General features: G+C 46.4%; 14 protein-coding genes and 3 gene segments (V, D, J or C); 8 read left to right on the top strand and 9 right to left on the bottom strand.

The window, feature by feature from the left end:
• The first annotated feature begins 594 nt into the window (after positions 1 to 594).
• On the top strand, positions 595 to 24,307 carry LOC139346070 (ectonucleotide pyrophosphatase/phosphodiesterase family member 3). The gene is made up of 23 exons (XM_070984972.1): positions 595 to 598; positions 2,152 to 2,283; positions 2,449 to 2,580; positions 3,468 to 3,525; positions 3,732 to 3,832; positions 4,209 to 4,288; positions 5,676 to 5,795; positions 6,779 to 6,888; positions 8,224 to 8,289; positions 8,406 to 8,478; positions 11,240 to 11,348; positions 11,740 to 11,862; positions 13,818 to 13,849; positions 13,931 to 14,058; positions 14,152 to 14,221; positions 14,358 to 14,445; positions 14,654 to 14,830; positions 18,663 to 18,817; positions 19,567 to 19,702; positions 21,719 to 21,796; positions 21,887 to 22,019; positions 22,383 to 22,539; positions 24,128 to 24,307. Exons 1-23 carry the CDS (start codon positions 595 to 597, stop codon positions 24,305 to 24,307), a joined length of 2,442 nt encoding a protein of 813 aa, XP_070841073.1.
• An 8,002-nt stretch (positions 24,308 to 32,309) lies between these two features.
• On the top strand, positions 32,310 to 36,798 carry tnfrsf11b (tumor necrosis factor receptor superfamily, member 11b). 2 transcript variants are annotated; one of them, XR_011603228.1, is made up of 5 exons: positions 32,511 to 32,640; positions 33,097 to 33,451; positions 34,895 to 35,077; positions 35,500 to 35,983; positions 36,018 to 36,684. XR_011603228.1 is itself a non-coding variant. In XM_070984843.1 (4 exons), the coding sequence occupies exons 1-4, from the start codon at positions 32,638 to 32,640 to the stop codon at positions 35,838 to 35,840; spliced, it is 882 nt and encodes a 293-aa protein (XP_070840944.1). In that variant the 5' UTR covers positions 32,310 to 32,637; the 3' UTR covers positions 35,841 to 36,798. The 2 variants fall into 2 exon arrangements, 1 of the variants encoding a protein (XP_070840944.1); XM_070984843.1 differs by having other exon boundaries at positions 32,310 to 32,640; positions 35,500 to 36,798.
• Positions 36,799 to 51,339: 14,541 nt separating this feature from the next.
• On the top strand, positions 51,340 to 76,337 carry LOC139346277 (F-actin-uncapping protein LRRC16A). The gene is made up of 38 exons (XM_070985270.1): positions 51,340 to 51,695; positions 55,774 to 55,871; positions 59,316 to 59,366; positions 64,183 to 64,242; positions 64,576 to 64,697; positions 65,065 to 65,162; positions 65,251 to 65,321; positions 65,789 to 65,862; positions 65,999 to 66,074; positions 66,186 to 66,274; positions 66,456 to 66,550; positions 66,863 to 66,949; positions 67,039 to 67,142; positions 67,282 to 67,359; positions 67,475 to 67,551; positions 67,729 to 67,833; positions 68,014 to 68,083; positions 68,222 to 68,303; positions 68,394 to 68,493; positions 68,670 to 68,724; positions 68,886 to 69,058; positions 69,294 to 69,362; positions 69,464 to 69,557; positions 69,680 to 69,778; positions 69,861 to 69,989; positions 70,068 to 70,190; positions 70,275 to 70,450; positions 70,825 to 70,912; positions 71,029 to 71,196; positions 71,334 to 71,400; positions 71,623 to 71,879; positions 72,205 to 72,320; positions 72,499 to 72,979; positions 73,143 to 73,185; positions 73,280 to 73,480; positions 73,582 to 73,719; positions 74,774 to 74,929; positions 75,160 to 76,337. Exons 1-38 carry the CDS (start codon positions 51,656 to 51,658, stop codon positions 75,282 to 75,284), a joined length of 4,335 nt encoding a protein of 1,444 aa, XP_070841371.1. The 5' UTR covers positions 51,340 to 51,655; the 3' UTR covers positions 75,285 to 76,337.
• Positions 76,338 to 76,463: 126 nt separating this feature from the next.
• LOC139345533 (secretagogin-like) lies at positions 76,464 to 80,746 on the top strand. Its single transcript, XM_070984174.1, has 11 exons — positions 76,464 to 76,575; positions 77,635 to 77,705; positions 77,946 to 78,041; positions 78,540 to 78,629; positions 78,715 to 78,771; positions 78,980 to 79,057; positions 79,144 to 79,199; positions 79,336 to 79,381; positions 79,508 to 79,567; positions 79,839 to 79,907; positions 80,219 to 80,746. The coding sequence occupies exons 1-11, from the start codon at positions 76,506 to 76,508 to the stop codon at positions 80,342 to 80,344; spliced, it is 819 nt and encodes a 272-aa protein (XP_070840275.1). The 5' UTR covers positions 76,464 to 76,505; the 3' UTR covers positions 80,345 to 80,746.
• An 803-nt stretch (positions 80,747 to 81,549) lies between these two features.
• Positions 81,550 to 92,307, top strand: LOC139346073 (adhesive plaque matrix protein-like). The gene is made up of 8 exons (XM_070984976.1): positions 81,550 to 81,572; positions 81,787 to 82,168; positions 82,229 to 82,569; positions 82,789 to 83,237; positions 86,607 to 87,403; positions 87,485 to 87,919; positions 88,385 to 88,579; positions 92,257 to 92,307. Exons 1-8 carry the CDS (start codon positions 81,550 to 81,552, stop codon positions 92,305 to 92,307), a joined length of 2,673 nt encoding a protein of 890 aa, XP_070841077.1.
• On the top strand, positions 92,146 to 140,496 carry LOC139345532 (protein MTSS 1-like). Of its 2 annotated transcripts, none has more exons than XM_070984172.1 (14): positions 92,146 to 92,568; positions 100,020 to 100,081; positions 102,540 to 102,613; positions 124,094 to 124,178; positions 125,859 to 125,950; positions 126,256 to 126,330; positions 126,660 to 126,671; positions 130,172 to 130,329; positions 130,422 to 130,529; positions 130,805 to 130,902; positions 131,735 to 131,957; positions 134,468 to 134,635; positions 134,826 to 134,985; positions 135,131 to 140,496. In XM_070984172.1, exons 1-14 carry the CDS (start codon positions 92,497 to 92,499, stop codon positions 135,784 to 135,786), a joined length of 2,043 nt encoding a protein of 680 aa, XP_070840273.1. In that variant the 5' UTR covers positions 92,146 to 92,496; the 3' UTR covers positions 135,787 to 140,496. The 2 variants fall into 2 exon arrangements, with proteins under 2 accessions (XP_070840273.1, XP_070840274.1); XM_070984173.1 differs by having other exon boundaries at positions 134,829 to 134,985.
• A 470-nt stretch (positions 140,497 to 140,966) lies between these two features.
• Positions 140,967 to 162,099, bottom strand: tmem65 (transmembrane protein 65). The gene is made up of 7 exons (XM_070984822.1): positions 161,492 to 162,099; positions 147,937 to 147,981; positions 146,852 to 146,919; positions 146,698 to 146,752; positions 144,220 to 144,262; positions 143,760 to 143,865; positions 140,967 to 143,455 (listed from the first exon to the last, which is right to left on the bottom strand). Exons 1-7 carry the CDS (start codon positions 161,745 to 161,747, stop codon positions 143,330 to 143,332), a joined length of 699 nt encoding a protein of 232 aa, XP_070840923.1. The 5' UTR covers positions 161,748 to 162,099; the 3' UTR covers positions 140,967 to 143,329.
• A 2,891-nt stretch (positions 162,100 to 164,990) lies between these two features.
• rnf139 (ring finger protein 139) lies at positions 164,991 to 170,893 on the bottom strand. The gene is made up of 7 exons (XM_070985448.1): positions 170,379 to 170,893; positions 168,051 to 168,706; positions 167,135 to 167,282; positions 166,935 to 167,041; positions 166,598 to 166,849; positions 165,081 to 166,280; positions 164,991 to 165,008 (listed from the first exon to the last, which is right to left on the bottom strand). The coding sequence occupies exons 1-6, from the start codon at positions 170,539 to 170,541 to the stop codon at positions 165,498 to 165,500; spliced, it is 2,109 nt and encodes a 702-aa protein (XP_070841549.1). The 5' UTR covers positions 170,542 to 170,893; the 3' UTR covers positions 164,991 to 165,008; positions 165,081 to 165,497.
• A 343-nt stretch (positions 170,894 to 171,236) lies between these two features.
• On the bottom strand, positions 171,237 to 175,861 carry tatdn1 (TatD DNase domain containing 1). The gene is made up of 12 exons (XM_070984856.1): positions 175,749 to 175,861; positions 174,837 to 174,902; positions 174,709 to 174,758; positions 174,205 to 174,268; positions 173,921 to 174,064; positions 173,490 to 173,532; positions 173,139 to 173,224; positions 173,015 to 173,055; positions 172,808 to 172,884; positions 171,978 to 172,048; positions 171,714 to 171,840; positions 171,237 to 171,599 (listed from the first exon to the last, which is right to left on the bottom strand). Exons 1-12 carry the CDS (start codon positions 175,825 to 175,827, stop codon positions 171,497 to 171,499), a joined length of 951 nt encoding a protein of 316 aa, XP_070840957.1. The 5' UTR covers positions 175,828 to 175,861; the 3' UTR covers positions 171,237 to 171,496.
• Positions 175,862 to 176,075: 214 nt separating this feature from the next.
• ndufb9 (NADH:ubiquinone oxidoreductase subunit B9) lies at positions 176,076 to 178,692 on the top strand. Its single transcript, XM_070984842.1, has 4 exons — positions 176,076 to 176,201; positions 177,223 to 177,415; positions 177,656 to 177,769; positions 178,322 to 178,692. The coding sequence occupies exons 1-4, from the start codon at positions 176,113 to 176,115 to the stop codon at positions 178,451 to 178,453; spliced, it is 528 nt and encodes a 175-aa protein (XP_070840943.1). The 5' UTR covers positions 176,076 to 176,112; the 3' UTR covers positions 178,454 to 178,692.
• A 272-nt stretch (positions 178,693 to 178,964) lies between these two features.
• On the bottom strand, positions 178,965 to 182,438 carry LOC139345911 (angiopoietin-2-like). Its single transcript, XM_070984795.1, has 6 exons — positions 181,618 to 182,438; positions 180,867 to 181,101; positions 180,556 to 180,690; positions 179,979 to 180,195; positions 179,376 to 179,571; positions 178,965 to 179,278 (listed from the first exon to the last, which is right to left on the bottom strand). Exons 1-6 carry the CDS (start codon positions 182,257 to 182,259, stop codon positions 179,132 to 179,134), a joined length of 1,572 nt encoding a protein of 523 aa, XP_070840896.1. The 5' UTR covers positions 182,260 to 182,438; the 3' UTR covers positions 178,965 to 179,131.
• Positions 182,439 to 185,646: 3,208 nt separating this feature from the next.
• On the top strand, positions 185,647 to 189,055 carry pomca (proopiomelanocortin a). The gene is made up of 3 exons (XM_070984599.1): positions 185,647 to 185,721; positions 186,699 to 186,819; positions 187,782 to 189,055. The coding sequence occupies exons 2-3, from the start codon at positions 186,703 to 186,705 to the stop codon at positions 188,304 to 188,306; spliced, it is 642 nt and encodes a 213-aa protein (XP_070840700.1). The 5' UTR covers positions 185,647 to 185,721; positions 186,699 to 186,702; the 3' UTR covers positions 188,307 to 189,055.
• A 661-nt stretch (positions 189,056 to 189,716) lies between these two features.
• On the bottom strand, positions 189,717 to 190,190 carry LOC139346074 (Ig kappa-b4 chain C region-like). The segment is given in 2 exon segments: positions 189,717 to 190,045; positions 190,157 to 190,190. Coding segments are annotated over 2 exon segments (363 nt in total).
• Positions 190,191 to 194,240: 4,050 nt separating this feature from the next.
• Positions 194,241 to 195,729, bottom strand: LOC139346076 (Ig kappa-b4 chain C region-like). The segment is given in 3 exon segments: positions 194,241 to 194,572; positions 195,178 to 195,241; positions 195,718 to 195,729. Coding segments are annotated over 3 exon segments (408 nt in total).
• Positions 195,730 to 197,236: 1,507 nt separating this feature from the next.
• LOC139346077 (Ig kappa-b4 chain C region-like) lies at positions 197,237 to 199,098 on the bottom strand. The segment is given in 3 exon segments: positions 197,237 to 197,577; positions 198,257 to 198,334; positions 199,023 to 199,098. Coding segments are annotated over 3 exon segments (495 nt in total).
• A 2,314-nt stretch (positions 199,099 to 201,412) lies between these two features.
• LOC139346078 (major histocompatibility complex class I-related gene protein-like) lies at positions 201,413 to 203,653 on the bottom strand. Its single transcript, XM_070984978.1, has 6 exons — positions 203,560 to 203,653; positions 203,125 to 203,391; positions 202,602 to 202,862; positions 202,099 to 202,428; positions 201,837 to 201,938; positions 201,413 to 201,552 (listed from the first exon to the last, which is right to left on the bottom strand). Exons 1-6 carry the CDS (start codon positions 203,606 to 203,608, stop codon positions 201,413 to 201,415), a joined length of 1,149 nt encoding a protein of 382 aa, XP_070841079.1. The 5' UTR covers positions 203,609 to 203,653.
• A 1,561-nt stretch (positions 203,654 to 205,214) lies between these two features.
• LOC139345871 (major histocompatibility complex class I-related gene protein-like) lies at positions 205,215 to 209,826 on the bottom strand. The gene is made up of 7 exons (XM_070984741.1): positions 209,609 to 209,826; positions 208,682 to 208,948; positions 207,769 to 208,047; positions 207,318 to 207,620; positions 206,350 to 206,454; positions 205,972 to 205,989; positions 205,215 to 205,795 (listed from the first exon to the last, which is right to left on the bottom strand). The coding sequence occupies exons 1-7, from the start codon at positions 209,655 to 209,657 to the stop codon at positions 205,746 to 205,748; spliced, it is 1,071 nt and encodes a 356-aa protein (XP_070840842.1). The 5' UTR covers positions 209,658 to 209,826; the 3' UTR covers positions 205,215 to 205,745.
• Between the last annotated feature and the right edge of the window lie 3,052 nt (positions 209,827 to 212,878).

Consider the following 212,878-nt stretch of genomic DNA (forward strand, 5'->3'; position numbering starts at 1 on the left):
CCTTTACAGCTCTTTTATCGCCACGTTGTGCTTAAAACTTGTTGAGTCTGTGGAAACTTTTTGCAAGAGGAACATCATGAAGGACCCGTGGAGTAACATTTGGGAAATATTTGCACACCAGAAGGCTGCCAAGAGCCGAGGATTTGGTTTCTTAATCTATATCACAGGAGATACTGACAGTCCACTCGTCATGTTTTCTGTGAGTAATGAATTTATTATGATGAGTTTGGATTGAATAAATGTCCTCCATGAAAAAAGTGGGAAAATATTTCACTCTCTGCTGTTGATTTTTTTTTTTCTTTTAATGAGGTCAACATGCGGCTTGTACTGGTGCGATGGCTGAAGCCTCTCAGAGCCTTGTGATACAAAGCCGAGGCTATCTGCATAGCTTGATACCACTGAGGCTGAGGAAGAGGAGCAGATTGTCTTACTGGTGTTGTTTGGCCTGTTAAGTCTTTAATCAGTTCATAGCTGTCTTACATGCATGGTGGCGCTCATGGTAATGCTGTGCTTGTGTCTGAAGCTCTGTGTGGGTTTTATTGTCTTCTCAGCTGTCCTTTAAACGAAACACGCGTTGTCTTGGCATAGTAAGTCATGGGTTAGAGGACCTGCTTTGTCATCCGGAGCAGAGGTCTTCACTGTCACACAAAGCTTCTTCGGCCTCGTCCTGAGCTGACTGGACAGAACTTTCCAGTTTAAGTCTTCAGTTGATTCGCACCTTGATGTCGCATAGGAATCTCATGAGACATCACATGAGAGCTGAAATGTGACACGTGGGTGAATCAGATGTGACAGCCGGCTGTGAGTCTCCATCAGAGGTGGAACCAAAGAGAAACTGTCAAGAAAAAGCCCAAAAAGACATGAAGACTGAGTGTCGGTGTCAAACATCAAGCACAAGCCAACACTAAAGGAAAAATCACTATGAGAATGAACTGAAGTCATAAAACTACAGAAATATAATATGCACATATCAGAAAGTCATAATATTCTGTTAATATTTAATATTTCAGTATAATGTAAATGTCATTACATTACTATTTTTCCACCATTTTAAATTTCTAGTTTCTTTTCAGAGATTCTCACATTTAGATGAAATAATGGATATTTTGAGGGGTTTTACATGTGTCAGTCATTAAATCATTAAAATGAAGCTGCAGCATTGCAAAGAACATTAGAACAGAGGTAAAATATTTCAGGGAAACATTGTAGCATTTTGAAAATGTTCAGTTTGAAGTCACAATACTCCAATAAATGTAGGATAGAAGAAGAAGAAGAATCAGAGGGACAACCTCCTTTATTTGTCACACAACAAACAAACACACGCCATGCAATTGGTGAAAATTTGTCCTCCATATTTGACCCATCCTGGTCGCCTTCCTCCACGGCAGACCAGGAGCGGTGGGCTGCCGGCTGACCGGTGCCCGGGCACCCAGGTCCTCTTTGTCACCATTGGTCAGGTGATGATCTTCTTGCATGTTTTTAATACACCAGGTGAGCACAGGGAGAACATGCAAACTCCACACAGAAAGGCCCCTTTCCTTGAGCAGCAGGCACCGAAGGCATGGTGGAGGACATGCCCCCAGCACCCACAGTGCACCAGGTGGGAATCGAACCTGGGACCTTCTGGCTGTGAGGTGACAGTGTTACCCCTGTGCCACCAAATGAGACTATGAGAGCATCAAAAAGGCAATAACAGATTCTTACGACTCTGTTATGAGTTTCAGCTGTTGGCTGTTTTATGTGTGGAGTTATTTGTTTTCTGGTCTTTCTGCTTCACTTATCCTTCACTTATGGTGGCGGCACGGTGCATGGTGGCACAGGGTTTGATTCCCGCCGGGAATCCGCTCCTGGCCTGCCGCGGAGGAAGGACTGACCAAGGATGGTCAAATACAGAGAAGAATTTCACCTAAGCATGGCGTGTGCAGTTCCCCCCCTAACTCTGCATGTTGTGTTGTTTGTGACTAACACTGTCTTTGTTGTTCAAGCAATCCATGACTCAACCTTTTCAGTGATTGGCACTAACCAGAGTAAGAGCAGCGTATAGGCCTCACATTCAGGCCTTGACTGTGGAGGTGTTTTCACATCGAGACGATGACTCGCATGCTGCCGAAAACACAGAAAAAACATCAAACATGTCGTGTTGTCTTGCAGCTGTCCGTCAGTCGTGCAGGAATCGATGCTACGAGCCGTACGACAGAGACACCGCCGACTGCAGCTGTGACGACAACTGCAATGCCACCAACAGCTGCTGCTTTGACTACTTTGACATCTGCAGCCTCCCAGGTGAGACACCGTTGACCTGACGCCTGTCCTCCTGTAGAGACACGAGGCGTAGTGTTGCACCACCCTCAGCTGGCTGTTCAAACACTGCAGCTTTAGCTCAACTTTAATAGCGTTGAAAAGAGTGCAGTGCTGCGGCCCGACTAACTCCATCACTGTTCACCTCAGCCGAGCAGTGGGAGTGCACGAGGCTGCGCTGTGGAGAGAAGAGGATAGAAAAGAGCAAGTGTCAATGCTCCGATGACTGCCTGTCTACAGGAGACTGCTGCACAAACTACAAACATGTCTGCACAGGTGAGAGTGAAGCATCAGACGCACAGAGATTTATCAATCAGACAGCTTAAAAGAGGATGAGTAGCTTAGAGTAAATGATGAAGCTGAAGATTGGGAAAGCTGTTTAAGCATAAATCCAACTCCTGAATGAACTGTGCAAGCTCGTTACTTTTTATTTTGCTCGGAATAATCTGGATTCGTCTTTTTCAGACTGAGGGATTAAGCTGATTCATGTCTGATATTTCTTTTCTGTAATTCGCTGCACTCTGGCCACAGGTGCTCTGTTTGAGATGGAGAATGTGATGCTTTTTCCAAACAGCTTTATTTTTGGTGTCATTCCTCAGCTTCAGCTGTTTGATCTGTAGTGTTTTGTTTATGATGGAGACTCAGGTGCTCTTCTGGCTGCTGGACATGAGACAGAGTTCACACGTGTTTGACTGTCAGTGCTTAACCAACAGATGTTAAATTAATGGGCTGCACGGTGGCGCAGCAGGTAGTGCGCGTGCCTCACAGCAAGAAGGTTGCCGGTTCGATCCCCGGTCAGGCGGGGCCTTTCTGTGTGAAGAAAGGCCCTCCCTGAAATGTTCTTCCCGTGCATGCGTGGGTTCTCTCCGGCTTCCTCCCACAGACCAAAAACATGCTCATTAGGTTAATTGATGACTCTAAATTGTCCGTAGGTGTGAATGTGAGTGTGAATGTTTGTTTGTCCTTTCATGTGGCCCTGCAATCGGCTGGCGACCGGTTCAGGGTGAACCCCGCCTCTCACCCATTGTAGCTGGGATAGGCTCCAGCCCCCCGCAACCCCGAAAGGGATAGGCGGTATAGATAATGGATGGATGGATGTTAAATTAATGGTTCGATCTTGAAGCATCCCGTCAGTATTTTCATGTGTTTTTTCCATCCTGCAGTTGGAGAGACAGCCTGGGTGGAGGGTGAGTGTGAGGAGCTGACAACCGACTCATGTCCAGCAAGGTAAGAATGTCTGCTTCATGGGAAAGATTGATCACCTGGAAATGCAGGGAGATTATTGATTTTATAGAAATCTCCAGACTTCTGTCGAAGACAATGAAATGAGGAAAATGCAATCTGTTTTTGTCATGTGGAGAAAAGGTCTGGATGTAGTCTGAATTTTAGAGTTTTTGCTGCATGTTATCAACCTTTTTTTGTTCCCCTTGTAGATTTAAGGGACGGCAGCCTGTGCTCCTCGTCTCGTTGGATGGACTTCGGGCTGAGTACCTGCAGACGTGGGGATCTGTTGCCCCTGTTCTGAACAAACTCAGTTAGTGTCGACCACATTATGTTCTATGTTCTACTCCACCTTCAGTGTTCATGTGTTGAGTCTGAACATTTTCCAAATGGTATTTAGCTTCTTTGATTTCCTTCCTTTACGTCACTGGTTCATGCTGCGATGCAGACGCAGCAAAAAATGTTTTGAGATGTTCAATGACTGTTGGGATTCTCAGTGATTGAGGATACTGAGAAGCAGCCAGTGTTGCTGTTTGGCCTTGAAGATGTTGAACTTCTAATGAAGCTTCTGAAACATTCCTGAACCAGTGGATTAGATGAGAGTCAGCTGCATACTCATGGCCTTGTTATAAGGCAGTCTTCAGTGGACTCGACGTCATGTGTTTTCTCTTCTGTTCTTTCCGTCACAGAGAGGTGTGGAACCTCAGCACCGTACATGCAGGCTGCATTTCCCACCAAGACTTTCCCCAATCACTACACCATCGTGACGGTAAAGCACTCACACTTCTTCACGCATGCATGCCATCACATGCAGAAACAGATCCCATGCATCTTTCACACAGCTCTTGTGAAAAACTCCACGATTTTTAGGTCATTTGCTCCTGCAGAGAGCCATGATAGCGGTGTGGCTATCAGCAACAACTGGATGAATTGCCTTGAAATTTCATTTATGATCCCCAGAGGATGATCCCTTCAGACCTTTGTGATCCCCTGACTTTTCCTCTAGTGCCACCATGAAGTTGACATTTGAGGTTTTGGATGAAAGGTCCACCATGTCCACCATGAACGTTGCTTCAGACGTGCGTCTCCCTCAGGATGAATTGAAGCAGCTGCAGATGATTCTGCAACTTTTCATTTTGCACCATCATCAGGAACACCCATTAACCATAGCTGTCCCTCTGTGTTTAGTACTAATTAGCAAATGTTAGCATGCTAACATCCTAAATTAAGGTGAACATTGAAAACATTGCTATTGTCATTACATTGTCATTCTGCGATGTTGCTGCGCGTGTTGCAATGAAACAAGCCAGTCGCAGCCTGCTCTGAAGCACAAGCGCCTGTAGTTTTAGAAATTCAAGAGAAATTCAGTGGCTGAACAGTTTGTTTAAACATGTTTCAGCCTCAGTGCTTCCAGGTGCTTTAGGCTACTCCGAACCTCACCTATTGATTGATAAATGAAAAAAGAGACACATCCTTTATTTGTCACTACACAGAGCATGCACACACACGCCGTGCACGGTGAAATTCTTCTTCTGCTTTGATCCCATCCTGGCAGTCCTTCCTCCACGGCAGACCAGGAGCGGTGGGCTGCCAGCCGACCGGCGCCCGGGGACCCACTTTCTTTTTTCGTCACCACTGGTCAGGTGGTGATCATGTTTTTTAGAGGGGGGACCCGGGACCTTCTAGCTGTGAGGTGACAGTGTTGCCACTGTGCCACCAATGCATCCACTACAACAAGAGGTTGAGTAAAATCTGATGTATGTGAAACCTGATGAGTGTGTTTCAAAACCTACAAACGGACAGTGAACATAAAAACATGCAGATAGATACGGACATACTTCTGCCATAATAGGCCAAACTAACGCTGTGTGCCTGAAAACCCCTGCAGGAGCTTTCCAAGAACTCCCCTCAGAAAAAAGAACATGTTTTATTAAAGGAATATCTGAGGGAATACCAGCTAAATACTGTTTACTCCCACTGAAGAACAGCTTGGCTCTCCTGGCTTGACACCCGCACCATTGACTCACTCACTGAAATAAGGATCAGTGTGATTCACCCATCACAAATCAGCAATGACTGATCTCATACTTCCACTTTTACGGTTCGTAGAGACACTGGGTCATATCTAAAACAACCCTCTTCTCTTCTCCTCTCAGGGTCTCTATCCAGAGGCCAACGGTTTGATTGACAACTCCATGTACGACCCAGTGTTTAACGCCAGCTTCAGCCTGTCCAGCGCTGAGAAAGACAACCCGAGGTGGTACCTGGGACAGCCTGTGAGTCCTGTTAGGTCTGATTCAGTGAAATTAAATTCAGGCCGCTTGGTTTTAGGAATGGAGGAGGAGCAGCATGAGTGAAAATCTAAAGATGAAATCATGTGACTATTTCAGTCAGGAGAGACAATCAGGACAGACAATCAGGACAGACAGCTGTTTATTATGACAGATGATCATCAAGTCTCACCAGAAGATCTTTGGCGCTTGGACGCATCGTCCTGAGCAGCAGCAAGTCAGGCGCTGCTGGCTGATGACTGATAGGATGATAAGGGAGATGAATCTGAAGATCTGCGATGACTGGGTGGTGATGAGGAGGTGGAGCACGACAGGACGAAGGCAGAGAGTTCATGCATCATTATCTATACAAAGGTTTATGATGGAAACTGATGGTGCTATAATGGCAGTATTGTAAAATCAGAAAAATAAAGCACAGTGTTTTCCACTGTTGCACAGTAGATAAGAAATATGAAACACAGTATTTAAAATACTCTCATTTATTAATGTCATCACTGTGAGCCCACAGTCATAACTGAAGGTGCATGTCAGCATTTTTATCATCTCAGATCTTCTCTCATCTGGACACTAAGAGGACAATGTCCAGAGAGACTCCAGTAAGAAAATCAACCTGAAACAATAAAGTGAAGATTCACAGTAATTCTGCAGGACACAGCTGAGCTTTGGTCACACTGACTTTAAGATAAACATTTAATCTAAAGACGCCACAAAGACATTTGATAAAATGTATTAAAATGATGCACGGTGTTGTCTTGTCTTGTCTCATGCAGAATTTCTGAGGAAAAGGGACATCAGGAAGAATTTCTTTTGATTTAAATACCAAGAAAAATGTCATCTTGTAGTTGAAGCTGTAACTCACGATCTGTGCGTCTTTAGTTTCATAAGAAGTGATTGTCAGATTATTGAGAAGTCAGACACGTGATGGTCCACACGTCCGCGAAGACCACCTGCTGTGTTTGTCTCTGTAGATCTGGAACACGGTGCAGTACCAGGGGCTGAAGGCCGGGACTTTCTTCTGGCCGGGGTCAGATGTCAAAGTCAACGGAAGCTCTCCCAGCCACTTCAGGCCTTACGATGGGTAAGACTTGCAGTTTCTCAGAAGCATGCTGGGAAACCAGGCTTTCAGAGTTCGCCACGGAGCAGGACTGCTTCCAGATCTGCTGTCAGGACATCAGGCTTCACTGTGCTTTCTCATTTTGGGTTGAGACATCATTCAGATTACAAAGACGACTGTGAGCTGTTTGCTTTGTTCCTGTAGCTCCATCATCAATCCAAGCAGTTCAAACAGCACAGATTGACCCCCCCAGTGCCCCTCTGGCCAAAGCCTGAGCTGATATTACGCTCGCTTGTTTATTTTATGAGTAACGTTTTCTATGTTGGTTTCGTGTTTGTTCCAAGTGACATCTCTGAAGCAATATCAGTAACAGGCTACAGGCCTGAACATGGCTGATATTACTACTGTGACGCATATAACGAATGATATAATAAAGCAATAATGAGCAGTAAAACAGCTAGAACAGGATCTTAGCTGATACTGCACTTTGCTGACTTTGCAACACAACGCTGATGGTAACACTGGTACGATGGAGTCCAGAAGGACGTTACGGTTGGTACTCCTTCCTGGGAAATGAGAGTGCTGAGACATGGACTCGTATCCTGTCTGTGGCTCTCAGCTCCAAGCCCATTGGTTCCAACTGAAGGAGTAAATCTTTAAAAACACCTCATAAGTTGTTGGGGACTATTCTGAGCGGCGGATGAATCCACATTTGCTTCTCTAGTGAGCATTTGTTGCAGCAGGACGGTGAATGAGGGACTAATTCAAAACAAACTACAGTTTCATTCATACCTCGCTGCCTCTTTTATGGCATTTGTGTACAGTTTTGCAGCAGTAAACTTGCGTAATGCTCAAATAAACACTTTGTTTTTTTATCTCTGCATCACTTCTCTGTTGGAGGTTTAACTGTCGCCCCCATCCCACCTGCCACACTTCAGAGGCCATTACAAAATGCTCTCATCCCACATGTACATATATTTTTGGAGCTACTTCTTCCTCACAGGCCTCAGTGAGTCAGCTGCAGCTCCACGTTCTTCCTCAGAAATGTCTCCGGTAATGATCCGAAAGATGCCAAGAAGTCGAGATCTTAAACCCACACGTTAGTACTTAAAAGACCTTCACGAGCAGACGCTTACAAACAAATGCTGCTTGTGCAAATATTGTCCAAATTATCATTTTAAATCATTTTTACTTCTAGTGGAGACACCAAAGTTTACAAAGGAAAATACTAATTAATTAATCCTGAAGTCTGAGAAGCCTTTTTCCACTCATGTTCAGCTGAAACGAAAACAAACATGATGTCTGTAAAAAGCCTTTGAACAGAAGCGTGTTCACTGCTGCGTCTCTCTCTGTTTTCAGTAAAGTGCCGTTTGAAGAAAGAGTTTTCACTGTGCTGAAGTGGCTCCAGGAGCCGGACGAGGAACGGTAAGCTCACTGAAGTCAATAAAAGCACTCAGTATTTTGTAATCAGGATAATGTCATGCAGCAGTTACCAGAAATGTTCTTATTCCTGATTGCATTAATGCCAAATTTTCCTCCAGACCGGACTTCTACACGTTGTATCTGGAGGAACCGGATAAATCCGGACACAATTACGGTCCTGTCAGTGGAGGGGTGAGTTCATCTATCACAAGTGATGGCAGATAAGGATTGCACAATGAAAGAACACCATTAAAAAGAGTCTAAAGTCCTTTAATGGACCACTGATAAACGATCTCCATAAATCGTTAATAAAACAAATTTAATGACATCAGCAAAGTCCAGCCACATATTCAGACTATTGGTGTTTTGATAAAGAAGTCAGCCAATAATTGTCCTTTGTCCATCATACTGATATGATTTCATGCTGCACGCAGCATGAGTCTGCGGCAGAGGTCCAAAAAATTCTGCTCCAACCCAAAAAGAACCCGGATCCACCTGTTGTTTGAAAGCTGGGACCCGGAGCTGTTAGGGATTGTGGTCGTCGAGCAAGGGAAAACTAAGATTTGAACCCAAAAGGTGCAGACTTGACAAAAGAAGTTGAGTCCAAGTGATTTATTAACGAAAAAGGGTCAGACCAACAAAACCCAGTCAGGAACAAAATCACCAAAAAACACAAAAGGTAATATCAGAAAAAACCAAAATCCAAATACCCCAAAAAGAAAACCAGGACTAAGCCACAAGACTCACTGTAACAACAGGCCACAAGAAAACCACACGTCGGGATGATCCCACGAAGACAAAACACAGGACGGGAACTGAACAGACACAGGTGGACACAATCACAGTCACACAGGTGGGAAACATACAGGAAGTAAATTAAACAGGACACACAAGGAACAAGACTACCAAAATAAAACAGGAACAAGACTACCAAAATAAAACAAAATCATAACAGGAGCTACGCAGAACTGAGGGCTGTTGAACCTGAACCTGACACCAATTTCACAGCTGATTGTTAACAAGTTTTCTAAATTTACAAGCTGTCAAAACAAACGTCTTTGTGCAGCGTTGGTAACGTCGCTGTGACTCATGATCCATCTGGCCAAGACATACATCCAGGTTTTCTGTTATTCAGAACAGAAAGTGATCAGTGAGATCAGACCAGTGTCTCCCTTCAAGAAGAAGTCAAGCACCCTTAAAAAGAGGCTACAGCTGCTGTCGGTGAAGGAGGAAGCTCGTTTCTCACTCCACACGTTTATAGTAACGCATTCCTTTAATCATTGGGTAAAGCAGTGTGGCCTTTTTTAAGCCTGATCTACGTGAACCCAAAGACCTCGTGAGGAAGAAACACTCAGGGACAAGTCTCCGCCTCAGCAGCAGTTACAAATCTGAAATCAGATTGCTGATTGGTGCTTTAAGTCAACCATTTACCTGATTTTATCAGCTGATAAGCACTGACGACCTTTGACACTGCACACCTGCGCATCTGTTTTCCACTCTGGGATGAACTCAGTGACTTCTGTGGTTCATGTGTGGAGGAGTGTTTCATAAACAAGGACCGCTGCCATTTAGTGTGGAGGAGTTACTTTAGTTTACTGCCGTTTCGTAATGTCTGGCATGGTAGGAAGAAGAATCAAACGTAGAAACTCAAAGGAAATATCAAGTTTAGGTTCTTGATGAGGAGTTATGTTGGGCGTGATCGCTCTTAAACTAAACATTGAGGGCTTCAGTGTATTTGTTGGGACTATTTTCAGCGGCGGATGAATCCACATTTGGTGCTCTAGCGAGTGTTGTGGCAGCCGGGTGAAAAGGCATTTAAACATGAAAGATTCTGGGAGCCATTTTTACTGTGTTAACCAATCACAAACATCGCTCTCTCTTGTTTGCTGTCACTGTCAGATTCACTCCGTCTGCATCCTGGTAGCAGCACCTGTTAGTGTGGCACGAGCGTAAAGAGAGCGAAACCACACCTGAACTATGGACGGCAATGTCGGTCTGACGGTCGGTCCGCCGCCCTCAGCAGCTGTTGGATGGACTGAAATGTGCTGTAGATATTAGCCGTTAGCGCACATTAGCCGCGATGTCCAGAGAATGATTCCTGACATTTCCTCTATCAGCACCAGCAGATCCAGTAAAACGCCTGCACATAATGTGATACAGACCATCAGAAATGTTCCCCTTGCAAAGCATTTCAGCAACGTTGGTGACACCTGAAGTTTTCGTCAAAACCTTCATTGTGTTGTTCAGTGTGTGTGTGTGTGTGTGTGTGTGTGTGTGTGTATAAACACACCAATGGAAGTGAGTTATTGTGTAAGGCAGCAGCGTGACCAGAAGGAGAAACGTGGGATTTGCTGTGCTGCCCAAGAGCACGTACGCACGTTCAGACTGACCGAGGATTGAACCGACGACCTGCTGAGCCATAGCTGCCCCTCCTAGATTTCCAGGGAATCGCTGAATATCGCCAACCGAATCACAGCTATTCAAGCCGGGCATGAAGCCGGTGTGGCAAAAGCCCAATCTCTGGTAGGACGCAGTGTCCTCCTTCATCCTCATCACGTCACAGTGTCTCTCAGAGGTGAACTGACATCGGACAAGCGCGTCTCCAGCCTTCCAACACCTCTTGTCCGCCAGTTTTCCTGGTGTGACACTGCATGCCAAACAGCGGAGCTCATCCTGAAAAAACATCTCTGCATCTCTTGGCAGATGCTTCCAGCTGTTGAAATACCTGCATGCAGTTTTCCTCTCTCATGCCCCTGAACAGCTGACAAAGGCTGAGTTTATTGTGGTCCAGCCAAATGAGAGCGTGCAGTGGATGAAATGTTGTGGCGTCTGTGGATAAAGAAGAAAAAGCCTTTGTGTCAAAAAATGCTTTGAAAAAGTTGAGAAGTCGTGTGTGTGTGTGTGTGTGTGTATGAACGTGTGTGTTTTTGTTTCTTTCCCCTGTTTCCTGCAGGTGATTGAAGCGCTCCAGCGCATAGATAAGATCATTGGTCAGCTAATGAACGGCCTCAAGCAGCTCGACCTTCACCGCTGCGTCAACATCATCATCTTGGCGGATCATGGTAACACACAATGTGACAGTGCTTTGGAAATGATTTGATTTTGATAACGTTGGCATCAGTCGTGAATCTAATCAATTTAATGGTGTTTAGTGTGGGTCAGAGGAGGGACACACGAGTGCAACATGCCAGATCAATGTCAGGACAGATGCTAATCTCTGAGGCAGCTCTCAGATGTGATCCAGTTTCTTCATCATATAAAATAGTTTGTTTTGTCTATCAGCCTCGTTTATCTGTCGCTGCTGGCTCCTGGGTCAGTTTTTAGTGTTCTGCACAAACACCTCACCCTCAAACATGTATGTCCATCGTCAGGATGAACGCTCAGTGATCTGCAAAACTTCTTTTTAGTCCATCAGAGATCAGCAGCAGATTGTCAACACTGTTGTTGTTGCAGGTATGCAGGAGGTGAGCTGCAACAGGAAGGTGGCACTGCAGGACCTGGTGGGAGACGTCAACAACTACTGGGTCACTCAGGGAACATTTGGACGCATCAGGGCCTCTGACAGTACAACAGTCTGTGAGTAAACTCTAATCCTGCTTTATGAACCACACTGACCGGGTACGATCCAGATGATTGCTCTGAGCCAGGAAACACGGCCCTCAGAAAAAGGCCAGCGGGGGGTTACGTGACCTCAAAGCGTTTATCAACGCATCGAGAATCATGTGCTTTCTTGCAGCGAGCAAACGGAGGAAAACTCCACCTTTCGTCCTGACTTTCATTCATTCAGTGGCACAAAGTGGAAGACTTTCTGTCACAACAGAACGAAATCTCTGAATGAATGTTCTTGATGCTCAGCCACCTTATCGACACAGCGACCGGGCGGCACGTACAGATCAGCACCCCGGTCGAGTCTGAAGATCTGAGATAACACTGATTCACAGAGAGGTGGATATAAAGGGTGGGCCGATGTTGTCGACGGAACACCCACATAGAGTTTTATCATGGAAATGCAGCTGAAAAATGGATTCATTTAAAATCAGCCTGCATGGTAGATTAAGATGCTGTAATGGTTTGCAGCCATATGCTGGTGCCAAATAACCTCAAACTCTGCAGCAACTAGAAAGAAATGATCAGTCTGCGACAGACACTGCACATCTGACCATAACGGCATCAAGCCCAAGTAACTATGTTACATGCTGGCCACGTTCAGATCAGCATTTCAAGCAACCTTCACATCAGCAGCAGTTTCCTGTTTGATGAACCACTGCAGGTGCAGAAAGTAAGGTGTGTCGTGTATAAAAATGTCTTTCATATGTCTGTCATTTCATGTCATTGTGACCACCAGTTAACTTAACTGTAGATGTTTGTTACTAGACTGTTTCAAAAATACCTTAAAACCCACTAAACTAAACTAGGAGGTAAGACACAGACAGGAAACACATGCAGGACAAAGGATCAGCCTCAGGTGACCTGACTGCAAGAGGGAAAACACACTAAATACACAAGGAACTAATGAAACACAGGTGACACACAAGAGAGGCGGGAAAAGACAGAGACAGGAAGTAAAGCAACACATGATACACGAGGAGAGTAACATTCAAAATAAAACAGGAAACAGACAAACGACAAAAAAATTATCTTACAACATCTTCAAATGTAATAAAATGATTTCTTGTTAGATCACATTTTCCCTTTTCTTGGTTAGATAAAGGTCACATTTTCACCTTTTTCACTTATTGCACAGATTGTTTCACATAACCTGTTAAACAATCTGTGCAATAATCTGTGCAATACTACCGGTACATAACAGTCTGTAAATACTACTTACAATTTTTTTAGGATGACGTTTTTCTTTCTATTCCGCCCTTTTGTATATACTTGTTGTGTTTAACTTGCACTTGTTGTCTTTTACCACTCTATCCACTTTATTGGTGCTGCTAATATTGAATTGAATTGAATTGAATTGAATTGAATTGAATTGAATTGAATTGAATTGAATTGAATTGAATTGAATTGAATTGAATTGGGGATGCACGGTGGCGCAGCAGGTAGTGTGCATGCCTCATAGCAAGAAGGTTGCCAGTTCGATTCCTAGGTCGGGCCTTTCTGTGTGAAGTTTGCATGTTCTGTGCATGCATGGGTTCTCCCCGGGTACTCCGGCTTCCTCCCACAGATCCAAAACATGCTCATTGGGTTGATTGGTGACTCTAAATTGCCCCTGGGTGTGAGTGTGAGTGTGAATGGTTGTGTGTTTGTGCCCTGCGATTGGCTGGCGACTGGTCCAGGGTGTATCCTGCCTCCTGCCCGTTGACAGCCCCCCCGCGACCCCGAAAGGGATACGTGGCATAGAAAATGGATGCCTGATTAAACAGTCAAGTTCAAGTGAAGTGTGTTTGCTGTCCGTGTATGTGCATGGTTGATGGTTAAACTATGATTGACACTGTTTTTTTTTTGGTGCCACCACCAGAAGTTTGGATGCAGTTGCTCTACTGACACAAATGCTGACTTTATTCTTTTCCCCCGTTTCACAGTTGATCCAGCTGGACTTGTTGCTAACATGACTGTAAGTACTCACGTGAGAAATTAGCTCGACAAACTATGACAAGAAAAGTGTCTATTTAAGGTAAAATGATTGTGATTTCAGTGTAAGATGCCAAACCAAAAGATCAAGCCGTACCTGAAGGCCAACCTCCCAAAGCGCCTCCACTATGCCAACAGCCGTCGCATTGAAGACGTGAACGTCCTGGTCGACACGGAGTGGCAGTTTGAGAGGTATCCATCATCCATCTGCAGACTTTATTCCTTCACTGCCTTCAACCTCTGGCTGATGCTAAAACTGGACGTCTGTTCTGTGTCTGCTCACAGGTACCCAGGCGCTTTAACGTTCTGCTCCGGTGGCAATCACGGCTATGACAACGATGCTGAGAGCATGCACGTGAGCACTGAGGGTTCATCATTCTGTTCTGTTGGTCAGCTGTGATGGAAGCTTCTGCAGCCTTTGTCATTGACGTTAACTGTAAAGTGAACTGTAGGGAGCTACTTCTTGACGACCTTCCTCTCTTCTCTTGCAGGCCATGTTTCTGAGTTACGGACCCAAGTTTCATAATGAAACAGAAATCGAACCCTTTTCCTCCATCGAGCTGTACAATGTGATGTGTGGTGAGTTTCTGGGTGTTCGTGCAAATAAACTTCAGACTGTATTCTGTTGTGGTTCTGCTCGGGTGGGTAAAAATCAGCAACCCCAGAACAAAGTAGGCTGAAGTCTCAGATGTTATGGAAGCGTTTCTCTGTTTGTTAATCTGCAGTTAACAAACATGCAAAGACACCGGAGGGGTCCACGAAACTAAACAGTCGTTGTTGCATGCAGATCTGCTGGAGATCACTCCCACTGACAACAACGGGACCCACGGCAGCATGAACCACATGCTGAGGAAGCCGCTCTACGAGCCAAAGTACCCTACAGAGCAGAGCCAACCCGGTGACTGTCCAGTGACCAGCCTGGAGCCTGCAGACAGCCTGGGCTGCTCCTGCTCTGCGCTGGTGGGTATTGAAAAGAGAGCGGTCCTCAAGAGTTTTCTTACTTTTTGCTTGCTGAAAGATGTCTGAATACTCTCTTATCTTGATGCATCATTCTTAAATTAGATGCTACTTTATAATTAGTTACTATTATACAAAACCAGCATAAAACTTGCGAACATGTCATGAGTGAGGCCCAGTAATACCTTCACGAAGCCAAGACGACAAACTTTATGGATCCCGGTTGGAAATCTTCGTACTGTTGCTTTAAGTCGCCTCGTCAGCTTTAAAATATGCTCATGAACTCAGGAAGGCGTGCTCTCTCTGAAATGATGCTCAAACCATGTGCTGAGGCTCTGAACATGAAAACTGTCCCATTACTGCACCGTGCACAGCTGCCACGAGGCTTCATATGGACGGAGTTACCAAAGAAGAAGTTTGTGTCAGCCTAAATGAGCTATTCTCAGTAATGAGCTGCAGAGTTCCTGGAAACCACGAACAGATCAAAGCATCATGAGCAGACGTGAGGATTCGAGCCGGGCATGATGCCACATGCACAAACACACAAACACTTAACTTTGTTCTTCGGTGAAAATCCAGTTTCCATGCAACTGTAATAAACAGCTCATTTACAGACATTACATAATTAGTCAAATACCATGTATCAGGACGACAGACGAGGAGGAGGAGGAGGAGGAGGAGGAGGAGGAGGAGGAGGAGAGACGACGCAGCAGCACTGAACTCTGACGCTCTGAAGCTCAGAGGTTTTTTACTTTAACCAAAACACCACTCGTGCTCAAGATCTGACGGGTTTGAACTTGCTAAAAGCAGCGTTTCCACTCCAGCTATCTGTGATGCAGGCTGGCACCAACGGCACCATTACAGCAACTGTCTTACTTAAAGTCTTGAAGCTCCTGCCAGCAGACATGTTGACTTTCAGTCGTCAGTATGAGCCAAATGTCCGATCCTTCAGTTCACATAGTACAGCTGCACAGCACCAGGTCCTCCCTTTCTCCTCATTCACACTCTTCAGCTGCAGAGGGAGGAGGCCAACATGTCCTCAGATGACGCGAGGATTATCAAACAACTGCCTTCATTGGCTCTTGTTGTTACTGTCGTTTTACCAGGTCATTATTCCCCGAAAAACGTCCTTGAGGTTTGCAACTGACAACGCTGGATTGAAATTAGTCCTGTTCAGCAAGCCGAAGTCTAATCTTGGTGAAACCAGCCTCTGAGACCTTTGGCAGACTTTTATCATTAGCAAGACAGATACTATGGTGGGGTTTTCCTTGTTTATCCACCAAAATAAAAAGCTCTTAAAAACTGCAGCTGTTTCAGGATGTCAGGATCCCAGTGCAGATGAACACAGCTTTACCTGCGTAGACGCTCGTTCATTGTAAACAGCTCATCCACAGGACGCATCGCTGACGCGTTGGTTCAGAACGACATCACTACTGTTGACCTCTGAGATCACCTGCACTGATGTCACTGTGATGCCCACAGGAAGACCTCAAGGTTTTTTGTTGTTTTTGTTGTTGTTTGTGAGTCTGCTTCCCGCTTAGTTACCAGATGTTCAGCATTTTTCTGACCCTGCTGCCAAACACCATTGGACCCTATTGCAAAAGTCCAGATCACCTTCAGCCTTCATTTGATTCTGGCTTTCTGTACGTCACAGCTACAGTGTGCTCAAGGTTTGACAAAGAATGGAAATTAACAGTAACTGACACACTGGGCAGCACACTCTGCCCCCTGCATGGCCACTTGATGTAAATCATGAGGTGCAGAATTGTCCGATATGGAGGCGACGCTTTGGTCAACAGGCGAAGTGCACGCTCCGTGTTCAATTCCAGTCTGGCGACTTGTGGAAATAAACGGTCCCATCTGTGGAGCAGGATCGAACCATCAATAAATCCGTGACTGGTGAAAAAGGAGGCTGACAGCAATAATCGAAGCTGGATAAAGTCTGACAGAGTGACCAGAGAAGCAGGAGGAGCAGAAACTGAAGAGAGAGATGCTTGGTTTGGAAAACAGAAACGACACAAGTCAGAGAAACGCAGTGGTTTTCAGACAGTTTACAGTTTGTTGAATTCTCGTCTGCAGGACACAACGCCTGAGTGCTTATCTAAAGACGAGTCAGACTGGTGTGAAGCGACTTCTAGCTGACTTCTTTTTAAGAGAGGGACCCTCTGCAGAGAGCGCAGAGCAGGAGATTTGATGTGAGATACAATGAGATCAGACAGGTATGAAAGGGCGCAGTCATTTACGGTTTTATAAGTCATGAGAAGTCTGATCTGACATGAACATGGAGCCGATGAAGCGTCATATGGTCGTTAGTGAAGAGTCGAGCTGCAGCATTATGAGCCATTTGACTGGAAGAGACGGTGAAACTTAACAGTAATCAAGTCTGGAACAAACATCTGGATCGGTCACGCCAGAAAAGACCTCACGGCGTAAACAGTCCTGCAGATTTCTTTAATGTGCTTTAATGTGCTGATCAAATGAGAGAGTAGCATCAGCGCTAATGATTCTGCGGCTGAACTGGATCAAACCCCAGCAGACAGAAACCAGAGGAGTGGAAGCTGTTAGAGCAGCAGAACAATGTCCGTGTGTCGAGTGGATGTGAGGTTCAGCTGCTCCCCTGAGCTGAAAAACCAGACTCACGTCTTACATGAAGGACTGATTCAAACTCAACCCCTTAGGAAATGCATGAAGCCTCAGATAACAATACACACATGAACACAGTCATCACTGTCCACCACCTGGAGTCCCCCCTCCTCCCTTTGTTGCTTCCTGCTCTCCTGTCAAGAGAACAGACACCCCCTCCCCGGCGGTCCGTTGCGGAGCTCTTCCACTTTGAAAAGAAATAATTGCTCTTTGTCTGTTTGGCCCTTCATCCAAACTGACCTGACAGCTTCTGGAAACTGTCCACGCTGTGGTGAGGAGGAGGAAAACCGCGGTGAACTTCCTCTCTTCTCTGTCCAGCTTCTGTCAGCGCAGTCTTCCTGATGTTTGTCCTGAGTGACGGAAGCTGGACAGGAACAAACATGTCAGAGTAGGCAGCTAATGTGCAGGTAGCACGAGTGCTTCAGTTAAAAGAAACACCTCGTTTCCTCAGAAAAGGGATTTAACAATGCGTCTTCAACCAAAATGACTCAATAGGTCGACTGACGCCAGCTTCCAAAATACGACTGTTGGAAAGCATCAACGACGGTTTCGCCGTCATGTGGTTAACGCTGCGAAACGATCGGGAAATCGATCGGTTTAGGAGAAAAAAGAAAATTCTGTCCTCTGTATGTGGACTTTCTTGCTCTTTATACGACATCACCTGACCTCCTTTGCTCCCGTCATAATTACTGCAGCCACTAGAGGTCGCTAATAATGACTGTGAACATGAACTGCAATAAGCTGCTTGCACAGACGACCAATACGCCAGTTTTCTGCTGATGGCGGGCTGGATTTTAAATCCACACGTTTGTTTTTTTACCTTTACTGGCAGCATATTTTACTATGATGTCTTAATTATGTGAAACATTAACTTTCACTCATTTGCATTAACAGCATGTGTTTTGTTTTGTTTTCTCTCTCTTTAGACTGGAAATGAAATAAACAGCCGTCTGAATATAGCTCAACAGGAATGTAAGGATGAAAATGTCCTTTTTTCCATTACACCACATTCCACATTCACACCTGAATGTGTCTCATTTCTGTGCTCTTTCATAAATCTTTGACATCTCAAAATTCCACTGATTGGACAATGTAAAGGGAGCAAAAATCTGAATCTGATGTCCAACACGTCCAATGTCACCACTGCACATGCTCATGGCGGCGCACTGACTGAGTGAACACTGTTTGTCCTCCAGTGGCACCCATAGTGGAGAAGCACTGCGTCTTTGGTCGTCCCCGGCTGCTGCAGCCCGGCCACAGCAACTGCCTCCTCTACCAGGAGGGATTCATGACGACCTACAGCCACAAATTCCTGATGCCTCTGTGGACCATCTTCACAATCGACAAGCCAGTAAGAAAGATTATTGAGTGTATGATGTTCATACAGAAATGTTCAAATGTTTTAAATCTGAAACCTACAAAAAAAAACACATGGTGATAAACGTCGATTTTTGAGGAATGACGTAGTAAATAATAAATGCTGTCACTTCTGAATTACAGAACGAAAATTTACATTTCAGCCGTTGATAAAACAACCATCAAAATCTGCAGTTATACAAAAAGACTTCTGGCAGCTGATGCGAAATGAGTCACGCCTGCAGATGCACATGCAGGAAAACAGCCAGAAATTTATGTAAACAAATGTTTGGATGTCAGTGAGATCCACCTGAAACAGGAGCAGCCTGCGCTGACTCGTATCAAAGTAAGGAATCCAGGAAATGGTTTCTGGAGGATGTGATATTAACAGGCGTCTCCATTCAGACGTCCATTTGCCTGGTTGGTTGTGCAGCTTTACATATCACAAATGCATGTTCAGTTCTCCCAGATTACTGTGCATGAAAACCACCCCAAAAAACAACAACAGACGTTACTCCACAGCTTTGGTTTGCAGAGTCGAGTTCTTACACAACCCAGAGACCACAGCTGCCCCGCAGCTGTGTCTCCCCGAGCAACGGGCTGCAGAGCCTCGGTGCATGTGCACAAAACGTCACCGGAGAAAGCTGCTTTTTATGAATGATGGTCTGAAATTACATCTGGAGCTGATCTGCGATTTTTCTGATGCCAGTTCTAACTAAAACATGAATGTTACCGTTCCTGTAGACCAACATGGACCCGCTGCAGCCGGTGACTCCAGACTGTTTGAGGGCTGATGTCAGACTCCAGCCGAAACAGAGCGCCACATGTGTCGAGTACGACGCTGCTGAGAACCTGACGAAAGGCTTCCTGTACCCACCCAGTATGCAAAACAGACACCCAGACACCACCCAGCCTGGTCTCACACACACACACACACACACACACACACACACACACACACACACACACACACACACACACACACACACACATTCTTGGACACTGCTGTTGAAAGGATGTGAGCATCTCATCACTTCCTCTGTCACTGTCGGTGCCTCATGCTGTCACACCTTTAACTTCCACAGAATTTCGGCCCAGCCTCCCCCACCGCCCATCAGCATGTTGACACTTTGTTTTTGCTCATTATGAAACGCCCACATCGCCCCACAAACCGGTGATATCAGCGCACAGCTAATTTGCAACAGTCAGTGTGTTTTTGGAGGAAACTTGATTCATGACTATGAACATGATGAGGAAGGTATCTGGCAAGTTATGAAGAAGTTGATATTATTAGTGAAATGTTCACTGGCAAAGCATTTAATTTGTTTTTTGCAACATGATATCAGCTTGTAACAACTTCTGGATTATTAAACTTGCTGTGGCTGTGGCTGAATAAAGATCCAGATCTTTAGTCTTTTAACGCAAACTATGAAGCTTCTCCCACTTTAACGAACCCAAAAGATGCCTGTGAAAATATCAGCCACCACGATGCAATCAGGAAAACAATGCAGCGATACAGAGCGAGCGAAACATCTGCAGGTGTTTCTTTCATTGGCAGTAAAATTGTCTTTGAACTGTTTTCAGCTGAGCAGGTGTCAGAAAGGATGAGCACATTCTGCTTCGTCTCTGTTTTTTGTGCAGTTATAAAACCTTTTGTCACAATGAGAGCAGGGCGGGCTCAGATTCAGGCTCAGTCGAACCGAACTGATGAGGGATGTGGTGCAGGCGGAGAGATGGACGAGGAGCAGGGAAGGAGCTGATTGGCTGATGAACAGGGCGGGGCTAACGAGGCTGATGTTTGGTGTTTGGAGAAAGAGAAGAGGGAAGCAGCACAAAGAGACAATAAAAAGCCACCAAACAACCAAAGCAGACAGGACTGTGACACGGCCATGACGCCTCCAACGCAGAACATTTGGGAAAATGCATTTCAAACCGCCGGCGTGGTCACTCGAGCTTTCAGCCAAAACTTAAATTTTGACTCACAGGAAGGGAAAGTGTGTCATGATCTGCCAGTCCACCTCCTCCACTTTCACGCCCTCCCTCTCCCTATGATCTCATCTCCTGCCCTGCCTGGAAAATACACTCTCACTTCATTATGTGGACTTTATTTGCATTTTAGGGTAATTTCACAAGAATTCCTGAGGGCGAGGCATCTGCTTTGTCAGGAGAAGACGTGGCTGGCTTTTGGTTGGGTTGACGGTTGATTCATTTTGTGTCAAAAGTTCAATTTCAGAAATCAGTCAGTTCTTCCCACACGAGCTGGTGCGGGTCTAAATTCATGCCACGTCATACAGAACTGCATCACAGTCTTCCAGTTCCACTCTTGTCTTCAAACTCCACGCCTCCCAGTGTAAAGGGATAATTCATCCGTCTGCTTCACAGACACTTTCAGGCTTCTTCTTCCATGGATGGACTTGGATTCCTCTTCTCCATATCTCACAGTTTGACAGCAAGAAGCTCAAAAAGCACTGTGTGGGTGTTGTCGACTTGGGAAAGAATAACCACAGGAACTCGGCTCTACTCCCATTTTATCTCGTACCACTCTCTGAGTAGCTGCTGATCTGTTTGTCTTTGTCTTTCTTCATCCTTAATGCGAAAGTGAGAGCTCAATGCAGCAGGTCAGGATGAGTGAAACAGACCTAAATTAGGCCTTTTTATACCTGCGATCAATATATTTTCAGAAAGAAGGTAATATATTGACAGAAATGGATATAAAGAGGGATTCTGCCATTTAAAGCTGAAGGAGGACGTGCATTGTGAGTTATACTGGTCCTTGAACTGAGGCTGACGTTGAACAAAACATTTTCAGAAGGCTCAAGTTTGAAACAGAACGTCTCCTTTAGAGAGAAAACTGCTCGTATCAAAGTTTTCCAAACTTTCTGTTGTGTTCCTGCAGACCTGAACGCGGGCACGGAGGCAGAGTTCGACGCTCTGGTGATGAGTAACGTGGTGCCAATGTACCCCGCGTTCACCAGTAAGTTCTTGGCTGATAAATAACAAACGTAGCACAAACTCCACTGCATGTGTTGCCCTGACCTCCATCTTTTCTCCTCTTCTCTTGCAGAGATCTGGAACTACTTTCAAAGCACCCTGTTAAAGAAATATGCCCACATTTACAACGGCATCAACGTGGTGACGGGTCCCGTTTTTGACTACAACTATGACAGCCGGTACGACACTGAAGATCAGATCCAGCAGTAAGTTCAACCACTTTTTGAGTTCTGGTCCCAGACGACCTCACAGGTGCAGCTCTTCTTTTGACGATAGGACGTCTTAGAGTCAGTGTTAGAAATTTGCATGTCCTACCCATAACCAGTCAACAACGTGTGCTACATTACCAGAGCAACTAAACATATCGAGGGTTAAACTGACACTCTAAAAGGTGCAGGATTGCCCTCAGCAGGGGTCAGTGCTGTAAGAAAACATGATGAAAATGCCCCAGTAAAGAACCCGATGGACTCGTCTGCCATGATTTTGGACCCCTTTGCTGGAATGTCCACGTTTCATTGCGGTTGCCTTTGCCGATGAATAAGATTGAATGTTCTTTTGTGTGACTCCAGGTTTATGTCCAATACGAAGATCCCCATCCCAACACATTACTTTGTGTTGCTGACCAGCTGCAGGAACTCAACACTACCTGTGACCAGCTGCGAAGGCGAGCTGCAGAGCGTGTCCTTTCTGCTGCCTCACAGACCCGACAACTCGGAGAGCTGCAATGTAAGAAGTCATTATGTCTGCGTTTATTCCATTAGTCCTCCTCTGCTAACCACCTGTCACTGGGCCAGACAAATACACTGAAAGTCTTTGTGTGGTTTCACATGAAACTGACTCCCTCCTGGCCGCCTTTCATCATGACTGGACTTGAACATAGCAGCAGCATTTGATGAGACACAAGAGGAGCCTCATCAAAGTAAAAGCAATGAAGACAAACAGTCATAAATAAGGTTTGACGGTGCAGTCTGTTCCTCTGCTCTGGGGTCAAGCTGGGGTCAAGCTTTGGCGCCTTTTTAACTTTTCTTTTCATTTGTTTGTTCTTGAAAATTTGAAGTCAATAGTGGCTCACTGTCAACATGAGAACATGTCTGCCAGTCAAGGCACTCAAAAACCGCCTTTGTCTCCAGGTTCAGGCGATGGTTTCGTAAATGACACGATTGAAGTGTTTCCAGAGACGATCGGCACACACTTTGACGCTAACCTTGGTCCATATTAACCGTAATGAGCCAGGAAAGCATCGCACTCCCATTCAGTGGAGCAGCGGCACGACATGAGCTTGACTAACTAGCATGCTACAGCTAATATGCATCAGCTGGTGCACGGTCAAAGTGCTCCAAGAAGACCCTTTACTCTAAAACTCCTGTTCCAAGCATGCAAGTATGTGGACATATGGAGACTATTTTAACAGTAATTGTATGGGTCTCATGGCGTACCGAACCAAGGAAGTTGCATAACAAACTGAATGAATACACACACCATTACACGCCTTTCCATAAAACAGCCTTTCCATAAAACAGCCTTTAAATCACAGTCAGGACATATTTCCATGAACAAGACTAAAATAATGATGCTCTGCTTGTGCTTCACTGGCTTTCGCTGCAGAATTTAGATTTCTAGAAGCTGTGTTGTTAAAAAATGTCAGGCTTGTCTTGACGGTGATGGTACAGGTAAGGCCATGGAGTCATTAAATTCAGTTCGTCCACTTGGAAGCATGAATGTGCTTTGTAAATTTAACGTACAGTAGCTAACAGACAATGTGTGTGTAAAGGTCAGTGTGTTCTTTAAACCACATTACTGGAACATAAAGGAACAAGAAAACGCCTGAAAATATGACTGAATTAGTCTTCAATGAATGTTTCCAAATTTGTTCCAGTGAAGATGCTCAGTAGCTTCTATTGTAATGGTCCATTAGATCTTGATGTTTCTAGAGACAGAGTGTCAGGGATCACTGATAATGGTAAGATAAATCATCTGGAGACCACGAACACCCTCAGCAAGTTTCCTGGAAATGAGACGTGACTGATCTTGGACCAAAGTGTGGTAGAGTGAAGGTCAGAGGGTGACCAGAATCACATGGACTCATGCTCTGGGGACCATGAGAGTCTGGAGCAGGTTTTCTGCTAATCTGGCCGGTAGTTTTTGAAGAAAGCCAGAACTTGAGATGATTTATTGGACTAAGTGAAGGATCAGCCCCGGTAGGTTCTGTATTACAGCCTCCGCTATTGTTGAAGAAGACACAGAAAGCAGAAAAAATACTTCATTATCAGAAACTAAACATGATTTTTTGTCCCTCTCTGTTCGGCGTCCACAGAGTGCACTAGCAGAATCTCAGTGGGTCGAAGATCACATGTGGTTCCACAAATCACGGGTCAGAGACGTCGAATGGATTACAGGATTGGACTTTTACCAGATTGAGGGACAACCAGAGAGGATCGCAGAGCTGCTGAAGCTGAAGACCCGTCCCACATCCGCCATTGAAAGACAGCAATAACATTTCTGCAAAATATCACCAAGATTAACGTTCAGTGTCTGCAAAAGTATTGCTGAGCAAGTTGTTTTTGATCGTGTCATCAACTGTGAATTAGATTTTTGTCTTATTTAATCTTCTTGTCTTCTTGGATGTTTTTTCTCTGTGATCTGCATTTCAGGTGTTATTTCATGCAACAGTAAGTGACGATCAAATGCTTCTTTTCTGTCTGACATTTTTAGGCCTTTTTGTCAGAATTATAACAAACACTGTTCACTAAATTCAAGAAATATCCCTGTTGAGTTGTTTCAAATGTATTTTTCATGTCTCTGGTGAGCACAGTTAAATTCAGCTTCACTTCACTGGTGGAAGTTTCAGAGGAGGACGTCTTGTTTAGGACACCAAACCTGAGGGAAGTGAGAGAATATGTTTTTCTCATTTGGATGAAGTGACTCGTGTTGTGCCATTCACTGTGAATAAAAGCCCAGAACAACCAGTCGTGACAGATTTCGCACTTGCAATCATGACACAACTGCATAAAGAACATTTGTTGGATTAAACGGGAAAAAAGAACTGCAGTTACCAGAAAAAACTCCAGGATTATTTGATCTGCAGTGATCTGCAGAGGGCTGCTGAGGAGGAGGAGGAGGTGGAGGAGGGCTAAATGAACAAATCCACCAGCTAAAATCCAAACATACACATCGCTCTGCTAGCTGCCCGCCGGCTAACAGTGAAGTATGGTGTTATATGATGAGTTTTAGCAAACAAACAAATGAGAAACCGTCGCCCTCCACGCTGCTTTCTAACCTTTCCTGTTTTCTGGTTCTGGTTCGTGATGTCGAAGGTGACACACCAGAGGAGAGAAACAGGAGGGCAAACTCGTCTACTGGCAGTGGGAAGGAGTTTAATGACCCACATTTAAAAACCCTCCAGATACATGCTAAGCTTAGACTGACTTAGCTGTGATGGCCTGCAGAGAAACTGTTCCTTTCTTGACTCTGGACGTGTCTAAATCCTGAATGGAGTCCAGGTTGGCACCAGTGATTTTCTCTGCAGTCCTGACTCAGCTTAATAATTTTCCCCCGGTCTTCCACGCCCTGCCTGCGGTGGCTTTATGCCCATCCAGAGGGCCACCCCCAGCTTTAGAACCACTGGTTTAAAGGGTGGTTTTTGGAAAATGGCAGTGTAAATATGTGGGATGAGGTGAACGTCTCCCTGCAGGTGGAGGAGTTACTTCCTGTCTCTTCTGGCTGATTAACTTCCTCGTATGTAACCACAACTGTAGGTGGTCTGCTGACAGCAAACACACTGGCGCTGATGCTAAGTTTAAACACACGTGGACACTTCTGGGAACATAAAAGCCTTCTCTTGGAAAGGATCCAAGATGATGTATTCAGGAGTAAAAGGGAAATTTCTGCTTCATGGGCAGGGAAAAGATTTATTTGATCATTCAGACTCAAATAAGATGAATCATCTGAACACTTAGATTAGTGCAGTTCATCTAATCTTTTCAGAGAATTTATTGTGGGACTTTCTGTTGGTGTCAAATTGTACATGCCAAATGGGTTAGGGTAGGGTTTGTGAGAGGTTTATTTCCAAGGCAGTCTGTGTGAGATATTACTGCATTTACAGACTTTCTCTTTGCAACTGATAACGGACGCACAGGACAAATAATTACAATGATACTTTCAGTGTGTCACTTTGGGGAAATTAGACATATTCACTGTTATGTCGGGATGCTGATCGTCATCGCTGGCTGGAGCGAGCGGAGAGCAGGACTCTCACACATCCTGAGTCCAGTGAAGGCTGTTTACAGACGCACTTTGGTCAAAGGTCAGGGGAAAATCCCATTTTGGTTAAATGTTAAACACGTCATGTGTTAAACCATGATGCTGCTGGAACCACTTTGTCCAGAGTCCATCAGTCTTGCTGGGAAATGAGAGGGCGTAAAGTTTTATATGATTTCATCTTATCTTTGATCGACTGCAGTCACCATCAGCATGGATCCCTTTTAAAAAGCAGTATTTGTAATGAAGGTTTTACTGGATTGTCAGTGAACGTTACATTCAGTAACAATGTTTTTTGACTTCAGATCAGATCTGTTCATTAGTACCATTTCCTCAGTGGATGTACTGTTGGATTAAAGTTGTAGGAACGTTCTTGATACGCGTCAGCCTGCCAGTCAGCTGCTGTCCTTTCAGGACCTCAGCAGCTGGCTGTGCAGCTGACTGAACAGCTGACTGAACAGCTGGCTGAACAGCTGACTGAACAGCTGACTGAACAGCTGGCTGAACGGCTGACTGAACAGCTGGCTGAACAGCTGACTGAACGGCTGGCTGAACAGCTGGCTGAACAGCTGACTGAATGGCTGGCTGAACAGCTGGCTGAACAGCTGACTGAATGGCTGACTGAACAGCTGACTGAACAGCTGGCTGAACAGCTGACTGAACAGCTGACTGAACAGCTGGCTGAACGGCTGGCTGAACAGCTGGCTGAACAGCTGGCTGTGCAGCTGGAGACTCTGTAGATCGAACACTTATACACTGCTGATGTCTATAATCCAGCGTCGGTCCTCTTTCCTCACAAGTTTCTGGGTAAAAAGGTTCAGCAGGTTACTGAAATTATGCGTTGTGGTTATAAATCACCAGCCTTTAGCTTGGGCTTCTCTCCTCTCTACTGTTTTCATTTCATTTCACTTTTAAGGTTTGACTTAAGGTGAGACATCAGGATACATCAGGTTTACACATTCTGGTTATGCAGGATGTTTACATGCAGGGATTGTAGTGTGTTCTGTTTGGTCATCAATGAGGAGAGAAGATTGTCATCTCCAGAGGAGAAAGAGTAATAATAACGGTTTATTTTAGCCCTGCCTCGTTTGACTCAGCGGCTGCAGCTGTGATGTGTGAGATCAATCTCATATGCTGGCTGCGGCCACAGCAGGTGCTCTCATGACACTGCGTTCCCAGCAGCGTGGCTCATGTCGCTCTCATCACGACAGTCATATTTGTTCTGCTTTGAAAGATTAGCTTTGACTGGACGTGTGTGTCAGACTGTGGCTGTGAAAGGAAAACCAAAAGCAGAGGTCTGATCTGTGGACTCAGTCAGTGACTCTCACTGTGAGTCGCTCGTTATTCCCCCAGTTCAAGGACAAGCAGGGACATGACATAGCTTTGTAAAACAGCTGGCTGTCAGACCATATGAGTCAGATTTGAGAGGGGATTAAAGCCCCCGCCCCCCGTGGCCTCACTGAGCTGTGCATTGATAAAGGCACGGTGCTGTCCGTGGTGCTGAAGCAGCTGATGGATTCGTATTAGTGCCCGTTCTCTCACTCCCTCCTGTCAGCTTCATGTTAATCTATATTTCTCTAAACTACACACTTTAAACACTCACTTCTCTGCTCTGTTATAACCTACATAACCTCTACAGAGCGGCGTCACCTTCATGGTCACATGCAGCAACATGAAGGCACGGAGGAGTGAGAGGATCATAGACACACTGCTTCCTGTTAGCCTTCACACATCAAAATGACTGAATGTGAGCTGAATGTGAGCGTCAGCGTTAGCTTCTCATGAGTTTTCAGATACTTTGCTAATAACACCATGAAGAAATAAAACATTACAGGCTCAAGACTTTTGTAAAAGAAAGTTTTATCAGTTAAATGTACTTTAAAAAGTCCTCATTATGAACAATTCCCACTTCCAGAGTGCTTTAACGTTCCATATTGCACACTGTATATTACTGTATACACTTAACACTGACGGATTATTATTACTGATGCACGAGTGATTGAACTTCACAGCTTCATATTCAACAGTGCATGATTTTTGTCAGCTGATGGTGTGTTTCATATGAAAAACAGTGACTATGACTGTGACAGTGGAGCCCAGAAGAGACGCATGTATTTGCATGTATGTAATGTTGAGCAAGAAGCCATCACTACTACACGGTCTGCTATCTGACGTCAAGCATGGCCTCAGACTCTGTAAACTGACTTTTGAATTCGCCGTAATGAGTTTCCTCTCTTGGCCTTGAAGAGGATCACCCATCGGCCCTCCCACACTCGCTCTCTCACAGATCTGTTTGTTGACTTGAAAAGGATGTTTTCCTCCTCAGACGTCTCGTTACCTGACAGTCACTGATACAGTTTGGCCTTTACTGACTGCAGTGCGTCTGGCCAACGCACACAAACTGCTCACGCAACACCCATAAAAGCTGAAAGCGATGTCGACCACACGGCGTCAGTGATTACTCAGTGAGGTCAAGCGCAGAGGGACGGATGACACGAGTAGTAAATACTCAGATAAATGGTTATTTCTTAGAAAGCCTCGGGGTCGGGATCTATTTTACGGCTCCACTCATTTGGTGTTTATTTGGAAATGATGTCAGACAGTTTATTGCGTCTTGGCTATAAATATCTCTTTTTCCATCGCATTCAAACCTTTCAGACGGTGTTTCCCAGGATGTTTACTCTGACTTGCTTGCCATTATCCACCCTAAACTGGTTTTTACAGTAGATAGTACAGATGTGTAACGGCTCAGAATGAAGAACATAACTGGTCAAATCTGGTGCAGCTGGTCTGAGGCGTGTGACCTGATTGCAGCACAGTGAAACTGTTCCTCATTAAATCAGTCCCTTATGAGCTGGATGGATGCTTTCTGGCTGCTGTTGAGCTTTGTAATTAAATCCAGGGATTTAGCTCTAAATGCACAATATTTGCTAAAAAGGCTTTTATTTTCAGCCGCAGTGTCCTCGTGTCTCTGGGACTCTGGGTTCAGCTTGACTTGATTTGACTTTGGATCCTAATAGTCGGCACTGTGACGAGCTGCCGTGTTTGGTTTTGAGTGAAATACTTCGAACACTGTGAAATTTGGTTCAAATACTTGACGCTTACTGACTTTGGCCGTCTCCTGTCATTTCCTCGAGTACCACCAGGGGGTTGACACTGAAATACCTCGAGGAATACATGATGTGTTCCCGTGAAATTTGAGTTTTGGTTCGAGGGGGAAAATGTGTTTACTCATTTGTGTTCAACTTGAAACCCAGCTGTGAGTACTTGCACATATCTGGCTCAGTTTTACTCACAAAGCGCCAAGTGTTTCCTCCAGACTGCCTGCTCACTTATGTAATTGATTGCTTCTGTAAGACGTCCAGTGATTCAGCTGGAGAAGAGCAGCGGAAAGTGAAAGCGGCTGTGGGCTGGAGGGAAGTGTGAAGAGGATCAGGGAGAGAAAACAAGAGCTCACACTCCCCTTTTTTCTCAGGAACAAACAACTGTCACAACACATGGAAATAAAGCAAAGCGATTTTTGTTTATGATAGCAAAAACCGTGTTACCACAGTTACAGACTGCCACAGAAAGTGAACCAGATAAGTGCTCGAATAAATCTCGTCTCCAGAGCGTCTTCAGAGTGAAAACATGCTGTCAGATTTCTCAGCGTTGCAAAAGGATCCTTCAGGTTTCTTCATCATTCTTTATTTGTATCCTCCCGAGCTGTTACCATTGCAACACCTCCTCTGGGGTCATAGGCAGAGGCCCCCGAAGGGCCCCAGGACACAGATGCATCCTCCAAAATGCTGTAGGACGCTATGAAAGATGCTACAGACCATGAAAGAAAACTTGTGCAGCCAGTTGAAATTCTCTTAAAACAGATCTGTTTTCCTCTTCAACGTATTTTAAATCGCTTTCTGAATTGAGATTTTCAAAGTTTGCATGCTGCAGGAGTCAAACAGAGCCTCACATGCAGCCTGAGGGCTGAACAGAGGACTCCAACTGTGCTTTTATTGTTTCTGCCATGCAGCCCTGCAAATAACGAGCACTTCTCATGGAGGTATTAAAGGATCAGTAAAGATCCTTTAATACCTTTAATAGTCACAACAGTGGTAATAAAGTTTTAAGCCGTGACTCACTGGAATAGGACTGGCCATCGATGTGGACCTCAGAGCCGACTGGACACTTCTTGGAGCCCTGCAGCCGACGATGCTTCGTTTCACACCTGCAGCGCTGACAGAGTCTGAAGCCTTTCTCATTCTTATGCACATGATATCTCTTATTTTCCAGGAGGGAATTTCAAATTAAAGGCTCAAATGATATTTCCTAAACATCTACTGTTCGTTAAGACTGCATGAAAGAAAATGCAGTTTCTTTATTTTCAGTGGAAGCTACTTTACTTCAGCACGATGCAACATTTTACCAGGTTAAATTTTCCCCAAAAAACTACTGATCGTCTGTAAACTCGCCAGAGACATTTTCTGATCATTCAAGAGGACATAGAGTGTAAATATGTCACCTGTGGCACCTTTAGTTCATACAAACCCAGCTCAGTTATTTTCAGGTCCTCTCTTGCACCTGTGGAGAAGAGCACTGATGTCTTTTGTCCACTAGATGTCAGCAGTCCTGCAGTCACAGTGATGAGTGACACCGACGAAGGTGGACGCGGACGCGATGCAGGACAGGTAAAGACAGCATCTTTGTGGAAGTGGACCAAGAGGACACGGTGCAGAGGGAGCTGCAGCTCCTGTTACTCCTGCCTGCTCCTCCTTTCATCTGCTCCCTGTTTGTTTCCAGCCTCTGTCCACAGCTTGGACCTAAAAATCCTCTTTTTGACTCCTTCTGTTCTGCGGAAGTCCTGCTTTTAGTCCGAGTCCAGAAGCTTTACGAGTGTCACTTCTCAGAATACTTCTGACTTTGTGATATTAAAATGAAAAGAGAGGCGAGCAGAAGGGTCATTTTATTTTATATATGCTAATTATTTTATCTTAGAGGGTTAAATAAGACACACCGGCGCGTTTTAAAGAGAAATGATAACATCAACCGTCATCATCTTTATTTCTAAAGCGCTTTTCAAAACCAAAGCCACAAATTAAAGTCAATCAATTACAATGTTATTAGATTTTATGCTAAAAACACATCAAACCAAAGCCGGTGTTTAAAAAAAAGAAAGAAACAGAAATAAAAAAGATTCAATTCAATATACCTTTATTAGTCCCGCAATGGGAAATTCCAATTTACAGCAGCATCAGATAGATAGATAGATAGATAGATAGATAGATAGATAGATAGATAGATAGATAGATAGATAGATAGATAGATAGATAGATAGATAGATAGATAGATAGATAGATAGATAGAGTATATACAAAATAGAGTAATAAAAATAAACATTATCTTAAATTATAAATTGTATTTGCAGACTGATTTGTACAGGATTTGATTTGATTCACATCAAATGAAATTTAACATTTAAAAAATGAAAAAACACGAAACACATTTTTCATTTTGTTTGCCTTCACATCCTGCAGCAACTTAAAAAAACAAACAAAACAAAACAAAAAAAAAAATTTCGGTCTGTTTTGCTTTCTTTTCACAAATATGCAGAGATGACACAAACTGGTTTCTGAAGGATCGTTATTAGCCGTCATGTGCCTTCTGACTGCTCATTCAGGTGAAACCAGGTGTGATTATGGAGCACAGCCCAGCTTGCTGTGTGCTACTACTGGTTTTACTGGAATTTCAGGATTTAAACCACAGAATAACAGATTAATTGTGTGTGTGTGTGTGTGTGTGTGTGTGTGTGTGTGTGTGTGTGTATGTATGTGTGTATGTATGTGTGTGTCAAGGTGGCTCAACATCACGTTTGCATTGCATGTTAAGCTGGCAGAACCTCTTTTCCTTTCACTTAGTGTTTGGGACACAGAGCTCATCAGCTGACAGATGAGACGTGAATGGAAAGCACCTTCGGGACAGCGCCCTCCAGTGGCAGCAGCGCCATTTACAGCAAAACGGCTCCAGGTGAAAATGTACATGAAGACACAAATAGAGACAAAGACATGAGCCAATATAAGGCAGATGTTCCACACAGGCAGAGCAGTATTTATCCCACATACAGGCCGATATTACCGAACACCTTTGGGAAATGTTACGTTTAATCTGCTTTTTATTGTCATTATTTCTTAATACAGATCTTTAAAACGAATCTTGAAACTCCTGCTATCTCACACATTGACTGAAATCACCATCTCCTCCTCAGTGGATGGGTTAGGTGTCAGTTGTGGGCTCTTCTTTCTTTTTGTGCTCGAGGAATCCTGCGCGCCTGGCGCGTAAAGACGCACGCGTAACCAACGGTGACCCTGCACCCAGAGCTTCTGTTAACTCCACAGGCTGTTGACAATGAAGAGGATGACTCTTCCTAAATACCGCTTTCATCATGAGGCATTCCTTAGAAATGCAAAGCTTTTCTTCTGATTGATTGATACGACCGAGGGGCGTCGGAGCTGCTAATAAATAGAGCTGAGGAGGTTTGAGAGGACCATCCTCCTGACAGACGGCTGCAGCCCTCATCAGACACCGTTTACGATGGTAGGTGAGGAGGCGGCGGCTGGACATGCTGAGACATCTCACTGCACACATGTCTGTCGGCAGCTCAGGGACACGTTAGTCCTCACTCACTGTGACCTGACTGCATGTCTCAGCTGGCTCTCTCTGACTTACTTCATGTTTTCTGGTGATATTCTGTATGGATTTTCAGAGCAACATTCACCTGATTCACAGGAATTATTAGGAAAATGAAGGGTTGTTTGTTTGTTTGTTTGTTTGTTTGTTTTTTAAGTAACTGGTTTAAGTTGAGAGAAATTACAAGGATTTGCTGAATTTTCGTTCATTTTCACTGTTTTCTGACTCACCTGCTCCAGGTGTGACACCGCTCATGCTCCACTTTTTCTCCTTCACTTCCTTGTATGTCTTAATGTTACTCGTGGCTCTTCATATAACACCGTATTTCATCTAATTTCCCTCTTTTTTCCTCCCTCTCTCCAGATGTTGCTATCGCTCCTCCCGGTGCTGCTGCTGTCAACGCGCGCCGCTTTGGCTGAAGGCGTCGCGCTGGAGTGCGACCGCTGCCCACCTGGAACCTACCTGCGCGCACGCTGCACGCCGACGCAGAAGAGCGACTGCGTGCCGTGTCCTGCGGGCTCGTTCACGGAGCTGTGGAATTACATCGGGAAGTGTCTGCGCTGCTCAGTGTGCGGACAGAACCAGAGGGTGAAGACGGCGTGCAACGCCAGCAGCGACTGCCAGTGCGAGTGCCAGCAGGGGTATTACTACACGAAGAAGAACGACATGTGCCTGCCCCACAGCAAGTGCCCCCCCGGACAAGAAGTGCTGACCCTAGGTAGGCTGCTGATCCCCGGGTTAAGGGTCCATTCATGTGCTGAATGTAGTGATGGGCTGTTCTTCAAACGCTTTCTTGACTTGACCAGCAGTCAGGTTAGAGATAAATGTGTGAATGTGTCGTTCAGACGTGTGGAAGCCGCACACGATCAGTCTTTTAAAGCTCAAAGGGATCAGGACATTTCTAGACCTCCTTTTAGAAAATATCCACCAAATCCTGTTTCTTTTTCACTTTAATGAAGCTCAACTTAGACATTTAATTCACAACCTCCTGAGAACCAAAAGTATCTTTCAATTGGATTTCTTTTGTGATTTGCCTCTTTGGAGCTAAAACAACAACTCACAATTTAGAATTTTGTAAAAAATATTTTTAGTTTAGATTTTACAGCTTGTCCACTGAAGACTAACAATGATTTTACTAACACAACAAAACCATAAAAGGCGGAAAGAAAACAAGAATGTCAGTCCATTTTTTAAGGGAAACTGAACATTGGCCTGTATCTTTTGTTGAACTACTGAACAAAATTGATGAAATTTTTCAAAATTGAATGTTAAACATTCATAACATTACTATTATTTTTCCTAACAAACAGTTTAACTGAACTCTGACTCCAATTTCATGATTCCTGACAAGAAAATATATGATTACAAAGTTAAAAAAATAATAATAATAACTTAACAATATTTGACTATTTGACTTTGTCTCAGCATGAAAACAAAGTTCCTCTCATCCCACCCAAACACATGAGATGTCACTGGAAAGGCCAGGATGTCCTCTACTGAGCACACCAGGACTTAGTACAGCAGCTCTAATGAGTCAAAAGATATAGACCAAAACCAAATGTTAACTACAGAGGACACAAATGAACAGGCTGGGTCTCAGGAGGATATCAGTTTATAAGCTCCAGCAGTGGTACTGTTATGTTTGTTATTAATGTATGGACGTTTTAAAGGCACTTCCACTTGTTTCTGGAGATTCAGAGTTGAGCTGAGCAGCATTAGAACCAATGGATGTAACCACACTCCATCACAGCAGGTTGAGAGTGGGGGTGAGTGCCCCACAGAGGCCGACAGCAGCAGCTGCATCTGCATTTACCCTGTTTACAAATTTGGGTCCCGCAGAGACAAAAATCTGTGGCATGATGCCCACTTATGCACCAACAACATGTTTACTGCGGTGAAAAGTTAACTGTGGGCTGCCTCTCTTGCAGGATATTGATATGCACTACATTACTGTGGCTCTGCTGCTGGTTTTGGTCAGTTGGGTTTTGTTTGGAAATGCACATAAATAAATTTACAGTCCATTTCGGCTGTTGGATGGAAGGAAAAGCTCTGTGGAGCGACAATCAAAGCACATGTTTTCATCGCACTAAGAGGTCGTCTTTGCCACCAATGAGGACAACAGGTGTCCTTCATCTAAAACAAATGCACGTGTGTCCTCCAGGTACAGCTGATGAGGACACGGTGTGCCAGGTTTGTCCCAACGGCAGCTTCTCGGACATCTTCTCCCCTCAGAAGAACTGCACGGAGCACAAATGCTGCGAGGCTGCAGGGCTGCAGCTGCTGCTGAAGGGCTCCACCTGGCACGACGGCGTGTGCGCGAGCTGCCGAGACCACAGCGTGAAAGGTGAGATCATCCGACGACAGGGGACGGGAGGAGACTTCCATTCGTGGTTTGGTTGTAGATGTTTCCAAAGCAACACATTCGATCTGAGAATAGATATCCCAACTGAGAGGAGGCTGCTGATTAGTCACCTAATTTCCTAAGAAAAGGTGTGTTGTTGTGAATTCTGAGGTGTAGTTTTCAATCGACCAGCTGTCAGTGCCTGTTGAAGATCCGTGTGGTCATGCAGACCTTCTGACAGCCAAGATTTGAAATTTTACTATTAAATGTGTTAAACCCGCAGACATGTGTTCATTGAAACAGTTCTGCTCCGTGCAACGCTGACAGTCTTATCAGCTGTCACTGCCTTGCTCTCAGACCAGTGCTTTTACACGTTTCCTCATCAGCTGCTCATTATCTTTCTTCTTTCTTATCGTTTCTTGCAGACGGAGCTGACTACCTCAAAGAAATCATCCCGGCTTTCTTCACCCACCAGAAAATTAATATCAGGCGCCTGCGCCGGATCGTGCACAAGCTCCCGTCTGAGAACGGCAAAAGACAGGGAAAAACATCGGGACTTACGCGCTCCGATTTTCACAAACAGATCAACGCTTGGGTCTCTTCTGCCACAGCGACGCAGATTCGGCAGCTTCCAGCGATACTGACCAAAACAGGAGCAGACGGCGCTGGTGAGAGACTACAGAACAAGCTGCAGAGGATCGACTCTCGTCTGAGCGATCTGTGTGCTTTTGGGAATGAGGTGGATGCGGTTGTAAGGTCAGGGTAGGCTGAAGCAGAAAATATCCTGTTACGGGTAGGTTTGGTCCAGTGTTCACTTAGAAATGCTGCCCTGTTCGAGATGCACTACAAATACAGGCTTTAGTACTTTTTGCATTAGTAAAGGAGAATACCAGCCAATTAAAGCAGCAGGTCATTTACCTCTATCTGCGTTTAGTCGACTCAGTCCCTCATTTTTCAGTCCATTCCAGCTTTTTGTTGATTTTTCCTCTTAGAATTGACCAAACAATCCAAACTCCATTGTGTCACTTAGCTTGAAATGACCTGCAACAACCTGCAATTGAAAAGGAAAAGTAATAACTTTTGTTATAATAAACTTTGCAAGGCAACACCTTTGGAAAGATACTTCATTTCAGGTCAGGAGTAATGTGATACAATGCGGAGACAACAGACAGAAATGCATGTTCACGCTCAAATAATCTGTAGTTTCTATTCTCAGAAATACATTCCTCACAGATGTGCTAATTAAAGTACGTTTATGAGATCATATGTGCACCTTTTGGTATGTAATTCATACAAATTTCTACCTTAAAGAGTACAAAGATACTTCTGTATGTTGCACCTGGGTTTGCGAAACATACAGTTTATATCTGGGAGTGAAAGTAGAACCTGAAAACCTGCACAAAGGACACTTAAACTGAGAGGAAAATGCAGGTATTACCCTTTAAAGTATGACAAGTGTTGGCCTACAGTATATCTACCTCTTCCTATGTCTGCAGTTAAACACCTTCATGGCACCTGTCCTGCTAATTCCTGAGGTTTGTGTAACGCTCCAACTGTGAGCTTAATTTATTTAGCTATTTATGGGAAGGAGGTAAGAGGTGTTCTGCGAGGGCGGGCCGGTTTGCCATTCATTATTTTTATACGAAAAGAATGAACAGATTTGTGTTGTTGGAGCATGTGTGACTGCTTTGAATGACACTCAAATAAAAATGACCACAAATGCAATCAATGGTGATTGTTTTTTATGAGTTTGAATTTTATCCTAAAAAAGCTGAAACAAGCAGGACGTGAATCAGATCACGTTTGATGGAAGTTATTCATTAGCCCTGCTAAAGAAATCAAAACAATAAGGTCCTGTATTTTTTTAGATTTAACATTATTGGAAATATTGAGGATCTATCTCAGACAGGAGGGCTGAAGAGTGAGTTTTTGCTCACTTTAGAGTCATTTCAACCACGAAAAACACAGCAGACATGAAACATTTCTTTTAATATGAGAAAAAAACTCCAAATACTTCACTGGTGCACTGGCTGAGGACAGACTTCAGCAGACTCCTCCTCATCGGCTTCAGCTCAGCATTCAATACCTTCCAGCGTCACCAGCGTCAACGTCAGCCTCCACCCACACTCCCATCAGCACCAGTGCTGAAGTTGTTGAAGTGGTGGAGCCACAGATATCTCGGACTCACCAAGACATCTATGAACGCTGCCGACGAAGAATCTCCTTCATCCGTGAACTCAAAGCACTTTCTGTTTCCCTTCACCCTCTGCTGCTACTATAAAAGCATAGTTCAAGCCGTCCTCGTCCACTGCTCCCCCTGCGTCTTTAATATGCATCAGCCCCTGTGTTGTTGGATTCATGACGGCTTCCGTCCAGTTCGATGTGTTTGTGTATTCTTGAGGCAGTACGGAAGGTGGAAACAATTTTCCTTCAAAAGGACAAATAAATCTGAATCTATAGGACTCCTAAATGAATGGACTAATGTCCCTCATGGACAGATGGAAGAGCTGATCAGCCAAACTCTCCCGCCACGTATCTTCAGTCAGTCTCAGAGACTCTACGCTCAGTTTGGAAAAGGCCAAAAACGAACGTAGTCCTTGTTCACGCTGCCAGCCCAAATGCATTTTTCATATCCAGATTGATTTTAGAAAGCAAAAGAAAAACACATGAAATGCCTTCAGCGGTTTGAAATGTGATTCCAAGCAGATTTTGTCTCAGTCCAGACGATCTGGGTCGGATGTCAAATCGATTTCACAAGGTGGACGTCCAATCCGGAGTGAGGGACGATGGATCTGGACACACAAATCTGATCGTTATGGACGGCCTGATTAAAGATCTCGCCTGCAGCCTGTTTGGTATCAACCCCATCAGCACCTGATGCACCTCTCCAATGACAGCAGCAGGGACATCATTACCTTTCATTCATAAACTCAAGGTATTGGATTGACCATTACAGCCCAAAAGAAGCACTTTAAAATGCATTATGTTCAGCACTTTGAGTGGCCTTCAATAAATATCCTGGAAAGTTTTGGGACAGAGATTCAAACATTAGGAAAATTGTGTCTTCCATTATATTTCTAAATAATTGTTCACTTGATTAAACAACAGGGTAACAGGTGGTCACTGTGCATTTTCACATTTGAATGGAGCTGAAAAGTGAGCTGAATAAAAACCAGCAAGTGTTTCTCTGCGACTGTGGAAATGTCTCTGCGTCGCCTGGAGGTGCATTGTGTGACCTGAGACTGTTTGTGCCACACACTGTAATTATGCTGTGGAAAAGCCCTTTATGTCTCTGAAAACCACAACGAAGCTGAAGATGTGGGAGGTGAGCGCCTGTCTGAGGCTCAGTGTTGACGTCTCACTGAACTCCAGACAACTTTGCCACAAAAATGTGTGAAAATGAATCAATATGATATTTGACTGTGTGTCAGATGTCTGCGATCTGGCTGAGGTCCTCCCTGAACGCAGCTACAGACGAACAAGCTCGTGATCCACTGACAATATTTCCTCTGGAGTTCGAAAGCTGCAGTTGGTTAAGTTCCTCAGAGATCCACGATCATGGAATGAGGTGGTTTTAAGATAATTTTCCAGAAACTAGAATCTCAAATATGCAAAACGAGGAAGATATTTGAAAGCGGGCCTCTGATGTAGAATTTGATCGATCGTTCTGTGTCGCATTTCCGTCACCACTGTCACACCAGGTGAAAAGCTGGTTTTCGGGTCAGTGGTTCAGGTTCGGGTTAGGGTTAAGGTTAGGATAAGACTCCAGGAAATGAGTCTATATATTAGGCAATGTCCTCAAAAGTGAGTGCTTCAGTGCTATGAAGCTGAGATAGTGTTTCCATTATCTTATAATGTTTAACTTGAAGGGGATTTTGTGCAGCGCAGACTAAACAATGTGGGGGAAGAGGACGCGTCACCTTCAGACCGACAGACTCTGATTCTTCATTCAAGGCTGAATGTCCACTGTTATTTCACAGACTGAGACAAAGCAAGGTCCTGGCACAATGAGAGAGTCACCACAGGCTGTAGGATGTAGGCTGCTGGCTTATCTTTCATGCCCCGTTAATCACAAACTGGAAAGTACGTTCTGTCATGTTTTGAACACTGTGGGTGTGAAGTGTGGAGACAGTGTGGAGACCTTTAGTCTCCCAACTCAAACCCTAACCTTTGGATCTCTGCACTGTGACCACTGACACTTATCTCACTCACTAAGTTTCCCACAGTGCCCGTTGAAAGAGTCGTGGATAAAATACAGACATGCAGGCAGCACAAAAAGAAACACCACAATTCACGTGTAACATAGACGAGAAACTACACAACATCGATAAAGTAAACAGGAAAATGATGACCTTTCTACGTATTTTGACCCTCTGTCTTGTCCGACGTGGACATAAATCCAAATGCACTCCACTTTAGTGTCTCGCTGTACGAGTATCAATCATGAATTGCTCATATATATGTATGTGAAGCCTACACTGTGCCTGCTCAGGTCTTTACATACTGATTATAGGAGCATGTATTTTCATGCAAGCTTAGTTCACCTTTGGCGACAGCTGGATATTTCAGCCTGACGCCTGATTTGAAAGCTCTGGATACATGCAGTTTGCAAACGGTACCAGGCTCACAGATGACTGCTGCTGCAGTTTCAGGTCCCGGAGGTCTCTCGCATGCCTATACATGGGTCACAAGTGTTTAAGGTAAATAAAGGTTAACAAAGGACCACGAGTGAAGTGAAACAAGACGAGCTCAACACCCTGAAACCTCTGACAAGCACGTTCTTGAAGATGCAGATCAGCCTCGACTGAAAAACACAGATTTGTGTAAGATAGAAACTTTGACTAATACAGCTGTGATGATAAAAACAGCGATGATGAACACCAAAACATGTGGAGGAAGCAGACAGGTGTGGATCAACTCCCCTGGTGGAGGAGTTGCTTTGTGAAAACCAAACAAAACAGCCTGCTGTGTTCCACCAGCGGCCTGAGAAAGGAGGCCTGTTGTTTGGAGCAGGAAATGCGAGGCTGAGGGGGAATCCACCTGCAGCTTCACGCGCCACAGCTGCTGTGGACGCAGCAGCTCTCCTTGAACCACAAGCAAGTAGTAAAGTGATTTTTATTACACCATGCTCACTTCCTGTTTCTCAAGGCCATTGATGACTACTGAAGCTGAAGGAAGCACTTCACAATGACAGCATGTGTTTTACCATTCAGGTGAGTCACGCTGGGAGAATAACACATTGTCATCCTTACAGCTCGTCCTCCAGGAAGGCTTAGACTTCAGGAAATGTCTCAAGACATCCCAGTCATGATGAGTGGAAGAGGCGCTGACTGCTGTTACAGGCCTGCTTAGACTAAATACACAGCAAAATCTAATGTTAGTACCATGGGTGATAAAACGTGCCCAAGCTGACGCGACACAATAACACAGATGAGAACTTTAAAATGGAGTAAAGCTGACATCCATAAAATCTCTGCACCATAAGCATCCGCTGCACTGACCTCCATCACACGGGACTGGTTGGACGTGGGGACAAAGGACAGAAAGAGACAGCATGAAAGGAATCAAATAGCCAATGAAATAATTCCTGCTGTCACAGTTTAAAGCTACAGTACACTCAGTCTGTTTTTGTGTACGAAACAACCTCCTGTTGATCTTGTGAGATAGAAATCTGATGTGTCACTCGAAAAGGTGGAGACTCCCTGGAGACAGATCTTTTGCAATGTGAAGCTGAACAACAGTGTCAGTGGGAAACTTAACACCAGGGATCACTTAATTAGAGGTTTTCTTCTGCCTCAAGGCTCTCAGACAGGGGAGGGTGTTCACATCTAACGTGAGGCAGCAGGATGAATCAACCTGGATGAAAAACTATAATAGCCTCAGTCCTTACAACAGGTAATAACCCCCTCTACTCAGCACAGAGTTTCTCAATTCCTGCCCTGCATGTTTTAGGCACAACACACCTGATTCAAATGATTGGCTCGTTATCAGGCCACTGCAGAGCTTGATGACGAGCCGATCATTTGAATCAGTTGTGGTGGAGGAGGGAAACATCTAAAGCATGCGGGGCAGGGGAACTGAGAAACACTGACTCAGCATAAAATCATGCCTGACGTTATTTTTAAACAAAACCAGGCGCTCAGACTGATAGAAAATAAGGAAGCAAATGTAAAAATAAAGAGACTGAAAATGCCACAAACCGGTTTCTAAAAGCTCCAAATAAAAATCCAAATGACCAAACGAGCTCAGAACTAAACAAGGTTTATCTGTTGAATTAAAGCTGTGTTAACACAACGTGTGTGTGACGTGTTTCTTGTTTCTGTCCGCTGAAATATTTTGAGATGAGTCGCTGACGAATTGACGTTCAGGATTGTTTTCATAGTAACCGTTGGATGTTTTTAAGTGATTCTGATAGAGAAGTCATATTGAGTCAGATATTTTCTTCCCCGAGGGCCCGATGACACACGCTGTGCTGCGTTTAAGCTGATCCGCCTTTGAAAGGTACAGATTGAGGACAGAAACTCATTTGAGCTACGTGGGCACTAGCCGCTCTGCTGAAGTCAGTATCTTTACCCTGCCTGATTTTTTGAGGTGTTGACCTGCTGACCACGACTTTCCGTTTCTCGTTTTTACCTTGATTTTTGCCATTTGTTGACTTTCAGATTGCAAATGAGTTCCTTGTTCGCGTAATGCTACAGGAAGCTGTTCTTGTCCGCCCAGCAGCCAGTTTCAGGAACTGGGCCTTTTCAGTGGAACCTCCTGAAGGAGTCACTGTCCGTTAGTTCATCACAGTTACTGGAAGAACTTGAGTTTCAAGAAGATGAGAGAGCTGCTGAACCTGCTGAACCTGCTCCACCTGCACACATCCATTACCAGCCACAAAGCCGTCCATCCAGGCTGAGTATATAATCATGGTGCTCCACCAAATTATAGCCTCCATCAGATCCGAGTGGTTTCTGTGCAGTCGTGTACCTCTCGGTACCTCTCGGTTTGTCTGCTCCATCCTCCTCCACTGATCCGCAGTGTGCGAAATAACTGCAGCTGTTGGTTGAAGTGAAACTACCACGTTTTATAAGTTGGGCTTTATTTTAGTGGCTCAGGCCTTTTCTTATGTTGGTTTTGATAAAATCTGTTTTTGTCAGCTCTGCTTCTACAGTTTTTAGTTGGTTGCACACATCAATCATTTCTTGTGTGCAGAGGATAAAAAATCTTGGGGATCTCTATGGATTGAAGTTCATCTGAAGTTCATCGTGTGTCGGCTGTGTCAATAATCCATCCATCCATGCATGCACACATAGGTCAAGAGGCAGTGTTTCTCCTGCACAGGTCATGAGCTGCTCACAAGGCCTTCAGCGAGATAAATACTTTCACACTCACACTGCACCTACAGGCAAGATCCTCAGTCCCCTGATCAGTCTGTGGTAAATGTGACGAACTGTCACATGGACGTTCGGCTGTTCAGCAACTGACCTGGAAATCCCAGATTTTGTCTATAAACACAACACCAAAAAAAACAACACATTCATGTCATCTTGTTTGCTTTGCTGACCTTGAAAACAAGTCAACATGATGTGTAATTACTGAGAAGTCGATATTTAAGTCAGAGACCCTCACATCAGAACGGTTATAGGATTAGAAAGAGTAATGAGGATTCTCTTCAGAGACAAAAACTTACGTCTTAAGCTTGAGGCGAACCTGAACACTAGCTGAGAGCTGCAAAGACAAACAAACAACACGCTGAACCCCTGGTCGGGCGGTGAATGACCCCTCAAATACCAAAAGAACAGCGACTGTGGTCACATGCTCTTGTACCAAAACAAACATGGACATCAACCAGCAGCCGTAGGTAGGACCGTGTAGCCCACAGACGCAACTGGAGGCGAATAAACATTGTAAAATGAAGCTAAAACATCAGGTCACAATGTTGATTTAATGTTACGGTGAGATTAAGTAACTTAACGCTGGCCAGGATCCAACATGGCAACATTTGAAGCAGGTCTTTCCTGCTTCTCGCTTGTAGATAATCAAGTTTTCTGACCTGATCTACGTTCCTCAAAGGGCCAACGTTCCAACAAGCTCTCAGCGACACAGTCAGTGAGTTTAGACTAAGCTCTGTAAGTTCCAGAAAGACTGTCCTCTTGGTTAATGATCACCTACACGGTTAAAAGAAGCCAGCTATCATGGATGGATTACTGAGGCCTGAGGGGGCGGGGGGCCCTGGCCTTCATCTACAAAATGCTGCTGTCAAACTCAGAAAACAACCAGAAAGACACAGAATGACCACAAAGAGACACAGAGTGTCTATGAAAAGACACAGAATGACCACAAAGAGACGTCAAGTGACTGCAGTCTGAGTTCCTTGCTGTTATGTAGGAGGCGGACTACAGCAGATTACATTTACGTTACATCTGTGTTTCAAACATTTCACTGACTGCGATGTGTCAACCAACACCAGGACCTCTGTGAAATACAAGAAAGACCCAATCAATGACAAAAGTCATGTTTCGCAACACTCTGCAGTGAGCGACATGTGACCCGGATGACTGGCATTGTGAGTCTGTCGCTGCCTGGGACTCCCCACCATCAGCAGGACTGAAGTTCACCCCCTGTGGTCTCCTGCGGTTTGGTGAAGGCAGCAGTCGGTGATGATATCGAGTAAAGTGAATCAGAGTTAAATAAAGGCAATAATAATAACACCAGGTGGGTATTTTTCTTCAGTTTTCACTCGAACTTAAACCTCCTGCAGCTGTCAGATGAAAACAAAACAGATATGGGAACATGCTCCCACTTCCAGACCTTTTTCCCATCCCAACCTGGTCATGCTGCTGCCGCGCTGTTTGCTTTTTTGGTTTGGTGCAGTTCACTATCATGCTGTCACAGCTGCATGAAGAGCATGCAAACATGAACTCAGGGAGTGCATTTACATGTGCATTAATAATCTGATGTGCTCTGCTGAAGAGCCTGTGTGTGATAACACTGCATCCTGTCTGCAGCAGCTGCAGAGGCCTTATCTTCACGATTAGAAAGCCAAACATCTCCCTAGTTTATAATGGATGGTGTTCTTTCCACAGAAGCTGAATGGTCAGTTTCCTGTACCAGAAATAGACAGTGAAAAAACCTGGAAACATCTGATGTGATATATCTTCATTGCTCGTCCCTCATCAAGTTGTCCACGGCTGTTGTTCTGATGTTATCACTAAACGAGCGTTCATCATGTTTAAACGTTTATTTAGACGAGGAGTTCCGGTCCAGCGGCTGAACATGGACGCCTTTGCTTAAACGTCTTTGATAGTTAGCAGAGCTGCTTTGGTCGCGTGCTCTGCGCTCTATCAAACATTACCTCTGGAGTCGCCGACGTGTAGAAGTCAATGTCTGCTTCCTGTTTGAATGCGTCTCAGTCATCGTCAGTCACAAGCTGCTTCTCATTTGCCTGTTTCCTCATGTGGAAATGCAGGAATGTATATGAGAAGATTATCAGAGCATTTTTGTGTATTCAGTCACTTCTCCGGTCCGATATGAGCGCAGCATTATTTCCACAGCGAGTCAGCCTCATTGAGCTGGACGTTAGATGACTCCACAAAACTGCACATTAGGAACGGATCAGGATTCTTTGGATTACCCCACATGCAGCTACGCAATATGAAGTTTTATAACTCGGTTCAGGAACAAAGACTTCGAGCACATCCCATTAAGAAGTGTGGAAGCTCACCTGATTCAATCATTTCCCTTTTGACCTGCATCCCTCCCCCAAACCCCACCGGAACCACTGAGCCTTTAACCAAAAACCCACCAACATTCAAAGAGACCCCGAGTCTCTACTCCCCCCATTTCCCTCCAGTCTCCACACTGACAGCTGGCAAAGGTCCATCATCACGCTCCATCCATCCACGACCTGGATTTTCTCTTCATCTCTCATGTATCTTGTCGCCATCGTCTTCGTCAGTAGACGTTTGGTTAAAGGAACACACAGTGAAGTTGAGGTTTTGATCTCATTAATGAGCTTTAATTATGTTTTATTTTGGTCTAAACTGAACGAAGCAGTGAAATGAAATCAGTCACATAACGTCACAGAATGACGACAGTCTTCACGACATTTTCTGTTGACAGCCAAAATCCTGACGTCATGTCCAGCTCACCTCTGTTCCACAAGCTGTTGTACCTCAGTGCGGTCTCTCATTGACTTGACTTGACTCACGTGTGTCCCTGAGGTTTTTCTGTCCACATGACAACGCTGTTGTCTTTTAAAGTCAATCTTTCTTTCTTTAATCTCTGCTGTCTCAGAGTGTCTACAACTCAGTCCTCTCGTCTTGTTGAAGGAAATTTCATATGCAAACCTGTTTAGTAAATGACACGCTGCCAAAGCTTTCCACGTGGAGCTCACGCTTTCAAATTTAGAATAATCTCAGTCTGGAGGGTGCAGAGAGACTGAAGTTTGAAAGTAGGACACCACTAAAGCCACATATGCAGTCAGGAGGGTTGGCCTGCAGCATTAGCAAAGAACTGAATTCATGACTGGAAGAACAATTAAGTTATCTGAGACACTGGAAATGTTTGAGACTAACAAAGACCAGACCTGACCATCTCTTTGACCGGAGCAAGTGAGTGAACGCAGAACAAAGAATACAGATGGGTTCAGTTTCATCCAGACATGCATGAAGGTTCGGAGCAAAGTTTGTTCATTCAGATCACAGCTAGAAAGAACATTGTGGGTCGATGCTGCTGATGCTGTTTACAGCTGCAGGCTGTCGTTGAGCTGGAGTGAATACAGTCAATAAAGGACTCTCGTTATATGATGTTTCATATGGCCTGAAGACAGAGCGTTCAGATAAAAGCGGCTGATTGAATGCCAAGACTGATGCCACTCTCATGTCCCAGCCAGGAGGCGATTAGCTTAGCGTAGCTGACCTGAATCCTGAATGATGTCAAATGATGTCACATTTCCCACCATATCTGTTTCCAGCTCTGCAGCATCTGACAAACATCTGGGAATTTCCAACTGGTTTCACTGACCTCTTCCCCTGACCGTGTTCACACTGCATCATACTCGTCATCATTAGAGACAAAGCTTGATTATTGATCCGTCGACTGAAAACAAAGTGCCGCTAACATTGATTCTTTACCTGTGGTGAAGCTGAAACACCCACTCAGCTACTTTATCAGGGCTTTGAAAACCTTCCACCATATTCAGAGTTTTCCCAGCTATGAGGCGCCAGTTTAGTGTATTTTCACTTCAGCACATTCATGCTGGAGTCATTCAAGACAGGTCAGGTCACAGAATGAATCACTCATGGCATCACCACATTGGCAGCACAGCGACTGTCCAGCTTCATGACTTTCTGTGGAATCACGCTGATGACACCTCCGATAACATGAGCCTCTCTGGACTTTCAGAGCCCGGTGCTGCAGCTGCTCTCCGCTCACTGCACAGCACGGCTCTCCTCTTAGTCACAGCCTTATTGCCTTGCATGGGAATTTACACTGATTATTTGACTGCGTGGGTTTCGTTGTGCTTAATTGGATTACATGATCAGAAGGAATGAATGATTTCAGTTCGAAAGAACTTAATCAGCCCAGTGAAATCCAAACATTAGACACGTGTAAAGTTTACAGCACAAAAGAACCAGATTACGTTCTTTTAAGGAAAAACCTGTAAGGAGCAAACTGGTGAACCCCAGCGCAGACGCACAGGGACAGGTATGATATTTGAGGTTTTTCAATACTGCAGGTCCAGAGCACAATGCAGTACAAGGACAGAGGACAGAGGACAGGATGGTGCAGAGGACAGAGGACAGGGTGGTGCAGAGGACAGAGGACAGAGGACAGAGGACAGAGGACAGAGGACAGGATGGTGCAGAGGACAGAGGACAGGATGGTGCAGAGGACAGAGGACAGAGGACAGGATGGTGCAGAGGACAGAGGACAGAGGACAGGATGGTGCAGAGGACAGAGGACAGAGGACAGGATGGTGCAGAGGACAGAGGACAGGATGGTGCAGAGGACAGAGGACAGAGGACAGGATGGTGCAGAGGACAGAGGACAGATGACAGGATGGTGCAGAGGACAGAGGACAGGATGGTGCAGAGGACAGAGGACAGGATGGTGCAGAGGACAGAGGACAGGGTGGTGCAGAGGCTGAAAGGTGCCAGAGCTGCCACTTGGTCGGAGGCTTGATTACAGGATGGGATGCAGCTGCTGGCCTCAGCACAGCTGCTTCCCTTCAGGCCAACAGTCAGCAGGAGCTCAGGGAAGAGGAAAGCATGAGCACCTGAGGGAAAGAGCTGCAACACACCTGCAGCCCTGACAAAGCCACTCATTTTACAGAACACATATTATGATGATCACTGTGATTACTGGTTCAGCCTGTGCACACATGATTCCACAACCATCCATTATCTCAAGCAGCAGTTCGTGTTTCACTGAAATATCTGACGATGACTTCATGGATCACTGCGGGAAGATGAAGACGTCCCAGCCGCCCGCAGGCAAAGCGCAATTCTTCCGGAATGAGCACAACTTCAGAGGAAGAGGAGGGACTAAGACCCCGTTTACACTTAGGGAAAACGCATGTGTTTTCATGCGGTTTACACGAAAACTGAGGGGGTTTTTTTCTTCACGGAAAACGATCATTTTTAAAAACTCCGGTCAAAGTGTAAACTGGGTTAAACGGTGTTTTAGGTTCCGAAACGTCACAACATGCGACTGAAAATACTTAACGTCATGTGAGCGACCGTGTTTACACTCGCGCCCATTGGTTTGGCATCGTTATGATGCGCGCGACGGCGGATTTATCCAGGTTCATGTAAACGACAGCATTTTTGAAAAAGATGTGTGCACGATGTTATTTTTGAAAGGGGGGGGGGCAACATATCCGTTTTCCAAAACACCCTGCTATTTAATGGGGCAGCTGTTGATCAGGAGGCAGAGCGGTCGTCTGCCAATCTGGAGGTCGGTGGTTCGATCCCTGGCCTCGGCAGGCCACACGCCGATGTGTCCTTGGGCAAGATACTGGGCAAGATGTACAGTACGTCACTTTGGATAAAAAGGTCTGCCTCAGAACTGATTGTAATTTCCACTTAATGCCTTTGATTCAATTAGAGGCTGAGCTGGAACTCACATCTGTGCTGTGGGAACACACATCACTGTTCACATGCATGTGAAGATGAAGACTTTCTGAGAAACAATGCGATCATTTCCAGCATGTAGCACTTTTCAAAGCAAGGTGATGAAACAACACGTGTACCATACACACACGTACATTCTGTATATGCTCTTTATAAGTACTCTTTTTATTATCTATTTTTTGCTTTGTTTTGCTTATAGTTTCCCGGTACACACACACACACACACACACACACACACACACACACACACACACACACACACACACACATCTTTCTTCTTCTCTTCTTCTCCTAAACAATATGTTTGTACATGTTTTTTAAAGTGGATACAGGTGTTGATGATCTAATCTCTACAGGAAGTGCATGACAGAAAAAGTCTGACGCCTTTAGGTCTCAAAATTTGAGGGAACAGCATGAAGTGCCTGATCAGCTGATCTAAGGCTACATTCAAGCTCGTAGGTTACGGTTGATCTATTATATGAGTGTTTCTTATACAGACACAAAGCGGAGCAGCGCAGACATGATGGTGCAGAGGCTGCAATCTGGCGAGGTGGCCGTGGCAGAGCTGAGGCTTCGCAGGAATCTCGATTACAGGATGGGATGCAGCTACTGGTCTGTGGTCCAGTCTGCTCTGGCTTCAGCACGTCTCCTTTCAGACAATCACACAACCAGAGAGGGAAGAAAGGGCAGAACAGCCCTGGAAGTCAGGCTGGAAGCCAGAGACAAGGGCGGGACATGGCTGGAGATCCAGACTGCAGTCAGGCAGCTGGAGGACTGGTCCAGAGACCAGGGCCAGGATATCTGAGCTGGAGGCCAGCAGCAGGCAGCAGGGCAGCAGGCAGCAGGGCTGGAGGCCAGCGGCAGGCAGCAGGGCAGCAGGCAGCAGGGCTTGAGGCCAGCGGCAGGCAGCAGGCCTGGAGGCCAGCGGCAGGGCAGCAGCGGCAGGCAGCAGGGCTGGAGGCTGGCAGCTGAGAGGCTGTCAGGGGAGCCGGGGGGGCTGGAGGACTGCTGCAGCTCAGGAGGTGAAGAGGAGAAGGAGATGTTCAGACTGTGGAGGTGACTTTATTCAATGTTTGTCAGTGGAAGGACAAAGTGTGTTTGTTTAACCTCCTTCGAAACACTGATATTCATGTTATCTCAGCACTTTACGTCACAGGCAGCTTTGTGCGTTACAAGCCAGAGTCAGATATGCAGATTACCGTGAGACTGCCTGCACAGCACTTCATTCATCCATTCATCATGCACATGAATGATTACGAAGGGAAAACATCCGCTGAGTGATGCCATTAAAAAATCTGTTTGAGGTGAAACATCCTGGGCCCACAATGAGAAACGGCTGTGGACGGACCATCTGCAGCCAAAACCACCAATCTTCCCAAATGTTGGAATCCAGAAAATTTAATCAGAGTTCAGACTTTCTGGTTCCCATTGATCTGCAAAAGATGAGATGAGACGCCAAGTCACACACATTCAAAAACACCTGTTCTCATTTCCATTTCTCGCAATCAGAGATTCTACATTTGCTAAATTTCTCTGATAATGTATATTTTCATCTTTCAATCAATTTCTTCCTCCTTCATAACCTGCACTTATTGTGCATATACATAGAAATTCAATGCTCTTTCTATGAAACAGTTTCTCTCAAGTGCAATACAACATTTGACAGTAGTTTTTTTTTCATAAGAATATTGGTAATATTATTTTATTCCTGTATATTTTTTATCTGTGCCATTGCTTTTGCTGTTTTTGTTTTCATTCTTGCATAAAGTCTTATCTTAGAGAGCAAACTGGATGCTGCAGTGACTCGCTGTTGCCTCTTGAGGTATAAAATGGTATTACAAGACAGGACAGCTGGGCAACACCAGGGCTAGCTGGTTAGCATGCTAACTTCAGTAGAAATCTCCAGAACAGAATAAACAGACGCCTTTGACATAATGTTGATAATTTCAGTTTTCACCCAAATTGTTACATATAGTTCATTTAATGTAACACTTTTATCAACAGCATCAAAAGGCTTGGACAGCTCTACAAATGAATTTTATCAGATGAGTTAAGGACATACAGATGCAGCAGTTATTGTGTTCTGGCAGAGTCTGCTGCAGCTGAAGGACATCATTTTCACACACACTGTGCATATAACACGTACAATGTTGCTGTGTGAAAATATCCATTCAGACCATGTGTTTGATTCAGGACTCAATCCACATCCAGCAAAGCAGCAGCTGGTCCACTCACTGGTTAGACTGGCAGACGTCCACAGTGACACTGGTGGCTATGTGGCTCCACCTAGTGATTCAACCAGAGTCACACACTGAATCCAGGGTCCTACCTGAGGATACTTCAAGTATCAAACGTGAAAATACTCATTGTGCAGAATGGCTGCTTTCACAGTGCTGTTGGCACAGAGTATTATATTATTCTGTTTTTATCATTAATGAATACATATAAGAGCATTTTAATGTTGTAGTTTGTGAATGTGTAGCCAATTCTAAATACTTTGTACACTACAGGATAGTACTGCATCATCATAGAATCATACTGTGTTTTTTCTTTAGCACGTTGTAACTAAAGCTGTCAAATAAAAGAGTGAAACTGAATAGAAATATTCAAGCAAAGTCATCATTTCTGACCTGCTGACTGTCAGATCACCAGGTGAACATTTTCTGGTGAACTCAGATGGCTGAAGGATTATTTATTTATTTATTTTATTTTTTTGGGGGGGGGGGTATTCTGCTTCATCTGCCTTAAACACAAATGACAATCTGTGAACAACCATGTCCAGTGTTGTGTTGATACACCTCTTTAACATCTACCTGGTGACACGTCACACTCCCTTTTGTTTCAATACCTGGAAGTGAGGTGAGGTAAAGGAAAGGGGGGGGGGAGAACAAGGATCTTTACTACAGCTTGAGTAAATGTACTCAGTTACATCCCGCTGGTGGAGCGCGACTGTAAGTTGTAGTACTTATAAAAGACCACCAGGTGTCAGGATTCTCCCACTTTTAGCAGCAAAAACAAACTTTTTTTTTTCACTCTTGTGGACATGTGAGGGAAAGGAGGGACCGCTGAAGTGTGTGTGAGTGAAGAAGTGCGCGTGTATGATTTGTTGTCACACACACACACACACACACACACACACACACACACACACACACACTCACACTGGCCGTCTTCTCTTTGACTGTGTGTGTCACACTGAAGCCACCTGCGGTCAGTTCGCCGCCCCGCTGTCACCTCCAGCGTCACGGACGAGTAACGTGTGCGCAGGCATGTCGGAGTGGACACGGACGGTAACGGTGAGGCACGCGCGGTGTCGACAGGTAACCAGCGTTCACTGAAGAAAACGGGACTACACCTTCACCGCTGCCTCCGCCTCGACAGCCGCTCCTCTTCTCGGACTTACCCGCTTCTCCCGTCCTCGCCGCCGGACTCCACGTCGGTGTTCACCTCGGCAGAAGAAATGTCGGAGGAAAAAACGGACATTCCCAACGAGCTGCTCGGTAAGAAGACGTTAGCCGGCTAACGGTTCGTAACCGTCGGGGAGGCAGTTAGCTTAACTTAGCATAACTTTGTGCTAACTGGCGCTGTTGTTTGTCTCAGTGTAAAGCAAGTCAGCGCCAGTGATTCTGAAGTTATCCAGCTGGTTCACTTTCAGTCTGTACTGAAGGTGAAACTGACGACAAAATCACTGAAAACTTGAGATAAACACAATAAATCACATCAGAGATGTCAAAGATTGAACGTGTATTAACACTTTAAAGCATGATTAAGTTCTTTTAAATCACTAAGAAAGCTGATAAGGTTGATTAAAATGAATTAACAGATATTTAGCCACGACTTTTAGAAGATAATTGTAGAAATGTGGAGGTTAAAACGCCTCAAAGACCTAATTATTCCTAATTAAACGACATTTCTAATGGGAACTGTGGACATGTGAAAGTGACACCACAGAAGAAGAACCCTACAGTTGAATGACAGACGCTGTTATGGGAGCGCACTTTGATTTTTCCTGTATTAACCGGTGATTTGTCGCTCACAGTTGGAGTTTTTCTGTGCTGCTGCTGTGTTTCACTCTCTTTTCGTGGCCTCAGGGCGAGGCTGGCTACCTGAGAGCTTCTCCTCCGCACTTCCTTATCTGCAGTGGGGGAGAGGGAAAGCTTGGGAGGGTTTGGGGGAGTGTCCTGTGAAATTCCTTTGGATTGTGAGATATTATCAGCGCAGACCGCCTGGATGACTGAGTGTCAGGGAGACAGAGGGCCAAAGAGCTTTGAGTGGCTGTGATTATGCTGGAGAAAGTAGCCCAAACTGTTGACTTTAGGGTAAACATGGCGCTGATTGCTGAAAAGCTCTGCAGTCTGCGTAAATTGACTTTTGGAGGGTGATATTTTTGGGCCGAAGCAGCACCTGGTAGTTTGGTCCACTATCTTGATATAAGTAACAGTGGTAGGTAATGGCAGGGGTAATAATACTAACAGACTTTATTTGTGTGGCACCTTTCATGCAGCAAGAAATCACATGCAGCAAGTGAATGCTTGAAAAGACAGAATGGACGTTAAAACAGCTAAAAAATGAATGCAATATAAGATGGAGAATAAATCCACTTGATAATGAAGACAATGCAGAATAAAATAATGAAATACAGGTCAAAAGAGATTACAAAGAATGCATAAACTCAAGTGAAACAGAACATTTTTAAAGGAGTGCAGCAGGGCATCAGCGCGAGGCAAAGCACAAAGGTTCAGGCCTGAATCAGGAAGTCACAGCTAGTTAAAGGCTAACGTGAGGAGATCAGTTTTCAGCTTTATTTTGAAAGTATTCAGCGAGCTGCTCCCCTGATGTCTGTAGGTATTGTGCTCCAGAGCTTTGGGGTGAATCTCCAGTTTTCTTTAGACTGTTGTTGGAAACCTCCAGTAAAGCAGCAGCAGACGATCGCAGTGTTCTTGAACAACAAACGAGGGAGTCAGCGATGATGGAAGAGCCTTAAAACCTTGCTCCCTACCGGTTTGTTAATCTGGACTGTTGTCTTCACGCAGACTGCTCCTTTTACAGGACTGACATTAGAAATCAAAAGCAAAGCCAGCGCCGGGCTGCTGAGGCTGACTCACAACCCCGTGCTCCCTGTTAACGGCGTCTGCGGCCCGATCTCACGCTGTACGCCACCGGACCGGCTGATGAATGGGGCTTTTTGTTGCTGTCGGCTTTAATAGGACAGACTGACCTAACGCTGCTCATCAGCACTGTTTGGAAACTAAAGGAAAAGGTTATTAGGGCTCAGAAGCTGAGCGAGGATGGTCCAGGAAGGTTGAGCCTTTGAATCTGACGTGGAAAAAGGGCTGACGGCCCTCACTGATGCCATCGTTACAGCAAAGCAAAGCCAGCTAAGGAACAGACGTGATAACTTTGGTATAATTCAGCAAATATGTAAACAAACACGTAAAAGCTAATCACAAATATCACAGAAAACGTCTTCAGATTACTCGTTTTGTCCCACCGATTGAGCTCACAAAGACGGAAGACAGAGAAAAGCAGTTTGAAGTCAGAAAATATTTGACCTTTTTGCTCAGTTATCGAAGAGTTGCAGATTAAATTTCTGTCCACTGATGAATGAAATAATTGACCTCTCGTTCAGGTGAACTGTGACACCTGAGCTGTTTTTAAGTCTTTAGTTATTCACATCATGTTCAGTCACGTCTGCAGACCTTCCTCCTCCTCCTCCTCCTCCTCTCTGACGTCACCTGGTGTTTCCTGCATCTCCGCTGGAGTCCACCAAATAACTTACAACATCATCTGGAATTAAATTACAGATTTAGCTTTTTTTTAACGTTGTTGGCAACTCATCAAATATATGTCTGTTCATTTTTAGACGTTTTGATGCACAAATGTGCATTCAAAGATGAATAAAACGTGATCATCATCATCATCACAAACACCTGCTGTGAGAGAGAGCTGTCATTTCAGTCCACAGTAGTTTGAATTCTGCTTCATGTCCCATGTGGTGCAGTGATAGTTGAAACACTCTGGATGTTGGAAAGAGTCGGAGCAGTGGGACAGAGAGAGGAGCAGACTTCACGTCAGGGCTGGGATCTCCTCGGTTTTACACCAGCGGCTTGGACGGAGGGAGAAGTCCATGTGTTTCCCATCAGGCTGCACGCCGCTTCGTGTTGTAATGTTTTCATCCTCCTCATGACCTCATCATGTGTCCGAGCGCAGGGAGGAGGAGGAGGAGGAGGAGGAGGAGGAGGAGGGCAGCATGATGTCATGAAGGCGGCTCTGCGCTCTCATACTCATCAGTACTCTCTGCCATGCACACACACTCTCACACTCTGCTTCTATATTTCACCTTCGCTTTGCCTCCTTCTTCATCTGGACTCCCTGCTGTTCTCTGCCTCTTCCTCTCATGCTCTCCTTCTCTCTGTCTGTTACTTAATCCTCATAACTCCTGCTTCTTCGCCCTCCTCCTCCTCTATTTTCCCACCGCTGCTATAAAAGTGGAAAAGCAGCTGAGGTGCACCATACCTCCACAGACCTTCTGCTCGGGTTGAAGACAGCCACATGAACGCAGGTAGACTCCAATCTGTCAAATCAGGCAGGAACACACCATCTTTAGTGTCTCAGCTCGAGACGGAAGGATGTCCTCTATAACACGAGACGCTCTGTAGACTAGACTTTACATTTACAGAGGCTTCACACTGAGGAGCCACAGCTCGCTCCGTGGTGGAGGTCTGATGGAGATCATGCTGTGAGCTGTGAACATCAGTACACTCACAGGAAGTAACGGGAGCACAGAAACAGTTTTATTCTCAATTAAAGCGACAGTACTCGCCTACCAAACAGCTCATGACGACGGCTGTCTTGGTATCTGATGTGATGTCGCCTTCTCAGTGAGGTATATCTAAAATGTTCCGCTCTGTAAAGCACAAAAAACTAGAGGTGAGACCTTCTGTCATAGATCAGGTGAGAGGAAGCTCCAGGTTACTGATGGTTAAGTTCCCATTATGGAAAAGAGCTTCAAGGCCATCTTTGCTTACATGTTGTTTTATTAAAAATGGAAGAAATCAGGTTCACGTGAGCTTCTGCACGAACACAACTGGAAGGATTTCCAGGGCATAAAGACGTGTTTGAGAGGATTTCTGTGAAGTTTGTCAGCTTCCTGTTGGAGTCAGAGTTTCATGATGGATGACAGAGATGATAAATACCGCAGATTATAAATCACAGCAGATGTTGACGGATTTTATTTTGAGGAAAGAGCTCAGAAGGAGCCTTCAGACATTTTAAGGAACATTATCTTGTCTGATTTCTGTTTGCCACACTGAAGGTCGCTGTGCAGTTTCACTGTGCAGTCGTTTGCATGGACTCACATGGATGAACACAGTAAACATTTTAAGGCGCAGAGAAACACCACATCACATCACTTCCACTTTAATTAAACCCTTGGTTAGAATCGGAGGTGTGGCGCCCGGCTCTGTTTGTGGCGCCCCGCCAGCCGAGCGCTGCAGAAGGAGTCCGACCCCTCCAGCTGTGGTGGGCTTAATTGTCAGGTGTCGCGTAACCTTGTTGTCGACCTCCTGTCTGTTGTAGAGAGCGTGCGGGAGGCGGTGGGTCGGAGGGTGAAGCTGACCCTGAGGCGCAGAGTCCAGCTGGAGGTCAAAGGTGACAAGGTGGAGAAGAAAGTGCTGGTAAGTGACAGCTGTTCACTTCTAAACTGTGTGAATGTGAATACATGTGGCCTCAAGTTTCTCTGACAGGTTTTGGCCTGTGGACGCTCTGTTCCTCTGAAAAGGTGAGTGTTCCCACCTGAGACGCACCGCAGGTATCTTGAGGCAGATTTTAATACCCCGAGAATCATCACTGCAGCCGTGGCGTGTCTGTCAGGATCAAAGCTAGCATGGAGAACAGCAGGACGAACACAGGGCTGCTCTGCACACACCTGAAGGTGTTCTACCTGCTGCATGTGCTTGCATGTCTGTGATTGGCCAGCACACTGAAATGCATCAGCCCCTTCACGACACCTCTGCTCATTGACGTAAATGAGGATCATTAGCGTTCTTCCCTCACTGGAGCAGCTGACTTCCTGCACACACGAATGCCATGAAGATAAATCTCTGCAGGACTTTGAGACCTCCTGACTTTTACTGGGCCAGCTTCTAGTTTCTGATATGACATTTTAGGGTGTTTGTGACTCTCAGATGAATATGTTGGCTTGTAGTCGCTCCACAGCTCAGCTCTGTTCCTGGAGGCTTGTTTGACAGCAGAGACACGCAGTAACAGCTCAGAGACGCTCAGCTGTGGAGAGCTTTCTGCAGAGGGACACCAGCAGGCTGGGCTCTGTCTCGTCCTGACTGGAGCTGCATGTGGTTGTTAAATACTTTCAGTGACTGCGGCTACAGTAGCTCAGTCTGAGAGGAGCTGCTGCTGCTGTGAGTCATGATCTGATGGCCAGCGTCTGTCTGTGGATCACACCACTGCTTCCTTGTTTTCCTCGGCAGCTGCACGCACACACACTGGCAAACTGCATCGGCACGTTCACCGACTTCCTCACAGGAGTTTGGAACCTGGCCACAGGTGTTGTCTGCCATGCCAGTCCTCATGCGAGGGTCAGCGTAGCATTTGTTTTCAAAAGACTGACATCAACATGAGAGGAAACATGGCACAGATTTGGTGAAATAGGCTCCTGGCTCACAGTCGGCTCTCCAGTCCACCCCAGAGGTGTTGGACAGGGTTGAGGTCAGGCCAGTCAAGTTGTCCCACACCAAAGCGTCTCTTTATGTAGCTGTGTTCTTCATGGGGCATTGTTTTGTTGAAACAGGAAAGACCACCCCCACGCTGCTGTCATCTCAAATATCACAAAGATTTCTGGTCTTGGGTTGAATCAAGGAGTCCAGCCCAAACCGTGGATCTCTGCCCCAGATCTGCAGTGCAAAGTATCTGGTTTACAGAGGTTTTCACCGTGAATCTGGAGGCTTCCCATGACTTCCTGTCAGCCAAACCTCTGACTAATGCTGCAGCTTCATCTGTCCTCAAGCTCCTTCATGTGTGCATCATGAACGACACGACAAAGCTACAGAGCAAGACTTGCTATACTGAAACAGGAAGTGATGTTTAAATGTGGGCTGATCACCTGTTTTTTATTTTTGACTGCCAAGAGTCTGTTAGATCAACAGTTTTAGTAGAATTTCAGGACCTCTGCTTAAACCAGGAACCAGGAAGTGCAAACACATTTTACATTTCTTTTTTCCCACATTTCGTTTCCTTTGACCACATACCACAGCTCTGCAGAATGTGACTGCAGCTCCTGTCAGGACTTGACTGAGCTCACACACACACACACACACACACACACACACACACACACACACACACACACACACACACACACACACACACACACACACACACACACACACTGGGGCGTATACACACCACATTCCACAGCTGTAGACCAGCAGATTAAAACCATGCTATAATTTCTTGAAATGAGGCAAAACACAGCGCGCTAAAGGCTCCACGATAATGTGTCGGGCGGGTTTGTTTTCATTTGTTTAAAGAAAATTAAGTACAGATTGTTTCCTGAATCACATCATAAGAAAAACAAACTCCGTCAGAGGAGAGAAAAGAAAGCGTCTCTGAGCCAAAAGCGAGAGCAAACTCAGCTGACACCTCAAAGGTTGAAGACGCTGCAGTGTGAGGATCAGGATTTGATGTGAAGTGGCTCTTTGACCATCATTTATTCACCTCAGTCTGATCTGAAACCACCACACCGAGAGCCTCCGATGAAGCACCTGAAGATGCAGACTTCTGGTTTCACCGCTAACGCAGATCTTCATGGATGCAGCCAAGCAGTAAACCTGGACTCCAGGCTCTTTAAGGCGCCTTCAGGAACCTTTCTGGGACCACAGCAGCCCTGCTGGTCTGCCATGTTCATGTCACATCACCTGAATCAAGACCCCTGAGCATCAGACAAAGCTTGCAGTGCATCATGGTCCAGATTTCTCCTCGTTGCTTGCCTGTTTCCTGTTCTCCAGTCTGCCTGTGTGGACTCACCTGCTCACTCACATCTGTGAAGCACCTGAACCAGGAAGCTTCCAGGCTGTATCTTACTGGCTGATGTGTGACCTTCAGCAGAGGTGACCTGGAGTGACCTCTGTGCATGCCACAGCTGGCTCTGCCTCCTCTACCTCCGTCCCTCTCTCTGTCTTAAGCCTCGCTGCAGTGAAGATGTGCTGACAGGGAGCGTTCACCTCACCCCACCTCAGACCAGAACTCAGCGAGCGCCGTCTGCACTCGTGATGAAGATAAGGTCAGTTAGAAGCAGACTGGCGCTGGTTGAGCGAGCAGCCAAAATGAGCACTCGCTCTGTGCCAGGACAGAAGTTCAACACGTGGTGAAATATAATATATATTATTATCCCCGTCAGTGAAAACACTCTGCCAGCTGTGCTACAACTCAGGCTATTTTCTCATGTTTTCTTTTGCCGTGTAAGACCTTCTGACCTCACCGCCTTTCAGGCTGTGCACTGTGTCTCAGGGACACGTACGTCTGGAAGATTGTGTTATTAGAATTGTATGAATCAGCATCCTCAGCTTGAGTGTGAATGTATTTGGACTCAAAGGTGAGCTGATCAGATTTAGGGTTTCAGAGCCATCAGATCCTGAGTTGTGACTCTAATCTTGGGCGTCCACCTTGAGGTTGTGCTGATTGTTCAGATCTTCTGAACTGTGGTTGAACGTGTGTGCGAAGCGTCCCAGCAGCGTCCATATTTGAAGCTTTGCGGTCGACCACGAGCTGATTAGTTGAGCTGATATTGATCTTCAGGTGATTGTTGTTGAAGCTCTCCATCAGTCCTCTGAACTCCTCTGGAAAGACCATCTGTGAGTGAAGACAGCATGTCTCTCACTGGACATTATTGACTGGAGTCAGACCTGTCAGGATGGAGAGAACTTCCTTTCACAACAAATACACCGAATACCTTTAATTTAACTCCTTTGAGGCTTCCCTGCAGATTTTACATGAGGTTACCAGGTCGAGTCTCTCACACGAGTCCAAGTCACCAGTTGTGTCCTTCAGTGAGAAGCTTCCTCTGTCTGTCTCTGTGTCTAATCTGTCTCTGTGTCTGTCCTCAGGCCTTGGCATCACATCGAGCCTATCTGCTGACAGCACGGGTCCCTTCCAAGGTTAGTAAGTGTGTGTGTGTGTGTGTGTGTGTGTGTGTGTGTGTGTGTGTGTGTATCCTCTCTCTACATCTTCATCTTCATTCTTTCCCTCCTCATCCACACAGAAATGCTTTTGTCTCCCTGATCTGTATGCTTCTCTTCTCCTTCCTTATCTTCGTCCTCCTCCTCCTCCTCCTCCTCCTCCTCCTCCTCCTCCTCCTCCTCTTTCTTTGGAGTGTTTCTTGTTTGGTCATTACAGACATGCTGCTGCTCGTTCCTTCAGAGGCCATTTTTTATGCTGTTTTTTTGTTTTTTGTCTTAAATTCTGCATCGACGAGTCCTGACACTTCGACTCTCTGAAGGCGCACACAGGTAGAATCAGGTGACAGACGTGTTGCAGCACGACTCCGGGGATGATCAGTCAGTCCACCACAAATATTTTGACAATCATGGGATGTCAAACATATCTATGTGAGGGTTTGAGTGAAATGTCTTGCTAACTGTTGGACAGATTGCCGTAAAGTTTGATGAAGACGTCCACGTCCCCCTCAGGTTGAACTGCACTCACTTTGGTGACCCTCTGTCTTTGTGTCTAGCGCCATCATCAGGTCACAGTTTCAGCTTGTCCAGTGCTGTTAGCAGCAAAATGTTAGCATGCTAACACGCTAAACCAACGTGGTGAACATGGTACCAGCTGAACATCAGCATGTCTGTACTTTTCTCGTGGCGAACAAAACCCCTGAAAGACCAACGACAGTCAGTCAGCCTGGAGGTACCTGGACTTCTTAGCTGAAGACTGAAAGCAAGGCCCTCAGCTTCAAGCCCATTGGCTCCTGCTGAGGACGTAAAGGAGCATGAAGGAACATGTCCAACAGTCCAACAGTGTGGAGCTCAGAGGCCCAAAGGAAGAAGCCAGAGCAGACTGAACATTCGTTGTTGTTTTGCTCTTTTCAAGGGATTTGTTGACAATAAAAAATAAGTTCATGGACTTATGAAACCTTTTACGTTGCACGCATTTGAACTTTTTCCTCATATCACACTTCATGAACCCACATTAGATCTGCGTCTGTCAGTCCTCCACTTCTTCTTCTCTGTTCTCTTTTTATTTGACTTGATATTTTAGCGTCTCTCTCTCTCCCTCCTGCTTCTGTTTCTCTACCCAGATGTGAACGTGTCCCACCATATGGAGACATCTGATAGTTTTACCCACAATGCAGCTGTGAGAACACAGCCTGTGGGAAAGAAAAACAGAGGGAGGAAGAAAAGTTCAACCTGGAGGGCGACAGACAGAGAGAAAAACACGCTCGAAAGACTACGAAAGTGAAGACCAAATGTCTTCTTAATGCTAGAAACAGTGAGTGACTGTTTAACAGTCAGTTAGTAACTTTTAGCCCATTTTTCAAGACCCTAACCCACTTCAAGAAGGGTCTCTAAATTTCCCGTTCAAAGCTAATTACAAACATTAGTCACCAAATCCTCCTCGCATCTAAACTGAAACCTGAACCTGTGAACTTCCTAGTTTTAAGCTTCATAAAGTGCTGTGGAAATTATGGGTCATCAGAGGCCTGTATTATTAAAAGAGAAGTGAAGCCACGGTTAGACCCGGCTCTAAAAATACTGACGCTCTTTCCTTTTCTCAGACCGGCTCTCTGGTAACCCTCCAGGATTTTTTTGGCGTCTCACTAATGAGTGTGTGAATCAGACCAGACAACATATAAATAAGCAGGAGAGCGAGACGCAGAGGAGCTGTAGTTTGTTCATACTGAAATTAACTCTGGATGTCGGACCCCCCCCGCCTCCTCCTGCTGAAGTGTCAGATGATGATAGTAAATATAATTTTCTCTAAAGGTCTCTGCTCTCCCTCGTGGCCTCCTTGAGTGAGATGTCATTCTGATTGGTTCTTAGAAGCAGGAAGCTCCCACAGCTGAGGAAGACGAGTTTGCATTGTTAGCTGAAGCACAAATTATACTTTCTGCATCTGCGTGGTCACGAGGGTTCATGTGACAAAGATTCTGCCAGCCAAAACCTAAGACTGCATGCAGCAGGGCTGTCAAAACCAGCCAAAGCACGTCGGTTTGAACCACTGGAATATCGATTTTTGTGCATTAAGACGGAAAACTGATAGCAGAGACGTACCACTTGTATATTATTTCAACCTAAACGTCTTTTGAAAGATCTGCATGCCCAAACTTTACAAAATAAACAAATAAAATGCAGACTTTTCTGAAATTGTTCCAGTATTGAAGAGCGCTGCAGCCACAGAGCAGGCTGCAGTTTAATCCCTGCAGGTGTTTGTGCACCGTCAGTGTACGTCCACTCAAAGTGTTTGTTTTCGCCACTGGCAGCTCAGATTGTTAGAATAAGTGTCTGAAAACATTGTTGGAAAGGATCCCTGCAGAGATACCTTTCAGGTCGAGAGTGAGATGGGCTGTGCGTAACCAGAAACAGCTGTTCAAGTGCCGTCACTGAAGCCACCGGACTCCATTCACAAAAACAGTGATTTTATCGTCGTAAAATGCACTTCAGTCAAAAGAAACTAAAACAAAATAAATGATTAACTTAAGCTCCTCTTCTTCAACCGTCTCACACTGAGTTTAACACTGTCGGACGATGTGTTGCACATAAAGAAAGAAGTTCAAAAACAGCAAAATACGTGAAACTGAAACAGCCTCCCTCTGCCAGCTGACCCCTGATCTGTTGTTCCACACTGGGCCAGTGGTTTGTCTAAGTGTGTGTGTGTGTGTGTGTGTGTGTGTGTGTGTGTGTGTGTGTGTGTGTGTGTGTGTGTGTGTGTGTGTGTGTGTGTGTGTGTGTGTGTGAGAGACTCAGACAGAGGGTGGTTTGTTCCTCAGTGTGTACTGTCCCGGCAGAGGGAGAAAAAAGACAATGGAGGAATTTAACAGCTGGCAGGGAAAGGAGGGAGGGGGCACTCTTTCTTCATGCCCCTCGCCCTTCCTCTCTCTTCTTCTCTCATTCTGTTTCATTCTCTCACTCCCTTTTATTCTCTTGCTCTGTCACTGTAATTTTCTCACTCTATTTCTTATTATTTTCCTCTCTTTCATCACTTCCTGTGTCGTTCTCTCTCTTTCTGGCAGACGCAGCAGATGAAGGTCCAGATTTATGTCTCCTCCGCCGTCCTCTCGCCTCTTTCTCCCACTTTTTAGTCCCTTTTAATTTTATCACATAATCTTTTATTCATTCTCTCTCCTCCATCTTTCTCTTTCTCTTTAATACCTCCCCCCTCTCCTTCCTGTCTCCGTCTTTGTTTTTCTCCCTTCTTTCCTCCCTTTCACTCGCTCTTTTGGCTCTAAGTTAAGAATCCACTTTTATTTTTACTGTCTGTCTCTCTGGATTCAAAGGGAAATGTGTGTGAGCTCAGCTCCAGACATTTGTTCTGCAGACTATTTGTAGCTCGTGTTTTTACATTCCTGTTGTGGCAGCCATTTTTTTCCTATCCCCAAGGTTTGCTCTTAAAGTTGTTAAAGTAAGAACGCCCAGCTTCATATCAATATGTCTGTTTCTGATCATTAAATAAAAAGTGCGTGTGCATCACGGCTCTGCTCAGACCTTTGTCCGCCATGGAGGAGCACGGGACAGATTTCTCTTTGGGATTATTGATAAAATATTATGTCACTGTGACACAATCAGCCGTCTCGTCTTAAGCTGCAAAACCCCAAAACAAGTCGGAGCTTGACGAGCGTCGGCTAGCAGGCAGCAGCCGCGCTTAGCAAAGATGTTGATGCTAAAGCAGACATGAGACGCCGTCCTCTGCCCTGTAGCCGCAGCCTCACTTTGTCTGGTATGAGCATGGCGGCTGCTGTTAGCGTGTTTCTGGAGTCTTCAGTTTGCTGACTTCGGTGGACAACACGTTAGCATTTAGCTTCATCCCATAATTGTCAGTTCCAGCCACGGCGGCTGCTGCTCAGCAGAAGGTACACACTGCAGGTCTGCTTGATGCACAGCATGGCCAAAAGTGTGCGGACACCTGAGCGTTCCAGCCGTGTGATCGTTGTACACCTCATTCCAAAACCACGAGTGTCACCGTGCTGCTCCAGCAGCCTCCACTCCTCCGGTTTCAGTCTCTCCACCAGATGTTGAACCTGGCTACAGGGATTTGGACAGGAGAGTCAGCGAAGTCCAGCACTGATGACGGGCGATCAGGTCTGGCTCATGGTCAGCGTTCCAGTTCAGCCCAAAGGTGCTGGAAGGGTTTGAGGTCAGGGCTCTGTGCAGACCAGTCAAGTTCTTCCACACCAAACTGGGAAAACAGGGAGGAGACAAACAGGAAAGGAAGAACATGCCGCAGCAATAAGATTTCCCACAGCCTCAGACGGATATACATGCTAAACTTTGTGACCAATCACAGAGCAGGCACGGCTGGCTCAGACCTTCAGGCCCCATCTGTTAAATTCAGTTGTTGCTCTGAAATACAGCTGTTGGCTCAAACACTATCTTTCTATATCACATTTCACCTCAGAGGTGAAGCTCGACATGTGGAGTGTTTACAGAGCACAAGCTGCGCACATTAGGAGAAGACAGCACACCTGAGAGCGTCTACGTCACCTGAAGTCACAGGTTTCACATCCAGTCTGTGTCTGCGGAACATTTCCTGGGAAAGTCCTCCGCTTCTCAGGAAGAGGAAAGTGAACCAGTTTTAGTGGAACAGAAGTTCTCCTCTGGGACACATAACTGTCCAATAGTGATTAGTCAAAGCAGCAACACGAGAAGCCAGCGGGCTGTTTGTGTGTTTTCCCAAACCCCGACATTTCGAAATGTAAGATTAGCTTCATGTGTTTACTGCTGCGTTTCATAACGCGTCTCCTCCTTCTTGTTTTAGGTCGAACACTCCTTCAGCTACTTGGACATACAGGGAATCAGCAGCAACAAGCCCACTCAGGTACACACCAACAAAAAGCATTTACACACACAAACACACCTGACACACCTGGCCTGCAGCTTAAGAGTTACACACAAACACACAGATAAGAAGAGCGGTCGCCCACGCTTCAGACTGACTGATTGATGGGTTAAATTTGTATGTTTGGGAGTTGAGACATTTCTACTTCAAAATGTGCTCAGCTGTTTGTGGTCGTTCTAAACAGGTCAGATCAGTAAAGTATCACTCACCTGCTCAGTAAAAACAAACCTTAATGGCAGCATGGCCGCCTTCGTCGCCTCAGACCTCTCAGTCTTTCGTCTCTCGCTCCTCTGTGTGCGTCGCCCCCTGCAGTTGGTGCTGGAGTATGAGCGCGGCCCCTGGAGCCTCCGGCTGGGCTCGCTGGAGGAAGTGGACGAGGTGATCGCTCACATCGGCAGCTGCCTGCACCGGATCTGCCCCGCCGGCTCACCTGTGTAGGTACCACCGAGAGCAGGGAGGCAGGGAGTACTTCAGGGGCTCTCAGAGCGTGGGACAAAGGAACGCTCAAGCTGTACTTTACATGTGTATTAAGAGGCGAGGTAGACTTTAAACGCTGCACATCACCTGTAACCTGAAAGGGAAATTAATAAGTAAAAGAGTCTGCTGGTTTGTCCTTCAGTATAAAGCATCAGGCTGTCGTTTACTAGCTGCTGTAAAGTAGTGAATGCTCACTGCTTCTGTCCTCTCTGTCGCTGTTGGGTGCAGCGTGTTTTTCAGACATTCGTGGATTTTAGATGTTGACGTTTCTCTTCTTCTTCCTCGTCTTCTTCGCCCCTCTGTCTCTCCCTCTCTGTAAGGAAGGAAGGTGATGAGGAAGCTGAGTTTGAAGCCTCCGGAGAGGACGGCGGCGCTGCAGGCCGTCTGGGACGAACAGGGCTCGGCGGATCTGGGACCGTGCGGTAAGTCAGCCTCAAAGTGTGACGAATAAATCCCGTCGAGTGTTTGAAGTGCCTCTGTGTAAATGCTGAATGTCTTGACTCGTTGCAGGCGGGTTCTCCCATCAGTACTGGTGTGTGTGTGATTACCTGGGTCTGCCGTACAGAGAGGAGGTCCAGTGGGTCGGTGCCGGAGACAGAATCGTCTTTTTGACTTCCGCTTTTTTCTGTTTCCTGTTGTCTTTATATACTTCGCTCTGTTTCCTGTTTTCTGTTTCTGACTCACCTTTAGGTGTTTATTCTTCTGCCTTTTCTCTCCCACTTCTTCTTTGCTCACTTTATGCTTCTTTTTCCTCGGTTTAATATTAGTTTTGTTGTTTTGGGCTTCTGTTGCTTCCTCACGTGATCTCTTCATCTCGTCCTCCTCTGCTTCTTGTTTTTTCTTCTGCTTCTTTTTCTTCGACTTCTTCAACCACCTGTTCTAATCTTTTATTGATCTTCTCAGCTTTTTTTGTTGCTTCTGTCAGATTTTGTAGCTGTAAAGTTGCATCTTCTCTTCAAGCTGCACTCGTTCGTGTTTCTGTCGTCTTTGTTTTTTTGTGTTGTACCTGAACTCATCATCTCACCTGTGTGATGTTCACCTCCTCCAGGATGTGGACACCATCTATCTCACCCAGGACACCAGAGAGCTCAACCTGCAGGACTTCATCCACCTGGAGAACAGGTATGGTTCATCATGTGGAGTTCATGAGAAGAAGAAGAAGAAGAAGAAGAAGAAGTTTCTTCTCATCTCTCTGTAGAATATACTGTCTGACAGCTGCATGTGTAATGCTCTTGTTGTGTTTTTCTCTCCTCTGCAGGGATCTGGTGGCGATCATAGCAGCTCTAGAGCACAACCAGTGGTTCACTAAACTCTCGGCCAAAGACTACAAACTGGTAACATGAACACAAACAGCTGAGCGCCGGCGAGCCGAGCAAAACACTGACTGCACAAAATAAAGATATGTGAGATGGAAATGACATTAAAGGCTCGTGTGTTTCTGCCAGTCGACAGATGTGTGCGACCAGATCCTCCGAGTGGTGGCTCGGTCTAGCCGGCTGGAAGAGCTGGTGCTGGACAACGCTGGGCTGAAAAGGTCAGAGGTCAAGTCTTAGAGCTGATGACGTGGTCCTGATTCTCCCAGTCAGCTGATCACAGTGACACATTTATTTTTTTTTCTCTCTTTAGGACTCTTCATACACATAGTAAATAAACTTCTCCTTCTTCTTCTTCTTCTTCTTCTTCTTCTTCTTCTTCTTCTTCTTCTTCTTCTACAGTGATTTTGCTCAGAAACTGGCCGGCGCTCTTTCGCACAACCCGGCCTCCACGCTACACACACTCAACTTGAGCAACAACTCACTGGAGGACAAAGGTTATAACATGTGTGCCCGCCCACACACACACACACACACACACACACACACACATACACACACACACACGCACACACACTTCTTGATATAACACATTAGATATGTTTGTGTGGACATTGTCAAGTTGTCCTTGTTGACGTATTTGCATTTGAATGATCTCTAATGATTTCAAATGTGGATCTATACACTCACACACACACACACACACACACTCACAGTTCACCCTCTCAGGGGGAGTCCTGCGCCCTCTGGTGGCCATGTTGGAGCCCCTCAGCTGTGTGAAGTGACTGGACGTGTGTCTCTTTGTGCAGGTGTTTCTGCTCTGAGCGCTCAGCTGGCCAAGCTGCCGATGGGTCTGAAGCACCTGAACCTCTGCAGGACCTCCATGTCTCCTAAAGGTGGACACACAGAACAGCAGCGATGTGGTAACACTTGATTATTGTCCTGCATTCTTTTTTCTAGACGCTGCGTTTGTCATTTTCTGCAGGTGTGAACAGCCTCTGTCAGGCTCTGTGTGCCAACCCGGCCGTCTCCTCTGCCCTCACACACCTCGACCTATCAGGAAACTCGCTCAGAGGCGACGACCTGCAGGTACGCAGCCGCCTCTGCTCCTCCTGTCACGTCCAAGATTAACTCTACGAGTCCACTGATTTTAAGTTCCTCCTCTGAGGCTTTCAGGTTACAGCAGCCATGTGTTTGTGTCCATGTCTAAAGTGTGTGTTTCCTGCAGCACCTGCACAGCTTCCTGAGTCACTCGAACTGTCTGGAGACTCTGGATCTGTCCAACAGCGACTGCTCGCTGGAGCAGGTAAGAGCAGCTCATCCTCCGTCACACAGGTGGCGCTCACACTCTGGAGGAGGTGAAGTCTGATTGTAGTGTTGTGCAGTTTCAGCCTCTGTCGCTAAAGTTGTGTGTTTTATAGGTGTGTGCGTCTCTGCTCAGAGGATCTCTGAAGCATCTGTCTGTCCTCAACATGTCAAAAACAGTCTTCTCTCACAGGTCAGATATTACACATGTCCTCCCAACAGCAGACGCTGCAGACAACGACAGAGCAGCATTCAACAAATGTCCCCATAAAATATGGTTTAAATGTACATTGAACTAACAGTCTGAGACGATGTAGTCGTCTTTGTTCAGAGGTATCACTGTAACACGTTTCTCCTCTTATTCACACAGGAAGTGTAAAGAGATCTCTTCGTCCTTTAAGCAGTTCTTCAGCTGCGCTCAGGCTCTGAGCTCAGTGAGCCTGTCAGGAACCAGACTGCCGCTGGAGGCTCTGAAGTAAGAAAATATCCCCTGAAAGCTGATTTTACCGAGAGGCTCGCTGTTAAAGCAGAGCTGTCGTATTTCAGTTCACTCAAGTCTGAACTGTGTGAAAGTTTCAGTCTGGCTTGTTGCTATGAGGTGAGCTGCTCTCTGTCAGCCGTTAAACTGAGTCTGATCGCTGGCCTTCCTCTGCAGAGCGCTGCTGCTGGGACTCGGCTGCAACCCAAACCTCAGTGACGTGTCTCTGGATCTCAGCTGCTGTGAGGTAAAACTTCAACACGCTGTGACGACGTTCATAGAAAGAAAGAGAACGAAGGAAGCGTGAATGTGCTGACACATCCAGACACACAGACAGATCCCTGATCAGTGTTTGTGTCACCATCTGACCCTCTTCTGCTCTCAGCTGCGTTCAGGAGGCTCCCAGATCCTGGAGGGCTGCGTCGCTGAGATTCCCAACATCTCCAGTCTGGACATTTCTGACAACGGTGAGGACGTTTTAGGTTTGGAGCGTTTCCGACGCCGCTGTGTGAACTTTGAGTCGTGGCCGCTTCATGTTTCTGTGCTGCTTTGCTCAGGTCTGGACATGGATCTGACTACCCTGCTGGTCTGGCTGGCCAAGAACCGCTCCATCAGACACCTTTCACTGGGCAAGAACTTCAACAACATCAAGTCCAAGTGGGTGACGAACTGACGGCAAGCACTGTCAGCACAAAATGAAATCACAATGATGAAGGAAGAGTCGTAATAATGCAGTTATTTGGTTCCATTTACGTTTTTAACTGAGTTTGTTGGTTTGTCTCTTAATCACATTTTAGTTGTCTTTGATGATGATATTATCATTTTTTCTCCAGGAATGTGGCTGCAGTCCTGGACAACCTGGTTCACATGATCCAAGAGGAGGAATCAGTGCGTGAGACTTACAGCGTTACATCAAAGTCTTCTTCTTTAGAAGTGCTTCAGATGTTTTCTGTCCTGTCGTTCACATCAGTCTCTCTCCTTGTCTCTGCCGGGTCTGTTTCATCAGTTGGGATTTTAAACTGATCCAATAAACAACCTTTTCCCTGCAGCCGCTGACCTCGCTGTCCCTCGCCGACTCCAAGCTGAAGGCCGACCTCTCCATCGTCCTCAACGCTCTCGGCAGCAACTCCTCTCTCACCAAACTGGACATCAGCGGAAATGCCATGGGGGACATGGGGGCCAAGATGCTGGCCAAAGCCCTGCAGATCAACACCAAACTCAGGTGAGCCATTAGAGGACAGTGGAGACGAGAAGGACAGAGGAGTCCAGCTGTCTCTGGATAAAGTGATCAACGACTGACGCTCAGGTGGAAAGTTAGTGAAGTGAAAGTGACTGAAATCACTCAGCGTGGCTCTAACAGCTGATCCCTCTGCAGGTCAGTGATGATCTGAACAGTGATCATTTTTGCCTTTTTAAAAAGTTTTTTTCGTCTCTTTGTTTTGTGTGTGTGTCTGCAGGACAGTGGTGTGGGACAGAAACAGCGTCAGTCCTCAGGGTCTGCAGGACGTCGCTGCTGCTTTAGAGAAGTGAGTATGAAGCAACACGTCGAGGTAGCGCTTTAACAAAAGCCGAGCCAGCGAAAGCTTTCTCCTGATGAAGCCCTGATGTGTCTTTGTGCCTCCATCAGGAACTACACCATCCGCTTCATGCCTGTTCCCATCATGGATGCTGCTCAGGCGCTGAAGGCGAGCCCAGAGAAGACAGAGGACGCCTTACTGAAGGTTGATGTCCTGTTTGTTTAAATCCTTAGAGATCAGTGTAGATGTTTGCAGCTCTGCACAGTTCTCAGTACTCTGTGAGCCCGCAGTGGATTTTATGAAGAGTCCTGTGTTTCCTGATGCAGATGGAGCAGTACCTGCTGAGGAACCATGAGACTCGGAAATACCTCCAGGAGCAGGCGTACCGGCTGCAGCAGGGAATCGTCACCACCACCACGCAGCAGGCAGGCACATCAGCACGCATGCACGCACACCCACACACACACGTATGCACGCACTGACTGACCTCTGACCTCTGTGATCCAGATGGTCGACATGATGTGCGTGAAGGTGCAGGACCACCTGAACTCTCTGAGGTTCACAGAGACCAGCCTGGTCCAGGAGGACATGAAGGTGGCAGAGAACCTCATGAAAGATGCCAGGAACTCCAAGACAGTAAGAGGACACACGAGTTTGAAAACAGTCCCGGGTCAGAAACACTCTCTGATCTCTGTGCTTCACTCCTCCCTCCAGCTGCTCCCCAACCTGTACCACCTGAGGAGCGGGGGGTCCAGAGGAGCGTGCGTGGGAGCCATCCAGGACAAACTGGAGTCGATGGCTGGAGAGGTGGCCAGAGTGATGGACGAACAGCTGCAGGTACGAGCTGCTGTTTGTGTTTACCTTTATCTCGCCTGTGGGATGTAACACACAAGTGAAACGGTTTTAACTTGGCCCTCCCAGACAATGCTGGTGTCCATGGTGGACGCTGCTGAGGGTCTGTGTCCTCACGTGATGAAGAGGAGCAGCCTTCGCCAGGAGCTGCTGAAGGCCGGGGCAGGGAGGATGACCGTGCCTCGCAGCTTCATCACCGCCACGCTGCTGGAGCAGTCCGGGGTCGACATCATCAACAAGATCAGGTCTGGTCTGCTGTGTGTGTGCGTGTGTGTGTGCGTGTGTGTGTGTGTGTGTGTGCGCGTGTGTGTGTGTGTGTGTGTGTGTGTTTACTGGGTTAGTTTCATTTGTGTTACTGCAGCTAATGTGTGATTTCAGGCTGATGAATAGATGTTTTCTCCAGATGTCCGTCATGTGCTTCCACGACAAAGCGGTCTTCTGTGACGTCTGTCTGTCCTGAGTGTGTGTTGATTAGGAGACGTCTTTAACCCGAAACCTCCCCTAGAAACCACTCCTGGGTGTCTCAACCCAAGTGGAAAAATCAGCTTTGATGGATTTTATTTGGTCAAGTTCTGTTCTGTGTTTTATTTCTGTGTTTTGTTTCTTCTGTGTGAAACAGTGAAGTGAAGCTCAGCATGGCGTCGTTTCTGTCTGATCACATCGTGGACGAAATCCTGGAGTCTCTGTCCAGATCACAGCATACTCTGGTGAGTGTCCTCTCTGCCGGTCTGTCTGTCTGTCTGTCTGTCTGTCTGTCTGTCTGTCTGTCTGTCTGTCTTTTTCTGTCTGTTCATCCCTCCGTCCTTCCTCCCTCTGTGTCCAGGCCGACCATCTGGTCGGGAAGACTCAGCCTCTGCTGCGTCAGGAGCCTCAGATGGAGACTGAGGTTCTGGATGAGGTGGTCCTGCAGCCAGAGAACCACAACCAGGAGCAGAAACAAAGCCATAAGCGGGACCAGAAGCACGGGCTGGAGGACATGGACACCTGCATGGTCGGAGAACACAAAACAAACACTGTACCAGCAGTCAGGGTGGCAGTCAAAAATGTTCTGTCATCATTGAGAGTCAATGTGGAAACTCAGAGAAGCATCATTAAAAAGTGAGATAAGAAGCTGTTTTTCCTCTTTAGATGACTCCTAAATCCAAGAGGAAGAGTATCCTGGTCCGGATGCTGCGTCCCGTCTCTGTGGCGTTCGGTGAGTCAGCGTGTAATTCCACTCATTTATCATCTTCTGCTCAGAAATGTACAGTCGGTAAGCAGCATGCAGCCGTGACAGGATGTCTACGCCTCACAGACACTCGTCTGTAGAAACCTTGTTTTCGGGTTCTTTCCTGGACCAGCAGGAGGTTTTCTTTCTCCTGGTGTGTCCTGATTTCATCCACAGCTTGTGCTGATGTCATCCTCTGTTTGCCAGCAGAGATGGAGTTTGACCTGGACAAGGCTCTGGAGGAGGTCCCCATCCACGTCGAGGACCCTCCTCTGCTTCCTCCTCCTCCTCCTCAGCCGTCGGACAGAGCGTCGGCCTACTATGGAGACCTCCCCCCTCCCCCTACTCCTCTGGATACCAAGCCCGTCTGTTTGGGCGAGCTGCCGCCGGTGGAGCACGTGCCGCTGGAGCATCGCACCAAATTCCGCCCGAAACCCAAGAAGAGGACCAAACCCAGCCGGATGCCTGTAGGTCTCCATCAGAGAGACGAGACGTCCCGAATCATCAGTGATGCCGATCTTTGTTTGTTTGTTCTCATGTCTAAATCTGTTAGCAGCAAAATGATGTGACTTTTCTGACAAAGCCAGTGATGACTGTTAAGTTGCAGCAGTTCCAGCTTTTCTCTTAATGCTCGATTTTATTACAAAACTCATTAATTATCAGTAGAAGATGTTCTTCTGTCGTCTCTTCTGTGGCAGCGCTGGTCGTGTTGACCTTGCTGAACATATTCAGCTGTTGAGGTCGTTGTTTCTGCCTCTGATCTCTGTTTCATTGCTGCCATCGGTCTTTCAGCGGGACACCACCCGCAGCTTGGCGCCACAAGAGGCGGAGCAGAACAGCATCATGGGAAAGCTGGACGAGGGTCTGGAGGACTTCTTCTCCAAAAAAGTCATCAAACTCAGCTTCAAGTGAGATTCATACTGAAACTGAAATACGTGTTTTTAGCAGTTTTTTTTTTTTTTTTTTTTAAAGATGGTTGCACGCACACAGTTCCTTCACAGTCTCGCTGTTCCTCCACCCATTAGAGGTGGAGCACAGGCTGTGTTCTGCTCCGTCTTCTGATTCTGGGTCTCTTCTCTTCTCCAGACTTCCCTCTGTGAGAGGTTTGTCCTCCAGCACGCAGGAAGCAGCAGATAAGAAACGTGATTCCAGGAAGAGCGGTTTCTTTAACCTGATCAAATCCCGGACGTCCCGCTCGGAGAAGAGCCATGGAGCTGCCTCCATCACTCCACCCAGCCCTGCCTCCTCCTCCGCCGCTCCACCCTCCTCCTCTGTCAGCCCGGTGACTGAGGAGACGACACAGATAAGCCCCACTCTGCCCATGAAGAGCCCTGGCACGGTGGCAGAGCCCCAGCAGGAGCTCCACAAGGCTCCATCCTTGGACCACACAGATCCTGAGGTGGAGGCTCCTCCGCCCGCCGCTGAACCTGCAGAGGATGAGAAGGAGGAGGAGAATGTGGAGAAGAAGGAGAACCCCCTCATTCCTCGTCACATTGGTGTTCCTGTGATGGGCATGGACCTGCTGGCTGAGATGAAGGCCAGACAGGAGAGAATGGCTGTAAGGAAGGTGGGTGGAGCGCATACGTCAGCATCTCTGAACACATTCTCCACCATCATCATACCACTAAACCGGCACCAGCAGGAAGACGATTAGCGCTTAGCTGTTTGGACGTAGCCACGGGTTTTTATGACTGCCAACATATTTAACATGAACTCTCCATCTGTTTCAGTCTGAGTCACCACCCGTGCTGGAGAAGGTGGAGGGCGACAAAGGTGAGTGTCTGTACTGCTGTTAGCTGTGGGTCTGTTGGAGGTCAGATGTTGTAGTTTCATCATATTTATCTCCAAACCGGTCGTCACCGCGCAGCCAAACCAGACGTCCATCCCGCCGTCCCAGCGGACGCTGATGAGTCCAGACCAGAGCCGGCTCCCCGCTCAAAACCACCCGGCGTCAACCCCAAACCGCCCCCGCCCCAGGCCACCAAGCCCCCGCTGGGGCCCCGCACCTCTGGTCCTCTCAGTCCTGCCAGTCCAACCAGTCCCCGGCCGAGCAGCACCTACGTCACAGGTAGATGAATAGCAGACGTCCCTGTCAGACGGACAGGAGAGGCTTTCCTCTGTTTGTGTTTGAGCTGAAAATCAATTGGTCCTTTCATCGATCTGTCTCAGACGACTCTGCTGAGGCTCCTGCAGGAAACTCGTCTGCCAAAGGACCACTTCCCGCTCCACGCCTGAAGAGGGCGCCGTCAGAGCAGGAGAGAGAGATCACCAGCAGCAGCCCCGCAGGACCCCAGACTCCACAGGACGGTTCGTATCTCAGCGAGCCGTTAGCGTCCCTGAGAGCCCGATGAGGGTCGATTTCAATAAAGAGTACTCAGAAAGAGCCGAGTGATGACTGGTCAGAGGTCAGTTTGGGCTAAAATCAGCGCCTGAGGGATTTGTTAGAGGTAACAGTATCTGCACTGGTCTGAGATCAGTAGTATTTTATTAGAATGTGTTAAATTTGAGGCACATGACTCAGAGCTGTGCGAGCGTCGCCCAAAATGTCAGTCAAACAGGTGACAACTTGTTTAATGAGTGCTTATTTGACGCCTCCACACACCACACACACGCCATCTGAAGCAACGCTGCGTGTGTGTGTGCGTGTTTTTTAACACTCGGCTGGTGTAATTAAAGCTTACTGGAACTATTTTCTTCCATGTAATCAAAAAGACGAGTTGTCTTCAAGATTGTTGTGCAAAACGAGTGTTTTTGAAATCAAAGAGACGCGAGGAAAAGGTCACAGTCGTTTTAGGACGCGTCCGTTAACGAACAGCCTTCAGTGGACAGCTTGTCCTCTGCTGAGGAGCTGCAGTGACGCGTTGATACTGAAATACTCCTAATAGAATAATAATGATAATGTACAGGAATAGATATGGTGGTAATAATCATCCTGTACTCCATAATGTTGACGTTAATGAGACAAAACGAAGGATAGACGATGAGATCAGAGCACAAAGAAACAGAGTTTATTTCCAAACCTTTGTGTGTCATTTTGGCCAAAATAAGATGAATTTTATCATTTTGTGACTGTAAAAGTCAGAAGACACTGTCCTCAAAGCTGTCGTCTTTAGTCTCATCTTCTGCATTGTGAAGGAGGAGGAGGAGGAGTCTTCCTTCTTTCATCATGTGAATCTTTGAGTTAACGTAAACGTCTCTGCTGTCGAACCTCGACGTCACGTTTTCTTGAGTTTATTTGTTGTTTTTGAGTTTCATTTTCTGCGTTTGGTCTCATTTCATCTCTTTGATCAGTGAGTCAGAGGAGACAAACAATGTCTGAAAGAAGAAGACGCATCGTTTTTTTTCTCTTCTTCTCTGGCAGTTGAGTTTCCAGCGGACGGCGATGCGTTCGAGCCGCCCGGCGCCGCGGTTGAACCCGGCGATGGCGGCCGGCAGTGGTCGTCTCTGAAGAGCTCGAGCAGTCCTGCTGCGGCGAGGGAGGACGACCGAGAGCGAGCCAAGTCGCTGCCCGCCTACGGTTCGATATCCGCCTTTCATACAGTACAGACCTCAGCGTTGTCGTCAGTGCAGATCCACTGAACTGTGGACTGGATCAGTTCCACCTCTGAACGCGCTCATGTTTGAAACGTGTCTGCTGTGTGTTCGTTTCCTGGATTCAGGATCAGCCTTGATGGTCGAACACATGTCTTCTGGTTCCAGTCCACCTGTTTGTCTTGCTTCATCTGCGTTTTGTCTCTGTCTCCTCAGTGAGTCCTCCATCTCTGGCAGATACAGATCTCAGTCCAGCTGAGGAGGACGATCCGTCTCCGGGCGCTGATGTCAAGTCTGACAGCAGATCAGAGGACGAGTCTGGAGACGCTCCTTCAGTCTGATTCCAACGAGATGTTTGCAGCCGGCTGTCCCGAAGGACCGTCCTCTGCACCGGAGACGCTGGAGGGACGTCAATCACACACAGTGAAAGCAGAGACAGCGGACAATGATTTATCTTTCTTCTTTGCGTCCTGACCTCGGATGGATCAGTCCTAGCCGTCAAACGGACGCTCCGTCACCGTCTCTGTCCGCAGCTCTGATTGGACCATAAAGAGCAGAGACAATCAGCAGATGTTTGTCCAAAGCACTGAGGACGACTCTGATGCTAATGATGCTAAACTGAAGAGCTGCTGGAGGTTTTATTTCAAGGAAAATCTCAGTTAATCCTGCAAAGATCATGGGAGTTGAATTTGTCTCCTTTTCAAGGGTTTTAATAAAATCAGATTTAAGGACTCAATAATGGAAATACGAGTCAGTAAAATGAGGTTTGAGCTGCAGGTCCTGTTGGCGTTCACGAGCTTTGTCGATTCGTGTCGATGTCTAAATCCACAGAACGACAGGAAAGGTCCACATTTTCTGAAAGGTCTCATATTTCAACGCTACACGCCAGGGAATGTCCATTTGTCCATCTGTCTGTCTGTCTCTCTGTGTGTCCTCAGCTGCCTTCAGGCGTTCAGTCACTTGAACAAACCTCAGTGGGTGGAGACAAAAGGGGCGTCCCCTCTTTGGGCTCCACCCACTGATCTTTATCTTAACCAATGAAATTACTCCTGCCCAAATCCAAAGCAGGACACGTGGCCTCGTCGTACTGCTGCACTTACTGATCGTGGATCAGTGTAAATATGTTCATATGTACTAACCACAGTTTCTAAAATAAATGGGTTTATATCAGTTAAATACTGAGAAATGAGCAGAAAATCAATGAAATGTTCTGTTGAATCTGCCTGAGCTGAGAAACATGGTGATGGTTTTCATTTCACGGGGACTTTTTTTTGTCATTTCTTTTAAAAAATCAGCTTTTTAATCGTAAGTTAAAGAATGTTTTATCTACAGGAGGCTGTCAGATGTTTCTGTCTTTGTATGTTCATACCAATAAATCCTGTTTGACTCCTCGGACTCTCTCCTTCACTCTCCTCCTCTTCCTCCTCCTCCTCCTCCTCCTTCACGCGCTGAATCCGCCTTCAGCCTCATTTGTTCATCTGAGGGGGTCGGCTGTGTCTGAGACCCTCCTGCTCACATCTGAAGAAGCCACCAGCTCGACCTGCGGACTGGTCTTCAGCACCATGGACGGCGCCCTGCACAGCCTGGACGCGGCGGCTTTCCTGCACATCTGGCAGCATTTCGACGCCGACGGTGAGATTTAATCCGAAAACTAACAGTAAGAAATCTGTAGGACTGTAGAGGGTCCGGGATTTACACCGCACCACATAGTTCAGTTCTTTAAAGACGTTTAACGTAAAGCGGGAAACATAACACGTGAGTCACAGGTGAGACTGCAGCTCAGGTGGTCCTCGAGCGAGACCCTGAACCCCGAAACTGCCCCTGATGGGTTTGTGCTGGGCTGCAGGTGAGGAGGGGGGTCAAGGTGCTTTCAGACCTCCTGTGAGGGTTTAAGGACCTGAGGATGTCAGTCATGCTGTCAGTCTCTGAGTACTGTAGTAGTAGGAGTAAACATGGAGGAACTTGTATGTATTTTACTGAAGTACTTCCATTCTCTGCTACTTTATTCCTCTCCTTCACTCCGTCTGATGGGGAAATGCACTTTTTACTCCGCATTATTTAGCTGCTAACTTCAGCGATGCAGATTTACACTAATGATAGAAAAATGATCGATCAGTGAGGATGTTGTTATCGATTAAGATGATTCAAATCAGCTCCGCCTTCAGCAGCTGCAGCATCATCAGACTGAGTCCTGCAATGAGTCGCTCTTCATCATTATTGTTTCTTTTCAACGTCACTTTCTCCTGATCTGTCTTATCCTGCTGGTTTAATTCTACTTTATGTTGTTTTATTTTATTTTTATTCTCCTTGTTTTTATTGTTTCATCGCGTGTTATTTGTTTGTATGTGAAGCACTTTCTGCATGAATTGTCATGTATAAATGAAGTTTCTTATTATTATCTTTATTTTTGTTACATAAGGAACATTTTGAAAGCAGCACTAGTGATGGGGTTTTTCTACCGTGATACTCTTACTGAAGTAAAAAAGAGTATTTCTCCATCACTGACCGTAGCAGAGGTCCATCATTCAAACTGGTGTAAGATGATGAAATTTGACTTTTTCAACATTATTAGTTTATGTTCTTTTATTAAAAAGAAAGAAAAAAAAAACACTCGATTGATCAGGCTGAAGGTTTTTGGGTTAATTTCACCAAAGTAAAGACTTCACCTTCATCATGTTCTCATGTTTTTAGATAACGGGTACATCGACGGAAAGGAGCTGGACGCCTTCTTTCAGCACATGCTGGGGACGTTTGGGATGAAGGTAAAGACGTGAAACTGATGAAGAGTTGGTCGTCTTCTCACCCACCTGTTGATAAAATGAAGAAACTGCTTCTCCAGCGCAGAGACCACAGTGTTGTATCTCATACGGCCAGCAGGGGGCGCAGAGAGCGTCTGAATGCACACAGTGGCTTTATGTTGATCTGTTTATCGTTCAGCTTCTCATTGGTTAAACCTGCCTCAGCTTGTACTGAAGTGAGAGATGAGTCCATGTTGTTTTCAGAGGGAGGAGACAACCGAGGACCACATCAGGAGACTGAGACAGAGACTCATGTCTGCTCGGGACTCCACAGCTGATGGACGTCTGCAGATCCAAGAGGTACGAAAACCTTTTCCCCTGAGCTGCTGCTGGCTCGAGAAAGGCCTTCATGGACGTTTTCATGTCAGAGTCGGTACGGTGACCTTTGACCTCTGTGTGCATGACGCTGAGGCGACGGTTCGTCTTCACTCCTGCAGATTCACAGCATGAAGCAGGAAAATCTTTTCTCATTTCATATTTCCAATAAGAAAACACTGACTTTTCCAGGTGTGTCCTTCACACAGCTTCACTGAGTCAAACAGACTGCAGGTAAATTAAAGAGCTTTGTCATGTGACGACTCACTGTAAACTTCCTTGTATAGGTTGTTTATTTTTTTGTCCTCACTGAGCTTTATGTCCTTTATTCCTGTGCAAAGACATTGACTGCGATGTCCAAAACCAGTCAGGTCCTCTGAATGTTCACACACGCTCGGCTGATGAAGGTGATCCTGATCCTGATCCTGATCCTGATCCTGATCCTGATCCTGATCCTGATCCTGATCCTGATTTGTTTTCCAGCTGGCCACCATGATGCTGCCAGAGGAGGAGAACTTCCTGCTCCTGTTTCGCAGAGAGACGCCGCTGGACAACAGCGTGGAGTTCATGAGGGTGAGGGTCAAAGGTCATGTGAACGAGCAGCACGTCTGTCTTGCCTGTTGTATTTCCAGCCGTTTCTTTCTGTCTTTTTCTGTAGATCTGGAGGAAATACGACTCTGACAGCAGCGGCTTCATCTCAGCCACCGAGCTCAAGGTAACTGCTGAGTTTGGACGTAACAGAGCGACACAGAAAACAGCTTTTAGAGTCAACAAATCAATGCAGCGTCAGATTCGAATGAATGATGTGCCTGGTTTGAACTTCTAGCTGCAGAATTGAACTAAAACTTTGAAAGAAAAGAAGACAGTCGCTCTGTAAGATTAGAAAGCAAGCCAAAAGTGGTGTGTCTGTTTTGTCCCTGCAGGGCTTCCTTCAGGACCTCTTCCTCCAGCACAGGAAGTCCATCACCCCCAGCAAGCTGCAGGAGTACACGGACAGCATGGTAAGAGGCGGCGGGGGGGTGGAGCCGTTCACGTCTTCTTGTCGTCTGTCGACTGTTAATCTCACTCTGACTCGTTTCCCTCGTAGATGAAGATGTTTGACAAAAATAAGGACGGCAGACTGGACCTGAACGACCTGGCCAGGTACTGCTGATCTGTGTCATGTGACCACGAGGAGAATCATCAGCTGAGATGATCAGAAAAAACACACCAGATATGATTTTAATCTTTGGCCTTTAAAAAGACCGAACGTGAGGCTGATTCTGTCGTTTCCGTTCAGAATTCTGGCCCTGAAAGAGAACTTCCTGCTGAAGTTTAAGATGGACGTAAGTTTTCAGTTCACATTTGAAATTATAAATCAGACGCGCCCCCCACCCTCCCACCCCCACCTCAGTCTCATGTATTCCTGCTCTTGGCTGTTGATGTTATTGACCTGCTGTATTTGGGTTCAGGCTTGCAGTCAAGAGGACAGGAAGAGAGACTTCGACAAGATCTTCGCTCACTATGATGTTGTGAGTTTGAAGTTTTTCCTCATTGTTGGGGGGGGGGGGGGGGGTTTGCTCCTCAGACGCCTGGGTGTGTGTTCAGGCTGCATGCTGAGTGATGAACAGCGACGTTACCTGACAAACACCATCAGATGACGAAGCTGTGTGACTGTTAGCTCCTGCGCTCAGCGGTGGGTTTTGTCTCTTGTGCCTTCTGTGTGTGTGTGTGTGTGTGTGTGTGTGTGTGTGTGTGTGTGTGTGTGTGTGTGTGTGTGTGTGTGTGTGTGTGTGCACGCAGAGTAAGACCGGTGCGTTGGAGGGCCCTGAAGTGGATGGATTTGTGAAGGACATGATGGAGCTGGTGAAGGTAAAGATCTTGAACACTGCTGTCACAAACTGAGCCAGTATTCAGCTGATCAGGGATCAGTCAGTGTCATTCAGACCTGATCATGATTGATCATCTTTTCCTGAGCATGGTAGCATTAAAAAAGCTTATTGGCTTTCATTGATCTCATGTCTGTACAGTAAATATGAAGCCACAGCCAGATTAGCGTAGCTTAGCATGCAAGCATTCAAGCCATAGCATGGGCAGAGGCAGTCCCTTCACTGCCCGCCCTTCAGCCACTGACCTCTGGCCTCTCTGTTAACGCCTCCAAACCCCCCACCGCTCTCCTCCAGCCCAGCATCAGTGGCACAGACCTGGACAAATTCAGGAAAGCCCTGCTGGGTCACTGCGACATCAACGGAGACGGAAAGATCCAGAAGAACGAGCTGGCTCTCTGCCTCGGCCTCAAGCTCAGCTAACGGACCCTCATCAGCCTCCATCACTCCTCTTCCTCTTTTCTTCCTCTTTTCAAACTTCAGTATTAGTATTTTACTCTTTCCTCCCACTCATTCCTTCTCCCATCCTAATTTCTAGCGTCCGCTTTGGTGTTGACAGACTGATGTATCCACATATTCTATGGTCATTAATATCAGCACAGTGCATTTGCATAATTGTACATATTTTTCTGTTTTCAAGTTCGTAGTACAGGTCAAAATAAAGTGTATAAAAAATATAACGTTGAGTTTTGAGATTGAAATAAATGTGTTTGGTGATTTCATGACTGCATGTTGCTCCTTCGTAATGTTTTAATCCGTGAAACTGTGTTTGCACGACGTTACTGTGAAACATGAGCGATGGCTAATAAAACATATTCAATCTTTGTCAGCTGTGTCTTTCCTCTTTAACACGTGAGCGAAATTCATTGCAAACAACATGACCAGAATGAAACATTGTGCAAGTTGTGTCTGCTTTTATAGTTCAGGTTGTTCTGTGGCAAAAACAGCTTTATTAAGTGACTGCAAGCAGCTTTTGATGAAATCAGTAGCGGCCTGAAGGGAAAGAAATCAATCCAATGAGTGATTGTATGATTTTTTTATGTAATAATTCCCTAGCAGTAATGTAAAATATACATATTCTAATGGGCTTAAACATGAAGAACACAGCACTGTCCTTTAAAGTTCAGCTTGGAGAACATGCACAACATGATGGACAAGAAAACATGAAGAGCAGCAGCTTTGTGACTCACAGTTTAATGGTCTTCTCAACAAACTGAACCAAAACTGCCCTAAAATTCACCTTTGTTGTTCTGAAGGAGACATTTAATTAAATGCACAACACATAATACAAATATGTCAAAGCAAATCCTTTTGCTTATTTTATTATTTATTTATTCAGTATTTTGGGTGAGCTGATCCATGAGGCAGATCTATAACCCGCCGTGAGAAGCTGATGAGTTTTAGCTGACGCAAGTGAAACACAGCTTGAGTGCCTCAGTGCAAACACCTGCCCAGGTTGCCAGAGCTGACAGCACCAACCTGAATCCAATTCCTTCATCAGTGTGAGACACTAGAAAAGGGCCAGTGTGAGAGCAGCAGTCAGGAAGCTGAAACAATAGTTTCTGGTTTTGTTTGGCTGTCAGTAGCACACACTGAGAAGGCTGTTTGGCTTCAGCTCCACCAGAAAAATGGCTTCTGGATTTTGTGTGAGGTAAGATGACTTTTCTCTGTTTTGGCAGAAATTTCACTCACTGACTGGTTTTCTTTGGTTCACGTGTTGTTCTTTTTCAGGGTGCTCTTACTCTCACTGGTAGTGTTTGGACAATATGCAAAAGGTAAGAATTCAACTTACACAATCTGCACTTTCATTTGTTGACTTATTACAGTGACATCAAGTGTTTCCTTTTCTTAGCACTCACGTATAGAAGTGGAGGCTCCAGTAGCATCACACCCATCTTTAAAGGGGCTGAAAACGAGCGCAGCTACAAACCTGCTTCAGCTCCTTCCACTGAGAGCTATGCACAGCCTGGAGGTCCTCTGAGTGGCCATGGACCCAGTTACACTGAAAGTGCTTCATTTGGGTATCTAAAGCCTGCTGCTGCACCTAGTGCTGGACATCTTGGCGCTTCTTATGGGAGGCAAGTAGGCAGCTACAGTCCAGATGGAAGTGCGGCCGAGCTGAGCTACCCGGCCAAGCCCCAGCAGCCCAGCTACCTGGCCAAGCCCCAGCAGCCCCAGCAGCCGCAGCGGCCCAGCTACCCGGCCAAGCCCCAACAGCCCCAGCAGCCCCAGCGGCCCAGCTACCCGGCCAAGCCCCAGCAGCCCAGCTACCCGGCCAAGCCCCAGCAGCCCAGCTACCCGGCCAAGCCCCAGCAGCCCAGCTACCCGGCCAAGCCCCAGCAGCCCAGCTACCCGGCCAAGCCCCAGCAGCCGCAGCGGCCCAGCTACCCGGCCAAGCCCCAGCCCCAGCAGCCGCAGCGGCCCAGCTACCCGGCCAAGCCCCAGCCCCAGCGGCCCAGCTACCCGGCCAAGCCCCAGCCCCAGCAGCCGCAGCGGCCCAGCTACCCGGCCAAGCCCCAGCCCCAGCAGCCGCAGCGGCCCAGCTACCCGGCCAAGCCCCAGCCCCAGCAGCCGCAGCGGCCCAGCTACCCGGCCAAGCCCCAGCCCCAGCAGCCCCAGCAGCCCCAGCGGCCCAGCTACCCGGCCAAGCCCCAGCCCCAGCAGCCCCAGCGGCCCAGCTACCCGGCCAAGCCCCAGCCCCAGCAGCCCCAGCAGCCCCAGCGGCCCAGCTACCCGGCCAAGCCCCAGCAGCCCAGCTACCCGGCCAAGCCCCAGCCCCAGCAGCCCCAGCGGCCCAGCTACCCGGCCAAGCCCCAGCCCCAGCAGCCCCAGCGGCCCAGCTACCCGGCCAAGCCCCAGCAGCCCAGCTACCCGGCCAAGCCCCAGCCCCAGCAGCCCCAGCGGCCCAGCTACCCGGCCAAGCCCCAGCAGCCCAGCTACCTGGCCAAGCCCCAGCCCCAGCAGCCCCAGCGGCCCAGCTACCCGGCCAAGCCCCAGCAGCCCCAGCAGCCCAGCTACCCGGCCAAGCCCCAGCCCCAGCAGCCGCAGCGGCCCAGCTACCCGGCCAAGCCCCAGCCCCAGCAGCCCCAGCGGCCCAGCTACCCGGCCAAGCCCCAGCAGCCCAGCTACCCGGCCAAGCCCCAACAGCCCCAGCAGCCAGCTAAGCCCCAGCAGCCCAGCTACGACAATGTGAGCCAAACTAAAGTTGGCATGTGGGACATTGCTTTTCCCCAGGGAGCTGCTTCCCCAAGAAGTTCTAGACCAATGGCACCTGTGTATGCCTACAAGTGGCAGCAAATGGTTCCTGTCTACAATGGTCTTCGACATTAGGTATTGTAAAGTTGCTCTTAATTTGTTTTCAAAGGGCTTAAAATGGAGATCATGTTCTATTATGCTGAATTGAGTAAAGGATTGTGATTTACTTTGTTTAAAAACATGCAGGTGTCTTATTTCATAAGGAATGTTCCTTGAGGATAAGATGCATGTGTTTCTGTTCTCAGGGTCCTAACCACCTCCTGGAAGCAGTTTGGCCTAGCATCAACTCTTAAAATTCAATAAAGTATTTGGAACCACACTCCCTGTCCATTGAAGTCATTTAATGTTGGAACCATTCAGTAATGTTGCTGCACAGTATAATAAAGTGCACCAAACCCTGTTGAACTCTGGGGTTCTTCCTGGTTAGTGAATGTTAAATCTCAGGACAGGAATGATGAAATGGTAACTAAGTAATATCCAAAAAGGATATGAATGAGGTTTTGGCTTAAGGTGTCCTCTTGTCTAACACACCTGCCTCAGTTGATCACACAAAGTGTGACTGTGGCAGATTTTAAATTCTGTCACTGACTTGGCAGTATTTTATCTGCAGTTCCTTTCAGAAATGTAAAGCGTGGTTTTTAAATGTAGATCTCAGACCCTGTTTACACTTAAAAAAAAAAAAAAAAAAAAAAAAAGGCATGTTTTCATGCGGTTTGGCCTCATGTTTGCATGCAAAGGGAGTTTGTTTTTCGTTTTTTCACGGAAACAATCATTTTTAAAAACTCCAGCCGAAGTGGAGATTTCTGAAAACGCTGGTAATTTGTCAGTGTGTAAACTGGGTTAAACTGCATTTAAGATTCTGAAACATCACAACATGCAACTGAAAATACTTAATGTCATGTGAGCGACCTTGTTTACACTTGCGCCCATAGGTTTGGCATAGATGCACTTGACGGCGTGTTTATCTGGGTTCATGTAAACGACAATATTTTTGAAAACGGAGGGGCCAAAATATCCGTTTTCCAAAATACCTGCTACGTGTAAACACAGGGTCAGTGTCATTTCTACCTTTAGTTAGGTAACATGGCCTGCATTGGTTGGCACCCCCTTTGGCTCACTGTATAAAGTAAACTGTCAAACAGGAGCCCACACAGCTGAGTGGAGTGAAACTAAGCAGCGCCCTGCAACAGAATAACTGAATTTTGGCAAATATGAACCAAAAGAATGCACAATTTCTGAAAATTCTCACCAATCTCACCAACTGCTTTCAGATTTGCTGTATGGCTGAAGGTGTATTAATGATTGGAATCAGCTGCCGTTCGATTGGAGTTGTGCAGACACCATAGCAGATGAAAGCAAAGATTCAGTTTCTCTGTAAGAGATACAGGCAGCAGAATAGCTTGACGCCACAGGTGTCATGAATGAGCCGTTGTGTACAAAGAGCCTGGCCTCCAACACATATCAGACTGAAGTATGTTTTTAACCCAGGAAGCGATGACATGAGCTGGCTATGAGATGCAGCTGAAGAAAGACTCCATTTAAAACTGGGAGTATTGTAGTAGAGTGGCATCTAAAATACTGTGATACAACACTTTTAGCAGAGCCTGATCTGTATCATATCCGAGGCCAGCAGTGTTATTTTCAGATTAAATATGATTAAAACGTGGATCAGATTTGAGCCAGCAGGCAGATTATGTTGCATCTAAATAGGTGATCGACTTAAACTGTGTAAAGACACTTTTAGCCATGCTAGCAGCGTAGCTCAAGGGAGGACATTGTCGGTCTGTCTGTCCACCACTTTGGTCCAGACTGAAACAACTGTTAGTGGTGGCATTAATGGTCCCCAGAGGATGAATCCTTATGATGTTGGTGGTCCTCTGACGTTTCCTCTAGCATCATCAGGCGGAGGAGTTCAGAAAGCAAACCAAAAGTTGTCTGTCTTTTTTGTCCCTGCAGGGCTTCATTCAGGACCTCTTCCTCCAGCACAGGAAGTCCATAGTCCCCCGATAAGCTGGAGGAGTACACAGACAGCATGGTAACAGGCGGCGGAGGGTTCTTCTTGTCGTCGACTGTTGATCTCATTCTGACTCGTTTCCCTCGTAGATGAAGATGTTTGACAAAAATAAGGACAAACAATAACAACATGCTCAGTAAAAACCCCTTCACCACACAGACTGCTGCTTCAAAGGAATACATGTTTGTTAAAACATCACGTGCCAACCTCCTGTGTACATATACACAGTGTTTCCCCCGCCATTATATATAATTATCTATATTATTAGCCCCCCCTCCCTTGAAGGTCAAGTTAATTTAATTTGAATTTATTTTCTATATAGTGCCAGATCACAACAGAAGTCATTTAAGGATACCTTTCCTACAGAGCGAGTCTTGTCCTTTGACTAAACAAACGAAACAGCCATATGTCATTTATCTGATTTACACAACAGCATGTCATTTCTGTCTCTACATGGTCGCGTGTTTACAATTCTGCTCTGCTCTCTGTTTTGCACAGAGCGGAGTTCTGCTCCGATGTGCCCTTCCTCTGAATTCAGGTGCCTCTTTTCTTTCTCTTTTTAAACTTCAGTATTAGTATTTTACCTTTTCCTCCCTCTCATTTCTTCCTCCATCCTAATACGTTCAGCTTGGAGAACATGCACAACATGATGGACAACAAAACATGAAGAGCAGCATGGTCTTCTCAACAAACGTCACCTCAACAAACTGAACCAAAACTGCCCTAAAATTCACCTTTGTTGTTCTGAGGGAGACATTAATTAAATGCACAACACATAATACAAATATGTCAAAGCAAATCCTTTTGTACCCCCACACAGTCACATTAGATAATGTACATGAGCGACAGCATAAACTCAGACACCACAAGCGGTCAGTGATTTTTATTCATTTATTTATTCAGTATTTTGGATGAGCTGATCCATGAGGCAGATCTATAACCCGCCGTGAGAAGCTGATGAGTTTTAGCTGACGCAAGTGAAACGCAGCTTGAGTGCCTCAGTGCAAACACCTGCCCAGGTTGCCAGAGCTGACAGCACCAACCTGAATCCAATTCCTTCATCAGTGTGAGACACTAGAAAAGGGCCAGTGTGAGAGCAGCAGTCAGGAAGCTGAAACAATAGTTTCTGGTTTTGTTTGGCTGTCAGTAGCACACACTGAGAAGGCTGTTTGGCTTCAGCTCCACCAGAAAAATGGCTTCTGGATTTTGTGTGAGGTAAGATGACTTTTCTCTGTTTTGGCAGAAATTTCACTCACTGACTGGTTTTCTTTGGTTCACGTGTTGTTCTTTTTCAGGGTGCTCTTACTCTCACTGGTAGTGTTTGGACAATATGCAAAAGGTAAGAATTCAACTTACACAATCTGCACTTTCATTTGTTGACTTATTACGGTGACATCAAGTGTTTCCTTTTCCTAGCACTTACCTATGGAAGTGGAGGCTCCAGTGGCATCACACCCCTCAAAGTGACTGAAGACAAGCGCAGCTACAAACCTGATTCAGCTCCTTCCACTGAGAGCTATGCACAGCCTGGAGGTCCTCTGAGTGGCCATGGACCCAGTTACACAGAAAGTGCTTCATTTGGGTATCTAAAGCCTGCTGCTGCACCTAGTGCTGGACATCTTGGCGCTTCTTATGGGAGGCAAGTAGGCAGCTACAGTCCAGATGGAAGTGCGGCCGAGCTGAGCTACCCGGCCAAGCCCCAGCAGCCCAGCTACCTGGCCAAGCCCCAGCAGCCCCAGCAGCCGCAGCGGCCCAGCTACCCGGCCAAGCCCCAACAGCCCCAGCAGCCCCAGCGGCCCAGCTACCCGGCCAAGCCCCAGCAGCCCAGCTACCCGGCCAAGCCCCAGCAGCCGCAGCAGCCCAGCTACCCGGCCAAGCCCCAGCAGCCCCAGCAGCCGCAGCGGCCCAGCTACCCGGCCAAGCCCCAGCAGCCGCAGCGGCCCAGCTACCCGGCCAAGCCCCAGCAGCCGCAGCAGCCCAGCTACCCGGCCAAGCCCCAGCAGCCGAGCTACCCGGCCAAGCCCCAGCAGCCGCAGCGGCCCAGCTACCCGGCCAAGCCCCAGCCCCAGCAGCCCAGTTACCCGGCCAAGCCCCAGCGGCCCAGCTACCCGGCCAAGCCCCAGCCCCAGCAGCCGCAGCGGCCCAGCTACCCGTCCAAGCCCCAGCAGCCCAGCTACCCGGCCAAGCCCCAGCCCCAGCGGCCCAGCTACCCGGCCAAGCCCCAGCAGCCCAGCTACCCGGCCAAGCCCCAGCCCCAGCAGCCACAGCGGCCCAGCTACCCGGCCAAGCCCCAGCAGCCCAGCTACCCGGCCAAGCCCCAGCAGCCCAGCTACCCGGCCAAGCCCCAGCAGCCGCAGCGGCCCAGCTACCCGGCCAAGCCCCAACAGCCCCAGCAGCCCAGCTACCCGGCCAAGCCCCAGCAGCCGCAGCAGCCCAGCTACCCGGCCAAGCCCCAGCAGCCGAGCTACCCAGCCAAGCCCCAGCAGCCGCAGCGGCCCAGCTATCCGGCCAAGCCCCAGCAGCCGCAGCGGCCCAGCTATCCGGCCAAGCCCAAGCCCCAGCCCCAGCAGCCCCAGCGGCCCAGCTATCCGGCCAAGCCCCAGCAGCCGCAGCGGCCCAGCTATCCGGCCAAGCCCAAGCCCCAGCCCCAGCAGCCCCAGCGGCCCAGCTACCCGGCCAAGCCCCAGCAGCCCAGCTACCCGGCCAAGCCCCAGCAGCCCAGCTACCCGGCCAAGCCCCAGCAGCCCAGCTACCCGGCCAAGCCCCAGCAGCCCAGCTACCCGGCCAAGCCCCAGCAGCCCAGCTACCCGGCCAAGCCCCAGCAGCCCAGCTACCCGGCCAAGCCCCAGCAGCCCAGCTACCCGGCCAAGCCCCAGCAGCCCAGCTACCCGGCCAAGCCCCAGCAGCCCAGCTACCCGGCCAAGCCCCAGCAGCCCAGCTACCCGGCCAAGCCCCAGCAGCCCAGCTACCCGGCCAAGCCCCAGCAGCCCAGCTACCCGGCCAAGCCCCAGCAGCCCAGCTACCCGGCCAAGCCCCAGCAGCCCAGCTACCCGGCCAAGCCCCAGCAGCCCAGCTACCCGGCCAAGCCCCAGCAGCCCAGCTACCCGGCCAAGCCCCAGCAGCCCAGCTACCCGGCCAAGCCCCAGCAGCCCAGCTACCCGGCCAAGCCCCAGCAGCCCAGCTACCCGGCCAAGCCCCAGCAGCCCAGCTACCCGGCCAAGCCCCAGCAGCCCAGCTACCCGGCCAAGCCCCAGCAGCCCAGCTACGACAATGTGAGCCAAACTAAAGCTGGCATGTGGGACTTTGCTTTTCCCCAGGGAGCTGCTTCCCCAAGAAGTTCTAGACCAGTAGCACCTGTGTATGCCTACAAGTGGCAGCGAATGGTGCCAGTATACAATGGTCTTCAACATTAGGTATTGTGAAGTTGCAGTTACTATGTTTTCCAAGAGCTTCAAATCTCCAATATAGATCATGTTCTATTATGCTGAATTGAGTAAAGGATTGTGGTTTACTTTGTTTAATGCAGGTGTCTTATTTCATAAGGAATGTTCCTTGAGGATAAAATGCATGTTTTTCTGTTCTCAGGTTCCTAACCACCTCCTGGAAGCAGTTTGGCCTAGCATCAACTCTTGTGAAATTCAATAAAGTATTTGGAACAACACTCCCTGTCTGCATGTCATTTAATGTTTGAACTGTTTAGTGATGTTGCTGCACAATGTAATGAATTGTACTAAACCCTGTTGAACTCTGGGGTTCTTCCTGGTTATTGAATGTTATGTCTTGGGGTAGGCATGATATGGTACCTCACAGTAGTATCCAGAAAGGACTTTAATGAGGTTTCTGCACAAGTTGTCCTTTTGTCTTACATGTCTTTGGCTCAGCATGACTCCAGCACATTTTTAACTAGTCATTCAATGACTTGGCAGTACTTTTGGTGCAGATTAAAAAAAAATAGCACAGCTTTAAACATGAATCTCAAACAGTGTCCTTTCTACCCTGTAAAACTGAGCAAGGCCCTGCAACATATGAACCAAAGGAATCCTTCCAATCCAATTTCTGAAGCAGTTTCTCACCATCAACTGCCTCCAGATTTGCTGTATGGCTGAAGGTGTATTAATGATTGAAATCAGCTGCCATTTGATTGGAGTTGTGCAGACACCATAGCAGATAAAGATCTTTTTAGATGAAGGCAAAGATTCAGTTTCTCTGTAAGAGATACAGACAGCAGAATAGCTTGACACCACGTGTCTCATGAATGAGCTGCTGTGTACAAAGAGCCTGGCCTCCAACACATATCAGACTGAAGTATGTTTTTAACCCAGTAAGCGATGACATGAGCTGGCTATGCTTGCATGCTGATGTTAGCATTTAGCTCAAAGCTCTGCTGTTCCTGACAGCCTCACAGAGCTGTTAGCATGGCTATCCTAGCCAAGAATGAGCCACAGATAAATCACTTGTTCTGTAGAGTCATTTATCTCTTTTCAGTAGTTCAAACATCACTTTGGACCTGGTGTCACTGGATAAAAGCCCACACCTCATATTTTAAAGGATGTGCTTTTAATTTAGCATGTTTCAGCCCATGTGCTATAAAATGTGCATGCATGTGTTACATTTTTGTTCTCATCCTGACTTTTTAATTCAGATTTTCTGAGGCATGACTTTGATCACACCTCCATCAGTAATACCACTGCAGATACTTTGCCTTTGGCAGCATCGTGCTCTCTGATCAGGAGCTTATTATCACTCTGAAGACTCTTATGTTCTTCCTTCAGACTGCTGCAGCAGCCAGAGCTCGATGCTGATGAGATGTTCTTGAAACTGAGGCGCCGATGCCTCTTCTTCATGCTGTTTGAAGAGTGCACGTCGGTTTCTCTGTCTGAGCTCTGATGTGAATGTTATTGCTGAAAAAGAATGACTGGAAATGCAGAGTCATAATCTCATGATGAGACTCATAAAAACCTTGTGAACTCGATTTAACACGCTGTGAATCATGAATCTCCAGCTCCTCGTCTTTTTGCTTCCCTCCCACTTCTTCTCCTTTTCTTTCCCCCTCTCTCTGATAGCTGTTATTAGTTTAGTCTTCTCCTGTTTGGGGCAGATAATAACACAGAGCACTGCTTTTTGCGCACTGCCTTTCAGAGTGTGTGTGTTGTGTGTGTGTTGTTGCTCCCTGTCATTAAGCAGTGAGTCTATGTGGTTAAAATGACACCGCTTTGACTGTTTGAAGCTCTGCCAGATTCGCCATCTGATCCCAGATCTTCTTCCAACAAACCGGTCAGCCGTGCTGGCTTCAGTCCAGCCTCCAAAGCTTCACTTTAGGCCAAAGTCTGCAGGTTTTTCCTCACAGCTTCTGTGGTGGAAACATGCAGCTGTTCACTGCTACTGTGGAGGGACACCAAAGTCTGTGAAACAGCATTTTTAAGAGCAATGCAAGGCATGAACAATCCTCTAAATGTGTTGTCTATAGATTTCTACTCTACACCTGGATTCAAATCTGCATCCAGATACACAAGAGACACATTTACTATTATTTTGCCCAGATGTTCGCTTGATTTGTTATAGATCAGAGTAATTTTTCAACGCGGTTACAGGAAGACTTTTGAGTTTATGCTGTAGAATCAAGCATATATCACAGAAAAACTAACACAGCATTTCCTGTTGAAACAAGGCGTCCAGGGCTGGAGGACGGACATTTTTGGGTTTGATGGCACCAGCGAGTCTATCACATGGTTCCAGTGAGATGATTGATCTCTGTTTGTGGCACCTGGTGGCTCTTTTGGATAAAGTGCAGGTCCAGATACCAGCAGAGTCCTCGGTTTTAAAAGACAAAGAGGTACAGTGCAGTACTGAGGAAATACAGCGAACATCACGGGAGGAATGTGTGACCACTGCCTGTGTTAAATTTCAGGTGTGTGATCTCAGAGCCAGGCTAGAGGCTCACTGTCAAACTCCTCAGAATGAAGGGGCTGGAAGTGCACTGACTGAGTTTTACCACTAGGTGTCCTCACACTTACATGAAGGTCCGCACTGAGAATTCATGAAGTTCACACGAATTCAGAAGATGATGAGTGAATAAACACAGTTTTCTATGTGCTGCACTTGGATGCAAACCACATGATGGAGAGATCAGACAATCACTCAAGTACTACACTTAAGTATAATTTTAAGGTTCTTGTACTTGAGTACTTCCATTATTTGACACTTGATGCTTCTACCTCAACAGAGGAAACTACATTACTTTTTACTCCGCAACAGTTTTCTGACTAATGTTGATACTTTTCTATAATCGAACATAAACACACATCAAACTCTAAAATATGAGGCATTGTTAAAGATGAAACATTTTAGCTTTTGACTTCTTGGGTCTCCTGTCAAATTTCAGATTTGTGAGCCATTATTACTGTGTCATAATGCATCTGTGAGATGGGCTGATTTTCTGTTTCACCTCTCCTTCACTTTGCTCCTCATCCTCGACTTTTTTTCATCTTTTCCAGACAGTTCAGAGAAATACTCACTAGGTGGCGACAGAGTCTAAATATTAAAGATTGCAGTAGATCGGGTTCATCTGACATACAGTGAAGTAAAGACATTTAATGTTCAACATAATAATACAACAACAATAATAATACACACTATTTTTCCTCACTGTTTCATATCTTTCATGACATTCTCAGATATTGATGCTGTTTTTTCATTCATTTTTCTTTATTTGTATGACTTTTATAGGTTTATTTTATCTCACGTTATTTAATGACCTTTTATCTGAAGACCTTTCTTGTTGGATGAATCTTAGGTGTTTTTTTTTTTAACTCCTTTTATTTCTCGGACTTGTCTCGTAGATTTCAGTGTCCAGGAGCTGGTTTTTATTTCACCTTGCTGGCCCTTCCTCCTCCTCCTCCTCACTTCGGTCTCATTAACAAAAAGCTTCCTCACATGAAGGCGGGGCCAATCGGGCGCGCGTCCTCGTCCCTCCAGGCGCGCGCCCGGCCGCACAGAGCCAGAGGAGCAGCTCTCAGTAAAGACTTGTGTCTCTCGGTCTCCTGTCCTCCGCGTCTCTGCGCTCCAGCATGCGTCTCCTCCTGCAGACATGGATCTATCGGCTCTGAGCGGAAACTGACCGCGGCCTCTGCTGCTGCTTCTGTCCGTCTTCTGGGCTCCTTCAGGCGGTGAAACCCTGCAGCGCGAGTCTGAGCGTTTCCACCACCGATCTGCTTTCCCCCTTAAATTCATTTGTTTCCCGGCGCTTCATTTATGGACCTCAGAAGCTGCGAGTGATTGTCGGTAATTTCCGTTCACAACACCGAAGATGGAGACAGTGATGGAGAGGGAGTGCAGCGCGCTGGGGGGGCTCTTCCAGACTGTCATAGGAGACATGAAGGTAACATGAAGGAGCATTATCATTTCATCTGATCTGTGATTTAAATCAGTGTTGCACACATGAAATCTTCAGGGCAGGGCGCCTGGAAAAGATCCCTGCGTGGATCCTGTTGCGTCAAACCAGGAAAAGCGCACATTTGATTCCGTCTGATTATTGGAGATTTCCAGGCGTCATCACTAATTTTCTAATTATCCAGCAGAGGGGGAGGAGGGGGGAGCAGGGTGGGTGTGTTCGGGCTCTCAGGATGTGACCGCCTGCAGCTTTTCTGCACTAAGACGCGTAAAGCAGCTTCGTCCCGCTGACCACAGCGGCAGATGAGTGATGCTGAAGGACATCACAGAGCTCACCAGAGCTCAGACCGCACAGTTCACAGGGTTTTAGGTAGGACAGGGACAACCTGAGGGTGGACTGACTGGGACCGTCTCACAGAGATGGACGTGTGAAATGTGCTTTGAAAGACTTGCTCCTCTCTAAAAGAGAAGAACTTACATGTGATCGTCAGGAACATGAATTGGCGCAGTTCCAGCCTCTGAAACGAGAAGACTGGCTGCTTTTCTTTGTCTAATGCGACAGGAAGCTGAGTACTTTAGGGTCGTGGACTGATCAAATGTTAAAAGACCCTTTCTCTGACACTCTCTGTGATTGGCTACTGAAGATATTGATTAGTTGTGATGCTGAATGAGGTGAGGGTTGACACAAACACACACCTGTCTGTGGCTCTGCAGCGTTTGTGTGTATTTAAACACACATTTTTGGTCAGTTTTAATGTTAATGTTGTTCAAGGGTGTGTGTGTGTGTGTGTGTGTGTGTGTGTGTGTGTGTGTGTGTGTGTGTGTGTGTGTGTGGAGGGTGGAGTGTGTGCAGGTTATGGTGAATACTGAAGGTTAGCCTGCAGTGTCCTCACAAGTGTGTGTTGTCGGGGGAGGGGCACCATGTACACACACACACACACACACACACACACACACACACACACACACACACACACACACACCTGTTTCCGTGGTGACGTAAAAACAGACAGGTGGTTTCTAACAGGTGTGGTGTGGTTGGTTCACAAAGGGAGGTCTGGGAAACCTGCCACACCCTCTTCCTCCTTTCTATTCCTGTCTTTGTCACCCTCCTCTTCCTCCTGTCATCTTGTTTTCCTACAGCATGCCCTCCTCTTCCTCCTGCTCCTCTTGTCTTGTTCTCCCTCATTTTCTTTCTTTTCAGCATTTCCAGCCTCCTTCTGATACACATCTGTTGGTTTTTGTCCTCCTTCAGTTTTCTCTCTCTTCATCTTCATCTTCCTCTCTCTCCCCTCTCTTCCATCCTTTCTCCTTTCACTTCAGCCTTCATCTCTCGTCTGTCTTTTTCTGTGGCATTTGTTTTGCCTCTTCGTCGTCTTGTGAGAGGTTCGTGCTCTTGATGATGCTCGATGGCTCAAAATGAGTCAGCTGCTTCCACACTTGGTCTAAACGTGTTGAATTCACAAACATGGCTGCTGCAGATCGGAGCCGGGAGCGATGCTGCATCATGAACGTGAACAGAGACGACTGTTTGATGTTTGTTCATAATGAAGATTGAATGATGACCATTTTCAGAAAGCAGTTCCTTGCTGGTCGTGGATGAGCTCATTTTAACTGCACCGCTGGGCAGTTTCATCTGTAGCGCTGCATCATGTTTCATGAGCTCATCACAGGTTGTCTGTGTTAAATCTGACTCTTCAGGTAACAATACGCTGTTTTTTTATGTATATAGTGAAAGGAAAATTAAAAGGAAAACAGGAGGAAACAGTGCATTTGTCTGGGACTATTTTCAGCAGCGGATTAATCCACACGTGGAGTGTTTGTGTCAGAATAAACTACAGTGTGTGTGTTGATGGTGATGAAGGAACATGTCAGCCAGTGCAGCAGTGAGGCTCAATGATGTGTTTTAATAGTTTCTGGACAAAAACTGAGCTCTACAGCAAAGAGGAAGACGATCTGTCAGGCTTTGATTCACACTCTCACAGCGCTTGCTCAGAACAACAACATGAATATAATCCTCACCATGATCTTTAATTGCTGACTAAATTGAATGAAAAGCTCCTCACTGTAAGACGACCTGATGTTTTATTCATACACGTGACTCACAGACAACCAGATGCAGGTTTTCCCTCGTTGACATTAGCATGTGTGGGTGGAGAGAGGTTTTACTTTGTCACTGTGGAGGAGACTCCGCTTTGCTGCTCCTAATTGTGTTTCACATGCGCAGGTTTTGTCTGTATGTTCAGCTGAGCGAGTCCTTATTTTACCCTCAGTCACAGGCAAACAGTGGGAACATTTTACAGCCGCTGGTTAATGAAGCCAAGTCAGAATGCCTGCGTACGTGCTAATAATAACTAATAATAAGTTGATTTTTTTAGCTCATAACGTTTAGAGGTGAGATCTGACACAGTAAGAATGTCAGAAGTTCCCGCATTTACAGCATTTTTACGTGCTATTTGTAAGTAATCTGTATTGATTTCCTTTCATGTTCATACAAACACAAGATCCCAGTTTGTACGTTAATAGAGAATCCAGGACCCTGCTGGTGGCTGACTCAAGCAAACTGCCGTCCAGTTTGCTCCACGTTGGCCATGATCTTGTTTTATCTTCATTTTCCCCTTGCACTGTTTAGCTGTGTGTTTTTAAGTATTGGTTGTTGCAGACGGAATTCAAACCACTGTTAAATTGTTCTAGTGGTCTTTGTTGTGACCGCACATCTGCTCGACCAATCACGACCGACAGCACTGCCAGAAAAGTCCCGAGCACTTCAGATCGCCTCCTGACCAGAGCCCAGGAGCGCCGCGGAGACACAAACAGGACCTGTGACAATGGCCTCATGCTGTGCGAGGTTCCTGCAGCAGAAAGAGGACGTTTGAGGCCGTCGTTTAAAGCAAACCACGGCTGACTGTCCACACCAGAAATGTCTCAAAATCATTTTGTTTACTGTGATCGACGAGAAAGTTATCAAAATTCACTGTTTATGACTCACCGGAGAGGAAGCTTCTCGTGCACAGCTGCACACATCCACATCTGGAAGCTGCCCAGTACAACCAGTGTCCTCGGCCGGCCGCTGAGTAGCCCCACTGGAGCAGCTGGAGTTAAGGGTTTTGCTCATGGGCACCTCAGTGGTGGTAATGAGGAACTTTCCCTGTCCAGATGTGTCCTGCTGGATTGAACCTCTGCTCACCAGTTCACCTCTGACCTTTAGGTCTCCACTGCCAGATCTGCTGATCTCCTCAGTCCTCTGTGAGAGTACATTGAATATTTTTGGATTTTGGACTGTTGGTTGGATGAAACTAGTTGTTGAGTCATTGGATTGAGCTCTTAGAAATTACGACTTTGGAATGTTTCACTACTTTCTGTTACTGAAGACAAAACAATAATCTGCATTCATCGATAATGAAAATAATTATTTAATGCAACTATTTTATTTTCAAAGATTCCTCTCCTTCCAAATACACACTTCCTGTCAGCAGGTTGAGCATGTTGTATATCCACTGTGTAAATGTGTGTGCGTGTGGCTACGTGCCGTTCACATCCACATCCACACATCATTGTGCTGCTTAAATTAAAGCAGACACATTACTGTTGATCCGTTTAAGTGGAACCGATCTGCATGTTTTTCCCTGGAGGAGAAACTGGCTCGTCCTCATCTACTGCGAGCTGCTGCACACCGAGCTGCACATCTGCCTTTGAGCCGTCTTTACAGTGTCTTTCTGTGGTTAAACACACACCGAGCTGCAGGCTTACTGTGGATGTGGAACAAGCCCATATTAACATCTGTACAATGTTTGATTGATTAATGGCCACGAATGAGCAGAAACACCTACATTTGGCATAACATCATAACATTAAGTTAATCTGTGAACGTCATTGGACAAGAGGAACAATAGCCTGTTTTGATCCTAAGAAATTCAATGAGATTTCGTAAAGTAAAAGTCTTTCAGCAAACTATCCAGCAGACACAGAACGCCGTTATTATCCTGTTTGAGTCAGATATTCACTTTCCTTTTAGCTGCTAAATGCTCTTGTGTGCAGCGGGTTTATCGATGCTTGTTTACAGGTGGAAACAGGTGCCTGTTATCTAAGTGCATTGGGGGGCTGGTGAGACTCAACTATACTGTACAGTCCATGTGCAACTGGAGAGCCCAAACCATGAGCTGAGGTTTTCATACTTTCTATCTGCCTAGTTGTTTATTTAATTTTGCTTTCCAAGTTTCCCAGCTGACCATGAGCTCCTCAATGAAAAAACATGGACGTGAGGCATCATGGGACAACTGTTCCTGTGAGTCAGACAATTGACAGGAAGTGTGTTGGAGCGTATTGCAGCACTGTAAACGTTGAACTCATAAAAAGTCGACTTTGTTTCTCTGTTAAACACTTTCTAAACTGTGGAGAACATCTGTGGAAACAGCTGTGACGCTAACTGAAGGTGAAACTCTGTAGAGGCTGCTGCAGCTTTTTAACCTGGTTACTGCTACAAAGCAACCAGGGTTCAAGGTTTTGCTGTGTGTGCGTGTGTGTGCGTGCGTGTGTGTGTGTGCGTGTCTGGTTTAAAGTAATGCCATTGAGCGCATTAGCTGAATTCTAATCACCATTTATCTTGGACTGAGCGTCGTCTTAATCACCTCGGAGCTAAAATAATCCTCGTCTCTTTTTCGGGGGGCTGCTGTGTGTCCGTGTTGACATCGTCATGGAAACCTCACGGACAGAGCTGCTATTGGCTTCGGTGCCTCGGCCAAATGGGTCACTTTGGTTTTTAGGCCTGTTGTTGATATAAAACTGGCTGACGTGAGTCTTTTTCTGCTCTCTGATGTGTTTACTCTGAAATCTGGCTGTAAGAGGTGAAATCCTCCGCTGGGTACATGATTGGATTTTGTTGATATGTTTTACTAATGTCCATGTAGCTGTATGATGTTGACCGTTACGGTGGTCTGGTTGTTTAGGATGCTGCTCATGCTAGTGTGACATCCCCAGGCTGAATCCATCTGGGAGCTTTGTAGAGAAGGTAGATGCTTTTCCTCATGCTGAAGCAAATATTCAGTAGTATCCTCAGGCAGTGGTGTTGCTCGGGTCCCTGGGGCCCCCGCCCCACCCGTGCACACCACAAAAATGTGGTTTTTGCACACGTAAATGCACAATTTCTGGGACATTTGATGTGAATACTGAAAAAAATAGATTAGCAGTTCTGAAAGTGAGGTTCAGGGGCCGAGAGGTCCCTGAAAGCCCAGGTCTATCAATAATCTTTGTTGTAAATAAGTGGCCGGGGGCTCCAAGCAACTGCCTGGCTTGCCTGTCCACTAGCCCCGCCCCGTCCTCAGGCTTAACACCGCAATAAAAAAAAAACAGTCACGCTGGAGTCTGAGGAATCAGATCTGTGTAATTATCGCTCACAATCACCGATGAAGAAGAAGCATAGTGGGATTTCTCGGTATGCAGCCTGTGCAGATGCTCACAGGGACGGAGCAGAGGCCAAACAAACAGCCGAGGACTCCTGAAGGACCCGCGGGCTGCCGCCGCCTCCGGCTGTTGCCACGGTGACAATTTATGTCCTCAGTGACTGATTGATGCAGCGACCCTGAGGGAGAGAAACGGAGAGAGAGGGGATGTAATGAGATGTGGCTATATATCTATATCTATCTATAGGTATATATATATATATATATATATATATATATATATATATACAGTGTAATATAGAGTAAATGATTAATGAGTGATGAAGAGCAGGAAGATTAAATGACTGGAGAGAAACAGAAAGATTGAGTGTGTGCACACATGAAAAAGAGGAAAAGAAGAACAAAAAAATGTGTGTGTTGAATATGAAAGAGAGAGCGAGAGAAACAAAGAAGGCAAATGTGTGACAGGAAAAAATGCGTGTGTGTTTGGGTGAGGATGCGTGCACGTGTGACTCCCCCCTCCCCACACATCCCTCTCTGAGACCCCTCTGCTTCTGCAGCTGCAGTGTCGCCATAGCAACGGTAGCCAGGCGATGATGCTGGGCATCACTCTCACATCCCAAGGCTGAACACGCCCACCTCGGCCTGGCTGGGCCTGGCCTGGCCTGGCCTGGCTCGGCCCGGCTCAGCTGGCTCAGCCCGGCCGATGACGCTGACAAAAGGCGATGCCCACGCAGTGCCATGCAGGAGCTGAGGGTGGTCAGTCTGGGGTCGGTCTTGACGAGTCACTGGTCTCTCTCCTTTCCAAACCGGTTGTCAAAGAAACACTACACTGTAAGAAATGAGGGACAAAATCGACTGTCCTTGTTCTGTAATCTCTTGGTTTCTTAGAGTGTAGTCGTGGCACAGGGGAGTGTTTTCACAGCCAGTCCGGACGGGAGGAACGATTCCAGCAGCTCTCAGGACGTACATGTGTCGTGTGAGAATTGTACTAAAATAGACTTCAGAGCGTGTCCTTTAAACATCTGTCCAACATAATGTCTCACATGTCAATGTGACGCCTGAAAGACTTGGACTCGGTTTAAAAGACTAAAACAGCTGTGTTAGAAGGCGTTCTGTCAGTCAGATGTTTGACTGGAGTGCAGCTGAGACGCCTCTGGTGTGGACAAGCCATTGCATGTGCGGCCATGTTGGTTTTGCATTGGGAAGGCGTCTTCGCCTAAACCTTGGAGACGGCCCTGGAACCAACGTGCACGAAACCTCAGGGATGTCCACATACCTTTAGCGTTCCAGGGTCGTATTCCTGCAGCGCTCATAATGTAAGGAAGGAATCTGTATTTATTTGTTTGGCTTTTTAAAACCGCAGTTACAGCACGATCTGAGTGCTCAGCCCAGAATCCAGTGAGTGAAGCCGCCTCAGATGTTTCGCTGCAGTAGAAAAGCCCCACCCGCCCCTAAAACATCAGGGGACTCCTGCTGATATTAGAAGCGCACCCCAGTTTCTTGTCTTTGTGTTTGGCTGCAGTGTTTCCCTCCATGCAGCCTACTTTAACACACATCCAGCAGCACTGCACTGCAGCGTTTTGGCTTCTCTCTTTGTTTCTGTCTCATATTAAAGCCAGTCGGTGGACCCAAACTGGATTTGCATGCCTGGGGGTGCTTGTTTGGCTTCCTCTGGACTGGCTGGGTGGGTGTGGCGTATGGATCGCTGCTATTGATCTGTCTCCTTGCTGTCTGTTGGCTCACTGCTGCCTCTGACGCTCAGGATTAATGTGTTTTGGCTGAGCCTGGCGATCGGTACACGGCACAACTTTTATGTTCTCTTTTGTAGTTGAGTGTGCATGTAATCAATACACATTAATATGAAAAGAAACTGCGTGCCCGACCTACTGAAGGATATTTACGAGATGATCAATCAGCACTGAACACTGTTTGTACAATTTAGATATTAAAGCAACACGATTTTATAAACCTTCCATAAAAATGAGGGTATTACTCCGTGTTTGTGCGCACCTTTCTGATTTCCTCTGTCTCTCTTCAGGGCAGCTATCCTGTGTGGGACGACTTCATCAGCAAGGCCAGCAAGCTGCAATCACAGCTCAGGTAACACACACACACACACACACACACACACACACACACACACACACACACACACACACACACACACACACAGGTGTGTCTTTGGCTCTGTTAAATACACAGTGAGAGAGTTGAGAGAGGTCAACACACAAAACATGCATCACTTTAAGAAAAGAAGGTGAAACGAGAAAAAAAGACAAAAAAAGACACGAATTTTGAAGAAATGTACCACAAATACAGAAAACACAAGTTGTACAGTGAAGACATTAGATTAGATTCAACTTTATTGTCATTGTCAGAGTGAAACACAGAGACAACGAAATGCAGTTTAGCATCTAACCAGAAATGCAAATAATTAAATATCCAGAAAAAATATAAATACATGTAAAAAGTGCATGTGGCATGAGGTATAAACAGCATGAGCAGTACAGACAGTACAGACAGTATGAGGTCGGTGCAGGTAGTGCAAGTGGTTTCTATTAAACCATGAAAACATGAATTATGTCGATTCATGTTGAAATGAAACACCCACAATCACAGAATTCATTTCAAAATTCAACATTTTTAGCTCATTTTTGACAGATTTGAGCGTTCCCGTATCTGCTCATGGAAGCTGCTTTGAGACCTTAAAATGGATTAGATGTAACTCTACACCTTCATTTAGCATGTGTGGATCTCTGAATGTCTCCACCCGCCCCTCCACCGCTCACCTGCAGCTCGATTTTAGCTGCTCACCTTCGACACTGTTTTGATATTTGCTGTATGCTACACAGCAGCCAGAGGTGAGAAATAATTTGGCCACACGTGTTCAGAAAGTGACTTCAAAGGAGAAGAAGAGCAAATTGGGCAGGCGCTGTCATTGGTCCTCTAAAGCAGAAAGACAGCCGTGACATCAGCTGTGTTTCTATTATCAAGCCACCTTTGAGCCATGTTTGCATAAACTGGTTTGCAGTGAATAAACGAGGCTATGCGAAGCGTAGTTTCATCAGAATTTGGTGGTATAAGATACGTTACACATGACTAGAATAAAGACAGTAGAAGAAGAAGAAGGTTGAAAACTGGAAACACGAGTCGTCTGGAGAGAAGCTCGCAGGACTTTGTTCGTTTGGGAAAGTTGGAATTGTTCTTTCACGTCAGCTGTTATTGGCCATGTTTCATGCTGTGATGAAGATTATGAGGATGAAGAGCATTATGGGAATATACAGGACGACCACGACAGTGGAAACAGCTTCTTCTTCTTTTGGTTTTGTAGCAGAAACAGCTGATCAGTCATGAGAGTTTTGTCTGCGATGTCAGAGCTCATTCGGCAAAGATGTTGCTCCCTCTGTGTTTTTCTGCAGAGCACGTCAAAACATTCATGTTTCTGTGTGCACAGGTAGCACACGCAAACACACACACACACACACACACACACACACACACACACACACACACACACACACACACACACACACACACACACACACACACACACACACACACACACACACATGCTGAGAGTTTGTGTAACCTGAGCTCATGAAAATCCAATCAGTCTGTATCATTAAGTGTTTAAATGTCAGGCTCACCTCTCTTGTTCTGTCGCCTCGTCCCCAGCGCTCTGGTTCAGTGGCTCTGCACACACACACACACACACACACACACACACGCACACACACACACACACACACACACACACACACACACACACACACACACACACACACACACACACTGCTGAAGGTCATCCACACACACAAACATGTAACTTTGAGAAACGTGCACTTACAAACTGCAAACAGACACTTAAACATTCATTCATCATGGACTCTACCTCCACACAAACACACACAGGTATACACTCACTCCTTCCAGCCATTAACCACCCACCAACATCCACCTTCACGCACACACTCGCACACGTGCACAACTCAATTAACCTTCTGCGGCTGGCAGAGATTAATGATGCCACCATAAAGTCATTATCAGTGAGATGGATCAGCGGCAGCCTCCAGAGACTCTGCACTGGAGCAGAGGTCACCAGAGGTCGAAGCTGATCGCAAACGCTGCGACTGCATCCTTCCTCATCTTCCTCACCGCACGACGCCGTGGCTTTTTGGGCAGCGCTCGTGTCTGTGGCATTAAAGGACCATGCCAGTGCTTCAGCATGTTTCTCCTGTGTGTGCGCTCCAGTACTGCAGATCATCTGCCATGTTTGGGTGGCGTCACTTCAGTATGACGTGAACTGACACCCGATGTGGTCAAGTGTTTTTAATTAGATATTAAAACAGGACGTGATTAACAGAATCATTCTGGGTTTTTTTTTGTTAACATGAGCATTAGCAGCAATTAAAAGTCTAATTTTTCACTCTCTGGCACAATGCAGCAACCAGTTAGTGGACCCAAACCTAGAATCTTAACATATTTCCTGAAGTTACAACATAGAAACTGATTTTAAATCACCATTTGCATCCAAACCTTCTTCTGTTGTGTCTCCCAGGACCACAGTGGTCGCGGTAGCAGCCTTCCTGGATGCCTTCCAGAAGGTGGCCGACCTTGCAACCAACAGCCGAGGTACGTGTCAACGTGTCTGTCTTGTGTTGGTGAGGGTGTTTCCTGCTGTTCGCTGTCTCGTGTCGCGAGTGTTTTTCTTTGGGATGTAACGTCTCAGCTGCTGTTTGTGGTTGTGATGAAGCTGAATAAATGATGGAAGTCATTGGACCAGTGGTGGGATCAGTTGCTGCAGCGTCAACCACAGAAGAGTCTAAACGCTAAAGCAAATTTAAGAGTATGTTGTAAGACTAAGTTCAATAAAAGCTGATAACAATACTACAGAAACTCAATATTTTCATGTGTTCTCTCAAATTGTATATCTGAACATTCTCCAAAAAAGGCATTTAATTATATTTATTACAAATCATCTATGTGTATATTCATGAAATCAAAATGTTGCCCATCATTAATCATATTCAAGGTATCTATACCTATATTTTGGCTATATATCTTTATATTTACTATATTTATCACTTCAAACTGTGTATAATATCCTGTTAGCGCTGAAATTCTTGATTTGATTTGATTTGATTTGATTTGATTTGATTTGAGGTGTAAATAACCCACTGAAGGGGCAAAAATCACCATTGTCAGAATCTCATTGGCTGTTTGAAGTGTCAGGCAGAAGAGAAGGCGGTCCTTCTGTTCAACTCAGACTCTTATTGGCTACACATGTTGCTTGCCAAGGTGGCGCCAATTTTTATGTTTGTCCGGAAGTTGTGAAGGTGAAAATACGGACGACAAGCGGAAGGAGAGCCCATCACCTGCTGGAGAATCATCTTTCTGTGGATTATTGTCATGTTTTGGACTAAATATTTTTACTGCAGTGGATCTTCTGGATCTTTGTTGATGTTTTCAGACCGTTTTTGTTGGAGTTTTATGGATCTGTGGATCAATGAGAGACATGGTCGGTGAGTTGTCTCTATGTTGCGTCAATTTTAAAAACGGTTGTTTGTCTGCTGTTGGCGTTCATTTCGCCTTTTGTCGTGATTTCACGTGAATCTTTGCCTTTTATCGTGTTTAATATGAGTATAACCGTTAACGGAACTTTCGTGTGAGTAGAGGGAAGAACAGCTAACGGTAAGTTCGCCTCTGGCCTGCAGGCGGACCATCGAGACAGTATGAAGTTGAATTTGTATTGTATATTCTTTATGTTGTTATATTGACTTCAATAAACGAACTCAGTAGCTAACACCGTGTTTGAATTGACGCCTCAAAATGTCTCCAAACTGAGGCAAACAGTCAACCAAAAGTAACTGACTCATTAGCAGCATGCTAACCTTGATATCAAGCTAGCGGCTGACAGCACTGCAGGCGGACAGAGGCACAAAACTAGTTTCTGCTGTCCAGTAATTGCTTTTTTTCCCCGGGGAAATCGGCTGAAATCCGACATATTGAAGTCTTATAATGTTCTGTGAAAATAATTCCTCAGTTACAGAAGTGAAAATATTAAATATTCCGGCTCAGCACGCCGTTTCCTCCGCTGCCTCTCCGATGTCCATCCACTCTCTCACTCCTCTCGGTGAATTAATCAGTAAATTAAGAGTTTATTTCAACCCAACCAGAGTTAGTGATGATTGATTGAACAGCGGAAAGATGAACCGAAAACTTTCTGTTGAGTTTTAGTTTGTTTTAGTCGCGTTTGAGTGAAGTGCGTTTAACGATGATTAAAATCACTGCTTTTGTGAATGGAGTCTGGTGGCTTTGGCCAGAGCGACATAACGGCTGTTTGTGGTTAAACAAAACGGATCTAACTCTTTAACCAGAAGGTATCTCTGCATGGATCCTTTCCGTGATGTTATCAGACACGTGTTATAATAATCTGAGTCTGTCAGTGGTGAAAACAAAGACTTTCAGTGGACGGACATTGACGGTGGACAAACACCTGCAGGGGTTGAATTACATCGTGTCTGCCGGCTGCAGCGCTCTCGTTCAACACTGAAAACACTTGAAAAAATGTCGTCTCCATTAGTCCACTGGACATAACAACATGGAGCATTAGGGTCCATGATCAGACAATATGGGCTGTAATTCCTCCCTTGTCCGGGACACTGAAGTCCTCCAGGACGCGTGGACGCGCAGTTGTGCGCGCAGCATCACTTTGACTGCGAGTGAAATGCAGGTCAAGATGAAACGAGCAAATGATTCAGCAGCACGCGGCAGGACATCATTTATTTTGTAATGTGCGGATATTAAGATCTTTTGAAAGACGTCTCTCCTATTTGTTTTCCCTTTGCGGACATAATGCGCAAAAATAGGCCAATTTTAATCTCCGTTGTTAGTGCTGTGAGGCAGTTTGCACGTTTCTATCGATTAGTGCTTTTCCATTATTGACAAATGATCAGAGGTGGCTGCTTTCCTGATCGCTGGACTGGAACATCGATAGAGGTCTCTTCCTGGATAGATTAAATGAAGCAGGAAGCCGTGATGGGCAGCTGTGTGTGTGTGTGTGTGTGTGTGTGTGTGTGTGTGTGTGTGTGTGTGTGTGTGTGTGTGTGTGTGTGTGTGTGTGTGTGTGTGTGTGTGTGTGTGTGTGTGTGTGCGCGCGCGCGCGCGCGTGTTTCCAGCAGTGTTCAGCTTCTGTCTCTCTGGTAACCTTTCTGTGTGTTTTGTTTCAGGAAACACTGCCTTTAAGGTTTACTGTGTCTGTATTCATATATATGTGTGTGTGTGTGTGTGTGTGTGCGTGTGCGTGTGCGTGTGTGCATGTGTGCATGTGTGTGCATGTCCACGTGTCCATGGTGGGATGTAGGCCAGCTTCCTGTCGAGGTGACTCGCTGTCACTTTGACAACAGCAGCCGAGGAAACAATCAGTCAACGTCATGGTGATTCTAGGGCTCTGGGTCACAGCCGCTCTGTAATTGACTCTGTGTGTGTGTGTGTGTGTGTGTGTGTGTGTGTGTGTGTGTGTGTGTGTGTGTGTGTGTGTGTGTGTAGCTGTTACACCTGGAGCAGTGTGTAGAATTATTGGTTTCCTTCAGGAACTGTTGGGATAAATTAGAGGTTTGTGGAGCCATGCTCCACCTTCCTGACCTCCTCCTCCTTCTCCTCCTCCTCCTCCTCCTCCTCCTCCTCCTCCTCCTCCTCCATGGAGCTCCTCCAGCATCATCTGCTAGAACAGGATCATGAAGTATTTGTGTACATGAAGTATTTGTGTACATAAAGTACTGCTTGTACTGTCTGGGCGATCTGATGGTCTGTACTGTGTGATGCTGTAAATCTGCCCACCGTCATATTGTGCCTTGCTGTTCATGTGGTGGTGGTGTCCTCTCGGTGTCTCAGGGGGACATCAGTGAGCTGGACTGATTTATGGCAGTTTTCTCTTACATCGATGTGATTAAATATATTGATTTTTTTTTTTAGAGATATTCTAGGTATATTCTTCAAATATCAGATTTTTAGAAAACCCCATATTTTAAAAAGCTCATAATATACACAAACCAGATGTAGACAGATGTGTGGACAGTCCCCTTTCCGTGTTTTGGGTTTTAATCTTGTTCAGCTTGCAGTTGTTCTGCTCTGACAGATGTGTTGATTTATTGAATTCCCATTGAATTCTTACCAGTGTACCAGCACTCACTCTCATCCCTGTACATCACCTTTCCAGAGGGATGGAGGAGGATGGGTGAGAAGTGAGAAACGGAGGGAAGTGGTGTTGGAAGTCAGAGAAGGTGTGAAATTTTAGGTCGAAACATATAAAAGAGAAAGGAAAAACACCAAAGAGGAAGATGTGCTGCGGAGGGATGGACCGCAAATGGGAGAGGAGGAAGAGCAGGTGGAGGAGAAAGAGGATGGAGGGCAGATGGCGATGGGGAGAGATGATGCAAAAGAGGGATGAGGGATGGAGGGGGAGGAGGCTGCTGGCTGTCATGTCCAGCCGGCTGCTGCTGGTGCTCATGGCAACAAGATGGAAATCACTGCAGGGTTCAGCCCAAGCAGAAGAATCTTACCTTATCTTATCTTAAATTCAGACACCGTAACACGTGATTTAATGGAGGTAAATGTGGAACTTCCACAGATGTTTCTTGTGACTGATTGTGGTTGTTTTGTATTTAATTCTAATATTCTGAAGATTAAATGATTCAGTTGAAATGGTGAGAGGTTAATAAAGGTCAATTCAAAGTTGAGGTAAGCTCTGACCTTCAGTCACTCTTAAAATGAGATTTTATTTTCCCTTAAACTCAAAGTTCACGGCTCCAGGTGGGTTCACTCGTGAGCGTCTGACAGCGTTTGACCACACGAGCTTTCCTCATTGTGAGCGCTGAGGATAATATCCAACACAAACACTGTGGACATGAGACACAGGTGTCCTCTCTCTACCTGTTAGTGTGTGCGTGTGTGTTGGTCCACGGTTACCATAGCAACCTGCTTCCAGGGATGAATTCGTCCTTAAAGAGCCGATGAGCTCTGTCACTTTGGCAGGGGCCACATCAGTATGTGTCAACACCTGGTGACTGGGTTGGACTGAGGAGGAGGAGGAGGAAGGAAAGGAGCGGGGAGGACAGGAAGTTCAGCGGGAGGACAGGAGGAAATAACTGAGCAAATTAGAAGGAAGGAGAGGAGGAAATAGAAGAATTAGGAGGAGAGATAGCAAGAAATTAGATGAGGAAGAAGGGGGAAAAGAGGGAAGAGAGAAGATATACGAATGAGAGATGAGACGGTGAGAGGAGGAGGGGGAGGAGAACAAGAAAAAGGGATGAAGACAGGAGGGGGAAGGAGAAAAGGAGGCAGGTTAGAAGAAACGTTTCAGCTGAAGGCCTGATCGATGGTGCGTTCAGGTACTGCTAAAAAAAATTCAGCACTGGAGATTTATGAGTGGACTCTGACTTTTTAATTCACGTCAGTGCGTCTCTTCCATGCCTGTGGTCCCTGTTTTTACTCCTCTACAGGTTATTTTTTATCAAATAAAAGCGAAACACAGCTCAGCGCAGCTCGGCCCTCCTCTCCCATCACTCCTCTCTGTTTCCGCTTCAGTTCCATTTGTAGTTTGGTCATTTTGAGGCGAGGCTGGCTTTGTTAAAGGTCACAGAGCCTGCCACGCTCTTATCCCGTGCTGCTGTGTGTGCAATGATGCAGCAAAAACTGACAATGTGATGTTTGACTGATCATTTGAATCATCATCATCTAATCATTAAGTCCATCGACAGGGAAGTAAATGGGAACAATTTTGACTTTATAAGCAACAATAATGAAATTTTACTGGTTCCAGCAACTCAAAGGTGGGGATTTGCTGTTATCTTTGTTGTCTTTGGTAGTAAAGTAAATATATTTGGCTTATGGACTGTTGGTCAAACATAGGAAGTGATCTGAGGATGTGAATTTAGGCTCAGGGAGTGATGTTTTACAGATGGAAAGCATAATAGAATCAGCAGATTAATCAGTCGTGGGCCGTTAGTTTCTGGGTTCTCGTTCTCGCTTGGCAGTATGATTGGCATCGATGTGTGAGTGTTTGAGTGGTACTGTTGGTTTGTTTGTTTGTTTCCTGAAAGTCGCTGATGGTTTAAGACCTTCCTCTGCGTAAATGTTTGTTTTGTGCTGTCTCACCTTGTAAAGTCCTGGAGTTTCATTAAGCAACATCTGGAAAGCTCGTGGAGACTCTGACATCCAGATGAGAGCAGAAACTGTTTTTTACACCTCGGTCCATCTGCTCCGAGGCGGTCGGTTAGCCGCAGTAAACTGAAGCGGACCCTCGATACTCCCACTCCAGTCACGTGTTATCAGAGCTTCTGTATCGCCGCCTAACTGTAAAAATTGTAGTCACTTATGAGCCACAAAAGGCTGAAGGCCAGATGTTGTTTTCGGGTTAAATGGCCCCGGCGTGTTGTGGTGGTTGTGGTTAAACTGTGTGAGCAGAGCTGCAGCATATGGAGCTGAGAGAAAGCTGCAGGACAAAAACTCCCGCTGGTCCTCCTGAACTGATGTCCAGCATTTTCCATCTGAGGACACACACGAGCATCATCTGCAGCTACGACTGCAGCAGCATATCCTGACCAATTTCTTCATTTTTATCTGAGAGTCAAACATCTCACTCCAAAACCACAGTCATCAATCTGCTGCTGTCACAGCCTCTGCTCTGGTTTCTGTCTGTTATTTCAAGATTTCCCTTCAGTGGAGTTAAGTGGGTCAGGCCAAAAGTAAGTGGACAGGGCTGCCTACACAGGCGCTTTCACACCAAACTCGGTGGGTTCAGACTCCTGTTTTTCTTACTCGGTTCCAAAGAACCAGACCGAGACCTCTGGAAATTGTGGATCTCTGGGTTTGTTTTTCAGTGTGAACAGGAAGCAGACCAGCCATATAATTCCACGATGGTATGAATTCGAAAGCTAAACTGCTATTAAATCCAGCTGCGGCTCGTGGGAACCGTGAAGGAAGCGATCTGTTTAATTAGGATCATTTGGTAATCATAGATTCTGCATGTATGTGATATGTGTAGCTTCAACGCACGTTTCTCAGCACAGATCCACGAGTTTTTGGATGATTTGGACGTAAATATTTGACCTTTGTTATTGAAAACAATCACATCATTTGGTATGTCGACAGTACTCTTTATCCAAATCTGATCCAACATCGACGTGAATTCCTGAATCCACGCTCAACCTCTGCAGCAGCAGCCAGCTGACGTCCTGACCGCAGTGCACTGTGGGACGCGTAGTTCACATCCTGCCGTCGCCTTGTAGCTTCGACTTTTTTAAATGGAGAGTGAGTGTTTCATGTCCTCAGTGTGACATAAAGTTTGTATTGTGTTCACACAGTAATGAAAACAGGCTGTCTGCGGTGTCGGGTTGTGTTTGAGAGGCAGTTAGAAATCATGAGCAGCTCGTCTGCACCACTTTGGAAATGTGTGTTGGGGATTTTAGACGGACTGTGGTGAAGTGGATCCCTGTGGATGCTGCTGCAGTCAGTATCTGCAGTGTGTGTGTGTGTGTGTGTGTGTGTGTGTGTGTGTGTGTGTGTGTGTGTGTGTGTGTGTGTGTGTGTGTGTGTGTGTGTGTGTGTTGGGGTTGAGTCCTCAGCAGCTCACAGATGGCCTCCTTTGGCAGCTCGTCATTTAATGATATCATCTCAGTCGCAGGTGAGCGACGTCATATCTGCAGTGTCCACAGGCCTGCGTGTTTTTAGGATTCTCATCAAGGTCAGACAGACTCCATGTTCAGGCATAAACTTCCCCCAAAATCCACGTTCAGCTGTTTTTTGACTTGTTGAAGCGCTGAAAACAGTGTTGGAGTCTTTTTTTACACATGTTGATTGGCCTCATACACTCACGCACACTGTTTTAAAAACTCTGTAGACCAACATGATGCAACTTTTTTTGGGTCAACGCACGTTAACATCATAAAATCACCTCATTAAGTCTGATGATGATGATGATGATGATGATGATGATGAGCACACAAAGTCAATGGGAAGGTTTGGTCTCTGTCGAGGTGAAGACTGGTTTCAGTCTGAGGATCCCAGAGCTGCATCAGTCCACCTCGTGGATGTAAGACAAGAGTGAAACAGAGACTGGACAGGAACAACAGATTGACGTGTCAGAGTCTGACGTCCAACAGTGTTCAAGCTGTCAAGTTTCATGAGTAAAGCAAAGAGAAAATTACTTTTAATGCAGGTTTCTGTTGGAGTCCAGCTGTATAATATTTTTGTCTTTTGAGACCTGAGATCTGTCCCTCTGTCCTGTTAGCAGCTGCTCAGCTTTTCAACTGTGAAACTGACGAGGGAAGGCAAAAGCATTCGGACACACTGGTCCTTGTTTCTGTCCTTCTCGCCTCCATGCTGAGTCTGTTTTTCCTCATAGACTCGATAAAACCTGGACCTATAGGTTTCTGAAGAGCGACAGGGCTCTATGAGGAGGCTGCCTCAAGTGGCCAGTCATGGAACTGCAGTTTTTGGACTTGACAGTTGGCTTCATTGTCCAGCCCCAGAGGTTCAGAGGTTTCTGTTGGTTGATATGAAGACTGTTTATTGTACACTCGTAAACATGATTTGATCACATGTGATTCTCTCGGCTGACCTCTGTGACGGTGCCAGCAGAGGGTTCTGGGAGATTTGTGACACCGCTCTAAAGTCCGTCTCAGTGGGTCACATGTAAACAGCTGGAGATTTGGAGGCTTGTGTGTCCAGTTTGTATGAGGTGAACGTCCCTCCGTCCTGCCGTCTGTATGAAGCTGCCCTCAGGTCACAGCTCGCCTCGTGGTTCAGGGTCCGGCAGGAAACCGGAGCTCTGCCGTCGCTTTCTGCTTTTCATGAAGCTCACATTTCCTCCGAGCTTCATCCTGAGCTCTTTACTGAACACACAGGTTGATGAGAAGCGCCGATCATGTTTGAAATGTTTTATATTTTCAGTTCAGCTCTGGATTTAAATGACAAGCAGCCAGTAATAAAGAGATGAGGGTCAAAGGTCGCAGTTGATATTTCTGTGGCCTGCAGATGTTTTTATTAGAGACTCAGACATGGAAACAACAGAAAGCTGTGTTACATTTAAATTTTTATCAGCAGACCTCGATCACAGATCAGATCAAACCCGCCAGGATCAATAATTAACAGGGTTCAGGACCAGATCAGGAAATCTGTCACATTAAAATTCATGCATAAATCACATGACCATGCGCTTCCAGACACTTCATGTTTTATGTGCTGACGTTAATGATGTTAACGTGGTCGCTGGTGAAAAACAGCAGAAACAAGAGTGTCGATCCTTTGAAATGACTTTTTTACTGCGCTTTGTGAATTTATGAAGTTTGAAATCAAGTTGTTCGTGCATCATTTCATCTCACATTTCACCGTAAAGTACACATGCTATATTAAAATATTTAAAAATAGTTTCAAATACTTTTCCACTTGGGACTCAACATATTGATTTGCATCTGAGACAAATAAACAGGTAGCTTTTCACATTTTACAGATGATTTCCTACTTTTCCTAATTTTCAAAAAATACGTTTTAAAGCTTTATGGAAGATTTTATGTGAAAATGAGAGATGTTATATGAAAAGATCTGAAAAATAGTTTTTCACTGTTATTCTGGATAATTTATGGCGTTGTGTTGAGTTCAAAAGCAGGAGAGAAAAGAAAAACATCATTTATTTAAGATTGGAAATTGTGATTCACCCTCAAAAAACATCAGAATGCCCTTAAAATCAGATCAAGGGGCCAGAAACACTCAGCTGGAGCCGACTTTAATCAGACATCACATCAATGTCAGAAAGAGGGACGACGTCAGGAGCCGAAACCGGACTGAAGTCACTGTAAACCAGACTGCTCTGCTCTGGTCCAGCTCCAAACATCGTGTTTGCCTATAAATCCTGAACGTAGTGAGATATAAGCATCAGTCTGAGGTGACAGAAGAGCATGAACCACCTCCTGGAGATCAGGCTGCGAGGGAAAAGACCCAAACGTGACAGTGGAGCATTACGCCCTGCTCTCTGCCTGCAGGCGTGACATTTGACGAGATGTCAATCCGAGACGAGGAGACGGAGACACATTTCTACTCAGACCCGCAGAAATGTTATGAGCTCACAACACAAGTCTGGAGTCCAAGACCAGGTTCAGGGTCTACAGCCTGGACTGTCCGCTGGGACGATTTAGGACGCGTCTCCGGCCTTTTGGTCCTCAAACAAGGTCTCAGCCTCTTCAGAGCAGAGAGCGGAGCCACTGCAGCGTGTGCTCTGAAAGGACCTCATTATGGTATGGCATTGCCTTGGCAACAGCAGCAGCTGCCTGATTTGACGTCACAGAGGACGTATCACACACACACACACACACACACACACACACACACACACACACACACACACACACACACACACACACACACACACACACACACACACACAGTGAGCATATGGAGGGACTGCAGGCAGCCTGCAGACTTGCTGTACATCAGTTAAAGCACATGAAGGTGATATTTTGCAGTGGGTAACAAAACTGGGGGAGTTTGGGGGGGTAGTCCAAAACAAAAAACAAACAAAAAACAAAAAACAACCTCTATGATCCACAGTTTTATTTTGAGTTTTTGAAAACTAAGAAAAACTAAAATTTTGTCTTTATTTGACTGAATTGAAAACAAGTGTCTTTATTTTGCTCAACCATGAACTTTACAAACATATTGGAAAAAAGCAAAGTAAAAATGATAAACAGGGGAAAAATAAAATCTTCTGACCTGTTAAGCACACAAAAAAATAAATTCTTTATGTCCAGAAAGCAAGAAAAATAGTCCTGATCCAGGAATCCACCTGCTGTCTGTCTGTGAATCAGCCAGAGGTTGAGTTTGAATTATTAACCGGGGGCGCCCAGCAGGTGTGTGTGTGTGCGTGCGTGTGTGTGCGTGCGTGTGTGTTCCTTTCATCTCCCGCACAAACTGCTTCTAATTAGTTATGGGACCCCGCCCGTCCGAGGCAGCTGAGAAAGAATAATGCAGCGCTCCCTCTGCAGCCTGGACTCGGGCTGAGTGCAGGTCTGCAGTCCAGGTGGAAGCTTTTTAGTTCATATTTTTGATTTTATTTATCTTCACATTCAGTGGAGACGAATGAAGCGAAGGAGAGAAAGAAAAGGAAGTAAAGATGAGAAGAGAAGGGAAGGAAAAAGGTGTGATGACTCACAGGTGAAGAAGAGCGAGGGAGGCCGGTCAGAGGAGCGTCCGTCCCTCCTGAGAGTGCCGCTCTGGTGTTGGAGGCGAGCAGCAGGAGGTCAGAGCCGTTTGCAAAGGTTGAACAGCCGTTAAATAATTCACAACTGCTCTCTCACGCTGCAGAGATGAACTCCGTCCACCTGCTCTGCTCACTGAACCCTCCAGCTGAGCTCGTTTCCGCCGGGCAGAGCGGCGTCACGTTCCGGCTGCGACGCGGCCGCCGACGCTGTTCTGGATGAATATACAGAAGCTGCACCGAACAGATTGAGCCGGGCAGGAAGTCAGGCATGGAGCGCCCGGTCCATTTTCAAAATATGACACCCTGTGGCCCGAGAGTACAACGGAAGAGCACAAAAGTTGAGATAAAACGACCAAATCAGCCAAATGTGAGCAGCAAAGTCGGACATGGTTGACTTAAACGACGAGAACATCGACACAAAACACTCCACGCTAACGCCTGAATGGAAGCAGAACTTTTAGCGTTGTCTCTGTATAATAACTGCTGTGCTAAAGCTCAATTAGCGTCCACAACTGAGTCGTCTTATAATGACGGTGATGATGATGATGTGAGCGTGTACAACACTGTTTTTTAGTACTCAGATCAGACCTTCTGTGCTCGGCTGTTTTCATTGTACTTGTGTTTGAGGTGATGGTTTACATGCTGGCAGACAAATGGAGGTGTGTGTGTGTGTGTGTGTGTGTGTGTGTGTGTGTGTGTGTGTGTGTGTGTGTGTGTGTGTGTGTGTGTGTGTGTGTGTGTGTGTGTGTGTGTGTGTGTGTGTGTGTGTGTGTGTGTGTGTGTGTGTGTGTGTGTGTGTGTGTGTGTGTGTGTCCCATCTCCAGGGAGGATCAAAGTGCGTCTGGCTTAACAGACGACAGCCAATCACAGATGAGCAAGAGCTGCCTGAACAGGCCTTTGGTAGTTTTGGTAACAGGCATGTGTTCACACAGACACACAGACACACAGACACACACACACACACTCTCTGCTGTAAACACAGACCTCCCACACAGCTCATGCTCAGTGCCTTCACTGACAGCTGAACTGTTGTAAATGAGAAACCTGCATTGTGTTCCTCAGCTGAGCGTCACTGAACGTGATGTTTGTTTTGTTTACAAACTCTGCTGCTGTAAACAAACACAGTTCTGATCGTACAGCTGTGTTCAGTGGGCTGAGACGATATGCTTATCTATTGATTTGATGCCGCTCTGTGGCGCTGATCGATACGTATTGAGATGCAATAAACGATCGATTGATAATGAAAATAACTGTTTGTCTCAGCCTTGACAGGAGACGTTCTTAACAACGTTCTGCACTTTATTTGCTTTCGTCCTGCAGAACTTATGTTCTTCTCTGAAAAGACGACACTGACTGACTGTTGCTTCTCTCCAAGGAGTCTCTGATAGGATGAAGTAATCAGCTGTGTGTGTGTGTGTGTGTGTGTGTGTGTGTGTGTGTGTGTGTGTGTGTGTGTGTGTGTGTGTGTGTGTGTGTGTGTGTGTGTGTGTGTGTGTGTGTGTGTGTGTGTGTGTGTGTGTGTGTGTGTGTGTGCGTGTGTGCGTGTGGAATTAACGTTAAGTGCTCAGCCTTGTGTGTATGGAGATAAGGCAGAGCTACAAAGAGACTCTTCACCTACTGTACTCTCACAGCACACTGTTATTATCTCTTTCTTCTTCTTCTTCTTCTTCTTCTTCTTCTTCTCTTCTGCGCTTCAGTAACTGCTGTTTACTGTCAACATGTCTCACTGCTGCTGATGATAACTACAGCTAAGACTTTTGAATAGTGACACATTTTGTTTTGCACAAATTACTGCAAGATGACTTAATGATGTGGAGGAGGTGGAGGTTCGGGTGGAGTAAACACTGAACTTAAGAGCAGTAAAGCCGGCTGACAGCATCCTAACGAGGCTGCTGCTTTTAAACCCAGTGCGCAGACATCACGGTGATGATACAAAAAAAAAACATTCTTAATGTCTGAACTTTTAATCGTTTCGTGGCTGGAAAAGATTTCTATCGCAGATGTGTGTCACGTGACCTGCAGTTCACTCTTTGACCAGCAGGCTGAAACAGGACTGTTCTGTTGGTGGGAGCTCGGTCTGAAGAAGAACACGTCTTAGCTTAGGATAAAGGATCAAATGTGTCCTGTCACTGGAGGTGATTGATCATCATTTATCAACATCGGCTTCTGGGTCAGTGTCATCTGTAATGTGTCATCTCGTAGACGACGGCTAATTTACTTTACCTCTGTGTGCTGCTCCCGCCGCTAATGTGGAACAACAGGCAGCGCTGGAAATGGTCAAATGGGAAATAAACTGGATTGTCCACTAACTTTTGTCAGACTGCAGTCATCCAGAACGGCTCTGCAGAGGCCAGTCAAATACATGCATCGCTTTGGAACATGGACGCTGCATTTCTTCTTTGTCGCGATGTAAAACGACAAGTTTCCACTTTGTAAAATCCTCTCAAAGCGTTACTAACTGCTCTTCTGCATTTGAGTGTCAGAACTGGACTTCCTGGATCTTATTTCATGTCTCACAGTACCTGAAACTACACCCCACCTGTGCAGCCCCTTGCATTGTTTAATGCAGGGTTGTTGAATTTACACAGAATCTGAGAGTGAGGAAATAATCTATAGATTAGTTGGTAGTAAAAACACTTGTTAGCTGTTTGTGGACTAGTTTTTGTGCCTCAGCTGGTTTCTGGTTTTTCCTCTGGTCCTATTGTGGTAAGGAGCGTTCCCTCGTTCCCACCCAGGACTGCGGCGGTTCACGCAGCATCAGCGTCTTTGCAGGCGAGGTCGAACCTTGAAGTGACACAAGCTCTTAGCATTCAGATACAGCTCTCTGACACACACACACACACACACACACACACACACACACACACACACACACACACACACAGAGGGCAGTGGGTGTACACAGTCAACCTGCCAACGTTTTCAGACTACAGATTAGTGGTGAAATAAGAGCTCCGGTTTCGCTCGGGGGGCTGGCAGCAGCTCGGGTCAAACGAATCAAACGCTCACTTTGCTTTGTTTTGCTCTCGGTTCAAAGAGTGCGAGCGTTGGCTGAAGTCCGTCAAGGCTGTGGATGATGGTGCTGGACGTTGTTTTAAAATGTTGGGATTAAAGAGCTCCTGATATCAGCGGGATCTTGTTTCTGCATTCCACTTTCTGTGTAGATCGAAACATGTTTCCACCCGCCTGGTGTGTGAGGGAGTCACTGAGCGGTGTGTGTGTGAAAGGCCTGACGGCGGCGAGGTTAGCCTGTCCTCCGAGCCGCTCGCTCATTGGCTCTGTTTTCTCAGCTGCCAGAGGAGGAGAAATAACTGAAGTGTTGATCTCAATGCGCGAATATCTCCCCAGATATCCCCCTGAGCTCCACAGAGGCTGATAAATCTGCCGCCGTGTGTGCAGAGGTTCGAGGAGTCATGGGAGAGATAACAAGCGATACTGCGCCGTGTGCAAATACAGTTTACGACACACCAAGGGACGTTCAACACGTCTGTTTCCACATCAGTTCAGTGTTTTCTCTGCGCTGCTGCTTTCAGAGTTTGAGTGAGGCCTCACAAAGGTTGTGCTTTGCTGCTTTTTGCTGTTTTACTTTAATATGTAAAACACAGAGAAATACCTGCGAGGGCCTTTCGTCGCCATGTTCTGCAGCAGTCGAGGTCGCAGCAGCTGACAGGACAGCAGCTGTCTTAATGCAGATGATTGACAGTTATCAGTGTCCATGACAACCCCACCGTCCCACCAGGATGACAGATAAGACACTGACAGACGCGCGGGGGGGGGGGGGGGGGGCACTTACTGTCCGACACATGATCGTGAATCCCAACAGCAGCAAGCTGATGCATCAGTTGAACTCCAGGTCGTAATCAGAGAGGAGACATATTCCCAGGACGCCTATTTAAAGAATCCTAAAACTGTGCTGAGACACACACACACACACACACACACACACACACACACACACACACACACACACACACACACACACACACACACACACACACACACATGGGCACGCCCCTGCAGAAGGCATCCTAAGACTGCAGCCTCCTCTGCCAGGCATCCCTGGACTGCTGCCTCCCTGCTCCGCTGTGTGGTATTCCAGGACTGTGCGACCCGGTCAGCCTCAGAGGAGCTGCGAGGAATTCTGTTTACTCCTCTAACGGGAGGAGAAAACCTCCCACCTCTCATGTACTTTAACTTTTGAAAGCTACACGTGTGTCATGTGACCGGGTAGTTGTTTTTGCTCTGTCAATGATAATATAGCAATTAGATTGAAAAAATAGAGTTCGTGTTAATTGCAGGATTATTAACCTTCCTTATATTCCAGGGTCTACACTTTAAGAGACACATGGAGAGAGGTGGAGCACTTCTTTATGATGAGTGGTGCCTGCAGTCGTCCTTTCAGGCCACAAATAGCAGCAACAACCATCATAAATAAGACAGGAAGTTTATATGAATTCTTTTCTGACACAATCTGCCTGTATAAATATGAAAATATGCACTTTCCGTGAACTTTTTAATCACCCACATTGTTTGTCTCTGTGAATAGTGTGATTTTCAGCACATCCTGTTGAGTATACCACCCCCCACATTTCACTTTAACTAACCCTAACCCTGCACATACTGGCAGTATGAGCACTAATAAATCTGAATCTGTCTTAAGCCTCAGAGGTGAGCCCAGGGCAAAAAAATAAAAATAAATGGATAAAAACAGCCACATGTCACTCGCTTCTGCTCCTAAATCTTGCCGTTCTTACTTCATTAAAGCATAAACCAATGAGACAACAAACGTCAGACAGGAACTTTGATTTGATGAGAGTGGACGAGGGGCGGGATTGTTCTTTACTGGTTCAAATCTTTATTAACAGATAAGATCTAACGTCATTAATCCCCCGCTGGGTCCAGCAAGCAGGTGAAGAGCTGCAGGTGTTCATAAAAACAGAAGCTGTGAACTGAATCGGATCAATCAAAGTTTGTGGAGGTGTTTGAAGTCAGCGTTTCTGCGCATTGTGAAGCAGCTCGAGTGAAATCTAAGCTGGCACGCAGCTTCTTCCGTTCAGCCGTCTGTCCTTGTATCCAGCTCGGCGCGACCTTTCCGTCGTGCCGGTCGTTTGCTGTAACTTGGTATTTCGTGCCTCGGCATTAAAGAGATTGACAGCAGTGACACTTCTGCCGCTTGTTGACATGTGAGAGGTGTTGAAGTGGTAAAGTGACCTTGGCTATGTGGACAGAGAGAGAGAGAGAGAGAGAGATGCTGACTGATGCAACCAGCATGCAACACTATGCAGCTGTTTTAACATCACATAACATGATTGGTTACTGGCCTCCTGTTCAGCCAGTTAGGTTTGAGCGGACGGGAACATAAAGAGTTTGAGTTTTTGTGGAACTGTTAACTGCGTTAACTACGGAGCGAGTTAGCCTTAATTAATAGGCCGAATGAGGAACGACGTAAATGAGAGGCGACAGGGGACGAATCAAACTTACCCAGAACGTTTAGGCTCCATCTCTTCCTCATTCTGCCTGATTGGTGAGGAGGACGTCACGTGATCACTGCACGCTGAGCAGCGCGTCCGATAAGATAAACACTGCTGTTTACTGCAACATAACCAATAACTGATCGGCTGAATAGACGTGAATATAGATCGATAGACACGGTCAGAGTAACCCGGCTGCACAGACGACATGTACAGATGTTTTTCTGATCAGGCCGGGCTGCATGTTGGGTATAACAGTAGTTTTTTTTTCTTTTTCGTGGGTTTTGTGCAGCAGGGTTTACAGTGATGATGGTTTTATAGTGAGATGGTGCGTTTTAGTCATTCATTATATCTAAATAAAATCAATACTGACGCAAAGTTCAGCTCATTAAAAAGTAGCGATGTTCTCTGTTAACGAACGCCTCACTTCCTTCGACCTGTGACCTCAGGTCGAGACCACTGAACGCAGCGATGGAGACTAAATATATCATCCCCTGGACCTCCTTCTTCTGCTGTCTTCGTCCCTCATGCTCCAGTTCTCAAAAATAGCTCTGCAGTCGTAACCTCCCTGTAGCAGCAAGCCAAGAAATGTAGTCTCATACGACAGGACAGTGATTTACTGCCTGTCCTGCTGTGTGTGTGTGTGTGTGTGTGTGTGTGTGTGTGTGTGTGTGTGTGTGTGTGTGTGTGTGTGTGTGTGTGTGTGTGTGTGTGTGTGTGTGTGTGTGTGTGTGTGTGTGTGTGTGTGTGTGTGTGTGTGTGTGTGTGTGTGTGTGTGTGTGTGTGTGTGTCTTCAGCTGCTCTGGTTCTTCAGCCTAGTTCCACCAGTGTTTGAGGCGAGCAGCTCCTGCAGATATGCGGCGGCTGAGTTCACGTCCCAGTCTTGGATTCCAGGTCACTGCTGTTCAACACCGTCCGCTGGCATCATGGCGTCCAGTCGACAGTGAGGTCATTGTCTGGGAATAATCGGTCAGGATGCTCAGTGTGGGTTTCAGATTCAGGTCACATTCAGCCTCTGCCTGCTGGAAGCCGGCTTCCTGTTCCTTCACTGCAGCTCAGCCTCAAACCCGGCGGTGCAGTCCAGTTTTAGTGATTACATGCTGAGGACATTTTACAGGAATCTGACACGTCCTGTTCTCAAGGTCGTTCAGGGGATTGGACCAGTTTGGTGTTTTCCTCGTTCTCAGTGGGGACGTCCTCTGGTTTTACATTCAGCCTTCAGTGTCCAGAGGCAGCTGCATAAAGTCTAAATGTCCTCAAGTGATGTCACTTGAGTCAGTCGATGAGGACAAGTTTGAAAATGTTTTAATGAAGTTGGTTGAAGTGAGCTGACAGACTGCTGTAGCTGCTCCTCTTCTCTGCTCGAAGCTAGTGGCTTCAGAAGACATTAGCCATTAGTGTAACATGGTTGTTCCTGCGCGGCGCCGCCATTGTCCAGACTTCCTCTGAGCCTTTGAACGGCTTGTGGTCGACCTTGCGTGCAGATGAGCTGCTGAGGAGCCTCGAGGCCGATCGGTCTGCAGCTGCAGCCGAGGCCAGAGTGAACCGGCTGCAGGTCAGACAGAGACGCTGCTCTGTCCCACTGAATTGGGTCAATTGGGTCTCAATGCCAGTCATTGCGCGTGCACACACACACACACACACACACACACACACACACACACACACACACACACACACACACACACACACACACACACACACACACACACACACACACACACACACACACACACAGCGTGAGAAGTCCACAGTCGGGTCAATCAGCTGAATTGACCAGGAGCTAATTGACTGACTGTGGCCCTGCAGAAGTGTGCTGACACCAGATAAATCAGCCTGTTTTAATGTCCCTCCTCTTCTCTTCAGACTGTAAGTGCAGAATATTTAGTCAGCTGCTGAGTTCACTCAAACCAAACCTTGTAAAACATTTTTTTAACTGATCTGAACATTGTCGTGGTCAGAATAAACTTCAGCAGCGTGCTTTTATTAATGCGCCTCTGGTCAGTTTTCACGAGTCTTCGCTCTCTATTTCAGCATTTACATCGATTTCATTTTAAGTCATTTGTTCCATCTTAATGTTTTCTATTTGTTTTATGGTTTATTTTCAGCCTGAACATTATCACCCGTTCTTCTGAGCTGTTTATTAAAAGGTTGATTGGAACTGCAGAGATTTCAGTAGTTTTTAGATTTGTGATGCTCAGTTTTTCCCGTCAGTGACGATAAAAATAAACACAAATACAAACATTCACCAAATATTGTAAATCCGTTGCAGTTGGAGACACGTTGACCGTCTTTAGGCTGCAAACTGAAGCTTCAAAGACTTGTCCAGGCAGCTTCTTTAGGGGAGAATACCACCACGTTGAATCACATCAGATTACCTTCACACTGACCTCAGCAGCTCTGCTCTAATGATCGTCTTCTCTTTGTTCCACTCGCTGAGTTAAAGCTCCAGTTTCCAGCTCGGGGCTGTGACCAAACCCCCAAACCGGAACCCTTGACTGCGATGCACGTTCCTGCATGCACACACGTATGAGTGCAACACAGGCGTTTTGATCAGGATGGACTTATTTCAGCTCGCAGCACACCCGCTGAGCCTTCAGCGCCGCGGACGCTCGTAGCAGGGTGCTTCACGAAGGAAGAGGCTCCTGGAGCTTTTTAGAAAAGACAGACTCTCTTTGGCGTGACAGCTAACCATTAGCATTCTCTCAGAGAGAGCCGAAAGCCCAGTGACACATCGATTGATTGACACACAGACGGACAAATCAGTGCTGAAGTCAGACGTGTGATGCACTGCTTATGCTTTTATTTTTATGCAAATCACCGCAGTATGTTCTCCTCGTGTAGATGAGACAAATACTAGAGCTGATTTAAGTCTTAATTTCTTAAATGATGGAGCACAGCAGCTAAAAGTCTCTGCTTGTCGAACAATAAACTACAAATATTGAAGTCTTGATTGTAAATTCACTTATGAATCCTGTTATTTTATAGTTTTTATTCGTATTAAATGCAGAATCAGGAGGTGTTGAATTTATTTTGTTGGTGAGTTTCATGCTGCATAACATCATATTTAGAATAATATCAAAAAGATTTAAAAGTCTGAGCTAATTTGTATAATAGTTTGTTAAGCTTGTCGTCTCTGAATTAAACCTCTCTGAAAGCAGCTTGAAACATAAAGCCTCAGTTTTTAACCACAGCTTCTGGCCTTCGTGTGAGTTGCGACGCCTCATTGTGGCGCTGCCTTCTAAAAATAAGAAGTGAAATCCTGTGGCTCTGCAGGATTATTCACACTTTCTGTAACTGCTGTGGTTAAGCAGGGTGCTGAAAGGTGAAGAAGCTCAGGCTCACGGCTTCTGTGGAGGCGAGCCCAGGCAACGCCGGCGCCCAAAGCGTTTGAGTCATGCAGGTCTGGGAAATGAATTTTCTTCTCCAGAGCGACAGCAGCCAATTCCAAAGCGCACTCCGGTCTTCTGCTCACGTCCTTCAGCCTTTGTAGAAGCCAAGCCAGGGTGCATTTTTGGAGAAAAATCTTCTCCAGAAAGCAGTCGCTGTGCATTAAAGCAGCTTGGAAAGCAAAGCGAAGGTCTGCAGCGTCTCGGTGAAACGACGGCGTCCTCGTCATCCTGCTGGCTGATGAGACCTCAGCCTGGACTGACACAGACTGATAGCACCTCGTCTCTCAAAGGGGCGCCGCGGAGACGAGACGAGGTGAGAAGAGAGGAGGTAACACCTCGTCTGGAGGCGAGAAGAGGGGAGGAAGAGGAGGAGAGAGGAGAGTCGGCAATGGAAGAGCTGGTGGGAAACGAGAGTGGAGGAAGATGTGTGAAGAGAGGAGAGGGAATGATGGAGAGATGGTGCGAAGGAGCACCAGAGGAAGAGAGAAGACGAGGTTTGGAAGAACAGGCTACGCTGAAGAATGGCTTGAAGTATCAGAGATGAAGCGCAGCGACCAGAGGCCCAGGGGCCCGAGGCACCAGGGGCCCGGGGGATCAGGGGCCCGAGGGACCAGGGGCCCTAGGGACCAGGGGCCCGGGGGATCAGGTGTTCAGGGGTGTTGGGATGATTCTGAGGCTGCGTGTCACAGAGGCGCCACAGCCTCGCCATTAACTCCTTAATTCTAAATTTAGTTTATGACCTGCACTCGCTTTGAGCTATGGTGGCCTTGAAAGGCCAAAATCAGTAAACACATGATCCAGACAGACACCGCAGTGACGACGAGAATAATAAAACTGATTTTCAGCCGTTTTAGCTTTTCTAACTGAAATGTGTTGAGACTGGTCTCAGATCAGCGGCACGCACGCACACACACACACACACACACACACACACACACACACACACACACACACACACACACACACACACACACACACACGCGCAGGTTGTGGTGCATTTTGTGCTGCGAGGAGCTGAAACTCAGCCTGAGGAGGCATCAGGTGAGAGAGAGATGAAGAGGAGGAGAGAGGGAAGAGCAGAGGAGAGGAGGAGGTGTCAGTGGTGCAATGCAGTGCTCACTACCCCACCCCACACACACACACACACACACACACACACACACACACACACACACACACACACACACACACACACACACACACACACACACACACAGAGCGTGTTTCACTTGTGGGGTCCCTTCGCTGACATAGTTCACTAAAACCTTAACGAGTGACTGAGTACACGTTGATAATTAGAAGATATTGTTAAAATAAAATCTCAGTAAGAGAAAGAATGACATGCACGATCAGACATGGAAGACAGAGGAACTATATTTTGTCTTTAAAACTGAAGGATTTGGGTCCATGTTCAGGAATGGACGCGGTCATCTCCAACGTGTGTGAGTGTCGGAGGCGTTGTTGGATCTCCAGGCCGACAGGCTGAGGTCTGGTGAACTGTTCCCCAGGAGGGAGTGTTCTGTCTGGGGGAGAGGAGGACGACCATCTGGTCCCTTCGGGAGCCTGCGGAGCTTCTGCTGCTCTGATGGTTGCTGTCAAACGGCTCCTCTCCACCCTGCTGGAGTGCCCTTGAGCAGAGGACACGCTCACAGTCCCTGTCAGCTCCCAGGCTTCTGCTCTGAGGATGACCTCTGACCTCTTCAGCACAAAAGTCATTATTTACTGAGCGTGTCTGATGACGGCTGTGGTGTTTCTGAGGTGTTTCCCTCCTCAGGATAAAAAATCAACACATTTCTTTTCAAATCAAGATGAAAATGAGCTCGTTGACTGTGTTTTGTAGTTCCTTCAGCTGCCTTGCAGATCATTTTCTCTTTGTCCTTTTTCACCTCAGTGAGCCAATCTGATTTTGGAAGGATGCAAAGGATGTTTTTCGTCGTGTCAGTTTTGAGGATCTTCCAGTCAACAGATTGTCGTGTGCGTCTCTCTTTGCTTTCAGGAGGGACCAGGGACATCGGCTCAGCTCTCACCAGGATGTGCATGAGGCACCGCAGCATCGAGGCCAAACTGCGCCAGTTCTCCATGTGAGTAGATCTGTGTGTGTGAGTGTGTGTGTGTTTAACAGGTGTAGCATCTCCTCCCAGCTCTCCATGGCAACCTGCTCCTCCTCTTCCTCCTGCTTCAGCTCTCCAGCCTCCATCTTGCTCTCTCCCCGTTCAGTCTTTGATTCCTCTAACAACATTATTATTTTGAAATAAAATTCTGATCCGTTGTAACATTTTTTATGTATTCGCGGTGATCGTCAGCTCCTCTCTCTCCTCCTGCGTCTAACAGCACCTTCCTCATCTGTCTGTCCATTCTCATCCTGAAAACCTCACCCCGTCCTCCTCCTCCTCTTTCTCTCGTCTTCCTTTCTCTGCATGAGTCCATTAACTCTCCCGGTGTGGAGGAAGCGAGTTGGTCAGACAGAAATGAGATGAGACCTCCAGCTGCTCGGTGAACAGATACAGTATAGATGGACAACGTAAACAGGAAGCACTTTGGTGAAGTGATGCATCTACACGAACATCTGTGCCACGTCCTCCAGCTCCTCTGTGGACGTTACCAGGCTAAACGGGATATATCATCCCTCCATGTTTGTTTTTTTTTGGTGTCCATTCTCCTCATTCTGACTGGAACCACAATACTCAACCTCAGCCTGATAACGGTCCAAACGTGCTGCGTCGGGTATGAAAGCGCGGCTGCGAGATGTTGTGCGTCAGCAAACGAGACACCTGCTGTAGCATAAACAGAGCTGCATGCTGACCCGCTGTCTGTCCCCATGTTTGGACTGTATCTGTCTCTGCGTCACCACATGAGATCCCGACAGAAAGAACAGCTTGTGTCTCTCGCTCAGTTTGAGAACATCATGGAGGTCCTGAAAGATGACGAGCTTTGATTGGTCAACAATTAGCTTGTTCCTTCTCCTCCAACGAGAGGATTTTCAGTTTTTCTATTGTATCGTTGCAAACTGAACATCTTTGGGCTTTGGACCGCTCTCACCCTGCTGAAATCCATGTTTCCTTTTTAAATTCTGTCTTTACTACAAAGATTACTGTGCTCTACAGGTTCATGTCTCATGTTTAATCTGAGCATATTTTCAAAAGAATATCAACCTGAAAAAGGTTTGGACGGCCCATTTTTCAGCCCTGAGTAGAGTCTGCAAGCAACCTCCACCCACAGGCGGAGCAGCCTGTCAGGGGCCTGAGAAGCGGTGCTCAGGGAAACGGAATCACTTAACGCAGCTGCTCGTCAGGTTCATTTCTTTGCTCACTGTAATAAGTGAGGGTGATTCAGCTTCAACACTTTGATCAGCCCAGATCTTAAATGGACTCTGGACAGTATTCAGAGACGGAGACATGTCCACCATACCACAGTGCTGTTCTGAGCTCAGATCAGTCCAAACATCTGTCTCAAACGTCTTTCCTTCAGTGGTGAACAAGACCCACAGAAAGCAGAAACTCACTCCAGACTGAGCGTGATCGGCCGCTTTCATGCACAAAAAATCTGGTTTGCACACTTTTAAAACGGAACTTTTCTCTGGTCTGTTTCAGCTGTTTGCCTCTACAGCTGTTCACAATCATTTGTTTCATTGTATTGACTCACATACTGAAGACTTAGTCTAACCTGAACCTTAAACCGAGTCTAAACCTGAAAATCTCTGTGATACGGACTTTGTTTTGGTCCCCACAGCTCGAACAGTGTGTGTTTGTGTGTGTTGGCAGGGTGTTTCTGGACTGTCTGATCAACCCTCTGCAGGAGCAGATGGAGGAGTGGAAGAGAGTCGCCAACACTCTGGACAAGGACCATGCCAAAGGTACACAAACGGAGACGCACACTGAAGCACAGGCACCTGTCCTGTCCAAAGACACGATAACACAGACCTCGTTTCCACCGGGAGCCTTTTGCACTGATGAGTTAGTTTAATACATCACTCTTTAATTGAACACATCTGAATATGTGATATAAAAGCAGTTTAACCTCATGTGACTGCTGCTCTGCTAAGCTAGGCTAGTTAGCATTAGCAGGACTAGTTTATCAGATCTTCTCTCCATCACGGTTTAAGTTTTAGCTGCTCTTAGATTTTCAGATGTTCTCACTGATCTGTGTGTTTCTCTGCAGAGTACAAGAAGGCCCGTCAGGAGATCAAGAAGAGATCTTCAGACACTCTGAAGCTGCAGAAGAAAGCAAAGAAAGGTTCGATCTCTCTGCTGTTTGCTCACGTGTGAGCGATTAGCATCCAGTGCCGTCATTTAGCTCCAGCACGCAAAAAGAGAAACGCTCCAGAATCACTTTGACATTTGTGATGACGCACTCTGGTGAAAGAGCCGGGGACGGTTTGGTTGAGTCAGTCATAATTAAACGATTAGTGGGATTCATGAGATAATTAAGTGGTATTTAAGTGGCGTGACATTATGAGGTGGGTGTATGAAAAGAAGCGAGGACTTAAAAGCTAATATGTTTGTTTTTTTCCTTTTCCAACAATCCGCCTCCTGTGGTGTCCCATCATGCTCTGCTTTGTCCAGCTGATGTATTTGGTAAGTTGTTTTACTCGCCTGCCCGCCGTCCAGGGCTGAAACCAAAACTTCTTCTTCTCTTGTCTAACTCTGCTGCCTGACTTCCTTCCTCTTCTCGATCATGTGTTGTTATTGTGGGTATGCAGAATTTCACGAGTCTGTGTGTTTATGTTTAGAATGACATCTCTTCATCTTCCAGTATCTGCTCTCAGTAACTAGTCCTGCCAGTTTTAGTCCCGTTTAGTTGTAAAATAGCAGTAACACAGAAGAAGATGCTCCTACTCTGACTGGTTTGAGCAGGTTGTACATTTAGACACCAGTAAGAATCCTCTGGTGGTTTGGTCTCATCCCATCACGCCGTATGTGTCACAGTCAGCACTTCCTGCCTCGCTGACACCTTCAGCTCCGTCACATCATCTGCATCTCCACATCACATCCAGGGCTCGGCTGAAATGCGTTCCCACGTTGTTTAGATGTTTGTGTGACTCTCGTAACCGAAGCCTGAACACAACAAAAGACCAGAGTCACACAAAGAAAGAGCCTTCAAAGAGCAGATTGTTTTATTATGTGACACAATCAACCACAACAGCACACAAGAAAATAAATGACGCACTACACAACCATGTGGAATAACACAGGCGAGCCGTAAATCAGCCAACAGATATTTGCTCTATCACAGATGAATCAGGACTGTTGTGTTAATTAGTTCCAAAATGCTGAAGATATGAGTTTGTTTAGTTGCTTAAATTGTCCACCAGAGACATCTGAGAAGTTGATTTGTCGACTGTTTACTGAAAAATATTTAATTTCCAATAACCTAAAAGAGAAAAACATAAAAAACCTTCATGTTTGACAGACTTGTTATTTTTAGCCACGTTAGCAGGATGGCTCCAGGGATGTCAGTTAGTTGGCTCGCCAATTTGGTCCAAACAGAAATATGTCAATAACTACTGGATGGATTACCATGAAATTATGTTCAGGCTTTCGTGGTACCCAGAGGATGAATCTCTCTGAATGATCCTCTGACTTTTCCTCTCGCACCATCGTGAGTTTGACTTCTGTGTCTTTAAGTGATGGATTGTAATAACTTTGTTCATCACTTTTCATCTAACACCTGTAATCATCAATCAATCAATCAGTCAATATTAAGCTACAGTATAGACCATGTTCAAATGGTGGCCATTTTCCACTGAGCTCACACGATGGAAAGCTTAAATGCTCTTTTCATGTCTAACCTCATTGGCATAGATTTTTGTAAATATCTGCTTATTGTGAATCTGACGCAGCAACATGTTTCACAGACTGGGAAAGAAACACCTGTTTGGAACGTTCCACAGGTAAACAGGTTGACTGGCATCCTGGAAAGGCTCAGTCGTTCACGAGATGATTGGATAAACTACATAAACTAAAATCACTGTCGGTAGAAACCGTTTCTTTGCAGACGATCACATTCTGTTTTTATCAAACTTATTGGAATCAGGGTTGTAGTTATTAATTGACTGCTTCACGATTGATCAGCAGCGGAAAAGAAGTGAGAGCGTTGACGCTGGACGTCAGTGTTATTGCTTTGCTCTACCCACTGAGCTGCAAAGAACCACAAGTAAACATCAAAACAATCCCTCTGCTTTTAGAACAAGTAGTTCCAGTCTGATTCACGGCACTAAAACCAGCTTTATTATGAGTGGAAACAAGAGCGTGTTGATCCTGCCGACAAAGGACTTGATGGCTTCCAGCTTAGAACTGAGCCTTTAAGACTGAATAAACAGGACCTGGGATTGACCCCAGAGGAACCTCAGATGTGGTGGAGCCGCTTCGGCCCTTCCAGCCTGTTATTACTGCAGGAGGAAACTCCCGCCGCCGTGGTATGAGCGCTACGAGGGAACGAGAGTGGGAGAAGGAGAGTCAAAGGAGGAAAACGGGAGGAAGAGCTTGTGTTGGAATGAAATGAATGTAAGAGGAGAGACGGAGGAAGAGGTGGCGTTAAAGGGAAAGGAAACCTCTGCTGAGGTGGAGTGAATGTAATGAGAGTGATGGAGGAGCGGAGGCATCACTCTGAGTGAGATTAAAGATGGAGGGAGAGATTAGAGATTATCTATTGAGAGGAAATCTACTGTTACATGCCCTATTTAAAAAAGTTTCTTAAAATCATGTCAACAATGAACATTTTGCTCCAAATTCATCATTTCTACGCCTTAACTGGGTTTCCGATCATCACGGTACTCATGTGCACGATAAAGACTGATGCAGCAGAGCGAAGCCATCGTTACCTACTGAAGATTCTGATTAGTTTCCTTATCGGTCACGCTGTCGGGCGGTTGGATGGATTTCTGGCATGTTTTGGTCGTCTGTTCTAAGATCTGACTTCACTCACGACTGCTGTTAACAGATGCGCTTTAAGCTTGTTTTGACATTATTGTTGAAAACAAGCTCGTTTCAAGGAGGAGGAAGCAGCATCTCGGACCAATAGTCTGATAAATAAGTAAACCACAGATCTAAAGTTTGGAGGAAGCTGAGAAAGCTGATACCCACTGAGTTCTGCTGTGTCCGTGAACACGTCTGGTTTCCTGCACAGCCTGGCTATTTGGACAAAAGAAGAAGAAGAGAGATGAGACAGAAACACAGACTGTGAGGCCGATGCTGCTGAACTCCGGGTTAAACCAGAAACCACATTCCTGTCCCTCGAAGGAACTCTCAGCCTGTTTTCTCTGTTTATCGCCGAAGGCTGGAAAAGTTCAGTCGGAGCTCGTCCCATCGATCAGCCCGGCCGCAGACCCCGGCCGTGGATCTCACTGGAGGAATAAAGAACTTTAATTACATGTTTGTGTTTGTCCTGAAGTACAGAACAGATGATGAGATTACCAAATGAACCGAACAGAACAGGAAGAAACCACCGTTAGTTTCTTCTCACGTGGTTTGACTGTGAACAAATCTCCTGAAAAAACTCATCAGAGCTGGTTCCACATCCAGCCTCATGTTTACTGACGAAGCCAACAAAAGGAATCTGATCAGGGTCAAAAACAAAATCCTCTTACGAAACATCTCTGCGACTTCAGATGAGTATTTTGTAATCAGATGTCTTCAGATAATTGATCACCCCCCTCGTAACGCTGTGGGGAGCGCTCGCTGGATGCCAGTGGTTGTTCGTTTCCAGGCCTGACGGATCGCTGGTTTAGGAGAGAGAGCTCTCTTAATTCTTTAATGTGGGTTAATGGTTTGTGGGAGGCTCTAACTATTGTTTTGAAGCCACCGAGTGTTTGGCTCCACGTCGTGTTTAGTGAAGATACGATTTCACAGATAATAAACAGTCTGTGGTTCTCTTCGTCTGCCGCCTCGTGTTTCTTCTTCTGCCTTTCCTACTCTAATATCTGGAGTAGGATGTTCAGCTCTTTTTGTCTTGTCTTTTCTTGGCTTTTAAAGCACTTTTTAAAATATGTTGTCTAACTGTATTAAATGTAAGACACTTTGCTTTGTGCACTGAGGCTGTATGTTCATGTACCTGTGATCATGTGATGCGTCCGCAGGTCGCGGGGACCTCCAGCCTCAGCTGGACAGCGCCATGCAGGACGTCAGTGATAAGTACCTGCTGCTGGAGGAGACGGAGAAGCAGGCGGTGCGGAAGGCGCTGGTGGAGGAGAGGAGTCGTTTCTGCTGCTTCGTCTCCATGCTGAAGCCCGTCGTGGTCAGTCGCACATCCGTCAGAAACACGGCGTCTGCGCTGCGGTGACGTAGCTCCGGTGTAGAGTCTGAAGCTGTCGTGTTTGTGTGTCTCAGGAGGAGGAGATGTCCATGCTGGGGGAGATCACGCACCTCCAGACTCTGACAGATGACCTGAAGACGCTCACTATGGACCCCCACAAGCTGCCCGCCTCCAGCGAACAGGTGCGCCCGTCTGAGCACAACTGGACTGGTTCAGCCCAGTCCTCTTCCTGTCCTGGTCTGCGTCTCATGGGGCTGAATTATTAATATTTTTATGTAATTATACTCTTGATCTGAAACAAGCCCTCATTTTCATACACTGATGTCCTGCATGAATACTACGGCAGAGTATTAGGGCCAAACTGAGGGAAGAAACTTGAGATTTTCAGAATATGATGGTCTGTCTGAACTCTGCTGATCAGACAGACTATCAGACTCCTCTTTCTTTCTCCCTCCAGGTAATCGTGGACCTGAAGGGCTCCGAGTGCACCTGGTCCTACCAGACTCCGCCCTCGTCACCGAGCACCACCGTATCCAGGAAGTCAAGCATGTGCAGGTCGGTTGTGGCCAAACCTCCCCAACAAGCTGCTCCTTGTTTTATCCAGCCTGTGCTCTACTGCCCCCCTGTGGCCCACAGCTGAACTGCAGCTGTTGATTTCTGATGAGTTGAATTAAAACATTCAGACAGATATTAGATTCTTTAAAGAGGAAGAAATGTTGTTTGATAGAGGGTCAGTGTGTTGGTCCAGGTCCCAAGACCCAGTCTTGTAAAGCTGAATGTGGTCTCAGCCAGCGTCTGCTCGGGTTACAGACTCAAGTTTCTCTTCAATGATCCAAATGAAAATGGTTTCTAATAAACTGAAGGTGTGAAACAGTCTGCGGAAGAACAGTTCAGCTGGAATGAGTCTGAGTCTCACGTCTGTTGGCTTTTTCTTTCAGTCCTTAAATAAGTAAAGCTTTTTATTTACAAAGATTCACTGAGCTCTTTGGCACATATAGTCGAGTCAAAAAAGGTACTAAGTTATCCAAAGCAGCTTGTTCTGGTGCTAAAAACCTTCACACAGCTTTCTTAAAGATGCAGGTGAAACATGACCAACACCTCAGCTGATGTTAACGGAGGAGACTTTGCACACAGACAGAGTCTCAGCGTTCATCTCCAGCTGTTTTAGTAGATCTAACATCTGGAAAGATGTTCAGAGTCTATGACGTTAAGCTGCTGTGTCACCGTGTTAAAGGCTCAGTTCACCCAAATTATACAGACGCCATTTTTAAACATTCAACAAGTCTTTAATAAAAGTGGTGAAGTCTCAGAGACTCAGATCATTGAAGATGCGTTGGACCTTGAGTTGTGACTCTCCTCCTCCTCCTCCTCTTCCTCCGTCCTGCAGCAGCCTGAACAGCGTGAACAGCAGCGACTCCCGCTCCAGTGGCTCACACTGCCACTCCCCGACCTCCCATTTCCGCTACCGCGCCTCCTCCTCCTCTTCCTCGGTGCTCCCCCAGCAGACGCCAGCCCGCCTCTCCTCGGTGTCCTCCCACGACTCCGGCTTCATCTCCCAGGACGCCTTCCAGTCCAAGTCCCCGTCGCCCATGCCCCCGGAAACCTCGCAGGTAAGGAGCAGGGATTAAAAACACAGAGGCACCTGTGCTTCAGTGCTTTCATGTGATTGGCTGATGAGCAGAGGCACTTCTATATCATCCACCAATGAGGTCAGAAAATCCCTCCAGGTTGCTAGGATACTGTGTGTCCATGAAGCTGTGTGTCCATGAAGCTGCTGTGTGTGTGTGTGTGTGTGTGTGTGTGTGTGTGTGTGTGTGTGTGTGTGTGTGTGTGTGTGTGTGTGTGTGTGTGTGTGTGTGTGTGTGTGTGTGTGTGTGTGTGTGTGTGTGTGTGTGTGTGTGTGTGTGTGTGTGTGTGTGTGTGTGTGTGCTGAGTCACCCGGCTGCCACAGGGTTTCTAAAGCTGTGGTTCACGCAGAGTGAGGACAGAGACAACAGTCTTATCTTCAATTCTTTCTGTAATGAACCGTTTCATCTGTAAAATGTTTCCCGGACTCATTGGTCACGTCTTTTTGTCCGTCCAACAGTCCAAAACACAAGTATATTCAGTTTATAGGAAGTGAAACAAAGAAAAGGAGGAAATCCTCTGCAGGATGAGAGGATCCTGCAGAGGATCAGACGATTCTCAGCCCACCGAAATCCTAAAACCTGGTCTTGACAGAATGTCCTCGCTTTCCAGGCCTGAAGTCCGTCCTCACATGCAATCACAACTTCACGCTTTGTCACTTCCCTGGACATTTACCACAACTTTAACCCCGTCACTGCCTGCCCAGCTCCACCCGAACACTAGAACTGAATCCTAACCCTGAAACTTAGTTTTGTGGAGACCAGCTGCTCCGAAAACAACAAAGAAAAATCAGATTTGGTGAAATTCAGATTTAAATATGAATGTAACTCTGATTACAAATGAAACTGTGTTTGAATGATGATACTGTTTATTATTATCCTCTGTGTATTATGGGATGCTCTGTGTATTATGGGATGCTCTGTGTATACAGCCTCTGTCCAGCCATCACAGCCTTTAGCTTCCCTCCACCTGCTGAACCTGCTTCTGCTTCATCACCTCGTCTTCTTCTGCTGCTCCAGCTCTTTGTGATTCGTGCTTTTACCTGCTAATTCTTCTTCTGTGCTTTTTTTAATCACTAACCCGCCTCCAGATGCTCACTCTGCTCTCTTCTGTGTCTCTTTCTCGGCTGTGTTTGCTTTGCATGGCTCTGCTGCAGTCGTGTGTCTCTCCTTTGTCCTCTCAGTCTGAGGAGCCTTCCTCCTCCTCCTCCTCCTCTTCCTCACCCTCACACAACGAGCCCCGCGCTGGGCAGCAACAGGTGAACGTCCACACACACGTCTGGGGGTTTGTGGGTCTGCTCTGCGCGTGTTGTTTTCTGTTGAAGTTAACACCTGGAAGACATTTGTTTGCATCAAATCTTTGCTAATTTGGCGGTTTTGCCTTCGTGGTCCTGGTCCTGGTCCTGGTCCTGGTCCTGGTCCTGGTCCTGGTCCTGTGTGTCGCAGAGATTCAGAATCAAAAACTGTAAACAGCAGCTTAAAGACCTATTTTAAGAGACCGCTGAGCTCCTCCCGCTACGTGTCGCTCCTTCACCTCCACCTGTGCATCACATCATCACTGTCAGCTTTAATTTTTGATTGTTTTCTGCTTCTCCCTCATTCGCTCGCCTTCAGTTGTCAAATGGTTTTGACCATCACGCCCTCTGTCTGCATGGACTGGTACTGCAGGCCCAGGACACCCACCTCCACCCTCCATACTTCACCTCCACCTCTCCCATGTCCTCGCCCTCCTATTCGTCCGTTTCTCCCACGTGGCCGTGGTCTCAATCAGGCTCCGGCCAACCGGGGGAGCTCCTGCCTCTCGGCCCCTCGGGGCTCGGAATGATGCTGTCGTCCAGAGTCCCATCCTGGAAGGTTTGATCCTCACGCTCCCTGATCTCCTCCTCCTCCTCTTTCCTCCTTTCATCTTCCACTCCTCCCGTCTTTTGATTTTCTGTTCTTTCATCTTATGCTTGCTTTGTCTTTCTTTCTTTTCTCACTCTGAAAACAAACAGTACGATGACGCGTTTCATCAGTTGGTTTTTATTTCATCTGATTCCATCATCAGACCATCAGATCTTCAGACAATACTGCAGACGCTTTATAGAAAGTCTCGCTTACCTCTCAACCAGCTCTCTACTGGATTAACACTGGACTTCATTTTTCACTCAAACTGCATAATGTTTATACTTGTTTTTCTAATAATTTGGCTGCAGCTCAGACTCAAACTGAATCCAAATTCTGATGTAAAATCCCAAACGTTTGCTGGCTGCAGCTTCAAAATGCAAACGTGCTTACTTTTGTTCATTTTGTCAAAAATACAAACAAGCAATCATGTAAAGTGCCCTTATTGTTTTATTGGTCTCTTAATTCATTGATTATAATGTTTTATCGTTCAGTCTCTAAAATGTTAAATTAATGGCAAATTGCCACCAGAAGTTACAAAAACCAGCAGTCAAAACTCCAAAGTGATTCAGTTTCCAGTGAGAAAAGCAGTGAAGTGTTTCTGTCTGCAGGACTGGGCCAAACCGGGACCATATGACCAATCAGTGGTCAACACCCTGAAGAGGAGCAAGGACAGGAGAGAGACTACAGATCCCAGCAGCCACCAGGGCGCTGAGGTCACCACACCAGGGGAGGAACCGCAGGGGGTTAAAGGAAGCCACTCTGTGACATCACACAAGGTCAGATGGCATTTTTCACACTGATCAGCTGACAGTGTGTAAACACGGTCACATGACCTGCTGGCAATGTTCTGATTGGACAGAGCGTTGGTAACTGAGCTCTGTGTGTGTGTGTGTGTGTGTGCGTGCGTGCGTGCGTGCGTGCGTGCGTGCGTGCGTGCGTGCGTGCGTGTGTGTGTGTTGACGCCAGCAGGAGGACAGGGACGCCCATGAGGAGCTGGCCCGAGCGCTGGCCCGCGGCCTCCAGCTGGACATCCACGGCTCCAGCAGGGACTCGCTGCAGGGCTCCAGCGGCTACAGCAGCCAGACCAACACCCCCTGCTGCTCAGAGGACACCATCCCCTCACAAGGTGCACACGCGTCATGCATCCATCGACGCTTGAAGTGTTGAAGCTGTTGTTGTGTTCTGTGTCGATTGACTGATTCAAACTAATCGTATCTGTTCTGTCAGACGTGTTTTTGAGCTGAAGAGTAAAACTGGTTTTTGTCTCTCAGTGTCGGACTGTGACTACTACTCCATCGGGGCCGATCAGGAAGGTGAATCTCAGCCGTCATCAGACTTTGATAAATCCTCCACCATCCCCAGAAACAGCGACATCAGTCAGTCCTACCGCCGTATGTTCCAGTCCAAACGCCCGGCCTCCACCGCCGGGCTGCCTTCCAACCCCTCTGCCATAGTCACCCCGGGAGTCGCCACCATCCGACGGACGCCGTCTTCCAAACCCAACCTGCGACGGCCCTCTGGGGGCCTTAGCTTGGGCCCCATTCCCATCAAGCCCCCCATGATCCCAGTGAAGACCCCAACTGTGCCTGAACATCCCGGCTTCCCCAGCAGGGCGGCATCAGAGGACAGCAACACGCCACGAACCCCGCTCAGCCCCCCGACCACCCCTTTGTCACCGGGCAGCAGTGGGCCATTGTTGCCGAGGTCCGGCACCTGGGAGACCCAGCACCTGGGTGAGGGGTCCGATCCTCCCACCCCACCACCGCAGCCCAGCGGCCGGGTGTCGGAGTGGGAGCGCCGGCCTCTCCCGGAGCTCCTGGAGGAGACGGAATACAGCGAGGTGGAGGACTTCCTGGTGGCCATCCGACGAGGCGTCAGGCTCAAGAGAGTGACGAGCAACGACCGATCAGCACCGATCATTCACTGAGACGAGAGGCGCAGCTGTGACTTGAGCCATTTTGCATCCCTGGCTGAATTGAAGCAAACAGGGCCACAAAATGGTTATTACTAAGTAAACGTTAATGAGAGCTATGACATCAAATGGGAAGAAGTTGCCCGGCGACTATGATCAAGGATCAGTTTTGGAATTTCAACAAATGAGTTTTAGAAAAGGTAAGAAACTTGGCAGACTCACTTCCTGCCAGAGAGAAATAGTTTAAATGAGGGATGACGGCGCCTCCACCGAGTTTTTGGGATGAGCTTTGCTGGCTGTGAGGTGTGATTTGGATAAACTGATACAAACTGAGGGGAGTCTGTGGAGCTCATGTGGCTGAAAGGGAGACGTGAGCTGTTTGAAAACTGAAGGATGATCTGAATCTTTCTTTGGAAACTGACTGAAGCACTTCTCCCAAAGAAGAAACCTGCTTCCTCTCAGAGCTCCCAAACTCTCAGTATTCCACTCGACTCACTCCAGTTCAGTTCCCTCTGAGGTGACTGCTGGTCAACCCTGATGCTGATCTGAGATCATTTCCTCTGGGCAACTTCTGGATAGAAGAGAAACGGCGTGGAAGGACATCCTCGTCGAAGATGAGTGAGTTGTGCGAGGTCCTTCTTGTAGCGTAAATGTTAATGCGTGTATTAATGGAAATAAGATGATGGAGGGAAAGTTCTGGAGGAGTTGATGCTGAGCTGGAAGGAGTATTTTCAAAAGATCAAATCATTATTTGTATGTACATATTTATATTTTGATGTGTTTGAACGTTTCGTTTGTCATACGGTCCTTTTACACCCCCCCCCCCCACCCCCCCGTCTCCCATTTCCACTGAAGGTGCCAAAAAGCCTGAGTGCTGAATTTAACTTAAATATTCTCTATTTAACTGAAATAATGCTGGATTTCTTTTTGTCTGTACAAACGTAGATGAGGTGTTTGATGGAGAACAAAGACGGACTGAAAGGAAAATCGAGCCTCTACGCAAACAGAGAGTATTTGTATATGTAGCGTAGCATATTGAAGAGTGCTGTGTAATCATTCAGTCAGCAGTTATTAAAACCACACCGTCGATTCACCTGCATGTCCTGAACGTTTGCCCCAGTATAAACAGTCATTTTGGCTTTTAAATCAGATTCATAAGACAGTTAAGTCTATAATATCCCAGCAGTAACAGTGTCAACAGCAGCAGATCAGGACCTGCAGATGCCAACAACTTGCTAGATTAGAGGACCGGTGTGTCGGACTGCAACCAGCTGAACACCCCCCACCTCACGTGTCCTTTCCAAGCATGTGGGAGAAGCTATGGGGGCTGCTACAACCACAACAGACTGCCTAGAGTCAGTGCTTGGTTTGTCTGCTCTGGGCTACTGTAGAAACATGGCAGTGCAATGTGGTGGACTGGGAAACATCCCTTGTCTGCCCATAGACCCGCCTCAGTCCTGCACAGGCTGCTGTTAGCAGAACGAAATAATGTCCCGTCTTTGATTTGTTAACTGAAAATCAAAGATATGAAAAGGGACTGTTTGGTATTTATTTGCTCTTTTTATATTTTGGTTTTTATTTTATAATAAATTTCAATCAGGATAAAAATATTTTTTATAGCATTTATTTTCTGTAAAGCACTTTGAATTAAAAAAAAAAACTCTAAAATGGACAAAAATCAAAGCTTGATCAATGATGGTGGTCCTGCAGACAGACCTGATCTGGGACTCTGTTGGCCTCCAGCTTCAGGTCCCTCTGACGCTGTTCACTCTGAGCATGTTGCTAATCTACCAACTGTATAGCAACTGTACACCGTGTTAGCATACACCTCCGAGTCCATGCTAGTCATAGCGGTTGTTCCTACGGGTTCCGTGTTACTACTTAGCTGTAGTCATTGGAGTGATGTGGGTTCGTATTGGTCTGTTGTCGTGAAGCCAGTGTGCTGATGGTGACTTGTATTTAACTGCACAGATGCTAACGGTTGCGGGCGAGTCGGAGCTTAGGTGTTGGGACAGTGTCCCGCCGTTATCTGATCTGCATTATCTGAACATGGAAACATTTTCTAGACCGAACGATCGAGACAAAAACTGGCAAATTAATCGATAACGAGGACTTTTTCGTGCTAGCTTTGCGAAATGAAAATCCAGGGACCGCTAGTTCACTGTCCCAATACATGAATGGAGAATCAGAAGAGCAGCTGTATTCAGTGAACTGGTCTGGAGTGTAGCTTGTTTTAGTCCTAAACTGTCTGTGCTTAGCAGCCATCAGACCAGTAAGTGGAGTGTTTTTCAGGTGGTTTGACGCTTTCTCTGGCAGCCATGTTGGAGGTCTTCAGCTCTTTAGGATGTACAGTTCGGTTTTCTCAACAGAATTCAAAGGCACAATATTCACATTTGATGTCATGTTATTGCTTGCTAGCTAATTACCAATAATTTGGACGCTAGCTTATGAACACATCTTAGAAGGTAACATTGTAGCACAGGAACAAATCTGAATTTTTTGATAATGTTATTGAATATTTTTACAGACAGTTTACAACAAGAGACGTTAACATTGGTAAGTTTCAAGTTGACATTTTCATATTTTGCTAGTTAGCCAACTGTTAGCAAGGTATCAATATTTGAATTCAACCAATCTGTACACAGGCTAATGTGCAACGATTAGCAGAAGCTAACACTGTAGCATAAGAACAATCATCAGATTTGTAGTTTGTTTCTACACACTCATCACAACGTGTTTTTTAAGCTAACGTCACGCCGAATCGCTGCTACGTAGACCTCCATCATGGCGCCAGATGAGGCTGAAAATCCTCCGTTAGCGGTGGTTAAACTGATGGTTACAGCAGAACACGAGCACTTCCTGCTGTGCACTGATATTCATGTACAACCACAACAAATATATAAACCTGTAATAGCTTGTATTTACTAAATGTCGAATAGCCCAATGAGCTAAAAATCTAACGTGTTAGCGGGTAATTAGCGTAACAAGCTGAAATAGACAAAACTTCCCTGTTGCTACTAAATCCTTTACTAGAGTGCCATCATACGTCCAATTATTCGTGTAGCCTCTTTATTCATTTCAGTGTTTTCATCCATTTAATTTGTGGCTTCACACGTCTGAACTCAAACCGTCCTGTCGAGCTAGAAAACATATTAACAGATATTTAATCTGCATGTTGTCGTTTTTAGTTGAACAAAAGGTTTAATAGTCGACTTCTACCGGATCTTTTTTTTTTTCGACGCCACCCGTCATGTTTCATACTCTGTCTGCTTCCGTCTGGTTTCACTCGGTTCATTTTCCAGCGCAGGTTAACGAATACGATCGTGTAGCTGATGCGATAAAAAGCGTATGAAGCCGAATGTTCGAGCCTGTGAGGACTCAGTAACTGTGTGTGTGTTATCAAGATCTGAGTGTCGACACACACTGAGGGTTAGAGAGTGATCAGAGAGAGAGTCGCTCGTCCAGCCCTCAGTGTGTGTGGAGGTCAGTGTGTCCAGCTTTTTCACGCTTAGCTTTGAGACAAGTTGCCAAATTTCCTTCAGTATGTTGCTGATTGATACTCTGTTTCTCTCTTTTGATACATTTTATTCTCATCAAGGTTAAATTGTTTGATTATGATCAATGTGGGACAGATCCGCATCAGACGTCCATTTTTTAAAGTAGCTCTGATCCTGGATGGACACGTCGTGGAAAGTGGACAGTTCAGTCTCTCAGCAGCTCTGAAGATGTTTGGTAGGCGGGAAAATCCTGATCTGATACGAGTGAACGGCCTCATGCTGACTTTAAAAGAGTTTTCATGGATGCTGCTCTTTGTTTCCTGCCGTCCATCCTGACTGAAATGTCCACGTTCCAAGAGACAGTCATCCACTGCCATCAGACTGCATGGGATGGTGTGACAGGGCTGAAATTGAGGCTTTTATTTCTTAAATTTCATAACCTACTTTTCCCACAGCCGAGCCGAGACAAACATTAAGACCTTCAGAGCCACAGAGGGTTTGCAGTGTGGCAGCAAAGATCAGTAACTCGCCTCGACTCGCCCCATTTAAAGGGATTAAAGGGAATCATTCGAGAATCAGAGGAGGTTCAGCGTTAACACCCCAAACGATGCGTCATTAGTTATTAAAGGAGTAAAAAGCAGCTGACGAGAATGTCAAAAATATTCCTTGACGAGGTAAAAAAAAAATGAGTAAAACCTGTAAATCTGAGTGTTTTGGGGGAAAAATCATTTGGACAATGTCAACATTTAAAATTTTAGTCATCACCTTCAACATTGACTGATGGTCACATGACCTGTGAGAGACTTGTAAAATTTTTTTAATTGATCTGATTTTACTTGATTTTTATCAAAACAGCACATGAATGTAAAACTTACCTCAACTCAGACGTTAAAATTTCCCACCAGGCTTGAACGCATCACAAGTTCTTTGCCTGTTGGCTGATAATCGAGGATCAATTAATCCATTAACAGGTTTTACTGCATTTGAAGTATGTAAGAGGGGTACTTTAAAAACTGGACTACATTACCCAGAAGGCATCTCACTCAGTCCCGTCTGTAGAAGAAACAGCAACCTGTTTTTTCTTGTTGTTTCTTGTGGTTTTATTTGTGGGCCGACGGCTTCGTTTACGGCTCCTGAGAATCCTGTTTTTTATGTTTAATGCTCAGTCTCCTTTTTTCTATGTATACCAGCTGTTTGACTAAATAATAAAATCGTAGCATACGATGTGCATCTGAGCGACGCCTCCTGTGGTCTGTTTACGTTTACTGTGATTTGTACTTTATGAAAGTTTGTACTTCAAGTATCAGAAGTACTCATGATACTGAAGGGTATTACTGTTTTTATCACTCATGAACACATTTAAGATGATTTAAAGTTGTAATTTATCAACATTTTAAATACTTTGTAGACTACAGGGTAGTTTGGTCGTATAGCAGTACATTTTGCATTTTAATACTGTCAAATATACAGTACATAGTGTAGTACAAAGTACATGATTTCCCTCTGAAACAGATATACTATTAAAGTACCAGTATGTCCAAATCAGTGCAGCCCCTGGGTAAATGTACTGTGGTGCACGTTTCCTGCAGCTGACCTCAGAGCTGCTCAGCCTCCCTCAGTCAGGAGTGACGTCGTGTCGCTGCCTTGCTCGAGGGCCCTTCAGCTGTTAGCGAGGGGACAGAAGGCGCTTCAGAGCTTCAGGTAAACACTCCAAAATTTATTTCTTTAAATTGCACATCATGAGGCCGAATGCATGATAAATCCTTCGACCCGGGCTTCGCAGTACATACATGTATTTGTACAACAGCTGCTGCAGTTGCAGCCTGTCCACAAGATGGCAGCACAGCACAGCCGTCCTTTAACTGACGCTCCTCTTCGACAGATCATAGTGTTGTTCACGCTTCAAAACTCATGTTTCCTCAAAGACTGACATTCTGAAAAATCTGCTCACAGAAACCAAAGAAGCAAAAACACCTAAAACAAACAAGATGATCCAAACAAACAAACAAACAAATGTGCAGGTTGTCCATGATAACAGTCATCCTGAGACAGAGTGTCCTTCACTGTTGCTAATTAGTGACAAGTTTCCACCATGACTGAAACAGATGGCGTTCAGCTCCTCCGCCACAAATCTCTAATAACGAGCCTGAAGTCCCTCGAGGCTTTTCAGCGAATCCAACGACAAACAGAAATATCTTCTGCAGCCAACGAGTCCAAACACTCATTAAAATATTGTTCACACGTTTCTGTCAGCAGTCGGCGTGAACGCGGAGCTTCGGCTGTTCATAATCTTTTTTTTTTCAGCCTTTAATTCCTTTTGATTGGAGGTTTAAGCTCCCGTCGCTCCAGAGATCAACGTTTCCCTGCAGCAAATATCAGAATCTGTTCAATAACAGCAGTTTCAATCATTATTACACTGTTTTTCCAAAAGTTTTGGCAATTTCCAAACTTTCAAGGCATCAAAATAACTCAGTTCAGCTTCGACTTTCTGACCTGTGAAGACAAAATGTAAACCAGCTGCGACTCTGTACTGATCTGTGATTTCGAAGCTTGCTGGTAACAAGCTTCAGAGAACTTTGACTGTAAACTACAGATTGATCTACTGTAAACGTTTGTGTAACAATGAGCGTCTTCTGTAAACATGGAGGTTAATCGACGGCAGCCTTGAATCCTCGTTAACGTCCTGATCAGAGTGAAAAGGCTGCGTATGAATTTCCAGCATCAGAACAGAACATCAGACTAACGCTGAAACTTCAGTTTACATCATTTTAAGTCGAGCTTCTTTGGTTTTGGGATGTTTGGCCACACGCAGCGCTAATTTATGCATCATAAGGGAGTGATTCAACAGGTGAGAAGGATCAACTGGATTCACCTTAATTACAAGAAGCTCCTTCAACACGTGAGAGCTGGAGTGTGAGAGCGAGAGGAAGATCAGGAAGGAAAGGAGGAAGTTTAAGTCACTGAAAACTCGACTCAGTCTGAACTGAACTGGACTCCAAGTCCAAACCGTCCGCAGCTTCAGGTCTGAAACCTCAGCTCAAAGCTAACCACACAGCCGGCTGGACGGCAGAGAGGAGGGAGTGAAAACACAGAAAGAGCTTAGAACAAACAGCAGCTTCAGTTTCTGCTGCTTCGCACAAACATCTGAAGACTTTCCAGCAAACTGTCAGACATGGAAATAAAAGTCTGAGCTGCATCAGTTCTTCATGCAGAGCAGCTCAAACACGTCCATCGAGGCCTTCCTGTCCGCTTCGTTTCCACTGTTTGTCCGGTGAAAGATGCACGTCGAAGCCGCTCAGCCGACGTTCCAAACGTCTGCTGTCAGTGTTTCAGAGAAGAAGTCTTCAAGTGTTTAGAGAAAACGTGTTTGTCTGTCAGGACGGGAAGCGACCACCAGGCTCACCGGAGCTTCCTGCACTGCTGAAACTGTGGAAGTGGATTTCTGGAAGCCAAATCCCAGCTGCTGCCTGAAGGTGGTGAGACAGGTGAGCTCTTCCCGTTCACGTTCGTGTGAACGAGCGGACGCCAAACGGCCTCGCTCAGGATCAAACGCCATCGATGACAACACGTGGAGATCAGACAAACTAATCTGATGCTAGAGGAGAAAGAACTTGTACTCAGGTTGTTGTTGTCACTTTCAGGTGCTCATGGATGCTTATCGATCAATGAGTTCATAGTGTTGTAAAGTTGATGCGCCTCAGTGTTCATCCAGGTGCATTGTTCCTTATAAATAAACAGATCAGCTGAGGTTAGTTTGTCTTCTGTCTGACTGTCCTCTGCTGCTGTCACACCTTCAAAGTGTCCAGAGATGAAGCTGAAGGTGAAACGAGGAGTAAACACAGACGGTGACGGAGAGCTCCAGTTAAAGCGACGTGCTGGATGAGCAGGCGGCGTCTTCGTGGAGCAGAAACACGGCGGCCATGCAGCTGAATGACGAGCCGGTGGATTTACATGAACGTCTCGAAGCGCAGAGGGAGTGTGAACGCTGCCTGAGCGGAGGACGGAAAGCACTCTGGACGTGGACGTCGGCAGCGTGGAGGCACGACCTGACGTGCAGCTCGTTAGGACGAGTGCGACGTCGTGTCGCCGGAGGGTCCGGCTCCTTCGCCGTCCTTGTCGTCGTCGCCCAGGAAGAGCAGCGGGAACATCCCCAAAACGCAGCCGATGGCCACGCCGATGGCTTTACCCTGCAGGAGGAGGACAGACCGCATCATCCTGTGACAACCTCCACAATAAAAGTCCTTCATTATACTCTTTCATACACTTTGAGGAGGGCTCCAGAGGTCAGTGAGGAGGCTCGCTCTGTCTGAACACACAGTCTGCAGCTCATCAGCTGCAGCGTCTCCAGCTCAGCTTCACATTTCATCTCACATCACACTGATTGTGTCGCCTCTCTCTCTCCTTCCCTTTGGTTTCCTCTGACAGCTGCTGGCTGTGCAACAAACGACAAAAGGATGCTGAAAACAGTTCGAATGACCCTGAACGCCTCACCATGTGAGAGCTGAGCCTCGTCTGCCACATGTCCACCTGCTTGGGCGTCAGATCTGGAACCTGCATCCCCAGTCTGGACGCCAGAGCCTCCACATAACCTGCAAGACTGTGCGCGCACACACACACAAAGACACAGACACACACACACACGTACACACTCCTGACATCATCGTCTCATGTCTGCTTCATGCTCAGGTTGAAGGAGTAAAAACAAACTCTTTCTCTTTTGCATAAAAGAACAAAAACACTAAAATTTGTGTCTGGTAAATAAATTAAAGGCTTTATAAGAAAAAACAAAGTAAATATAATGAACGTATTTAAAGTACAGAGAGACAAACTGAGACAAAGGAACCTCAGTTCAGTCAATTACTGTTTTAATTTAAAAACCCAGAAACACTGACTGAACCCACAGCGGCCTTCAAAATAAAAGCTGGACCCTCAGAGACATAGAGCAGCTTACCCGAGACCTGCCAGATCTGAGACCAGGTTCCCCAGAGCTGCAGCTGCAGAGACACAAAGAGGACAGCGCTTTGACGGAGACGTAGCAGACATCAGGACGATGTGACGAACGTGATTCGCACTAAAAGCCTCCGTTCGCATTAACATCAATACCAGACTTTCACTGCAGTGAAAGACAGACATGAAGAAAAACATCGAGTGAAGGGGGGCGTTTTTTTTCTGATGCTAAACTAAGACCACGCCATCATCATCATCATCATCATCATCATCATCATCATCGATGGCCATTATCAAAGGTAGACTCAGCGCTGAAGCAGCTCAGCGAGGCAGCGGTAAAGGTAGGCAGGGTGTCCTGGGCCGAAGGACACCTTGGGACAGACGGTCCAAAGTGTGCACTGTCCTACACACCTGGACAAACCGACCCCCCCTCTATAAGACACCAATCACACAGTCAGAGGTGGTCAGACATCTGATAAGGACGCCTCCTTTTAGAGGGTTTCTGGAGAATGTCTGACGACCGTGGGGTGGACCCAGAACGACCACTGGAGGTCTTACGTGTCCCATCTGGCCTTAGAAATCCTCAGAGTCCCTCAAACAGAGCTGGGGGACATGCTGGAGAGATGGATGTGTGGTTTATCTCCCTAACTTGCAGGACTCAGATAAGTGTCCAACAGATTGACGGACAGTTAAAGTTAAATCTAAACCCTTGTTCAGAACCTCGCCCACACCAGACCAGCAGCACCTGGACTCTGTGAGAACCTGAACCCTGCAGGCCGGTGGCCCACATGCAGCTCTGTCCAGCAGAGTCCAAGCGACGGATCAAAGCCGCTCAGCACAGCAGGAGCGAGCAGGTGTGAAGGTTTTCACCGATCGAAGAGCTCCTTTGGAAAAGCACCAGGACTCCGTCAGCGTCTTCCTAATCTGCCTTCGTGGTTTTACCGTCAGCGGATTCGAGTTCGTGCGGTCCATCGACAGCGCCGGCGGCCATGAATAATTCACGGGTCAGTTTGTCGGGGACTGTAAAGGTGCTGAGGACAGGTTTGTTTCGCCTCCAGCTGATCTCTGGAAGCGTTAACGACGACGCTTGAAGACGAGTTTCCTCCAGATGGACACTTCAGTCTGAGTCCCCTTCAAAGGGGGGGACGGGGGGTACAGTCTCGCCTCACTCTACCAGCAGCTCTGACAGTGACTGTGAGCCACAGTGAATGCTGGGAGATTAAATGGGAGTCAGACAGGAAGGCTGGGAAAGGGAAATGTCTCCCCTCAAATAAAACCCTGAAACACTCAGTGAAGCTGCAGCAGCTCTGCAGGAAGATGAAGATGAAGCAAATACGATGGATGAAGGCTCCAGAGCAGAGCGACTGATCTGAGCCGTCTTCAGCCTTTTGATTCGCTCTTTGCAGAGGAAATGGGAGCCAAGTTTCCATGGAAACGGAATAATCTGGTGGAGTAAAGAGGGCGGAGGCGAGCTCCAGCTCTCAGAACCGACACCCAGAACAGCAGCCGGGACGACGACGGAGCAGCGCCGCGATAAACCGCGACGACATCCAGGACGAGAAAGATCTCAGCCGGGGGTCACCTGAGGCAGGGGTCACCTGAGCCGCAGGTCACCTGAGGCAGAGGAGTGACAGCGGCGTCGTATCGGACCCTGTGATTGGTCAAAGGTCACCGTCATGTCGCGACAGGTGGCTTGTATTGTACAAGTTCTCAATAAGTGTCCGATATCAGGTGATCAATGATGACGCGACAGCGGTGGAAGCATGATGATGATGATGATGATGATGATGATGATGATGATGATGATGAAGATGATGATACTTTTATTTTGATAGAAGTGCAATAACTGTTAAGGTGGTATGTGAGAGATGCAGTGTGACTCTCCCTGTGTGTGTGTGTGTGTGTGTGTGTGTGTGTGTGTGTGTGTGTGTGTGTGTGTGTGTGTGTGTGTTTCATTGGTTTGGATGTTGTTTTGTTTCCTCCTTCTGTGTTTTGTTGGAAAAACAATAAGAAAATGATAAAATGTGACGTCGTTAGAGCTGACAGGAAGTTATCACGACGGTGTTTAGTTTGCAAACAGACAATTTAATTAAAATCTAATTAAATAACTCAAATGCTGTTAAAAAAATAATTATATCTTTGTGTTTTTATTGTTTGCAGTCTTTCATTTTTCATTAATTTTGTTGACAAGCAGGTGAAATATGAGTGCAGCTGCGACTGATTTCAGGATCATTCATTTCTAATGATGGAGTCCACAGCAGGGTGGACAGTGAAGGCAGCACACTGCCGCCATTTCTGACATCCCAGAGGCTGAAACCAAAGAGCACGAAATCTGAAAAGCCCTCATCTAAATAATCTTTCAGTAACACTCACGCGTGCGTTTATTGTCTAATATTCACATTCAGCTCACAGTGACGAAGAAGCAAAACGTCACACTTTAATGATGCAACCAGGAGATCCAATCAAAGCTGCTCGCTCTTACCGGCCATGGTGGAGATCCCCAGCGTGACGCCGATGGACAGCTCAATCTGCGTTCCCTGGAGGACACAAGAGAACGAGAGGAGACTCAGAGGGACAGCGAGACAGAAGAGTCTGCGATGAAGACATCTGAACCCCGAAACGTTAAACTCACTTACTGCTGCAATCATGATGGCATTGTCAAGAAAACCGAATCCAACGAAGGGGATGGCGTTGTGCAACAGCACTGCAGACGAGCAGAGAGGAGCAGAAGAAGAAAACATGACCTTTACAGTTAGACTCTTTTATTCGTGCTGTCATCAACCCCCCCACTGCTCGACACCGAGGGACAAAATGAAATATCAGCTTCACGTTTCCAGATGTGACAGACGGAGGAGACGAAAGCTGCAGAACTGCAAGAACTGAAGTACTATTGGAGTATCAGTGCGTACTGTATGAGAGGGTGAAGTAGAGTCCTGACAACGACCACCAGTTTACAGCCATGCTAGCTGCTAAATGCTAATGTTAGCACTCAAACATACTCACAGTGACAATGCTAACATGCTGCAATGTTTTCCATGTTGGCTATCTTAGCTTAGCATGCTAATATTTGCCAATTAGCACTAAAAACAAAGTACAGCTGTCACTTACGAGGTGTGAACCAACAGATTTCTGGATTTGGGTTTGTGGTGCATTTGAGAACGTAGCGTTTTCTCTATTTCAGCAGTCGGTCTGTACCTTCATTTACTGGTTTCATTTGCGTTCACTGAAAGCCACACGGATGCTGCTTCAGCTCCCTTTACAGACTGCTCAGCGTGCGAACCCAGCTTTAATAACGCATGGCTGCAGCTGATTGATCCGCTCTCTCGGCTTATTTTTCCACTCCATCGTTTCCCACTGTGGATAAATCTGCTTTTGGAAGCGACTCGAGAGAAAAACGTCGGCTTGAAGATGACGAGGAGCCGATTATGAGGTCAGTTATTGGACCGAGGTCAAAGCTAATTAGAGTTTGCTCAGAGGCACACGGGCAGCTTTGCTTCCACAAACAAACAAACAAACAAACAAAAAAAACACCAACTGCTCAAAGTGTTTATTAAAGGAGTAAACTGACTCAAGGCAGAACCTCTAACATCACAGAAGCCTGATGGAGGGATTTCACTTCGCAATTTGTCTCCAGAGTCTCCAGGATTAGTGTGTGTGTGTGTGTGTGTGTGTGTGTGTGTGTGTGTGTGTGTTAAAGTGTGTGTCAGACTTAATCTCTCACCGTATCTGATCTGGGCTGCGGTCGGCGGCGAAGGCTCCAGGGTCTCTGAGAAGATAAGACGTGAAAACACATCAAACGAGGCTCGTTAAGGCGACACACACACACAGTCAGCTCAGACACACATCACTTCATGCTCAATCTGCGCCTTCAGCCGACGCTCCGCAGTGAAGCTCACACACACACCATCATCATCATCATCATCATCATCATCATCATCATCATCATCATCATCAGATCACTGCGTCACCTTTGATGTCAGAGTGTAACTTTAAAAATGATCCGTTTGTCTTTGATCAGCATCAACATTTCAAACGCGTCATCTCACCCTCCTCACCCTCCTCACCCTCATTTAAGATGCTAAAGCTGTTGACCTTCATCAGCGTCGCTCGGTGTTGTCTCTAAATGCCAGCAGAGCGTCTGCAGCGGCATCGAACAACGTCTCACACAAACAAAATCAAATATGAAAAAATGAACCTTTAATGATTCGGATTTCTTTGGCTGCTTCCAAAACCTGCATCCTGCATCAAAAACGGTCCAGAACCAAAGTTTCTTGGAGATTTTTAGTCTTGTTTACCAACGCTGTGAGAGGGTACGTTCACAGACTGTCGTCACATGACCTATGTACGCTGTTATATGCACAGCCCACTCCGCTGCATCACGCTGAAACACGATTACAAAATAAAATACACAATCACAACGAGAGCTTCAGTCATTTCACGTCCTGCTTTGGTCCACCCTCTAATTTAACTGGAGCTGGAGCATCGAGGACCCGCGGAGACGCCGGAGAAATGGGTCAGCGGAGGGATCGATTACAGGAAGAGATCAATTAAAGCCGAAGAGTCGTCTGCTGAGTCATCCTTCGCTGTGTGACCTCCCTGTGTGAGGCATTACTGAGCTCGCCTCAACCTGAATAACTGCACCTTCTCCTGTCGAGAACAGAAACTCTGCAGTGTGCGTGCGTGCGTGCGTGCGTGCGTGCGTGCGTGCGTGCGTGCGTGCGTGCCTGCGTGCGTGCGTGCGTGCGTGCTCGTCCTTCAGGACAGGTCCCGTGGACTCTGAACGGCCGGCCGCTGCACAAAGGTCAGCCTGCTTCAGCAAACAGGAGCTGAAGGCTGCTTCCAAAGCGAGCAGGTGACAGCAGCACCTGGTTCAGCATGAAATGCACCTGAGATTTCAGCGCTTCACCTGCCAGACAGGATTATTTGAGTTTCAGTTCAAACCCCGAAGTATTCAGTTTCTATGATGCAAGAGCAAGAAAAGCAAACACACACACACACACACACACACACACACACACACACACACACACACACACACACACGCTAATCAAGCATTAATCCATCATTCAGCCTTCTGGCCTGAAAACCTAAAAACTGTGCTCCACCTTCACTGACTCCGCCTTCGCTCGCTCCCACCGTCCATTGTCCCTCTGCGCTCTGATCGTCCTCCGTCCAGCGGAGGACACCAGCTTGAAGTCGGACAGATCCGTGTTGTTGGATTCACGCGAGGATCTGACGCTTCCTGATCGAACGCTCCGTAAGATAAAGTTGCCAGGCAACCAATCCCGCGCCATCGTGAGCACCATCGCTTAGCAACAACATTCATCCAGGAAGTGACACGGGGACGCAGCGGGACGTGGACATTTCAGGTGTCAAAATTACAACTTTTGCTCTTGGCTCATGTTCCAGACTTCACTCCCCGCAGGACGCCGTCCAAATCGTCCACGTCAGACTCGCCGCTCTGAGTCACTGCGGTCAGAACATGAAGGGACGGACAGCCAATCAGGGCTGAGCGTGACAGGATGACCCTCACCTACCGAGACAGAAACATTCAGAAAGTTTCCCTCCAAATTTAAGGCAGATTTTAAATGAATTTCAAGGTGCAACACAATGCAAAGAGCATCGATGACCTCAAACGTGACGGCACTCATGTCTTCTTCCTGTCTGAACGTGAGGAAGGTCTCAGCCTCCTCTTCAGCAGCTGAATGTGTTTCTGTCGCACTTTGACTCAAACTTTTCTGTCTCAGCCAGAAACTTCTCACACAGAGCCGCTCGAGTCTGTCCGGTTACAGGAAGTTGAGCTCCAGCTTCTCAGACAGCTGAATGAAACCAACAACACCAGGCGGGGAGGGACGAGACCTGCAGACCTGCAGACCTGCAGCCCTGTAGACCTGCACACCTGCAGCCCTGCAGACCTGCAGACCTGCAGACCTGCAGACCTGCAGACCTGCAGACCTGCAGCCCTGCACACCTGCAGACCTGCACACCTGCGGCCCTGCAGCCCTGCACACCTGCGGCCCTGCAGCCCTGCACACCTGCGGCCCTGCAGCCCTGCACACCTGCGGCCCTGCAGCCCTGCACACCTGCGGCCCTGCAGCCCGTTCCACCATCAGTCAAAGCCAACATGACGGCTTCACTGCAGCTGCTTCCTTCACACCACGTTTGGCACTTTGAGTCGCACCACCTGTACTTAAACCACAGCTTCACTGAGTGCGTCGCTGAGGTAACATTCAGTAGTGACACTGATTAAGGAACCGGCTATAAGCTGTTTTAATAAAAAGGACAAAGTCATTCATGCTGTCGCTGTGTGATGCCACATGTTTTTGTCCGTCAAACATCAGTGATCGTTTATCTACTTAAATCCTGCTAAAATGATCCTGCAGTTCAAAGTTTCTCCAACAGGACACCGAGCCGTCGAGCCTGCGACGTTAGCCATCGTTAATGTTACAGAAAGTGTCCCCCGTCCATTTTAAACTCCATGTTGATGCTGTGACGCACTCGCCAACATGTGGTGTTGTGATGTTCACACGCAACAAAGCTCCCGTTTGACATCACACTCATGTTTTCTGAATTCACCTGCAGCATGAAACCCACTGACAGTCCACTCAGACGTACATCAGGGTTTTTAAGTTAAAGACACGTTAAAGGCAAGATGCTTCACTGATTTAACAACATGTGTACAAATGTTAAAATATTCATTTGAATTTAACTTGATTAAAATTCATTCTGCTTACATATACTTTGGTGAAAAAGTAAAACTGCAATTTTAAGATGTAATCGCAGTGCGAGTGAGAAACGTCCCTTCGGTTTAGATTAGCGTCCACAGAAAAGACGTCTGGCTCTACAGGACGTCCACTGAATGTGGATGAGAGGATTTGGGAGCCGCGTCGTGGAACTGCTGGCTCATTTCATGCATTAAAAATGATTTATGTTTAAAAGTGAGACAAACACAGGTCTGCCGCGCTCGTCAAGCCTCTGCAGCTTCTGCTTAATGTTTAATTTATCAGCAATATGAAAAGTGAGCATTCAGCAACATAAACAGAGCCGTTCAATCTATTTACGAAGCACCAGATCCCACAGTTAGCAATCATTACGCTGCCTCGGTCACGTTTTAGAGCTGGAGAGCTGAAGCTGGACAGCGAACACGTCACATTAATCAAATCTCTGCCAGTGAAACGATGAACGTCCACGCTTCCCCAAACTGCTGCTAGTCAGCTCGTTACGCTGAGCCAGACACGTTTTAATCTGAGCAGCTCGTTCATTTGGTAGCAAACAGTGATTTCAGTGTTTGGCGTCAGAGCTTCGGTGGTTTAAGCAGAAATAATTAACTGAGATGCCTCAAACGGCATCAGCAGAGCGCGGCTGGTCCACAAAACGCCATGACCACTGAACTAAAGACATTCATGGTCCAAAGAGGACGGACGCTACCAACTCTGCTGATCCGCAGCCGTCAAAACACACATTACAGTCCTGAAGGGACTTTTCAAGGAGCCCAGTTGGTAAAATGAAGGGAATTATGGGAAGGATGTGGAAAATATGACCCTCTAGGGCACACATGTCAAACTCAAGGCCTCTGATTATTATTAGAGCTGACCCGCCGGTATATTGAACGCACCACTACTACTACAAGTCCCACAATGCACTGCCAGTGTGTTGCCACATCAATCAAAGGCCCGCCGGCACGAGTTCCCTGTGGTCACCTTTCAGCCACCTCTCCCCGAAAAATGGCTGAATGGACGGTGGACTTTGAAACGGGTTTTGAGGGCAGGTGGGACGAAGAGTATGTGTCCACGGACACGAAGGACAAAGCTGTCCTCTGTGCGGAGACAGTGAGGCTGTCATGAAAGAATAACGTAAGAAGACACCATGAAAGGAAACACTGTGACTCTGGAAGAGCTGCATAAAGAGCCAGAGGAAACTGATTTGTCTTATATTAATGATTCGTGTTGTTTTACAGGCAGTAACTTACAGGCTGTCAGTTCCAGGTTCAGTATGTGCAAAAAGGTCATTTCAATCAGTTTTCAGTGCGTCCCTCGACTCGAACAGTTTTTTAATTTTGGCCCTCTGTGTGTTTGAGCGTGACTGAACGATGGACTCAGTCCAGTCTGAGTTACGCCATCGTTACAGTCGCGTGGTTCTGATGGAGCCTGACTGCACGGGATGAACCTTTCTGCTCGAGGATGCAGCAGCAGACCGGTGCTTTTGTTTCGGTGTGTAATAAGTGCTGCAGCCTCACGGGGCCGCCGGGCCGGCTGCTGACTGCTCCTCCTGCTGAAGGAAGAATATTAATTTGAAACGTGCTGCTGAAAATATCAGACCACACTGAGGGAATAACCCATTTTCACCCTTTCTGGTTTGGACTTCCTAATGACTGCGGTGTGAGTACAAACACTGTGACTCCTGGGAAAACATGTCCAGGAATAGGTCTGACTGACGCAGGCGGAAACCAATAAAGCTGCACAATCTGCCGGAAGCAGCAGATCTGGAGTCAGATTAGAAAAGAGCTGCAGCTTTCAGCGCGTCTCAGCCGACGGCAGAAGATCTCACAAAGCTCCCGATGACAGCAGCGAGAGTGTGACGGCTCAGACGTGTGTGTGTGAGTGTGTGTGTGTGTGTGTGAGTGTGTGTGTGTGTAGTCAGCAGATGCTGCGTCACGCGTCTGCTGTCAGACTGCTGATTAACAGCAGCACAATGCACACCTGACACACCTGAGGAGCACACACACCGGTGACAGCTCGCGGTTGGAGGCTTCGCTCAGATGATGAAGGAACGTTCATCACATCAACACGCCGCCAACGAGCATTCAGCAGCGTTTCCGTCCTGATTCAGCACTCGTCTGAGACTCAAACGCCCTCTCAAACGCAGAGAACATGACATTTCCTTTGACATTCGCCTCGCCGCAGAACGCCCTCTGTGCTCTCGCACTGGTTTGGCTGGAGGCGGATTCTCGCCGCTGACAGCCTCCCAGTCGGATGTGACAGCCGTCACAGTCCCGCCTCCAGCGAACAGAGAGATGCTGCTGATCGTCCCGCCCAGAGCGGCTCACGCTGCTTTCATCCAAACCAACAATCGATTCCTGCTCTTAGAATCAGCACATCCATCCATCCATCGATCAATCAATCAATCATCCTCTTATCGCCTCGTTCAATACATCAGGTACGTTTTCAAGCTCGTACGATCTGATGACGTGAACAGCTGCTGCCTGCGAGCACATCTGTTCCTCTACCTGCTGAAGACTTTACAAAGACAAGAAACACCATAAATACACACACAGGACACGACTGAAGAGTCTGCGCTCAATCCAGTGACAGCACCTGCACGGAAAGACAGCCGACCAATCACAGCGTTGCAGGTGAGATTAAAGGATAAGACTCGGTAGAGCTTTTCCCGTACGATGAGCTTCTCGCCCAGGGACGCCTGGACACGTAGACCGCCGAGGGCCGGGATCGAACCGCTGACCTTCTGATGGACGATGCAGCCACTTCTAATTAGGTTGGAACAAATGACAAATGTCAATAAATGTCAGCCTGAATAACGCGCTGAAAACAAATTAAAGCTTTAATCAGTGCTGAGCGTTTCTTCGCCGCGTCGGTCGTCTCGGTCACAATCTGGATTCCTGCCAAACCCTCATGAATCTCTGAAATCTGAACTCTGGATTTCTACTGAAATCTACTGAACTTGATTCTCTATGAACTCCTTTTCCTCTCTGAGTTGTCCGTCGTCGTCGTCGCTGTCAGCAGCTGTTTGGGCTTTAGTTGAAGGGAAATCAGAGACTGGCAGAAGACAGACTGTCCCACAGGAGACACCGGCTGTCATGAAGTTAAATTAACACCAAGCGGCGGCCAAACGCTTCGCCGCCTCCTCCTCGACCCGGCAGCACCTCAGGCGTCACTGGGACGTCTCTTATATTAAACTCTGGATGCCAAAACGTCACATGGGCTGAAAACAAACGGCAGCCTTGAGGAACGCTCGTCACCATTTTCCCTCCGCTGTCTTCTGTCCACGTCAAGCCTCCAGTTTGGACGAGCTCGGTCCAACACTGACACATGACGATGAAATCTGAGGCTGAGCTCTGAACACGAGCTGCCAGAGCGGCAACAGATGGCAGAGGAAGGAGAAGAGCCTGCTGACACGGACAAATGGCCAAAAGTATGTGGACACGGACCAGTCTGCCCAGTAATCCACAGCTGCATCAGCCTCTGGTTTCCAGCTTTGACAGCAGAAACGTGCCCGCCTGGAGAGATTTAGCGAGACCGTTTCCACCACGTGGACGGACGACCGCAGACCGCAGACCACAGACCACAGACCGCAGACCGCAGACCGCAGCTCACCTGTACGATTATTTTCATTATCTCTTAACCTGCTGGTTGTTTTCATGTTTTATCGTTTGTCAAAATAATGAAAAATGTTCAGGGACACAGACTTTAAATGGCTTGTTCAGTCAGTGAAAACCTGAAGAGAAAGCAGGAAATCTCCACATCTCAGATCCTGAATTCTGACATTTTCTGCACTAAGAATTTTTAAAACAACTGATCAATGATCAATGTACTTTGATTTTTCTACGACTAATGGCTGCAACCTTTGCTGCTGTCTAAATCCTGGGATGCCATCATACACGTCAGGTAGCAGGTGTTCATTTACTGACAGCTGCTTTCTGAACGTTTCAGAGTCATAAATATACTTCCTGACCGTCTCATGGCTGGACTTCACTGACACACTGGCACCGCGCTGCGTCGCACACTCCACCTTCAGGTGAGCATCTCCACCACCTTCCTCCACACACACGTACCTCTGACTGTCCGTCACTCAAAGAGCTCCAGAAGACGAAACGCACTGAACGGGCTGACGCTGCACCGCAGCCATCACCACTGTACGTCACACGTTTGGTTACAGTTAGAACTGCGAGTGTGGTGTAATACTGCAGTACTACTGCGAATCCCTGCTGCTGACCAATAAAAACACTACACAGAGATAATCAACGCGTGGAAACTCATCGAAGCAGAAACACGTTTGTTGCTAAATGTGATACTTCGCAGCAGACGAGGCCTCTTCATCGTCCTTGCCTCTTCACCTTCAATCCTCTTCTTCCTCTTGGAGATGACAGGAAGCTTCATCTCAATCTCCCGGGACGAGGCGGCGCTTTGGGCTCAGCTAAAAGCGACGCCGCTGATGTCGACCTGCTGGGATCCGGCGCCGCTTTGACGAGGCGGTTCAGGTTTGAAGCGAAGGTCTCATTTATGTTCCTCTCCTGTCATCTTCCTCAGACTTCCCAGGTGCCGCTGAGCCACTTCCTCCACAGACTGCTCACCTGTCTCAACTCTCAGAGGAAAGGACTTCTTGTTTCCAGCAGGCCTCAACCTCACCGCCACAAAGCCAGACACGACCGGCAGGTTCCTGAGGTGCGCTGGCAGGGAGTGTGTGCTGAGTCTGACAACACACACCCTGCAGTGTGTGCTGAGTCTGACAACACACACCCTGCAGTGTGTGCGGCAGCAGGACTTACGATTATTACAGGTGTGTGGAGCGTGAACACCTGTCTCACTCTGACAGCGCAGAGCCAACGACTGCATCCGTCACGTCAATCACGCTGCTTCTGAAATGAGGCCACGAAAAGCAGCGCACAGAACCTGAACTCATCACCAGTCCCTTCTCGGATCTGAACACCTGTACTGGATTTGTACGCAGGTGAAGCTCTGCCTCCAGGATGATCACCTGCGACCAACAGGTCACACTCTGTTTTATTTATGTCGTACACAACGATTCTCAGTTAGACTGCGTTTTCATTATTTAGCAGCCTGCAGTTCTACATCCGTAATACTGAATAAGTCACAGCGAACAAACTCCAAACTTGTATCTGAGACGCGGCGGTTGTAATGGAAATACCTCCAGCTGCACCCAGCGCAAACAAACAACACAAACAAACAAACAAAACAAAATCCTGCACCCCGGCTGCTGCAGCCCGGGGACGCGTCCCGCTCCCGCTAATTAAGTCCCTCTAGATTTGTGCAATTCGTCTGAATTCATTTCAGGCGTCTATTATTGTCGCTGGTGGGAGACGTTCTCTGCACAGAGACGCAGAGACACGCTGAAGAAGAAGAAGGCGGCGAACCTCCAGCTCGATCCAAAGACGAACACGATCAGCGCACTTAATCCTTTTCCTCCAAAGAACATCCAACCTACAGAGAGATTAATAAATGTGCAGGGAGCCAAGAAGAAGAGGGATCCTGTCACTTCTTATGGGATCAAATTAAAAGGTGTGAATCAGCTTAGTCTTGGTCCCTGCAGCCACAGGTGTCTCCATCGTGTCAGAGTTTCCCACATAGATGACTGTGCATCTGTGACCTCATCAAAGGCGACTTTTCCAACCACACGGCGTGCACACAGAGCCTTTCCTGGCTTGTCTGCCTCAGGTGAACTGTCTGACCCCTCCCTCAGCCTCTGAGGCCTGCTGCCTACGTGGACCATCAGGTCCACATCAGGAGCGCTGAACCGGCTCACGGTGGCCCCGCTTTACGCCTCTCTCACACACGGCTGCTAGCGCTGTTAGCATGCCTGCTCGCCCCTCGCGGCGTGGCGTGCACAAACCTCTGAACCCTGCGTGCTGGTTGGACAGGTGTGTCGTAACTCGAGCCGTTGGTGGTTAATTATAAGCTACAGTGAAGCGCTCACAGGTGACTTCGCCCCGTCAGACAGGTGACAGTGAGCTGCAGCACAAACAGGCTTCGTAGAGCTTTGACGTGGTAAAGCGTCACCTCTCGTCTCGCCCGTGCTGAATGACACGATGCTGACATGTTGAGCCTCAGCTTCTTACGTCAAATAACACTTTAATCTTCACGGTGTATGAGGCTCATTTGAGGAGCTTTCTTTGTCTGATCAGAGGCGCCTGGACTCGCCCGTGATGAGCCACCGCTCCTTCACACTTTCAAACTACAGTAGCTCGGCTGGGACATTAAGGATCTGCATCCCAGCTGGCAAAACGCTGAGTTTCCTCTCTTCTCAAAGCTTGTCTCTCCCGGCTGAGTGAAACAGAAATCATGCAGGCTGCAGGTTTCTCACTTTCAGCTGGAGCTTCATGAGCAGCTGGTTCATTCAGTAAAAAGGCAAAAATCTCCGAACATTAAGGGGCAAACAAAGAAAGCTGAGTCCATCAGTTCAAGGTGTGCTTTACACATTCAGTCAGTGTTTCCTATCTGCTGCTGCTCAGCTCATTTTCAGGCTGTAACTCCAAATTTTCTGCCTCTCAGGCCACAAACAGCCACACAGATCTGAGTTTTTCTCATTTGTTAACAGCTCAAGTTGGATTTGGATTCATAATGAGCTACAAACCGACTCCACACAGCACATCTCCGCTGAGATTTGGCTAAAAATCAAAGTCTTAGCCTGACACAAGCACAGATCTGTGATCAGCATACGCCGAGTGGAAGGACACATTTCAGCTGCAGACAGGTGAGTTCAGGTATTTCACTTCTGGACGGCCATGTTTTCGATTTGGTGATCCAGCACTGATGTTTCAGTCTAGTGATCACAGATAATGATGACAAACAGGCTGCGTTAGCTCATCGATCCACAGGACAGAATTGACCTACTTTTCTTTGCAGGGTCAGATCTGTGAAGTTAAGCCTCCGTTATTTGAGGAACCAGTGAAACAGAAATCAACACAGTCGTAAAGAGCAGAGCTGTTATCTGCATTTACTCTCCTGCCAAACGAGGAACTGCAGATCTGCACTTTCATGGTGCATTTTAATTGGACTCAGTGGGACGCGCCGCCCGCCCGGCTGGGACAGACTCATGAATAACAATTTCCCGTCAGTCATCTTTCTTCAGGTGCTGCTGCATCTCCTGCAAGATCAGCTGCACATGACGGAGTGACGAGGCTTACGAGGATCGCCTCGCCGAGCGGCCTCCTGAAACTCACTTAAATCACTTTTCAGGCTTCAAAGAAAGTGGAAAATGTGAGGAAATCCAGCCGATAGCTGCTCAACACCTCTGATTTTCCCTGTGACTGAGCTCATCAGACACAGTGAGTAACGCTCATTTCTAAATGCGTTTCTTCATAAATAAGGTCCAGCCAACGATCAGCTGAGCTTGGAGCTGCAGTAGAAACAGCTGCGGTCCTGCCGCCTCGCCGCGCTCGTGTTTCTGTTAAACTAAGGTTGAAAAGTGTGACAGCAGACCTTTACAGGTGTCACACCGCATCAGCCGCCTCCGTCATGAGCGTCCCGCGCGAGGAGAGGACGGATGAATGAGTGCCAGTCAGAAAAACGTCCTCCCAGGTGTTTTTTCACCTGTCACCACATCACCAGCCGTGCAGGCGTGTGAAAGCCAGGAGCCTCATCAGCGAGAACAATGCATTAATCACTGCGGAGCGTAAACACGCCGCCGCCGCCACTTGATGCTCCTGACTTACAGAGACTTAGCGAGCGTGTAGACGTGGAGTTTTGATGATGTCTTCTCAGGTGTATTCTGACTTTCTCACTGTGGCTGTCGCAGGTGTTTCTGAACTGAGGAGATTCATTTGTGTCGCGGCCTCTAAAATCCCGTCAGATGTCATCATTGCCCAGCAGGAGTGTTTAAACTGTCTATAAGAAAACGTACGACAATCAGAAAATCAGCTTCTATGTGATTCAGCACTCAGACGTTGGTGCGGGACAGTCAGCTCTAAAGAGGTCCTGAAGACGCCTCACCAACCATCAGAGGACAGAGCCGAGGTTTCTCCTTAATGAAAGATCTTTGGCTGAGAGCAGACAGCAGCCTGCAGAGCCCTTCAGCAGCAGACAAGTGTTATTCCAGCCTGTAATATAACGTTAATTAGCAGCAGCTGATGTGACCTGCGGCCGATGGTGAAGGAGAGTCAGCGCCGGCTAACAATGAGGATCTGCTCCTGGAGGGTTCGTACTCTCCTCTTTGCCAACGAGAGCTGGGCTTTGAGTGGATCTTTGTAAATCTGGGGGTTAAAATTCAGTGCCCCCCCCTCACTAGAGCGGATCAGCGAAGAGCCCGAGCTACGCTAGCAGGCTGAGGTCTACAAACAGCAGACTAAAGAGAAGATACTCAGCAAAATACTCCCAGATCAGCCCAAAACCACCACTGAGGATCAGCTCAGGACATCCAGCTTGGCCCCATCGATACTGCAGACGGAGGCCAGGCAGTGATTTTCCTCTAGGAGCTGAGTCGGATAATGGTAAAAAGCACCATGACTGACACCTGCTCGCCGTCACATGAGCGTAAACAACGCGCCCTACCCGGCAGGTCTCACTTCCTGCCCTCCGTCTGCAGTTAACGTCACGTGACTGCAAACAACCTATCAAAGATTTGTGGCCAAGAAGTGCAGTGTGACATTTTACAGTGGAAAAAAAACGTCCTCTCAGGTGGACAGACAGCGAAGACGATACCTGAAACATGTCATCGTACCAGAGTCCTGAGCGCTCACGTCCCCTTACAACATGTCACACAGTCTCTGCTCGAGGTGGCCTCTCGCCGGACGACCCCTCGAGGTCGTTTCTGCTAAACATGTGAAATGCAGATGTTTTAATGAGCCTGCAGCTCAGCTCAGAGTCCGACAGCTGAAAACGCTTCATCACTCAACACTAATTGCTTCTAATTCTCTTACTGCTTTTCAGTGGTGTTCAGCTCATTAATGGTAAAAGTAAAGGTTGGGGGGGGTGTTGGGGGTCAGATGGTTGCTTATTAGCGAGGACTTCCTGAGACGAACTCGCTCCAGCGCCGGCTGTCCAATTAATGTGCCGCACAGCTGCAGAGACGAGCAACACTGTCCCATTAATACTGTGAGCATTTACTTTACTTTGACTGCGTCTGCGTGCAGTTGATGTCCACCATGGTGGACGATAAAGACATACATCGACTCAAAAACGATGAAAGACGATGAACTGATGTTCCACAGAGGACGACCGGGACTGTGAGAGCAGCGAGGACGAAACTGAAGAGTGCAGAGGTCAAACTCTCTCAAGAGAAGCTCAAAGCTGACATTAAGGTTTCTGCTGGACACGAAATAAAACAGGACCGAAAACTTTCCAGGGGCTCAGAGTCAGTGAAAGTCAGACGTGTCGATGAACCAGTGAGGTTTCAGGACCTTTGGCGTCCGTGCAGAGAGCAGCAGCCTCTCATTGGACGCTGCAGGCGAAGCGATGCTGCAGATACACTCAATCCGCCTCATGCACGATGCTGCTGCATGGTAGGCGGACGGATTAGCAGCCAGAAAGGGGAAACAATGCCCTAAAAACAGTCATCTTACATAAGAAACCCTGAGAAAGCAGTCAGTGACAGAGAGCCGGTCTGCAGCCTCAGCTCTTTAAAACCCTGTCAGCATGCAGCACCTGCTCAGGTGAGTGCAGGTGCTGCACCGTCAGCAGTCTGCCCCCCGTCGCTTACTAGAAATCAACGCATTTTTAAGTCTAACACTATGAATTTGTTATCGACCATGGTTTGCCGAGCCCTTTGAGGAACTGGAGTGTCCTCGAGACGCTCTGAGGACATCGTCAGGTCTCTGTCCTCCAGCTGATTTTTCTATTTCAGTCCATTTTCTGCTGATGAGTCTCTCCAGGTCACAATGAGACTGTTTTCTTTTCCTTTCAAGCAAACGGAAAATACCCTCCGATGACTCAAAGGAGGAAATACGCACACACGCACACACACACACACACACACACACACACACACACACACACACACACACACACACACACACACACAGAGCAAAAAAGGGAATTACTCTCAGACCCCACCACCACACACACACACACACACACACACACACACACACACACACACACACACACACACACAGTTACTGCCACCTCATCATTTGCTGGTGTTTGTGGTGTTTTGTTTACTAGCTGTAGAGTTTTGTACACTCGGTATTAAGTGGCAGACGCAGGGTGCTGCCGTCAGGTGTCTGTCTTACCTGATAGGTAACAGTCTTTAAGGTTATAGTAACCAACACTGCAGTGCGCTTTGCACAGCTGCCACCTGACGTTACCTGACGTTACCAAAGAGCCACATGTCAACACTGAAGCCTCAAATATGAACCAGTCAAATTGGAAACTCTTGGTTTACCTGTGGCAGGTGTAAACATTGATCAACACCCCTTCAGGTGACCTGCTCAGGTGGTAGATGGTGGCTACCCCTGCCTTAGCTCCTTTCAACAACTGTACACTTAAAAGAAGAGGACCCTCGGCCATCATGGGGAGGGACGGTACAGGTGCGTCCTACCTGTAAATCTCCGGAAGCCGTCACCTCTGACCCGCGCGGTTTCTTACCTTGAGCGATGGCTATGGACTCGAAACTCTGCAGCTCCTGCAGCAAACACGTCCTCTCCTTTGGGTGGAGGCGGTAGATGAACTCCTTGGCTCTCTTGGGGGAGTTGAGCGGCTCCCTCGGCTCGTTCCTCCCATGAGTCCCCATACAGCGGCTCGGTGTTGCCGGCAGCCTGGGCGCGATCACCGCCGGTGCCTGCCTCGGTCCTAACTTCTGTACAGCCGGGCGGAGAGCTCTCTGTAGGCAAAGCTTCAGCATTGTGGCGAAATAACTAACGACTACACGAAGTCTGTAAACTGTAAAACCGGCTGTTTTAACGCTTCCTTCAGCGCCGACCTCCGTCGTCGTCTCCCCGCTTCGGCTACGGCTCGGCGCCCGGGCAGAAGTTGTTTCTAGCGCGGTCCTTCTACGTCAGCTAAATTCGACCTCAGTTGAAAACAAACCGACCAGTTTTGCTGGTCGTTTGTCGGAAACTCGCGTTAACTTTAAGGCAGCCGCTCATATCTTCTTGTCTCGGTGTCCTCCGCCCAAACCGTCTCATGATCTTTTAAGACTCGGCGTTCAGGACTTCGGCTCATGAACTTCAAGCTCAGGCTGAACGAAACAGAGCAAAGTCAAGTCAGCCAGAATTAAACACTGCATTTCCGGCGGCAACTTTCAAAATAAAACACACTGCTTCCGGTTACGCCTTTCGTATTAAATCCACCGAGGAAAAACATCACCATGTGAGTTGAAGTTGCCACAAATAAATAATTAAATGAGCATGACTCACCTGGAGGCACAGAGAGAAGAATAACTCCATGGGGGCCAATCACCCCCTGGGCCTGTCACTTCATACAAAGCATCTGTACTTCACACACTAGTTGTAAAGTCACGGCTCAGTTAAAAGCAGACGTCCCAATTATTCTTTCTTTCTTTTTAAATATTTGTATATCTGGAGGAGTAAATCAAATCTTGAATGCAATCTGTCTCAGTGTGAAGCATTATTACACTTTGAGGCCTGTCAGACTGTGTGATGAATGCCTGATGAGTCACAGACATGTTACTGACATGCATGATCCATCTGTGCCATTCTGATGTATTAAATGCACCATTGAAGACGTTTGGACTGATCAGCTTTTAAATGAATGTTACTCAGAAAAGCTAAATACATGCCAGCGTGGGGCTTGGGGCCAGTGTTTTGTCACATCGTATTCTGATCGAACGGTTTGTAGGTGTGAGCTGCAGCAGTAATCACTGTGACAATCTCACACTTCATTTCTGAAACTGGCAGAAATTTGACAGCAGCTCTGAACCAGCTGTCGGTGGACGTCTCTCACAGTGGGATCTTGGCCCAGTGTTTGACACGCCTCCGTGTTTCTATACTTTACTTTCACCTGAGACAGGCCAAAACCATAAGGGCCTTGTGCAGGAGTCGAATCAGCTGAACACAGGACAAAACAAGATGCCAAAACTGCAACTATCTATCTCACATTAAGACTCATAATTAACAGTAAATACAAAATAATGCACCCCCAGCCTACCTGTAATATGTCTGTCTTTTACTGATAAGTCTGCTCTTTCTCTTGTGGTGCCAGTTTAACTCACAGCTGCAAACTGTAATTACTCCAAACTCTCATTTTAAAACATATGTGGAGGCTGCCAAACTTTAAGAGAACACCTGCTCTTTGCAGAAGCTGTCAGTCAAAGCGGAAACTCAAGTTTAAACTCCAATAACCGAGAAGTGAACATGTTGAATGCTGAAATACCGCCATCTACTGGCCGAGCGAGTCACCTGCGTCTCCAAACGCTGAATATCTGTGCCAAACATGTGCCTGAATCATTTAAAGGTGATGTTAATGACACCTGAGATACAGTCCAAACGCAATATCAAAGATGATTTTATTTACATAAATCTCTTTTTAAAACAAAAGGCAAAATGAACAGCTTTTACCTTTTGAAAAGCTTCCAGAACAATCAAACTAATCAAAGTCCTTCATCGCTGCAGCGTGTCAAAAAGCTCAGCTTTCTAATCAAATTAGAACTTCAATCTTTCTCATCATCAGCAAGAGCTTAACCATTCCTTGCAGCTTATTTTCTGCAACCAGTAATTACAACAGTAATGAGCATGAGTTTGTTTCAAACCCTTAAGACGTTCAGGCTGTGAAGTCTAAACAAGGTAATACTCGCTGTGGAGGAGCTGTGCTTCAAAGCCTCCAATACAAACTCTGAGTGAAGATCTCTGCCGTCACTGAGGGGTCTGCACCGTCACAGCGGGCGAAAACACGCTTCCTACAGGTTTTCTGGGTCTTTGTTTTTCAGGCCTGGAAATTCAGATTCATAATTTAGTGAAAAGGCTCTTCCAGCTGTGCGACGGGACCCTGAGACCAGAACGAGCCCTCGGAAAGCTGCAGTCTTCATGGTGTGCTGCCTGAACCGCGATCAGAGGCAAAAAGGTGCGTTTACTGGGCGATGCAACCCCCCCTCTGGGAATAAAAATGACATCTGCTCTCACAACATGACCAATAATCGACACGGAAAACAAATTATGGTGCTTTTTTCCTTTGAAAAGAAACGCAAGTACCCGGCAGACGACACGAGATCCAGAAATAATCGCTTCATCCGATCGCTCTGAACGACTCTTTCTACGTCTGTGACGAGCGTTTAAGCAAACTAAACACTGATTTATGTGAGCAGACACGAGGGAAGTAGAATCGTTGAAAAAAGAAAACTCTTCTTATCTTAAGGGAGACTGTGTGCACGTTTTTGTTTGAATATATGTACAATAACGTACACAGACGTAGGCGAGGTCACACAAGAGACCAGTAGTAATTAATGAGAGAGGTATATCAGTGATTACAGTAGCAAGTCGCCTCTGTGTTTCCTCTGGTCGCTGCAGTCGACAGAAAACTGCTTCGCTCTCCGGACGAGTTCACAAAGCTTCTGTTCGAGCTCGTTAAGGACACAAACGTGAGCCGTGATCGATCTGCAGCTCGGGATTCGAGAGCACTCGAGGCTGCTTTAAAACCTCTCAGGAGGAAGCGAGCGAACCTGATGAAGCCTGCGAGCCAATCGTGTTTGGCTGAATAAAAACAGCTGGATGAAGCAGCGACAGCAGGTTTCAGTGCTCAAAACTCCCAAATCTTCCAGACCGACTGAAGCTCCACTTTGTTTAGTCGCTCCACAGTTGTGCCGTTAACAGACTGACACACTGCAGCGTTTCCCCAGTAAGACCCGCTGAGGAGCAGGAACTGCATCCCCACGACGTCTTTATGCACATTAAAAGTCGACGGGCGCACGCACACGCGCACACACACGCTCACTAATACACACACGCGCGCACACACACACTAATACACACACGCGTGCGCGCACACACACTAATACACATAAGGGCTGCACGTGTGACAAAGCTGTGAAGTGACTGAAGTGAGGCTTCATTTCATCTTTCTTTTCTTTTCTTTTCTTTTCTTTTCTTTTCTTTTCTTTTCTTTTCTTTTCTTTTCTTTTCTTTTCTTTTCTACATGCCTCCAGGAGGAGCTGCAGATGATCTGATCACGTGACGTGCTGATCATCTGATCCCGTGACGTGCTGATCATCTGATCCCGTGACGTGCTGATCATCTGATCCCGTGACGTGCTGATGTGTGTCAGCTTTGAGGCTTTGGGGTGGAGACTGTGTTAAGACAGCTGTGGTCACGCCGACGCTCCACTCTTTGATTTTAATAACCTAATCCGGAGAGGAGAATTCAACAGTGGGTTTTTGGTCGACATCATGCAGCCCTGGTGCGCACACACACACGTGCACACGCACGCACACACTCAGAGCGAGAGCAGCAGTTAACTCTTTCCACGAGCCCTTGTAGAGAAAAACCCGAATCAGAGGAAAAGAAACAAAAAAGAAACGAACAGGAAACAAACAGAACGACATCCCTGACGGTTTTAAGATGCTGAAGTTGTCTTTTATAATTCTCTTTAACTTAAATATAATAAAGATATATGTATATTCTTTTCTATAGATCTCTTCTTGTCAGTCCTCGGTGGAGTCTGTGTCATCATTGATATAGTCTTCCTCTATTGGCGTGCTGCCATTCTGAGTCCCCCATTCGTCTTCGTCGTACTCTATGCTGTCGTTGTCCTCCAGCAGCTCGTTGTTGAGCTCCCCCGGGCCTCCTGCGGCCTGGACGCCGGCTGCGGCTCCGTCGGCCGGCAGCTCGGCGGCCGGCTGCCCGTGCTGGTTGTCCCCCGGCGCCGGCGGGGCTGCGGCAGCGGCGTCCTGCGGCGCTGCGTAGCCCCCGTTGTTGTTAGAGAAGGCGCCTCTGTCGCGGCTCTCCTCCTCCACGTAAACTCTCTGGTGGCACATGGGACACGTGTCCTGGATGTAGAGCCACTTCCTCAGGCACAGCGCGTGGAAGTAGTGATGGCAGGGCGTGATGCGGGCCGAGGTGGCGAACTCCTGGTAGCAGATGGCGCACACGTCCTCGATGTCCCTCAGCTGGTCCCCGCGCACCTCCGGCAGGGAGTTGATCTTCTTGACGGCCGTGCGGCGGTTGATGAAGGTCTTCCAGCCGTTCTTGGCCTGCAGGTAGATGTTGAAGTACGCGTGCAGGCACATCATGCAGGCGCGGATCTTGCTGCCGGACTCGAACATCATGGTGTAGGCGCCGTTTCCGAACATGATGACGCCGAACAGGAACTCGATGATGTTGCCTGTGGAGCGCACGTAGTAGACGTAGTCGTCCAGCTTCTCCCACAGGACGTTGGAGAAGCCATCCGCCATGAAGAGGCCGTAGACCGTTAGTGACACCACCACCTGGACGGACGGAGGGAAACCAGTTAGAGACTAAACCCAGCACTGAGCTGGACAGAGGATGAGACAGACGCCACCAACAGCAACGTCTGAGAGACCATTAAGAGCGCTGCTAATGAAACAAAGACGGAGGACAAAGCACGGCAGCAGTGTGAGACACACGTCCAAAGATCTGTGCCGCTGTCTATGAAAGCTCACACGCTGTCCCTCAAACAACTTTACTGAAATACTACAATTCTGGATAAAATGTAGTACAATTACTTCACACTCTAAAACACCTTTGACACGAGCAGAAAAGATGATGTTCTTTCCGTCCTCACCTTGAGGCAGAGCTCCACGCAGAAGGCGGTGACGGCGAAGAGCCAGGTGTTGAGGGCGTAGTGGTGCCAGAGGGCGTAGCTGAGCACCACGGGGAGCACGAAGAGCGCCAGGGACACCAGCAGGACGGGGAAATGGCGGCGAACGGAGGAGACATGGGAGGCGCTTAGGGACATGAGGACGGGGTCGGTCATGCCGTGGATGAAGTGCAGGATGGCCGTCAGCAGAAGGCACATGTTCCGGCTCAGACGCACCTTAAATCAAAGCGAGGACAGTTTTCAGTCACTGCATCCACTAATCAGACCCGGCTCAGTGATCAGTCGGCCTGCAGTGACGTACCAGGCGCTCCTCAGGGTCCAGGCTGCTGAGGCCGGTCTGCAGAGCCAGGATGAAGAACAGAACAGGAGCCACGAAGCCTAAACGCTTGTCCTCCTCCTCCGTCGAACCTGCAGAGTCGAAACAAGACAAAACACCAAACTTCAGGAGCATCCTTACAGCCGAGTCCAGACTCTGAAGCGGGGAAAGGCGCTCAGACGTACCTATGAAGGCCAGGATGCTGAGGCCGAGGTAGTGCGCGACGGAGGAGATAACGGCGCTCATCCCCAGGACGGTGAGCGTGGAATCACAGCCAGAGATGATCAGGTTACTGGTCAGATCCCAGAACACGTCCCAGCTCAGCAGGTAACCCTGCGCAGTCACACAGTTACAACACTTCTACTGCAGCTGAAAGATTTTAACTTCAGGTTTAATCCTGCCTCCAACAAAGGCGCACAGATGAAGACACACGGCATCAAGGCGACTGACACTGGATCCTTGAAGCCGCATGCATCTGGAAATGTGGTCACAGCAGATTCATGACTGCGACACGTACTGAGCTCCATGTTTTACAGAAGAAAAATCAACTCAACAGAGTTTTCACTGACCTCAAACTTGATATCTTTGGTATTTTAGTACTGAAACTTCTCGTTATTGATCAGCTAACAGACAAACTGATGAAATTCACCTCTGAAATACTGAAACTGGCCGAGGCTCGTGTGTTGGTCGGGCTTTACGAAGGTTCTGCTGCATTGATATCTTATGACATCATCAAATAAATGAATTAATAAAAAATTCAAATCCTCAAAGAGAATCCTTTGAGTAAAGTGATTTGTTCGTTAAATGAGTTCGTTTCTTTTTCTTTAATGAACTTGTCCTTCAACATAAATACATGTAGGCAGCAAACTACTCCAGCTGAGGCACAAAGTGATGAAATAATATCTGAAATCTTTGGATTACTGCTCATTAATACAAGAGGGAAAGCAAACTGTTCGCTCTGACCGCAGAGAAAATGTTTTAGAAAGACTAAAACCAACAAATATGGAGTGAAAAAAAATAAAAAATGTTCCTTATGCTGCTGTCCACAGCAGGAAAAACCTTCAGAGCTTCGTGAGTGAAATCTAGGACTTCTGGTCTTACCTGTGAGTCGGAGCTCCCGTCTGCAGCACCCCCGGTGGCGTCGCCGCTCTCCCTCCTCACCGCCCGCACCACGTACACCAGGATCAGCGCCTGGGCGGTGACCCGGGTCAGCCAGAAGACCCGCAGCACGTCAGGGAATCGGATCCGCTTCCACGTGTCCTCGAGCAGCAGCTGCAGCCCGTAGATTCTGTACATGTGTCGTACGAGCAGGTAGACGTACCGGCACGAGTAGTAAAACCATTTGAGCCTCGCGGCCAGGCACACGGCCGTGTTGAGCGCCAGCGCCAGGCCCGAGAACACGGCCACCAGCTGCCTGACGTCTGCCGGCAGCTCGATCATCAGCCCCCACAGGGGGATCATGATGTCCAGCACCACCAGAGCGGCGAACACCGACTGGAGGTTGAGCAGGAACACGTAGCCCACGCCGAACACCAGCTGGACCGCGGCCATGCCCAGCCACAGCGTCGGCCCGTTCCGGGGCAGCAGCCTGAAGCCCAGCGCCGCTTTGTAGTAGGCGCTGTAGAAGTCTATGTGGGAGGTGGCGTAGTAGTTGAAGAGGACCGCCGCCATGCCGAGGAGAACGGCGAAGAAGAGGGTGTAGAACTTGAACAAGGCTTTCTGGGAGAGCAGCAGCACCACGCTGGAGATGAGGACACCTGGGAGACACGAGACACAGCGGACGAACATTAAAGGGACAGAAGGGTCAACTGTTCCTGTCTGACAGCAGAGGAAACAATCAGCCTGCAGACAAGCAGCAGAGTGAAGGGACGCTGCTCAGCGTCCACACAATCATCGCTGCAGAGGGACGAGCTGTCCTGAGCTCAGGCTCCCTCAACTCAGCGTACGAGCTGTTTGACTCGTACAGCGCGTATCTCAGTTATCTTGTTTTCATGACTGCTGACAGCCGAAATCATTAAACTAAACCTGATTAATGGCCCAAAGCAGGCAAACATGTCAAACATGAGGCGTAACAACCCAGATGTTAACAGTCGTTCAGCAGCGTGACCACCTGACTGTCCATACCCTTGATCACATCGCCACCTTGACCTTTGGCCTCGCACAACATTTAACTAAGAAGCTTTAGCTGAGAGCAACGTAACCTTGGATTAGCTTTGTCAGGAGTTCACTGGCTAAACTCCTCTTTGCTGTGAAAGTGGTGTCTTCAGTTGTTGTTCCTAATCTGCTTTTAATCACTTTTTCAGTCTTATTTCGGGTAAACGTGCGTAGATTTACGTGCCGGTACAAAACATGAAGACTCACGGGCCGAGGAAACATGAGAGCGTTGGCTGACCCACTTTGAGGGCACCTTTTTTAGCCCCTCGCCTCTCCAAACCCAGAGCTCCAGACTGACACCAAGAGGGCGCTGACGGGGCCGAGCCGCTCAAAGGTCAACGCACTGTGCAAAGGCAGAGTTATGTAAGCTGGTCTGTGTGTGTGTGTGTGTGTGTGTGTGTGTGTGTGTGTGTGTGTGTGTGTGTGTGTGTGTGTGTGAGCAGAGACCAAACACTGAGCAGAGAGAGGCTGGAGAAAGAAAAGAAGAAAGCAGCTGGGATTACTGAGGACGAGTTTAAAGGCACTGAGCAACTTAAAGTACGCCTGTAAAGGGTGTTAAAAACATGAAGGTGGAAGGTCATGAATACTCCAATGAAAGGAAATCAAGATGACGACTGATTGATCGATCGATCGATGTTAATCACTTCTGTCGCTCTAAGTTACATTTTTTAATATTTTGTGAACGTTTCCTGGCTTTCTTGTCTTCTTTGACAACAAACAGAACATATTTGCGGTTTGGACTCCTGTTAAACAGACATTTAGACATTTAGACGAGAAGATTTGGGCTTTGGAAAACTGATGACATTTGACCGACCAAACGATTAATGAGACGAAAGTAATCGTTACAGCTGTCGCGGTTATGGCTCACATCAGCTTCTAGTGACAGAGTTCACACCGTGATTCAGACAAAATAAGAGCTTTTTCTCCAGTCACAGGGATGAAGAAGCGCATTCGGACATGAATGACGGACTGTCACCGAGACTTCGGCTGGACTCCGGCGGGGACACCTGTGATAAGATACCTGACGTTAGCAGCTAGCTAGCGACACCTTAACGTCAAATGAGCCTGAATTAGCTTTGAGACAAACTAGTTCAGCTCAGTCAGCTCAGTGTGGCTGGTGCTGACGTTACAGCAGGTGTGTGAATGCGCTCCGGTCGACCTGACAGGTGACATCGCTTCACTCTGCTGACTAACGTCATGCTAACGTCAGCTAGCTACCTTAGCTGTCACCTTCCTGTCTCACTGTCTGGACTCACTGCACTTTTAGATGCTTACCCATGACTCTGACCAACACCTTCCCCATCGCACCGGCCCATCCCGAACCAGGGTCGTAGTAAGAGTTAAAAATGGCGTCGATAATAAAGATACAGGGAACTCTCAGAGCCACATCCAGCACCGCTAAGGCCTGCTGGCCTATTCGGGCTTGCGTGGACGCCATACGGCTTCAGTGGAGGGCTTACAGTCCCGGGGAGTCCCGGCTACCCATGAAACATTAAAATAAGTCCAAGTCCTCCAGCAGCGGCCTGTCGCCTCCTGCTTCGCTTCGCCTGGTGTTTATTTGATAGCTGGGAACCTGCTGCCATCCGCCATGTCCGCCCAGCTCAACCTCCTGTTGCTTCTTCTTCTTCTTCTTCTCTTTAATGTCCTCTTGCTCCCATCAGCAGTGTTGTCGCCACCAGCGGTTACTCAACAGAGCTCTCCTCAGGTCCCGTCTCGTCTCCTATCGTGAAAAATATCAGGATATCTCCGCTTTGGCCATTTCCTACCGCTCCAGGAAGAGACCTTACAGGTTGCGTGGCCGTTGGTTCAGACGTACGTGACGTAACAGACAACGTCAGAGGGCGTGACGGTTGACGTTGCATGTTTCACAGATGTTTATTTCTTTTCATTTAAATTACATTATATAAAAACAAAAAAGACGACACATCTAAATAATAGTAAAACGTTTTTTTTTCTTTTATGTTCTTTTCCTTATTATCTATCTTTTACACTTTCCATCTTGTGTCCTTTCAAATGTAAATCAAATTTTGGTTAAGTTCTGGCAAAAAACAAAACAAAACAAATAATATATATATGTTTACAGACATACTGTCTGTACACGAAACACAGAGAATAAGTAACTGTTTCAGCATTAAGGAGGAACTCATGAAAAAGTCATTTTTATTTCAGAAGAAGACAGATTAGAAGTTATTTAACTTTTCAAAATTGGCAAAGAGAGTTTTACCCCTGGAAACAGACACAGATGCACACACACACACACACACACACACACACACACACACACACACACACACACACACACACACACACACACACACACACACACACACACACACACACACACACACACACACACACTCAGCAGCTTCCTGAAGGTTTCATCTGGTTCATCATCAGCTGGAGCTGAAGAAGACTTTGGTGGTGTTGCTGTAGATTGCGTTGGCCAGCTCCAGCGGCTCCTCCTCCCTCGCTGCCGCCATCACTTCTAGAACTTGTCTGGAGACAAACAGTCAAATCTGCACGTTAGCTGTAAATTTAGCACCTGATGGGTTTAAAAATGGTGTTTGTCCACTTGGATCCACCCTCTGCTGTCACCCTGCTGTCACTCACATGATGTGGCAGGGCTCGTTCCGGTCCTTCAGACAGTGGCCTGCCTCCCATTTCTTCTTCGTGGGAAACGTCGTTTTAATGTATTTGGAGCCTGCGTGAGTGTTCTTCACGCCACACCATGGAGCGTCTGGGAAGGAGCAGGAAGTTACTGATCGCTGATCCATAAAGCACGGCGGCTTGGATCTGAATGTCTCATAACTATTTACCTCTTATTTACCTCTCTTTGTCAAATACCTTCATTAGAATAAACTGGCCGCAACTCACCGGTTTCTATCATGAGCCTCTCAGTGGGGACGGACTTCATAGCTTCGATATTGGCTTCTGTTTTCAGGGAACTGAAAAACAGAAATAATGATAAACACAGGTGAAGTTACAGTGTGACTAAGATGCACCTTTACATAAAGAAATGACCTTTCACCTGTTAAAAACCGAGGTGTGAACCACAGAGCTGCACGACAACTCAAGCAGCGTTTACAGGAGAAATCTGACCTGAGTTTAGGTGTCAGGGTTTGTATTTTGGGACCCATCTCAGCTAAATTAGTGTCAAGAAACCACAAATATATTAAAATATATATAATACATTAAAAAGAGTGGGGGCACAGTGACTTTCATGTTCCCAAACGCAGCACGACTACTTCATCTCTGCTGGTCACCTGTGCATATCATTCAAATTAAACCAAGGTGAACTCTGACCTGCAAGGCCACGAGGTTGCACCAACACAGGAAGTGAATCCTTGAACTCGTCCGGTGTGTGGGCGTTAATACAAGTCACTGTTTGAGAGGTGGAGATTCAATTTAGGATCAATCTAATTTAATGAAACTGAACACCTGTTCTAAGATTTTTAAATACAAATGATGCTTTCAGACCAGAGGGACGTTTTCACAGTACATCCTGTTCAGGACCTTCATTATTACTGCGGCTGTACTACAAGAAAAGGGCTGAATGTAGTTCCCAGAATGCAGCTGCACATGCAAACAGAAAAAAAGCCCTTGAAGGTCTTCAGGTCTCGGGGGAGGTCCCCAGTGGGCGGCTCCTCACAGGGAGTCAAAGCCAAACACTGAGCCCAGGTGTGCTTCCTGTCAGGTCCTCTCACCATCCATTGATTCCAATGTAGAGGTTCAGCTCAATGAGGGCAGCGGCGTCCTCTGCAGTCCCATCAAACGAGTGGACCTGAAGGAGGAAATGAACAGGAATCAGCTCCACCTGCAGCGCATTCATTTCTGCGTTCTGCTCTTTTCATTATCTCTGAATTACTGTGATCTTTAACGAACAGCACACAGCAAAAGACAAATGTCCTCACCACTCCTCCAACACAGCGGTCTCTGTTCCTCTTCATGATGTCTGTCAAAGCAGAGACAAAGAAACATGTAAAAAAAAAAAATCCCCCTCGTGAGTCAGACCTGGTCTCAGGTGCACAAACCCACCGATGAACTCCTGATGGGAGTTTCTGCAGTGGAGGAACATGGGCAGCCGGGTGTCCTCTGCCAGCTCAAACTGCTTCTCAAAGTATCTGTTCCAGAGCAGAGCAGAGACGATGAAGAGCGCAGGTTGAAGATCAATCACTGTTGACGTGACCAAACAACTCTTTGGTCACAGCAGAGTAAAGGCTGAACGCACGTTTGCCTCAATGCTTGAGCGGCTTCAGACGTGCTCTCTGGTCGAATCGTCTCCGGTTAAACTGCTCACAGCTCATCACAAGCAGCCAAAGGTACATTTCAAAGGGTCGAAAGCCAACTGGAGCAGTTCTCACACTCAATAGACACAAATAAACTTACTTGAGTTGAGTTTCTTTTGGGCAAAACTCCAACCTGTCAAAATCTGGAGCAAGAAAACAAAGATGACACACATTATAATATCAAGATATTAATGAGCAGAAATACATCCAACTTCTCTAAACTGCATCATATTTTATCACGTTACGGTTTGTATGAGATCAATCTTACGCTGACAAGTAAATAAATATGTTAAATACGTTACATTATATATTCAATATAACAGATGCAACATATACAATAACTCCTAAATGATCACACCACATACGGTGGTTAGTGCATCATATCACATTTCTCCCCTGATGATCAACAGAGGTTTATTTTGTCTTATCTTATGATTGAACATACCGGATCTATTTGAATAATTTCTGTTCCTTATGTCGTCTGTATCTGTGTTTTGTTACTGCACACATGCAGCCGTTCAGAGTACCCACCGAGTCCGCACTCCCCGATGGCCACCACCTTTCCTCTGTGGGCTGTCGCCAGCTCCCTCAGCCCTGAGAAGTACTGAGACTCTCCATTCTGCTCAAACTCGGTGCAGCGGGTGGGATGGCAGCCGACGGTGCAGTAAAACTCATCTGTGAGGAAGAAGGGAGCTTGTTAAATATGAAGTCAGAAAAGTCCAGCGTGGAGAAAAGCAGCTGGCAGATTATTCTAGAAAATCAACCAGAAACCATTTGGTCGCACTCAATAACACGTTTGTCACTGTTATCATTACCTCTGCTCTCAGCTAGCTTAAGGGCCTCCTTGCTGTCCTCAAGGCTTCCTCCTGTGATCATGAACTGGAGCAAAGCAACAGAAATTAAGACATTTCAAGGCTTTTTTTCAGCGTGCTGTGAAAACACAAAGAGTCGACAGCAGCGCTCTAAACGCTAACATCAGCATGCTAACATGCTCACAATGCTGATAACGTGCTGGTGTTCAGCAGGTGCAATGTTTACCATGTTCACCACCAGTTTAGCATGTTAGCATGCTAACATTAACTAATTAGCATCAAATCCAAAGTGTGGCTGAGGTGACAGGAAGGGCTCGATGGTCGCTGAAACATCTACTCAAACCACAAACTTCATGTGGACACAATGAGCAGGATTCATCCTCCAGTGACCATGAATGTCCACGCTCAGCTGAAACGAATCCATCCAACAGAGGTTGAGATATTTCAGTCTGGACCAACACTGCAAAGCCCCTTGATATGAGGACAAATGATGGACGCACGTCTCACCTTTTCAACCCCTGCTTTAAGAGCTCTGTCAATGATCTGATCGAAGTCATCTGTGAAAAAAATCACAGCTAGTCTCAGATTAAAGTCGCCTCAACAGCCCACGAGAGACGATAAGAGAAGCCGCTCACCGTCGTGCTTCTGCTTCCCTCTGTAGAGGCCTCTGAACATGGGATCTGTCAGGTTCACGCCGATGTCTGGAGACGGAGAGGTCAGAAATCATCAATACTGCAACATGTCACCAAACACGTTCCTGTGATTCGCTGGTGAAGTGCTCCATCAATCAATCAATCAATCAATCAATCAATCAATCAATCAATCAATCAATCAATCAATCAATCAATCAGTTTTTCCATCACCAAACATTTAGTTTTCCGCAAACATCAACTCAAAACCTACAAATATTTAGTCATAAATAACTTCAATGATTCATCTATCAAAATAATTCTCCTGTCAATCAATTAATCAACTGCATGTTTCAGCTCTAGTTACCACTTTAATTAAGGCAGTATTTTAAGGCTACTGCAGTATACTGCGCAGTATTACATTGTACTGCTGTTTTTCATGGTCACTCACTGTGTGCTGCATCATGTGGGTCATGATTGATAAATTACATTTCAGTTGATTTTGGACTTATCTTAATTGCCAATTGATTTCCTGTAGATTTCCTCCTTTCAGCTCTATATTTCAAAGCTCAGCTCTTCATGGTTAAAGCTTCAGATTTCCTCTTTGGAGCAACACAAACTGGGTTCAGGTATTTCACCACCTTCATGACTCCACCTGGATTCCTCACCTTAATGCCAACACACTACCTGCTGTTGACAGTGGTTCAGTATCAGCTGTCACGAACACAAACCAGCTGACACTCACAGCTGCACAGCTCTGCCACTGCTCTGTTGTCGTGCTCAGCAGAGCTAACTCATAGCTTCCATGCTAACTACACGTGAGCTTGTCAGTTTACAGACGCCGGCACATAGTGACACCCAGTCTTCTACGTTTTCTTCATACTTTATTAATCTAGACATTAAACACAAGTGTCTTACCGATGAATTTGTGCTGGGCCATGGCTGTACGAGAAAAACTTCTGAAAAGAGACACACATGCAGCTCCCACCAACACCATAATGCTGCAATACCTTAATTACTGTAGGAGAGACAGTCGCATCACTGAAATAGCTAGCTTACGGCTAATTTTCCCTCTTATTCAGAATTATGTGAAATACAACATAGAGCTAATTTACTTCAGAATTACTAAGATCTGTGATTAAACCCTGATCAACGAGAAAACGACAGCGACATTAAATGTTTTGCGCATTTTGTAGGCATTTACGGTTATAACGTTTAATCGAATGCTAACTCCCAGAATCCTCCGCGCTGCTCGGCGAGAAGGTGACAGGGGACGCTGAAAATGGCCTCTGCTTATCTTACTCACCAGCAAAAAGTGTTGCGGCTTTACAAGAAATCACTGAGACACCTCGAGTCGTGGTGCATCTTTAGGTAAGAGGGACTGCCTGCGCTTAAGATTCGTGCTGAATAGTGACAGTTGAGCGTGTATCCGCTGTGGGGCAGTCTGTTTGCTCTGCCGCTAAGCTAACAGCTAAGCTAACCCCTCGTCGCTGCTAGCCAGGTCACTCATTTCTCAAGTCCGTCAGCTCCACAGCTCAGTCCTTATTCTCGTTTGCTCAACCACTCCATTAAAAAGCAGACTGTGACCCCAACACTTTCCTGTTCATTTTAAACACTAGTTATATTTCTCAAATATCATTTGCTAATTTACACCTTCAGCGTGCGCCAGCTAGCGTCGAAATCTGTGAGCAATAAGAGAGCAATAACATTTTAACTTTACTCCGTCTGACGACAGGCGGTCTGATAATTGTTACTGGATATAACTAGATGTTTTCATAAATACTGTCTACTTTAAAGGTTAGGCATTTGTTTCTGTACAGGTGGCAGATGTAATATTTTCACTACTTCAAACTCTGTTCTGTAAAAGTTTGCTCCAAACAGCAGTCATAAGGTTCAGGTCCAGCATTTATTCACATCAGTTAACAGGAGAGTCATGAATTCACATTCAATTCATCAAGTAACTGTTTAAGTCACACATTAAGGGACTTATTTACACTGGGTTAGGGTTTAAATGTTACTTAATCAGCGAGCAGGTGAGATTTAATGAAATGAGTCAGTGTAGATGTAGTCAATATACAGCTTATAAGATCTGACAGCATTCATTAAACTTTATTCATAAACTGTGCAGGCCAACATATGTCAGACATGCCTTTTTGGTGGAAATAAAAGTCTGATGTCCTTCCATTTTAAATTATTATTGTTATCCATTGTAAGGATTTTGTGCTTTTTTGTCTTGTGAGAGTAAACTAAATGTCCCCCGGTCTTGGACTGACTGATAATTGCATATTCATAAATAATGATTGTATTTGTGTTTCCTTCTCACTGTATCATCATATTTATTCTATCGGTCATATAAGTTAAGATGTTTAATTAGTATGTTTTCCTGCTATAGAGACAAATATCGGTTCTACGCCTGCGTGCTGCGGGCTCGCTTCGATGACAACAAGGATGAGAAGAACATGGTGAAGGCCGCCTTGATGCTGAAGGCAGGAGAGGAGGAGTTCTGGGCTAACCAACATCCCCAGCCCTACATCTTCCCCGACTCACCTGGAGGGACCTCGTACGAGCGATATGAGTGCTACAAGGTGAGGCGGGGCTTCATGTGCTTCATCTGGATGGAGGGCGAGAAATAAATCCCCTTTTTTCTCTCTTGCTTCAAAGCTTCAAAAAATCAACAGCATTGTACTTAGAATTCCTGTTTTTTATCAGGTGGTCTATCTTAGCTTGTTAGGAATGATTATCTGGACGTATTTGTAATGAAAACGTGATGTGGAAATGCGTAATGTTCCATGATGGAAGTCCTGAGCTCTGTTTTGTTCCTGTAGCACCCAGAGTGGCTGCTGGACCATTGGCACCCCTCGGAGAAGGCCATGTACCCCGACTACTTCTCCAAGAGAGAGCAGTGGAAGAAACTGAGACTGCAGAGCTGGGACAAAGAGGTGGGCTGTGCAGCGTCCCGTCAGTCTGCAGGACGCGTGCCAACTGTTTGTGTGATATTACAGTATTCTCAGTGCATCTCAATACTACCCAGTCACCTGTCTAACACTTAAGCATTGACCCAGGAGAAACTTGTGTTAATTGTAGGTGTGAATAGGTCAATACTGCTCAAAGTCACCTGACTTTACATCTAAAACAACATGTGTTTCTAGCACAGTACTTTATCCTGGTGAGTCTGCAGAGCGGTTGTTCTGTTTGCTGTAAGGGAATAGTCTCAGTTAACGCCACCAGGTGGCAGTAGAGTGAAGCTCTCAGTCAGGCAGCATGTCATGGCCTCTCTGTTAATGTTAGAGATTAAACATTTTTTCTGTTTATCACCACCTGCCAATTGATTGTTGATCAGACAAAGTAAACGATGTAAAGTGTTCGCCTTTGGCTCTGTGATTCTTTTCTCTGACGTTTCATAGACAAAAGTATAATCTATGAATTGATAATGAAAATAATTGATACTCGCAGCCCCTGTTGTAAACTTTTCTCCCCCTGCCTGGTTCCAGGTCGCCCAGCTGCAGGCTGAGATTCCAGCCGGGGCCGCCAAGACCGAAGCCCTCCCTCCTGCCCGCAAGGAGGGCGACCTCCCTCCTCTGTGGTGGCAGTCCGTCACCCGCCCCAGGCATCGCCCTGCATAAACCCCCTCCACCTCGGTCACCCCCGCGGTCTAAGGGGAAACTCTCCGCATCACACAACAGCAGCAGGGAGACTGGCTGACCTACTGAACCATCTGTCTGTACAGAATGTTTTATTAGAGTCATCTCTGAGGAGTCAACCAGCCTGTTTTCACTCTTTCAGGAGCTTGGTGACTTTGAGATGTTGATGAATCACTTAATACCTGTAACTGTTCCACTAAATAAATGTATGATGAAAGTTATGGTTGAATGGTTTTTGTTTAATGTGTATAATATCTAGCAGACAGATGGGAGAGTGGTCTTGTTCTAACTCTGTTCAGGTGTCGAGCTTTGAGGTGAACAGCAGCCTAATGGATGCTGGAGCTGTTTATCAGACCACTTCCTGTTAGCGCTGTCAGCTTCAAGTCCATTGGCTCCTACTCAGGCTTCAATGAATGATGATTGAAAAATTACAGTTTTTTTAAAGAAATATATTTAATTTGAAAAAAAAAAAAAGGCTCAGTTCTTAAAAAAGCTTTAAAAAATGTTAGCAAATTTACAATTTAGTCCTACAGGACAAACTAGTGCATTTGTTGGGGACTATTTTCAGCTGTGGATGAATACTTAATTATTCTTGAGTGAGTCTTTGTGGCAGCTAGCAGGGCTTCAGACTGTTGGTGCTCAGTGACAAACACACCATCACTATGGCGACAGGTGTGGCCTGAAGTTGCGTGGCCGTATCATCATGGTGACCGCCTTCAGAGAGTAGAAATCTGAATCCTTCCAGGAGAACCAGATGATGCCATCTGGCCCAAGCAGGTTCTGAGCTTTCACTGAGTAGCGCCCCCCCTGGTGGAAAAACACAGCTTCAACACATTGTCTCAACATTAATGTTGTCCTCATGGACAGTCAACCTGTGTCTCACGCTTCTTGTCCACAGTCCTACCTTGTAGTAGACGCCGTTGAGGTTGGCATAGAAGCACTGGTGGAACCACCAGCCTGCGTGGCTGATCTCAGCACAGATGTTGCCAGTGTCCGGTGTGCTGAAGCTCTGCTTGTCGTGGTACCAACCGAACGAATCCTCCACCGTTCCGCTGAAACCCGACACGTGGATGCGGTACTGGTTCTCCTCATTCTCTATCCTGCAGGAGGAGGTGAAGAAACCATCACCTGCACTGCCTCCACCCCTCAGCGACTGTTGCTGCACCTGTCAAGCTCTCTGGTTTTGTATATTGCAGGTTCATAGTAATTTTTTTGCAGCAGACAGGTTGAAATGATGATGACTACCTCCAAATTTTGTCAGCTAGCTAGCTAATTAGCATTAGCTCAGCTAGCTCTGTCTTTGCCTGCATCGATGGTTACATATATCATGGTAAAGGACTGATGTTAAAGATACATTCAGTTGCTAGTTTTAGACTTTTTTTATGCACACACGTCAACATCTAATTCATGTGGTGCTTAATAATACAGAAACACCTGAAAACCAAATGTCTTTCGTCAACCACTCAGCCTTCAGTAAACACAACTCTCTTTCTACCTGTCTGTCTACCTGAAGGTGTGGTACAGGGCGTGTCTGTGGGCGTGGCTCCAGTCCTGCAGGTCGATGCGGAGGCTGTAGTGGCCGTGGTTGGACAGCAGGTGGAGCTGTTGGTTACCCAGCCAGTGCTCTCCTCGTGGCTCACCGAAGCCGTCGCGATACTCCGACCAGCCGCGGTTAAAACTCACAGAGCCATCACGCCGCCGCTGAAAAACCGTCCAGCCCCCACCTGACAAACATGCACACATTCTACGAGCTGAACGGAACAAAAACATCTCCTCGTGCAACGTTGTATCTAAGGTTCAGAAGAACCTCATGACATAAAGAGAGTACAGGTATTAGTCATATCCTCAGGTGTGCAATCAAATGACCACACAGCAATCCTGCAGAACCCCGGCTTAGTCAGTTCACACATTACAGTGTGGACGGGACAGAGGCGTTAGTGGGAGCTCAGGAGCTCCTTATTGTCCCAACCACGAATATTGTCCAATTTCAGGTGTTATACATGCCTTTGTGTCCATACCTTAGTGTCTGAACCACTCTCTGCTGCATATATAGTGGATGAAGTGCAGTATACAGTGTGTCTCACCCTCAGTCTCCATGTCACAGTAGACAGGTAGCGTGGCGCCAGGCGACAGGACAATGCTGTAAACTCCAGAGCGTCGAACACCGCTGTGATAGAGAGACGCGCAGTCTGATGGACAGAAAGACAGGTGCTGTCCATCTGAGAGACAGAGAGAGACAGAAGGATTCACACAGAATCATGAAGCAATCAAACAGTCCACTGAACCTAATGAGACCACTGACTGTTGTTGAGTTTGTGTTGCTGTTGTTTGTTTGTTAGCCTGTGTTAGCTTGTGGCAGTAATACAACTCGCCACGGTGTTTGTTGCATGTGTACCTGGTCGCAGCGTGTCTCGCAGCCCGAGCAGCGGCGCAGTTCTGATGACGTTGATGGTGCAGCCGGTGTTGCGGCTCACGCGCCGCACGGTGGCTGACAGGTTGCGGAGCTGCACCTGCAGCTCCTGCAGCAGCGCCGTGTGCACGTGGAGCAGCGTGTCGGCCTCGGTTTGACGCAGCTCCAGAGAACGCAGCCGCTGGTCAAAGGTTGAGTTGAAACCAACATCGTCTTCACTCTGAAAGGTGGAAAGAGAGAGGAAAGGAGACCGTTACACCTGTAGAGGGCGCTGCTGAAGTTCTCATTGTTGTGAAGTTGAAGTTGGTCTACAGATCTGTTAAGTCTCCGAAAAAGTTGCAGCAGCAACCATTGGCACTGTGTCACAAAGCCAGATTGCAGTCTTAATTTTGACCGGGGGCCAGGGACACTGCAGCCCAGAAAAATGCTCTACAGGACAGTCAGACTCTTAGAGGATGTGGGGCCCCAGCCAAAAGGCCTGCACCTAATCCTGTTAGCATTCAGGGTTAAGGAGGACTTAGTGGGTGTCAAGACAGAGAGATAAAGACAGACAGAGACATGAAGACAGGTAGAGATAAACGGAGACAGAGAGAGAAAGGAGGGCGTTGTGTTTTAACTGCCTCAATAATCTTTTGCTTTATTATAATAATGTAATAACAAGCAACATTATCGCTGTTTGCCAGGTGGTGGCGCTGTTGTATTTCCTGACTCTACAAAGACGCTCACAGCAGTGTACCTGCATCTCCAGGGCCTTGACTCGATGCTGGTGGTTCCTCAGCTCCTCCTGCAGCTCTGACATCGTCTCCCTCAGCTCCTCCAGCTGCTCCTTTCTGTTCTCGTTCTCGTGGAGCCAATGTGAGATGTCGTCTGTACAGCGGAACATATCCGGGCAGCGTTTCGGGGACGTTCCCAAAGACACCGGAGGCAGCGTTGCCATCAGCCGGCACTGGCCGCTAGATGTCAGCTGGCTGCTGTACTCTCCGCATTGTGCCGATGAACTACCAATGGTCCGGTTGAAGGTTTGGTTGGTGCTGTTGTTAAAGCCATTGTTGCCGCTGCGAATCACTGGCGGGGCGTCCGGGGGCAGGTCGGAGTGTGTTTCCAGTAGGGAAGAAGGAGGATGCCAGTCAGCATCCTCATAGTTGTCCGTGTTGATGTCCCGTATGTCGAAGTTTGTCTCAATGTTTGTGTCTAGTACATTCCTGCTTGCTTGGGAGTCCACATCCAGCACGTCCCTGTTTGTTTCTACGAGGGTGTTGGGATGTACATCCTCATCATGTCCAAAGTCTGGCTGTTCATCAGAGGCCAGAGACTCCCCACACCAGCCAATCAGTAAGACAAAAACCAGTACAATGGATCGCCGCTTCATCCTAAACATTCAGCAACTTGCCCTCCCTGGTTATTGCTGACCTTTGTCCAAGGCAACTTTGAGTGAAGTCATTAGTAGAATCAGTTTCAATTACTGGATCAGCATCGGGGGTCAGAAGTCACAGCAGCAAAATGAGGTCCAGACTTCGCCCAAAGTTAGGCTAAAGTTTAGTTTTAGGTTGTGACTTGAACACAAACTGGTTGTAACCCTTTAAACTCGACCATCCCAGCCAGGTTTCCGTGAAGGTGCTGAACCTGGTCCAGTGGCACGAGGCCTAGTGCTTCAACATTCGCTGGACTGTAGTGGAAGAGAGTTCGTGTTCAGCCCAAAAATCAGCGCAACAGTAGGTGAGAGAAGCAGTTTTACATCAGTGTGATGCTGCATTACCACATGATTAAAATATCACATTAACAGCAAAACTAACTTATAACTCATGATGAATTTAGAAAAATGCTCAGAAGGAATGAAAACACTTTCAGTGAAGCTGAAGATTCTTTGGTTAACATGAATTTCATATCCATGGTGAAACACACAGAGTGTGTATTCAACCTACCTGCCATGTAAAGCATCCCAGCACTGAATTCACCTCAATGGAAGCGTCAGGACAGCCAGGAGTGTGTGTGTGCATGTGTGTGTTCAGCATTGGGTATGACATCTTATCCTGATAATCCTCTAAGGGGATTGACAGCCATTGGCCTGGAAGCTAATAGATTACATATTAGATTAGAGTAACATGACTACAAGTCATGTTAAAGGAAGCACATCTGCATCTGTGGAAGCTTCTGCTGAGGCCTCACATTTCGCTGTGTCGACGTTTTGAAGCTAACAGCAGTTCTAGTGATCCGTCAGCCGCAGTTCTGCTCAGAGACTTCCGTCATGACATCATGAAAATCTTCTGTGCAAAACTCTTTTGAAGTAGTAACTGTAATGCAAATAATAGGCTGTTTGCAGTTACGTGACCTTAAATAGATGGAGGAAAGTTCTTACTGTGCTCGTGTGCCATCCACTCCACCATTGTCCGACTCACCTTGTCTCATCTGCAGACAGTTAACAAACCATTTTTTCCAGCTTTTTTCTGTCAATTTCTTGCATTTTTCACCCTCATAAACAACAACTTTTAGTACTTGATAAAAGCTCCTTGTGGTTTCTTGGTTTGATGGATTTGAGTCATAAACAACGCAAAACATCTGCATTTTGAATGTGTGTTATAGTGCTTCCTATTTGGAAAATCACTTCTTGCCCTCCATCTGCAGTTTGCACCACAACAAAAGAACAACATGACGTCATCTGCAAACAAACGAAACATAAATGTATAAATTAGATTAGCATTGAAAAAACACATTGTGAATGTATCCATGCCAGCAATGTGGCTCTACAAGACAGTGCAGGTTTGTCCACTATGTCCTCGAGTTAAACATGAGTGTATAATTTATTGTTTCTGTTCAGCGAAGACAAACACACAGAAAGACTCAATTTAATTGCATGTTTTGGTGTATAAAGTGCCTCCAGTTCTGATACTGTGTCGATAATGTCATTGGTGTCGTGACGTCTTTATATTCTTTCAAACATGTTTGTGTATGTGTGTGTGTATGTGTGTGTGTCTATAATGGATTGAAGGGAGCTTCAAGGTTGTTGGAGCCTCTAATGGGTTTATATTTACCCGCGTACGTCAGTTTGTCCCATTAGAAAAACAGAAAAAAACAAACAACTCAAAGAAATGACTTTTTCGTGACAGACTGACATGAAGGACTAATTCTGTCTCTAATGGCTCAGTCGTTCACAGCGAGGATGGAGCAAGGTTCACCACATTGTGAACACATGACTGGATGAAGGAGATTAATACATGGACTCAGAGACACTTCAATAAACTGCTGTCAGTTAACACAGTTTGTTTGGAAATGACTGATTCTGTTCTTAGACGGCTCCCTAACTTTTTTAGACTCTGGGTTGTGTGACCTCAAGGACAGCTATACCTACCAGGAAGCTTCATTTGTGTAACAGACACATGAGTTTTTGATGTGCCACGGCAGCTCTTTGGAGGACAATATTATGACATGATCTGGAAAGAGTGGAGCCTTAAAGCTCAACTCAAACAGAAGTTCGTGTTGGATGTTGAATCATGGTGGTTCGTCCTCACTAACCTTTTCCCCGGTGGTCCGTTAAACACGTCAATCCCCTGCAGATCCATCATTAATCACACTGAGGGCTCAGATGACGGAAAGATGCTGTGCAGCAGGTGTAACTAGACCCTGACCCACAGGTCTGAATCCCCTCTTCACCCCGTGACTACATGTCACTTTGGTGTTAATCTGTTTAATATGTCGACTGACATTTAACGCTCAGCTACACGAGCAGTAAGCGGTGATGGAAGATTAACATGTTTCTGTCTGTTGTGTGTGATTACGTTTTTGTCCTCACTCTTCTTGCTAACAAGTCAAAGGACAATGTGGATTGTCCTGGGTACCGCACACAAACAGGAAACACTGACAATATAAACATAGTCCCGAGGTGAAAAGAGACCGATAAAATAAAAGGACTACATATTAACATTTCTTTGAGCAAGGCTGAGTCTGCTACACGAGCATGTTCACAGTGAAAATGCTTGCATGTTGATGTTTAGCAGGTTCATGCTAACCATCTTAATATACTGTGTTAGCGTGCTAATGTTTGCTAATTAGTGCACAGTCAAGTTGTACAGCTGAGGCTGATGGGAATGTCATAAACTGAAGTATTGGGTATTCTGACCTGATGATGCTGAATTTGTCCTGAGGGGAAACTCTGAACCAAATTTCATGGTAAAAGTTTCTCAAAAAACCACAAATATCAACCTCATGGTGGCGCCAGAGGAAAAGCGAAGGGATCGCCAAAGTCTATAGGATTCATCCTCTGGGGACCATGAGCTTCACTGCAGTCCAGCCCGTCGGCGTTGAGGTGCTTCAGTCTGGACCACAGCGGTTTTCATTGGATAAGTCAAACTGGAAATTCTCTTTTCAAACCACGACTTTGATCTTTGTAACGTGTTGTTTTTCTTTACAGCCTCAGAGCTGTTTGTGTGGCAGCTCATCGGAGATAGGATGAGGATGAGGATGATGGTGGTGGTGGTGGTGGTGGTGGTGTGTGTGTGTGTGTGTGTGTGGTTGGGTGGGTGGGTGGAAGAGAGGGATGATATCTAATTGATTGTCCATTTTCATGCAGCAGTCTGTGTTTACAAGCATGAACGAGAGAATGATGGGAGACTTCAGGTAATGATGACATCATCTGAGCAAGTGTGTGTGTGTGTGTGTGTGTGTGTGTGTGTGTGTGTGTGTGTGTGTGTGTGTGTGTGTGTGCGTGCGTGCGTGTGTCCTTGGCTGACAAGGTATAAAATCGTCTGGTTGACTGGAGGGACACAAGTGGAAGGCAACAGCAGAAATCTCTGTCCAACAGCCAAACGACAAGAAAACAGCAGACAGACAGAGACGGGACAGCGCGGTGAGTTTCTTCATCATCTCTTTATGCACTTTCACTTTTTAGGTTTCTGTCTTAAACTCTTCATTTTAATTCTTTCTCAAATAAAAAATATCTGTAACATCAAATAGATACATATTATATAGGTTCATACTAATGTAATGACACTGTAATTATTTTTATATATGCAGGTGTTGTTGTCTATGTTGTGTCTGTTGACTTTATATGTTGCAAATTTAATTAAATAAATAAAAATCAGTCTACACTAATAGAAAACAACTCCACAAAAGTGTCAACAATAACAACAACAACACACCAGGAACAAAGTAAACAAGCCAGTTAAGTAACAATGGACAAATAGAAGTTTTTATGTGTATTTGTAAAACAAGAATAATGATGTTGGGATAAATGTAAATGAAATTAATAATCTAACATTAAATAGTACTACTACTACTAGTAATAATAATAATGATAATAATAATAATAATAATAATGATGATACACGTATTTGCAGTTCAAGAAAAGCAGAGTTTTACTTATTCTGGTAGATTATATTATAATAATAACAAAATAGGGATGGGGTAGGATTAAATAAGTTTTTTATTTCTTCCTACTCCTTTTCGAGCATGTTGGACTCATTACTTTGTTTGTTCTTTTTGTTTTTTTTTGTTTTCTTTTCTTTATTTCTTTATCTATTGCCTTATTCATTATTATTATTGTTACTTTATTCATTGTTGTCTCATGCTTCATATCCATGACCATGCTCGAAATAAAAGACTTCATTCATATTTTATATTATTAATTGTAAGGGTTTATTCGTATTGTGGATGATTTACTTCTTTACATTTATTTCTTTTTAAACCATCACTTTGCTTTGGAAACACAAATTAAATCTAAATGAATTCAGCTGAACTGAGTCTGACTGTGTTTGTCGGGTCAGATGCTTTTATTTTGTAATTTCTTCCTTCGTGCATGTGTTGCTGTCTCTGATTGGTCGGCAGGGGCATGCGTCCTGTGTGGTTATTGGTGGCTGTGGTGGTGGTGGGCGTGACCACAGGAGCTGTCAGTCAGTGCTTGGAGCATCCCACCTGTCAGGAGGTCAACTCTGAGAGCAACATGCTGGTAAGACACACACACACACACACACACACACGCACGCACGCACGCACGCACACACACACACACACAGACACACACACACACACACACACACACAGGATTAACCACAATACATAATACAACTCCAATGTGAAGAATAAGAGAAAACTATGGGTGAGATTGGGGTGAAACCACCATTATTGGAGCTGGAGTCAGGATTTTGTTAGCCTAGCTTAGCATAAAGACTGGATGCAGGATGAAACTCTAAGTCTGTCTAAAGTTAGAAAATACCCTCAGCATCAGCACCTGTGCTGCTCATGATAACGTCTCATTTATGTCATCCAGACAGCTTCGAGCCTTCAGCCTCTGCTTCATGTGCTCTGCGTGATTCTCTCTCTTTCATCTCTGTTTTTGGTCTCCGTCAGCTCCTGAGGGAAACATCTGACTCCAGCTGCTGAATGGCACTTTCACATTACACACTGACCTTTTATTAATCTGAAAGTATGAACTACAGCAGCTAAATGAGGCGTGCATTGAGCTGTAGAACTAAGGGCTTTTGGCGCCACTAATGGCCCTGTTGAATTCTGGAAAACATTTGTTTTTTAGGGGATATTTGAGACCCTTAAAGCAGAGCTGACAGCACAGAGATGACAGGAGAGCTCTCAAAGAGGGACGCTGTGGTTCATGTTTGGCGCCTTACGCCCTCGACCACCGAGTGGCCCTCCATTCGATTCAGTCTGGATATGAAAATAAATCACTTTGTGGAGCTTTAAGAGACGCTTGCCAGCATTCAGAAAGAAACTTCTGATGGTTTCAGTGTTGTAATATTTACTTATTTCCTAGTTTTACTCTTAAAGCGGGTCCCAGTCCACAGACAGTCCTTTGGAGGACTGAAATGTCCTCCGTTTGTTGCCTTTCATTCTTCTCTCCTCCGTTCACTCATTGCAGTAAACATCCTAATTCATCTCCTGTGTTTGCTCCTGCAGGAGTGTATCCAGCTCTGTCGCTCCGCCCCCCCCATCGAGATGCCCGCCATCCTGGGCGATGCCCACCTCCAACCTCCTCCTTCATCAGGCCCTGAGTCTCTGCCTCCCTTCTCCCCTTCCTCTCCTCAGGCTAAGCGCTCCTACTCCATGGAGCATTTCCGCTGGGGGAAGCCTGTTGGGCGAAAGCGCCGCCCGATCAAAGTCTACACCTCCAACAGCGTGGAGGAGGAGTCGGCCGAGGTTTTCCCCGGAGAGATGAGGAGGCGAGAGCTTGCCAGCAAGATGACAGCAGCAGAGGATGAGGAGAAGGCGCAGGAGGTGGTGGAAGAGGAGCAGGAGCAGCTCCCGGATGACGGCCACGAGAAGAAAGACAGCCCCTACCAGATGAAGCACTTCCGCTGGAGCGGCCCGCCGGCCAGCAAACGCTACGGCGGCTTCATGAAGAGCTGGGCCGAGCGCAACCAGAGGCCGCTGCTCACGCTCTTCAAAAACGTCATCAACAAAGACGGACAGGAGCGGAAGTGAGAGCAGACAGGAAGGAGGAAGGAAGGAGGAAGGAGAAGGAAGAGACTGATTGGTCCTCCAAAGTAATTACACAACACTAAATGCTAAATTATCAAAATAGCTGCACCTTATTTGACATGAATATGCCCCATAAATGTAATTTCTAGGAGACAATCTTCCCAAACCGCAGAGTTTTCTGCTAAAAGGAGTTGATTTAGATTTGGAATTACTGATTACACCTTTATTGTCACGAGGATAAATGTGGAGGCAGAGATCTCCTTTGTTAAACATCACACAGTTTGTTGCGTCTATTCACCCTGAACTCGTCACTAAGAGGCTCTGCAGCTCTGTGAAACGGCTGCTTGTCAAGAAAACCAATATGTCATTTCAAGTATTTGAATAAATGATCGAGGACGCTCTCGATTGGCCGATGGAGGCAGCAGATAATTCTCATTGGACGTGGAAAATCATTAAAGTCATACTACGCAGGATTTCTAAACATGCCATTCAAAGTTTGCTCCTCCTCCACAGTCAGAGAGTCCCGCCCCTCACGGTCCGCGCGCTGTCATTGGCTGACTCCCACAAACGTCTCGCCTGCAGCAAAATCCTGCATAATATGCCTTTAACAGACATTCGTCTGTCTGTACCTCCACCCACAGGGATCAGAAACACGAAGACGAAGAGAGGGAGAGGATGAGAGACAAATGTTTTCTACGTGGATTTATGTAAATATCTGTATATGACATGAAAACATAAAGTGATTTGCAAGCAAACGACATGAGACATGGTTTTTACTATCTATCTATCTATCTATCTATCTATCTATCTATCTATCTATCTATCTATCTATCTATCTATCTATCTATCTATCTATCTATCTATCTATCTATCTATCTATCTAATAATATGATAATAATATATAAACCTTTATAATTCTCAAAAGTCTGAGTTTGAACAATGGGAGGAAACAGGAAATTGACCTGCTTGACTCTGATATCTATATATACACAGATATATTCATACTTTGATCTCAATGCTAACGTTAGCATGCTAAGATTTTGTTTTCAATATTAAACAGACAGTAAATTTTAATCTTTTAATCTGCAGTCCCTGAACAGGTCACAGTGCTAACATGCTAACAATTAGCATGTTCACCATTTAGTTTAGAGGGTCGACATGACAGAGTACAAGTGTTGCTGATGGGAATGTCTTAAATCAAACTATTGACTGATGATTATCATGATGATGAGGTCATCAAACATGGACACAAGTGATCAGATGTTTATCATGATCATGTTCTTTATTGTTTCGACACACAGAGGATATCAGCATCACTGCAAGCAATCAAAAGGTGATCTGAAGACGAAGAGAGAGACAGAGCGTACACTGAGAGCAGGAGCAGAGGAGAACCAGCAGCACAGTCCCAGTGAGTCAGGACTGGGAGCACTGGTCTCTCCTCAGTGTCTGTGAGAGGGGAGTCTGGGAGCCCTGGGTGGCCTCGCAGGTCACAGAGCCCACCGTCCCCCACTGGTCTGCAGGGAGCCTCAGGGTGCTGCTCCAGCTGTAGAGGCCGTCCTTCAGCGGCATCCTGCTCCTGCTCTCCTCCCAGCTGCTGCTGCTGCTGCTGCCGTCCACCTTCCAGGACAGAGTCCAGTCTGAGGGGGAGCCCTTGTTGGCCAGACAGATGAGCGTGGCCGTCCCCTGCTGCAGCTCCTCTGCGGAGGGGGGCAGCACCGTCAGGGTGGGGGCGACTCGACCCACTGCAGAAGGTGAGATAAATACGAGGTGAATTAACTCCGTCCACCTGGCTGCAGTGGAGGAGGCGTCTGGTTTCGTTGGCGTTTCTTAGATTGCATTAAAACTGGTCTTACTGGTTTCACTTCCCTCTCTGAGCTCGGTAACCATGGCAACAGACAGGCATCACTGACGAACCATGACAGCAGTCAGGTTTCAGTGCTAAACATAAAACGTTCAAAATGGCGTGTCGTTCCTCCATGGTCGTGTTTAAACAGCGACGCACACGTTTTTAAAGTTAAAAGATGAACTTTTTTCCTCTGGTTCACGTCGTTTTACTGTATCTGTAAGATTTCTTTCTAAAACAGAACAAACACTTGATGTGTGTTTGATTTGTTCATTAAAGTCAACATTGTTAACGACATATTTATGGATGAAAAGTCATCAAATCAAACTTTCTCATGGTTCAGAAGTGGTGACTGGAGTTCTTCTTGTGTGACAACGTGAAAAACAAAAAAAATCAATTTTTTGAGAAAACAAGTGCACCTGGGCTGAAATTAAACAAATTCAAGGAGTCTTTTCTGTTGAAATCTGAATTCCAGTGAAACACGACGTTAAACTGAAGAATGTTTTCATCTGACGGGTTCATGTCATGCACTCTGGAATTCATTTCATTCCAATGATCAGCTAAAATAAAGCAGCGACGTCTACAGTTATGAAGTAAAACAGAATAAACAGAAAATGTGGGTTCTTGAAGGAGTCAAATGTACTTACAGTTAACTTCGAGTGTAGTTCCTCCACTGAACGAGTACCACAGTGATACAAAGCCACCGAGCCGCAGTACGAAAACCTCTGAGTGTGGAAACGCAGCTCTCTGACTTAAACACCTAGAATTTACACAGCAGGCAGCACTGAAATTTGGCCAAAGCCACATGCAGATGAAGAAGAGCACATTCCTGATCAGTCCTCTGATCGACCGATTGATCCGTTGATCAGCAGCTTCTTCAGAGTGATCGAGTCCCTGCTGGAGGCAGTCAGAGCATTTCCATAGAGAGCCACTTTGCATCAGCAGCACCATGCTCCAGTGCTCTGGGACACTTTATAGCCCTGAGAGCTGAGCGCTGGAGGACTGACAGCTGTCCTTCATCACAACAGAAGACACAGAGATCCTCCTGGTCAAAAACATGACTCTGACCTGCGTCCTCATCTGGACTGTCCTCTGCTGCTGCTTCACAGGTAAAGTCCAGAGAGTCCAAGTCCTCTACGGACATCCGTCCCTCTAACATGAAGGACGCTGCTTTATGTGTGTGTGTGTGTGTGTGTGTGTGTGTGTGTGTGTGTGTGTGTGTGTGTGTGTGTGTGTCCTCAGAGTCCAGCGGTCAGGTCACAGTGACTCAGCCTGCAGCAGTGAGCTCTGCTCTGGGAGGCTCCGTCACCATCAGCTGCAGGACCAATCCGAGGGTTTACACCTATGGAGGCTACGATTATTTAGCCTGGTACCAACAGAGACCTGGAGAAGCTCCTAAACTGCTCATTTTTGATGCTATCAGACGAATGCCAGGGATTCCAACTCGTTTTACAGGCAGCGGATCAAACTCTGACTTCACTCTGACCGTCAGTGGAGTTCAGGCTGAAGATGCAGGAGTTTACTTCTGTCAGAGTGCTCATGACAGCAGCAGCTATAATATGTTCGCACAGTAAGAAAGAGTTGTACAAAAACCTCCCTCAGTCAGACTGAACAGAGGCTGAACTGCAGCTGGAAGCCACAGCAAACACACACACACACACACACACACACACACACACACACACACACACACACACACACACACACTTGTCAAATAATTAAATAATTAAAATATTTATCTATTAAAGGAGGATGAACCAGCCTGTGACTGTTAGTGAGAAACAGCCTGATGTGTTTTCATCGAATCATCATCATCCAAAATGAAGCCAGCATTAAGTGAAAGCCAGTCGGTCTCCATAGACCCCGCATTAAAATGCCCAACTTCACAGCAGAGATAAATAAACATGTTGACAGCCTGGGGCAGAGGATGAGTTTGGTCTCTGGCTAATTAGAGGTGACAATCCTACGACGTCTCTGCTGCAGGGGGATACAGACACGCCAGCTCCAGGTGACTCGATGGAAATATGGCAGAGGATGAGGACGGAGAGGACCTGATCCTGAAGGAGTCAGGACTTTCATTCTTTCACTCCTCTGGTTCGACTTGAATTACTGAACTCTGAGTTAACGGTTTGTCCTGCAAACACACAGAAACACAAACACACACAGAGATGAACACACACAAGCTCTGCACACCTGCTTCTTGTTGTTATGTGGAGCACATGTTCTTTTCACCAGAGGGGAGGAGACGGTTGGTTTGACTGATCTGAACCAGACAGTCATGGACGTACAGAAACAGACTGGATCACTGCAGTCTAGAGCTGGATCAGCGGCTCCTGATGCAGGCCGAGCCTCCTGAGCTGGAGCAGGAAGTTCTGCGAGTCTATGTCAGATGGTGGATCCCAGAAACCTGAAGGTTTCCACTATCTGATGCTGCAGAGAGGAGAAGTGAGGACAGACAGGCATGGACGGGGACAGGTGAGGACAGGGCACCTGAGCACATGCACAGAGAAAAACAAGACAGGTAAGGGACAAAAAGATTCAACATACTGATGAGTTTCTCTGTCGTTACCACAAAGACGGACAAATGATTGGACAGATGCCGAGTGGACAGCCGGGGCTGATGTACTGCAGCCAGGTGAGTCTTGACTGAATGACTGAGTGCAGCTGCGCTCAGGGAGGAGGACACCGAGTCCAACCCGTCATCCACGCCTGCAGGGAGAGACAGACAGGAGATGGAGGGAGGGAAGTTTGATCTTTTTTAACTTTAACTTTTTTAACTGGACATCTTGTGGAAATAAAAATGCATTTTATGAGTTTTAGTTGCCTAAAAATGTTTTTTTTTAACTTAAAGACTGAACATAAGCTGAATCATCTGTTTAGTCATGCAGTTTCTGTCCACTAGGGGTCACCGTCAGAGTGAGCCATGAGCAGAGCTGTTTCAGTCCACGCTGGGGTTCACTTTAACTTTTCTATCAGGGACGCCAAGAAAGAAAAACAACGCTCTGATTTGTCATGTCACACACGACGAGCAGCTCGTGAACTCACGTAAACCTGCACACTGACGTGAACGTGTGAGCTGCAGTGAGTCTGGATCATTTCCCTCACAGTGAGGGACACACTCAGGTCTCAGGGGGGTGGTGGTCTCCCCCCTGCTGCAGCTCCTCTCCACAAGAGGGCAGCATCATCAAGGTGGGATGGACATCACCTAAGAGACAGCCGTCATGTTAGAGGACAGGGACCACAGCTGTCAGTAGAACAGCAGACATCTGGACACGTTTCCTGTGTGAAAGTAGATTCTTGCCCTTTAAGGAGTTTCTGTCAGATGGTTTTCTGCTCCATCAGTCGCTCGCTCGCTCGCTCGCTCGCTCGCACAGCGTTTCACTTCCCTTTAAGGAACCTGTCATGCACATCAGAGCATCATCGCACAGGACGACCTGAAATCAATCAATAACCCCAAAGCTAACCTTGACCTGACGTTCACCCGAGTCTTCACCTTACATGTGCTTGTGTGGACACACTGAGTGTTATACACGACCACACACACACACACACACACACACACACACACACACACACACACACACACACACACACACACACACACACACACACAGACACCTCTATCTCTCTGAGGACCCTCACTGACGTAATACATAAAGTCTTTGGTGAATCATTACTCTGAAATTTTAATATTGTTGGAGCAAAATCTTTTTTCGGACAGTTTCTCCGAACTGATCAAAGCCTTGTTACATATGAATCATCAGAATTAGACTTCAGGCTAACAGCAGTTAAACTGACAACTACAGACGAATATTTGACCAGTTATGAGAGAATTAAAGATAATCTAGTAAAACAAAATTTGATATTGTTGCTCTCATTGTGACACTGCACATATCCCTTTTCTCATGTTTCTGAACAGGTGTAATGACGCATGAATACAAATCCAATGGAAACAGCTGATTTAGAGAATTTTTTTATTTTTTTGACATCTTGAAACATTAAAACAAGCATTCAAGAGACAGAGAGAGTGTTACAGAGCGCACACTGAGAGCAGGAGCAGAGGAGAACCAGCAGCACAGTCCCAGAGAGGCAGCTCAGGACTGGGAGCACTGGTACCTCCTCAGTGTCTGTGAGAGGGGAGACTGGGAGCCCTGGGTGGCCTCGCAGGTCACAGAGCACAGCTTCCTCCACTGGTCTGCAGGGATCCTCAGGGTGCTGCTCCAGCTGTAGTGGCCGTCCTTCTGCAGCGCCCCGGGGCTCCTGCTCTCCTCCCAGCTGCTCCTCCTGCTCCTGCCGTCCACCTTCCAGGACAGAGTCCAGTCCGAGGGGAAGCCCTTGTTGGCCAGACACATGAGCGTGGCCGTCCCCTGCTGCAGCTCCTCTCTGGAGGGGGGCAGCACCGTCAGGGTGGGGGCGACTCGACCCACTGCAGAAGGCGAGATAAACACGAGGTAAACAAAACTCCGTCCACCTGGCTGCAGTGGTTCTGCTGGTGTTGCTGAGATCACATGAAACTGGACTCCAGTGTTTCGCTTCCCTCTCTGAGCTCAGTGACATCAGTGACGCCTGGCAACAGACAGGCATCACTGATGGACCGTGAAAACGGTCAAGTTTCGGTCTTAAAGTTAAATTTAAAGATCGTTCCTCTAATGTTTCAACAGCAAACTGCAAAGTCTGAGAAGGACAGAAATGTGTGTCCTCAGGTTGTTTGACAGTGTTGTAATATTTTAACTGCTGATCTGATGAAACCTCCTCAGATCAAACTCACTGATGCTGCATGTTGGCTCCACATAACTGGGATGATTGTGTGACATACAGTGTATGAAACATGTAAATCTTTAAGAAACATCACGTAAAACCTGTTTAATTGAAGAATAGGTTAGTCTGAGGACTTCATTTCATGCTTTCAAGAGGGACTAGAACTACATTTAATTCCAATTAACACTTGAAACACAGCAGAAATATCACAGCTGTGAATTTAAACTACAAAATCTACATTTGTGCTTTTTTAAAGGAGTCAGATGTACTCACAGTGAACATCCAGTCTGGTTCCTCCACCAAACGTGTACCACAGTGATGCAACCTCACTGAGCCGCTGTACAAAAACTCACTCACACATTCACAGTAATGAGACGAAGAGGAAAACGTCTGAGCGTTAGAAGCGTTAGAAGTTGCAGTTTCAGCCTCAGAGACACGTTGATTTCAACACGACACCCTGACGAGTGACAAAGTGCTGAAATGAGACACTGATGTTGATTGGAATGAATTTCAGACAATTTACACAACAGACGGCTCCGTCCAAAGCCACATGCAGATGAAGAAGAGCACGTTCCTGATCAGTCCTCTGATTGACCGATTGATCCGTTGATCAGCAGCTTCTTCAGAGTGATCGAGTCCCTGCTGGAGGCAGTCAGAGCATTTCCATAGAGAGCCACTTTGCATCAGCAGCACCATGCTCCAGTGCTCTGGGACACTTTATAGCCCTGAGAGCTGAGCGCTGGAGGACTGACAGCTGTCCTTCATCACAACAGAAGACACAGAGATCCTCCTGGTCAAAAACATGACTCTGACCTGCGTCCTCATCTGGACTGTCCTCTGCTGCTGCTTCACAGGTAAAGTCCAGAGAGTCCAAGTCCTCTACGGACATCCGTCCCTCTGACATGAAGGACGCTGCTTTATGTGTGTGTGTGTGTGTGTGTGTGTGTGTGTGTGTGTGTGTGTGTGTGTGTGTGTGTCCTCAGAGTCCAGCGGTCAGTTCACGGTGACTCAGCCTGCAGCAGTGAGCTCTGCTCTGGGAGGCTCCGTCACCATCAGCTGCAGGACCAGTCGCAGTGTCTTTGTTTGGGATAGTCTCCGTTTAACCTGGTACCATCAGAGAGCCGGAGAAGCTCCCAAAATGCTCATTCACACTGGCACCTATCGAGCATCAGGGACTCCAGACCGTTTCATAGGCAGCGGATCACGGACTGACTTCACTCTGACCATCAGTGGAGTTCAGGCTGAAGATGCAGGAGTTTACTTCTGTGAGGGCGCACAGTATTACTCCAATCAGTACACGTACACACAGCGAGAAAGAGTCGTACAAAAACCTCCCTCAGTCAGACTGAACGGAAGCTGAACCGACAGCTGCAGCACACACACACACACACACACACACACACACACACACACACACACACACACACACACACACACAAATAATCAAATATTATTTGACCCACACAAGCAGCTTTATTCATAAAGAGGGACCTGATAATTCTATCAGATTAAAATAGATGAAGTTCGCTACCTCAGCTTCTAACCATGAATCCAAACCACATCAGGATAAAATCACTTTGAAATAAATTAACACATTTATTGATTGAAATGAAGATGAACCGCAGAGCTTTTGACAAACGGAGAGTCGTCTTGGTGAAGCACTGTAAAGCTCCAAATCACAAAACGCAATCACATAAAACTCCTGCATTTCATGCACTCCTCCGTTCATCTGCATTTTATTCGATCATCTTTACGTAAAACATCACTGTTTGTGTTGATTTCTGAGTTGAATTTATGTTTTGTGGACCAGTGAAACTGCTGTCCACACCTCACGAGGCCTGACAGTCAGGACAACAGCTGTTTCTGTCTGCTGCTGGATTCTGTTGTTCCTTAATGAACTGATTTCTGAGCATAATGTCTGTTCGTCATATGGATTCGCCTCCAAGCTAACACACGTAGCATGACTGCAAATGTGAGACGCTGATGCCTTTTCTGCTCGCTCTGGATGGAAGTGGATGTAACTTGAAAACATGTGTAGTACCATAATAATCCCACAAGAGAGCAGCACCAGTATAGAAACGCTGCACACCGGAGCGTGAAGAAAAGCAGCTGTTTCAGTTTAAAGTGAGTGTTGAAGGTGTTGATTTAATGAAAATTCTGTTTTCACGCAGCTGAGTTGATGTTTATTAGAATGTTCTTTATTGTTTTAACGTACACAAGATTTCAGCGTGACTGAAGCGACAGAAAAAGGACACTTTAAAATGTGATCTGAGAGCTGCAGAGCGAGAGCAGGAGCAGAGGAGAACCAGCAGCAGAGTCCCTGAGAGGCAGCTCAGGACTGGGAGCACTGGTCTATGGTCAGTGTCTCTGAGAGGGGAGACTGGGAGCCCTGGGTGGCCTCGCAGGTCACAGAGCCCACATTCCTCCACTGGTCTGCAGGGATCCTCAGGGTGCTGCTCCAGCTGTAGTGGCCATCCCTCTGCAGCACCCCGGGGCTCCTGCTCTCCTCCCAGCTGCTCCTCCAGCTGCTGCTGCTGCTGCTGCCGTCCACCTTCCAGGACAGACTCCAGTCCGAGGGGAAGCCCTTGTTGGCCAGACAGATGAACGTGGCCTTCCCGTCCTGCAGCTCCTGACTGGAGGGGGGCAGCACCGTCAGGGTGGGGCGAACGTCACCTAGAAGACAACAATCAGCTTAGAGGACAGCTGTCAATCAAACAGCAGACGCTTGGACACGTTTCCTGTGTGAGAGTAGATTTTGTCCTCTCAGGAGTTTCTGTCAGATGGTTTTCTGCTCCATCAGTCGCTCGCTCGCACATTGTTTCACTTCCCTTTGAGAAACCTCTCATGCACATCAGAGCTTCATCGTACAGGACAAATATATCAAACTACACCCGAAACAAAAGAAGCAGGTTCAGCTCTAAAACCGTCAATGCTGAAGAGACTTTAAAGTATTAACTGGAAACAAACCAACACAGAAAATGAAGCGACGGCAATCAAAAGTTCTTCATGCGGACAGATGAAACGATGAAGAGGTCAGAGAATTTGCTCCTCTTCAGATTGTCTCCGCACTGCTCTCTCAATTCAGTGTGACAAACGTTTTTCTTGTTGAAATCTAAAATCTAGTCTTCAAAAACTCAGAAAATGAATTTTATGCTTTTGTTCAAATTTCAGTCGGACAGGAAAAATGAAAGAAAGGTGCAGTGAAGCTGCTCTGAGTTATTCTCCATGACAGACCTGAGAAATCAAACAAAATGACAACAACTGTTCAAAAAAAGACAGGTTTATCCCTCACTAACACCCACAAACTGAATTTAAAACATTGCTTTTATTCAGTATTCGTGCAGAGACTTACCTCCAACCTCCAGTCTGGTTCCTCCACCAAAGCTCCACCACAGTGACACAAACTGACGGAGCCGCCGTACAAAAACCTCTGAGCGCACAGAGACGCTGACGGCGACACAAACAACCAGCAAACATGTTCAGTTCAAGATGAGATGAAACTTTATTGATCCCACGCCGGGACACAGTGAAACAGACGGATCAGAGAAAAACAGGACGCATGAAGAAAAGTTCAAGTGTTTAAAACGTGTTCAGAAACTGAGTGTGGAGGAATTGAACCTGTTCAACATCTGCAAATAATATGGATCTATCAATCAGTATTAACAATGAATCCTGCCAAATGTAAATCATTTCTATGTATAAAATAAATAAATAAAGTTTTATCTTATCTTATCTTATCTTATCTTATCTTATCTTATCTTATCTTATCTTATCTTATCTTATCTTACTGTATCTGTCATTAATATTTTTTCTTAACTGTGTCTGTTGCTTTGTGTGGTGGTGAATTTGCGAAATGTCCACGTACAGTTGACCACGTTCCTGATCAGTCCTCTGATCGACCGATTGATCCGTTGATCAGCAGCTTCTTCAGAGTGATCGAGTCCCTGCTGGAGGCAGTCAGAGCATTTCCATAGAGAGCCACTTTGCATCAGCAGCACCATGCTCCAGTGCTCTGGGACACTTTATAGCCCTGAGAGCTGAGCGCTGGAGGACTGACAGCTGTCCTTCATCACAACAGAAGACACAGAGATCCTCCTGGTCAAAAACATGACTCTGACCTGCGTCCTCATCTGGACTGTCCTCTGCTGCTGCTTCACAGGTAAAGTCCAGAGAGTCCGAGTCCTCTACGGACATCCGTCCCTCTAACATGAAGGACGCTGCTTTATGTGTGTGTGTGTGTGTGTGTGTGTGTGTGTGTGTGTGTGTGTGTGTGTGTGTGTCCTCAGAGTCCAGAGGTCAGGTCACAGTGACTCAGCCTGCAGCAGTGAGCTCTGCTCTGGGAGGCTCCATCACCATCAGCTGTAAAACCAGCCAGGATGTTTATGTTGGGAGCTACTTGTTCTGGTACCAACAGAGAGACGGAGAAGCCCCTAAACTGCTCATTTACCTCGCTGGAGCTCGAGAGCCGGGGACTCCAGATCGATTCACAGGCAGCGGATCAGACTTGGACTTCTCTCTGACCGTCAGAGGAGTTCAGGCTGAAGATGCAGCAGTTTACTTCTGTCAGAGCGTTCATGAGTTCAACAGTCAGAGTACAAAAACCTCCCTCAGTCAGACTGAACAGAGGCTGAGCTGCAGCTGGAAGCACACACACACACACACACACACACACACACACACACACACACACACACACACACACACACACACAGCCATGACTTTGAATCTCATCTCTAAACCAAGTCTTAACCCTCAGAGTCCTTTGAAGCCTCCGTGGCCGTCACATCACTCTTCACAGTGGTCACAGCTGATGAAGAAAACACGCTGACGTGCTGAGGAGCTCTTCATCCTCAGCCTTCCTCTTTCTGTCCTGGGCTTTAAGTTACCAGCAGCATCAATGTGTGATGTGAGGTTTAACGTGAGCTCTTTGGAGCAGCCTTCATCATCTGATCACATTCACATTTCATGTTCTGAGGTGAAAATATTGCCGTGAAAGTCAGTCAGAAGCCACAAAGCTGCTGTTTGCACATTTGTTGGCTCCAGTCAACATTTATTTATTGTCATGTTTGTCATAAATGTTTGGAGATATTGGGGGGAGGGTGCTGCAGTTTAATTCAGAGGAGGCTCCAGAGAAAGTATTCATAAAGTTCTCCTCTCCCACCCAAATAAATTTCATACTCTCCCTAACAGAACTGACTGTCTTGTGGGCGAAGCCTGATGAAGCTTTGGGCTCCACACACAGCAGCACAGCGACATCTGGTGGCTCAGAAAACGCACTGCAGCCCCTCAGTGGACGCTGTGCATAAGCAGTCTCAGACCTCCACCCCGATGATCACAGTTAATGCTTAAATCCAAGAAGCCTGCGTGTTCTTATTAAATTTGCAATGTCACTGTGAACATGGTAAAAACAACTCGTGAATGCAATAAGTTGGTATTCTTCATTCAACACTTCTTTTTCTTGTTTGAAAAGATGGAAGACGAGACAGAAATCAGTTATTTACACAAAGAACATTCATGTGATGAATTCAGAAAGTCCCGTGGGACCCTGAAAGCACCACATGACATCAGAAAGACTTTCTTAACAGAGCTGGATAAGATGCTAACATATGCTAATATGCTAAAAAAAAAAAAAAAGCTAATATGCAGTTTAATAAACACTTTTGTACTTTTGCTTCTATAAAATCTTAAATGCAGGGCTTTTAATTGTAACAGAGTATTTCTACATTGTAGTACTGTGAGTTTTTCTTGATTAAAAGATCTGAGTACTTCTTCCACCACTGATTTACAGTATGTGTGTATTCATATTTTTACTCACATCCTAACCTTACGACGTTCAAATCAACATGCACAACGATGAATATGAGTGAAGTTTAAGAGAAGTTTGGTCAGTGGTGCGAAACAAACAGGACGGCGACTTTCTTCCAACAAAACATTTTATTATATAAAACATTCAGGGACAGTCCTCAAAGGAATGCATTCGACCTCCTGCAGGGAGAGAAAGATGGCAGAAAGCCGGCGGGGAGATGAAGGAAAGTGTTCAAAACAGCCGTTTTCACAACAGTATCGCATGTTTTTAATGTACGAGCTTATTCTGAAAAGTCACTGTGACTGTCAGACACGTTTCCCTCTGAACTGTAGCTGAATAGAAGTATACAGTAGTACGAGATAAACGTACAATTACCTCCAAAATGCATCAAAGTAGAGTTCTTGAGTTCATGAACTTAGTAACTCTCAGACATAATAAATGTCCAAATAATAAGAAAAACATTGATCAATCGATCTGAGTGCTTCGATCATGAGACGTCATTTTAGTGAGATTAATCACATAAAGTATCTGAAAGATCAATTCTGCAAAAGTCATAAAGATTTTGATTTCGCTGAGATGAAAGTATTCATGGTCTGTGACATTTAAAGGAGGGCTGCTGTTAAAGGCTCTGACAGAAGTCAGCGTCGCCGTGAGGTTAGTTTCTCTAAGCTTCCATCGCTGCTCGTGGACACCGTCTCTCCGTCAGATGTCCTCTGCATGTGACACAGAGCTTTGACACTGTATCGCCTGGACGTGTGGACCTGTCAGCTTCTGCTGCTCTGCTGTCCCACAGGACGACCCTGACCTCAAACGTGCGTCTGGATTCAGGCTTTTGACGGCAGCTGGAGGGTCAGAAACAGACTGTCAGAGCGCTGAACTGCCTGAAAAACGTCACCTATCATTAAAAACCCTTTTTAATCTGCAGCAAAGAACATGTCAGATCAGAGACAAGAGAATGAGACAAGTTCACTCACGAGGTGGAGTCCTTTCTTTTGTCACACTGTAAACTATCAGAGCATCTTTTGTTGTATTTCCCCTCTCTTTCATAGAAACTGATCAATAAATCATCCAGTTTCTGCTGCTGGCTGCTTCAGGTGCTGCAGCTCAGCTCCTTTGACGCTCTCACCTTTCTTCTTTCTGTAAAGAGAAAATCCAACGGCAGCAGAGATGACGGAGGCGAGAAGCAGCACCGCGGCAGTGATGGAGACGGTGGTGTGACTGGGCTCCTCTGCACAGCAAGAAACATCAAAGAAAAACGATCACAACATGTGGAGAAGACAAACAAACAAATAAATCATGTTTTACGTTATCGAGTAGAATCACATGATGAAATATGAATGGAAAGCTTTCCTTCCCACCATGCAGTCAGCAGTCTGCGGGTTTCTCACCTTTGTCATCTCTGACGGCCGCTTCGATCCAGTTGGTCCTGATCTCTGCTTCGTCCAGTTTGGTGACGATGTCGTCCTCCACACCAGAGAGATGAAACACACAGTCGTACCTCCTCCAGTCTTCAGGTGGGACTGATGAAACGTTCAGGTCAGCGCTCGTCTGGAAGGTTGCGTCGTGGTTGGGGAGGATCTCTCCGAGCTCCACGTCCTCATGAAGCTCCTCTCCATCTTTCCTCCAGATGAGTGTGGCTCTGTCAGGGTAGAAACCTGAAGCGTGGCAGCTGACTGGAGAGGAGGGAGTCTTCTGGAGGAGAGACACTGAGGGACGCTCTGCAGAACATCACAAGAAGAACAAAGAGTGAACGATCCTGCAGGAGGAGAAATGCCTGCGACTCCCCATCAGTCAGTCAGAGCTGAAGACGCCTCTCAGACGAAGGCGAAACATCAAGTCCAGTTTCCTTCAAACAAATATTGTCATTGTATGTTGGGTCATGTGACTCTACCTGTTCTCTGCAGGAAACTTCCCCCGTCTTTCAAATACTTGTTCAGCCACTCAGGACAACCGTTAGTGAGGAAGTTCTTCCAATGTGTGTTAAGTGACCGTTTTATGGGTTCAGCCTGTGGGTTTGCAGCGATCCACGTCGCTGTCTCCACGTCAAGGACGAGGAAATCTTCTCCATTATAACCATACTGGTTATAACCATCTACCTTTCCAGTCTGATCATCCCACTCACAGCCCAAAAACTGCTGGATAATGTGAACACCTGAGAAAGAGGAGGGAAGAAGAGCAGACAGACATCGTGGTTTGTTGTTGATCCCACTGATGTAAGTACTGACACTGAACACAGTATCAGCATTTCCACATGCTGTCCGGTCAGTCCTGGTCCACGTCAAGAAACCAGGCACAAACGCTGCTGTATAAACTGTGTTACAGCACTGTTATCATGAACAGGTTTCTACTGCAGGGCTACTGCACCACAGGTATTCTGATCTTATCTCATCGAAACCTTTGGTTTTTAAACGTACCTCCAGTTTGGTGTAAGCGCAGTTTGAAAGTGTCCGTTTCAGCTTTGAAGTGGTGCTCATAATTCCTGCACTGCTGGACCAATGTTTCCCAGTGCTGAGGCTCATCTTCTTTTAGTTTTCTCACCCAGTCCTGTCTGGGTTCAGGTGTTGTCATGCTGCTGTCGTAGTAAGCCATAATAACGTCCTCAATGTTCGATAAAGCCACAAAGTCTGGGACGTTTGGGGCTCCAGAAGAAGCCATGATGTAAAACTTAAGGGAGCGTTTGACTGAAGGACAAACACAGTTGACACGTTCAGTATGAAAACACAGACACGGCTCACATACGGGCCTCTGGAGTCCAGGTAAAGAGAAACGAAACTGCAGGTGTGTCTTTGAGCCACGTAAGAACAAACTGCAAAGAGCTGAAAAAGTCGAGATTTAAAGTGTGATCTTACCTGGTGATGACACGTGAAAGAAGAGAAGCAGCAAAAAGAACTTTTTCATGTTGTTTTGATGAAGACGAGTGAGTAAAGGAACGGGCTGCTTCAGCTGACGAGGGCGGCGGGAGTGTCGCCACCGGTGGGGAGGTGCGTCAGTCTACTTCATCCTCCAGAAAAGCTCCATCCAGAGTTATTAATAGTTTCTTTGGAGCCTCCTCTGAATTAAACTGCAGCACCTCCTCAAATAACCTAAAACACATTTTTTACAACTTATACACACTTAACTTATATATTTTCTACTCTGCACCTGTTCAGTTTTGACTGAACTTACAGGACCAAGAGGCAGACTGGGACAAATGAGGCAGGAGACGGGAAAACAGTTCAGGGATTTAATGATTAAAAGGGGGAATGACAGAGTTCAAGCAGAGCCGAAGTCCTGACACGAAGCTGAAGGGTGATGGATTCAGGCAGACAGGTCAAGTCTGACTGATCCTCGTTCTTCAGTGAGAGCAGACCGACAGGACATAAACAAGGCACGTGTGAACACCTGAGCACAACAGGGAAAGAAGACAAGGCAAAAAGCGACTGGGTACTGAACATGAACGTCTGGTCGGTCGTGATTACGCAGCAAGACAGACGACAGGACGAATACTGCAGGAATCCAGGTGCTTATATACTGAGCGAGCAGGTGGGTCTTGATTGGTGATTGCCTGCAGGTGAGTTCAGGAGGCCGGTCCCAACCTGCAGGCCACGCCCTGCAGCAGGACAGCCACAGATCAGACAGACAGACAGACAGACAGACAGACAGACAGACAGACAGACAGACAGGAGATTGACACACATGACAGCTGGGTGGAGCTGTGATCCTGCACCCACCCGTCAGTCCAAACTGAAGAAGCCTGTTGGATGAGAGGCGAAACGTCTTCTAGAACCACAAGCAAGAAAGAACTGACCATTTCACGTTAGTGACGCTGCAGTGTGTTTGTTTGTTTCTGCAGTAGTCCGACCTGTTTCACAGCACATGAGTCCAGGAGAGGCTCCGACTTCCTCATTCTCTTTCAGACGGTGTCATTTCATATTTTACGAACCTTTTAGAGCAGATCATGTTTTATGTTCACAGTGTGGATGGAAAGATGATCATCCAGCCGTTTATTGAACCTTTGTCCAGTATTTTGAAGGAAGGAGAAGGTTTGAGACTGGCCTCTAGTTAATAATTACACATGGACGGAGATCATCCATCCATCCATCCATTATCTATACCGCCTATCCCTTTCGGGGTTGCGGGGGGCTGGAGCCTATCCCAGCTACAATGGGCGAGAGGCGGGGTACACCCTGAACCGGTCGCCAGCCGATTGCAGGGCCACATGCAAGGACAAACAAACGTTCACACTCACACTCACACCTACGGACAATTTAGAGTCATCAATTAACCTAATGAGCATGTTTTTGGTCTGTGGGAGGAAGCCGGAGTACCCGGAGAGAACCCACGCATGCACGGGAAGAACATGCAAACTTCACACAGAAAGGCCCCGCCTGACCTGGGGATCGAACCGGCAACCTTCGTGCTGTGAGGCACGCGCACTACCTGCTGCGCCACCGTGCAGCCCGGACGGAGATCATGTTCACCCAAAAACAGCGAGATTACAACATGACATTAAAACACTGCTGATGTTCATATGACTGCAGCTACAGTCACAGATGAGTGTGTGGACTCACAGAAAGAGACAAAAGATTCAAAGTTGGGGATTTTATTGAAAAGTGAAACAAAAGAAAGAACAAAACATTTGATTTTGACATTCATTTCTGTTCATCAGTTGACAGTAAAATGCAGCAAACGTTGGCTGAGCGTTCCTCCAGAAGCCCAGTATTCATGTTAATGATGTTTGATGGATCATCAGTTAATGCAGTTATTCAAAAACCATAGTCTCATTTATAATGCATCAAAAAACTTCATGTAACATGCTCAGAAACTTTGATAGGAAACACATTATTGCATCAAATTCAAATGAAGCATAAGATAAAACAAACATTAAAAACTGATTTAAAACATAAATGTTATATTTGTAATGTGACATACAACAATTAGATTTAACATAAATCAAATGTCATTACTATTACTCTCCTTCAGTCTGTTTTTGTTCTGTAAAGGTGTGTAAGGAGTCTCAGGTCACATGAGGAAACTCATCCAGTGTGTTTGTGGTTCAGGTCTCTGGATTCAGTTTCTCAGAGAGCTCAGAGCTGCTGTCAGGAGCTGTAAGGTCACAAACAAACTGTGTCAAGTCCACTCATCCTGCACTGAGCTTTCACAAACACTAAATACAGGAAACAGTCCTGAAAAAGTTCATCTGCACAATAATGTGAAAGCCTTTTCATCTGCAGCAGACAGTGTGTGTCAGATCAGAGGAAACACAATCAAAGGTTACTTACGAGATGGAGGCCGTTGGACTGAAATCAAGACAAAAGACAAATCATTTCACTTCCAGCTGGAAATGACAGAATATCTTCCATCAGCTCATCCCCTCTTCTACTCAGTCAAAGTGAAAAATAAATCCATTCTCTCCTTCTGTTTAGTCCTGGCTTCATCTCTGTTCTCTCACTTCTCTCCACATCATCATGGTACAGTCATATTATCACGACTCTCTGAGCCTCACACAGCTTAAAGTGTTGCTCGCTTCAAACTGTTCAGTGCAGAGAACTGATGCTTGTTTCAGCTTTTCAACCTGGATAAAAGCATCAACTCACAGACGAAACCAAAGGACTGAAAAGGTCAAAGAAGCAGAAAATCCCTCCATTTGTCTCTCTCACCTTTCTTCTTTTTGTAGACGATGAATCCAGCAGCAGCAGCAGTGATGAAGAGGAGAAGAACAACCACTGCAGCAGAGATGAGGGCGGTCTCATCACTGGGCTTCTCTGTTCAAGAAAAAATAATAAAAAAATATATTTAACTAGGATGGAGGCCAAGACAGACAGCACATAGTGAAACAAGTGACTGTAAACTGACACAAAACACAAACAATATCTAACATCCCAAAGAACAAAGTGCAGCACAGGCCACGCATCCAAGAACCTCAGTTTAAGCACCAACACCCGAACGTTTCGGTCTCCAGATCTGTCAAAAAAAGCATTCAAAGAAACCAAAAAGAAACCAAATCATGGATTTTTAAGACAGCCTGCAACACATTCCAGTCCATATAAAGCAGGTCAGAGCAGAAATTCATCCACCCAACGCTTCATTCAAACATACATGTTGGTCTGCTGCTGTGAACTAAGACTGACTTGGAGCTGAGTGAATAAAGTATCATCAGTGATTTTGGTTATGATCTCACTGACACAGTGAATAAAAAAAATGCATCATAAATAAATGAAAATAGAACTGAAACACTCAAACTTGCATGATCAACATTAAAGGTCTCTTCAGTTCAGCAAAGTAGAGACGATAGAGTGAAATCATGTTTTGCAGGTTTCAGCACTGAAAGCTGTCACTGTGAGCTAAAACAATGCGTCTGTATCCAATTAGTTCATTATTATGATCAGCTCAATTGGAGGACAAAGGCTAAAATTCACAACAACCAACAGACCTGCAGTCACATTCAGCACCTTCTCATCTAGGGGTGGGCAAAAATATCGATATGGCAATATATCGCGATACTTTGTCTTCTGACTCAATATCGATATTCAAATTTTGAATACTGATATTGAAGCGGAAGACAAAGTATCGCGATATATTGCCATATCGATATTTTTGCCCACCCCTATTCTCATCCCAGTCTTACCCCAGTTGGTCCTGATGGCTGCTTTGTCCAGTTTGGTGACCATGTCGTCCTCCACACCAGAGAGATGAAACACACAGTCGTACCTCCTCCAGTCTTCAGGTGGGACTGATGAAACGTTCAGGTCAGCGCTCGTCTGGAAGGTTGCGTCGTGGTTGGGGAGGATCTCTCCGAGCTCCACATCCTCATGAAGCTCCTCTCCATCTTTCCTCCAGATGAGTGTGGCTCTGTCAGGGTAGAAACCTGAAGCGTGGCAGCTGACTGGAGAGGAGGGAGTCTTCTGGAGGAGAGACACTGAGGGACGCTCTGCAGAGAGAGGGGGGTCATGCTATCTTACGTCCACAGAAAACGACTAAAAGAAGGTGATCAGACTGAATGGAGTCATAAAATAAGCAGAACAGGCTGTCTGAACATTGCTGTGTCCGTGAAAGTACATCAGGTCATGTGATTCTACCTGTTCTCTGCAGGAAACCCTTCAAATATTCCAAATACGTCTTCAGCCTCTTGGGACAACCCTGAGTGTTGAAAATCCTTTTGGCTTCCAGGTAAATGATGTCTCTGTCCCACTTGTGTTTGAGGATGACAGCCTGTGGTTTTGCGGCGATCCACGTCATCGTCTTCAGATCCAGCACGATGAAGTCCTCTCCGTTGTACCCAAACTGATTAAAGGCATTAACCTCTCCAGTCTCGTCATCCCACTCGCAGCCATGCACCCTCTGGAAGATGTGCACACCTGAGAGGGAGACAGGTTGCAGATACATATTAAACTCCCTCATCCACTGCTGGAGCACAATGTAGTTTTTTTTTATTTTATCCTGGTCAATATGAGTCCACATGCAGTTCTGAGTCTGAACACAGGGTGGAGCATCACCAGGTGATGAGAACCAGGTGTGTGGGACAAGAAGCGCTCACTCTGAATAAGTTCACCTGTTTACTTCCTCCACCTTCTCTTATTCACGCTCACAGGCTTTACTTCCTCCGACAGATTCCCAGAGAGTCATTCATGCTTTTATTAGCTCTCAGGTGGATGAATGTAATTCCTGTATGTTGGTGTAGAACAGTCTCTTAGCTGATGGAATTCTACCTGGAAAAAGGAGGCGTGATCAGATAACACCTGTACTGGCACCTGTTCACCGGCTTCCTGTCCATTTCAGGACTGTTTGGCCTTTATTCCTTTTAAAGGTCTTAATTCTCAGCTATTCTAAGCTTGTTCAGCTCTCTGGTTTTTTTAAATGAGCTGCACATTTAAACTTAGACTTGTGAAGTTGAAGCATTAGTGAGCATCTGCGTGTGCACATGAAGATATTTACATCAGAAGCTCCTACGTCTGGTTTGCTTGACAGAGAAACACGTTCACAGTAGCGTACCTCCAGTCTGGTTCATTTGTTGCTTTAAAATATCGATGTTGGCCCTGTAGATGTGTTGGTAACGCACACACTCCTGACCGTACCACTCCAACAGGTGAGGATAATCCTGGATTAACTTTTTGATCCAGGCCTGTTTGAGCTCGGGTCTTTCTTTGCTGCTGTCACAGTAACCGCCTTGAATGTCATCGACCATCGAAAAAGCCACGAACTCTGGGAAGGTCTGGAGTCCAGACGATGCAGAGAGGAAATATTTCAGGTGGTGCCTCACTGTGGGACAAAGAGGTTTCAGGTTTTAATTTACAGCTTCTCACGCTTCTGCTTATTATTATCATTAATATTATTACTGACATTAACTTGTATCGTCAGTTTCACATTTCGTTGTGATGATCATATGAATTTCACATTTGGTTGCATATATTGCTTATTGCCTCATTTTTATTTACTGTATATTGTAAATATTCTATATATTGTTTATTTTACATCTTTGCACAACTTATTGTTCATACAGTCTTGTCCTTGTTGAGCTGTATTGAGTACAATGTTAAATCCGGATTCAGATTCCTTGAATGTTCACATATTCTTGCCCCATAAAACCCGATTCTGATTCGTATGAAAACAGTAAATCTGGAAAGTAAAAACAGCTGGAATGTATTGAAGTAAAACAACGCAATACTTCTTATGAAATGTAGAGACGTAACAAGCAACATAAAATTAAAATACTTAATACTTAAACTACTGAAGCACAAGGAGCTCAAAGTTTTAGGAAAGTGCAGCATTTGAGTAAAAGTAGGCTGTTTATTTCCACCACAGACACTTGATCAGAAGTGAAGTCAATATTCCATCAATAATCAATAATCCACCAGCCTGCTCAGGGAGTGAAACTGCAGCCACTGAACGTTTACAGGAAATATGGAGACGTGAACTCACCTGCAGATGCAACCTGACAGAAGAGAAGCAACACATGAACGGCCTTCATGTCGCTTTCGAAAGGTCCAGATTTCAAAACCTAAAGTTTAGGCTCGATCCAGGAGGAGGACGCGCCGTCCAGTGTGGATCCAGAAGAGACAGAAAGCAGCTTTTTAAAAGTCGTTTTGAAGAGAGAGCTCATGATCTGCGCAGCTGCTCCCTCAAAGCGAAACTAAACTGAGTCTGACGGTCGTGAGACGTTCAAGGACACATGCGCTAAATACAACAGCAGGAGGAAACATGATTTAACTTCATCAAAACGAGAAATTAAACATGCAAAATAACAGGAAACGGACAGATTTGAACAGGAAATGGGAATCATATCAAATGCCATCATTACATATGAGTAATTGTTTTAATTTGTGTTATATTTATCAGAAGACTTCACATTTTTCTCTTCCGAACCCACTGACATGCTGGTGTGAGTTGTATGTTTTTCAAGGTGTCCCTGAATGTAGCAGAGGTACAGAGATTCAGAACACCTGGGATCACCTGGATTCATCCCAGCCAGTGCTCACGCGCCTTGGCAACTTTACAACACATTATATCCCATAATGCTCCCACGACTGCTGATGCTCCACGTCGGTATTATTTCTTTAGTCGGTTACTTTATGGCACTGAATACTAAATTTACCTTAATTTACCGTCATGCACTGTGGCCATGTCCGTGTGTGTCACGGCCTACGGGAGCCGCTTTGTGACACACAGTCTAATTGTGTCAAAGATCAGTGAAGCAGAGGAGCATCAGTGCTGGTCTGGACCGGCCTGGCTCTACATGTCTGCTCCAGAGGCTGACGAGGACTTTAACTCTGGACCAGGATCCAGTTTCAAACTGGAAAAACAGCTTTAAGAGGACACTTTATGTAAACACACCTGAGATGATTTAAAGGGGTTTCGCTCCATTTCCTGCAAAACATTTGATCTGATACAGAACTTAATAAAATATAAAATACATTAAAACACCTGAGTGTACTTCAAAGAGGCCTCTATCAGCGTGCACAAGCTGTGTTTCTATTACTTCCTCTATAAACGACATCTTTCACATCACAGTGAGAATATCTGAACAAACCTCACAGATCACAAAATGACTGAACTCAAAAATGAACAAACATCAGTTCAGGTTCCATCACTCTTTTATTAGCTCGTGGAAGGTAAGTGTAAATCATATCAGTGTTAAAGCTCAGCTTACATTCATTTCCTGGAAACCTATAACCAAAAACCCCTCACCTTAACCCAAGTCTTCACCCTAAAATTTCATGATTTACATTATGGGACAATATTACTCCCCACAACGTGAGTAATACATGGCCAAACATGCATTTCAGATACGACCCGAACCTAAAAAACATGAAAATGAATAAAGTGCAACAGCAGCTGAAAACAGAATAAATCCATGTTTGTCTATACTGAGGTTTAGTGCAGAGTCTTCATTAGTGCATTTAAAGGTAGAAACGTCAAACAGAAGTTCACAATGTGACAACTTCACATGAAAATATGTCTTTTACAAATTAGCATCAAGTTCAACTAAAAAACAAAACAAAACAAAAAAAAACAGTTTTGATGCCACAGTAACGTCAGTGGAGTCCTCTTCTAATTCCCACTGCAGTCTGTCGAGACAGATTAATAAATCAAGATCAATAACTGATCAGGTACTTATTAGACTTCATATTGGACATTATTAAAGTTCAGGATGTCAGTGATTTATCTGTTTCTGTCAGTGGTGAAAAGTAACGTAAAACATTAACTCAGGTACTGTTCTTTGATCCAGCCATCTGTGAGTCGTTAGGGTCACGTGAGTCATGGTGTGAATGGGCGTTGTAGTGGCCATTTGTCCATAAAAAACAAATTAAACTTTAAACCAAACATAATCAAAAAGCCACTGATGCACCATGGGGATGTGGTTTAACGCAGGCAAAAAAAGGATAAATGTCCAAGCTGGATTCTTGCGTTTTTTGATGATTTTTTTCAAAATAATAAAACAAACAAAAGAACAAAGAAAATCACGGCTGCATCCTTTGTGCTGGTAAAAAAAAACCATAGGCCCACCCCAGTGCATGCTGGTACTCATGGTGCCTACCTACACAAATAACCTCAGGTGTAAACAAATAACTAACAAAGAATATTATCAAAAAATCAAATCTAATAAAGCAAACACTTTACTAAACTTACAAATAGCTCCTACCGGTGTTATGTGGTGGTTTGCCCACCTGGCCATCTGTGAGTCGTTAGGGTCACATGAGTCATCCAGTAAATGGGTGTCATGGGAGTGGTTGACCCACCCAACCGTCATATGAATTGTTAGGGTCACGATTCATGGTGTGAATGGGTGTTATGTGAGTGTTTGTGCGTTCCTGACTGCATTGGACTGCATACACTCAGAATGAGTACTTTTACTTCTGATTCTTTGAGGACATTCTGCTGTTAACACTTTCACTCACTTATAATAAGAGTATTTTTACATTGTCATATTGGTGCTGCTCCTCTATTGATTTCTGGTCTAACAGGCATCGAATGTGTGCATGGAGTAACACAATAGAGCCCAGTGCCATCTGCTTCCTGTAGTTATCATGGATGGACTGTCTTTGTGGATTATAGACATCAGCTGAACGTCAAATACAGGATGAAAATCGGACGGTTGTGTGCACAGTGTAGTTGAAACAAGGACGTACTCACATTGGTCAGGACTTGAAATTCTGTCCAATGATATCGCTGACAGCTGAGGTGAAGTGTCTAAAGCTAGAAGCAGAAAATCAAGTGAAATAACTGAATCTGTAATTCTTCAATTACATTTTAAAGATTTTAAATAAATGGTTGATGGATCACTAGTGTTCACAACAAAATAAAACCAGACACATTAGATTCAGAATAATAAAACAATAAAATAAATATTTTTTCATAAAGAAAAACTTACTGTTTGCAGCTCTGCAAACCTGAAATCCTGAAACACAGATGAGAGATCACAGTATTAAAAGTTCAATCAGAATTTCTGAAAGGACACAAAAGAAAACATGTTTGCATGTTTTCTTCCTCTAACTTCTATCCTGTATACAGCACATCTGTTCAGGACCTTTACTGTGTTCTTCTGGCAGTAAAGTTACTGAACATCAGCCAGCTCACACTTTTCAAGACTTTCATCCTTTCACAATAAATCTGTCTTCAATTCGACATGTTGTCCTCGATATGAAACTGCATGTGAAATCCAACAGTGGAGGAAAAATGGCTTCACTCACC

This window comes from Chaetodon trifascialis, chromosome 17 (assembly GCF_039877785.1).
Source record: "Chaetodon trifascialis isolate fChaTrf1 chromosome 17, fChaTrf1.hap1, whole genome shotgun sequence".
Taxonomy (NCBI): domain Eukaryota; kingdom Metazoa; phylum Chordata; class Actinopteri; order Chaetodontiformes; family Chaetodontidae; genus Chaetodon; species Chaetodon trifascialis.

Coding starts and splice junctions, on each gene's coding strand:
- tatdn1 (XM_070984856.1), bottom strand. CDS start 175,827: ATGGTGTTGGTGGGAGCTGCATGTGTGTCTCTTTTCAGAAGTTTTTCT. Junction 174,759..174,836: donor AGGGAAGCAGAAGCACGACG/GTGAGCGGCTTC, acceptor TTTTTTTCACAG/ATGACTTCGATCAGATCATT. Junction 171,600..171,713: donor AACGAGCCCTGCCACATCAT/GTGAGTGACAGC, acceptor GTTTGTCTCCAG/ACAAGTTCTAGAAGTGATGG.
- rnf139 (XM_070985448.1), bottom strand. CDS start 170,541: ATGGCGTCCACGCAAGCCCGAATAGGCCAGCAGGCCTTAGCGGTGCTG. Junction 167,042..167,134: donor CAGCATCCTGGCCTTCATAG/GTACGTCTGAGC, acceptor TCGACTCTGCAG/GTTCGACGGAGGAGGAGGAC. Junction 166,850..166,934: donor TGGACCCTGAGGAGCGCCTG/GTACGTCACTGC, acceptor CTTTGATTTAAG/GTGCGTCTGAGCCGGAACAT.
- LOC139345532 (XM_070984172.1), top strand. CDS start 92,497: ATGGAGACAGTGATGGAGAGGGAGTGCAGCGCGCTGGGGGGGCTCTTC. Junction 102,614..124,093: donor CCTTGCAACCAACAGCCGAG/GTACGTGTCAAC, acceptor CTTTGCTTTCAG/GAGGGACCAGGGACATCGGC. Junction 130,530..130,804: donor TGCCCGCCTCCAGCGAACAG/GTGCGCCCGTCT, acceptor TTCTCCCTCCAG/GTAATCGTGGACCTGAAGGG.
- LOC139346070 (XM_070984972.1), top strand. Junction 11,349..11,739: donor CATCATCTTGGCGGATCATG/GTAACACACAAT, acceptor TTGTTGTTGCAG/GTATGCAGGAGGTGAGCTGC. Junction 14,831..18,662: donor CTCCTGCTCTGCGCTGGTGG/GTATTGAAAAGA, acceptor TTTGTCCTCCAG/TGGCACCCATAGTGGAGAAG.
- LOC139346078 (XM_070984978.1), bottom strand. CDS start 203,608: ATGAAAAAGTTCTTTTTGCTGCTTCTCTTCTTTCACGTGTCATCACCA. Junction 203,392..203,559: donor CTTTCACGTGTCATCACCAG/GTAAGATCACAC, acceptor TTTGTCCTTCAG/TCAAACGCTCCCTTAAGTTT. Junction 201,939..202,098: donor GGCCGTCAGAGATGACAAAG/GTGAGAAACCCG, acceptor CTTGCTGTGCAG/AGGAGCCCAGTCACACCACC.
- LOC139346073 (XM_070984976.1), top strand. CDS start 81,550: ATGGCTTCTGGATTTTGTGTGAG. Junction 87,404..87,484: donor CCCAGCGGCCCAGCTACCCG/GCCAAGCCCCAG, acceptor GCCAAGCCCCAG/CAGCCCAGCTACCCGGCCAA. Junction 87,920..88,384: donor CCCAGCAGCCCAGCTACCCG/GCCAAGCCCCAG, acceptor TACCCGGCCAAG/CCCCAGCAGCCCAGCTACCC.
- pomca (XM_070984599.1), top strand. CDS start 186,703: ATGCGTCCTGTGTGGTTATTGGTGGCTGTGGTGGTGGTGGGCGTGACC. Junction 186,820..187,781: donor ACTCTGAGAGCAACATGCTG/GTAAGACACACA, acceptor TTGCTCCTGCAG/GAGTGTATCCAGCTCTGTCG.
- LOC139345911 (XM_070984795.1), bottom strand. CDS start 182,259: ATGTTTAGGATGAAGCGGCGATCCATTGTACTGGTTTTTGTCTTACTG. Junction 181,102..181,617: donor TCAAGGCCCTGGAGATGCAG/GTACACTGCTGT, acceptor TCCACCTTTCAG/AGTGAAGACGATGTTGGTTT. Junction 180,691..180,866: donor GCGAGACACGCTGCGACCAG/GTACACATGCAA, acceptor TCTGTCTCTCAG/ATGGACAGCACCTGTCTTTC.
- LOC139345533 (XM_070984174.1), top strand. CDS start 76,506: ATGGACGGCGCCCTGCACAGCCTGGACGCGGCGGCTTTCCTGCACATC. Junction 79,568..79,838: donor TCTTCGCTCACTATGATGTT/GTGAGTTTGAAG, acceptor GTGTGCACGCAG/AGTAAGACCGGTGCGTTGGA. Junction 79,908..80,218: donor ACATGATGGAGCTGGTGAAG/GTAAAGATCTTG, acceptor GCTCTCCTCCAG/CCCAGCATCAGTGGCACAGA.
- tmem65 (XM_070984822.1), bottom strand. CDS start 161,747: ATGCTGAAGCTTTGCCTACAGAGAGCTCTCCGCCCGGCTGTACAGAAG. Junction 147,982..161,491: donor GTCCATAGCCATCGCTCAAG/GTAAGAAACCGC, acceptor TTATCTTCTCAG/AGACCCTGGAGCCTTCGCCG. Junction 143,866..144,219: donor TCAGATCTGGCAGGTCTCGG/GTAAGCTGCTCT, acceptor GTGCGCGCACAG/TCTTGCAGGTTATGTGGAGG.
- LOC139345871 (XM_070984741.1), bottom strand. CDS start 209,657: ATGAAGGCCGTTCATGTGTTGCTTCTCTTCTGTCAGGTTGCATCTGCA. Junction 207,621..207,768: donor GGGTTTCCTGCAGAGAACAG/GTAGAATCACAT, acceptor CTCTCTCTGCAG/AGCGTCCCTCAGTGTCTCTC. Junction 206,455..207,317: donor AGCCATCAGGACCAACTGGG/GTAAGACTGGGA, acceptor TTTCTTGAACAG/AGAAGCCCAGTGATGAGACC.
- tnfrsf11b (XM_070984843.1), top strand. Junction 33,452..34,894: donor ACAAGAAGTGCTGACCCTAG/GTAGGCTGCTGA, acceptor TGTGTCCTCCAG/GTACAGCTGATGAGGACACG. Junction 35,078..35,499: donor CCGAGACCACAGCGTGAAAG/GTGAGATCATCC, acceptor CGTTTCTTGCAG/ACGGAGCTGACTACCTCAAA.
- ndufb9 (XM_070984842.1), top strand. CDS start 176,113: ATGGCCTCTGCTTATCTTACTCACCAGCAAAAAGTGTTGCGGCTTTAC. Junction 177,416..177,655: donor AGCGATATGAGTGCTACAAG/GTGAGGCGGGGC, acceptor TTGTTCCTGTAG/CACCCAGAGTGGCTGCTGGA. Junction 177,770..178,321: donor TGCAGAGCTGGGACAAAGAG/GTGGGCTGTGCA, acceptor GCCTGGTTCCAG/GTCGCCCAGCTGCAGGCTGA.
- LOC139346277 (XM_070985270.1), top strand. CDS start 51,656: ATGTCGGAGGAAAAAACGGACATTCCCAACGAGCTGCTCG. Junction 69,059..69,293: donor CAGATCAACACCAAACTCAG/GTGAGCCATTAG, acceptor GTGTGTCTGCAG/GACAGTGGTGTGGGACAGAA. Junction 70,451..70,824: donor GACATCATCAACAAGATCAG/GTCTGGTCTGCT, acceptor TGTGTGAAACAG/TGAAGTGAAGCTCAGCATGG.